Source organism: Natator depressus, chromosome 11, assembly GCF_965152275.1.
Source record: "Natator depressus isolate rNatDep1 chromosome 11, rNatDep2.hap1, whole genome shotgun sequence".
Classification (NCBI taxonomy): domain Eukaryota; kingdom Metazoa; phylum Chordata; order Testudines; family Cheloniidae; genus Natator; species Natator depressus.
The window spans coordinates 39423190-39711547 of record NC_134244.1 but is presented as its reverse complement, the minus strand read 5'-3'; the positions used below and the strand labels follow the sequence as shown (position 1 = coordinate 39711547).

The 288358-nt window shown below is 40.3% G+C and overlaps 4 protein-coding genes, 1 long non-coding RNA gene and 1 pseudogene across 9 annotated transcripts in view; 3 read left to right on the top strand and 3 right to left on the bottom strand.

Moving 5' to 3' along the window:
- The window catches only part of CYBRD1 (cytochrome b reductase 1), a 16822-nt gene extending 5309 nt beyond the window's left edge, over window positions 1-11513 (bottom strand). The window contains exons 1-3 of the mRNA XM_074967576.1: window positions 11162-11513; window positions 2321-2529; window positions 14-168 (exon numbers count right to left, since the gene is read on the bottom strand). Of these exons, the coding sequence (XP_074823677.1) occupies window positions 14-168; window positions 2321-2529; window positions 11162-11348 (551 nt within the window). The 5' untranslated portion in view covers window positions 11349-11513. The remainder of the gene's footprint in view (window positions 1-13; window positions 169-2320; window positions 2530-11161) is intronic.
- A 3102-nt stretch (window positions 11514-14615) lies between these two features.
- On the bottom strand, window positions 14616-18757 carry LOC141995593 (uncharacterized). The gene is made up of 3 exons (XR_012641365.1): window positions 18726-18757; window positions 16066-16622; window positions 14616-15101 (listed from the first exon to the last, which is right to left on the bottom strand). It is a non-coding gene; the product is annotated as an uncharacterized LOC141995593 (long non-coding RNA).
- A 7283-nt stretch (window positions 18758-26040) lies between these two features.
- On the bottom strand, window positions 26041-71038 carry DCAF17 (DDB1 and CUL4 associated factor 17). 2 transcript variants are annotated; one of them, XM_074967570.1, is made up of 15 exons: window positions 70881-71038; window positions 70201-70436; window positions 67284-67387; window positions 64251-64341; window positions 54715-54851; window positions 53455-53533; window positions 52961-53050; window positions 50735-50842; window positions 50027-50132; window positions 45183-45325; window positions 42713-42822; window positions 37939-38026; window positions 35000-35083; window positions 31986-32141; window positions 26041-31290 (listed from the first exon to the last, which is right to left on the bottom strand). In XM_074967570.1, exons 2-15 carry the CDS (start codon window positions 70369-70371, stop codon window positions 31111-31113), a joined length of 1647 nt encoding a protein of 548 aa, XP_074823671.1. In that variant the 5' UTR covers window positions 70372-70436; window positions 70881-71038; the 3' UTR covers window positions 26041-31110. The 2 variants fall into 2 exon arrangements, with proteins under 2 accessions (XP_074823671.1, XP_074823672.1); XM_074967571.1 differs by having other exon boundaries at window positions 45183-45327; window positions 50071-50132.
- Window positions 71039-71090: 52 nt separating this feature from the next.
- Window positions 71091-109386, top strand: METTL8 (methyltransferase 8, tRNA N3-cytidine). Of its 4 annotated transcripts, XM_074967572.1 has the most exons (11): window positions 71092-71431; window positions 72246-72385; window positions 81590-81745; window positions 90890-90981; window positions 95268-95662; window positions 96221-96270; window positions 99669-99732; window positions 100054-100193; window positions 103501-103607; window positions 103710-103775; window positions 108994-109376. In XM_074967572.1, exons 3-11 carry the CDS (start codon window positions 81603-81605, stop codon window positions 109167-109169), a joined length of 1233 nt encoding a protein of 410 aa, XP_074823673.1. In that variant the 5' UTR covers window positions 71092-71431; window positions 72246-72385; window positions 81590-81602; the 3' UTR covers window positions 109170-109376. The 4 variants fall into 4 exon arrangements, with proteins under 4 accessions (XP_074823674.1, XP_074823676.1, XP_074823673.1 ...); XM_074967573.1 differs by lacking the exon at window positions 72246-72385 and having other exon boundaries at window positions 71091-71431; window positions 108994-109386; XM_074967575.1 differs by lacking the exon at window positions 103710-103775 and having other exon boundaries at window positions 71091-71431; window positions 108994-109385.
- Window positions 109387-146004: 36618 nt separating this feature from the next.
- LOC141995835 (zinc finger MYM-type protein 1-like) lies at window positions 146005-149838 on the top strand (annotated as a pseudogene).
- Window positions 149839-159010: 9172 nt separating this feature from the next.
- Window positions 159011-282064, top strand: TLK1 (tousled like kinase 1). Its single transcript, XM_074967568.1, has 21 exons — window positions 159011-159179; window positions 208115-208233; window positions 212004-212075; window positions 223611-223686; window positions 229604-229650; window positions 230282-230374; window positions 235031-235120; window positions 235974-236066; window positions 237781-237891; window positions 239166-239302; window positions 240912-241100; window positions 249533-249599; window positions 254989-255086; window positions 261069-261150; window positions 262217-262308; window positions 262405-262494; window positions 263287-263456; window positions 265605-265740; window positions 274814-274925; window positions 275267-275374; window positions 280336-282064. Exons 1-21 carry the CDS (start codon window positions 159035-159037, stop codon window positions 280510-280512), a joined length of 2304 nt encoding a protein of 767 aa, XP_074823669.1. The 5' UTR covers window positions 159011-159034; the 3' UTR covers window positions 280513-282064.
- The last annotated feature ends 6294 nt before the right edge of the window (window positions 282065-288358 follow it).

Below are 288358 nucleotides of genomic sequence, written 5' to 3'. Positions count from 1 at the left end.
ATATAGTACTTACAGAGCAAAAATAAGTTTCTCTGTGAATCCCATGAGAGCTGTTGCAATCACTGTTGCAAAGATGAGAAGGCCAGAATAAATATGTATTGGCATGAGAGATGCTCGAAGAGAAACTGGAGCAAAGGGCAGCAGAAAGACAGCAAAACCTAAGACAAGCTAAACACAGAATACAGATTCAGCATTAAAACTGTGAAAGAAATCTGCACTTTTAAATGAAAATTGAAACCACTCTAAAAGGTTCATTTTTAAAGTGTCTGAGATCCAAACCTAATTGGACTAGGAATATATTTTTAAGTATGTTGCCCTATAGTGTTAAACGCAAAGACAATATTGTGCTAGTTCCTAAGACACAGTCCATGAAATGGATTATAAATAAACCAATCTTCTACCACTGTCCAAACTAAGTGGAAATGGTAAAAAGTAACCAAACTGCATAGTGAAAAACACCATTTTAAGTTACATAAGAATGGCCATACTGGGTCAGACCAAAGATCCATCTAGCCCAGGATCCTGTCTTCCAACAGTAAAGCTTTCATTTTCAATAAACTACGGCAGAATAATACTGTATGGAGTGAAAATTATTTTTATTTTAACAGTATCCTCTTTCATTTTGATTTCTCCCCCTTCCCACAAATCAACTAGTCTGACCTGTATAAGACAGGCCAAAGAATTTCACCTGGATACCCCTGTATTGAGCCAAGTAACTTAAGTTTGACTAAGACATATCTTCCAAAAAGGCATCAAGTCTTGATCTGAAGACATCAAGAGATGGCAAATCCACCATTTCACTCTGTAGTTTGTTCCAGTGGTTAATCCCACTCACTGTTAAAAATGTGCATCTTATTTCTAATTTAAATTTGTCCTGCTTTATCTTCCAGCCACTGGCTCTTGTTATGCCTTTCTCTGCTAAAGAGCCCTCTTATTTTCTCCCTGTGAAGAAGTCACGTCTCAGTTTTCTTTCTGATAAACTAAACATGTTGAGCTCTTTAATCTCTCATGTTAAGGCATTTTTTCTAGCCCTCAAATATTTTTTATGGCTTTTCTCTGCACCTTCTCCAGTTTCTCAACATCCTTTTTAAAATGCAGTCACCAGAACTGGATGCAGTATTCCAGTATCAGTCTCACCAATGGTGTATACAAAGGTAAAATCACCTTCCTACTCACTGTTCCCGTTTATATATCTAAGGCTCGCATTAGCCTTTTTTACGCCAGCATTGGGAGGTCATGTTGAGTTACTTGTCCATTAAGACCCCTAAGTCCTTTTCAGAGTCCCTGTTTTCCAGGATAGAGCCTCCATTCTATAGGGATGGCCTGCATTCTTTTCTATTCCTAGTTAGATTACCTTTCACTTCACTGTATTCAAATAAATTTTGTCCAAATAGAGCAGGTTACAGTACCATATCCATAGGAACAGAGTATCTTCTAGCTACAATACTGTATATGAGCATTGTCTCAGGAATTCTACTGAAATATAATTATTCAGACTATTAATTTGTAAAAACTTATTTTATCATATTAAAACTTTTTTCTTTAGGCATTACTGCTTTGCTATAGAAATGTCGAATGGTGGGCAATGGTGGAATGTCTGATAATGAGAGTAATATTTTTTATATTTCAATAGGCCTCTCATAAGCCAGTCATTGTTGCTCTTTTAGTCAACACTAGACCGTATGCTGAACAGCGATGCAAAATGCTCCCCCTTTGCAGTATCAGAACACACTGACTCCCTGCTCTTGCCAGCCTGGAGAATGAGGGACAAAGCTCAGGAGTGGGCATTGGGTAACCAAGCCCTCTTTTAATTTTACAGGCTTCAGCTCAAAATGCAGAATCACTAAACTGAAGGTAGAGAAAATGACTCATATTAAACTTGTAGAATATGTCAACACAACACAAGGGATGTGATTCCCAGGTCGTGTACACATACTTGTGCTAGCTCTTATCTGAGCTAATGCACTAAAAATAGTAGTGCAGCCATGATAGCACAGGCTAGCTTCCCTGAGTACAAACCCACTTGAACCCCTTGAGTACATACTCGGGACAACAGGCCCCCACAACTGCCGCGGCTACTGTGGTGATACTACTATTTTTACATCAAAGTAAAATAAACAAAATACATTTTGTGATACAGTATCCTTGACATTTTTTAATCGTTTGTGTGTTTATTTGTACATTTACAATATTCAGTAAATCAAAATAGGTCTCCTCGTAGTTAATGTAAATGATTGAGGTTCTACTGTACTTTAATTAATTATAGGACACATTCTTCAGCTTTATATCTTATTTATAAATACCGTAGTTAAAATCTGACCTGCAGAGTATAAAATATAACAGCAGCCAGTCCAATCCAGCTGTGCAGACTGTACATGTTGGGAATGTTCTTGGCATTGTGGAAATCAAAAACAGCTACCAGAGAAACAATTGCAAGAATCATTGCTATGGTATTTAACCCAGCATGGATGAATTTAATCAGGAGTTTGCTGCATTTCCAGGTCCATGGCAATCTGTACACAATAATGGCTGAGGAGGGAATAAAAGCAAGATTTAATAGTAAATCTCTTTTCTATAAGGATTTTGATAATCATGCATAATTCAAATCATTCCAGTGTAAACTACAGAACAGGAAAAACTTTAGAGGAGTCAGATTTTTTTCCTCCCACTTTACAGTGTTACATGTAATCTCATTAGTTCCCAACACACAATTCAGGCCAAAGTATAACCTCTAGGGAGAAACTTTCTTCTAACTTTTTCGTAGAAGTTTTGTCTAAACAGGTTAAAAACTAACAGCAAACAAATGTTAGGCCCCACTCCTGAAGCCTGATCTATGTGGGATCCTACAGGGCACATGGGTCCTCTTTTGCAGATAAGATTGCAGGATTGTGGCCTAATTCATTTATCCATGGGATTATCTACTGGAAAAATTTATTCAGATGCCTTTACTCATTTTAAGTAGCGCTTTACTCCACAAGTAGCTCCATTGCCCCAATGAGACTATATGTGGAGTAAGATGCTACTCAGTGAGAGTGAGGGAATCAAAATCTGGCCCTTAAAACCAAAGGGATTAGGCAAAAACTTAATCTTGTATCAGTATAGTTTTTAGTATATGCATATTGCAAAAGAATGTTAGCAAATTGTATATTTTGTCTAAGTCTGAAAGTATTACTCTCCTGTCAGGTACTGACTTTTTAGATACCACATGCCCCTTCCTGAGAAAATTTGTGGAATGAATCGCTATGCAGTTGTTATTACTAATTCAGAATCCACTAAATGTACACAAGTCATGTCTTTTTTGGCACTGACCCCTTTTACACAGTTGTCAGTCCTTAAACTATATTATTTACAGAAAGGAGAGGCTGCGTCTGACTCTGGATTGCTGATGAAATAGCATTATCTTAACTGCTCACCAATAAGAAAAAAACAGATTATGAGCACGGGTCCCTCCCTTCCAAGGAAATATCAATGAAGGGAGGAAAAGCAACTGATTGAAGAGAGGCAGAAATTTACCACTTTAATGTAAAAAAATCCAAAAATCATTTAATGGTTGGAGGGGACAGTCCCTTCACAATAAACAAAGCAACGGTTTCTTAACAATGAGCTAATTGATAAAATCCTCATTTAATTTTTCTGGCTGCAGACTGGCATTCAGATGTGTTAGGATCAAGCTGAGTGTATATATAGTTAACTATGCTGAAAACAAAAGAATGAGAGTATTCCTAGCTATATGAAATGTTCCTGCTCTGCGGGAGCATGAATGTACTATTATGTACGCTGGGGGGAGGGGGGAGTGTATTTCTTGACTTTTCCCCAGTAATATAAGGATAAAATCACTACTTAGCAAAATAAACAGCACTCATGCTTTCAGTTCACTGCTGCGCTATAATCTTAGCATTATTAATGAAATCATATAGGAATCCTGAAAGGAAATATGTGTTGTGTGTGTTTGGATGAATAATAATGAATGGCAAATTGCTTTTAAGGCCCTATTTATGCATTTGGATTTTTATTTGGGTACAATGCATGCCAGAAATTACAGAATTTCACTACACAATTCACAAAGAGAACTCTGTTCACCAGTGGAATGTCCTTGAATATGAACAGGTCTCAGATCAATGTAAATTTCTACATCCTATGGGAAGCATAACATAGGAATGAAAAAATCCTCTTAATATAACTGTGCATACAGCATTTAGGTATTTTATGGGGTTTTGTTCAAGAATGGGATACAAGAAAAGCATGCACTATTCAAACTCAGAAAAGATGGCAGCCTCATTTTCAAGACAGCTTGACAGGAGTCAAACCACATGACATAGTAAAGATTGCTACAGTTCAGCATGTCAGTCTCATGATTACTATCTAACAAGAAGGAAAACGCCTTGCCTTGTCCTACTATGAATGAAGCTAAGTAGCATAATCGAAAACAACTTCTTGAAGATTTTCATGTAATTATTCCCAAAGTTTTCTGAAAATAATGTGGGCATAATTCTGCCCTCTGATACACAAATGCGACTTCTATTATTAATGGGTATCTGAGGGCAGAATTTGGTCCTTTATATTTTACAAACTAATAATAATATTTTTAAAAATGAGAAATTTACATTTTCTATTACATATGAAATTTTTTTTTTCAAATTAAAAATGACTTAAGAGTTACAAAGTTAAAAGCCAGTGCCAGAGTATTACTCCTTAACTCTGGAGAGTTATTGGCTAATTTAAGGATAGTTGGATTTTATTTAGGATAGGAGACTATTAAAGGTGTTGTTACCTATAAACACAATATTTATTCACATAGAGCACAGGAGCTTTGAGGCATCCCCATGAACTAAATGATAAACAGCTGTAAGAGTTTACATTTCTTCATTTCTTATGAGCTTTAACTCACAGCTGTAGAGCTGAGTGATTACTTGATTTTTTTGGTTTGGGGGCCAAACCAGAAAAAAATTGATTAGTTTCAAACCAAAATGGATTTTTTTCGGTTTCTTGACAAAATGATAAATCAAACCAAACCAAAAAAAAAATTGTTTCAGATAAAAAACACCCAAAACAATGAAAAAAAAATCAAAACAAAACAACTTTGTTGGGGGAGGGGAGACTTCATTTAGGTTTTGGGTTGTTTTTCGATCCACAATGGTTTTTGTTTGGTTCCTGACGTTTTTCACTTTCCCTCCCAAATAAATATAATTACATTTTTAAATGAAAAGTCCAAACATTTTATTTCAAAATTATCAAAACCAGCTGTTTTGACTTTTTCAGAAAAAAAAATCCATTTTATTTTGGCTGAAACTAGACACCAAATTTGACCTGAATTCACAAATTGTTTTGGTGCCCTAAAAAATGCATTTTGGGGTCATATTTTCTATTCACCAAAATAATTTTGCCCAGGTCTACTCATGTAGTAGTTGTTTACTGGAACGAGGTGATCATAGCTCATAACTTAAAGCATGCAGCTTCTCTCTGGCAGCAACAGTGGGTCAAGGCTGGCATCACTGATGACCCAGATGTTTCAAGGGAAGCAAGGAGCACGTGGCACCAGGTGTTGCTCTGGCCTCAAGAGACAGCACTTTATTTCCACATAGTCTTAAATTTTACAGGGTAGGTTTCCCTTTACTCCGTATCAAAGACCACCTTTGTAGCTTCAGGGCCAATTAAGCGTATCCAGGTATTCTGGATAAAGTAATTGTAATTCTAGTGGGCAGTTTTTAAGCCGTACTTCATCATATGGAAAATCCTATCTGAATGTCCCTGGTTGTACAAGATCAGATGTTCCAGAAATGTGTAGTCTCAGGAGGAAACTATTTTGGTCCATGCTGGGAAAGACTGGTGCATCCTCTGCTTTGAGTTCTAGCATGAGGTACACATTCAATAAGAATTATCTCTTGATAAAAATAACTAATAGCTTTATCAACAATCCCACAACCATCACATCCCCTCATTCTCAGCACTTCTTAAAATATTGTGGAATGTACCTCAGTTCTCTGTTGGTAAATTAGTTCATAACTTTCCTACTAAATGCTAACCTAAGCATAAGATGCTTTTTCAATTAATAAAAATAATTTTGTTTACCATTAAACAGTTAAAGTTTATGGAGGCCCAACTTAAGATAGGACTTATAATACTTCACACAGCTGACACTCTAAATAATCTGGGAAGATTTATTCCATCATCCCCACTGATGAACACTGGCTTGCATACCTTTCTAGATCTTCCTGAGATTCCTTCATAAATAAAAAAGTTACATTTAAAATTGTTCAGAAACTTGTTTGGCACAAATGGATTGAGGAAGATGTAATGCATTTTCTATCATCTTTTTAGGAAACTTTGAGAATTGAATTATAAGGGCAAAAATTCCACTGGCTTTTGGATAAATTGTGGGAATGGATATTTATGTGTCCAAGAGTTTAGCGACTATTCAGACATGCTAAGGTTCCTTGGTCACCCGTTTTAGCATAATCCTAATTTACTGTAATATTTCTTCTTGTAAAGGCAATTTAGGGAAGAAGTTTGGGTTCAACTATAGTTGCTTATTTGTGTCTCTTTTTGGGAATGCCTTAGGAGTTGTTCAGGCTGTGTTTCAGGCCCAGTTGTTATGGCCTCCATAACTGTACTTGAACTGATAATTATTTGCTCCCATTATCCATTTTACAGTGACAAATGGGAATTTTGCAGGTGCAACACAGATGTATTCAAAGTTTTGTGAAACTAAGGAATTCCAGTGAAAATGTTGCTCTTAAAACTCAGGTGATTAAGGGCTCACCATCCCTTCCACTCCCATGCGTGGAGGAACCTAAATTATTTTCTGTTTATGTTCATATACTGGCACCATGCCCATCACTGTGGTAACTAGGGGGCAGTTCGAGGTGGACATAAAAAAGCGAGGGGAATACAGCTTTGAGGCATTCTCCAATCCTACGCAATCCTCCATTCAGCCCATTTACCAAATAAAGATGCTGAAACAGTGACAAGTATTTCTAAAAACTGCTGTGAAATTATCTTATTAGTTAAGAAAATTAATAATTTCATTAACATTTAATTTAGCTACATTAAATATGCGTGCTAATCTCTGAAACTGCTCATCTTCGTACACACTGTTGTGTCAAACTCATCTTGGAGGTAGAGCTGGTGACATGCAATAAAGATTTTTTTACCTCTGTGTAGGGACCCATGCACCTTTTTCTTTCACAGCTCATTAACTATGTCTGATCTCCAGTTGTGCTTATTCTTGCGTCACTTACAAAGAACAGCAATACAACCAGCTTTCTCCCTTCTTCCTGGGCTGAATTTAGATTGTCTCGGTCATTTTACAAGTCTACTTCTTGACCACTGTCCACGCTTCTTTTTCATACCTCACACTTCTGCTTTTCCGTAACTTTCCACCCTTAAATAACCGCATGTGCTCATTCTATTCTCAGTTTGGATGATCTGGTTACCCATTCATATCCCACAGTTAAGTTTAATTTGAGATTCCATTCTAATACAATATTAATTACTTTGAAATTGTACTTCTTTTCACAGTTTGTGTACAAAGGGGTGCCCTATTTTAAGGCCTGATCCAATTCCAAATTCCTTTTAAGTCAATGGCAGTCTTTCGATGAACTTCAGTGAATTTTAGATCCGGTCTATAACCTTGTTGTTTATGTTCTTAATCTTGTATTAATCCCAATTTCTTGCACAATCTTGTTTTCATTCTCCACATTTGCTTTTCCTGTTATTTGACAATATTAACTGTACTCAGAGTTTAATATCACAGATAATTCTTTTACCAATGACTTCTTTTTACACATTTCTTTTGAGCTGTGAGGACCTTTTATTTACTTTTTAAAAATCCCCTGTGCAAATATTGCTTTAAACAAAACCTTTGGTCACAGCAGAAGGGCAAACCAAATCTTGGGGTGGTTGTGATGGTGGTGGGGGAAAGGTCTATAGAGAGAAACTTGTTTACTTTCTGCAAAAATAAATTCCCCTGCTTGTAAATAAAAGTTGTTCGTGTGATGAAGACTGATTAAGGGCCTTGTTACAGAGTCCTTGGTGGTTCCTTCCTCAGGGGGTGGGGGAACCTGACCAAGCCCAGTTATCTACACCAGGTGGTCACAACACCAGCCCCACTTCTGTACTATTGGCAGGTGGTGGTCTGCCCTTTGTGGGCTGCCTTAAGTCTCTCTGGTTGGGAGATCAAAATGGAAGTCACAAAACCCCATGCCTTCACGGATACTTTCTCCATGAGGTCCCAGAAAAAGGGATTGGGGAAGGGAGCTAGTGAATCTACAGTGCTGTCAAGAATCCAGTCACAAGGTAATGGGTTTGTGGAAATAGCTCTAGCTAGGTCTCCGTGGCAGGCTCAACCTGTCTGTCTTGCCCTCGGAGTCTGCTGTATGCTACTTAGAGGTGAAGGTCTCCAACCTAGGAGTTCACTCTGCAGTATCAGGAGTCACTCCTACAGCCTGGTGCCTAGAGCAGTGGTTCTCAACCACAGGTACACGTTCCCTCGGGGGTACACAGAGGTCTTCCAGAGGGTATATCAGCTCATCTAGACATTTGCTTAGTTTTACAACAGGCTACAGAAAAAGCACTAGCAAAGTCGGTACAAACTAAAATTTCATACAATGACTTGTTTATACTGCTCTAAATACTATACACTGAAATGTAAGTACAATATTTATATTACAGTTGACTTATTTTATAATTATATGGTAAAAATGAGAAAGAACAATTTTTCAGCAATTGTGTGCTGTGACACTTCTGTACTTTTATGTCTGATTTTCTAAGCAAGTAGTTTTTATGTGAGGTGAAACCTGGTGGTACACAAGACAAATCAGACTCCTGAAAGGGGTGCAGTAGTCTGGAAAAGTTGAGAGCCACTGGCCTAGGGCAGTCCTGCTTCCCCCCCCCCCCCCCCTTAACTGCAGTTTCCACCCTTTCAGCCTTCCTCCCTCTTCCGTATTATTGACAGGGCCAGAAGGGTGGGGCTAGTCCTATCACAAGGGCCTCTCTGGCCTCTTCCTTGCCCTGGAGGCTCTATTCACCCTGTCACAGGCCTGATCCATCTCCTACTGAAGTCAATAGGAGTTTTACCATTAGAAGTGTAATCAGACCCTAAAACTGCACTTCATGTGATCTACTGAACCTATTAGAAATGGACAAAAAAGAAATATTTTTACTTTAAGCTACCAAACTGGGACTACTTCCCCAGTGAAGGAATGAGTTTTGGATTTTATTTTTAAAATCACAACTCCCTGTCCAAACCAAAACTAAAAGGCCACCCACACCCTTATGTTTTGATTTTAAATCTGAGGCTATGTCTACACTGAAAAGTTACATCAGGCTAGCTGTGTCAGTCAGGGCTAACAACCCGCAGTGTGGAGTGCTTCCGTCAATGTAGATAACGTTATTTGGGTAGGTGGTGTTGCCACTCTGAAAGAAAAACTTCTTTCATCCGTGTACGCTGTGTCTGCACGAGGGGGCATAGCTGACATCGACAGCCCCATCGTGTAGATGCAGCCTGACTTTTCTGCTGCAGGAATGTGCATGCAGCAGTTTCCTATGAAATAGTGTGATGTTTTGGACTAGTGAGCTTACTGGATGAATCTGAATCATCATTCAGCAGTGAACCAAACAAAAACTTTGGTATTTAAAGTGGTCAAAAATAACGTTCTAAATTAACCACTACTGTATAAAGTGAAAAAAAAAGACACTAATTTACATTTATATTGAAGTTTTTTGCAAACAGAAGGGCTAGAAATGATTCCCTGCCCTCCCGCAAAAAAGTTTAAATGCTGAACAAAAAGAAAAAAGTGGTAAAATAATCTGGTATTTCACTTTTTTTCTGCACTGCACCTGGACATTTGTTAATATAGGACTTGATTCTGCTCCTGTGGAAGCCAACACAAATTTTGCCAGATTGCAGTGGGAGCAGATTCTTGGAACCCTTTCTATTATTCTTCTATGTCCATTTCCTCTATTATTCTATCCCTTTTATTTTCACCCAACACTTCAGTATTTTCTGATGCAGTCTAATGCCTTCATTTTTGCACTCTGTAATCTCAATTTGGACCAAATCATAGACATAATAGATTAATGTCACTGTTATCCCACTCACCCATAGCTTTCCTACCACTTTCTCTATTGTTTAAAGCCTAATGAGAGAATTGCAAGTTTTCCTCTTCTCCCCCATATTACATAAAGGTACAATTGTGCACCATAGTATGTCTTCATTCGTTGTTTCTGGTGAGCTAGCAAACATTCTAAGTAATAAAAGTTAAGTCACAGTCCAAAATGGAGAGTAACGATTAACCCCTTCTGAGCACCCTCTGCATTTAGAACAAAGGTGCCAGGGACTAGTGGTGTGTTATGGAAGGGAAAGGAGAAATAGTTAATATTATCGGGGTAGTTGTTTAACAGGAAGCGCTTGAAAGTCATTGAAAGTTTGAAGACTAAGCAACCAAAAACAGAGTTATTGAAAACAGCTCCCTCCCCGCCCTGGCCACTTCACAATAGTTAGGTTGCAGCGTTAAAAATACATAAAACAAGAAGTGGAAGCCGGATGGGGTGACTTGCACTGAAGCCAGAGTGACTAATTGCTTTTTAAATGGCATATATGATGCTGCCGTTGGCTCTGGCTAAGGCAAAACTTCCCTGGGCATGGTGTCAGTGGTGCAGACCCTCCCTTCTCTTTCCTGATTTGCTTGTTCCCGGGCGAAGCAGCGACCCAGACACGGCATGAGGAAGAGGAGCAGAGTAACGCCTCAGCCCTGACATTTAGTTCCACAACTTGCATAAAGGCTGCACCCTGCCTGCCAGCGCGCCGCCGCGTTACTCAAAGCGCACAGAAATGCCAGGCCAGGGAAAATCAGCGGCCCCAGCGCAAAACCCACCCAGCCGCCTCGGCGAGTCACGAAAGCCGCGTTGTCCCTTCCCCGGAGGGGCGGGGCGCTCACGAGCGAGAACGCGAGTCTCCGGGCTGCTCCTGTCAACAATAACAAGAGCCGCACGAGCCTGTGCGCTGGCCTGGCCCGGCAGGTCCGTCCAGTCCCTCCAGCCCCATGCTCCGCTCCTCGCCCCGCAGCCCCGCGCACGCCCGGGCCCCCCACGCTTCCTCGCCCCCGGCCCGGGTCCCCCGGAGCCCTCCCCGCGCCCTCTGGTGCAGGCGCCGCGCACGCACCGATCCCCTGGATGAAGACGAAGCCGGTGATGATGAGGACCGGGTGCCAGTTGAACTCCGCCGAGCCCCCGTCCCAGCTGAGCCCCTCCCGGTAATGAAAGACCCAGATGAGGGCGAAGAGCACGGAGAGGAAGCCAAGCAGCAGCGCCGAGACCAGCAGCAGGAGGAAGAGCCCGTAGCCCTCCATCTTCCGAGCCCCGCACGCACGCCCCAGCCGGAGGGGCAGGCGCGAGCGCTAATCCCCTTCCGTCGGGCCGCGCAGCCGGGCCGGGGCGCCAGGGGGAGAGGAAGTGGGAAGGGGGCAGAGTCGCTGCCAGTGCAGAGGGAGGCACCCACGCGTACCCTCCCCGAGAGAGAGGCACACACCCCTTCGCTCCCCCCATTGGATGTGTGGCTCAGCACTTCAGCAAGTCATTAGCGTGGCAAGGCAAACACGTCTTGTCCAAGAGGTGCTCCGCCGGTGACTGCCAGACGTAGTTACCGTTTGCCCCACCGCGGGGGTTAGCATTGTGTTTGGAAAAAGAAAAGGAGTACTTGTGGCACCTTAGAGACTAACCAATTTATTTGAGCATGAGCTTTCCTGAGCTACAGCTCACTTCATCGGATGCATACTGTATGTAGCTCACGAAAGCTCATGCTCAAATAAATTGGTTAGTCTCTAAGGTGCCACAAGTACTCCTTTTCTTTTTGCGAATACAGACTAACATTGTGTTTGGGGAAAGGGTTATTATCCCTCTTTCATTTGGGTCCCTTTCTGGGCTGGTAGGTTGCCATCACTGCCTTCCTCCTTCCCTCAGCTTTTCTGCCTTGCTTGTTGATGAAAAGTCTCATCGCGTTTAAGATTTTGAGGAAATACTTTTCTCTCAGTTCCTCACATTTTGGACAGTGGTGAACAAAGCGTTTTTCTATCTCAGGCTCTCCTCTTTCAGATAGATTGCACTGTCCTCCTCTGGATTTTGGTGCTTTCTTTCTGGTTCATAGCCACTGATTTTGTATTTGGTAAGAATCAGCCTTATATATATATATATATATATATATATATATATATATATATATATATATATATATATATATAAAAATCAGTGTTATACATTTCGCTGTAGTGAGGTAGTCTGCTGGGGTGGCAGATGAATATACTGAGGCAGACTACAAGGATTCAGAGACAGACTACAAAGACAAAGGTAGGCAGCCAAAATCACAAAATAGACTCAGAACGTTACACAGAAAAACTGACAGACATACACAAAAACACAGTACAGAAGTATACTTAGGTATGTCTGCATTACGAAATTAGGTCGATTTTATAGAAGTCGATTTTTAGAAATCAATTTTATACAGTCGATTGCGTGTGTCCCCACTAAGCGCATTAAGTCGGCGGAATGCGTCCTCACTACCATGGCTAGCATTGACTTACGGAATGGTGCACTGTGGGTAACTATCCCACAGTTCCCGCAGTCTCCGCTGCCCACTGGAATTCAGGGTTACGCTCCCAATGCCTGATGGGGCAGATATTGTCGCGGGTGGTTTTGGGTACGTCGTCAGTCACCCCTCCCTCCGTGAAAGCAATGGCAGACAATCGTTTCGCGCCTTTTTTTCATGCAGACACCATACCATGGCAAGCATGGAGCCTGCTCAGCTCAGCTTGCCGTCACTCCTGCTGTTGTGTCCTGGGTGCTGCTGTAAGCAGACGGTGCAGTAGGACCACTAACCGTCATCATCCACCGCTTCTGTTGCAACGCTGCTCTCCTGCTCTTGTAAATGAGCTCAGTCTCACTAGCAAATTTCTCCATGTTGTTGTCATCCACCACTTCCGTTGCAACTCTGCTCTCCTGGTGCCATAAATCAACCTCACAGGTCCTCTCATCGTTCTGTAGAAATATCTATTCTCGTGGCATCCGTCGTCAGCCACCGCTTCCGCTGCAACTCTGCTCTCCTGCTCTCCTGCTCATGCCATACCACGGCAAGCATGGAGCCCACTCAGCTCACCACTGCTGTTGTGAGCATTGTAAACACCCCGCGCATTATCCTGCAGTATGTGCAGAACCTGCAAAAGCAGGCGAGGAGGTGACGACAGTGCGATCACGATAGTGATGAGGACGTGGACACAGACTTCTCTCAAAGCACGGGCCCTGGCAGTTAGGACATCGTGGTGGTAATGGGGCAGGTTCCTGCCATGGAACACCAGTTCTGGGCCCGGGAAACAAGCACAGACTGGTGGGACCGCATAGTGTTGCGGGTCTGGGATGATTCCCAGTGGCTGCAAAACTTTCACATGCATAAGGGCACTTTCATGGAACTTTGTGACTTGCTTTCCTCTGCCCTGAAGTGCAAGAATACCAAGATGAGAGCAGCCCTCACAGTTGAGAAGCAAGTGGTGATAGCCCTCTGGAAGCTTGCAATGCCAGATAGCTACCGGTCAGTTGGGAATCAATTTGGAGTGGGTAAATCTACTGCGGGGGCTGCTGTGATCCAAGTAGCCAACAGAATCACTGAGCTGCTGCTATCAAGAGTATTGACTCTGGGAAATGTGTAGGTCATAGTGGATGGCTTTGCTGCAATGGGGTTCCCTAACTGTGGTGGGGCGATAGATGGAATGCATATCCCTATCTTGGGACGGGACCACAGGGCAGCCAGTACATAAACCGCAAAGGGTACTTTTCAATGGTGCTGCAAGCGCTCATGGATCACAAGGGACGTTTCTCCAACATCAACGTGGGATGGCTCGGAGAGGTTCATGACTCTCGTGTCTTCAGGAACTCTGATCTGTTTAAATGGCTGCAGGAAGGGATTTACTTCCCAGACCAGAAAATAACTGTTGGGGATGTTGAAATGCCTATAGTTATCCTTGGGGACCCAGCCTACCCCTTAATGCCCTGGCTTATGAAGCCATACACAGGCACCCTGGACAGTAGTAAGGAGCAGTTCAACTATAGGCTGAGCAAGTGCAGAATGGTGATAGAATGTGCATTTGGACATTTAAAAGCGCGCTAGCGCAGTTTACTGACTAGGTTAGACCTCAGCGAAACCAATATTCCCATTGTTATTGCTGCTTGCTGTGTGCTCCACAATATCTGTAAGAGTAAGGGGGAGAGATGTTTATGGCAGGGTGGGAGGTAGAGGCAAATCGCCTGGTGGCCGATTACGCACAGCCAGAGACCAGGGCGATTAGAAGAGCACAGCAGGGCACACTGTACATCAGAGAAGCTTTGAAAACCAGTTTCATGACTGGCCAGGCTACGGTGTGACAGTTCTGTTTGTTTCTCCTTGATGAAAACCTGCCCCCTTGGTTGACTCTACTTCCCTGTAAGCCAACCAATCTCTCCCCTTCGATCACCACTTTCAGAGGCAATAAAATCATTATTGTTTCAAAATCATCTTTATTAATTCATCACACAAATAGGGGGAAAACTCGCAAGGTAGCCTGGGAGGGGTAGGTGAGGAGGGAAGCACCGGGAGGAGTGGTCGATGAGGGGAGGAGGGAAGGACAAGTCCACACTACAGTTCAAAACTTATTGAATGCCAGTGGCTGGGTGCCTGTAGCCTCCCCCCACCTCCCACGTTCTTGGGCATCTGGGTGAGGAGGATATGGAACTTGGGGAGGAGGGCAGGCAGTTATACAGGGGCTGCCATGGAGGTCTGTGCTCCTGCTGCCTTTCCTGCAGCTTCACCAGACACCTGAACATGTCAGTTTGCTCCCCCATTAGCCTCAGCATTGCATCCTGCCTCCTCTCATTGTGCTCCTCCCTCCTCGCATCGCATTCATTTAATGCTTTCCTAGACTCTGCCATTGTTTGCCTCCACGCATTCTGCTGAGCTCTTTCAGTGCAGGAGGACTGCATAAGCTCTGAGAACATGTCGCCGCAAGTGCATTTTTTTCGCCTTCTGGTCTGTGCTAGCCTCTGGGACGGAGTTGATAGGGAGAGCGTAGAAACATTTGCAGCTGCGGGAGGGAAAAAAGGGAGAGTAGTATTTAAAAAGATACATTTGAGAGAACAAAGGGAAGACTATTTCACACTGAATCAAGTGATTCACATTACATAGCACATGTGCCTGCCAGTTTGATGCGAGACATCACACACCCTCAGCTGGGCAACAGAATTCAGCTTGCAGGCAGCCATGGTAAGGCAAAGGGTTTCGGCTCCTTCAACCTTCATAACATGTGGGAACAGTTTCAAACAGCAGCATCCTCCTTTCCCATACCAAGCAAAGCCCGTTGGGTTGGCCATTTAAAAGGAGGGGCTGCGGTTTTAGGGTGAATGTGCAGCACAATTCAAACCTCCCCCTCCCCGCCAAATTCTCTGGGATGATCACTTCATCCCCCACCCCCACTTCATGGCTAGTATCAGGGAAGATCCCTGTCAGCCAAACGTGAACAGCTCAGCATGAACGGGCCTCCCCCCACCATGTGGCTAACAGTGGGGATGATTTCTTTTCAGCCAAAGGCAACCAGCCCAGCAGGAACAGGCACCTCTGAATGTCCCCTTAAACAAATTTCCCATATTTCAACCAGGTGACCATGAATGATATCACTCTCCTGAGGCTAACACAGAGAGATAAAGAACGAATGTTGCTTGAATGCCACCAAAGCCTGGATCCATTTGCTGCAATGCTTTGTTCTGCAATGAGTCGAGGCTATTTGCTACTGGCTTGGCACGGTAAAGTGTCCTACCGTGGAAGATGGAATAAGGCTGCCCTCCCCAGAAACCTTCTGCAAAGGCTTTTAGAGTACCTCCACGAGAGCTTCATGGAGATATCCCTGGAGGATTTCTGCTTCATCCCCAGACACATTAACAGACTTTTCCAGTAGTTTTCTGGCCACGAATGCATCCCAAGTCTTCAGGGCAAATTAATCAGTAAACATGCTGCTTTTAAACCATGTATTATATTTACAAAGGTACACTCACCAGAGGTGCCTTCTCCAGCTTCATCCTCTGGGTGCCTGCCTTGGGAGGGTTGAGAGGGTATTGGCTCCAGGGTGATGAAGACTTCCTGGCTGCTGGGGAGAAGGGATTCTCCGCTTGCCTGCTCTGCGCTATCCTCAACCTCCTCCTCCTCCTCATCTTCCTCCTCCACAAAATCCTCCTCCCTTGCAAGTGTCCATGGACAGTGGTGGGGTAATGGTAGGGGGGGCTCCCTAGAATTGCATGCAGCTTATCATAGAAGCGGCATGTTGGGTCTCTGACCCGGAGCGACTGTTTGCCTCCTTTGTTTTTTGATAGGCTTGCCTGAGCTCCTTAACTTTCACGTGGCACTGCTGTGTGTCCCTGTTGTAGCCTCTGTCCATCATGCCCTTGGAGATTTTGGCAAATATATTGGCATTTCATCTTTGGAACGGAGTTCTGCCTGCATGGATTCTTCTCCCCATACAGCGATCATATCCAGTACCTCCCATTCAGTCCATGCTGGAGCTCTTTTGCGATTCTGGGACTACATGGTCACCTGTGCTGATCAGCTCGCCACGCTGGCCAAACAGGAAATGAAATTCAAAAGTTTGTGGGGCTTTTCCTGTCTACCTGGCCAGTGCATCTGAGTTGAGAGTGCTGTCCAGAGCGGTCACAATGGAGCACTGTGGGATAGCTCCCGGAGGCCAATCCTGTCAAATTGCGATCACAGTACACCAAATTCAACCCAGCGAGGATGATTTTAGCGCTAAACCCCTTGCCGGGGAGGAGTACAGAAATTGATTTTAAGAGCCCTTTAAGTCGACAAAACAGGCTTGGTCGTGGGGACGGGTGCAGGGTTAAATCAACCTAATGCTGCTAAATTCAACCTAAACTCGTAGTGTAGACCAGGGTTTAGAGATAGAGACTTAGAGTATGTCTACACTGCACTCTAAGCCAGGGTCTGTGGGAGCCTTGTTTGTGTACTTGATGTTTCCAAGCCCAGTTGCTGGACCCAGGTCTCACAGCTGTGCTAATGTGTCATTACTGTACTATGCAGACCTTCTGACTTGGGTCTGTGGCTTGACCTGCTTCCACACTGCAAAATGATTCGGGCTCTGACCCACCGTCCTAGCAGGATCCTAGGTCCTGGGTCCTCAGTGCCTGCTGATCTGAGTCAGGCTGATTTGTGTGTGGATGAAAGGGGGTCTTGGGCTCAAACCTAAGTCAGAGCCCAGGCTTAGTGTGCAGTGTAGACATATTGAAGGATATGCCTACAACACTGCACTCATGGAGTGTGATTCTGTGTGTGTAGACATACCCAAGATAGCTTTAATCTGTCTAGTTTGGGTACTGGTATCAATTAAGCTGTGGCAGCAAAGGCTTCAGGGTGGCCTATCTGCCCAGATAATTACTGAGCATTCCAGGCAGGGTTGCACAGTCACTCCTGAAGCCCATAGTGCCACAGTTTCACTGCTATCAATATCTGAGCTAGCTAGATTAAAGCAGCCAGAATATGCGCCAGCTGGGGGTGGGTGCAGGAGAGCTAGGAAAATAAGGGATGCCTTGTGTCCAGGCATCCTGGGCTTGGAAGGACACATGGAAGAAAGGGGAAATTATAGTTTTAAATAATGAAATAACATCTATTCAAACATTTCTTAACATCTAATATTAAATATGCATCGTTCCTTGAATAAAAATTTAAGAACATATTTTAAATTACAGATTCATTTTATTGAAATTCTAAAATATGGGTAAGCCTTTTACAACACATGGCAGGGTTGAAGGAGGATGCAATTTTATTTTTCTGAAGGAGCACTAAACTTTCAAAAGTTTGAGGAACAGCTGTAAACAAATGCTATGGTAAGGTTTAGTGTGGCAGAAGGCTTTTATTGGCATATGTTTGGGATGAATTTACTCATGAATAAACTTGCAGGAATTGCACATCATCACAAACTCTTGCTCATTGGAGATGTAGGTCATCCCAAATATATGCCTATAAATTTTTTTACACAGTGTATATTCTGTACTGTATAATCAGAGACACACACACAAAAGGAAATTAATTCACATAAGTGCCTAGCACAGTGTGCCTATGTGGAGGGCTTTTAGGTGCTATGGCAACACGAATAAGTATAATAATATTATGTATTGCAAACCCCAATCCATAGAAAATCATAAATCAGACCCCCTAAAAAATCATGAGTGGCTTAAAATCATGTGATTTTTTAAAAATAATAATTAATGTTGGGGTCTTGAAAACAAATAATGAGTCACATTTTCAAGCTCTTTGTGCAACCCATCTATAATTACTTTTTTTGGGGGGGGGATCTCTGGTATAGAGTTATTTTCCCAAAGTATTGTTTTTACAGCATATTTATTTCTGACATGTTCGGATGTATGATGAAATTATAAAGCATTATAAAAATGTTACATAGCTCAAGCATCCCTTTTCCTAGTGCTTGTTCGTTTCAAATAGGGAAACGCAAACGATCCTGTGTAAAGAATGATGAAATAGACAGCGAACAATAGCATACAATTATTCTGCGCCAGGTTCTGCTCAATGAGCCCAATCCTGCAAAGTGCTGCATGGCAATGCCCTCAACTCGATTGATTTCAGTGGGAATTGACATCCCCGACAGCTTGCCCCCAAGCTTCTCCCCAGGAAGCCCCTACACATTCACCTTCAGGGCTGCCAAATGTCTCGCATCTTGTCGGTACTCACAGACTGGTGCATTCCGGCGGGCCAGGCAGAATGGCCCGCCCAGCGGCGCTTCAGGAATGCGCTGCGATTGCAGGTCACGCCCACGAGAGGGCGCCGTGGTACCTGCTGAGTTAGGTTGCCAAGCGGCCTCTGTCTCGCTACTCCCCCTGCTGGATCTGAGCGAGGCAACAAGCGGGAGGAGCAGGCAAGTGGCACCGGCTGCAGCTGTTGAGGAGGCAGCAGGGGTAAGTGAGGGGAGGCTGAGAGCTAGTACTGGGCCTGTGTTCCCCGCAGGTGTCTCAAGCCCAGCCCCTCCTCCAGTAACCCCACTACCTGCATAACACCAGCTACTGCCCAGTTTTCCCAAGGAACCCCCAGCCAGCCCCACACACCCCAGCTGTGCCCAGCCCCCTGCCACTCAGCATCTCCCTATCTTTCCCCACAACCCCAGCTCCCTGTAGCTACTCCCCACAAACCCAGCCCCCAATCACCGCCTCCTCCACCCAGACACCTCCACAACCCCAGCTTCCTTTAGCCACTGCCCACCCAGCTTTCCCACAGCCCTAGCTCCTTTACAGCCCTCATGCAGCACCCGCCTGCTCCCCGCACGCACCTCAGCATCCATCCACCCGCCAGCCACACATGCCAAGGTGTGTGCAGCTCCATGTCCAACCCCTTCTACTGCCTGGGGCAGGGTGTGTTGACATTCAGCTGAAGTTTCTGGTCTTCTATAAATGTATCCTGCACAAAAGTTGGCAGCTATGCAGTTCTTCCCCCACCACCAGTCCCCAAGTCTCCCACTCCACTCAGCAGTCAGCTACCCGCTAGGCACCCTCCACCACCCATCTCAGGTACCCGAACACTGCAGACACTTTCCAGCCCCCACCTATTCCAACCATAGCAGATCAGTTTGGTGCAGCTTCTTGCCCAACCTCCACCGTTGCTTGGAGCAAGGTTTGTTGACTGTAAGCTGAAGTTTATTTGCAGACATGCAAATTAGACAAAAAATTGCATACATTTCACACATGGAACTGCACAAAGCTTGGTAACTATGTGTTTGTGAGTGGGGTATGTATGTATGTATGTGCATGTGAACACAGTGGAAGTAGACATGCCGGTAGCTGGAGTTTTGTTACCTCTACTGACTGCCTCTGGTTTTAGCCACTTCCCATCTGCCCCCTCCCTGTTCCTGATGAGGATGAGAGGCAACCCACACCGCGGACTGCCTGGTGAGCCTGCAATCAGACAGATGAAGAGAAAAGGTCAGCTGGGGGGCAGATGATGAGCAATATTTTTCTCAAGAGAAAACTCCACAAGTAAGCCAGGGGCCTGGTGGAAGGATAATTCTGGTGAACTTTAGGGTCCTCCTACCAGTTGCTTTTTTCATTTCTCCCTACTAAGAAGAAAATGGCCTAAAATTCACCAGAGTATGCACAGGATCCCCAGTTGATTTGGTACCCTCAGCCTATGAGGTGAGTTGTTGCTGACAAACATTTTCACATGTTGGTAACTATGATGTCTATGCAAAAGCTGTACCAAGAAGCTCAGTTCTTTTGACTGCTTCACTACCCCCATTTATTGTGCTGGAAGAATGTATAATGGTCGTGGGTTTTTTGGGTGAGGGTGAGGGGTTGCCGCCAAGTGCTTGTTTCCTTATTGTGCAAAGCAATAAATTTTACTGTTCCAAAAGATTTCTTCTCTTTAAATAACGCGTATCAAAAGGTTGGTAGCCATATTCTGTTGGGCCCTCCTGATGGCTACGTGGGACATTACTCTGTGACTTCAATTAAATAGAAATGTTTGCTAAAATCATGATTGGGTATATGATAAAACCAGGAGTTGGGGAGCTTCAAGTGGCCATGTCTGGATGAATTTGAAGGTGAAATATAATGACAAAAAAGTTTCCCTTTTTAAATACCTGCATATTCTGTTTTATTGCTGTTTAACCTTTTCAATATGCATAAGTAAATACTAGGGTATAATTCTTTATAAGACTATCTTTTAAAAGTATTTGGAATACAAATTAATATGGATAAGAGAAATAATTTCAAAGCCTCAGTGTTGACTTTCTTGCGCTGGATTTAGACTACTAAGTCACTTAGACGCTTTTGAAAATTGTTCCCTAAGTCTATTATGGCATACACTCTTCAACCACTGCAGATAATAGCAGCATGCAGACTGTAGAGAAAAAAGGATATGGCTAGTTGTACCAAAGACAGTGACACAGTTTGCAGGTAAAAAGAGGTCCAAGGAATTTAGGATGATATATGGAGATTTTCTCAAAAGGAAAACAAGCACATAGATTTAATAATAAGATAGTTAATATATTGAATCAAAAATGTAATTTCTCAGGGCCTCTTAAGCTAATGGATATAGGAAAAAAAGGATTCAGCACAAGCACGCAAGATAACTCTCTGAAGATATTGCAGCCATGAAAATGGCACTATTTTGTTTGTAATGGGAGCGTATTACAGATAAATTAAAGTCACAAAAGCAGCATTTTACTTATGACCAAAGAAAGAGGCTGTTAATAGAAAGGACAAAGGTAGAAAGGGTGGATTAACAATACAGTAGAAAGGGTGGCTGTACAATATTTGTGTGTCATAGTACTGCAAGGTTGAGAGTGAGTGAGTAATACCCTGTCAGTTTTATTCTTGTGATATATGTTTTAATGATCTCGAATATTATATTAAAGTTGACTTTAAAAACAAATGTCATTAAAGTAGAGCTTGTGAAAGTCACATATTTATCCATATAGCACCAAGAGTGGCAGTGCAGACTTCTCTGTCAATGCGGCTGCACATCAATCCTTGTTCTAATTCTTGAAGGTCTGAATTTTATTTGAAAATCTCATAGAATGATAGAAGTTAGGGCCTGGTCCTGTGAGATGCTGAGAACCCACAGCTCACACTGAAATCAGTAGCAATTAAGGATGCTTAGCATTTCACTCTTTGTAAATCTAGGCAATTGTTGTTGTTGGGCTAAAACTGCAGCTTTCCTGATCTTAAACCATTGAACTGCTGCCTGGAAAGAAAATGCAGATTTTAGTTTCAAATGAGCAACACTGAAAAAATAATAAAATATTCCACTTTATTTCAAATGCATTGGAAAGCTACACACAATTTTCAAAGGTATTTCCTTCCTTCTTCCTTGTGCCAGTGCCACACTTTGATGTTGAAAGAGACAATTATGCTGAGCATGTGGATATCAAATGTTTTTTTTCTTGCAATTGGAACCATATGGAAATCCTCGGAATTTTTCCACTTTACTCATTTCTTACTGTTTAGCATATTGAATAATTCAGTTAATATAGGTGATTTCCAAGTATCTATTTTACACTGGTTATAACCAGAGAAATGTAAATGCTCCACAGTCACACGCTGGTAGATGGATATCAAACTCCTGGCCCACAGGCCAGATGTGACCTGATTTCATATATCTATTCAGACTTCACTTTAGTTTGAGATTGCACAGCAATTTGGCCTCACCAACAGCAGCAACCAAAGAAGTGCTTTAGTGCTTTTTATATTGAATCTGTTGGAAATGAAAATAGACCAGGACTGAATGCAGACCAAAACTGGGCTCAATGACAGTGGCTCAATACATGTCACCTTCCTCTTGTGGCTGTATATTGTGTTTCAGAATCTAACCTGAAATGAATTGGGGCTGTCCATACACAGGACTTTAGCCATTTACATTTGGTTCACATATAAGATTATTTTTGCAATCATAAAGGCTATTTTTTTTCTTTAAAATGAAAATTTGTTATTGGATTTAACTGGGGTTCTGCACAGGTGCAGAAGCCCATGCAATCAGATTCCATTGGCGGACTGGGGACTATAAATATTGATAGGCTCTAATCCTCCAGTGGATCTCACCCAGACTACAGCTAGGATTGTGAGTATGTTAACAGTTATGGGGTTGGTCACCTTAACCAGTTGTGTTGTAAGATACACAGTTGGTGTGTGAAAATAGAATGTTTTCTTCCATCACAACTGTATTTTTATGTCCACACCCAGCTCTCCGCCTCTTTTTAGCAGTTCATGCTAGGACTTTCTGGGCATATCTCTCATAATGACCTATCAGCTGCTGCCAGTCCCATGGCCTATGTGTAATTCAGCAACACTCCTTCTTTCTACCTAGGATTATATGATTTCTTACATAAAGCCCATAATCTTCTTCCAAGGGAGTCACAGAGACCTTGGTATCAGAGACCTTTTTGTCACTGATAATTGCATCCTCCAGCTTCTGAATTTTGATGCATGACATACTGGAGGAAGAGCAGAGCAGAAATGGTAACAATATCCAGAACATTCTGAGGTGGTACCTGAAAAGAAGACAAGGAGATATGTATAGAATTGGGTTCATCTACATGCTGAACTGAATTGTGAGGAGTGCTGACTTTGAGCCAGATCAGGCTCTAGCCACTGGTGGGACAATGTTGTGACTCCTGGACTGACAGTGACTAGCTGAGACAGCTGTGGTTGACATTCCTTACAAAGGCTTAGCTTACACTATAAAATTATGCATTTGACAGCTGTTGTCCCCGGTGACAAGAGAGGTGTCTTAGGCATCTGGGAACTAGCACCAACACATACTAAGGCTCCTTGGCATGTAGAAGACCACATAGGAGTGGAGTGCAATGAAGTAAATGCTGTAGACTTGTGTGATCAAGGTTACGAGTGATCCTGAAATAATGGATGACTTTGAACAATGCTGAAGCTTTCCAGACTGTACTGGAATCATTCAGGGAACTCATTTTCCAATTCTTTGTTACCCTAATCAGATTCAGAATTCTACAACTGAAAGTCTTACCACTCATTGATCAGGCAAGCTGTGATGGACTACAGAGGGCATGTCATAACCATACAGCTAAGGGTAGCCTAGAATTCCTCCTTACCTGTAAGGGGTTAAGAAGCTCAAATAACCTGGTTGGCATCTGACCAAAAGGACCAATGGGGAAAGAAGATACTTTCAAATCCGGGGAGGGGGAGGCTTTGTGTGTGTGTGTGTTCTCTTGGGAAGCAGAGAAGCATCAGGTCAGCAAACTCCTTCTCCTATAAACCAATCCTGAACCAGTCTCTAATATTACAAAAATAGTAAGTAAAGCCAGGCAAGGTGTGTTAGATTATTTTTGTTTTAGCTTGTGAATTTTCCCTCTGCTAGAAGGTTTATTCCTGTTTTTTGTAACTTTGAACTAAGCCTAGAGGGAGTTCCTCTGTGTTTGTGAATCTTTTGTTACCCTGTAAAGTTATCTTCCATCCTGATTTTACAGAGGTGATTCTTTTACCTTTTCTTTAAATAAAATTCTTCTTTTAAGAACCTGATTGATTTTCAGTGTCCTAAAACCCAGTGGGCGTTGATCTGTGCTCACTTTGTAACCAGTTGGTTAGGATACTATTCTCAAGCCTCCCCAGGAAAGGGGTGTAAGGGCTTGGGGGGATATTTTGGGGGAGATAGGGCTCCAAGTGGCCCTCCCTGAATGTTTGTTTAAATCACTTGGTGGTGGCAGCATACCGTCCAAGAACAAAAGGTATTTGTGCCTTGGGGAATTTTTAACCTAAGCTGGTAGAAATAATCTTAGGGGGTTGTTCATGCGGGTCCCCACACCTGTACCCCAGAGTTCAGAGTGGGGAGGGAACCATGACATAGAATTCTACAACTGAAAGTCTTACCACTCATTGATCAGGCAAGCTGTGGTGGACTACAGAGGGCGTTTCATGGATGCAAACACTGGATGGTTTGGCAAAGTTCATCATGCTAGAATATTATATTTAATAATTCAAGCTTGTACAGGAAGGGATATGCAAGAATACCTTTTCATTTCACACCAGAGATATCAGCGCTGCTGCTGTGCCAGCTGTGATTAACAAGGACCTTGCACTCCCTTTGTTACTCTGAGGAAAATTATGGGGATATTAACAAATGGTAATTTGACGACTGCCTTTGCCACGTTGAACTGGTGGTCGAGTGTGCTTTTGGGATACTGAAAGGGCAGTAGAAATGCCTACTGAAGCAAAATGACAAAGACCCAAAGTACATCACTGCAACCATTACTACTTTCTGTGTATATTCCCTAACATGTGTGACTAGGAGGCAGAGCTTTACATGAACACACAGGGTTGTTGTGGCCTGACAGTGCCCATTTTCGCAGGCCACATGTGAGCTGGGAGCTGCATGACTACTACTGCTGGTCATGTAGTGCAGGTGAGCATAATAAGGGCTGCTCTGTGCCAGGCTGTTGCTCAGGTGAACACTGAGGGAAGGGGAGAGGAAGAGGAAAAGAAGAGTACTCTCCATGTATCTGTGCTTCTGTCATATACTCTGAACGAGTCTGCCTTGTTTTAGTCTGGTTTGACATCATTCTATCATTGTATGTACTAAAGCGAAGTTATATGAAGGCAAATTTTATGGCAGAACATGTTTTAATAAAACAGTAATGGATGAATGTCATATTCTGGGGTGCAATCCATACTAGTGGAGGGTTGTGTCACTACTTGCCCTGTAACTTTGAATGCCTTAAAATGCTTTGCTGTTGTCGTTCCCTGTCTGGATGCTCCCAACCAGCGTATAAGCATGCAGTGAGTGTCTGTGTTTTATGCAGCTGTCACTCGGCAACTCTGATTCCAGCAGCCTGCTTGTTGCACCCCAATCACACTCTGACATACACTAGCTCTGGCTGCACCAGGTGAGATGACCCCAACAGCCCTCAGTTCCAGAATTTTCCAGAACCATCTGCTGTGCAATGTCCAGCTCTCTCTTGACCCTTCACAGCGATATTTGTTCCTTTAAAGATGGAACACCCAGCAGCTTGCCACATTAACTGGAGTAAACATTCACTTTAAATCATACACAGCACTGGATTGGTTTATTAAAAGTAAAACAAGTTTATTAACAAAGAGATAGATTTTAAGTGAGTTCAAGTATAAAGGATAGAGTTGGAAACGGATACAAGCAAATAAAAGTGGAAAAACAAGTCAGTCTCTAAAAAGTAACAAAACTACAGTCTTGGTTCAAGGGATGATTCTCATCTTACTACCTTCCAGCAAGATGGCTGACTAACCCCTCTGGTCAGTATCTCCTACAAAGTCCTAAGTGCTCAGTTCCTTTGTCTTCTTAGATGAACTAAAACTTGGGGTTCTTTGTCCCTTTCCTTTACGGTCGAGTGAACCTTTGAAATAGATTCTTCTGAAGGTTACCCCCCTAACGTAAACTTCATTCAAGGTGTTAGGAAGGCAACATAGAGTCTGGTGGTGAAAGTTCCTTGCTGGTTTCTTACTCACTGGTGTTTTCTAAATTGCAAATTGATGTTTCCTGCAGCGTCCTCCCCTGCTGTCTTGATGGTCCTGTTTTATCTTCCATGTAAATTGCAGGCCCATTTTCTCTGGAAATATCTTCAAGGTCACAAAACCACCTTCCTTTGTCTGTCGGCAGACAGACTTTAATAACATAACTTTCAATATGTTTGAAATGTTGAATTTGTCCTCTGTACACCACACAATAATATTAATGATCAGTATGTTATTAACGCTCTATTGGTATCTTATATGCCACCTTTTACATACAGGTTATCACATCCGTGAATTGGCGTACAGTCAACTGATCAGGCCAGCTGAAACTCACTACCAGATACCAGCGAGCCCTTTGGCATTCGGATGCTGTTAGATCACAATAATGTTTTTGAAATTATAAATTGATCCAAATTGATAAACAGAAGTGCAACTGTTCTGCTTACTTGTTGTTAATGGACAGTAGTTCCTGTCCCTGTACACACAGTACTCATGCAAAGCAAGTCTGAGATTCTGAGACAGATGGGGGCTATTTGGGAAGAGTAGAAATTTGAATCATTACTGTTGTACATGTTTTGGTGCTAATTGAAGATGGGAGTGAAATGTATTTGAGGTCCTCTTTTTGATCTGATAGTGAATGATAATTCTCTCTTCACTTGAAGAAAAGCTATGCTATGTGAACAGAGCCTAACTGGTGAAACTTGCAGTGGACTGAGAGTGGTGTGTGGCCCTAATTTTATAGCATTGGTCCATGGATCCTAACTTAAAATGAAGCCTTTCACAGAATGAGTCCAGTGATGCATCATTTTCATCACACACATCTGACAATTGAGAAAACTGAGTTTCTTCCCACATTTCAGAAGATTTCATCTGCATAACAAGACAACTGACTTAGTAGGATATTACAAGCCTGCAATGGCTTTAAAAAAAATCAGTCTTTGGAAAGTGTCACAAACCCATGCACACATCAACAGATCTTCAGATCAACAGCTGACTCCACTGTACAATGTATAATAGGCTAATAAAGACTTTACAGTTGGAAACAGAAATTTCTCATTCAGGGAAGAAGTGCTTTGACCACTCATGTACTGATTACAAAACACCAATTTGGAAAACAAAAAGTGAAAAAAAGTGTCAAGAAAAGGTTGAGAGTGGTTTTTTTAGATAACAGTAGCAACTCTGCAGATCTGCCATAAGATTGCCAGGGAGACAGATTCAATACCAGCTCTGCCCAACTGGCACTTTGAGGAAGTTCCTGTGTGTCTCTGCCTTTATTGCTTCCTGCCAAATCTAGTTGTTCAAGGTTGCATGGGGCAGTAATGCAATGTGTAGTGTGCCCTTCTGATGATGAAATAGTCCATTGCTAATCAACTCTAAAACCAATAAGGGGGAAGAGACTTACATTTTGGGGTTTTTAAATCCTCTTTGTGTAACTCTTAACTGCCGTGGTCAGAGATGCAAATCTTCTGGGTACCTGGAGATTGGTCTACTGCCTACAAAATATCTTTTTAGTTTTTCTTTCCTTCAGTCCACGTGACATTTTTCCAGGTCTCACTAATGACTCTTATTACTTCCCATTGGCTTCCACTGAGATAGTTTAGCATCTTGCAGGATTGCGCTGTCTATGTTGATACCGCTACAATTTCAGAATAGAGCCCAGTTATTATTGATTAAAATTCTATTCTATAAAGGTTCTTATACTGCATTCATCACTGTAGTATCTGAGCACCTTCAAGTAGTGCATTAAATGATGTAACAAACATCTGTCACATGCGGTTCATCCTCTTATCCTCTCCTCAGGAAAGAATTGTGTGTGCAAATTCAAAGAATTTGTTTTGGTAGATTTTGTTTAAAATATCTACAAGATGCTGTGTGTTTATATTAGAGAAGACAAGTTGAAGTGTGCCTTGCACATGGAGTGCAAGGTGCTGAGGCTTATGGTGGTCCTTACGTCCTGTGGGAATTTGTTCCACAGCATGGATCAGACCCTGAGGAAAGACCTGTCTCCTGCAGAGGAGCTTTGTCCTTTTGGTTGGCGGTTCCACTGTGCCCAAGTAGTGGATTTGTCAACCACGGTCCTTATCCTGGATCTGTAGGTGGTCTCAACTACTTTCACATTCAAAAGACCCTGAACTTCTTCTACATGTAACATAAGCACGGTCTTTCTGGACCAGTTTTATATTGGATAATAAAGTACAAAATATCCACCAAAACAGCCTAGGTACTGCAGGGTGCAGCTGTATTTTGAATTTTTAAATATTTGTTGGGTTCAGATTCATATTGCTTAAATCTTCTGTTTTTATATACAACATTAATGTCCCTAACAAATGACTCTTTAAAATTGAATTAAAAAGGTGACATATGGATTCCAATATTAGATAGTATCAATACAAACATATTGTGTGTGCATCCAAAATAATGATGTAGAAATGGGAATAAAGAGTATTATTAAAACCAAGTGTGTGGCATTTCCCCCAAAAGTATATATGTTGTAGACATGAAATTGGTTAACAGAAAGAAGAGGTGGGAGGACAAGAAAAAAATGGAGGAGCTTGAAGTATGTAGGGTTTGTAGAGAAGTGGATAGGCCAGGCATTCTAAGGGAAGATGATTAGAAAAAAGTGAGAGGTGAAAGGAAGTGTGAAGGTTATCAGATGAAGAATTATTGGGTTGAGTTGTTTGGAACCAATAATATATAGAAGCACTTCTTGGGATTGGAAAGGCCCAGGTTGCCTCTCTGCTTGAGAGTAATTTTGTCCATTGTAAGTGTTGATGCCAATTCTGTTTTCCAGTGTCTTTGTAACAATTTCTTTTCCTGATATAAAAACAGGGCTATGAGAACACTTTTTTGAATAAGGTGGTGGTTTGGGGTTGTCTTCATTGTGACTGAGAAGGCAGAATCTTAGCAAAGGGAAGAATGGGTACTGAGTTAGAGATAATTGTTGAAAGTATCTGGCTTTTGTTCAGTTATATAATTACAGCACAAAAGGCTGCCTGGTTAAGGATTGGGCTCTAGATAAGCACTTTATGCTTCACCCTATCCATCCCATCTGTCCTATATAGCACCAGATACTGTCCACTGACTAGGCAGGACACTGGACTGGCTGGCTCAAAGCCCTGAAACTGTAGGGCAAATGTTTTTTCCTTATTACTGCTCAGAATGTTTCCACATCACAACTTGGTGGTGAGAGCGCAGTTGATGACTGATAATTTGACCCCAAACTATAATGATTATAATAAAGTAGTACTTTTAAACCAATTTTAGATTAAGGGTATCAAACTAATGCCATGTAATAAGGCAAAATTACATTGTTAATTATGATGTATGGTGCAGGGAATACATTCAGGACTATATACTGTCCACAGTGGATCTCCCACTGATGGCAGGGGGAGGCTTATAGAAAGATCAAGGATAAAATTATGGTCAGGGGTGCTTCGAACAATTTGTATAGTGGGGGTGCTGAGAGCCATTAAACGAAACTGTAAACCCTGAATATAATGGAAACCACTTCAAGCCCTTATGTTAAATAAGGCCCTTATGTTTAGTCATTATTAAGGATAAGATTTTGTCATGGAGCTCATGGATTCCATCACTTTCAGAGACCTCTGTGACATTTTCCGCTTTAGCTTCAGCGCCACTGCAGCAGGGCCAGAACTGCTGGGGACTCCTTAGCTATCAGCTGCCAGTGGTGGCAGGGGCCCCGGAGCTGTCTGCCATTAGGGGGCAGGTGGGACTGGAGCTGTCAATCCCTCCCTCCTTCCCCCCCATTATTTTTAGTAAGTCGCAGACAGGTCGAAGGCTTCCAAAATTTTTTGTTTATTGCCTGTGACCTGTTCGTGGCTTTTACTGAAAATAACTGTGACAAAATCTTAACCTTAGTTATTATTGGTTGTGTCTTATTGTAACATTTAGTATCAGAGGGAAAAATATGTTCAGTTTTTTATGACCACTGCTATTTCTCTGTTTCCCATCCTTCCCCATTCTCCTCTCTCTTTTATTCCTCCCTCTTTGTCTCTCTTTTTTTCTTCCACCATCTGCATTTCATTCCTGGTAGAAACTCACAGTATCCACTGCCACTTGCTGTATGCTCAAGCCCTTCCTCATTCCATCTGCTAAAATGATCATCAATAAAATAGATAATGCTTAAATCTGACGTATAATTATCAGGATTGAGAATTAACACTCCTGAGAGATGAATTAGGGGAGGGGAGTTCACTTCTCCCAGAGCCACTATTTTAGAGTGTTTGTGGCTCATATTTGGAAAACTTTTGTTGCAGTCATGAGGCCGAGACACTTGCTGTTTTTTAGAAATGAATGCTTACATTCTTCATAATCTCAATATGCCATACGGGATACAGCAGTGCATCAAAGAGGCTTGGTGTTTGACACCTCTGGCTCAGATTTAAAAATTTCTGGACTGTGACATAGGAAGAGATCATCAAATTAGTGGGTTTCACAAAGAGGGAAGGAAGGAAGGATAAGTAGGTTAGGTTAATTACTAGACACATCATTTAAAAAAAAACGCTTAAGTGTTTTTACACTGTCAAGTAGGATTCACAGCAGGTCATGGTTCCCTCATGTCTAAATGGCTTGATGACAACTCTGCCATTTTGATTCTATATATAATTTTATCCTAAAATTTTTATTTACTACAATATAGACTAATTAAAAGAAAGTTGCAAGAGAAGATCTAAGCATAAGTAAAAGTATGGATGTCAGTAAGTTCAAGTCCTTATGCCTGATACCCAGTATTTAAATCAGGTTGGTTGGTGGACAAGGGCAATAAATACGATCATTATTTGTGTTACAATATCATAATCAGTAGCCATAATCAATAGCAAAAGTAAAAGGTAAATAAATGAAGTTAAATTCTGGTCTATGAAAATATATACAATGACTATCTTTATATGCAAAAGAGAAATTAAAAAACCCTGACAATACAAATATTTAAGCTCAAAATATACATTTTAACACACAGTGGTTGAAACATAATATTTGACTAGTCCAAAGAGACAAAGTCTGTGGATATTGTGTAGAGTGAAGCCTATGCAGAAGGTCTTTCTCTCTTAAAAACATTCAAAAATTCTCTCCCCTTTTTTTACAAAAACCTTTCTCCGCTTTTTCAAGGCTTGAATGTTCATCTTCCTCTGCACTATCACAGAACATTTGGTAAAGATAACAGATGAAGATCCTGTTAGGCTTTTGTTCTATATGTAACACAATGTCTCTGTCAAAGTAAACTTCGTGATTGTAAGTCTGCAATGAGAAAATAATTTTGAATGACTGCTTCATTTCCCAGAGGCTGGTGTTAAGTACCATGTAAATAAGACTTCCCTAGAACTGATTAAAAAATTACAGCAGAACACTGTTCATTTTCCTAATACACATAACAAAAGCATATATGGATAATTGGTCTTTCAGATAAAGCAAGGACAGTGTTTAGAAACCATGGTCCAGATCTTCAAAGGTATTTAGGAACCCAACTCCCATTAAAATCAATAGGAGTTAGGTGTCTAAATACCTAAATTCCCATACAGTTAGGCCCATACTTAATTTTGTGCACATTAGAATTTCCACTGCCATCTGTCGGACTGCTCAAAGGTTATAAAGTTAAGCACACATACAAGTGTTTGTGGGATCAAGGCTTAGATTGATAAGCATTTTATAACTGTCAAAAGATACATTTTTCAATGCAACTGATGCACACTGAGGGAAATCCTGATTTAAGATTATGGGGATTTTCAGATAAATGAACTACTGTATCACAGAATATTTGGAAATTCAACGAAGTAATTTTTGCCACAGATACTATACATGGGAATTGCCAGTGGGAGTTGTATTGTACATCTGACTCAAAAATTTGAACAAAACAGTTACTTGGATGCAAAGCAGTGTGTCAAGTGGATACAGGGGAATGTTAATGTAAACTGAATTCAGTGGATTATACTCACCACATCCCAAGACTCCACTAAAGGAATACTTTTAAGTAGAATCCCATGTTCATTACAGTGAAAGTCAAGGTGAGCTTTCCCATCAGCTCCTATCTGAGTAACTGCCACAACAGATAACAAATCCAGCTCATCTTCATAGTCCACAATTTTGAAAGTCTTATGAAAAAACAAAATCTCAAATTGACCAGTTAATAAATAGACTTTTACAGTTATTTTAAAAAAAACTTTACATATGTTTTTTTCGGAAGGGGAAAGGAAAGAAATGGAAGGTATCCCAGTTCACAGATCTGCTATCATTCATCAGGAAAATCTTTGCCATCCAGATAGTAAGCTATAGGCATCTTTCCAACCACAAACTATTCAGTGCATTTCAGCAGAGCCCCCGTATGAGGGGGAGAAGAGAAAATAAGGTCCTGTACTGTCTCAGTGCATGAGTATAAGGGTTTTACATACACCATATAGGAAATGTAAGACAGAATACTGTAAACAACAAGAGGGAGAGGAAGTAAGGCATCACTTCACTTCAGTGCCCTTTGCTTATACACATTAGCAGCAGTATGACTTAAACCTGTTGTCAACATCTAGGCCGTGAGATTTGAGAAATTTACGAGGGTAATATAAATCACAAAAACTCCTGTATCCTCTCTTTAAAGTTACATACCTCTACATCTATACACAGTCAGCAGCTCCAGTTTATGATGGGGGAAGGACTGTTTTAGAAAAGCTATTATCAACACATGTAAGTAAGCATGGTCTACACCGCTATTTTTAGAGTGCTAGTGCAAGTCTGTGGACCAGGCTGGGAGGCTCGCTCCTGGTTGCAGCGGAGACATACGCTAAATGACTTTTTTGCTCTTCTCCTGTCTAAATCCAAGGAAATGTATTTTCTACATAGTTCAGAGCATAAAGCTCAATAGCAGGAACAAAATCTGTGGAGTTCTGACTACTGAAGTGTCTTCTTTGTAATTTTTATTCTGTTGATTATAAATGAATATACATTAACTCCAAGCTTTAAGGGCTATGTAAAAACTTACCCTGTTTTCACTGAGCTGGTATCCATTTCCATGGCAACAAGAGTGGAAATGGTTGCCAGAAATTGAGGCATTAGAATTCTCATTTCAGTGTGAATGTCAGCTGAGTCCTAGCTGAGAGCTAAAAAAAATGTTTTTCAAACACTACGTGAAGACCTTAGCAATGCAGTGTTTTTACTTTGAAAATATTCAATTAAAAAAAACACCTTAAATAATTTCCCTGCAATTTACCAAGATGGCTGAATAACTCCTCTAGTCAGGATCTATTGGCATCAAAATTTAAGGTAGGTTAACCTGACCAAAGAGTGGTGAACTATGCAGTTACATGGGTATCCAAACACTCAGAACTTTAATTGGCCAATTAGATGCTTCAGACCTCTTTTCATAACAGTGTAGCCTAAACTATCCAAATGTTATTCATCTGACAACCCATGTTATCTAACTAATGGCATATCAGGGTCCTGTCTTTAACTGTGGATATAACAGTCGTATTTTAGAAAAGCGCTGTTCAGATAACTGGAGAAAGTCTTCTGGCTCATTCCTTACTTACCTTTGTGGGGGTGGGAAGAGAAGACTAGGGAGAAGGGAGGTTTAGCTGAAGCACTTTAGCTAGAATGATCTAGCAAAAAGTCTTGCATTGAATCCTGGGGGATTCAACCATCAGTCTCACTCTCCCTTCCGCCGCTCCCCCACCTTCTCTGTTTTTAATGGCTGCATTACTTAGGAGTGGCAAAGTCACAGCAGGCCTGAACATTCTTCTAGTCTTCAAGACTATAATGTATTTATATCCAGGGTAAAACAAAATGAATACAAACAAACAAAATGAAAAAGAAGACTACGTGAAGATTTTCACCTCTTTTTCTGCACTTCAAGACTATGAGCAGGGGGGGCGGGAAACAAGCTCCAGCCTAGTGAACTAGTAATTCCCATACTAGTTTCTTGTCCAAGTTGAAACAAAATGCAAAGACTGAATAAATGAAACACAGAAGAAATAAAACTGGAAAGAGATCAGCAAGCAGGAAGGATACATCATGGTTAATCTGAGGATCTGGATCAGACCTGCTCTGTAGCGTTCTCGCACGTTTATCATATTCCAGTTAAGCACTGGAATAAATTGCCTAGGGAGGTTGTGGAATCTCCATCACTGGAATTTTTAAGAGCAGGTTAGACAAACACCAGTCAGGGATGATCTAGATCATATTTAGTCCTGTCATGAGTGAAGGGGACTGGATAGGATTACCTCCTGAGGTCCCTTCTAGTCCTATGATTCTATATAGCCACATTGCAGCTTACACCTGAATTGTGATGTCACAAGAGTTCCCATCACCATCCACTGTTTTTTAAACTGTTCAATTTTATTGAAAACAAAGAAAAATTTCATGAGTGACGAGTGACAGAGTATTTTTGTTCACAGTCAATAATGTATCAGTGTGTGCTCGGTGCTGTACAGAGCAGAAGAAGAGATGGTCCGGTCCCTGGCTTGAGTTTACATACTACAGTAAAGTGGGGAGACAATGTAGTTCAGACACAACACACCAGAGTCTGGGGATCAGACGATCCAGTCTCAAAGCAAAAATATAAGTTAAAATTTTGTTTCTTTGTATTTACTGCTGAAAAGTTTGTCAGTAGAAATGTTTTAAGGAGTGATCTGAATGGTTGTCGTTTTTCACATTAAGGATTTGATCTCATACCACTTAAGTCACTAAGTGTTTTGCCATTGATTTCAATGGGAGTAGGATCAGTCCTTACATGAGGAAGACTCTTTCAGGCACCAGTAGCAACAAAGAAGAAGAAAGAGATAAAGATGAGAAGAAAGCAAAGGGAGGGGAATGAAGGCAGCAGAAGGGTGGCGATAAAGAATGAATGTAGAGCTTAATATAGCTAAAAGTTCCAGCGACTGCACTTGTAACGAGAGATATGCCTTGATGTCTCAACTCCTTGGCCAATCTTTTAGTCCTTTTTAGCTCACCGTATCACAGTTACCTCTTGTTCTGGGTCATCATCCAGCAGGTTAAAACGCTTTTTCACCACTCGGCCAGAAGCGGTTACAGTTACTGAGTTGTTCGCCTGAGACAGAATTTAAAAAAGGAGAGAGAGAGAGAGAGAAAGAGTGTGTGTCTGCATGGCAGGTAATAATATAGGATGCGTATACTTTTTTAGTAGTATATTCATTTTATATGAAATTTGGTAACGCTTTTAAATTGGTTGTAAATGGCTGTTTACTTGTAAGTCTTCCTGTATAGTGTGCTGGCAAGTGGGTAATGAAGTCTTACAGTGACATGTGGTCATGTCACCTGAACTGGAATCCATCTTTAACCTGGAGCTTTTCCATCTAAAAGAAGGGGTAGGAACCCAGAGAGGGACAAAGGATTCCTGCCTTGTACAAAAGATATATAAGGAGGTGGAACAGAACCAAGGGGGCGGCAGTCATGAGAAATTCCCTAGCTACCACCTGAACTGGAACAAGGACTGTACCAGGGGAAAGGATTGGGCCCAGACTAGAAAGGAGTCTAGTCTGTGAAAGAAACTTATTGGAACATCTCTGAGGGTGAGGTTTCATCTGTAATCAGTTTCTTATTGTATTAGGCTTAGACTTGCATGTTTTAGTTTTATTTTGCTTGGTAATTTACTTTGTTCTGTCTGTTATTACTTGGAACCACTTAAATCCTACTTCTTATATTTAATAAAATCACTTTTTGCTTATAAATTAACCCAGAGTAAGTAAGTAATTCCCGGGGGAGCAAACAGCTGTGCTTATCTCTCTATCAGTGTTATAGAGGGCGGACAATTTATGAGTTTACCCTTTATAAGTTTTATACAGAGTAAAACAGATTTATTTGGGGTTTGTATCCCATTGGGACCTGGGTATCTGGGTGCTGGAGACAGAAGCACTTCTTAAACTGTTTTCAGTTAAGCCTGCAGCTTTTGGGGGATGTGGTTCAGACCCGGGTCTGTGTTTGCAGCAGGCTAGCGTGTCTGGTTCAACAAGACAGGGTACTGAAGTCCCAAGCTGCCAGGAAAAACGGGCGCAGAGGTACTCTCAGCACGTCAGGTGGCAGTCCCAAGGGGGTCTCTGTGACCCAATCCGTCACAGATGATCCCTGCCATATGGGTGGTGAAGCATTTTAGGATTGTCCGAGGTTAAAACTATATAAATATAGAATATAATAAAAGGTAGAAAAGACAGCACTAAACTGCTTTTCCTCCTTTAAAACAATTTTGTTCCCCACTCCCTGCAGAGAAAATAGGAATATTTTTCACATCTTTAAAGATTTCCCCCGCTATCCTGTTCTTCCTCTATTTTATCCCTTGATATGCCAGTGAACCTAATTTCACTGTAGAAATTCTAGCACAAAGATTGTGTAATCTTGTTGATTTAATTATTTTTGTTGATTGGAGTATTTTTTAGTGACTTGAGGTAATTACAGTTTCTACAGAAAAACTGGGTTAGTTAGAAATATCGAAGTCAAGCCAGCAATTTAGGTTCCAATCCTGCACCTGGCTGTGCACAACCACCTTCAAGTTAATTGGGTTGTGCCTATGTGGGCTACATAAATAATCTATCAAGGTACAAATAATAAGGCAGCAATCTAGCTCATATGGAAGACCCTTAATTTAGCAAATAGGTACACTGGTGAGTAAAAGGAGACTTCCAATAAAAAAAATCAAGGGATGCAGCCCCAAACTCTGGGTGTCCTTTAGCTTCTGATTGCCAGAAGCTGGGATTAGATGATGTGGATCAATTGATAATTGCTTGTTCATTCCCTCTGAAGGGTCTGGCACTGCCTGCTGTCAGAAGACAGGATACTGGGCTAGATGGATCATTGATCTGACCCAGTGTGGCTATTCTTGTTTTCTTATTAAACCACCATCTTCACCACATTACTTCTACTTTCTCAGAGTGATTTACAGACATTAATTAATATATTCTTGCAACACTCCTGTGAGTTAGGTGCTATTATCCCCATTACATAGTTGAGAAAATGGGAGCATAGCAGCATTAAGAGCTTGATCCTGAATGTGATGAGTGTCCTCAATTCCCACTGGACATCAATAGGAGTTGAGAATCCTCAGCACCTCTCAGAATTGGGCCCTTAGTGTCTTGGCTAAGGAAGGTCACAAGAGAAGGTTGTGGCAGAATTAGAACTCACATCTCTTGATTCCTATTCCCAAGCCAAGATCATCCTCCTTAAACAAAATCCTGGGAAAAGGAAAAGAAAAGGCACGCACTTGGGGCTACTCCTGCCCCTACTGATTTAATGGGAGTTTTACTATTGACATTATGTATATTTTTAAATACACACATTTTTATTTATGGGGGAACTTCAAAAGCAGTGTCAGTGACTGCAAGGGACTCAGTATTCATAAACTATGAAAAACCCTACAAGTCTCTGCTGAAGTAAACTACAGTTCCAAGCTACAGCAGTGTCATCAAAGGTTTTTCACTAACATGCACCAGAGTGGGGTCTGGTCTTTTTAGCATTTCCATTTGATTTTTTTGGTTTCCTGTCACAAATGTTTGTTTTCACCACGCTTGACATTTTTCAGCCATTTGAACTTCATTGCTATCAAATTTGCATATAATTTTGACGCCTCCTTGCCAAAGCAAATCGTCTCTGTGTGCGTCTTAAGGTTTACACCCCAGGCAACTATTTGCATTGTTCACCACAACAGATGCCAAGAACCTAAAAACTGACAGAAGGTTTCAGTGAGAGACCCCAAAAATATAATTGTCTTTGAAATTCTTCTCACATGAGCCTGATGCAAAGACTGTTGAAGTCAAAATATCTTTCAATAGGCTTTGGATCAGGCCCACACCATACACTGATATACATATGCATATGAATCACCTACATACACTATATAATCGTGCAAAAGCAAAATATATTGTGTGTATTAAGAAGTTCCTGCTATAGTCTCACATTGTTCTGCCTGTTGGCCATGATGACAAAATCTTCTGCAATTTCCTGCTGGTATTTATTATTTTCAATTTCTTTCAGCTTCAAGACTCTTAAAAAAAAAAAAAGATATAAAATAAGTCATGTTAAAATCTAACATGCTGTGATTTCTAAAACCAGATGTACTAAAATAGCACAGACAAGTTACAGTCATAACTTCTTTCAAATACAGTACAGGGTAAATATATACCACATTTGAAAGATGTTATTACTGTAACACATTTATCTGTGCAATTTTATTACATCTGATTAGCACATCATTTCTAGAATACACAGTATGTTTCCTTATTAAATTCTACCGTTGCTCACATCCACCATGTGGAAGTCTGCAGATGTTTCTTCTAGAATTCCTGATGCTGGTTGGTTTATAAATTCTCCAGGTGCTATAGGTTGGTGGTAGTTCTTTGGCCTACTACTTCTCAGCCTAAGCTGGAGTCATGTAGGGGAGGACTGGTCATAATTATGTCACTAAACTTTAACATTCCATAATGCATACTACTGAGGCCACTCAATATGCAAGTTTTCCTTTGAGAGAACCTCAGGAATAGCTATGAGTTGCACAGTTGAAATTTGGATCTGACTTCTCCCAAAGTTCAGAAGAGGGCTTGGATATGAGCTTTTAGTTTGGGTCCATTGCTAGTTATCAGTGTTTTACACTTCTTCCTACATGTTTACAAAGCTGTTGAACCAGCTCAGGATCCACTGATGGAAGCAACATATGATTACTAAGACTGTAGTTCTTTCGGGGTGAGATATTTGTGTATTCATTGCCTAGTACAATGATCCTCTAATAGGCCTTTTAAGCACTACCACAAAACAAATTGATCACTCCATAACAGAAAATAAGCCATACTAGCCTTTAGAGAACAGTAATTCTCTACAGAAATATGCCCAACTTTATTCATAAAATGAATTATCTTAAAATTTGAAAAATGAGCCACAGTAACATAACATTTATGGAAAAGGGGAAAATACAGAAGTAGAATTTAGTCTATTTAGTAACCCCCCCCTTACAGGAAATAACAGAGTGAAATCTGCCTTTGTTGTTTAGATATTTCCCAAAATAGGCTTCAAAACTACAACCTTGACTATATTTTCCCTCAGACAAAATTTAGTTCTCATCCTGTTTTCAAAATATTTTTAAAATTAAAATGTAGATCAATGTAAATAAAAATGTCTTCTATGATATGAACTACTGTATAATTGTGGGAGGTGACAAAACATTTTGTGCTTCAATGCATGTATGTAACTTTTAAAATACATTCAAGCAACAGAAATTAACCTCCCCAGAAGTATATTTGCAGTAATAATATTAAGTTTGAAAATTTATTTCTTTGGGGGGAGGGAGAAAGCTCTGTTACATCATTTTATAGAGAGCTGAGATTTTAAACTCTAAAAAGTCAAGAAACGATCAATTAAAGTTTCAGAACCAGCACTTATGCAGTCTCCTTAAAATACATCTTCTATTTGGGGGAAAAAATGTATGGAATAAGATGATTGTCATTGGTGTGTGTAACAGGGTAGCTGGCCCTTTAAGTGAAACTGGGCTCAGTGCTCCTGTTCCAGTCCAGGTGCTCCAGTTGGGCTAATTAATAGGGTGGGGCAGCACTTGAGGAACTCTAAGAGGCCTGGTGAGAGCCATTGGGCTGTTGGCAGAAGACTTGGAGATGAGAGTTGCCAGAAAGAAGGTGGTTTCTTGGAGACAGCAGCAAGAGCGGTTTGCTGGTAAGGAGAGGGCTGGGCAGGAGAGGGCTGAAGACCAGAGGAACAGCAGAGGGAAATGCCTACTGCCTCTAAGCCAGAGAGCAAAAGCCAGAGAGGCTTACGGGCTGATGTCTCCTTGCCAGAGAGCTGGGTCCCAGAGGAACCAGTGGAGAGACTGTGAGAATTCCCCCTAGGAAGAGTGGGTTGTGCCCCAGAAGAAAGGGCTGGGGTGGAGGGTCAGAGGAGGATTTCAGGAGTCCACATCTGGTAGAAGACACCAGGATGGGGAGAATGAAGCAGGGCTCAAAGATTACTTGCACAGGGTTGATGTGGACTATGTTGTGGGACATTTGGTTTGGGACTTTTAGCCAAAACAGTGCAATAAGCTGTAGGAGGGACTAGAGAAAAAGCTCATGTGGACTTACTGGGAACTGAAGAGAGAAACTGAGGCAAGGGACCACTAGCAGGACTGCCTCAAGGAAGGCTGCTTGTTTACAGTGTGTTCAGTTTAATAACCATAATTTTCATTGTTAAAAGAAAGACATTGTTCTGTCCTCTTTCCCGCCCACCTTATCCCAAATCCATTCTCTTGCAGTCTGGGCTTGGGCCTCATATCTTTTAGCTGAACAGAATGAGGGTCTGTATCAGCCTGTCAGTAGAACATGGTAGCAGTATCAGAAAGTGATTGCGTGCTCACCATGGTGGGGGAACAGACTGGGAATATTTGGGCTAGGAAGTAAGGTATCATGAGCTTGTCACTGAGTATTTGAATGTGCGCTGAGAAGATGAGACATTCAAATCAAACTGCATATTCTAGAGTTGCCTCCTAGGGTGTACAAAATTTAAAATTGACGGGTCAGGAAGGAGAAGTAAAATGACTGAAAGATGTGCTGGGCTCATTTGTACATCATCTTAAAAGTAGTGGCGGGGAAAAAATTTGGCCCAGTTCCACTCTTTTCAGGTGGCACTGGAAGAGCAAATCTGGCCTGATTCCTTACTTGACTCCCTCAGGTGTTAATTTTCTGCTTACGCTCAGTGCAAAGCCAAAAAACCTGCAAACTTTGGAATAAAATTCCCATAAATGAACTTTGGGGTGAGGTACAGAGAGGAAATCAATGGCAAGCGAGGACTGCAGGACAGTAGAGAAAGGTCAATGGTCTGAATGATAAAGTCAGATTTGTTTTATTTTAACAGGTTAAATCTGATGGTAGGAAATAGAAAATGCACAGCATTAGTTGATCAAAGCTTATGCACCCAGAAAGGGGTTTGGGTCTCAAAGGTTTATTCTTAAGGCATGTGAATGAACTTGTGATAGTGGAAGCTGGAATTCTTAAAAAGCATCTGGATTGTTACATAGACTAGGAAAATACAAATTAAAGAAAAGTTTTCCTATGTAAGCAAAATCACAGCTATTTTTACTATTTTTTTCAGAGCTATTTCATACACAAGAATTACAGCTTATTCTCTCTAAAGAGCACTATTAAGTATAACTATGGGTTCACTCTTTGTACAGGAGCCTTTCCCAGAATGCTCCTTTTCTGGCAGATGGCCCTTTAGTAGTGCTCTAGACCAGAGGTGGCCAAACTACGGCCTGTGGGACCCTCTTGCCCGGCCCCTGAGCTCCTGGCCCAGGAGGCTCGCTCCCGGCCCCTTCCCCACTGTCCTCCTTCCCCCGCAGCCTCAGCACGCTGTGCCGCCGGCCACAATGCTCTGGGCGGCCTGGCAGTGCAGATGCAGAGTCGCAGCCTGACCCGGCGCTCTGAGCAGCGCGGCTGTAGTGCCGCCAGCCACCGGTGCTCCAGGCAGTGCGGTAAGGGGGCGGGTGTGTGTGTGTGTGTGGATAGCGGGCAGGGGAGTTCGGGGAGGGGGGGCAGGGGGCAGGGGTGTGAATAGGGGTCGGGGCAGTCAGAGGGTGGGGAACAGGGGGGGTTGGATGAGGCAGGGGTCCCGGGGGGGGCAGTCAGGAAGGAAGGGGGGGTTGGATGGGTTGGCGGGCGGTGGGCAGGGGACAGGGAGAAGGGGTGGTTGGATGGGGTAGGGGTTCCGGGGGGCAAGTCAGGAATGAGGGGGGGGTTGGATGGGGCAGCAGGGGGGCAGTCAAGGGTGGTCAGGGGACAGGGAGCAGGGGGTGGTGGATGGGGTAGGACTCCCAGGGGGCCCATCAGGGGACGGGGTGGGGGTTGGAGGGGCAGGAGTCCCGGGGGAGCCATCGGGGGCGAGAAGCAGGGGGTGGGTCGGATAGGAGGCGGGGGCTAGGCCATGCCTGGCTGTTTGGGGAGACACCGCCTCCCCTAACCAGCCCTCCATACAATTCTGGAAACCCGATGTGGCCCTCAGGCCAAAAAGTTTGCCTGCCCCTGCTCTAGACTCAACCTAGTGTCTAAAAATTAAACCCTGTTTTTTCTGGATTCTTTTATCATCACTAGTAGTAGAGTCTTTGAAAAGAATGTTGCGTTCTGGGAGGATATACAAGGCAGAACCTAATCCAGCTTGTTTTTCCTAATTGCATTGCCTCTCTATTGCTTATAGTACCAAAAAACATGTTAAGAAAACAAGCAAACATATCTGAGATGGCGTCATTTTTATAGCTACAATTGGGATCATAACGCCCTAAGGCTGCAAGTGCTGTTAGTCTCATCCCTATTTATCAAGCCAATTGTATTCTCTGGTTATATATACATGCACTCTCTCCTGGAAGAGGAAGCGGAGTTCTTTCTATCTCATGTATCATGAAGGATCCAGCTTGCCTGTCTGTAACTGTATATAATGTTAATTATTTAATGTGCAAGTTTATGTGGAGGTCAGAAAAAAAGAGAATTTGTAAAAAAAAAAAAAAAAAAACCACATGATGTCATTTTTACAGATGTGTTTTTCTGACACTACACAAATTAACAATGGCATTGCTCCTGGAACTCCATAATTACCCTGTCTAACTCTTAGCCATCTCCCAAAATCAGAATGCTAATAAGATGTTATCCTGTAGCCTCTTTAATGAAAACAACAAGCTCTGAAAAAAATTAGTGCTCATACATACTTTATCAAATTTGGTCCCACATGGATTATTCTGCCTGAAGTATCTGGATGGAAATATATCCAGTCGGGTTCTAATGAACAGCACTTCATATCCTGTACGCCATTTTTTGCCTGAAGGTGGAAGAGAAGGCTTTGAATGATTATATTTAGATCTGATTAAACTGGAAAAGCTCAGCTCCCACCCATCTGCATCTGAGCGTTTACAGTACTGGGTAGAACCATATAGACACTACAAAAAGTTGAAGCAGCAATGGAGCTGAATCAGTAAGGGGAATAAACAAACCCTTATGGAACACCAAGACTTAAAGAAATTCCATCACACTGGGTTGTAACATTGTTTAGTATCTAATGAACAATGCTTTTAACATGATTAGACCTGTTCCTAGTTCTCCTGAAACTACACGTTGAAAATTAAAGACCTAGCCTGCAAGCACTTCACCAATTCAAAACAAAGTGAGCTTTGACTTGGGATGAGACCTACGAAAAGCTTTTATACAAGCACTGAGGTTTATAACAAACCCAAGACCTGGGCAGGTATGTGGAAAAGCTTACTGAGGTCTGTGAACTTGGGACGGTTTATGATTTCAGCCTCAAACCAGGCAAAATTCAGGCATTTTGGCAGAGTTTTGTTCTGAGTTAATTTGTAACAAACTTTTGGGGGTGTGAACTCACACAAAATAAAGCCAGGGCAAGAGGTTTGCCTGAGACCTGTGAAGCAAAAGCACCACATTTTGTACAGCTGTACTTCACCATGAGGCTGAAGACCTGTATAGTCTGATATTAAAAGAGACAGGAAGGAAGGGACATTGGTCTCAACAGACTAAGAGATGGGGACACGCCTAGACGAGAAACTTGATACTTGAAGAATCCTAAACTGGCAGGCCAATATTATAGATGTGTTTTTAGCCTGAACAAGGAAGCCAAAATAAAGTCTGAAAAAGTGAGCTCATGCAAATGACGAAATGGTGGATAATACAACTTTTTAACAAAGGACACAATTATAAACATAGTGTTCAAAAACATTTTGAAAGAGAAACCACAAAAGGAGGATACTCCTGGGGGGAATTCTGCGCACAATATTTTAAAATTCTGCATATTTTATTTGTCAAAATTATACAATATAATCACACCAGTTTCAATTGTTTTGGTAATTTATTTCAAAATACCTGTCAGCAAGTATGTCTGTAACAATACAGACAACAAAAAAGATTCAGAAAATGTTTTTTGACAAATAGATTCCTTACTAGGCATATTAATGCAGAACTCTGAGTAATTTATTTAAACTACAATACAGAACTGTACTTCTCATACCCCCTCAGAAGCCGTGCAGAGGCTTTGGGGAATCAGGGGTAACAGAGGAGCTGAGGGAGAGGGAAGTAATTGCTGGGAAGGAGTCTGGTTGTGAACTTGGAGGGTTGTTGGGTGTGAGTGTGGGTGTGAGAAGTATATAACAGATTTTTGGGGGTTCGGGGAGGGACTGTTAGGGAGCCTTCCCCTTGCAGACGCTGGCTGATCCCTAGCCTCTCCTATTCAGTAAGGCACATGTCCCTGTCCGCATGTGGCCCTGCACCCCCACTCAGCCATCCCCTTCTCCATCCCCGTGTTGCCCTGCACCCACTCACAGCCCCCTCACCGTCATCCCTATGTGTCCCTGCAACCCCTCTCTGTCCCAACGTGTCCTTGCACTCCCATTCAGCCATCTCCCTACCCTGTCCGCATGTGTCCTTGCACCCCCACTCCCATTCAGTCCCTGCCCCAGTCTGTCTCCGCACCATTAGCCCTTATGAAGCCCAGTCTGTGATCCCCTCCCCAGAATCCTCATGTGCCCAGTGCTGTCCATCCCCCTAGCCACCTAACCTGGCCCCGGGGCAGGGCACTGTGAGGAATGCAGCCGCAGCTGGGGCTGGCCTGGGAGTGGCTGCTCTGTTCTGGCACCACTGCGGCCCCTGATGGGTGAAAGGCATAACTGCAGCCACCTTCCAACAGAATGTATTTCTGCAGGGGAAAAAAATTCTGTGAGGCACATAAATTCTGTATGTGCACAGTGGCGCAGAATTCACCCAGGAGTAGAAGGATCAGACACCAAATAATAAAGCAGCTTATTTGTAAAATGGTTGTAGACAGTGGGAAACAACACGGCACCATGCAGGGTATCGGTACAAGACTCAGCTCAACCCATCACTGTTGAGTTGGGAACACAAAGGAGGTAATGCTATGTGTGCAGGGGAAGGTAGGAGGCACCAGAAGCAACAATGCTGGGAAGAAAATATTTCCATTGCTTTGTGTTGATTCTTTTGGCAAGATCAGAAGCAGCATTGCTGGGCTATAGATGCAGCCCATTAAGTATGGCACTCCCTGGCGAGGGGGCAATCAACACATTAAAAGGGCATTGTAGGAGAGAATTAAAATCTTTATTGCTCCAAGTGTTACTCAAATGGTAGGGTAAGTGAGGCTGCTATGTGAATATTTACCAAAGCATTGTCTTTCAGAGCACAAATATGGAAGACTCCTTTATGCTTTTTCTTGTTAGGTGTGATGATGTAATGCCAAGGGTATCCTCCAATCTGAAATGAGTTCTCCAGAGAAGACACTTCAAATAGCAAAGGTGGGGTATCTGTAAACATTGTGTAATGTTAAGATCATTATTAACAGCCTCATAATTCCATTGGTCCATAGAATTCTAATTAAATTATTCATTCTTGAGAACTTCTAAAAACTCATTAGTGTTTAATGTCATTGTGCACATAGAAATACAATACAGATGGGCAACTAACTTCTACCTAGCAAAGTGGCATTATGTGCAAGAAAGTGTCTGAACTTTAATATTTCCCCTCCACATATCTCTCAAGAAAACAATGGGGGAATCACAATCAATGGGATCTGCAGCTGCGTTTATAAATTTTACAAATAGAAAATCTTAGGACTCAGTGCAGTAAATGGCAAAAGGAATCTATTTTTCCCTTCAGCTCATGTGGAGCAAGTTACATTCAGTATTTATAAGCTACTCATATAAATCCTCCGTGCAACAATGGGAGAAGGAATTTACATAGCAACTTTAATCTAAATGAAAAGGAGTACTTGTGGCACCTTAGAGACTAACCAATCTATTTGAGCATGAGCTACAGCTCACGAAAGCTCATGCTCAAATAGATTGGTTAGTCTCTAAGGTGCCACAAGTACTCCTTTTCTTTTTGCGAATACAGACTAACACGGCTGTTACTCTGAAACCTGTCATTAATCTAAATGGATACCAGAAAACTTTACGAACGTTTACTAACTAGCATTCTACAAATAATTTCTACAGCCACTAACATGGACCCAACTTTTAGGCTGAAAAACAGCCCTGTTTAACAGCACATTGCAATACTACAAAACAATCTCACAGGAAGTAAAGACTATTTGAAATTACAAGGGGAATTGAAATAGGTGGAATGTAATTACCCAAGCTGGAGTTTGGCCAGAGCAAGAAGGCCCACATCTCTGCTTTTGTAAAGTATACTGTGGTACTTTTAATGACAAGAACTGGTTATGACTTCAGTTTGATGCCTCCTTTGAAAGACTGAATTTAAAGCAGTAAAGTGCCCTCTTGTGCTGTGCTGGGGCATTGGTTACATGCTGCTTTAGGGAAAAAATGCCACCAACTGAATCAGCCACAGTACTACTTTCAGCACCTTGAGCTTTCCGTAGATGTCTCAGCCAAATTCTGACCTGGTTTTATGCTGCTTAACTTGTGAGACTGGACAAAATTACAGCCTGAAGTAGTCTGACTGCATCCAATACCTGAACTTATATTTAGCTAGTGCTTCCCATCCCCATGCATCTCAAGATCCCAAAGTGCTCAGCCAGCTATTCTGAGAGGAGTCGCTTTATCTATCATGGAAATGAAGCCACATCTGAGGTGGAAAGTGGCAGCTGTTTAGCTGCAGCCTGTAGGTTAGGACAGGAAGTGAAGACGACTACCTCTGATCTAACATTTAGTAAAAAAGGGAGATTCTAAGTAAGGTAGGGTTAATAAAAAATGATGTCTCTGAGGGAAAAGTGCAATATGTGGTATATTAGATGCACTGGCAGAGGGTTGATAGCAAACAGAATTGGTTAAAAAATTAGAGGAAAACCTCATTCCCTGACAGGCTGATTATTTTCTTTATAAAAGCATTTACTACTAAGAATCCTGAAAAAGTTCAGGGGGATGGACTAAATTACTAACTCTGAGCCCATTTTTATGCCACAACAGCCGTAGAAAGTATAGGCTTCTCAAGTTTCTCTTTTTACGCTTATGTTGTCTTTTGCCAACAGTTTTAAAGATCAGACCCCAAAAATCACAGCAACCGCTATCACTATCTCCCACCTCTCCTTTCTTTCTTATGTGTTGCTTTCTCCCATTATCCAGCAGTCCACTGTCTATTAGAATACCTTCTAGAAATGTTTATTTTCAATCACTATTTGAGCCTCTTTAGTTCATTTCCACAAAATATTCCAGTATCCTCTAAATGCAAAGTCTGATTTGCTCCTGGCGGTACTAGTATATTTGTTCTAAATGTGGAAAAATAATGAATGAGATTTTCCTCTCCATTTTTATGAAACTACCAAATACTCTCATAATAAATGTTTGTTTTTGGGCTTTTTTTTTTTGTGGGGGCGGGGGGTAAACAGGAAATAGCATTTTAAAGTTCTGGACCTTTTAGATAGGTGCCTTTTCCTCTTTCAGATTTGGCCAGGGTCAGTAGTACGTGAAAATCATTACCAGCCAACAGCTGTTTGGTCACCTATGTGCACTAAATTATTGATCTCTGTGCAGTTCCTCTTGGATAGGTGTCCATATCACCTATGTTGTTGTCAGTCTTGGAAGAGAGGCCAAGAACTGAATACACATGGAGACTACTCTACCCTGTCATCTGTAGAGATGGTCTCTCCAGGTCAGGGCTACCCTTGCAGAGCAATGCTGGGAAGTGTGTGTTGCTTCTGCCCAGGATGTATTTTTCCACAGAAAAACCACAAGATTTCAAGTCCCCATAGCTTTCAAGGCTTCACATAGCATCCCAAACAGTTAAGTTTCAACAAGTACAAGTTTAGACTGTGTAGTCTTCAAAAAGATCAGCTGCTTCTTCAAGGAAGCACTAAATATCACTGCACAGTTTAAGTCAGCCATCTCACTCATAAAAGAAAACTCAAAAACCACAGGAATGTAACTATCTCCAAACAGCAGCTATAGTCAATGTTCATCAGAAGCTGAAAATGTCCTAACCACAAACTGGTCTTGAATAAAGTTCAAGATCAAAAAGGTTTCTTTTTCTTTTACTTTAAAACTCATGATCCAAAACTCTAATGATCCACAAGCCGTGGCAATGTATCTAATATAAGCTGCCTTTCAAAACTCTCACAGGCCTATTCTCAACAGGGCATCCAACATTAAGTTATGGTTTAGTATACTACATCAGAGAGGAAACTGAAGAGAGAGTTCCTAAACTCCCTCTCCTTTGCAGAACTCGAGCCAATGATCATCGTATGGTCTCATTTCTTGTTTTCATATGATGTTACATAATTAAAGCTTTAGATTATTATCTAGCTCTATATTGTATCTTTGTGAATTACTTGCATTAGGCTGAAGTATCTGGCTTGTTTTGTCTGCTATTACTATGTGAAATTGTTCAATAAAAATTAATGTAAATATAATGTACTTTTTATATGAAAAAAGAAAAGGAGTACTTGTGGCACCTTAAAGACTAACAAATTCATTTGAGCATAAGCTTTCGTGAGCTACAGCTCACTTCATCAGATGCATTCAGTGGACTTTTTATATGGAAAATCATTTGTTAAAATATTGACTACAAAAAGCCCAAGATTTTTTAAATTTTTTTTAAAAGGGAGCCTAAAATTGGTATTCTAAGTGCATATTTGGCAGCAGTGGGAGCTAGCAATTGCTTAGCACTTTTGTGCCCAAATATTAACGTAGGAGGCTCCTACTTTTGCAGGGGCAGGGAGGAAAACGTCTAGATTTTTTTTTAATTAGAGAAAAAACAATTAATGTGCTGAGATGGGGAAGTCCTGGGCTTGGGACCCACCTTAAGATTCTGATTTCAGATGCACTGGTGTAAAGAAGCCTACTGAGAACTGTACACACACACAAAATGTAATACAACAGAATACCATGTTTGTAAGCTGGACATAAGAGTTATTTTCTAAAATAGCTTAGTTTTTCACTTAGAATTAAGCTCAATGTGACTGACACACTGTGGACAGCTAGAATGGTCAAACTGCAATTTGGATAAATTACATTCTGTCCCCTTGAGTTCTCCCTGCAGTTTAGATTAGATACAGTAATCTGTTTCTCACTTCCTATGTTATACCATTGTTAGGCCCTACCAAATTCACAGCCAGGAAAAACACATCACAGACCATGAAAACTGGTCTTTTGTGTGCTTTTACCCTATACTACACAGATTTCACAAGGGAGACCAGTATTTCTCAAATTGGGTGTCCTGACCCAAAAGGGATTTGTAGGGGGGTTGTAAGGTTATTTTAGGGGGATTGCGGTATTGCCACCCTTACTTCTGCGCTGCCTTCAGAGCTGGGAGGCCGGACAGCAGCAGCTGTTGGCCAGGTGTCCAGCTCTGAAGGCAGCACCCTGCCAGCAGCACTGCAGAAATAAGGGTGGCAATACTGTACCATGCCATCCTTACTTCCATGCTGCTGCTGGCAGTGTGTCTGCCTTCAGAGTTGGGATCCTGGCCAGCAGCCACTGCTCTTCAGCTGCCCCCAGCAGCAGTGCAGAAGTAAGGGTAACAGTACCGCAATCCCCCCTACAATAACCTTGCAACCCCCCTGACCACTCCTTTTTGCGTCAGGACCCCTACAATTACAATACCGTTAAAGTTCAGATTTAAATAGCTGAAATCATTAAATTTATTATTTAAAAAATCCAATGACCATGAAATTGACCAAAATGGACCATGAATTTGGTAGGGCCCTAACCATTGTGTAGCTTTTCTGTGTGCAGTTTAACAGCTATCACGTTCCACCCCAGAAGTGGCTGCTTTACAGTGGTAGGTGAAGGGATTCCTGTTTATACACAGTTTTTAGAGTTTCTGAAGCAGTTTTGTTCCTGTTCTAACTTTCTGTAGAAGTCCTAGTTAGTAAATTCTTGAGTTTGGAAGTAAAACAGAAAACTTTCTGAATTATAATATGAATACCCAACTAAAAGTAGAGGTACACTACAACACGACACACAGCAGTTTTTAAATGTTCTTGCCAGCAGTGAAAGATCCACAGATAAAACATAACAGCTATCAGTCTCGATAACGCAAATATAAAATACCTGTTATTTTAATATTACAAGGAAGGCCAAATGGATACTTTCCTACAATTCCAACTTTACCATTCCAGTTGCATTTGCATCCCAAATCAAATTGCTGCTCTGTGAACTAAAATAAAGCAAAACAAATTGGTTTTATTGATGTACACATTTTCTGTTCAGTTTTACTGCATTACTCAAATGGTTCATTTAAACCTAAAATCTTGTTTTCTAAGTACTAGTAGATTTTTTTTTTTTTGGCTGAAAGAATTTAAATTCACTTCGAGCTCTACAACTGATTTTTTTCAAAATTTAAATCTGGGAATATTATTCCTAGACTCTCTCTGATTCCATTTCATATCAAGGAGTTTTCCTTGCCCATTGGTTTCCAACCTCAATACTTGTTCCTGTTACGACAGACATGACATGTAACAGTCTGTAGATACTCGTTTTGGTAAGTTGTCTCTATGTGGTGTCTGAGTAAGATCTCTATTTATGTCAGTACCCACTCTACGTACATTTCACAATTTGAGAATAATGCTATTAGAATTGTTTGGTAAGGTAGTGTGCCCATTCATACCTTAGACTGTAATTTTCTTACAGCATGGCTTCTAACCTTTGTTTGGTGCATTTCTCCTATTATAAAGTGTCATTCATATACAGTGCTAAATTAATAACAATCAATTTCCTCAAAGTATAGTAGGTTGTGTGTCAAATTCCATGCTCCATTACCTGCTCAGAGATAGACTGGAAACTATAGAGCCTGACCAGACCCACACTATACATCACAATCAGCATTCCATGAGAAACTGCAACATCTGTCACATTGTTCCCAAATATCTGGCTCAAGGAAAAGAAAATATTCCATCAGGAAAGAGATCATTAAAAAGAAAATGTAAAACACTAAGGCTGCTTGACATAGAAATTGACTTGCTTTGTTTTACAGTCTCATTTCCTGTTACTCTTCTCCAAAATTGCTGACAGATGTTTTATTTTAGATGGTTTTGCAAATCAGATATTCTTTTGCATTTCAATAATAATACTTTGCACTTCCGTACCATCTAAAGTCAGAGAATCTTTACCGACATTCATTCTCAATATGCCTCAACAACAGGTAACTTGTTACCCTGTTTTTACAAATGCACACAGTGATGAAGTAGGTTAAGGGTACATGATAAGTCAGTAGCAGAGTTGGAAATACAATCTTTTAATCCTGATTCCTGGTTCGCTGCTATAACTGGAGGCAAATGGTCATTCTGCTCAGGGATCTAGGACAGCACATAGCTGAAAAGTTAACTATGTTACTAATGCATCAGTCAGGATACAATATTGGATGTTTAAGCTCTGAACCTGAACCCAAGTCAGATAGGTCCATGGAGAGGTGCTTATAGCTCTTAATGACACTGCAGTATTCATTTTGTCCAGAGTGCCTCATGCATCTCCACTAAGGAAAACAACAAAAAATCCAAACAAACTTTTGTTGGACGTAAACAGATGAACTTTATTCTTAATATTTAATGGGCCACACACACGCTTCCAAGCTGCATTTCTTCCTACATTTATAAAGCATTTATAAAGAGTAAAGTTTTCACTCTGCTAATCAGATATATTTTATGGAAATGTGGTTAAAATGGGGGAGGGGAAAAGCCAAAAACAAGCATCAAATCAGATGTTCCTTGGCCTATCTGTAGGACAAAAAACACAAACCACTTTGATCCACAGCACATCTCAGGAACCACATCCCAAATGCATGCTGTCAGATTCTGGCTGTCTTAGAAATACATGTATTGCCTGCTTCAGAGGCCAGAGGGGGCCAAATCAGTGGGGATTAGGTCTGAATCCACATGCCTCGTTTGATGCTCTCTCCACAGAACTAGTCACTATTTGTACAGCTGGTTGAAAATTTCTGATGGAATGTTTCTTCATTGGAATTTGCCAATTCATCTAAATCAAAATGTTCCGCGGAGACAGCTTGATTTCTGTGAAGTTCTGATTAAACCTGCCTGGTTTCCTGCCAGCTTGCTTGTGGGCATGCTGGGGAGCCCAAGCTACCAAGTTCTTGGCAGTCCATGTTCCCAGTTTAATCTCAAATTTGACCCTCACAGTTGAAATCTCTGTATTAAATTCCCTACACAGGTTGGTTTTCAATTATGTCAAATTCTGTGCTTTGTGGTAAACTTTAAATAAACACATACTAGCATATAAGATGTTAGATTTCTAGTTTGTGTCAGACATTAATTTACATGGGCTCTCAAGAGTACTTTATAGTTTTGCTATAAAATAACCCCACTTAGTGCATTCAGTGTTGCCATTTTTTTTTTTTTGACCACTTGCTCATCACCCATTTCGTAAACTTTATCTTGCCACTCAAACTATGTATGGACAGAGGTGCTTGTTGATAGTAAAATTTCACTGCTGCTTCTCTCATCAATAGCTTCCTAATGAACATGCTATTACAGACAAATTTCAGATAGGACATGTTTCCTCTTGACTGGAACAGCAAGACTCACACTTTTATTATTTTTCTAGTATCTTTCCAGCTTAATGTAAACACAAGTTAAAAATCTCTCACTGTATGTAGTATTTACATTTTACACCCTTAATGGTGGACAGGGATATTTTCACAGCTAGCTTCCTTTAAAACCCCAATGCCCACAAACACCCACCAATTCCCAACTCTCTTCTTCCTCTAAGGAGGAACTAGTTTCAAACCACCTTTCCTAGCACCTACATAACAGACCTGGTGCACTTGATATTTTCCCAGCAGGTCACTTGTGTGAAGAATTACTCTGTGGTCATTTCTATCCAAGGGAAGTTGGATACTGATACATTCACTAGGGAAATGAGCCACTGCATTATATGAATTAGTCCTGCATTACTGGGACGTGCAATGAGGCAACACAATGCTTTTTTAAATTACTACACCTTGGAGCATAGTTAATACAGAAAGTAACTCACTTTTTTGTTTATCTCCAGCATTCCAATAAATTTCAGAGGTAGTACTCTGAATACAGCAAGAAAGAATAGCACAGACTGTTGGATGCCTGCCTGGGAAAGAACAGTAACACTGAACTTAGTTATTGTATTTCAGGCAATATTACATGCTAGGACATTAATCTAACAGTATGAAACCATGATAAATATTGTTAAGACCTTTATAACACCTTGTGTGTTAGAGGAGGATTATCACCTTTTTTTCACAAGCGGAGACTGAGGCTTAGAGAACCCAAAGCCATATGAGGAAGGAAGGGGCTCTTGACCCAGTTTTGTCCTCTAATCACAAAGCCAGTCATGTTTTTTCTTCTAGTAACATAAAAGAGGAGAGTTTCCATACCTGCAATAGTTAATGACACAGGGGCAGCTCACAAAGAGTTCTCTCTGAACCTCTGGACCGGTCCTGTAAATATTTGGCTATATATACCTCACCTAACAGAATGCTTGAGTAAACCTACCTGCTGTGCTGCTGCTGGAAGTTTATGCTGAGCTGACTTGACAACCATAATCTCTTGAGGAGTGTCCCAGCTCAGATACCTATTGGTGATAAGAATGCATTTTTTAACATAGTAATTGTTTTAGACTTTCTTAAGGCAAATGCACCATTTCTCACAAACTTTTTGTAATACAGGTTATAACACAAGTCAGATCATGTGGATGCTGGAGCAGATCCCAGTGTCTGGCCAAGCTCTGCCTGTTAAATGATCTGGGGTAAAGAGTGTTTGGGCACCTGGAGTAGCACAACAATGATGGAGTTGGGGGCCAAGATCTGGCTCACTTTATCTGGGACAATGAGACAAGCACTACTGCAAGCTCTTAATATATTAAAACTGGCTAATGCACTTTTCCCCTTTCCCTTCATAAACCAATTTTTTGATTCTGCACCATAAAAAGGGTAATTTCCTCTGGGAATTGAAAGAAAAACTTGCACTTCTCCAGTAGCAGTAATTTCCCTCCTCTTAAATGGCAAAATGGATACTTTGTGCAAAAGAATATTCATAAGTTAAAAATTGCCTATTTCTGAATTGATATTTTCCTTGTTTTATGACGTTTGCTTTGCACATCGTAAAAGGTACATTCTGGTATGTTGTTATTGCAATATTAAAAGTTGTAAAATTGGCAGAGAAAAGCCAACGATAGCCTGATTCTGTGGTTTACTTTCTTTTCCAGATGAGTTAACTGGAAATGTAGGTGTAAACTGAAGTCCTTACCATTTATAGTGCTGAAGTTTAAAACTTTCCTAAAGGAAAATTCTGTGTAGTAACTATGCTCACGAAAGATACGAGATTGAGAGCCTTGAAGTCATCCATAGAGCAGGTACAGCATGGGATCAGCACTGCAGGCTGCCATTCATTGCATCAACAACATGCCTTTATTCTGATCTGGAGGATAGTTCACCTCCAAGCTATTCAACAACTTGCACCTCCACAGAGTATGAAAAGAATGGTGTTATTTGCTGATGAGTTTTGGGCTTCATCCTTTTCCTGCCGTGAATTTGAGAGAAATTCCATCCATAAAAATGTATTTTACAGACCTCTGGTTAAACAATATGGATTCTGTCCTTCCAAAGTAATACAGTGTTAAACAAAGCTTTGTGAATGCATAGGAACAAAATAGCTTTAATATATTACAAATTAAGTGATTTTCCCCTATAGTACTGCTATAAATCCCAACTAATTAAAACATTACTTGTAGAAAGCCCAGCCAATAATTAATACCTGAATTTGCAGTAGGGTGGGAGGTATATTTTTTCCAGTATTTCTCCAGTATTAGCAGAGAGACGAAGGAGCCAGTTATGAGCAGTCAAAACTGCAAGAGAAGATTTATAGTCTGATGGACTGGGAAGCGTTTCCCCCTACATAAAAAGAAGTTATCAGTAAAAAGTTTGAATGTGTACATGAGGAAAGCCTTATTGCCTACTTTCTATAGTTTTTAAAGCAAACTATCTGGCCTAGATGGAGATTAGGGGCCAGATTTTTGAACACCATCCTCCCTTTTCACACTCACAGTTTGCAGGCACAAATAACTGTGGGCACAATTGTTCCTAGGTGCAATTGATATCACTTAGGCTGACTCTACATGGAGAAATTGACAGGCAATGTTATTGCGGAATAAGCTAAACCAGAATAGCTCCCTATATGGACTCACTTTGTGACTGGAGTAATTATTCCAGAATAAAGTCACTTTTATTCTGGAATAGAGCATCCACACAAAGAATTATTACAGAATAAATAAATTATATCAGAATATCTAGTTATTCCAGAACAGCTACGCTGGTCAATTTCCCCCATACAGGCAAGGGCTTAGAAGTCTAACTGCTTGATGTTAAGCAGTTGGATGTCATGCCAATTGTGCTTACAAAACTTCAAGTACAAAAAAGACGTAAGTAGAGGCCAAACTCAAAATTAGCGTCTTAGTGATGGGTGGCATTTACAAACCCAGACTAAAACACAGATACAATTAAAATGTCCTGCAATAAAAATGAAACATACAGACACAAGACTGCAACAGTTTTAAAGTAGGTGATAGGACTGCTGGGAGCCACTAGGGGAATGGTGGATGCATAGTTTTATAACTACCTTCTGCCACCTCCTAAAATCTACAACCAGCAGCAACTGATTTGCTTTCCCACCCCATCTAATATTCATCAGATATTCTATAACTCTTTTCTTTTAATTTAATACCATTACGGATGCTGTTCCATCTCCAGACTTTCTACAAAATCCTAAAAGGCAGAAGGTGTCAGACAGCCCTTTTGCAGCAAGATCGCCGACGAGGGAGAGGCTGCTCCTCTGAGACTAGATGAAATTATGGACGGGCTAAAACAAATCTCAAGTGATCTATCTTGAGGAAAAATATCTGAAGATATAACTGAAATCAAAACTATTACTAGTACACATCAAGCCAATTTGTAAGACTCAGCATCAAAACTAGAGGAAGCTGAAAACCGAATCTCCTCACTAGAAGACACAGTGAATACTATGAATATAACCTCAGAGCAACAGGAAAGGACTACTAAAACACTGCAGGAGAAGGTTAATGATCTCGAGGGAAGATCAAGGAGAAAACTTCTGAGAATTGTGGGTCTCCAAAAGGGGCTGGAAAAAGGGAAGCTTGTGGAATTTTTATCTACCATGTTGCCAGCTCTTTTTGTCTCACCCCCTCCCCAATCAAAGTTAAAAATTGAGATAGTCCATTGCTCATTTGTGCAAAACCCCACTCCAGATACAAAGCACCAGGCCATAACTGTAAGATTTTTAAAATATAGTTTTAAGGAACTCATTCTTTAAAAAGAACTTAAAAACCTAATGTGGAAGGGACACAGGCTGATGACTACACCAAGGATGTGGTGAAGAGGGCTAAATTTAACAGATCAAGAGCTGTAGCCAAAGGATTGGGTTTGGACTACTTCATTTCCTTCCCTTCTACTTTCAAAGTTAAAAAGGAAGGCAAGATGGTTTTATGACAGCAGAAGAAGTTGAAACGTGTCTGATCTCACTACTACAACAAAAACCCTGCAAAAGAAACAGATGGGATGTATTAAAACAACTTTACCAGATCAGCCACTGCAGTGGTGCCATTTAGTTCTCAGTCTAACAAAACAATTGTAAAGGACAAATCCTCCATGTTGTCCCCTTACTTTTCATTTCTTTGAACTTCTATTGTTCATCAGCAGAGGGGGCTGGCTGGGAAGGGAATGGCTGTGAAGAAGGATCTCATCTCTGATTTGAATTTTGACCCTCCATTGAAACTCAAGAAGCAGCTCTGTGCTCCAGCTGCTGCTGTGAGCAAGTTGGAGTGTTACAATATGGACACACCTGCTTTGCTTGCATCCACCCCACGCCCCTCATTAATCCAGTGTACCAGGAGCACATCCACATTCAAGAACCTCACTCCAACCAAACTGCTTAACTGGACCCGTGGACTCCTTACAGCCGTGGATCGGTAAGGTTCCACAGAGAAGCATGGTTTTGTTTTCTGTCTGAGGCACTCTCACTCCTGATATCTTTTCCACCCCCTCCCCACCTTTTTTATTTTTTTCAATCTTCCTCCCCTTTCCCCTTCCTTAATTTTGTTTCAGCCCCATTTAATTTCCTAGATTTTGGGTTTATAGTAAATCTGGAAATGTTCAATCCATTTGCCCTAAATGTACACTTATAAGAGATATCCGATCTAAATAATGTAATGAAGATTTCAATTGAATGATAAACTGTTTCAATTCCCCAACTGTAAAGAAATCTGATCTCCTAAAATCCTATCCAAGAATAATTACTATTATTGCTGTTTATGATTCACCAAATTACTGAGAAGATGTTATTATGACACTGTTGTATGCAGCGTAGTTGTAGCCGTCTTTTTTTTCAGTAATATTAGTTCAGTTTTTTTCTTTACTTTTTATTTTTGTTAGAGTTGAAATAAATGTTATGCTGATTTACATTGGTAATGTGACTATGGAGTTTACACTATAATCCAGCGTGGACAAGGCTCCAGGGGCAAAGTTTAGGCAGAACTGTTCTGCTAATGAACTCTTATCTGCAAACGATCCAGTTATGTTGGAATAAGGTTGTTTAAATAATTTGTGTAACTTTCTTATATTTCCGCTATAGACTTGTTCTTAAGTTTAGACACTAGCCTTCTTCACCCTTTTTTGCTGTTGGGAATAGTGCAGAAACCACGCCCTCCCTTGATATGAGACTATTTCTCCTTTATAAAATTAAAGGGAATCCAGTTATACCCCAGTTGGGTGTTTTGAGTGGTGGGGAGAATGAGTGATGTGGCCACTCTTCATGTCCCCAGGGTGGTGAGGAGGAATCCAGATATGCAGCCCAAGCAATGACAGTATTCAGCCACTCGATAAAGAGATATATGATCTAAGCATGCCTTATTGCTAATATTGTAAACTGTGTTTCCTGGAACATCAAAGGGGTCAATCATCATATAAAAAGAAAAATTATTGTCACTTATCTTAGAACACTGAAAGCAGATATTATCTTCCTACAAGAAACCCACTTAATTACTTGGCGGCAGAGACATTTAGGATGGGGGGAGGGGTACTTAACAAGTTCTCCTCTGCAGCCAAACATGTAGCAATATTGTTTCATAAAAGACTCACTTTATAAATTCTAGATGTAAATAAAGATCAGGAAGGTAATTTTTGTTGGTGAAGGCTATGACTTCTGATTCTATCTATACCCTAATTGATGAATGTGGACCCAATTAACTGTAACAGGGTTCAAAAAAGAACTAGATACATTCATGGAGTATAGGTCCATCAATGGCTATTAGCCAGGATGGGCAGGGATGGTGTCTTTAGCCTCCGTTTGCCAGAAGCTGGGAATGGGTGATGGGATGGATCACTTGATGATTACCTGTTCTGTTCATTCCCTCTGAGGCACCTGGCATTGGCCACTGTTGGAAGACAGGATACTGGACTAGATGGACCCCTTTGGTCTGAACCAGTATGCCAATTCTCATGTTCTTAATAAAGATGCTCCACTTTTTAAAAACATTTCCCCCCCAAAATTAATATGCCATTAGAATCAATCATCATAACAGGAGATCTTAATAAAGTATTGGACCCTTTTTTTAGACAAATCAGGCCAGCCCCAACATACACAATCACATACTAGAAATATTATAAAAGATTTTAAGGAAGAATTGGGGTTAAAAGATGTATGGTGGTTGCAAAACCCCTGGGTGAAGAATTTTACTTTTTTTCCTCCTTGTAGTCCACATATTCACAAATAGATTTCTTCCTGATTTCTATGACTCTGGTAGACTCAGAGCTCAATAATGAAATCAAGTCTATTGTGATCACTTATTATGCACCAGGATGCTACCCCTCCCAAGACAAACTGGACTTGTAAAGATAGATACTGAAATCCGCTCTTGTGCAACATAAACATTTTCAGAACCATGTCACAGAAGAAATTCAGTTTTTTCCCTAAACAATTGACTCACCAGAGATATCCCAATCCACCCTATGTGATACACTAAAAGCTTTTATTAGGGGCAGGATTATTTCCTACTCAGCAGATAGGAAGAGGGCTAGCCAGGCTCAGGTCCTAGAATTAACCAAACAACTTAAAGCTATGGACACAGAATGTGCAAACTAGCCCTAACAAGAAAATCTTAAAAATGAATCAATCTTTGGTAAGAAGTAAATAGACTGAATTCAGCACAAGCTCAATTTGCTCTTTTTAGACTCACAAAACACACTGGGAGTCAGGGGTAAAAGTGGGGAAAATTCTCACATACAGATTAAAAGTAAGCAGTCAAAGGTCCCAAATACTATCACTCAAATCAGAACAAGAGCAGGTTATTACTAATCAAAAAGAGATCAAAGATCAATTTTTGAAATTCTACCAGGCTCTTTACAATAATGATTTGCCACCTGACCCAGAAGAACTAAATAATTTTATTAAAGCTCTAAACTGCCCACAATCTCATAAGAACAGCAGACTAGGCTGGCCTTTCCCTTGAAATTAGAGAAATTAATCAAGGCCATGGAGGAAATGAATCTGGCCAAGACCCCTGCCCTTGATGGCTTACCAATAGAATTCTATCAAAGTTTCAAAAAAATTCTGGCCCCTAAGCTGTTATACTTTTCGAAGATGCCTTAAAGAAAGGTATGCTACCTCCTACTATGAGAGGAGCCCTAATTACTGTATTACTTAAACCAGGTAAGGATGCGCAAAATGGTAACAGCTATAGATCCATCTCATTAATCAATACTGATGTAAAAATACTTTCACAAATATTGGCTAAGAGACTGGAAAAAGTAATGAGTGAAATGGTTAACCCTGAACAGGTGGAATTTATTTTAAAAAGGCATAGTTCACACTCTAGAAATTCCCATGCAATTGTTTCACTCAATGCAGAGAAAGCCTTTGACAGAGTGAACTGGCAATATCTGTTTGTGATCCTGGATAAATTTGGCTTGGGAAAATCCTTCATTTCATGGACAAAGCTGTTAGGATCCGAGAATTGGGATTGGAATATAACCAATAACACAGTAACTCCCCCGCCCCTTTGATCTGTTTCAGAGAGCAAGACAGGGATGTTCTCTCTCCCCCCTCCTAACCACTTGCAATACAAATTAGGGAACTCCAAAATATTCAACCGATCAAATTTGAGACTCAGACAAATTTTTCTATATGACATCCTCCTATTTATTAAAAATCCAGATCAATCTATTCTAAATATTCTACAAACTATAGATAACTGGTAAATTCTCTGGCTACTAGATAAATTGGGATACATTTGAAACAATAAAGATCTCATTGGATTTACATGGAAGTGGCTTTCCCTGTATAGGGATATTTAGATGGCAAAAGACAAACCTCTGATATTTTGGCATCCTCTTCCCTAAGGAAATTAAAAGCACAGTCAAGATTACCCTCACCCCATTAATCATGCAGTTAGCAAACTACCTCTCTCCCTTCTGGGGAAAAATAAACAATCAAAATGAATGCCATTCTGAGGATCCTTTTTACTCTAAATTCCTTTCCTACCCATATTTCTCCCTTTCATTTTACCAAAATTGACATGTTCAGATCTGTTTTGTAGGCTGCTGGTAACAAACCAAGAATCTCCTTACAAAGATTACAGCTCCCTGTCAAAACAGGTTTTAGATGTCCCAACTTTAACCTTTACCATCAAGCAATAATCCTTAGCCACCAGCACAGTGGTTCATTCCCTCATGCCTTAGAAACTCAGATTGGTTCCAGCTGGAAGCAGAATTGGTTGCTCCTTTACCCCTTTCCAATGCGCTGCGCTTGGATTACTAGTGATTCCCTAAAGAACAACTACCAGCTATTGTGGCAGACAGAAATATTTGGCGTACTATGTCTACTAAATTTAAAAATCACCCTCTTCTACATACCAAGGACACTCTATCTGAGGTAACTTGAAACTCTGTATAGCAGACAACCCCATCATTTGGCCAGATTGGATTAGGGTTATAATATTCAAAGAAAGGTTCAATCTATAGACTAATAAGGAGTAGCAATATGTCCAACTTAAACATGCCATCTCCCATCTGTTGGGCCCCAAAGCCTATGTTACCCCTACCCACCTGAACTGCATTCATCTCTCAAATATTACCCAGATTGCCAAGATGTACAGCAACACTATATGCACATTTGGCCAGCAAATTTGAATGAAACATGGATTCCCTAAAAAAGAAATGGGAGGAGAAACTAGGCCAATTTCTCTCTGCCAGCCAATAGAAACAAATTTTAGCCAGTGCTAAATTTTAGCCAGCCTTGGATCTCTGTTTAAAATTAATCCAGCAGAAAATAATCTGGAGGATGCACTGTTCAAACAGGTGCTGCTAAGTGAAACAAATATTGGAACTATGATTCAGCAGGTGCTAACTTAACCCATACGTTCTGGGAATCCTCCTATATCCATATATAACATAATAAAATTGTGTTATAATCTAAACATGCAATCTTAAACCTAATGGATGTTAACTGGAAGCTGGATAAATCTGAAAACCTTTAGCTCAGCGGGGCACTAATAATTACTAAAAGACTAGTACTACAAAAATAGAAATCTTAAAAAATGACCAATAACTGAAGACTGGAGCACAGACTCTGTAAGCTTGGCCACCATGGAAAGCATTGTATGCTGTAACAGAAATACCCAAGAAAAATTCTCAGCGATATGGTATGCTTTCCTGAGGTATCTGAATGATCCTATTCAATGCATCCTCCCTTACCTCCTCCTCTTCTCTACCCACTTCCTTCCCTCCTCATCTTGGTACCCTCCTCTGAATTTTGCTTCTATTCTTTATCTGATTTTAATCATTTTACTTTAAGTAGTTGGATTTTAATGTATAAATTGTTGCTTACAAATCGATTGTTTTGTAAATTGCTCCAGTATCTTTCCATGTATTGAAGGTGAGCTGACTAATCTATAATTCCCTGGGTTCTGTTTGTTCCCCATTTTAAAGACAGGTACTATATTTGCCCTTCTCCAGTCCTCTGGGACTTTATTCATCCTCCATGAGTTCTCAAAGATAATTACTAATGGCTCCAAGATTGCTTCGACTAGTTCATTAAGTACCCTAGGGTGAATTTTGTCAGGTCCTGCTGATTTAAAGACATCTAACTTATCTAAATATTCTTTAACCTGCTCTTTTCCTATTTTGGCTTGTGTTCCTTCCCCCTTGTTAATATTAATTTTGTTATGTATCTGATCACAATTTACCTGTTTAGTGAAGACTGAAGCAAAACAATCATTAAACACATCAGCCTTCTTGATGTCGTCCATTATTAGCTCTTCCTCTCCACTAAGTACAGGACCGATACTTTCCATTGTCTTTCTCTTTCTCCTGATGTATCTATAGATCCGCTTTTTATTGCCTTTTACATCCCTTACTAGGTGTAACTCACGATATGTCTACACTACAGCCACTAAGGCAGCACAGCTACACACGGCAGCTGTGTGCTGTAGCATAAACACTTCCTATATGGAAGCAAGGGGCTTTTCTGCTGATGTATTTAATCCACCTCACCAAGAGGCAATGGTTAGGCTGATGGAAGATTTCTTCTGCTGACCTAGCTGTGTCAACACTGGCAGTTAGGTTGACCTAACTGTGGTACTCAGGGCTCAACATTTTTCACAGCCCTGAGTGATGTAGCTAGATTAATCTAATTTTTAAGTGTGGACCAGGCCTCATTTTATGCCTGACCTTTTCTGATTATGTCCCTACACGCTTGTGCTATTCTTTTGTTCTCCTCTTTGGCAATTCATCCATGTTTCCATTTTTTGTACAATTCTTTTAAGATTTCCAGGGCTTAAAGAGCTGCTGTTGGAGCCATGTTGGCACAACATCTTTGAAAATAAGGCCATTAGTTCTTGAAAACAGGCATTTTTTATACATTTACATAAATTAAAGTGTATAAAGTAAACAAACATTACTCCTGGAACCTTAACTTTCACATTTTTATGACACTTGTGTTCAAATATGCAACCTAAACCTAAACATTAATGCACTATGCATTTAAATAGAAAAGAAAGTACTTTCTCTGACAATATGGAGTTATCCAATTGTTTTTGCATGACTCGATGGGATTTAAACTGCATTTCTCTGTACGGCCTGATCCTGCAAGATGCGGACTATCCTCAATTCCTGTGGGAGTTAAAGATACTCAGCTCCTTACAGGAGGCAGAATCTAGGAGCAGCACGGTGGAGAAATGTGGCACTCTAAAGTCGCACAATATTATTGTACCATGGGCAGTAACATAACTAAAAAAAACTATAAAAGTGTTGTAGTTGCATTCATTAATGCAAATTTTAATATATTTACTAATTTTTCTCAAAATTTACCAAACTATTTCCCAGTAGAATTTGCCATATGAAAAATGTCATATTTTAGAGTTCCCCTATTTGAGTTAGCCAGACGCAAATAAATCTTAATATGAGAAAACTGCTCAGTCTTTCCCTAAAAGTCACCTTTGGTCCAAGAGAAAGTATGACAATTTCAGTCAAAAAATGAATTTTAGAAAAAGTTGTGCGCAAATGAAAATAGTGGGTTAAAATGCCAGTAGAGTTATGACCAGCTGTAGTCATTAAGGATATGTGTACATGGCAAGCAGAAACCCATGGCAGCAAGTCTCAGAGCCCCCATCTACAGACTCGTGTTATGCAACTAAAAATAGTGTGTAGATGTTTGGCTCAGACTGAAGCTCAGGTTTTGCAAACTTTAAACGAAGCCTGTACTTTCATGGAATTTTTTCAAAGATGATTACTGAACTCAAAGGAGAGAGAGTATTCGCTAGTGTCTAAGCCCATTTCATTGCAAAAATTCTCACTTATCTACTGTGTGAAGATCATCATTCCTGACAAGCACTGTGATAGTTGTTAACAAGAATGTTGTTACAAACAGTGCAACTGACCCATTAAATAATTGCTCCAAGCGAAGAAGAGCATAATATATTAATGTATACTGCTTTGAAGTTATTTAGGTTAACTGAAAATGTTAGAGAAGAGCAGATTGATAATACGGTCTCTGAATACTTGGCTTCTTCCACAAAGTAACAGCAAAACTCCCACCAACTTCAATGGGAGCGATATGCAGCCATCTGAAGACAGAAATTGACCATAATTTGCAATAAACATCATCCCAATTTTTTGAAATGTTTGGTTTCAATTTTGTCTACATTATCAGTGAACTGTTCTTCCACAGCTAAAACAGTTGCTATATTTTGTTTTCAAAATTTCTTCAGTGAAAAGTAACCTTACCAACGGGCATTCCAATAATAATGCATCCTCTATTTTTTCTGATTTAGAACATGGTGGCAGTTGATAAAGTATTCTTGGCTCTTGTGCAATGCTGAGAAAAAAGATTATAAACAATCAGTCTACTTTATAAACTACCTCTGTCAACAGGTCAGTTTATGCACTATTATAAATCATTACCTCCTCCTCATGCAGGCAGCATTCTGAACTTCCCAGCATGCTGGGCTATTCTTATTTTGGGAACTGTCTCTCTCTGCTACTCTCAGAATTTGGGTACCCCCACCCCCCAGTATAAGATGCCATTAAAAAGATCACTTTTCATCTAGGTAAGCATTTTAGACAAGAGATGTACCAATAATGTTCTTATTTTAGTAACATACTTTAAAAAAGAACTAAACAGAAAATACACACACATACTAAAACTCTACTAAAACAAAATACTTCACAGCATACACAATTCTTCCCCTGGGGAGAGGAGGAGAAAAAGAATGAAGCACACATGACAGATGTTACTCATGTTGCTGATTGCTCTACTAGAAGGTGCTTAGACTCTAGAGTCATGAGGGTGATAGTATAGCCTATATAGATTAGAACTTGGGGTGAGGGGGAGCTATTAGTTTGTAACAAGTTATTGTGCCAAATTCTTCTGAGTTACAATTAAGAGTAACTTCATTGACTTGCACTGTGTACCTGACAGCAGAATTTGACCCATTAAGTACTATCAGGAGGAAACTCTTCCACTGTATCAGAGTGTCATGCCTTTCATGGCATGGGTGCCAGAAGCTGAGAATTCTTTAAGAATTTAGCAACATACGTTTCCTGAAATGAACCCTGTCTCTGGTTCGGCCTTCTTCTTTTGGTCTTATTAAATGACACCATTCACAAGGCATTTTACGTGCTGGAAATCACATGCTAAAAAGAGGCCTGATCCTGCAAGATCATAAGTATCTTCAATTCCCATTAAAGTGCATCTGGCACGTAAATATCTTGCGATGCCGGTTACAACAGTGCCATGCAAATGCCTGTTCTCACTTTCAGATGACATTGTAAATAAAAAGCAGGCAGCATTATCTCCTCCAAATGTAACCAAACTTGTTTGTCTGAACGATTGGCTGAAGTAGGATTGAGTGGACTTGCAGGCTCTAATGTTTTACAGTTTTATTTTTGAATGCAGGATTTTTTGTTTTTTTTTTTTTACATAATTTGACATTTGTAAGTTCAACTTTCATGATAAAAGATTGCACTACAGTATTTATATTAGGTGAACTGAAAATACTATTTCTTTTGTTTTTTACAGTGAAAATATTTGTAATCAAAATAAAGTGAGCACTGTACACTTTGTATTCTGTGTTGTAATTGAAATAAATATATTTGAAAATGTAGAAAACATCCAAAAATATTTAAATGATATTCTATTATTGTTTAACAGCGAAATTAATCATGCGATTAATTGTGATTTAATTTTTTTAATCACTTGACAGCCCTAATCTTAAACGTGTGCGGTATTCTTGGGTAACACCCACCGGATAGAATTTACATTAGAGCCAGATTAGCTATGTCTCGTCAGCTGCTGGAAATGGCCCATCTTGATTATCACTACAAAAGGTTTTTTGTTTTTTCCCTCTCCTGCTGGTAATAGCTCACCTTACCTGATCACTCTTGTTACAGTGTGTATGGTAACACCCATTGTTTCATGTTCTCTGTGTATATAAAATCTCCCCACTGTATTTTCCACTGCATGCATCCGATGAAGTGAGCTGTAGCTCACGAAAGCTTATGCTCAAATAAATTTGTTAGTCTCTAAGGTGCCACAAGCTCTCCTTTTCTTTTTGCGGATACAGACTAACACGGCTGCTACTCTGAAACCAGTCAGGACACTTCACTCTAACAATGGGCAATAGAAGAAACCCATTCTGCCCAGATAGCTCTTCCTGTGGATGCCTCAGCAAGAATATAGGCAGTGACTACCCCTGTGTAACATCAAGCCATATAAGGACATGTGATATGCTTACGTGATCCTGAACTCCATCTTGAGACAGTAACTTTCCACAAACTGGGCTGTGAGCTTTGTTTTGAGACAGTAAATTTACAGGCACATGGCAGAGAATATAAAAGACTCCTGAAATATCTTCACTTTGCCTCTTTCCTGCCCTGATTCTCTGGACTCTGGATTCCAATCTTCGGGAAGTCACCCGAGAGACTTTACAAGCTAGCAGTTTATTCCATCTTTGCTACAAACCTGATATAAGAACTTTGCAGTTATTTGATCTATTAACCATTAACAACTCTCTTATTCCTTCTTTTATTATTAAACTTTTAGTTTATAGTTACTAAAGGATTGGCATCAGTGTGATTATTGGGTAAGATCTCAGTTATACATTGATCTGCCTATGTGCCTGATCTCTTGGGGGTAAGAAGAACCCTATGTTTGATTAAATTGTTTTTTAGTAACCCCTCATCATAGAGTCCAGTGTCTGCATGGTGAGACCAAGGGCTGTAATGCCTAAAGAGACTGTACCCTTGACTTCTTGTTAATCAATGTGCTGAGACAGAAGTTTACTTTTGTTACTGGCTTGGTATAATCTAATGATAGAATAACCACCAATTTAGGGTGAGACTGCCTTATTTCCCAGCAGTTTGTCCTGAATTTGGCATCCTCAGCTGTGACCCACTGAGGCCCGGTGACAACTACAAGAAATAAAACTAGTGTTCAGTCTGTTTAATTTGAATTCTGTGCAGTGCTGAACATCCTCAACTCCCATTAAAGTCCAGTAATAGTTGAACATAAGCAGCAACTCACAGGATCAGGCCTTACCTTGCCAAAAGCAATGCAATATTTAATGCTATAGCTATTGTCTAACGCTTAAGAGATAATAAAATAAGGGTCCAATCCTGTGAACAATTAGGCCTATGGGTATCTATGCTTACACAAGTGATCCCATTCAACTTGGTCGGACTACTCAGAGGAATTTCTAAGATCAGAGCCTGAGTATTAAAATTAAAAATAATGGCAATTTTTAGCAATCAAATAATTACCTGCTCACACAGCACCGATAATTGTCAAAATAAATTCTTCCGCGCTCATAAGCAATTGGAGATGTGGAATGAGTTGTCCAAACATGCTTGAATTTAGTACTCTCCTGAAATAGACAATGAATAGAAGAAGGCTTTTATGACAAGTTGTGGTTTTGGAAAATATTTCACTTGCCCCTACCGCTTAATAACTGACGTTAGTTGAACATAGTTTGTTGAACACATAAAGGACTTTTTAAATAAATAAATAAATAAGTCTCCTGAAGTTATCTAGCCATTTTTAATTTTTCTTTCCTTCTTTCTATAATTGTACACTAGATGCATCCAGTTGTGAATACAGTAGGCATTGAAATATGACAAGCAGGGCTTTGACTCAAAAGTATTTGAAAAGTAAGTCTAGAAAAGTTGGAGGGGGTATGGTGGAGGAAAATGTAATAAAATTTATGAATGGGCCTTTATAAGAAAACTAGGGACAAAAAAATGAAAAGAGATGCTTCACCAATTCATGGACACCATGGAAAATAAATATATATGTTAGTAGTCCCACTGAATTCACGGAGTTTTGGGATCCAGCCTACTTTTGGTGTTTGGAGGAAGGCACAGGAGGGAATTTACACGCTTGCTTCCATAAAGAATGCAAGATGTTAATGAGTTCACTTGAACTACTCACATGCATAAAGTTACTCATGTGCATTAGTGATATCACGATATGGGGTTGCAAATAATTTTATCTATATTAATTAAAGCCCCAATCCTTTATGAGATGAATGTAGGTGGGCTATGGTCAGACAAAGCCCCATTAGCTTCAGTGGGGCCCTATGTGGGTGCAGGGATCTCCCTTCACACATCTGGTTGCATGAATGGGGCCTAACACCTGAGATTGCTAAAACTAAAGTAATTTTTAAATACTAATTTAATTATTCCTATATATGCTATTTCTACATTTCTCTCAGCTTGGCCAATAAAAAAAATTAAATCAGTTTCACTTTGGTTTATAATCAGCTGCAATTTCAGTTTCCCAGTGCTGCAATGTTTGGTTTCCACTTCAGAGGCATGTTCATTTGTTTACAGAAAACTACTGATTTTTTTAAATTGTGGAAACAATTCTGTTGCACGTAGGTCAGATCTACACCATCAATTTACACTGGTATAACTACGTCATTCAGGGATGTGAAAAATTCCTGAGTTATACCAACTTAACTGCTGATATAGTCAGCACTGTGTTGATGGGAGAGCTTCTCCCGCCGACAGCTATCGTCTCTTGTGGAGGTGGATTAACTATACTGATGGGAGAAGCTCTCCTGTTGGTGTAGTGGAGTCTTCACTAAAGTGCTACAGTTACTCCTGGGGAAATTCTGCGCGACTGCACATATGCAGAATTCATGTCCCTCTGCAGAAAATACATAATGCCAGAGGCTCTGCAGTTCTGCCTTTTTCCCACCAGGGGCCACTGTGCTCCATAACAGCCAGCAGCTGGCTGCATTCCTCAGTGCTCTGCCCGCAGAGCCCAGTTAAGAGTTATGGGATATTGGGGGGTGGGGGGAACACAGACAGCGTGGGGCACACAGTGGGGGGGGTGGTCACAGACTGGTATTCAGAAGGGCTAGTGGGGTGACAGCATTGAGCAGGGGCTGAATGGAAGGTCAGGAGCAGCAGAAGCACCCTCAAAGTGGGAGGGGGAGGCCACGCAGGCACCCAAACCGTGCTCCCCTGCAAGTCCACACTGCCCCTTCTTCCTGAGTCCCACCCTCACTGCCCCTTTTCCCAAGACCCTGCCCTCACACAGCCTGTTCCCCCAAGACCCCACCACCTGCTTGCTCCTCTCCTCCCTGTCACTCGCCCTTATGGTTGGTAAAAAGAGGGGGGGGCCCGCCAGTTCTAGCATCCCTGCTGCAGGGCCACATGGGGAAGCAGGAGTAGGAGCTGCAGGGACACATGGGGACATCCAGGGGTTGCATTGGGGAGCCTCCCTTACTCCCTAACAAAAAATCCTGTTCCATACTTCTCCCACTCACACCCAACAACCCTCCATGTTCTCTCCCAAGCTCCTTCCCTCTCCCTCAGCACCTCCACTACCCCTGTCTACACCCAAACCTTTGCACTGCTTCTGAAGGGTGGAGGAAATATAGTTCTGTACTGTAGTTTAAATAAATTACCCAAAGTTCTGTATTAATATGCCCAGTGAGGAATCTATTGTAAAAAAAAAAAAAAAAAAAAAAAAAATTCCTGAATTTTTGTTTGTATTGTTACAGACATACTTGCTGACAGGTATTTTGAAATAAACTACCAAAATAATTGAAACTGGTGTGAATATATATTGTGTTATTTTGACAAATAAAATATGCAGAACTTTAAAATATTGTGTGCAGAATTTTTAATTTTTTGGCACAGAATTCCCCCAGGAGCATATAGTGAAGCAGCCTGCACTGCTGCACATGTAGACAAACTCTTAGAGTATTGAGGTCAAATTTAAAGTTGATGATGTCCCTTACACTGCTACCATAATTTTAATATTAAGTATTATATAATTGTCTACAATAATAGTCCCCCGGATTAAGAAATCTGAGTGAAAGAGTTTAAGAAGAGTCACACGGTAACACTGTTATAATGTAAAATAAAAGTTTGATTTACAAATGGTAATGCCATTTTTTCCACCATACGATATTCTTCAGGTTTGAATGATAAAGATGTTGCATCTTTTTCAGATTTTTCCTGAGGTAAATTTAATAGTATTGCTAACTCTCTCATCCTTAATTAAGAACTCAAGCTGTTTGCTCTCTCACAAAATTCTCCTATTCAGAGTTTGGTCCAGAGGTTGCCCAAATTCCTGCACTAGACTGGAGTTCAGAACATCTGGACTGAAGAAATCAGGCTCCAAACAAGGATTGATTCACTGCTGGAAAATGTTAGAAGAGGTTACCTGACACACTAGCATTCTTAGGATTCCCATGTTTTTTCTGTGGGCGACACCCGCATCTTTTGTATAAAATCCGTGAGACCTCCTGGTTAGGCGGCGGCAGACATTGTGAATTTTAAAAGCACTGGAGCAGAGGCTCTTGGCTGAGGAGGAAGCGACTGAATCTGGAGACATTTTTATTTCTTGGGAAAAGCTCGAATTCCTTCTAATTCCTCCTGGCTCAGGCAGCAAGCGTGGGGCTGTTCAATACAAGGAGACAACAATGCATGTGCCGGATCGTCTTTCGATGCCACAAGTATTAGGGGCCCCACTTGCTGATCCTGCCGTCTCCCTTCCCCAAATCCCGGAGCCCTCCGCGGGAACAGGGTAAACCAAGCCGGGAAAGAGCTGCCTGCACAGCCCCCGCTACACCCCAGCCTGGATGCAAACAAGGAGACCCCTGCCTGCCCAGCCGCCGCCGCGGGCCCCAGGCGCGGGCCCGTTGCACCCCGGCCCCGTGCTCTCCCCGTTGCGACGGCAGCGCACCTGGGCCGTTGCTATTTATAACGCCTGAATCTGTCCACCGTCAGTTTGCAGCAGGCCCTGGCCTGATAGCAGCGCCTGGCTGGGCTCTAAGAGGAATGTACCACAAGCCATTGGCGGGGGGAGGAGAGTAACTCAACTGTCCAGCAGCCATTACTTACTACCCCCGTCACTCCCCACCGACTCTGTGCCGCAAGCCACCTGGCAGAGGCTGACAAGGCCAGCACCGGCCAGGCCGCTCCTGCTGCGGGCGCTGCGCGGCGCCGGGGTGGGTAGTTTTCAGACGCTTCCCAATGACGCGCCAAAACTACAACTCCCCGAAGCCATGGCGCTGCCCTCTCTATGCGCCTCCTCCCATCGGTGGCGCCTGCCCTTCCGGGGGCATGTTTCCAGCTCCGTGGAGAGTGTTTCCCCAGCAGCGCGGCTGGGGCGCTGAGCAGAGCTCCCGCGGGTCCTGTTAAGTGCGTTGCCAGACGGGAAGGTGTTGTCACGCCCAATCCAGGGGGCTAGACATTGCTGTATTTAAAGGTTGTGGGGCGCCTGAGTGGGAAGTAACGGATGCTGTGAGCCCCATGCAATCTGTTACTGTATTTACTTGTTACACAGTTCCCTTAGCTGTACACAGAGAAGCAGTTCTGGGGAGAATATTAGTACAAAGGCCCTACGATTATTTTAAAGGATTTTCTCTATAAACTAGAAGAACATTTTGAAGGTATGTTTTGTTTTTTTTTAAATTAAAATGTTACTGGCACTTTTCAGTAAATCAACCACAGTCAGCTCTTCAGAGCAAGCAAAATGTCTTAATTTATAAAGATCATGAAAATTTACAGTGCTGATGTAAATGAGAATAAGTTAAGTACACACATAGAGCCCCTGATCCTGCAAAGACTTATGCACCTGCTTAATTTTACAGTAGAGTAGTCTCAGTGAAATCAGCGATACTACTCCTGTGCACGAAAGTTAAGCATATGAGTAAATCTTTGCAAGATTAGGGCCTTAATATTTCATTATAATGATTTCTTTGCATTCTTATAATGAGGTTCCATACGTCTGGCAAAAGACAATATAACTAGTACACATACGTTGTCATTTAAAAAAAAACAAAAAAACCCCTTCTAAATGCATTTTTATCATGCATTTATTTAAAAAAAACAAAAAGGGGTGTAAATATATAGCATTTATTTATGATTAGGAAAGACAAGATAATTTAGGTGGGAATTTTTTTCCAATTTTTTTGTTTTTATTTCCCTCATTGAAAATAAAATACCTTTTAAACTGAGGAGGGGAAAAGAAGAAAAGTCTGTTTTTGCTCTGCACTGTTACTTTCCAATAATATTCAACAATATTAGCAGGGCAATTATACTGTGCAACTCACTGAAACTGTACACACTATTCTGTGCAGTCATGCTCATTAGTGAGATGCCAGTGATGATAGTGGTCATTTGTTTTTTAAATATAAATTTGGGGATGTGAAAGTTGCTGGACTGAAAACTATGGAGGTTAAATTTTTTTTTTTTCTATAACAGATACAGAAGGTTAGAAGGGTAATTTGAATCTTCATGGAGACTTGGTTTTGTTGGTGATTTGACTGATATGGACACATGGATATGGAACTAATGGAATTCACAAACTCATTGTATTTGTTCCGTTGAACAGCTATCACCAGGTAATGAATTCTGGTCACTATTGAACTGGGCTGGATTTGAATTGATTCAGTTCCCGATCCTAGAAATACTGATTGACATACGTGAAGTTTGCAGGATCAGGGGCTTAGAAATGTAAAGCACTTCATCTCAGTCGTAGTTCCCTGAGATGTACAACGTGTGGGACTTCTTACTGCATCTCTTGATAGATATCACAAAGCACACCTCCACAATTGATAGCAATTGTCAGCAGAGAAGTTGAGCTCTGAATACCCATGGTAATCATCCTCTTGCCTGAAGAGGTCTGCAGATCAGGAGTGAGGCTTGTGTGGAAACTGGTGCTACCACTGTCTATGAGGCTAAATAGTGGGCCTCAGTCTTTAGGGATGTCAAATACACTGGCACTTTACACAAGTACTAAATTATCTTAAAAATTTAAAAATATTTTGAGGGCCAAGGGAAGATGGAGTTGCAGCCACAAATGTCTGTGGAGCAGTTGCCTTCAGGCCAAGCCCTAGCAATGGCTGTGAATGAATAATGAATGAAGAAACTCAAGTGGTAGTGCAGAGAGTGTTCCTGCAAGAAACAGGGGAGAGTCAAACTATTCATGTTGTGCAGGCTAGTGAGAGGAAAGTATGGTTCAGGTGCACACCTGCCAGTGAGGGACTAATGCTAATAACACTGAGGCTATGTCTACACTACAGATACTACAATGGCACAGCTATCACACTGCAGATGTGCCACAGTGGCATCTGTGGTGTAGACACTTGCCACAGTGATGGAAGGGGTTTTTCCATCACTGTAGTTAATCCACCCCTCTGAGAGGTGGTAGCTAGGTCGATATAAGAAATCTTCTGTTTGACTTGCCAGTGTCTACAGTGGGCATTAAGATGGTTTAATTATGAATTTTTCACACCAGAGTGCCATAGCTAGGTTGACCTAAGTTTTAGATGTATTAAGTTTTAAGCCTGACTGTGCTTAGCTGGTGCTATAAAAAGAGATGTATTGCTAGACGATGAAATTCTGAATACCTAGAAAAATTCAAACTTATCTACTCATTGTAATGAAGAGAACTAAGTGCATGATCACTGTGGTAGCTGCAGTTGCTCAAATTGAGGTGGGAGGTTCCTGATGGTTTTTTCCATGAGTGGTGCTCAGCTCTGGAACTCACTCCTGGTCTGGCAGGGCTAGGGTTTGTTGGCCTTCAGGGTATGCTGTGCATGGACAAGGCCCATGTAGACTGTCAGTGTTCTCTTGGAGGGGTGGGCGGATGGGTTTGTAGTGGCCAACAGTGGAGTTCTTAAATATAAATTTTAGGTAATTTGTGATTTTCATGTAAAAGTGGCAGAGAGTCCTGTGGCACCTTATAGACTAACAGACGTATTAGAGCATAAGCTTTCGTGGGTGAATACCCAGTTCGTCCGATGCATGTAGTAGAAATTTCCAGAGACAGGTATAAATATGGAAGCAAGAATCAGGCTAGGGATAATGAGGTTAGTTCAACCCTGATTGGTTCGGCCGATCGCGGCTCCCAGTGGCCGCGGTTCGATGCTCCAGGCCAATGGGAGCTGCTGGAAGCGGCGGCCAGGACATCCCTCGGCCCGCGCTGCTTCCAGCAGCTCCCATTGGCCTGGAGCATCGAACTGCGGCCACTGGGAGCTGCGATCGGCTGAACCTGCGGACGCGACAGGTAAACAAACCAGCCCAGCCCACCAGGGGCTTTCCCTGCGCAAGCAGCGGAACAAGTTGGGGAACCACTGTTCTAAACAGATTCTGTCACTTTAAAAGTCCTCACATTAGATTTTACTGTTTTTATAGTTTGGATGAAGTATTTCATTTCTTAGTACTCATTTACTCAAGATCTATCACTGATTTAAGGCCACTGTTCATGCATAAACTTAACTTTGCTTTGTTTTGCTGTTGCAGCACCAGGAAGCAGGGGATACACAAATTAACTAGCAAACCCTGTGCCCAGAGCTGTGATGTTCATTGATGACTTTCTCTTTCCATGCTGATGGGGGCAAAGAAGTCAGTGAGTCAGATGCTTGATAGACTCAGCTTTATAAGTAACAAAAAGGGAAGTGAGTTGTCACATGTAAAAGGGGAAAAACTACGTCTACACGGCATTTTGGAGCAAGCCTCTCAGCCCAGGATGACAGACTCGGGGTAGTGGGTCTCATGTTAGTGCTCTAAAAATAGCTGTATGGACAGCACTTTGAAGTAGTGGCTCGGGCTGGAGGTCAGGCTCTGAAGCCCACCCCGTTCCCTAGGCTTCAGAGCCCCAGCTCTAGCTCCAGTTGCCACTGCAAAGCTTTGTTTCTACAGCTATTTTTAGTGTCATAAATGGAACACTAATGCAAGCCCCACTAGCCCGAGTTTCTCAACCCAGGCTGGGAGACTCGCTTCAAAATGCTGTGTAGACATACTCTAATAGGGAAAGAAGGGGGACGGGTTCTTTTCAGCCTTTTGAAGGGAAGTACATATGTGTGTCTGAATCCTAGATGCTGCAAACTCTTACCACCAGGACTACTCGTGTGTAGAGTTAAGTCTTTGCAGAATCTGGACCCAAACATTTAAAAAAAATATGTGAGCCGATCCCTTTAAAGTAGCAAGCATTAGTAACAAAGAACTCTGAACTGAGGGTCACCAATATTTCCCTCACGTCCACTATTTAAAATCTCTACATCAGGAGTAAGTACAGGCACCAGTTTTGCTGTGTGCACCTTTCAGTGCACATTAAGAATAAAAATCTTTAATTGGCATGATTAACACAAACACTATTACATGTAGAACTTGCTGAAGAATGGAATTTCCATCCTGCAGGAAATTCTGAAATATCGTTTTTCATCCCAAATCTCAATGAAAAGTTGAAATCTCTGAACTTTTCATAAAAGAAAATATTCCAAGATATTTCATTTTGGCATGGTCAAGAATGTTTTGTTTCGATTTTATTTTTTTTGACTTTTATAATTATTAACAAAATATAATTTAAAAGTTTAAACATTTTGACTTTTGTAATATAAAAGTTGAAACAATAAAGTTGTAACAAAGTGTTTGAACCTTATCAAAATTAACCATTTTGATCTTATTGTAACTAAATGTTTTGATAATTTCCCACAACATTTTCAAGGAAATCAGTACTTTTCTACAAAACATTTTGATTTAATCAAATCAGCATTTCTCAATGTATACTGTTCCATTGGAGAATTCCTGACTAGCTCTAATTACAAGTAAAAAGATAAAATAGGGGCACAGGTTGTTTTGGATGGAATGAGTCCAAGCAGTCTTTTACAGACAGCAAAGTCTGTCCTTGCTTTTGGTTGGTAACCATATCCTGCAATTTTCCTTGCATAATTCATTTTCAAAACTGCTTCTTTTAGTTGTTTCACTCTGACTGCATTTGTATTAGTTAATTAAAGATTCTCTAAATAAATGATATCTTTATGTCGAAGGTACTTACTACTTCCTTACCTGTCAATCCATTCATGTCTTTGTTCTTGCATTTGGCATTAGCTCAACTTGATTTGCATTTACATTTTGCTTTTAACTGTAATGTTTATAAAAACATATTAACAAACACAGTAGATTCCCTCAGTGCAACAAAGGATAATTTGGAGCAGTTCCCTTAAAAAAAAATTCAACACACTATTCACACTCCAATTCATATACATTATTAAATAAAATAGATTTCCCTTTTGGTGGAGGTATGACTATTATTTTTTAGCAAAGGAATATTGATAACTTACTGTTTTTCACCTGTGTCTTTGCACTTCATCACAGACTTGAATTATCTAGCAGAATAATTTTAACAGGCATCTACAGAGGGAGAACAGTGACTAAGGAACAAATCTCCAAAAATGCCAAAATATGATTAAAAAAAACCAAACAACCCTCCAAATTCAGTATGGCTATTCCATAATCTTAAACATTTTTAATTCACCACTCCTTCCACATTAGTGTGTGCTGGCTGTTGTCTTGCTTTTTCAGGAGCCGACAGTAGCTCCAGAATTTTTACTCCAAAGAATGTATTCCTTATAGTTCAGCTGATGGCTTTAGCAAATTTTTGCTTCCAGAAAGGCTGTTTTATATGACTTTTTTCCTTCCTACAGCTCTTGGTGAGGGAGATACAGTCAGGAAAATATAAGCTTTCTTCCTCATTGTACAAAACATTTCCTCTTTCCCTAGCTACTTTTAAAGATCAGTTCTACTCCGAAATGTGATTGTAAAAATGGTGCCTTCTTAAACTCAACTAATCTGCTCCTTGTGTGTATTCAGAGTCATATCTGCTGACCTTAGTGGCAAAAATAACTTTTTATTACTTCAGTTAGCTGTATTGACCCTACAGTGCTGAGAGAGAGATTTGGATTCTATTCCTTCTTATATATATAAAGAGAATCATTGACAAAGTTTTCCCATAGTTAAATCTGTGCAAACCCTTGGAGGGCAGTAAGGTTTCACAGGAGTCATTGTGGGCCTGAGTTGGCCTGCATCACCACCCGAGATGGTGCATGAGAAGGAAAGTACTACGTTTGAATCTCTGATTCCAGGTTGTTTGCGGGATTGGCAGCTAGAAAAATATCATTTTATTTACAAATTGAGCACATCATCATACCATTTGAGAGAAAATGAATATGGAGCCCCACAATGCCATATTTAGAGTGACTTTTCAGAGTAGAATTAAAGTCCATCGTTTTCAGTTTTGTCTGACGGTACTGCAATAGTGGTGCCTGACGAGGAATTTTTTAAAAGCACTTAATATGTATCAGATCTTTTCCCTCATTGTACACTTGTGGCATAAGTTTTCCCTCGAAGCCCATTGAGTCTACTCCCTTCTCACCTTTAAGGATTCCCAGAACTCATCTGTTTCCTCTCATGTGGTATTCCAGCATTTCCATTTTTCTCTCCCAAATTCCTGTACTTTAATACACTAGCTGCAAAGTCCTTGCTTTCCTTCCAAATTATCTGTTTTATTTTCTAGCTTCTTTATGTGATTTTTCTGCACTGTTTCCCAGCTCTCTGACCCATCAATTTCTGTGAATTCTTTTTCATCTTTATTTTCACAAGAGGTTAATGACTTCGTCTTGTTGTCCCTGTTATGGCAAAAAAGATCCAGAGAGGCTGTAATATGTGCCTCCTCACACTGCTCAAGGCAAGATCAATATATCTTTTTGCTGCAACACCTGAGCTATGGAGGCTGACTGGTTTTTAAAAGTCCATTTTGTCTATTCTTTTTGGTTTGGTTTAGGCTATTCTCAGTTTATGTCTGGACCTTAGAAACATCAGTGTTCAAATGTTCGGTAATTTGTCCACCACCAACTCCGAGTATTCTGTTCTGCAAGATCTTCTCCAGGACTGACTCTTCCGCCTTGTGTCTGCTGGTGCCTCTTAGCTTTTGTAGATGTTTTGCATAGCTAAGGTCTTTTGAGCCTCAGTAGCATTTTGGTAATAAAATACCAAATTTTAGTAGTACAGTACCTGCTTCACAGGAGAGTTGTGAATGTTTGTACAACTAAGTTTGTAAGTGCCGAGTAAAGTATGATGTTCAACTTTTTCAGAATATCTTATTTCATAAGAAGGTAAATAGAGTAACCCAAATTATTACAAATATAGCCCCATTAGTCCCCTTATAAATATAACTGTGACAACAACAGCAGGGCCAATGGTTGCAGATAGAATGAATCAGTAGTTTTGTAGTCCAGAGAGCTACCAAACAACAAATTGTTTTTGCCACAGTTTATTGGAAACAGATTTTCAGATAGAAGAATCCTTTACTTGATTTTTGTCTGACCTCTGTTTCAGAGCTGATATTCCTCTGGGCTTTATTCCTCCATGGTGAGTGGTTTACAGTATGTCCTGGTATTGATCTCTTGTTCCAATCAGAAGAAAACTTGACTCTTTGCTATTTAAAGCAGGATGGAAACAGCTCTTCCCTCCCCCATCCTATCTGTTTTACAAATCTCAAGTTCCAGCAGGGTGGAGACCACCATTGGGAAGCTCAAATGTCAACTTCAATTTAAAAAAAATAATACTTTCCAGTCCAACTGGCAGTTTAAACATAACGGCTTCTCTGTGTGTGCGCCGTGAGAAAGCTGCACTGAGTGTGTAGCTTTTTTTCTTTTCTTTTTAAGAATCTCCTCCATTAGCTCAGCTGAGGCAGAGAGGCAGAGTCTGTGGTTGTCAAGATGATAATTAGAAATAAAACATCTCACCACTAACCTCTAAATGCTTAAACACATCACTCCACAGAAAGGACAACTTCCACTCCTTTTCTAGCGTGTTATTCCTCTAGTGTTTTTGCTGGATAAATGGCTCTGCTTACAGAGGTTGGTAATTTTTTATATAAATCCTGTGGGTGGTAATTTCTGGGAAGATGAAGGGTTTTCAAATGGAGGCCAGATTATTATTGCTATAATAATCAAGTGTATAGTCATTTTGCTTGTTCCTGGCTATGGGTCTGTACCAAATAACCAACACGTTCAAACAATGTTCCCTGGTGTCAACTCCACAGTGTGCACATAGCTGGCAGAGAGTTGGTTACCTCTTTCAATAGATCATTAAAAAAATCAGGTAAAGAAGCAATAGAGCGATGAGTCACTTTTGAAAATGGGATTTAGGCTCCTAAGTCACTTAGGTGTTTTTTGAAATTTTATGCTTAGTAGCCACACTGCCCATTAATCACATGATCAGTAGTTCCGTCAGCACATCAGTGCTAAGCCTGGTTCCAGGGCTTTCCTCTGCATTCTTATCACTTCCAGCTTCCATATTTCACTTGCCTTTTCCCTATATCCTTGCAATGTTTTGAATATTGCAGGCTTCAGCAATTAGTCAGCTACAAATTCTCATACAAAGGTCAAATTCTCATACAAATCCCAATGTTTCACCTGTTACTCATGCCAAATCATTTTAGCCACCTCTCTATAGATCCCATCTGTGCATCTTTTCATGTTCTTAATGAGATAGAGAGCCAAGCAAAATTATGCTTAGCATCTGAATAATTTTTATTTTATGTTGAACATCAATTATAGCAAAGGAAATTCAGGGCATGAATTCAGGCCTTGGCAGGTAAATGAAGGAGGAGCTGATTTTGAAACAGTATGTAATGTAATAACATAATTTGCCTCTAAGGATCTATATAGTCTGTTAATGATTTGAGATCACAGTTGGGTTTTGGGGTTTGTTTTGTTGTTTTTTGTATCTTTTAAAATAGTATTAACTTTGCGTAATATAAATCCTACATTATGGAGCAGTAGGTATGTTAATTTTTAATCCTAGCAACTGTACAGAAGCATTTCTAATAACTTTTTGTGTGCAGTCTATATGCATGCTGTTGCAGAGCTGTACTGATAGGATGTGAATCTGTTGTTTTATTGTAAATAAAAAAAAAATTAGCTAAGGCTCTGATCCTGCAAAGACTTAGGTACATACTTAACTTTATGCATGAGTGATCCCAATGAAGGAATATTACAACTTGCATGCATAAGTCTTTGCAGAATCAGAGCGTAAATTATTTTATTGTGGTGGTTTTATTGTAAATTGGAATTATCATTTTAGTTACCCAAATATGTTGCCAAGAGACATAGTGAACTGATTAAAATTAGAAGTGGTTTTGATTGAAAAAATAGTTTTGTTATATGATTAAGTGCTACACCTTCACCGTGTGAAATCACACATTGCAATAAGGGGGCTCCTGTGTACTGGCAAAGAAGCTATTATATAGCAGGTACAGCAGCCCTAATGTACCAGTTGTTGTTAATGAGACACTGGAAACCTAGAAATATGTTTTTAAGCCTCCAGACAAATATAAGGAAATGTTAATCTTGTTCTCGCTCTCTTAAAGGCTTAAAATTAATAAACAATATCATTTCTAAAATATTAATCATTCAGAAGCACATCGTAACTGAGGAATTGTTCAAGTTATTTAACTGATTCGTTTACAAAGATTTAGATCATACATCTAGTGAATCTTTTTTGTTCACAATGCAAGACTTGTGGTCAATCATATAGTGCATTACTGGTTTTTTCCTTAAGATAAAAATCTTCATCTTTTAGCCAGTTTGCAGAGATTGTTTTACAATAATGTTTGCATTTAAATAGTGCCTGTGTCTTTGTAACTAAATGTTGTGTTCTCAATGCTATGTGCATTAGATTTATATACACATTTTATGCAGAGAGAACACTCTAAAAATAATGACTTAGTAGCATTTTTTTTGGAATATGCAGAGCACTTGAAGGAGAAAAGAACAAAGGCACGTCAGGGTAAAAATAGGAGGAGGAGCATTTCGTTTTTACTCCTTTACTTAAAAAACGGGCTTGCATCAACCAGGATATGGAGAAGAAGAAAGGAAAAAAAAGCCCCCACAAAACAGGATGCTGGTACTAACAACAGCATACGTCTCATCTTTGCTTATTAGACTCGTTTGAACAAATTCAGAGTTAACATTTTAGAGTAATAATAATGTAAAAAAAAAAGAGGTGCTAGGTTAGAATTACATGTTTAATAGAATAATCTCAAACACTTTATAATTCACCTGGATGTAGACTTAACATCTGAAAACATTCACTTCAGATGAGGTATTGAATACAGATTACTATAATGCGCAGTAGAAGTTTTTGAAAGGTGTCATGTGCATACCGTATATAATACATTTCTGAATCTTTCGCTTTCTATTTTAAAGAGTGAAACCACAGTAACAGCTTTAGAATGAAATCCTTTGAAAACCGTAACCTCGTGAGTGGGGTGAAAAATGTCAAGTAGAATAACAGTATGTTTCCACTAGAACAAATGGTTTGCATTCTGATCACTTCTTGATTATTTTTTTAAAGGGACAGTGTCAAGGTAAAAACAAAATAATCCAAAAATAATTTCCTTACCTTGATTACTAATAACATTTTACATTTTTCAAATGGAAAAACAAAACACATAAATGCATTGATTCACCATTTTGTGTGTGTGGCTTTTTGTCACTATCTAATAGGATTTCGAAAGTAGATTGGCAAATTTTACTTTCTGCTTCCTATATAGCAGAAGCACATTTTGGGTTATTTGGGTTTCCAGCACTCTGGAAAGATGTTAACATTTAAAAAAAGCATTTTAATTGATTTTAAAAAACAACTTGCATCATTAAAGCCCATATTGCAAATTGACTACTTGACCAAGGTCTCTTCTAAGTGACATATACCATTAAGTTCTAGCAAAGCTATAATTTCAATGGATTGTGTTTTTACAGGTCTCTGATCAAAATGAATGTCATTAAAAGGCTTTCTGCTTCATATCTGAGGAAAAGCAAGATGCAGCAGAGGTGCCAAAGTAACAGACGACCAACTGCTCCACTTGGGTCACGGATTTTAACTGATCCTACTAAAGTTTTTGAACATAACATGTGGTGAGTTGCCTCTTCAAGCTTGATGTTTGATACTGATTCATAACACTTCTTTGAGATTTGTTGCACATGTCCATTCCACGGTAGTTGTGTGCGCACCTTGTGCACAGTTGATGGAGAGGTACTGACAACTGGTGTACCGTCGGAGGTACCCATCGTGGTGGTCTGAGTGCCCTCTATTGCCGCTCACCGCTGCATCCTGATATAAGAGGGCAGAGCTGCCCCCGACACCCCCCTTCTCCCCGTTCCTTCTTACTGCCTGTGATGGTTGTCAGAGCAATTCCAAACTCGTGACAAGTGCTTCCCTCACTCCTTTATTAGAAGTTAGTTAGTTTTTAGCTAGTTTTTAGTACTAGGTTTTCATTTTAGGTCTTTTTTGACCATTCTTTATCTTGCATTACCAGGATCTTTAGTAGGATTAGTATTGGAATGATGTCTCACCAGCTGGGGTTTAAGTCCTGCTGAACTTGCACTAAGCCTATGTCAGTCAGCAACCCTCCCCATATCCCCTGGCCAGCAAAGCTGCCCCCACCTCTGCTCCACCTCTTCCCCAAAAGCCCCCGCCCCTGCTCCACCCCACCCCACCTCTTCCGGCCCCCACCCTCACTCCACCCCTTCCCCAAAGCCACCGCCCAACCTCTTCCCACCCCTGCTCTGCCCCAGCCCTGCCCCCACTCCACCCCTTCCCCTGACCTACATCCCGGGGGACTGCAGCAGAGGTTGGGCACGCCCTGCACTCACTGGGTGGCAGGAAGTGGAGTGACCCAGCCCGCTCTGCTCCACCAGCTCCCAGCTGTGCCACTGGTGAGTGCTGGGGGGCGGTTCCTCCCTACCCCCCAAGTCCCAAGGCTGGGAGCCAGGGGAGCAGAGCAGAGTGGGCTGGGGCCAGGTCACTCCACTTCCCGCCGCCCCGTGAGAATGGGGTCGGGCCCCCACTTCAATCACTGGATGGCAGGAAGTGGAGCGACCCGGCCTCAACCTGCTCCGCTCCACCGGCTTGTGCTGGGGGGCGGTTTCCCCCAAGCCTGCTTCTGCCCCCCCCACGGAGGCCTGGGGCCAGCCCCCCCCGACCCATGGGGGGGCAGCATAGGGCACCAAAATGTCTAGGGATGGTCCTGCTCCTTGGCCTTCCTCCCCCACATAGTAGGGAAGAATGTATTAATTCTAACAGAAAACTCTGCAACTGTGTTTTACATAGAGAGGGAGGGAGGGGCACGATCAACCCAACTCTGCCAAGAGACGATTTGCCTCTGGGACTTTTGCATAAACAACTCAATTCATCTCAGAGCTGCTTACCTTTCAGGGAAACAGAACACATTAACTCATCAGCTGGGCAAGTCCTTTTTCAACCACCAGAACTAGCTGTTGTGTCCAGACATGGCCAATCCATCTTTCAGCTCTGGGGAACTCCCCGAGTGGACCTGTTTGCAGCAAAGATCAACAGAAAATGCCATCAGCTTTGTGCCCTGAGAAGTCTCAGCCCAGGCTCACTGACAGATGCTTTTCTCCTATCCTGGAAGAATTCCTTCCTGTATGCCTTCCCTCCAATTCCTTTGCTACCCAGGTTCTTATTCAAAGTCAGATAAGATCATGCATGTCTCTTTCTTATAGCACTAACATGGCCTCATCAACACTGGTTTTCAACCATACTAGCCACATCAGTCGAGCCTCCCCTGTCTCTCCTGTTGGATCCAGACATCATTTCCCAGGACCACAATCACCTTCTCTGTCCCAGCCTCTGAGACCATCATCTGATAGCATGGGTACTTCGCGGTTAACACCATTTGAGCGATCTTGCTCAAAGGATATTCAGAAAGTGCTTCGGAATAGCAGAAATCCCTCAACTCAGAGTACTTACCTGACTAAGTGGAAGAATTTCTGTGTTTTGGTCCCATCAGAAAGCCATATCTCGAGGGTGGGCTCCCCTGAACCTCATGCTGGACTGTATTCTATATCTAAAACAGAGTTTTGCTATTAGCTCTATAAGAGTGCATCTGGTAGGCTATTTCAGCCTTCCACGTCTTAGTGGATAGTAGATCCCTTTTCTCCAAAACCATCATCACCAGACTCCTAAAGAGTTTGGTCAGATTGTACCCACAAATGCAAAATCCCATTCCTCCTTGGGATCTGAACTTGGTCCGAGCAAAATTGATGGGACCAACCTTTGAACCCTTTGCAGCCTGCTGTCTGCTGCACCTGTCCATGAAGGTAGCATTTCTAGTGGCCATTACCTTGGCCAGAAAAGTGGAAGAATTGAAAGCCTTAGTAACAGGCCCTTCTTACACAGTTTTCCGTAGGGATAAGATTTATCTTCTCCCTCACCCAAAATTTCTCACTTAGGTATCTCTAATTTTCATGTTAACCAGGCAGTCTATTTGCCGATTTTCTTTCTGAAACATCATGCACCTAGAGATTCGGAGAGACTACATTCGCTGGATGTGAGAAGGGCTCTAGCTTTCTATCTGGAGCGTACTAAGACCTTTAATCCTCAGTTGTTCATTGCAATTGTGGGCAGAGCTGGGGCAGACCAGTGTCTACTCAGAAGATTTCATCCTTGGTCTCTTTGTGCATTTGTTTATGCTACCAGTTGGCTAATATAACCCCACCAGCTAGGGTATTGACACATTCTACTAGAGCGCAGGCAACATATGCATCTTTCTTGGCACAAGTACCTGTCATAGACATTTGTGAAGTGACAACTTGATCACCTGTCAAACACTTTTGTTTTGTATTATGCCATTTCCTGTCATTCCAGGGACAATGCCAGTTTTGGATGGGTTTTGTCTTTCAGTCACAGGTCAGGTAGACTCCGAGGCCACCTCTACGTTTGTCTGCTTGTGAATCACCTACAGTGGCATGGACATGTGCAGTACTCAAAGAAGAAAAAACAGTTACCTACCTTTCTGTAACGATTGTTCTTGAAGATGTGTTGCACATGTCTATGCCATGACTCAACCACCCTCCTCTCTATTAGACTCTATCCAGTACAAAGGAACTGAGGGGGCCTGGGACTGTCTCTGCCTCTTATATCAGCATTCAGTGGTGTGTGGCGACAGAGGGTGCAAGGAGCACCCTGATGGGTAGTGATGAGGGAAAAAATTCTCCAACAACTGTGCACGAGGTGCTCGCTCACTTACAACGAAATGGACATGTGCAACACATCTTAAAGAATAACAGTTACAGAAAGGTAGTTAACCGTTTTTTCTGAGTTGGGTGCTGGTGTGTATAAAGGGTAACAGTGATAGAATAGAGGCCAGGAGCAAGCAAATTTGAAATCTGATATAATTTAACCTTCATGTGGATGTTGTTGGTTATGAAGTGCTCTGTGTCTATTAGGCTACTAACAAGTAGTCATGGGTGAGATACTGTTATGGATCAAAAACTGGCCAGGTGACAGAAAGCAAAGAATAAGGTTAAATGGCCAATTTTCATCGTGGCAAGAGGTTATCAGGTGCCTCAAGGTTCCATGTTAGGTTCCTTATTGTTTAATTTATGCATTAATGATCTGGAAATTGGGTGAGTAAAGAGGTGGCAACATTTGCAGTTGACACAAAGTTATTTAGGTTAGTCAGAACCAGAGAGTACTGTGAGGAACTTCAGAGAGCCCTAAACAAGCTAGATGAATAGACGACAGAGCCAATGAAATTCACTGTTAATTAATGCAAAGTAATGCATATTGGAGGGCAAAATTTAAACTATTCATATACCTTAAAGGGTTCAAATTAACTGTATCAGCTCTGTTGTCCTCACTGTGCAACTGTGGTCAAAGAAAGCAAACAAGATAGACAAGGAATATGATGGCAAATATTATAGAGAACCTCATAATGCCTTTATGTAAATCAGTGGTTCGGCCTCATCTTGGTAATGTCTGCAATATTGGTCACCCCATCGCTAAAGGTTTTTGCAGAATTAGAGGAAGTTCAGATAAAGGTGACAAGAATGATCAAAGGCTTGGAAAAATTATCTCTATGAAGAGAGATTGAAGAGGTTGGGGTTGTTTACCTTAAGACACAGATAAATAAGAAGTGATCTGATAAAAGTATATAAAATAATGACTGATCTAGAGAAGGGAGATCTGGACCTTCTGTTCCCCCATTTCATAACACAAGAACATGGGGACATTCACTGAAATAAAAAGGGTGGCAATTGTGTGAAAAATTGTGTAAGTAAACTGGAAATCAGTGTGTCAGGAAGTTGCTGAGCCTTAATAAGAATCAAAAACGGATTGGACAGGGAACATAGAAGGGGTATTACACCTCATGCTTTAGAATTTAAGCCAGTCTCTTAAGTATTAGGGTACGTCTACACATCCCTCAGAAGTGAGCCTCCTAGCCCAGGTCTATAGACTGGGGTAAGGGGCTCCTGCTAGCACTCTAAAAAGAGCAGCGTAGACATGTTTTGAAGTTGCAGCTTGGGCTGGAGTTGGAGGTCTGAAGCCCAGCCCCCTTCCTAAGCCTCAGAGCCTGATCTCCAGCCCGAGCTGCAACTTCAAAGCGCTGTCTATTCAGCTGTTTTTAGAATGCTGGCTTGAGCCTTGCTAGCCAAATCTGTCAACCCAGGCTGGGAGGCGTGCTTCCACGGGCTGTGTAGGCATTGTCTTAGAGATCAGGATGAGACCTAGTGTGAGGACAGATTGTCCTGCCTCTACCTACTGCAGGGTTCTCACCTTCCTCTGAAACACCAGCTACTGTCACAAACAGGATACTGTGTAGATGGACCTCAGGTCTGATCCACCATCACAATTCCCATGCTCCTGAATAAGGTTTGCAAGTTACTGGATCTTTTAATAGTCTCTTTTATTTGTCCATCAGGTAGGTATGATTGAAATCTTTTCAAACCAGCTTTTAGTAGAATTTTGACAATAAAAAAGCAGATAAAATGGGTCAACAACATAAAAGATAGCAGGGTCGCTCTATTGAAACTCAGGATAGAAATATCACCACAGTCATGATTATATAATGTAGAGGGAAAGGTTTAAACTGGACCTTTCTTTGTATATTACTATTTTTGAGCATTTTTCAAGCCTATGACTGTTGCAGAGGATGGGGGCAAATGTTTTAAAGCATGACCGAGAGAGCTAAACACAAAAAGGGCCAGTCCAAGCTTTGTTTTTAATTACATGCATATTCATAAGAGAGTATAAATCTTAGAGGAAGAAGCTGCATAGCTAAGAAGCTCATTGAATAATGTGCTGGTTTGCAGAATTTTCTGTCTCCTGGTTAATGTGGTGGTGGTGTACTGTTAATTATGTAGTACTATTATTTAACAGGTAACCCTGATTTCCCAGTTAAACCCATGTAGGATTTACTGGCAGATATTTAGGTGGGGCTTTGATTAAAATGGTCCTGTATCCTTTTGTGTTGCCTTCTATATATTGGTATATTTCTCTAGATGCTTGTTTGTTGCATGATCTTTCATCATTTAAAAAGTGACAAATTATGCAAACAATGCAGAAAATGTCTGCTTCCATTTACACCCCCTGTTTAGGCCAGTAATCTGCTGGGTATTCACGTGATGTGAATGTGATACGAGATGTGGGGACAGTTTGTCCCCCTGTTTAATAGGAAAGTTAGTGGAAAGTGGGTAATAAACTGAAGATAGAATTGCCTAATCTTACATCAAACATACTCAAGTGAATACTATTCTGACGGAGCTGAGATGGAGAGCTTGTAGGGTCCCTTTAGAGAGCGCTATTGAAAGAAGTGTTTAAAGTATTTATGTAAGCTTTATCCTAGTTCTAGTTGGCCTGTATGAAAGGACAAGCAGTCTCCTTTAAAGCATGCAACCTCTAGTCTTGCTACTGTGTGTGAGACATGTCACGCATCTTATACAGACTTTTAGGGAAAAGCCAAGAGTCTTTCATTCAGCTTAATGAAAATATCAGTGGAGCAAAAGCAGTAAATCATGAATTAAGAATGAAAACTTCAGGCCACCATGATATCTGAAGCACAATAGCATAGCATGAGGCACATCCCTGTGTAACTGATTCCCCTTGGGATAGGCAGGGAATGCTGTTTTTTATGTTAACTATTAGAGAATGAACAAAGTTCCCTGGTTGTCAAGACTTTCTCGTCTTTTAAGAGCCACCAGAGTTCTGCAGTTTCCTTTCCCCTCTGTGATATGCATGACTGGCTGGCTTTCTTCAGGACTCCAGGTTTGAGTTTTTAGTTACTACATATTACATGTGCATCTCTTATCTTCCTCTGCATCTTGTGAACAGCAGATTGGGCAAACTGGCTGAATTAAATTTATTTAAAAAACAACAACCTCAAAACACAGAACGAGATGCCCGTGTATGGTTGGGAATTGAGCACCCAGTTGCACGTTTGGGCACTGATTTCAATTAATGTCTGCAGAGGGATTCTTGTCTTCCATTTTATTAGGGGACTGCAAACATTATTCATTGCATATAAGACAGAGTTTCTACTTAAACTTAATACCAAATTTTGTTCTCAGTTACATATGTATAACTTCTGCTGCAGTCACTAGAAGTTACACCCATTTCACTGAGAGCAGAATTTAGTCCTTAGTGCATAGGAACTAGAAGTTACACCCATTTCACTGAGAGCAGAATTTAGTCCTTAGTGCATAGGAACTAGCTGGCTTTATGAGAGCATGGGAGAATTACCTCAGAACAATAACATTGTACTGATGTTCCAGATGTCACCTATTCCATTGTTCTGATATTTGTTCTTCCTGTCCTCCATGGTTCACACTGATGCAATAGAGTAAGGGTCACTCTCTATATAGCTCTACCTACCATCAGTCCTAAACCTCAGTGTCCAAGCTGGCATAAGGACATCACATATTGCAAATGAGTGTGGAACGTGCTTTGTTACATCATTGACTCTAAGAGAAACACAGCAAGATCAGACATGGGTGGGATTTTCCTTGCTTTGCCCATGACAAATATTTGTTAAAGCAAGCATGCAGCTGAGAGAGAGAATAAAATGTATAACTGTTAATGACAGCAGGTTTGTCCACATCTTAGCCTCTGGTATTTTTATGTGAAGTCCTCCCTATGTAATGCTGCCTGCATCAGTGTTTGCCATATCCCATGTGAACATGCTGTTTAACTGTCAGAAGTCTTTTTATATTTTTTTAGTTTCTATGTTTCACATTCAGGAATTGGCCTGACTTATTCCTTCCGCCCTGCTCCTCATTTCAGCTCACATATCCTCTTCTTCATAACATAAGAATTTTCTTTTCTATTGTGAAAAACATGTCTGAAGCTGCTGATTTCTGGAATAACTTAGCTGGGGGGAGTCTTGAATGATACTTGGCCTTGTCTGAAAATAAATGTAGCCTGGTTAGTAATATGCTCAGAGACAGTGTCCAGTGCATTTTAAAGCAGAAGAACATGGCCCTGTTCAAGTTTAATGTGCAAGCTAAAATAAAATTAACCTTTATTGCTATTGTGCATTTGAGATGATTATTTATATTGTGGCAGTACCCAAAATGTGCTAGGAGCTTTCCAAACACAGAGGAAGATGAAGATTCTGCCCCCAAAAGTTTACAGTTTGAAAACAATCTTAGAAAGGAGTTAAAGTAAACGAGTTAGATCCCAATCCTGCTTATGCCGAAGTAAATGGGAGTTTACCAGGTCTTTAGGGCCTGATCTGAGAGCTACATTAGAGTGAATAGGAATTGCCGGACTTCAGCACTTGTCAGGGTCAGGTCCGTATTTTGTTCCATTTAAGGTGTGACATGAATCTGTTAAATGAGCAGGGTGAACAATTTTACACAAGCATAGTAATGCGTTCCGGAACCACAAAGTATTGCAGCATAGTTCGCCTTTTTTCAGAAACTGATTGCTCTTCCTTCTTCCATATAGCCTGTAAGAATTTCTGGATAGAAATGTGTTCCCTGTCTCAGCAGTGACTAGTTTCCTACGTAGATGACCTTTGGTCCTCCACATGATAAACATTAGTAATAAGTGGATTCTTTGGATCAGAATCTGCGCTAATAGATCTGCCTAGACTCAGTCAAGTATACATCTAATGTGACATATGAAATAAATGCATATAAACAGAATTAACTTGCAAGGTACATGCTAAATCCAGGGATGAAAACAAAATGCCAATTATTTTGCCTCATTTTCAGTTGGAAGTCTATGTTTAATCATTCTTCTGGTTGAGATTTATGTCACTAGCGATTCATCGTTATCTATAACACACAAAAGCTTAGATTTTTTTAACTCGTACAGACTCCAAGATTTGAACCTGCGTCATTCCTGGGAATTGTCTCACATAGCAAAAAATCAAAGTGTGTTTTAGGAGACATAGGCATAATGTGATAGTAGGGCATTGGCTCCAGTATTCATTAACTCTAGTCTGGTTGACATTTGCAAGTTATTAATTGGCCAAGAGATCTGAATCTTTATTCCTGTCTGGTTGTTCATGCTTTGCTATTAATTGTTTTATAGCACCATCCTTCTGGATGCTGTATCTATGTTTTTGTAGTCCATAAGTATACACAGAAATTGCAAAAGTCTTTCACCAATCCAATGAATATATTCTTGTATTAAATTGTTGTTTCTAAAAAGTACAGTTCTGTAGGGCATACTTCAGCTCACCAGGATACCAAATTGTATAACTATAAACTCATGGAGGAAAAGTTAAGGTGACCCATTGTTTTTGCGGGAATGACAATATATTGCTCCAACATAATGAATCAACTTTATACAAGAACAAGACAACATAGATAAATTCAAGCTAGCAAGAGAGCCTTTTTTTAAATTACAAAAATATAAAGAAAGCAGCACTACAATTTCTACCATTGCCAATGTAAGAATAAATCATCAAGCAAAGGGATAGCTACAGAAAGTATCACAGAGAGAGCAACAAAAAGACAACATGCTACAGAGTCATTCAGCTAATCAGCTAGTAGGGTGTACAGTTAAGAGAGGACATTATATTAGCTGTCAGCACAGAGGCTGCTGGAACTCAGAACAAAGCAAAAGAACTAAACACAAGAACTGTAGGAGCTCCAGATTGCATCAGGACCAGCTGAAAGAATTCTCCTGCACCAGAATGTATTTATTATATGACACTGGAACATATAATGTAGTTCATTTGCGAGCAGTCCCCCGCAAAAGACTATGGAGAAATCATATTAAAAACGTGTTCTGCATCTGTCTTTTTGCAGGGACCACATGCAGTGGTCACAAGAGGAAGAAGAAAGAGCCAGAGAAAAAGCAACAGAGAACTCGCTTGTGCGAGTTCAACCGGAAGATCAAGGTACTGAACCCATCATTCCTAAGAAGTTCTAATGCTCCAAGAATGCTCTTTTTTATTTATATTTTTCCTTGATTAAATCCACTTTTTGTTCATTTACCTTTGTCCTATGAACCACGACAAACTTGTCCAAAAGCATTCACCTTTACCTAGCTATTCAATTATCCCTTTAAAGTATTTTCCCTTTCTCCAGGGCAACAGATCTCAGCCTAATATGATGAAATATGCAAATTGCGATTTCCAGAGTTGTGAATCCCGACCTTTACAATGCTTCAAATTGAAGCCCCCATCATTGCTTATGCTGTCACCATAGGGAAAGGGAGTGAATTTGCAATCGTTGGGCGTGATGAAATCTAAAGTTCTCATGTACAATTTTCACATTTGCTTTTTAATTTGGTTGCAGATAAGCTTAGTGGGCTAGTGGATGCAGATAGCATTGTCTCTCAGGAGATCTGCGATGGATTTCTGGTCCCAGCTTTATGCCCTTGGCAGCTTGAGCTAGAAGTGCTTTAGAGACATTGTGCTCAGCCCCTGGGCAGAAGGTGTTTTCTCATATCATTCAAAGGTGACTCCTGTGAACTAAGGAGATTCCTTGGCTGGCTATATATTCCCTCTTTCAGAAGGATGGTGAATTGAGGGAGTAAAGGAATTAAAATTTTCAGGGCTTTGCCCTGTCCCTAGAATACCTTCTTAGGGAAGTAAGCAAAGAGTGTGACACACACTGGTGGCATCATCATACAGGAATTTCTACTCACAGTTGGATTTCACTGAATTCATATCCCGAATGATCCTGTTACCTACAATTGAAAACCAACACTCCTCTCCACACGTGCACGTTTTTGAAGCATTGGCACGCAGGAGGAGAGTAAGGCAGATTACACTGCATATTTTGATGAAAAAAATCAGCAATGTAGATTTTTGCAGCACCTGGTGAAATGGACAGTGTTGATCAGGGGCAATTGGAGGGAGGTCTCCATGTACAGGAAATCCAGAATCCTGGGTTTGTTCTGTTTTTAGTTTTTGTACATTCCCAGAACTGGGGCATTAAATCTATCACAGCATTAATCTTGGAGGCCGATAATCTCTCTATTATTAGAAGGATATTCTGAAAACAGTTATTTTTGAGTGCATTAAGGTGACAATGGGGGTTGCAGGTCTTGAACTTTGTCAAACTAGACTGTGTTATTATAACGTTACACACATTTTAATTGATAGCACACATTGGAGTGTGTTTGAATTACCTGTGAATACTTCTTCTGTAATGTGCTCTTCATCACTTTTAATACCTTGTGATTGCGGCTTTTTTTCTGACCCTTATTTCTTTGCTGCATAATACCCTGAGAATAGGGCATGCATTTCCCATCATGATGAATGGGAGTGATTCTCTGCACACCAGACTGAAAAATGACCCTATTCTACGGCCTTCCGTGTCATCTTGCTCTTTTACATTCTCTACATTCTCTCATTCTTTATCTAAATCCACAAAGATAATGTTTATCTTTTCAACTTCACATTTAATATTTTCATCCATTTATTGAAAACAGTTGAAAATGAGCCCCTGGTTGAAAACGTAACTGTGTACACAAGTGGTTGATGTAACATTCTTACTCCTCATCGAAAGTAAACTATAATTTAATTTACACTTGCTAGAAATAAAATAAGCACGTGTTTGCTTATTGCCAAGAAATGTAAGAATCCAAGGACATTTTCTATGAACGTCACTCTGTTTAAAACTTGAATTAGACGAGCATTGCCAGTAATGTTTCCCCAAAAACTCCAGCTTGGTTCAGCAAGTGGATTACATTTTGGCCTATTTATATTAACAATGAACTAGACTGAAGCTAATGAGCAGGTATTTTGGTGCCTTGGACGCTGCAGTAAGGGGGAAAAAATGAGTTTCCTACAATACTGTAATATCACTAAAATAAAATAGCTGTGACAAGCCTCAGTACAACCAGGAAATGCAAAACTGAATGGACTGATGATACCACTTTGGGGCATTTGGTTTGCTTATTAGCATGTTCAGCTTCTTCTCAAGCAAGGGCTACAGGCTGTGGCAGAGCAACTGCACAAAAGAGTCCATTAAAAAATGAGGCAAAGTAACCAATTTCTGCAGGGTCCTAGTTTCAGAAGCTCGGTGCACCTACTTTCAGAAGTAGTTTTTGGAAAGTGCTACAATTGGGCAGCTTGAGAAAATAAATAGAAGCGAGGAAAAACCATGACTCAGGAGCTAGGCTGACTGACATTTCTTACTTATGAAATTTTCAGAGATTAAGAAAGGAAAGTTAATAATTTAATTTAATTGGAAACTGCATTACCCTTCTCTGTGCCTGAACCACAAAGAGAGACAGTCGCTCAGGAGCATTGTAGGTTGAATTCGATGAGTAATACACTCCTTTCTGATCAATTTATAAAGAAATTGTTAAATGAATTAATTTAATAATGATGGGTTCTGTCATATTGATAGGAAAACTAACTGGCAATAACACGATGCAGTGAAGGATGGATGTTTAAAAAAAAAAAAAAGACTGGCCAACAAACTACTGAACCTGAATTTTAAAGGCTTTAATTTTAAGCATTGTGCTCCTGTATTAAACAAGCTATCAAATCTAGAAATCGTATAGGGAAGTTAAATGCAAGGTTTTTTAATTGTGTTTTGATCAGACATTTAGGGAAAATTGTGACTCTAACAAAGAGATGAAAGTAATTTAAGTCTCTTTTGAGGAGGAGGCTTGGTTTTGCATTTTTATCAAGTTATCTATACAAGTGCAACATAGACTTTTTTGAAATCCAGTATGTATTACCTCAATTAACTCTGTACTTGCATTGTAAAACAACTCTGCACCATTAATGAGCATGACTAGGTCTTGCCCTTTAATAAAGAATTATGCAGATCTCTAGTACACGGTATTCTGTCACCCTATTGGCACATCTCACTACCTCTCCTAAGCCAAACATCTCTAATGGCTGTTCTCAGCTTTATTTAACTTTGCAAAATTGGAGTGATTGTAGGCAATTTTGTTTTAAGATACAAAGGAAAATGACAGGAGAAATGTGATGTAGAACTAGTGGCCCTGTATGTATATATTGTATGTAATAGTTGTTAAATCATGTACTAGATATTAAATAAATTGCCTGAGAAATCAGAATTCTTGAACACAAAGGGCCAATTTTTAACAGCTCTATTTAAAGGGTTTGCAAAGTAAACAAGCATTCCTGTTACTCCTGCACATATTGTTGTTTTCTATAGCACATCAGTGGTGTGGTTAAAAGAGTATGGGCTGCTATTGGCCACATGCAATAACACTGATCAGTGAATATGGCTCTGAATGAGTGGATTTCTAATAGCATATATTTAGAGAGAGAACTGCGGTTAGCAAAACATTTGCAGTTGTTCATATAAATTCGTAAGTCACAAAAGAGTATTAATTTCAGCGTCATGTTTCTTAATTTAGGGGAAAGGGCAGAGACAGCTTAACTAAAATGATGCATTGCTTTTATAATTTGACTTATGGCTTCTTTATTTCCTGAACAATGTACAGGTGCATGTTTTTGGGGGTGTGTGTGTGTGTGTGTGTATATGTATGTATGTATATGTGAGCTGTTACAGTAGATGAAAGCAGGTTTGCAAATTTGTGTATTAAAAATCCGCAGGTGTTTAGATTTTTATAATATTGCTTATGGATTTTTGGACGGGACAATATTAGAGCCATGGGACCAAATTTAGTGCAGTTGCATCAGCTTACATCAGGGATATTTATTTTTGGCCTCCAAACTAATATTTTAACTCAATGTTCTAATATTTGCTTGGTAATTTTGCATGTAATAACTTTGTCTGCAATATAGCTACACGCATGGATTTTGCAAACCCATTTCCAGAGGCCCATATATCTTTCCCAATAGTTAATATAAAGTAAATATATCTCTTATTTATAAAAATGGAAGTATTAAGAGTTGGTTTATATGAAATAAAACGTAGGTAAGCAGGTTATTGTGCATTTTGGTGACATTCTCCTTGTGCGCGACTGAACAAAAATGAATGAAAGATGCAAAAAGCCTGTTTCTATAGTCTTTATGCAGGTAAAATCCTTTTTAAATCCAGTAGGAGTTTTCCTCGAACACAGGTGAAAGGACTGGGCCCAAAGACTTGATATATGATGTAAACAACACCATGTGGAGAGCATCAAATTTCTTAACCTTTATTTCTGCTATTAGCTAGTTTGATTTTTAAATGTCATATTGTTTTATTATGACAGTTAAGTGCCCATCCACCAATTTTCTTATTCCAGACAAATATGAAAGAGAAGCTAGTAAATACTGGAATGAATTCTACAAGACTCACAAGAATAACTTTTTCAAGGATCGTAACTGGCTGTTTCTGGAGTTTCCAGAAATTCTTCCAAAAGGAAGGAAAGATCAGATGAATAAAGAAGAAAAATATTGTTGTCATGTAAAACTGAATGCTACAAACAATTGCACAAATGTGGGCTTTCCTGCAATGCTTGAAGAAGGCGAAGATTGTCAGAACAATTTGGTGGATGATTTAACTTCTGTGCAAGGACACGCATACCACAAAAGCCAAGCAGAACCTGTTACTGACAACAAACATGTTAAGAACTGTGAACAAGAACCTGTGAAGCAAGAATCCTTCCCTGGCAGTGGTGCTACCTACAGAATACTAGAGGTACTTTACTGCAGACATTCAACACATAATTTACAACTCCAAACGATGGCTTCAAATGTAGTGGTTGCTTAATAATTATCAAGGCAACAACTATTCAGAGTTCACAACACTACTTTTGCCTTGTGTGCCTGAAATTTTCAAAGGGACCTAAGAAAATTAGATGGCCAGTTCCCATTGAAAGTCATTGGGAGTTGTGCTTCTAATTCCCTTAGGCCTGTCTGAAAATCCCAGTTTAAAATATTTTGTTCTGTTTAAACCAATGCTGTGTGACAAAATAGCAAAATTGTACAAGAAAACTGTACAATTTCCTGTGCAGCTGCCCCTGGGAGAAGAATCTTTTCTGGGCATGGGAGAGAGTGTAGGACCTGATCCTGGCTCATAAGAATAGCGGAAGAGTCAGTGCTTCTGAGAGTTGTGGTGTAAGGAGCAACAAAGCCATTTACCCCTTTTTTGCCTCTTTAATCACTGTAATGGTTTCAGTTAATTTGGGACTAAAACTCTGAGATATAGGCTTTATTTGGTGGTTTGGTTAAATTTTTGTTTCTGCTTCAATTCCAGGTTGGTTGTGGTGCTGGAAACAGTGCTTTTCCCATTCTGAAAGTTATATGGTAAGCTGTGTCAGCCTCCCAAATACATGCCCAACGTTAATGAAAAAAAAGTTTTAAGATAATCTTATGCTGTGAGAAATGCTGGATTCACGGTGCGAGACACCAGAGTCTTCTAGTTACCCACAGAACAGGGACAATGGCAGTAGCCATGTAAGTTGTTCCCCATGGTGCTGAGCCAGTTATTCAGCTTTGATTTAGAAGGGAAAGCATCTGGTGTTGAGGCGGTAGGTCAGTCTTCAGGCTCATTCAGGCCAACTGCTAACAAAAATGTCTGTCACTTGTGTTAGTTTGGGTGTTTACACCAGTCCAGTGGCATTGGACTGAGACCACCAACACTTGTCATACAGGTCACTGAACCGCCAACAGATAGTATCAACTTCTGGTTCCAAATTCAGAGGTGACAGAAATGATGGTGTATATTACACATTGGCAAGAGATTATGAGGGCTACCTTTGACTCCTTATGTCACTTCTGAATTTGGTCCATGTTCTCGATTAAAGCAGCTCAAGTTTTAATGACATAGAGACCCAAAGTTCCATATTGCATTACTTAATCCCCTGACCCCTCCATCCCATCCACATAGCTATTGTCTTGAGAAGGAAGTGTGAGAGAATGTTCTCCTTTCGGTGCACGTTCTTAGCTTTCACTGGAAATGATGCCCACACATCAGGGGAAGGGACAGACTCTTTTCTGCTCTCATCTCTGAAACTTTTGTGCAACACACTAATTGTTGTTCTGCAGACCAATACTAATAATTTACACTTTTGTAGTGACTTCAGTCCACTTCACAAACATTATTAGCCACAGAATTTCTGTGGTACAAGCACTATTGGGTCCATTTCACAAATGTGGGAATTCAGATACAGAGAGATTCAGGGCAGCTGGGAGCATGCTTCCCAGCCCAGGGAGACATACACACACTAGCTCTGCTCTAGCTAGCATGGTAAAAATAGCAGTGTGGCCACGGTGGCACAGGTGGTGACTCAGGCTAGCTGCCTGAATACAAACTGGTGGACCCCCGGGTACATACGAGGGTAGCCCAAGCTGTCACCACACTGCTTGTTGGTTCGAGCAGAGCTGGTGTGTGTCTGTCTGCCTGCCCACACTGGGAAGCACCTTCCCAGCTGCTATGTAGACATACCCTAAGTGGTGTGCCAGGGTCACACAGTGTGTTGCAGTGTTAACAAAAGAATCCAGTCTCCAAACTACCAGGCCTTAACCCCAAAGCAATCTTCCTCCCCTAAACATCAGATTATATTGTGAAAGGAGAAAGCCGCATTATCAATGAAAACAACAGAAAGTAGTGTTGTGTGGGAGAAAAGACATTATTAGGTACGTGTATGGGGAAGAACTCAAACTGGTGTGTATTATACAGGAGGCATTATTTGTACTGCAAAACTTGTTATAATTAATAGTCTTCCTATTAATCAGTATTTTACTCAGTGATCTCAGTTTTTATGCAAATCCTGCATGTGACCAGATAGGTGCATTAACTATATAGCATTTAGCATTTAAAACGCAGAGGTGTAACTGAAGTCTGGATGCAGTTGAGAATCCATTGCAGTTAAGAGTATGCATTGATTTCATATCTGAATTGATGGAAACATCTCTTATCTATTAGAGGGCACATCTTGTATCTAAGTACAATTCACACTATATTTGGCAATGTAAAATTGCCTTTTGTTTGCTCAGAAGAATAGTAATACAATGTAGATGCACACTGTGCTTGAAAGAAAACCTTCCCCTTTCTGTGGAATATTTTTTTTTAATGATCCAAAATTAAAAATAAAAAGGTATGGTACTTTACACAGTTAGTGCTTAGGGTTGCCAGGCGTCCGTTTTTTGACCGGAACGCCTGGTTGAAAAGGGACCTTGGCGGCTCCGGTCAGCACCACTGAAAGGGCCATTAAAAGTCTAGTCGGAGGTATAGCGGGGCTAAGGCAGGGTCCCTGTCTGCCCTGGCTCCGCGCAGCTCCCAGAACCGGCTGGCATTTCTCTCCGGCTCCTAGGCTGGCATTTCCCTCCCGCTCCCAGCATCGGCTCCGCAGCTCCCATTGGCCATGGTTCCCAGCCAATGGGAGCTGCGGTGGTGGTGCCTGTGGGTAGCGCACACCGCGGAGAACCTCCTGGCCACGCCTCTGCCTAGGGGCCAGACATGCTGGCCGTGAAATAACTGTCCAGACCAGAACTGTCCCTGTTGTTTGACAGAGGCTTTTCATGCAGCTTGCTTCCCACTTTTTGAGAAGAGAAGAGCTGTTTATACACATTGGTGAGTCATTTTGATAAGTGGGACTTGGTCAGTCAAAAACCCAGCTGCTTGCCCTCAGTCATGCTAGGGATTCCAGGTTCCACAAGATCTCACATCCAGTCTGGGACCTGTAATTCCACTGTTTGCCTGAATACATCTCATAAGTATTCACAGAGCTAATGAGGGTTTTGCTCAGTAGTGAGATCAGGATTGGCTGCTCTTGGTCCAAGAGGGTTCTCCTGCTCAGCCCCCTTAGAGATATGGTCTGTTGAGCTGGGTATACAGCAGAATCTGCTGGGCACAGGGACACATTTTCTATTTGGTGAGACACCTTTTCCAAAATCTCCAGCACTTTAGGAGAGATGGCTTTTCTGACGGCTAATCCTGTTCCTTAATTAGTGGGACTGCTGCTTGACTCACCCTCATTTACATTGATTGTTGAAGAGTTGAAAAAATGCTACCCTGGGTTCCTGACATCAGATGTTTTGATGTGAGGGAAATTTGCAACTGGCTTCGCAGTGAATGCGAGGGGAAGGGAAGCTAGCACTACAGGAAACCAACATGTATTTTGATGAAAAAAGGCCTAGGGTAATAGAAGGAAACAATCAAAACCACATAATCTGATCACAACCAGCACAAATGACACCTGGGAACCCAAATGTCTTCAGAACAGTTAATAACTGTTAAGTAATTTCCTCGGTTGAAGCTGAAATAAATATTTTTCATGTTGCTAATTAAATTACATGCACAGACCAGTGCCGGAAAAATCTCTGAGTGGAGTTGCAGAAACCCACAAAATAAGTGCAGAGTGAAATTGTGACCCATTAATGCATATTGATGCAATGCAGCACCTGGGTATTGTCACGAGTATTTGATGGCTCTCTGTGACTCCATCCAATGGTGTCTTCTTTCTCTTGTTTTTCAGTTCCACTTTCTTCCTAGTTTGGTGTCCCCCCTCCCAATTCTCACCCCACAAACTGTTGACAGATATTCCTACAGCTCTGGCCTGTTTGCTTAGTGCTGAGCAATATAAGGCATGTTGCTGAGACCAGTGAAAGGGATTTTGATCAAACCTGTGGAGTACCCCAAAGAGCTGCATGTGGTTAGTACAATAGCAGTTCTTTAATTGATGTTTGTTTTGTGTTCATAGCAATACCCCTGGAGCCTTTCTGTACTGCTGTGATTTTGCGTTGGGAGCAGTGGAGCTAGTAAAGGTATTTCAAGTGTTCACTTCAGAAAGTGTGGTGTCATTCAGAAGGCTGCAAGGAGGCCATCCTTGTGAAATGGAGCACAATGGCTTTGACATCTTTGAACTGGAGGTTTTAATACTTCAAAGAACAAAGTCCTTCTCTGCAGAGAGAGGAATGAATGCCACCAGTGGGCCTGTCTCTCGCCCTGAGCAAGATCCCAGAACAGAATCCGCTTTGAGAAATGTTTTACAAAACTGAATAATCGAAAAAACGTTTCTTGGGTCATGATAAATTGACTAACTACTGCTGTTCTCTCTGTGTTTCTCTTAATCTTTATCATTACAGTCACACGTGTCGTACAATTCAGCCTGGTGTTCTGCCTTTGTTCATGATGTGTGTGATGATTCCTTACCCTACCCTTTTCCAGATGAGATCCTGGATGTCATTCTCCTTGTCTTTGTGCTCTCTGCCATTCATCCTGACAGGTAAATGAAGACTAAAGGGCAAAGCAAATGTGTTAAAGCTCTTTTATCACTAGTGGTTTTCAAGAATATCAAAGTGAGATGATGAATCTTGAATTTATTATTTAGTAAGCTACATTATGTATAATGTAGGACATTTTAAATGCTGCTTTCCCCTTTTCCGAATCTAGGAGAGAAGCTGGTCAAACTACTTCATTAGTGAGCCTCCTGTCACCATCAAAATGAAATGAACCTCTTCTTGCAAGACATATACCTATTAAAGGTGACAGTGCTTCAAGAAAGTTACAAATTCAGAAACAGCCTACTAGTCTCCCAGAGGGAAATTATTCTTGGTGATCAAAAACAAATATCCTTGATTTAGCATCTTACAGCATGTTGATAAAGACCCAAGCTACTGATTCATTAGTTGCACACAATTGCATACATATTGGCCTCTTATGAAGAAGATCACTTAGAGTATCTGGCTTGTTTGGATTAGGCAAATTAATCTAATTTGTACTATATTGGGTTGGGAGCTATTAGCTTTATTACTGAAGCAACTCTCAATATCTAAAGAACCAGCTAACACTGACAAATTTTGAAAGAATATTCTTTCCCATGGGAAGAATACAAAAGGGTATATATTATTCACGCTTACTACTCAACTGCTCCTTTAACCAGACTGTACAAAGGGAAATGCATATTGCACATATAATGGTAAGTGTGTTGTTTTAAGAACTGCATTAAATATGGCCATCCATGCTCAGCAAACATTAGAACAATACTCACCTGAGTCAGTTGTACATTTGAGGACTGTTTTCTTGCCTGAATGGCTCAGTTATTAATCATTAGCTTTTGTAGAAAGATGATCTTTTCCAGAAAGCATATCTGTCCTTCCTGTTTGTGCAAAGATGAGCATATGAGTCATGTGCAGAAGAGTGTTTTGCTAAGCCTGGGTGCAGATTCCAAACACAATTCAGACAGTAGATTGAAATTTGTGTAAGTGCAGCAATGCAGTGGGGAGAATACCCGGCAAAATATATTTTTATCACACCTTTTGTCCACGGGAGGAATGATAAAATGCTCGCAGACAAAATTTCTGAGGGTGTTTTTCCCAGTAACCCTTAAGAGTACAATTCCCCTCCCCCGCCACCAAGATTAGCCAAATGAATGCTGACATGGGCGTTTATATGTGTATTGCATACAGATTTCTGTGTGTAGATTTCTATGCGGTATAATCCAGTCTCCAAAAGTTTAAGTACTAAAAGATACTTACTTCATTACAATATCCCCTAGAAATAAAGTCGTTGCATAAAAAAATTGTAATCTAGACCCTTGTTAATTTTTATAACAATTGTCTAACAGCTTGAAATATAAGAAATGACAAGGAAAACCAAGAGAATGATACTGCAGAACCTTAAATAAAAACACTTGAGGGCCTGGGAAATGTAAGTTTCTGGGATGTATACATTCTCATTCAGCACCTTTGTTACTTGATGATTTATTAATGTTGTTAGCTATTGTGTTCTCATTTTGACAGTTGCTGTTCTTTTACTTTATAAAGCAACACTCTACTTTTCTGCTAGCAGCCCCCCTTTTGAAATTGTTGTTGGTAATTTGGAAGCCATTAACCTTTCTCCATTCCAGGTGGTATTATACTGGGGCAAATTTTCAAAGGGTTCCTACTTCATGTGCATGTAGAATTTGTCCCATGTGAGTGCACAGAACACACATTTTCATGTGCAGAGTTTGTAATTCTGTGCCCACCTGTCTGCTCTGAGAACTCTTATGCCTTTTTTGCTTGGGCAGAAACATGCAAATTTTGTGTATGAACAAAACAGAGGCCCTTTAAATGTTTGTCTTCCTCTATTTCTGAATTTAAGCACGGGATTTCTTTTAAAAGTGCATGTTTTCCTTTTTGGTGGTTTCTCTTAGCTCATAATTCTCCTTTTCTGCTGAGTTAGGGCCTGATCTTGCACCTTCAAAGTCAGTGGGAGAAAGACTGGGCTTCTTGCTAGACTGTGCTTCTAGGGATAGCCTTAAGCAATAGCCAGTGTGTGAGCTGGAGGAGCCCAGGAGGCACTGTACCCAAGAGATACCCCTTGGAGGTGCAGTGCCTCTATGCTCATATCTTGTATTAGAGGAGGATGTATCTCACAACAGCTCTTTTCAGGGTGCAACATACTCGCTCCTCCCCCACTTAGCACGCAGCCAGGTCCACTGGCTGGCTGGTAGGAGGAGCAGAGCCATTGCTTCCACACTTTCCATCCATTTGCTTGTGGGATGGAGGGGAGTGTCAGGAATGCAGCTACTGCCCTGCCCCCCTTCCAGGAGCTGTGTTGTGAGAGAGTCTTCTGTGGCTCTGCAGGGATGTAGGCAACCTTACCCCTGTGCAGCTGTGGAAGACCAGGGCACAATTGAGCCCTAAACGATGAGTGTTTTACATTTTAATCTGAGGTTTGCTCAGTTTTAAACTCCTATCAGATTACATGCCTTGCAGAACACATAGTCCTCCTAAGAAAAAACGAGGAGTCCTTGTGGCACCTTAGAGACTAACCAATTTATTTGGTGCCACAAGGACTCATAGTTGTTTTTGCTGACACAGACTAACACAGCTGCTGCTCTGATCCACCAAAATTTCAGGGCAAGAGGATGCTAGACTTTTCCCCTCTCTGCTTCCTGCCAGCATCTTCAGACAAGTTTCCCCTACCAAATTCCCCTCCATCGACAGATCTCAAACTCTTCCTTTTATTCCCCTAGGATAGGCATTCGTAATCCACTGTGTGTATGGTATAAATACCTAGATAGATAGCTGGATTAGAGAGAGAGCTTCTTGTCTGCTTCCTGCTCCAGAGTCTTTGATCTTCCTTTCCAAGAGAGACAGCCCAATCCACCCTATCCTGGCAGGTAGCCCAATCCATCCTACCTTGGTAGCTGGCTGTTCATTCAGCTGTATGCCATGCAACTGCCTGCTGCTTTACCTGCAACTCACTGCAGGTCCAGGCTTCCTCTGATCATGGGGGATCGGATCTCAAGAATCTTACTTTAGCAAAACATCAAGGATGGATTAAAGAGGAGGAAAGGACTCATTTCCTCTTCCCGCATTTTATACTATTTAATAAAAGTTCCTTGTGCATTTTTGTGCCTTTGCATCTTTGTAAAAAAAAAAAAAAATTGTTCTTCCTACTGAAGCTGTTTGTTAGTGTCTAGCATTTTTTGGTGATTGAAGACAGTCCCTTCTCACTGAGACCTCAGAAACTACATGTTGGACCTAGTGGCGAGAGAAAAGCAGTGTGTGGAGTTACACCAGTGTCACATTTTATTTTCTAAGGATGCAAGGAGTTGTAAGTAGACTGACCAAATTATTGAAACCTGGAGGGACGTTGTTATTTCGAGACTACGGAAGATACGATACATCTCAGCTTCGTTTTAAAAAAGGTATTTCCTAAGAGGCGTGCGTTTGTTTAGTATTTATTTTGCACTTTGCATATCTTTTAAAGGGACAGCCCAGTCTTTCTGTTCACAATTTTTGTCTTTTAGGCCGCTGTTTGTCAGAGAATTTTTATGTACGAGGAGACGGTACCAGAGTTTATTTCTTTACAGAAGGTAAAACAAATTTCAGTTTTATAGAAAAGTTCTGAGTGTCTCTTTAGATGACATGGGGTACAAAGCCTCTTAAAAAGCCATTTAAGTAATTTTCCTAGCCCTTCAACTCTCCATTTTTCAAAAACATGAAGCTCATTTTTGTGGAAGATCTTTTCTTTTACAGCATCAGACTTTGATTCCCTTCCTCAGCTGTGTCATTGAAGCCTAAGTTATCATGCTTCAACTCTCTTAATTTAACAGTAGTTTGAGTGCCTCTTTACCCTGTATAAGTAAGTTACCTCTGCACTAGCATCATTGCTTTGTACCTGTCACTATCTCAGATTAACGAATGACCGCTACAGAGCTGGCAGAGGGAGCACACAATTGTTTTTATGGGACTAGTAAAAAGTTTTTTCCATTTTATTCTTTTTAAATTCCTAGGACTGGGTTGATCAATATAGCAAGAAGTAGGTCTATACTGGGATATTAGCAGTTTTAACTAATTAGGTACCTTTATGATAATTCTTGGAGTATCCAGGACTATGAGTCACCTAGTTACCTCCCTGCCTCCAGTGAGAGGGAGAATTGCTTGTGCTTAACTTTCAGCTCCCTGACACCTCCAGTCTGTTAGCCACCCAAACAATCTCTTCTGGGCTCTGCCAGCCCTAACTTTGCCTTGCAGGTAAACCATAGGTGCACATGAGTCCTTGATTCCCTTTGAAGCATTTCCCTGAAGTGTTCAACCCCTTATCCACTGAACACCCATAGTAACACCAGGCCTGCTGTCCCCAAGGAACAGTGTGCACACCATCTTGAATGATTCATAGAATAGAATATCCGGGTTGGAAGGGACCTCAGGAGGTCATCTAGTCCAACCCCCTGGTCAAAGCAGGACCAATCCCCAATTTTTGCCCCAGATCCCTAAATGGCCCCCTCAAGGATTGAACTCACAACCCTGGGTTTAGCAGGTCAGTGCTCAAACCACTGAGCTATCCCACCCTCCAACTCAGGATCAGCTCCTTGTACAACACCACAGCACTGAGATATATTTATAGTGAAAACAATAAGAAGTTTATTATCAGCAATCAAGATTTAAGAGGTAGTGAGTAAGAATAATAGAAATAGATGGGCTATATAAAACAAAATCATAATACAGTCCACAGAGACTAAATTAAATAGGCTAATCTCCAATCTAAATAAGTTTGTCTCACCCAGATGTCGTTCGCAGTGCTTCAGCCAAGCCTGGTTGTGATCCATTTTCATTAATACATTTGCATTGGTCGATGACTTCCTAGGTGTAGGATAAAGGGTGTCTTCCTTGCCTTCATTTTATATTCCCTAAAGTTCATTGCTTGTACCTCAGAGTCCGGCCAATCCCCACCATAGGTTATTCTCTAGTGCACTGTCTCCCTGCTGACTTCATATCTCCTCTCTGACTTTGTATGTAAATGCCTTCCCTTTGTGTTAACTTATAGTTCTTAATTTGCACGCAGACCAACAGAGACAGGTGAATGAACATCCTTTGTCTGACAGAAACCTGTTTGTCAACTCTGCCTTAATACAGACTTGAGGAACATATTTTTAGTATACATACAAAACTCCTTACATAGTATTTGTACATACCTTGCACAACAGTATTAATGACCAGTGTAACCCTGGCTTTCGTTTAAGACCCCACATGATATTCTTTGGTGAACCAGAATGTTCATACCATAATCAGGATATTCCTGTAACTCCCTTGCCAGTTGGCACTGAGGGGTTTATGGGTCATAACCTTCAACCTACTTTTGATAGCATCCGCAATTTTACACAGGTATAACTCTGACTTTCATGGTGCTAGCTCCTGATTAACAAGGGCATGAGATCCAAAATCAGATCTCTTAAGGAAATAGCATTACGCAGCTAAACGGTGGTTCTTAGGAGCTGATTTTGTTCCCATGACCTATACATAGAGCAGTCTCAGTGTGTGGATCTTCCCCCTCCCACGGGTCTGTGGACATGCAAGTTTTACTACGTTTTGAGACCTCTGAAGAGTCTCACCTCTAATGCTTCCTTAAAGATCCTTCCTACTGTGAAAGATATGTTTGAAAATATCTTTGAAGTAAAAATGCTGGGACAGATAATGGACTGTTGATTTACTTCTGGAAGATCCTGACTGTCTCTGGCAGGTATCTCTGGCTTGAGTAGAATCACCCACAGCTCTGTGAATGACTGTTGGCCTCTTGGGGCTATTAGCAACCAGCAAAACCTGGCAGAGGAGGACTGGCCCTAGACCCAGCAGCCAAGGATTTGGGGAACACAAAGGGGAGTTTTATGCTGCCTATACCTCCCTGGCCTGCACTGTGTGCAGTACAGCCGGAGCCAAGGGTCTGGCCTGACAGCTGTGTAATATGAGACTGGGGAAGTGAGTAGAAGGGATTAAGATATTAGCTATGGTGTGGCGGGGGGAGGTGGGGAGGGTGTAGGGGGAACCCTAACATGCCATGAGATCTCTTAATCGTTAGCAGAAAATGAGGAGTGCCTACTGTGGTAAATTCAGGCTCCATTTATACAGCTTATGAAATCTGGTTGCTATTGTGAACTTGTGTTATTAAAAACTGCTGGGTCATGAGTGCCTGTATGTATGTGGATCCACCATTGCTGACAGGTCCTGTAGCGGGTACACATGAGAGAATAACACTGGGGAATATTTAATGTTAATGATGGCACTTTGACCACACAGAGGATATTCTAAAAAGCAGCTGCATCCTTAGAAAACCGGTTTTAGCTTCACCCCTTGAAGGTAGGAGCAGTGAAAAGTTACCTAAAGGACAGAACAAAAGAAGTGGGGGTTGGGGCGGGATTTAAATAGCAAGCCACACAGGAACAGAGAGGTCCAGATAGGAAAACAAAGCATGAGATAGGAGGGAGCAAAGTCACCCAGCATGTAGCAGCCTCATGGGGGCAGTGGAGCCCTGCCCACTTTTCTGAGCCCAGATTGCCCCCAGGACTCTGGACAGCCCAAGGGACTCTAACTGCAGCCCAAAGAATGCCCTGTAGTGGGAAGGAAATTGCGGCAGGGTGTGTGGTGTTCATTGTTTTGTATGAGTTGTATTCTCTTGTTTTCTATGTGATTAAGTATAAAAGAGTATTAATGTGTTAGACTCTGTGCAAAGTGTGTGTTTGTGTTAACTGCTTCACAACTGCTGTATGCCCTTGAGGGAGTTAAACTGTAATCAGAAGCTTCAGACCTTTAAGGTGGAGTTCACAGGATGGGGTTCTAGGCAGCAGGTCTGTGCTCTGAGGCTTCATCTGCACTACAGTACACACCACTGCCTGTGGCATGTAGCAACCTGCCTCAGCAAAAAGCAAGCTGCGCCCGCACTGCTGTGTGTAGCTACGAGTTTCAATGAGAGCTGTGGCAGAGAGGAGGCAGCAGGTAAAACTCCCTGCTGTCAGAGCCCTTCACTGCATCAAGGGAAGGCTCTGTCGGGGGGAGGCAGTGGGAAAAGGTTCTGTCAGAGCTTTTCCTCCCTTCTGAAGTCTTTCTCTACTGTGGGGAAGGCTCCAGCAGCGGGGGACTGGCAAAGCCTTTCCTTGCTGCTGGAGCCTTTCATGGCGGTGGGGCCTTTCCCTGCGGCCTCCCCCCTGTGAGAACGTTTCCTCACCTCATGGAAGAGACTCTGGGAGAGGGCAAAGGTTCCAGCAGCAGGGAGCTGGTGGAGCCTTTCCCCGCTTCCTTTCCCTGCCAGAGCCTTTCTCCACTGGTGGAGTCTCTTCCTGCAGAGTGGAAAGGCTCCAGCTGTGGGACATCACATTGCTCAAAATGGCAGTGTAGCTGGAGAGGCAGGGCTTGAGTGAATAGAGAGCATAAGTGTCTTTTCTCCACTTGTCTACACTGGGCCTCTCTGGCTAAGCTGCTGTTTAAAAAAAATGAGGAGTACTTGTGGCATCTTAGAGACTAACAAATTTATTTGGGCATAAGCTTTTGTGGGCTAAAACCCACTTCATCAGATGCATGCAGTGGAACATACAGTAGGAAGATAGATATACACAGAGAACATGAAAAAATGGGTGTTGCCATACCAACTGTAACGAGACCAGTTAATTAAGGTGGGCTATTATCAGCAGGAAAAACAACAACAACCTTTTGTAGTGATAATCGGGATGGCCCATTTCAAACAGTTGATAAGAAGGTGTGAGTAACAGTGTGGGGGGGAAATTAGCATGGGGAAATAGTTTTTACTTTGTGTAATGATCCATCCACTCCCAGTCTTTAGTCAAGCCTAATTTAATGGTATCCAGTTTGCAAATTAATTCCAATTCTGCAGTTTCTCGTTGGAGTCTGTTTTTGAAGTTTTTTTTATTGAAGAATTGCAACTTTTAGGTCTGTAATCGAGTGACCAAAGAGACTGAAGTGTTCTCCGACTGGCTTTTGAATGTTGTAATTCTTGACGTATGATTTGTGTCCATTTATTCTTTTGCGTAGAAATTGTCCAGTTTGGCCAATGTACATGGCAGAGGGGCATTGTTAGCACATGATGGCATATATCACATTGGTAGATGTGCAGGTGAACGAGCCTCTTAAATATCTATTCAAGGGACACCATCATAGGACCTAATTACATCAGCCACACCATAAGAGGCTCATTTTATACAGTAGTTTACTGTGAAAACCAAGGGGTACATCTACATTGCAATAAAAGACCTGCAGCATGGCTGCGGCTGGCCCATGTCATCTGACTCAGGCTTGTGGGGCTCGGGCTGTGGGGCTCTGAGACCCCATGAGGGGATTGTCAGAGCCCACGCTCCAGCCTGAGCCCAAATGTCTACTGTGCAATTTTTAGCCCTGCTGCCCAAGCCCCTGAGCCCTAGTTAATTGACCCAGGCTCTGAGACTTGGTGCTGCAAGTTTTTTGTTGCAGTGTAGACATATCCAGAATTATCAAAATGTCGTATATTTGCCATCCTCAAATCCTGTGTAACTTAGAGCTCTGAAGAAAGGTTGTTATAAACTATGAGCAATATGTTCTGGACCCCAGGTGTGAGATTTTATACCGTATTATAACTCAGTGATGCCATAAAGGTGGTCTCTTTTACAGAAGGATTTCTCATAGACTGTTCTAGCTCTGGGTTATCAGATGATAAAGCAGAGCTGATTCCAGTTCTGATGAACTATGTGTTAAATTGGTAAATTCTTTAACTGGCTGTATCAGTTTGTTTTATAATTATAGTAATTCTACTTCTCATTTGGGGAACAGATGAAGTCCACAACATGTTTACCCTGGCTGGGTTAGTTGAAGTGCAGAATCTAGTTGATCGACGATTACAAGTCAACAGGAAGAAAAAAGTGAAAATGCAGCGAGTTTGGATACAAGGCAAGTTCCAAAAACCATTTCAGCCACCTCAGAATAGCCACCAATCGGCACCCTCATAGCTAAATATATAGTATTCCCCAGAGACCAAAACAAGTGAGTGCACATATATTTCCTGTGGATCCTGTGTTAACTGCTGAAAAGGCAGGAAAAATGTTGAACTGAAAGCATTTTCTTAAAAAAAGTGTACTTTTTTGTTGTTAAGAAGTGATGTGGAAAAATGTCTCTTGTCTTGCTTGTATACATAATAAAATGGCTGTGCACTAACCTATTCATATCTCAATGACCTCTTATTATTTGGTTTGAATAGTTGAACAATAATATTAATTTTGTGTCTGGGAGCATTGTGCTGGGAGATTTGTGTTAATTTATGTAGGTGGTGAAGGAGTGTGTGCTCCAGTGAAGAGCCATGTCTGTTTGGGGTTCTTATGTATGCTGGTTGTGAGTGGTTGTGTTGATTTGTGTTTGTTGGGGCTGTACTGGAGATTTGTGTTGATTTTTGCAGGTGGCAGTTGGGCACACAGGTGTGGCATTTGGGCAAAGTAATCCACCATCTGTGTGGTCTCCCTCATACAACCAGTTAGGTTGTTGCATGTAAATTAGCTGTAGAGTAAGAATGGTGACTGGTTGAATTACCTCTGATATCACACTGGTTTAGGACTCTTGGCATGGCATAGACCAGGGGTGGGCAAACTTTTTGGCCTGAGGGCCACATCGGGGTGTGAAACTGTATGGAGGGCTGGATAGGGAAGGCTGTGCCTCCCCAAACTGCCTGGCCCCTGCCCCCTATCCGACCCCTCCCACTTCCCACCCCCTGACTGCCCCCCTCAGAACTCTCTACCCATCCAACTCCACCTCCCTATCTTTGTCCCCTGACTGCCCCTGCCTGGGACCCCGCCCCTAACTGTCCCCCCAGGGCTCTCCCCATCCAACCCCCCTCCCCCCACACTCCCTGTCCCCTGACAGCCCCGACCCCTATCCACACCCCTGCCCCTGACAGGCCCCCCCCCCGAGATTCCCACACCTATCCAACCCCCCGTTCCCTGTCACCTGCCCCCCCAGAACCTCTAACTATAAGGATAGTTAAGCACTGGAACAGGCAGTTTAATGGGGCTATGGAATCCCTGTCCTTGGAAACTTTTAAGAATAGGTTAGACACATGTATGCCAGGGTTGGTCTAGGTTTACTTAATCCTGCCTCAGTGTAGGGTGATGGACTACATTAGCCTCTTGAAGTCCTTTCAAGCCCTACATTTCTGTGATTTCTTCCATTATGGTAGATGTGAAATGTCCCTAATTTGTCTAAATATTTTTATGTTACACTTTTAATGTATTCTGTCCAGGTAAGTTATTTTAAATATGTGACATAGGTCTCAGCTTTCCCCTCCCTCTCACAGCATATAGCATGGCAGAAGGTAGGAAATAATGCCCATTGCATCTTAATCTCTTCCATTCTTCTCAGTGCCAAAATGAAGTCTTTAAAACTTTTTATCTATCAAGAGCATTTTAACTCGCAGGAGTTATAGATGGAAAAGACCTTACTAGATCAGCCAAACCATTTTCCTTCCCATTCATCTAAAATGTGCTTTTGTTAAATTTCTAGACCCTTGTTAGGGCCTGGGGTAGATTACAGAAACATAAGTCCTTGTTTTCTACATTCACACAGAAGAATTTTATGGACCTGATCCTGTATTCCTGATAAACATGTAGCTCCTGCGGAAGTCAGTGGGAATTTTGTGTGCACTATGCCTGCAATGTCTGGCACTAAATCATTTATCCACCATTTGAGACTTCGCCACATGTAGGTTGAAAAATGGTAGCTCTATAACTGCACAGATATGCTACACCACTGTTTAGGACAAGAAGTGAAGAATATCACTTTTATTGTGAACTGTAATGGGGATCTTCAGAAGACAGAATGTAATTACCCCCAATTGAAATTTAACCAGGACACAGGGAGGGTAACATCCCTACCACTGCAAAAAGTGTTGTGAGATCTTTCCTGACCACAGCTGGTCAGCACCTCAGGACACCTCATGCAAAAGACAAATTGGTTAAAAAATGCAACAAATCAACACAATATAATATTGGCATAATCCATCTAACTGTATAATATGTTGTTTTGGCTGGGCAAGTTTATTGATCTTATTCGTGGAGGGATGAGCAGTCCACTATATTAGTATATGATACTGTTTTGTTTAAAAATATTAATGTAATTTTTAATTGTTGCAAGGGCATCCAGAGCATGGGAAAGTGCCTTTTGGTTGAATGATTAACTGTGAAATAAACAAAATTATCTAATAATCTTTAAAATTTAGATTTATAATAAAATGTACTTTAAAACAATATTTTTCCACTTTAAAGGATGACTGATCATGTGCTCTAAATTTAAACTATAATCAGTAATTTAGTATCTAATCCTTATGCATTCATCTTTCAAACTCAGCAGGAGTCTCATGGTGACAAAAGACTATGTGTCCAGTTTCAGAGGTTTTCCAGCTTGCCTCCCTCTGATATTTTGGGTTCAGTCTGGTAAGGACAAATATTCAACAGGCTCCTTCTAAGTGTTCCATTAACATCCTTGAACGAGAGATGGATTGGCTCTGCATCACACGTCCTGTTAATATCAGTTTACTAGTCTGTAGTGCAGAAAAGTCTTTTCCATATGTCTTCAGATGTATCCAGCTCTGATGTAATCCTTACCAATATATCATATTAATTCAGAAGATATCATCAACTCCAAAATATCTGCTATAATTTGTTGCCTTATAAATATCTTGGATATGTTAATGACACATTTGTGTAGTTTCAAAACAAGAAATATTAAACTTTTTTTACGGATTGCTTTTAAAATACAGAATAACACCAAAAAGCCTAAAGGTAACTGCAGGTCATAATCAACAGGATCATAAGTCAGATAAAAATAGAATAACTGTAATGTATATAATATATGTAAAGCTCCTTAGGTGGTGACCTGAAAATCACACAAGAAAGGAATGTCAAAAATGAAGCAGCCCTCCATTTATGTGGGTGGAGCGGAGCATATTGCAGCCAAAATTGCTTATGTCTCCTGGTCTGAATCAGAAACAGCTCAGAAACAGCTGAAGGATGCAAAATAGAGAAACCCATTGTGTGATGTATTATCACAATACCGTAACGTAAACAACAGTAAAGTCAGTATAATAGATGCATCCAGGATATCGTATCATTATTCACAGAAGAGAGACGGGTTTCTGAGCCGTCACCCAATGTCTTAGAATCCAGACACAAAGCAATATGATCTTCACTGTAGGGAGATGCAAATAAGATCCACAGAGCACACAAACATTTCATGTGGTTTTAAAAAGAAAAAACACCCTGAGAGGCAGGTGCTTTTCAAAGCGAGTCCATGAGATATGACCACTTGAACTAGTATTTAAAGCAATAGACACAATCCTTCCAGTCTTAGTCACTTAACATTCAGTGACAGAGGGCAAGAAGCAGGTGAGTGAATAACCGAACATCAGTGATATTTTAAAATGGTTTTGAACACATGTAACTTCGAATGCCATCCAGCCCGTGGAGTCCCCAAGGTCTCTTCTTTCTCCCTTTTGATTTTTGTCTGACAGGTAAGCATGGTGCAGTCTTAGCATCATAGTTTTTCTGTCAGATATTAACTACAAAACTAAGAAAAATTATTGTCTTCTAAAATGGCAAAATCAGTATTCACCGGCTTAGCGAGAGAGGTGAAGTTTTGAAGTAAAAGAATCTTTATTACTCTTGGCAGTGTTAAGGACCAGCTTACTTTTAAGAAAATCAGATAAGCCTCACAGATAAAAAGCAGTAAGGGACCCCAAGTTAGGTCCTGATCCTGCATACCTTGTACATTTAAAGCTCCCATTGATATCAGATGTTATGTTCTAAAGTAAAGTAGCTCTTTGTTTTTCATTCAAGTCAGCAATATCTAATCTAAGGCATGATTCAGGCCTGTAACTAAACTGCACTATAAATCAAGTCAGAGATTAAAGCTTCACTGTGTTCCTCCAGTCCCTAAATTTGGCTATGGGTTTTAGGCTATTGTACAATCTGCGTAGTTTAGGAAAGAGTAAACATAAATACACATCTGCTGATACATTATATTAACTTTCTACACTATATTACTAATTCTATGCATGGCTGAAACAAAAAGCATTTTCAGTTGTGGAAGTTCCTAAGTGATGGTGGTGGTGATCATTGTTAAACTCCAGAGGATGTTACAGTCTTGTTTGTATGTGGGTAACATGGATTTTCCATAGGCTCAGATTAACAAAAACCCATTCACTCTGATTTAGATTGATATGCTGATAATGGATATAGGATCTCTGTGTGTGTGTGTATATATATTTCTAGTTTTAACAAATATATGGCACCAGATGAAACAAAAACTTGCCTTTTCGGCATGATTGACCAGTTGAATTCTCTTAAGGCCTGGAACAATACAGTCTTCACTTATTGGCTGTTTCTGCTCCATGCATTGCAGTTAGAGTGCTGAATGGTGGCCGTTTCAGAAGCCATAGGATAGGCTAGTAAGTATAGGACTGTGGTTACTCCAATGGAAAAACAAATGATCAGAGTAGTCTGAAATGTTATAAAAATTAATAAGGGGAGGAATGGAAGAAGTATGGCTGTCAATTAATTGCAGTTAACTCACGCAATTAACTAAAAAAAATTAATCGCAATTAATTGCACTTATAGCAATAGAATACCAATTGAAATTTATTAGATATTTTTGGATGTTTTTCTACATTTTCAATATTGATTTCAGTTACAACAGAGAATACAAAGTGCACGGTGCTCACTTTGTATTATTGTTTTTTAGCAAATATATGCACTGTAAAAATTATAAACAAAAGAGTATTTTTCAATTCATCTCATACAAGTACTGAAGTGCAGTCTCTTTATCATGAAAGTGTAACTTACAAATGCAAATTTTTTTTAGTTACATAACTGCACTCAAAAACAGAACAGTGTAAAACTTTAGAGCCTACAAGTGCACTCAGTCTTACCTCTTATTCTGCCAATTGCTGAGACAAACAAGTTTGTTTACATTGACGGGAGATACTGCTGCCTGCTTCTTATTTACAATGTCACCTGAAAGTGAGAACAGGTGTTTGCATGGCACTTTTGTAGCTGGTGTTGCAAGGTATTTACATGCTAGATATGCTAAACATTCATATACCCCTTCTATGCTTCAGCCACCATTCCAGAGGACATGCTTCCATGCTGATGATGCTCATTTCAAAAGTAATGCATCAATTAAATTTGTGACTGTACTCCTTGGGGGGAGAATTGCATGTCTCCTGCTCTGTTTTACCTGCATTCTGCATATATTTCATGTTATAGTAGTCTCGGATGAAGACCCAGCACATGTTCATTTTCAGAACACTTTCACTGCAGATTTGACAAAATGCAAAGAAGGTACCGATGTGAGATTTCTAAAAATAGCTACAGTGCTCAACCCAAGGTTTAAGAATCTGAAGTGCCGTCCAAAATCTGAGAGGGACAAGGTGTGGAACATGCTTTTAGAAGTCTTAAAAGAGCAACAGTCTGATGTGGAAACTACAGAACCCAAACCACCAAAAAAGAAAATGAACCTTCTGCTGGTAGCATCTGACTCAGATGATGAAAATGAATGCATCATTTTCAGTGATGCATCAGTCCGCACTGCTTTGCATCATTAACAAACAGAACCCATCATCAGCATGGACACACGTCCTCTGGAATGGTGGTTGAAGCATGAAGGGACATAAGAATCTTTAGCGCGTCTGGCATGTAAATATTTTGCAATGCTAGCTACAACGATGCCATGCGAATGCCTGTTCTCACTTTCAGGTGACATTGTAAATGAGAAGCAGGCAGCATTATCTCCTGCAAATTGTAACCAACCTTGTTTGTCTGAGCGATTGGCTGACCAAGAAGTAGGACTGAGTGGACTTGTAGGCTCCGTGACAGGGTCGGGCCAGATGGCTATAGGAGAGTAATAGAAGGCAGATATATAAGCCCCAGGCTAAGTAGGTCCCTTTTCCCTGGATAAGGTAACAGGGAAGGTTCCAGAACAATCAGGAACCTTCTGGAGACAATTAAGACAGGCTGATTAGAACACCTGCCTCCAATCAAGAAGCTGCTAGAATCAATTAAGGCAGGCTAATCAGGGCACCTGGGTTTTAAAAAGAAGCTCACTTCAGTTTGTGGTGTGCGTGTGAGGAGCTGGGAGCAAGAGGCACTAGGAGCTGAGAGTGAGAACGTGGACAGTTGGAGGGCTGAGGTATACAAGCATTATCAGACACCAGGAGGAAGGTCCTATGGTGAAGATAAAGAAGGTGTTGGGAGGAGGCCATGGGGAAGTAGCCCAGGGAGTTGTAGCTGTCACACAGCTGTTCCAGGAGGCACTCTAGACAGCTGCATTCCACAGGGCCCTGGGCTGGAACCCGGAGTAGAGGGCGGGCCCAGGTTCCCCCCAAATCCTCCCAACTCCTGGTCAGACACAGGAGGAGTCAACCTGGACTGTGAATTCAGAAAAACAGCCAAGCTGAGGGCTGCCGTGAAGCTCCAAGGCGAGCAAATCCACCAATAAGCGCAAGACCCACCAAGGCAGAGCAGGAACTTTGTCACAGCTCTAAAGTTTTACATTGTTTTATTTTTGAATGCAGTTTTTTTTAACATAATTCTACATTTGTAAGTTCAACTTTCATGGTAAAGAGATTGCACTACAGTACTTGTATGAGGTGAATTGAAAAATAATTTTTTGTTTTGTTTTTTACAGTGCAAATATTTGTAATAAAAATAAATATAAAGTGAGCACTGTACACTTTGTATTCTGTGTTGTAATTGAAATTAATATATTTGACAATATAGTAAACATCCCAAAATATTTAAAATAAATGGTATTTTATTGTTTAACGGTGCGATTAATCGTGCAATTAATTTTTTTTATCGCACAATTAATTGCGATTAGTTTTTTTAATCGCTTGACAGCCCCAGGAAGAAGGCAGATGTTCTGTCCAGATGCAGACTGGAAACTCTTTAACCTGTATAACACTCCTTGTCTTGGCTTTATGAAATTTAACTTTTTTTATGTAGTAATCAACGATGTAGTCTCAAAGTATTTGCAAATACTCTAGTGCTGGTATTGAGAGCAGATGCTACCAGTATTGCCAAAGGGGGGGTCCAATGAAATGGTTGCAACAGTAGGCAGAAAGAAACCACAGAGAGAATTATAGTGGAAAGTGCAACCAACCCTAAGAATGGTTTATTAATTAATTTACAGGGACAAGGAAAATGAGGGTGTAATGTACAGAATGTCCCTACTATAGAAAAAGGATGCTAATTGGAACAATAGTATTGATCTCTTGAAATCTGAGCTTGTTCTTTCATAAGGTACGTGCCTATTGTCCTTTTTTAAGAGGCACAAGCCTTTGTGTTTCAGCACGTTTTTGGTCCTTGGCCTCATAAAGTTGCCAATGGGAACAGATAAGGGGCTTTGTTGGAAGATAAAGCAGTTTTGCCATAGCAAAAACACTGTAGTAAAAATACCGAATTTGTTGTGTTCACAAACAGGCTGGAATCAGGCTTTGGTTTTTTGTTTGTTTTTGTCAGTGGGATGTACTTTTTGCCCAGCTTCCACATGCACCACATGGTAAGAGGAAAAAAAAAGATCTAAAGACTCAATATCACGCAGGACCAACACCATCAAAGTTACCAAGCAAACAAGTACAAAAGGCAGGTAAAGGTAGAAAAAATAACTAACATCTTCTAATAATTAACTTTAATTCTTAAGTGCCCTGTTTCTAAACAGATATAGCTAAAATCTCAGTTCCAATGAACAGCAGCTACATGCCTCTCTTTTTATAAAAACAAAGCGCACCCCATCTCATGAGAGCAAACAAAACCAATCATGCCCAGTGAGGTGACAAGGAGTCCAATAACACAAGGAAACCATTTCCTGTGTGTGAAAACTGTCCTGTGAAAAAAGTAGTATGTGAGCATGTAATTGAAGAGTGTACCATAATGCATATGCACAAGGGACCCAGATTAAGGTTGTATGGACGACCCTAATCCTAGCATTTCCTAACTTTTGAGTGCTTGACTCTACAAACTTAATAATTTTTTGACATAGGTTTTTTACATAAGAACGGCCATACTGGGTCAGACCAAAGGTCCATCCAGCCCAGTATCCTGTCTACCGACGGTGGCCAATGCCAGGTGCCCCAGATGGAGTGAACCTAACAGGTAATGATCAAGTGATCTCTCTCCTGCCATCCATCTCCACCCTCTGGCAAACAGAGACTAGGGACACCATTTCTTACCCATCCTGGCTAATAGCCATTAATGGACTTAACCTCCAGGAATTTATCCAGTTCTCTTTTAAACTCTGTTATAGTCCTAGCCTTCACAACCTCCTCAGGCAAGGAGTTCCACAGGTTGACTGTGCGCTGAGTGAAGAAGAACTTCCTTTTATTTGTTTTAAACCTGCTACCCATTAATTTCATTTGGTGGCCCCTAGTTCTTATATTATGGGAACAAGTAAATATCTTTTCCTTATTCACTTTCTTCACACCACTCATGATTTTATATACCTCTGGCATAATCCCCCTTAGTCTCCTCTTTTCCAAGCTGCAAACTCCTAGCCTCTTTAATCTCTCCTCATATGGGACTGTAGGGAGCCAGTGTGGCTCCCCTCCGAACCAGAGGGTAAGGAGCCACCCTCTGGGCCTGAGTGGGCGGGGCCAGGCCGAGCTTCCGCCAATCCCCGGAAGGGGAAGGGTGGGACAGGAAGTACAAAGGGCGGGGCCCTCTGCCCAGTGAAGAGAACACCAGGGAGGGAGACAGACACAGGCTGCCGGCTGCTCTCTCGCAAGCCTGCTGCTGACCCAGGCGAACCCCTGGGCAAGGAGAGGCCTTACTGGGGGGAAGGCCGCTGAATATCCGGAGGAACCGGGGCTGCCCGCAGCGGATTACCCTGAGGAGATGGAAATTCAAGAGCTGCCCGCAGCGGAATACCTGGAGGAGATGGAGGGACCGGAGCGACCCGCCTGAGAGAGACCGGGTAGGAAGTAGCCCAGGGGCCCAACTACACCCTGGGGTGGGTGTGTTTTGTCAGCGGGTGTGGATTGCCCGCTGACCCAGCGGCGGGACCTTCGCCTCCCGCCACTGTCAGGGCCCTGGGCTGGAATGCAGTGGAGTTGGGTGGGCCTGCGTTCCCCTACCCCGGCGCTCCCCTGCCGGAGGGGCGCGCTATTGACTCTTGCCGGCGCTCCCCTGCCGGAGGGGCGCGCTATTGACTCTTGCCGGCGCTCCCCTGCCGGAGGGGCGCGCTATTGACTCTTGCCGGCGCTCCCCTGCCGGAGGGGCGCGCTATTGACTCCGGCCGGCCCACCTCCCCGCTAATTCCCCAACGCCCAGGAGGTGGGGCCGAGGCCGGCTACAAAGACCACTGCTCTCCATCGCCCCTAGGGGCTCGGAGGACCGACACCCGTCACAGGGACCCATTCCAAACCCCTAATCATTTTAGTTGCCCTTTTCGGAACCTTTTCTAATGCCAGTATATCTTTTTTGAGATGAGGGGACCACATCTGTATGCAGCATTCAAGATATGGGTGTACCATGGATTTATATAAGGGCAATAAGATATTCTCCATCTTATTCTCTATCCCTTTTTTAATGATTCCTAACATCCCCTTTGCTTTTTTGACTGCTGCTGCACACTATGTCGACATCTTCAGAGAGCTATTCACGATGACTCCAAGATCTTTCTCCTGATCTGTTGTATCCAAATTAGCCCCCATCATATTGTATGTATAGTTGGGGTTATTTTTTCCAATGTGCATTACTTTACATTTATCCACATTAAATTTAATTTGCCATTTTTTTGCCCAATCACTTAGTTTTGTGAGATCTTTTTGAAGTTCTTCACTGTCTGCTTTGGTCTTAACTATCTTGAGCAGTTTAGTATCATCTGCAAACTTTGCCACCTCACTGTTTACCCCTTTCTCCAGATCATTTTATGAATAAGTTGAATAGGATTGGTCTAAGGACTGACCCTTGGGAAACACCAGTAGTTACCCCTCTCCTGTCTGAAAATTTACCATTTATTCCTACCCTTTGTTCCCTGTCTTTTAAACAGTTCTCAATCCATGAAAGGATCTTCCCTCTTATTCCATGACAACTTAATTTACATAAGAGCCTTTGGTGAGGGACCTTGTCAAAGGCTTTCTGGAAATTTAAGTACACTATGTCCACTGGATCCCCCTTGTTCATGTGTTTGTTGACCACTTCAAAGAACTCTAATAGATTAATATATCTTCTTACTATATGTTCCATTCTATGCATCCGATGAAGTGGGCTGTAGCCCACGAAAGCTTATGCTCTAATAAATTTGTTAGTCTCTAAGGTGCCACAAGTACTCCTGTTCTTTCTAATAGATTAGTAAGATATGATTTCCCCTTTCAGAAACCGTGTTAGCTTTTGCCCAACAATTTATGTTGTTTTATGGGTCTGACAAGTTTATTCTTTACTATTGTTTCAACTAATTTGCCCGGTACTGACGTTAGACTTACCGGTCTGTAATTGCCAGGATCACCTCTAGAGCCCTTTTTAAATATTGGTGTTACATTAGCTATTTTCTAATCACTGGGTACAGAAGCTGATTTAAAGGGCAGGTTACAAACCATAGTTAATAGTTCCACAATTTCACATTTGAGTTCTTTCTTTGAGTTCTTGAGGTCTGGTCCCGGTGACTTGTTACTGTTTAGTTTCTCAATTAATTCCAAAACCTCCTCTAGTGACACTTCAATCTGTGACAATTCCTCAGATTTTGTATTTACGTGTACATACGTGTGTGTGTGTGTGTGTGGAGACAGAGAGAGAGAGAGAGAATGAATTTTAATACTGACTAAAACAGAGAGCTATTATCTAAAACTAATAAAAAAAATTTCACCCACCTCCAAAGCATATTCCCCCTTGGGCACTACTATATTTTGACTTTTATGGTGAAATATTATATGCCTTGCCTTTAGTCCATATGTATCGCAACGTATTTCAATGTATGGAATATTTTATTTGTTGTACTTTATATGTGCCATATTATGTGTTTTTAAAACTGCAGGAAGGTTTATTATATACCTGCTTATTCTTTTGCCTTGGAAAAAAATGTTTTTCCATTTTTCAAGTAGAACTGTAAAGTTGCAGAAGCTAAAATCCTAACCTCCTGTGACACAAATGCAAAAAATAACAGAAGTCAGTACACACTGATTGTTTGTTGAATTAAGGTAGAACAATTAAATTGATTCCATGTGTTCCATTTAAATCAATGCTGTATGTCCAGATTAGCACCTTGAAGTTCCTGCCAGTCCTGGCTTCAGTTACACCTGCATTTGTTCCACAGAACTTCAGTAAATATATATAAACTAAAAAAATTGTTTAAAAAGAAATCACAGCTGGACAGTCCTTGAGCCTTATGTGGGATTCTAACAGAGTTCTCACTAGCAGGAACATATCTTCAACATTTTTATTTTTAGAAAACAGCCAACCCAAACAGCAACATTGTTAATGAGAGATGCATCCAAAGGGCCTTACTTCTCAAGATCCCTCAGGAGTGTTAAACCTAATGCCTGTGTAACAAAGCCTTGTATCCTTCACATCATTTAGCTCACTGTGAGCCAAAGGCATCCCTGATGTAACGCCATTGAAGGGGGGGGGGGGAAGCAGTAAAGTGGCAAAATTTGCAGATGACCCACAATTATGTAGGTTAGCGATGTCTGCGAGCGATTGAGAAAGAGCTAGAAAAGCTAGGTGAAACGGGCAGTTCAGGGGAAAATGAAAGTCACTGTTGACAAATATAAGGTAATTAGTATTGCAAAGAGTAATCTGAGCTATTCATGTACCTTGTTGCATTCTAAATTAACCAAAACCACACAGGGAAAAGACCTGGATATTTTTATGCACAGCTCAATGAAAACCACTGCTCGGTGTGCATTGGCAGTTATAAAAGCAAACAAAATGTTAAGATGTATAAAGAATGGGATAAAAATAGTACTGAAAATATTGTGATGCCATTATGTAAATGCAGGGTATGGCTCATTTGGAATACTGTGTTCTGTTCAGGTCTCTGATCTCAAAAAAGATATAGCAGTAATAGATGGTGAAAGTTCTTAGAGTCGTGAAAAGACATTATATGAGGACAGAGCGAAAAGATTAGAACTTTTTAATTTAGAAAGGAGATGAATAAGCAGGAACACACTAGAGGTGTATAAAGTCGTGCTTAGTATAGAGAAGGTCAGTTGGGTGTTTCTAGTTACCCTTTCATATAATACAAGAACAAGGGGTTATTCAATCAAATTGAAAGGCAACAAACTTAAACTAATAAAAAGAATTGTTTTTTAAGTAGTACACAATTAACCTGAGAAAGTCATTGTCACAAGATATCATTGGGGCTAGGAGTTTAGATGGATTTCAAAAATGGAGACCCCACATGTACATGGAGAATGGAAAAATGTGAATTTACATTATTTAGGCTAAAAATAATTAGGAACATAAAGCTTTATTCTTTAGAGCATAAACCAATCACTAACTGTTAGGCTTAGGAAGAAACTTCTCCTATCGGCAGGATTATTCCATCATTTTCTAATACAGAACAAGATTTCTTGCACTTTTCTCTGAAGTATCTGGTACCATCCAGCATCAGAGCCAGGTATACCATTGGCCTGATGCTATAGGGCAGTGGTTCCCAAACTTTTTCCGCCGCTTGTGCAGTGAAAGCCCCTGGTGGGCCGCGCCGGTTTACCTGCCATGTCCGCAGGTTTGGCCGATCGCGGCTCCCAGTGGCCGCGGTTCGCTGCTCCAGGCCAATGGGAGCTGCTGGAAGGAGCGTGGGCTGAGGGACTTACTGGCCGCCTCTTCCAGCAGCTCCCATTGGCTTGGAGCAGCGAACCGCGGCCACTGGGAGCTGCGATTGGCCGAACCTGCGGACGCGGCAGGTAAACAAACTGGCGCGGCCCGCCAGGAGCTTTCCCTGCACAAGCGGCGGAACAAGTTTGGGAACCACTGCTCTAGGGTAATTCCTAAGCAAATGTTATTGAATCAAGGTAGAGGGGAAAGCACTATTTTAAAAAAATGGAAGTGAAGTCCTCTATATTCCAACAGGTAGTCTATATAGCAGCTAGTAGTCTATGTAAGTTGACAAATTCAGTACAGTGCAGAAAAGAGGTACATAACTGTCAGCTTCATTCTCCTGTGACTTATCACAAGTGTCACCATAAATAAATATTTAGACTACTCAAAAGTGAAGGGAATAAAAAGAAAAGTTGATTTGATAAATGTATGTGCAATTGATTAATTATGCCTAGTTGAAGCTGACTGTGCTGGATGATTCAGATGTGCAGGCAAACATTCATTTTCTTTTTCTCTACTGTCAGACTTTCTCCGGTTTCTGTTTCCTTTCAAACAGCAAGTGCCGTTTAAATAGGTGAGCTGCTTCTTTGGACTCTCAGTGCTGTTATGTTGTGTGAGATCTAGCAAATGGACTTTGGTTCTTGGTCACATGCTCAGGGTCTAACTGATCATCATAGAATCGTAGGACTGGAAGGGACCTTGAGAGGCCAGTCCCCTGCACTCATGGTAAGGACTAAGTCTTTTCTAGACCATCCTGACAAGTGTTTGTCTAACCTGCTCTCAAAAAATCTCCAATGAGGCAGATTCCACAACCTCCCTAGGCAATTTATTCTAGTGCTTAACCACCCTGACAGTTAGGAAGTTTCTCCTAATATCCAACCTAAACCTTGCTGTAATTTAAGCCCATTGTTTCTTGTTTTATCCTAGGAGATTAAGGAGAACAATTTTCCCCCCTCCTCCTTGTGACAACCTTTTATGTACTTGAAAACTGCTATCATGTCTCCTCTTCTCCAGACTAAACAACCCCAATTTTTTCAGTCTTTCCTCATAGGTCATGTGTTCTAGACCTTTAATCATTTTTGTTGCTCTTCTCTGTACTTTCTCTAATTTGTCCACATCTTTCCTGAAATGTGGAGCCCAGAACTGGTCACAATACTCCAGTTGAGGCCTAATCAGAGCAGAGTAGAGCAGAAGAATTACTTCTTGTGTCTTGTTTACAACACTCTGGCTAATACATCCCAGAATGATGTCTGCTTTTTTTGCAACAGTGATATACTGTTCACTCATATTTAACTTGTGATGCATTATGACCCCCTAGATCCTTTTCTAGAGTACTCCTTCTTAAGCAGTCATTTCCCATTTTGTATGTGTGCAACAGATTGTTCCTTCCTAAGTGGTGTACTTTGCATTTGTCCTTATTGAATTTCATACTATTTACTTCCAACCATTTCTCCAGTTTGTCCAGATCATTTTGAATTTTAATCCTATCCTCCAAAGCACTTGCCACCCTCCCAGTTTAGTGGTGTCTGCCAACTTTATAAGTGTACTCTTTATGCCTTTATCTAAATCATTGATGAAGATATTGAATAGAACCGGACCCAGAACCGATCCCTGCGGGACCCCACTCGTTATGCCCTTCCAGCTTGACTGCAAACCACTGATAGCTACTCTCTGAGAATGGTTTTCCAATCAGTTAGGCACCAACCTTTAGTAGCTCCATCCAGGGTGTATGTCCCTAATTTCTTTATGAGAAGGTCGTGGCGAGACAGTATCAAAAGCCTTACTAAAGCCAAGATATGCCACAGCTACTGCTTTCCCTCTATCCACAAGATGTGTTACCCTGCCAAAGAAAGCTGTTAGGTTGGTTTGACATGATTTGTTTTTGACAAATCCATGCTGACTGTTACTTATCACCTTATTATCATCTAGGTGTTTGAAATTGATGGCTTAATTATTTCCTCATTATCTTTCCCGGTACTAAAGTTAGGATGACTAGTCTGTAGTTTCCCAGGTTGTCCATATTTCCTTTTTTATAGATGAGTCCTATATTTGCCCTTTTCCAGGCCTCTGGAGTCTCTCCCATCTTCCATGACTTTTTGAAGATAATCGCTAATGGCGCAGATATCTCCTCAGTCAGCTCCTTGAGTACTCTAGGTTGTATTTCATCAGACCCTGGTGACTTGAAGACATCTAATTTGTCTAAGTAATTTTTAACTTGTTCTTTCCCTGTTTTAGCCTCTGATCCTACCTCATTTTCTTTGGCATTCACTGTGTTAAATGGCCAGTTGCTACTAACTTTTTGATGAAAACCGAAACAAAAAAATAATTGAGCACTTTTGCCATTTTCACATTTTCTGTTATTGTTTTTCTACCCTCATTGAGTAATGGACCTACCCAGTCCTTGGTCTTCCTCTTGCTTCTAATGTAGTTGTGGTATGTTTTTTGTTACCCTTTATGTCTCTAGCTAGTTTAGTCTCGTTTTGTGCCTTGGCCTTTCTAATTTTGTCCCTACATACTTGTGTTATTTGTTTATATTCATCCTTCGTAATTTGACCTAGTTTCCACTTTTTGTAGGACTCTTTTTTGAGTTTCAGATCCTTGAAGATTTTCTGGTTGAGCCAGGGTGTTTTCTTGGCATACTTCCTATCTTTCCTACAGTGTGGGATAGTTTGCTCTTGTGCCCTTAATAATGTCTCTTTGAAAAAATGCCAACTCTCTTGAACTGTTTTTCCCCTTAGACTTGCTTCCCATGGGATCTTACCTTCCATCTCCCTGAGTTTGCTAAAGTCTGCCTTCTTGAAATCCATTATCTTTATTTATCATTTGTGGGGTTGGGAAGCAATTTTCCCTCTGGTCAAATTGGTAGTGACCTGGGGGTGGTTTTTGCTGCCTTCTGCAGCATGTGGGTGCAGGTCACTTGCCAGGATTATCTGGGTGTATATCACTTAGTAATTTCCAAGCCATTGCATGGGCCTTGGGCACCAGTACAGCTCAGACACTCCTGTTCTCTGCCAGTGGCACATAATAGTCTAGTCTCCTGTGGGCTGTAATACTTTGGTCTAATTTCAGTTGGTGGGTTTAGTGTGTGGGTGCTGGGGGGGTGTTGGTGGCCTGTGATATACAGGAGGTCAAACAAGATATAATGGTCCCTTCTGGCCTTAAACTCCATGATGCTCATCTGAACCCACTAGTCTTATTTTTGGCCTTTAGTTCTTTACATGGAAAAATTTTGAGGATGTTAATGTCTCTGTTTGCTTTACTGTCTGCCATATTGAGGATAATATTTAGATGACATTCTGGAGAATCAGCCAGTTCAGTTTCCTCTGATGTTTGTTGTGGTTGACACAAATAAAAAAGCAACATGGGTGGGAAGGTGGAAAGAAAGTGCTAGGGACTCCCAAAAGAAAGGATCACCTTTATCCTGGCACTTGGGTGACAAATCTTTTTGCAAAAAGTTATTTTTATTCTGAACTAGAGGTGAGCCAATTCTGCTAAAATTGAGCCTGGTTTTCAACTCCTCCCTCCGCAAATTTTGGAGGTGTTTGGATTCTGGTTCATCCCATTATAGAGAAAGGGCCTAATTGCAAAAATCTGATCTGTGTTTGGGTCCAGATTTCAAAGCTCCCTGTGTTTGGCAGAATCCAGAATTGGGGTTCTGGATAGGGCCTAATTATTTGACTTCAGGTATTTATTCCTGAATACCCATTTCAGAGTTCAGGGGTGTTTGGATCAAGATTCCTGTTCAGGATCATCTCTGTTCTTAACCATAACAGAAATTTGTTTTCATGTGATGTGTTTTTTATAGATATATAGATTATGTTATGAAATTAGCTGAGAAAAAAGTAACATATGGAATCCATGGACTCTGCTTATCATGCATAATGTTGGCACTGGAGGAAATATAGGTGAGGCATAGATGTGACGGCTCAAATGGCACATTCTGCGATTATTGTTGTTATGCAATATTAACCCTTTATTTCACATTATCAACATGTGAGCTCATTGACAAGGTGAACAGTTCTCTCCACAGCTTTGGGGATTTACACAGGCTTATTTCCCATTGAAGTGAAATGCAGTGAATGAATGGAAATACTCCCACTGTGAAAGTTAAGAATGCAGTATTATCAACTATGGGCTTTCAAAAATCATGAGTCATGCTTCCCAAAATCATGAGACTAGCTACAAAATTATGAAGTAAAAAAAAACGTGTGGTTCTTTTTGTTTGCTATGTGGTTTCTGAGCCTGTAGCTTCCCTCGGGTCATGTTTTCAGACTTTTCTCTACAATCATTACAGCAAGAAACTTACTTTTACAAAAATAAAAACTGAGATTCTCTGGTGGTCACTTGCCTCCAAGAACTGGGGCTTTAAGAAACAATGTCAAATATTGTGAGAGAGTCATGAGAGTTGACGTGCATGTGTTTGGGGTCAGGGCCTATCTGAGATCAGGAACAAGCCTGAATCTCCTGAACAACCAGGAACTTTTTTGTGAGGTGGTTCTGTTCGCTGTTCATAGGGCAATCTGATGTGCACATCTTGACTCCCTTTTATACTAAAAAACTACTGTGTTGGGGGTGTAGGGCCCTCTGTTACAACATAGCAGTCCTCCAGCCTAGCACATGGTCCAACTTTTGCAGTGTATATAGCACTGGACCATGATTTAATCATTTTCCCAAGCCATGCTACAGGACTGGGGTTTTAGCAGGGCACAAAATTGATTCAAACCCACCTACACTCCAGACTCAAACCTTCTTCAGTTGTCTTACCCGGTCCCTCAATTTCAGCGGCTATTACAGTGAGAGAGGAACCTTAGGCCTGGTCTATACTGGGGGGCGGAGTGAGCTAAGTTGGTCTAAGTTATGCAACTTTAGCTACAAAAATAGCGTAGCTGAAGTTGACGTACTTAGAGCTACTTATCACGGTGTCTTCACTGCGGTAGGTTGACGACTGATGTTCCCCCATTGACTCCGCCTATGCTTCTCGCTCCGGTGGAGTACCAGAGTCGACGGGAGAGTGCTCGGCGGTCTATTTATTGCATCTGCACTAGACACGATAAATCGACCCCCGGTGGATCGATCGCTCCGGAGGTAAGTTTAGACATGTGCTAAGAGACCTTAGATCTGAAAATAGCCTAGAAGGCAATAAGGTTGGCAGAAAAATGGTGAAGGTCTTAGATTATCTGGGTATTTCCTCATGTATTTTCATTATTATGAAAACAAAATTCTAAATTGATTTGAGGAAAATCCTTGTTTTAGTTTTAGGAAATAGCTGCAGTGAATTTTCTCAGGGATTTTTAAAATCCATTTGTGCAACTTGCAGTGCCTGTGTAAACTCATGAGGGTCTGATGGAGTGGTTCATACAAAGTTAGGATAATCACTGTGAGTTTATGCACATCCTAGCACTGACACACTGAGCTGACAAAGCCATTTCATAAAAACATTTCTATTAATTGTTGGTTTTGTAAGATGGCTTTGGTTTTCAGAATGATCATTTTGAGAGAAAAATACTTGAGCCTCCTTTTAAATTTTTTTCTTTAAAAAACAAAAGAACAGAGTTTAGTTTAAAATAAATAACACAATAGAATAAAAATAAGTGAAAGCTACATCCCTGGAATGAAATGCCTATGAATACTCAAGGGATGGATCTCATTAATCCTGGGTATAAGTGGGTGTAATGCCAATTGAAGCCAATGAGGGCTAAGCCTACTTACACCAGGGCTGAACTAGGCCCAGAGATGGTGAGTAGAATTGTCAAAATCCATCACTCTCATTCTCTCTGCATTTCTGTGACCTAACAACCAAAGAGTGTGTCAATAAAGCGTGAGGTGCTGAGACTATGATTGGTCATTGAGCATGATTTGATTTGAAATGAAAATAGTGACAAACACAATAATAATTTTATTCCATATAAATCAAATATCTCTTATCATTGTTCAAGAGCAAATATTAGTAGGCTAAAGGAATACCACACGACAGTTACCAAACTGTGAAATAAGGTCTATTTTTAAACTGGAAAACTCTCACATGCTCACAGAGAGAGAGAGAAAATACAAAATCACATTGGCAATAAAGTCTACACTTTATTTTACTGGTTTCAGAGTAACAGCCGTGTTAGTCTGTATTCGCAAAAAGAAAAGGAGTACTTGTGGCACCTTAGAGACTACCCAATTTATTTGAGCATAAGCTTTCGTGAGCTACAGCTCACTTCATCGGATCTGTAGCTCACGAAAGCTTATGCTCAAATTGGTTAGTCTCTAAGGTGCCACAAGTACTCCTTTTCTTTTTACTTTATTTTACTGACGTTTATGAGAAATCAAGAGACATTTTCAGCAGAAGCCTTGTTTGTAACCTTATTTGTTTCTACATGTGCTTATTTTCAAAACAAATGAGAGCAGCTAAAAGGAACCTAAATGACAGACATCATGCATTAAAAAGTATTGAACCTTTCAAGATATTTAACCAAGTACTAAACCAAACTGTTTCCTTCTTGCATCAATTGGCTGGAGAAAAAGTAAAGAAGTAGTAAATATTTGTTTTGCTTTGAAACAATAAAAGCCTAGTAACTTTTAAGGGAAGGTTAATTTCAAAGGTAAAACCCCTCAACGCTTTGGTCCAGATTTTGGCAGTTGCACCAGTGTAAATCCAAAGGATTCTCAGTAAAGTCAGTGGAGATACTCCAGACTTACACCAGCATAATCGTGATCGGAATCCGGACCAACATGTGCCCAAAGTATTTTAGAAAAGAAAGTTGAAGAAATAATGGGGACAGATTTATTTCACCTGTGAGATTTTGCAAAAATTAATCTTGTTAATCTCTCTCATTTAAAAGTTTCTTGCAAAGGGGAAAAATGGGTCTGTGTCCTGTTTTGCTCTTTTATGTTGTAAAAGGACAGAAAGTCTTGTGTAATAAAAAGTTTGGCTATTTTTCCCCCCTTGCATGTTTTTTATTTTAGGAATTTAGGCCTTGTCTATCCTGCAAACTATTTAAGTCACTGGAAAACTGATAGTAAGTACTATAACATCACAGCCAAGGAAATGAACCCTGATAAAATGAAATGGGAAGTGATTTTTTTATTAAAGCTATTTAAAATTCTTTCTGGTATTTCATAAATTCCTTTTTAACTCAAATGCCTGAGAATCTCTGGGGAGAAAATATGTTTATTTTAAAATATTCAACATCCCTTTAATTAGGGGCTGAGAGAACTTCTAAACTGCTTCTTTGAAACCCTCAGCAGGTGCTGCAGCAAAATTAGGGAAGATCAAATAAAAAATTAGCAGAAAAAATCCAAACACTTGTCAAAAACCTTTCAGGCTTTTGTCATATATCATAAAGAAGAAAAAAATGTACTAACCAATGTATTTTTTCTGCTTTTCGGATTAACTCCATACTACTATTACTAGGGAGACCATAACAAAATGCAAAGAAGTCACCTACAAGAAAATACCTGGTAAAGTAATGGAGTTACTTTGGGGAAAATAAGACTCCCCTGGCCTAAGACGAATCTGGCCAATTTTCAAGGTAAAAGGGGATTTCTTGCTAGTAATTTCTGTGGATGAAAATAAGAATACCGCCCAAGATGAAACTTTAACTGGGGGCCCATGACCATCATAAGAATGTAGATTAGAGGGTGGCAAATATCATGTAGATAAGCTTACATGATACTAATCTTAAATGGCAAAGCCTACATGGTCCTGGTGGTATTGTTTAGAGAGCATGGAAATGCTCTACTCATTTTTGAACTTTGAGTGCACAGTTTGCATATATAGCAAGAATATGAACAATAACCTCAAAATGGAAGGGTGGTTCATGGAGAAAATGGTCAGTGGAAGGGATTTGGAGTTAATAATAAAATGATATTCTCAAGTCTTCATGGCAGACACCAACATATGGTAAAAAGGGAAGTCGACAAAATGGCTATAGGGCAGTGGTTCCCAAACTTGTTCTGCCGCTTGTGCAGGGAAAGCCGATGTGGCCGAACCTGCAGACGCGGCAGTTAAACAAACCGGCCCGGCCCGCCAGGGGCTTTCCCTGCACAAGCGGAGGAACAAGTTTGGGAACCACTGCTATAGGGATTGAGGCTGAAATCTCGTAAAAGTATGATTGGCTTGCCAGAATGTTTTTGCTAATTGGAAGCAGTTCCTACTACCTCATCATTGCATCCAACCCATATTGGCTCCTACTAGGAGGCAACTTTTGGTCTTGTGCTGCTAACCAAATCTTGAAGAATTTGCATCTGTGCTCTGTCGCAAGGGCAGAAAAGGGAGCTGCTCAGCTTTCAGAGGAACATGATCCTGATCCATCTCCATCAGGTTTCTTGTTAAACTGGGCAGATCACTTCATTGATTCCACTTCCACTGCTACCACAATGTACTTTAATAAATATGTGCCCAGCCTAGACTTCGTGTCTGTTGCTTTGCTCCACGTGGTGGCCATTCAGAACTTCACAGCAGCATGAAGATAAAATTCAGATTCCCAGGCTCCAAAAGATCAGGTCCAAAAACATGGCCTAAAAGAGCACTTCTGCTGGCTGCCATAGATGTATAGGGACTATCACACACAGCTCCGTTGTTCTGATTTCTTCCACTTGAGGAAAGTGTTACACACATTAGCCACTAATTTAGGGCAGGGCAGTCAAACTCATTTTCTGGAGAAGACGGACTGCCGTTTTTGGTTATGGTCTGTGTTCTGGGGGGGATAGATTTAGCACTCTATACTATACTCATCCCTAGCAGAATTCTCACTGAAGTCACTGATTGGTTTGCATAAGATTTAAAGTAGAATATGGCCTTTGTGCAGTAGCTAAACTTTTTGTTGTTATTTATTATGTGTTCAATAGCTTGTTATCCCATGCAGCATCACTCAGTAGGAAAATTGCTTACTTTGTCTTCCCTTTGTTCCTCTCCCTCTTCCCTGTCTCTGCTCCTTCTCCCCTCTGTATTTTCTTCCCTGCAGCAACTCTGTATTTCCGACTCTCAGGGGCTTTGCTCCTATCCCCATCTGCTAAAATGAGCTGCAGTTAAATAATTAAAGTCATCACCAAACTTTAAAGTTAACACCCCAGTGAAATCAGGGAGTCCTGGTTCTGGACAAGGGCTCATAGTTGTTATGTAAATACAAATAATAATAACAATAATTGTTAGTGGGAAATAGTAGGGGGAAATAACACCTCCTAAATGCATTGGTTCAAGCTGTCTGCATACTCAGGAAGATATTACTAAATCAGTGACACTCAAGTCAAATTTGGAAGGTTTCCTTTGCAATTTCTTGAGGGCTAGAAATATACATTGTTAAAAATGGAAACTTAGATTTGGCAAACTCACAATATGCCATGGTGTCCAGGTGTCTGGCATCCCTGTATTAGAATGTGTTTATCATAGAATTTATCCATTTAGCTTTCCTGCTTTGCCTATGAAACACATCATTTAAGACTTTAAAATAATTCCCATATTACAAAGCAGTTAAAATAACTTAAATACTTCACTAGCAAGAATGTTTTAGACCATGGAGAACAGGAAGGTCTAAGCTAAGGCCACCACTGTTCATATTCCTGGGAATTGAGGGAAAGTGAATATATGGGAATTGCTCACCTGATCATCACATGATGATTCCTTTACATTTTTCTAGAGGAGGATAAAATCCCTCTGTGATTTCCACCAATCAGGTAGTTAGGTGTACACTATTCTCATTTGAACTCTTGTTTCCATTTTTTATTGTTTTACCACCTTCTCTCTTGAGTTAGGTCTTTCATCCCAAGAGTTGATCATCAGTATGAGTTCTGAAGATGCCCTTTTGAGTGTTATGTGGTGAGACTAGACTTACCAGTTTAGTCTATGCTTACTGTACTAAATGTTCTAGAAATTTACTCCAGTCGACAAGCTACTGCCAAATAAGGCCCACAATAGCATCCGAGACTCAAACTACTAGACAGCACTTGGGATGACAGTACATTGGTGCATAACTTACCTCAAGTCAGTCATGTACATTACAGAGCAGCTGAACACAATGTTTTTTCTAATGTAATGCCTTTCCTAATCATGTGATCCCAAAGCACCATGCAAAAAAGAAATAATTTTATATTAAAGGTGAAATTTTGGCTTTGTTAAAGCCAAGGGAATTTTGCCATTGACTTCAGTGGCACCAGGATTTCACTTTTGGAGAGTAGTGACCGAGTAATCAAACCTGTAGCCGTTACGTGCTACTGCTCATGCTGAGCCTTAGACATTTGCACCTGTTTTATTGAGACAATGAATAAGGGGCTGCTCCTTCTGTACCTTTTTAGGTATTTCTGATTTAACAGTTACAGAGATGAAAACACAGGATCCTTCAGGTAAATGAAAGGGGAGGGGAAATTAAAACATGCACAGTTTGAACAGGAATCAATGTTCTTTATACTTTTATCATCACTTCTTAAAACTAGCTTTTAACTTCTTACAAGAGCCTTAGTATGAGGGTAATTTTGGCGTTCAGACTAAATAGGGCAGAAGCAGCTCAGAGCTGGTAGCTGCACCTTATACAGAAGATCAGTAATAGAAGCAGCAGGATGAGTTAATAATACAAAGAATTCTTAAAGAAGAAACTAAACTGTTCTGTGTTCTCATTTATTAGACAGAGAAAAGGTTTCTCTTCAGTTTAAGAAAGTAATTTAGTACCTGAATAATTTGCATTTAGAGAATCTGTGCCTTTTCTGTTCAGCCGGTTTGTTGATTCAATGTTAGATTTCTGTACTACTGCACAAATGTGGCATCTACAGTGCTTTGCCTAAATGAAAGACTATCCCTTGGAAACTGGTTCAGCTGCGTTACAGTTATGTTTAGTCTAATAGAGTTTGTGAAGGACTTTGAACTGAATGGTATAAACTCCCATGGCCATTGAGGAGCAGCTTTACCAACAACTCGGCTTGGCTGGGATTCTGGCGCATTAGGAGTTCCATTGTTTAATACAGCTCCTATGGCTATTAGCATGCTCCCATTCAAAATACTTTGTGAGCTCAGATTTTAGTTATTTGTTATGATGGCATGGCCTGGCATGGCATTTACTTAATAATAATAATATTCACTCCTGCAGTACCTTTCATCCAGTTGAGAAATTAAGTAGAAGGCAGGTCTCTTGAATAGTTGTCTGAGGTCCCTGTCATTTCATCGGCAGCGTCTTGTGATAACTGGACTCCTATATTACTGAACAAAGATTTTGAAAATGAGTATGTTTACAAGCCAGAGAGGATGATCAAAATGTAGACTGAACTGATTATTTTTATACAGTGGGCAATGTGCATTGGCAGAAAATTCTTCTTGTCGATAGTGGTCATGAAAAGTATTGCCCTTGTAGTTAAGACAGAAATGTATAAATCTTGCAGGAATATGAGAGAAATCTAGCTGTCTGAATATACAAGCTATGTTAAATATGCCTGTTTCAGTCTTTTTTTAATTTCAGCACTTCTGTGTGGTCCTGTTGTAAATGTTTTAGAAAGTCAGTATGGATCCAGGACAGAACTTCAGTAGGTGATTGAAACCTTTAAAGTTTCAGTAATCTTTTCATCATTGCCTTGGGAAATATTCAGGGCACTTAATATATAATATAAAAATAATGTTGCAATCTAAGGTGGATCAAGTATGTGACTAAACTTCATCAGTGATTTCTGGGAAAATATTACCTTTAAACACTTAAAATTACAATGTAATTTACAGGCCTCCATACCCACCTACATCAATCATAAAATAAAAATCAGGCTGTGGATTCCCTTACTCAGAATGGTGAACAGTGACTTTAATGAGACTACTCATATGAGTAACTGATCACCAGTGCAAGTAAGAAGATCAGAGTTTAGCTCTTCTGTGGGGGGGAAAAAGGTAGAATGTTTTGTCAATGAGAAGGAGGCTCCGATTTTTGCATAGCAACTGAATGCTGTATTAACTCTGTTGTCTTTATGATGGTTTACAATATAAGTACAATTGCTCTCATGATCCAAGGAGTCTAGGATCTGGTGAATATTATCATTGTACACTAGCCTCAGCCACTGACATGGTGGTCTCCTAATGGCTCCTTCTTTCCCATCACCCACACAGATCTCCTTAGTTTTTTTGACACCGTGCATCAGATGAAGACAGAGGGGTAGAAATTTGAGTGCTGATGGCAGAAAACATTGATTGGTAGGTGCAGAAAGGAAAAAATAAAAATAAAAAAAGAGTTAGAAAAAGGAATCCTACCAAAATTGGAAACATATGGACTGATTGCTAATGAGTACAAAAAATAGCACAAACATATAGGGACAAAATCAGAAAGGCTAAGACACAAAAGGAGTTATACATAGCAAGGGTATAAAAGACAATAAGAAAAGATTCTTTAAATACATTAGGAGCAGGAGAAAGATGAAGAAAAGTTTAGGTCCTCTACTTAGTGGGGAAAGAGAGCTAAGAACTGATGACATCAAGAAGGCTGAGGTGTTAATGCCTATTTTGCTTTAGCCTTCAGTTAAAAGGTTAATGGTGACCAGATACTTAATCTAATTAATATTAACAGCAAGGGGGAAGGAATGCAAGACAATAAAGGAAAAGAGCAGGTCAAGTGGGCAGGGCCTAATGAAATTCATCCTGGGGATCATAGAATCATAGAATATCAGGGTTGGAAGGGACCTCAGGAGGTCATCTAGTCCAACCCCCTGCTCAAAGCAGGACCAATCCCCAATTAAATCACCAGGGCTTTTACTTAAGGAATTAGTTGAAGCAATCTCTGAACTGTTAGCAATTATTTTTGAGAACTCATGGAGGATAGGTGAGGATCCAGAGGTCTGGAAGAGGGGAAACATAGTACCTATCGTTAATAAGGGCAACAAAGAGGACCTGCGGAATTATGAATCATCAGCCTAATAGTGATACCTGGAAAGATACTGAAACAAATATTGAACAATCAATTTGTAAGCACCTAGAGGATAATAGGGTTATAAGGAATAGCCAGCATGGATTCATCAAGATCATGGCAAACCAACCTATTTTGCTTCTCCAACAGATTTACTGGCCTAATGGATAAGCAGAAGCTGTAGACGCGATATATGTAGATTTTATTAAGGCTTTTGGCACAGTCCCACGTGACATGTTCATAAGCAAACTCAGGAAATGCGGTCTAGATTAAATTACTATAAGGTGGGTACACAACTGGTTGAAATACTGTACTCAGAGGAGTTGTTAATGGCTTGCTGTCAGACTGGAAGGACATATCTAATGGGGTCCCGCAGGGGTCATCCTGTGTCCGCTATTATTAAATATTTACATTAATGACTTGGATAATGAAGCTGGGAGGGATGCAAGCACTTTGGAGGATAGGATTAGAATTTAAAATGACCTTGACAAATTGGAAATGTTGTCTGAACTCAACAAGATGAAATTCAATACAGATAAATGCAAAGTACTTAACTTAGGAAGGAAAAATCAAATTAATAACTACAAGATGGAGAATAACTGGCTAAGTGGTAGTACTGCTGAAAAAAATCTGAGGGTTATAGTGGATCACAAATGAATATGAATGAACAGTATGATGCAGTTGCAAAAAAGGCTAATATTCTGGGATGTATTAACAGGAGTGTTGTACGTAAGACGTGGTAGGTAATTGTCCCATTCTACTCAGCACTGGTGAGGCCTTCGCTGGAGTATGGTATCCAGTTCTGGCCTGAATCCAGATTGTGTTGGGTCTAGGATAATAGCTTCAAATATATGAGCTTGTAGATGCTGGCGAGCTTCTCTGTGAGCTGCTCGGGAACGGAACGTTTGACGCTGAGCAGTAGTTGGCTGGAATTGATATTTCCAGTATGGGTTTCTTTGGTGTTGGTCAGATTATTGCGTGTTTGAAGGAGGAAGGGAAGGTTTCTTCCCTGAATGAGACATTGGCTATTTCAGTCCAGAGCGGCACCAGTTGCTTGTGACTCTTTCACAAGTCAGGACGGGCACTGGTTGGATTTACATGTCTTGGGTTGTGACTTCCTTATGAGTTAATGTACTGAACTCCAGAAATGCAGGTGGCCTATTGGTTGGTGAGTGGGTACAGACAGAGCAGATCCAGATTGTTTGGGAAGCTTTCCTGATTGTCCATGATGTAGAGGCACTGATTGATGATATTCTGTCAATGAATAAAGACCAGAAATGGTACTGGATTTAAGGGACTAACTACAAGGGGGTTTCTTTGTACTCTGTAAAAGTAGTTAATAAATGGGACCCACAAAGGGACCTCTTGTTCTCAGTTCCTGGCTCTGAGTAAATCATTGCAAGACCACAAGAGGGGGCAAAAGAGGGCAGCCAAACAGCAAGCTCATGCTGTGCCGCAAGAGGGGATGTTTGAGGGCACCACCCCATCGCAATACCTTTTTTTAAAAATCCGAAACACTCCATGGCACACACTTCTCCCTTTGGGGAGAGAATCAGAGAGCAAACACATGATAGATGTTAGTCACATTGCTTAATACACTACTGGAAGGCGCTTGGTTACTAAAAGCACAAGATGAGAACTTATATGGAATGGAATAGAACCTGATTTATATAACATTTAATTTTTTAATTCTGTGTTTTGTTTATCTACAAAGCATGGCATAAATAAATGAATATAGACACTTTAGCATATGCTCTCCCTATTCACAAATGACCTGAGAGCTTCATTTTAGGCTAAACTATACAGAAAAATTCACAATTTACTTTTCTTATATAAATTGGAGTATTGATTTCTGGGTACATTGTGGGACTCTCATCAAAGAAGAAAATGAAAACAGTGGGTAGAATAAGAGAATAGAGCTAGAGCTGGCACAAATCAGCAAGGAACACAAATGAATCAGAGAGCCATATATTATCCACAGTACACGTCATTATGGGAACCCTGGTCAGCATCACATCCATTGCTATGCATGACATTTTCTCATGATGGACCACATTATCACAAGAAGAGTTGGCTGGCACTTAGCTTCGGTGATGGGATGTACCAGGCATTTGCTGCCTCCTGCCAGAAATCCCACTGCTTTGGTGCACCCCACCCCAGGAAGAAGCCCTTCAAGAAGATAAGTGCAGAGCCTTTTAGACCTCCTGCATTGCCTAGAAAGGTCTCCCAGGGTCAGCTACTGGTGAAACAAACGAAAGTTGGTCCTCCAGTGGCTAGAAGGCCTGGGAGCAGGCAGTAGCCTGATAGGGTCCAGCAGGCAAATGAAAAGGGTTGGCTGCTTCCATCAAATGGCAGTTCCTGCGGGAAGTCAAGGGATGGAGATTGGGTCCTCTACCATAATCCAAGAAGCCAAGCTGGGTCAGAGTCCATTGCTGACTGCACTTTGCATTTAGGTCAATGAGAGACTTTTTGGTTTTCTCTGAGTGTAAAGCCCAGACAGGCTAACCTGATTTAGACATTGGTCAGGCTATTGAAAACTAGGGGAGCTCACGTTTTGGGACACCCGCTGGCTCAGGTGAGCAAGTGACAGTCTTCTTTTGAAGTTAGAAGTTAAATTACATGGTGGTTAAACAACAGGCACAGATGATGTGGTTATTAAAATGGCAGCAGCCATCAACATCCTGTCTACACAAGGGCTCCAGCCATTGCTACCACAGGTGGAACTGCCCTGGTAATAGAGAGTGGGAATTTTTAATAAAAACTGTCAGGTGAGAACCAGGCTGTCTATATGGGCCTGACAATCAAGTTTAATGACCAGCTTTAGCAGTTTAAGCTCGGCTGTGGCTGTAACAAGGTCTAATCGTTGGCTGGTTAGTGGGAACTGTTACTACAGTGCTACTCATTTTTAAGTATCTAAACTACAGGTACCCACAGTATATTTTATAAGATCATATAGATCAGTGCTACTCAAAGTGGTTGTCCGCGGACCGGTGGTGGTCCACGAGCCATCGGCTGCTGGTCTGCGTGCACATTGGGAAAAAAAATTGCCGGTCCCCCACAGCAGATAGCTTGAGAAGCACTGATCTAGATCATTTGTTCCCTTAGATCATGAAACCTTACCTAGATTACACCACCAGAGACAGACATAGCTTCGTTGCTTCAGCAAGAGCTGAACAGGGTGGGTGAGCGTTTCTCTGGAGGGCTGAAGATGAGGTGAGGATAACTTCTGAATTGCAATGAATTGGTATAAAGTACTGTACCTGCAGTGTTATAGCTTGTTGAGTTTTGCAAAACATTTGTGTAAAGCAAGGGGGTAAATTTTCCCCAGGGAAAGGAATGAGGATGTAGAAAGCACTATTACAGCTCTTCATGCAGAAACACTTACAGTGAAACCCTGGCACTATTAATGTCAAAGGAAACTTTGCCATGAACGAAAATAGGGCCAGGATTTTGTCCTTAGGGTGCAGCCCTGCTGCTAGTATCACCTAACTTAATGTGTACAGGATAACGTTTGCTAATATTTTGTCAATGTAGTAACAAAGAGAGAAGATAACAATTAACTGTTTGCCAGAAGCTGGGAATGGACGACGGGTTGGATCACTTGATGATTACATGCTCTGTTCATTCCCTCTGGGGCACCTGGCATTGGCCACTATTGGAAGATTGGGTACTGGGCTAGATAGACCTTTGTCTGACCTAGTATGGCCGTTCTTTTGTAAATGACCTCCATGATCAATACTAACTGCGGTAGGAGCAAAATAAAGCAGTGTATTAATTTTAGTCACCACTTCCTGGTTATGTATGATGCTCGATTATTTCCTCAAATTTGGATGGGGCAGGCATGGGAGGAACGAGGATATTTTTATGGTCATCAGTTATTTTGAGGTACTCCTTGGAGTTCATCACAGTATTTCAGATATGATGCAGTTTCTTCTTGTTTATCAGTAATAATCTCACATTTTATAATAAACCTCCTAAAACCCTTCATGTTCATGTATCATCTTATTTCTTAGATTTCCTTGTCATCTTCTGTTTAGTAATTTTTCTCTGATTCTCCAACGCTAGGTTGCTTTCATAAGGTCTTGCCTTTTGAAAACCAAATATTATTATGCACACATTTCTATTTTGCACCCTCCACCCGCTGAACTCAAGGAAAAGCCCCTCTCTAAATATTACTGCAGGTAAAATTAATGCTTTCCCATTTTAGTATGGCTGATTGAAAAGGGTCATACATGACCTCAGCTCGGAATATAGCTCCTTAGCATGTTTGCATGAGAAGGAACTTTATAAATGAGATTCTATTGCATGGGGGTATCCTGTCCCCTCCCTATGTAACTGTTACCAGTAGTCAATTTCCAAAATTTAGGTCAGCCACCCTTTGCAAAAATGGACTTCTACTTTGTGCCTCTCATTGCTCCTCTCGGCTGAATTAATGATCTGAGCAGCACTTCTTCTTCCTCTCTGAATGCTGTTTGGGTGCTTGCTGCAACAGCAATGTACTTTACCTCCTGCTGAACTCTGAGACACTGCCACAATAACAGCTATAATGGGTGCTTTAATGTACTGTGTTCTGTTTTCTTCCAAATTATAGAGAATCCTATACATCAGTGTTAGCTTTGCTTAGCTTGTGTTTGATTATATCACTGGAATCAGTTGATCCTAAGACTGTCTGTTGTCCTGTGGCATCAAACTTCGCTGTGATTATTATCTACGTTAGGGAACTGTTATATGTCAATGTAAATGATGAAATAAGGCTCATAATAAAGCTAGCCTCTAAATTGCTTTGTAGTGACCCACTTCAAGAACCTTAAGCTTTCCTGAGTGCAAATGGAAATTCTCCCTTCCAGCTCATGAAAGGATGAATGCTCCACCTTTGGGTTGTGGTGGGGAAAGCTGAAAAAAGGGGTATACTGGATAATTTTCCAGTCAAAACTGGATAAATTTTAGAAGCCCAAAGAGATGGGGTAATGAAGAAAGATGTCATTGGCTTCTGAGTCGTGCAGAAAAAATTGAGGTTCTCCTCAAGAATGAGTCAAATTAATCCCTAATGTAACTGCATTTAATGGAGGTTATAATTCAGAAATGTTCATTTTGGTGTTCTATTTCACACCTGAATATTCAATATCCTCAAATTTTGTCTTTTATATATTGTGCTGAATAATCTAAATTTTCCTATACAAACGGGCAATATCTTGAGTTGTCCCAGAAATGCTTCATGGATTCAAGCTGACTGTTAATCAATTTTCTGTACATACACAATTTAGGTGTTTTCCTCTAATGTCTGGAACACACAGTACTAGATTTATCCCTGGCACAAATGTCGTCTCAGACCACACTTAGAATGATTGATTCTGGACACCTCATTATCAGAATGGTGTCAACAAATGGGAGGGAATTCAGAAAAGTCCCAAAAAGGGATTGACATACAAGGCAAGATTAAAAGAATGACATATGAGTACTTTGGGTAAATGATAGTCAAAGCAGTATGGACTCTAGCAGTTAATGGGCAACATAACTTTCTTATATAATACATAAATGGAGCAAACCTCAAGAAGAGGCAAGAATTTTAAGGATGAGGTATTAGGAGCAAAGGGATAAAATAAAGATCATTAACAATGATAGAATGTAAGGAAAAATGTCCTAATGATGAATCATAGAAGATTAGGTTTGAAAGAGACCTCAGGAGGTCATCTAGTCCAACCCCCTGCTCAAAGCAGGACCAACACCAACTAAATCATGAAGTCTGTTCATCTGCAGAATAGCCTTCCAAGTGAACAAATAGAAGTCCCATTAATTGAAACCTCACAAAGCTGTAGAAAATATTATTTGAAAAATCCTGCACTGGTCAGGGGATGGATTGGATAACCTATGAGGTCTTTCCCATCTCTAATTTGCATTATTATTATGTGCTACTTCTTGCCTGATTTCGTTTGCTTTGAGGCTGCTATGAAACACTGCCAAACAGCCATCAAGCAGATTAAAAATGAAAGATGAATGAGTCCCTTTTGACCTTTGAGCCTCTTTGATTAGATGCTGGTAAAAGTCAGTGGCACCTGCATACTGTAGCATGTGTTTAATATCTGCTCTTGCTCTCTGGGTAGATTTGCAAATTTGAGTCCTTGACTTATGACCTTATTTACAGATTCTTCTACCACAATATGAGCTATCCTCTGACTACAGTCCACAAGGCTGTATTCACAAAATCCCTATTTGCAGCCATACTAATAACAAGCAATACTCTAAGCCAAAGCTGCAGTAATAAAGGTAGTGGTTCATGGACTCAACATCATCTTGAATGAATCACAGTTATTTTGAAGCTATCCTGGAGTGATGGGAGAGGCAAAAATGTCTTCCATCCAGTAGATTTCTTATCCCAAATGACCAGTTTTTATTTATATAATGTTTGGATTTTGCACAACCTCTTTACTGCTTTTCTTGGGCTGGCTTGATATTTAGTTCCAAAGGTGACCAAGGGAGAGCCATATATGACACCCATTTAATCTCTTTCTTCCCATCTGTACTAAGTAAAATAGAGGCAAATGGCTGCCAGTCTCAGGAACAAACCAGGGAAGAAGCCACATGTCCCAAAAAAGAAGAATCCTCTCACCCTCCCTGAGGCTTTTGCTCTCCCTAACTCTAACCCAGTCTAGTGTTGAGAAGTAAACTAGACCATAAAGAGAGAGAGAATATACAATAAACTCTTCAGTGGAGCAGAGGGGTAGCCTTGAAGCATTTCACTCCTGTTAGCTTGGGTTTTAAGTTAGATGCAGGGTTCTGGGAATGTTGCATTTTCCTGTACTGGCCAGTCTTACACACAAGGATTGCATCTTTGCCTCTGCCACTGCTGATCAGAAGCAGCAGAATGAAATGGATGTAATTCTGATGAATGTACTGAATAGCTCTTGCTGGTGAATTGGATGCAGGAATAGCTGTGGGAACATAATGAGAATATGAGTTGGTGAAAAGATGAGAGAGAAACAATTTCACTGTGATGCCACTCCAGGCTATATGCAATATAACTCATCCCTAGAGGAGCTGTGGGAAGGAGAGGGACCCAAAACGCAATTACAATTTGAGCTGGTTTAAAAGGAAGCAATTCTAAAAGTATGTACACCCACAATTTATATGCACGAATTATCATTTTGTGTGCACAAACTGGATAACTATTTACTTATGATTTTTGCATGCACAAATGCACAGTATAGGTGAAGCTATTGTGGTTTCCTTTGACATTTTCCCCAAATAGTTGTTATAGTAACCATTGTAATAATATTGTTATGTTATTAGAATGTCTTGTTGTTTTATGTTGGAGTCTGCTTTTCCATGTCTTTTAAACAAGCTTGAAAAAAATCCTATATTCTAGCACACGGATAAACTAAAATCCAGTCCAGGCAAGTGAAAAAGTAATGACCTGGAGCCTGCCAGAGAAACTGCTGAAAAACCTTCTCACATTACTGCACTTATAAATCCTGGGTGCAGTAGTGTATTTAGAAATTAAAGCTGGCCTCTTACTCAGTAGCCTTGCAAATGTGACCCAGTGGCAGAGGAAATGGATGTTCTTCGAGTGCTTGCTCATGTCCATTCCATGCTAGGTGTGTGCACACCATGTGCACAGTTGCTGGAGATTTTTCTCTCAGTGGTATTCATAGGCCTAGCTCTAGTGCCCTCTGGAGCTGTGCACATATGTGCCGGTATAAGGCACCCTGCTGGCCCCGCACCCTCTCAGTTCCTTCTTATTGCCCATGACGGTTGCCTGGAACAATCCTTGCTCCCAGTGGTTTGGACTTTCCTGTCATATATTGTAGTTACTTATATAGTTCTTAGTTAGTGTTAGTGCATAGAGTAGTGATAATAGTTGTCCCTATTGTTGAGGGAGTTTTGTCCCAGGGGCTGGGCATGCACCAGACCCTGTGCTTCAAACCTGTACCTCCTATGGCAAGCTGATGCCAGTGAGTGGCTGTCTAAGGTGCCTCAGGGAAACACATTAAAGAGAAGTGCCAGATCTTCAGACTGCACACTCAAAAGAACAGAGACATTCATTTAGGCCTTACTCATGGATCAGCTCTCGAACCAGTCTTGGAGCTGAGCTGCTCTGAATTGATGTTGAGCACTTCGGCTTCCATGCTCCTGGCACTGTTCTCCATCCCTGGTGCCGAGGAAGAAGCATAAGAAACAGCGCAACAAGAGAAGGTGCTCTCTGTGCTGAAGAGGGACAAAGGCGGACTGACCAGTGTACTGAGACCCGAACCGGGCCACTCATCCTCCCCAGAGGCACTGTTAGCACCAGCAACTCTGCCTAGACCGTTGAGTCCAGTCTGGGACCTGCCTCCAACTCCTGGGAGCGACCATGTGCCTGTGGACCCCTACAATCCCATAGGCTTTCCAGGTGGCAAAGGACCTGATGTCCCTCCCGATCCCGCAAGGCTCCCTGCCAACTAAAGTGACCGGGGGTGGAAGGGAACAAGGGGCGGTGAGGTCCACCATAGCACTGTCCAGGGGCAAACCCCTCATGGTCCCAATACAGTGATTTCCAACCCGCCACTGGTCCCCAGGGGACCGGCACTGTCCAGAGACAGACACAGGTACTACCCCGCCATAGTCTTCAAAAGAATCCTCTTCAGAGCCTGAAGGAGAATCCTTTGCTCCATCTAAGTCCTACCGGTACCTGACCTACTCACTGGGGTTTGGTACCAGCCCCCTGGCCGACGCATGGCCACTGGCCAATGCAGTGGCAGTACTGGAACTTGTGGGGGTTTCCCCTGGTACCAGGCCCCCCCTTCCTACCACTCATACTCAATGGAGTCCGAGAGGTGTGTCTGGCACCGGACCCTGACTCCAGTACCAACCCTGGTGCCGATGTCCAAGAAATGACCCCAATGGACGTGGTGCAGGTGGAGGAAGAGGAGGCAGGCCCTCCTCCAGTATAGGCCTCTTCCTCACCATCCCTGGATGAAGCAGTTGCAGGCTCTAATAATCCACTCTCACCGAACGACTTCAGAGCCCACCAAGAGCTCCTGAAAAAGGTCACTGCAAACTTGGGACTGGAAGTCAAGGAGCTCAAGGAGTCTGCATGTAGCCTAATTGACATCCTGGCTGCAGCAGCTCCCTCCAGAGTGGCCCTGCCTGTTAACAAGATGGTGATGGGACCCATCAGAGCACTATGGCAGAGTCCTCCTTCTCTGCCCCCCACCTAAAAAGGGCAGAGAAGAAGTACTATGTCCCAGCCACCCGGTATGAGTACCTTTACTCGCACCCCCCCCCCACCTGGGTCCCTGATAGTGTCAGTGGCGAATGAACAGGACAGACTGGGTAGTCGAGTGCTACCCCCAAAAATAAAGAGATTGGACCTGTGCTGACGCAAGGTTTATTTGACAGGTAGCCTCCAGTTGCATATCTTCAACTAGCAGGCTGTACTGCGGAGGTACAATTTTAACCTATGGGACTCACTGTCCAAATATAAAGATTCCCTGCTGCAGGAGTTCACGGCCATCCTAGAGGAGAGCAAGGCAGTGGCCAGGACCTCTCTCCAGGTGGCTCCAAATGCAGCCAACTCAGCAACCAGGACCATGGCATCAGCAGTCACCATGAGGCACTGTTCATGGCTCCAATCATCGGGCCTCCCTCATGAAGTGCAGCAGTCTGTCCAGGACCTCCCCTTTGAGGGTACCTCCCTGTTCTCCACACAGACGGACTCCAAGCTTCAAGGACTCAAGGGCCACTCTTTGCTCCTTGGGCCTTTACATGCCTCTTGCCTCCAGGAAGCATTTTAGGCTCCAGCAGCCTCCTAGGTTCCTGGCACGTCCCACCCTACAAAAGAAAAGGGAAGAGTTATAAGCAACTCCAACCCCTACCTTATACCTCAGCCTCCCAGTCAGGCTTGCATAGATATCCTGGTGGGGCCAGGCAGGCCTTTTGAAGGTATGCCCTAGGATGGTATACCAGTCTTGACACCAGGTCCATCCCCTCCCTTTTGTTTTTGAATTGACTGTCACACTTCAGCCCAGTGTGGTCATATATATCATCGGACTGGTGGGTAACTCAGCACTATAACAATCAGTTACACCCTCCAATTTTCACCAACCCCTCTCCCTCTTCAAGGATCCTTCTCATGAGGTGCAAGCCCTCCTACGTGTGGGGATCATAGAGGAGGTTCCTCTAGACCTGAGAGGGAAGGGGTTTTACTCCCAATATTTCCTGATCCCAAAGGCCTGAGGGTCTTTGCATGGAGATCTGCATGGTCTCCCTGGCTGCCATCATTCCCGCCCTTGATCCAGGAGACTGGTATGCTGTCCTTGATTTTAAGCTTGCTTATTTCTGCATCTCCATCTTCTGAGGTCACAGAAGATTTCTCAGGTTTGTAGTAGGTCAACACCACTACCAATTCACCACGCTTCCCTTTGGCGTCACAGGTCGGCGGCGTCACAGGTCGGCAGCCTCACAGGTCTTCATGGAGTGTATGCGGTGGTAGCAGCCTTCCTCAGACTTTGAGATGTGCAAGTCTCACGTCAGGGAACTCAGGGTGGTATGCTTGGCTTGCTAGGTGTTCTTTCCCCAGATTTAAGGCAAAGTGGTGCAAGTCTTGACGGACAACACTGAACCAATGTTTTACATCAGCAAGCAGGGAGGGGCTCGATCTTCAGCCCTGTGCCAGGATCTTCGGCTGTGGGACTTCTACGAAAAACACGCCATTCACCTCGAGGCTTCATGTCTTTCGGGAGCCCAAAATGCACTAGCAGATTGCCTCAGCAGATCCTTTTCCTTTCACCATGAATGGTCTCTTCATCCGGAGATCCTCAGTGTCATCTTCCAGAAGTGGGGGCCTCCCCAGGTGGACCTGTTTGCCACCAGGATCCCTCTCCGATGCCTTCCTGCTCTTGTGGGCAGACCACCTACTATACGCCTTCCACCAAGACCACCTACTATACGCCTTCCACCAATCCCCTTGGTTCACAAGATCCTCTTAAAAATCAAATGGGACAAGGTGAAGGTTATCCTGATAGCTCTGACACCAGTATTGGTTCAGTATACTTCTGGACCTCTCAGTGGCAGCTCCACTCGTGCTCTCACCCCTCCCAGACTTGATTTGACAAGGCCAGGTCTGGTTGCTTCACCGAAACCTTGTCTCCTCTTCATCTGATGGCATGGTTGCTCCGTGGCTGAACCCTGAAGAGCAGGTCTGCTCGGAACAGGTTTGGCAAGTCTTGCTAGGTAGCAGAAAGCCTTCCACCAGGGCTACCTACTTGGCCAAGTGGAAACGTTTCACTTGTTGGGCCTCCAAACAGAATTTTTCTCCATCCATCTTCACGGCAGTCTATCTTGGACTATCTGTTCCATCTAAAACCTCAAGGTCTGGCTCTCTCATTTATTAAGGTTCACGTGGCAACCATCTCAGCCTTCTACCTGGCAGGGCATGGCAGATCAGGGTTCTCTCATGAGATGATAATCAGGTTTCTCAAGGGGCTGGAAAGACTCTACCCTCAGGTTTGTGATCCGATCTCCCCCTGGGATTTAAATCTGGTCCTGTCAAGGATCACAGGGCCTCCCTTTGAGCGATTAGCATAGTGCCCCATACTCTTTCTCTCTTGGAAGATTGCCTTCCTGGTGGAGATTACCTTGGCCAGAAGGGTCTCTGAAATCAAAGTCCTGACATCAGAACCTCCTTATGCAATGTTCTTCAAGGACAAGGTCCAGCTGCGCCCCAATCCGGATTTCCTACCAAAGGTGGTGTAGCAGTTCCACAACAATCAGGACATTTTTCTTCCTGTCGTCTTTCCAAAACCTCACAAGACCACTGAGGAACGTTGGGTTCATACGTTGGATGTTAGGCTGGCCCTCGTTTTCTATATTAAGAGAACTGAGTCCTTCCGCAGGTACCCTCGCGCAGGTACCAATCCAGGACATCTGCAGAGCTGCAACATGATTGTCAGTTCAGACCTTTGCTTCCCACTATGCCATCATCCAACAGGCCTGTGACGATGCCAGTTTCAGGAGAGAAGTGTTGCAATCAGCATGTCTATGAACTCTGAGCACACCTCTGGACGTGAGTGGACAGGAGTGAGCTCTCGAAGAAAAAACAGTTACTAACCTTTTGTAACTGTTGTTCTTTGAACTCTCTTCCGAGTTACTTACAAGAAGGAACTGAGAGGGTGAGGGTGCAGGGCTGACAACACCCCTTATACTGGTGCATACACGCTTGGCTCCAGGGGGCACTAGAGCCGGTCTTACAGATACCACTGTGGAAAAAATCTCCAGCAACTGTGCACGCGGTGTCAACACACTTAGCATAGAATGGATATGAGCAACACATCTCGAAGAACAACAGTTACGAAAGGTTAGTAACCTTTTTTTTTTTTTTTCCTTTCTGTCTTACTAATTTGCTAAATTCCTTCTATGCCTCCACTTAACTCGTTGTGCCTAATACCAGCTTTCAGGAAATACACACTTCATACATGGCTATAAAAAGATGTGGTAGCATAATCTGAGGTCCATACTGTTCTTGGCTAAGTTATTTCGGGGGGGGAGTTGCTAGCTTGTTTTAAACAGTTGACAACATTTTAGTAAGCCTGCCAGCCTGTCAAGGCTCATCAGAATTCTCCTGTAGGGTTTGGGTTTAGGGTTAGGGTTTAGGGTTTAGGGTTAGAGGTTAGGGTTAGGATAAAACAAATTGGTAATTGGGACCTTTCCACTGTATGTGGCCACACATCTAATGTTTTGAATTAGAATTCCTCTATTTACTGTCTTGTTGTCTCCTTGTATCCCACTAAGTACAAATCTAGGATGAAAGACCAAATAATGAGGAATTAGATTTAGTGTTTTGTTTTGAGCTATGATTTGAAGGTTGATTGGAACACATGAAAAACCTATTGTGGTGCAGTGTGTTTTGTAAATTACTACAAGCCCCAGGTTTCAAAACCTTGCCATTTTGGGGTTATTGGAAAGTAATAAAGAAAATCTTCTAAAATGTTAATGGAATAGAGTCTCTCTTTCATGGTTGGATAACTAAAAAATGACCTTTTGCCATTTATGAAAAAACAGTTTTGAAACCTGGGATAAGGCTAAGTCCACCCAATGGTGCTTTTGTTTCTTTAAAAGCGTATCAGCAACTCTCAGGTTGGACCTGTCATCTCAACTGTAATTATACGTTGACATTTTGTGCTTGTGTATATGTATATAGATTGATATTATCTAAATACCAGTAATTGATACACAACACTACTGTATATAAAGTTGAGAGTTTCTGATGACAGCATGTTAATCACAAGAGTAAAGCTCATGTGGTTTATGATATCATCATAATCCTGAGGTGCTGACATAGTCTTATTCACAGTTTTCCTGTGGGGTGTTTTTAGTTACTATATGTATCACTTATATTTTTTCTTGTTAAAATCTTATATATTAAGCTTATTTACAAGTGTCCCATTGTTTTTTTCCCCTTTTTAAATTAACCCAATTAATCATGAATCCATAAAAATTAAAATACTCTGTACCTTCCTATTTATTTTAAAAATATTTATTCTTATTTGATTTCAGAATACATATCAAATTCAGGGCAGTGGAATTGTGCTTTCAGAGACAATTCAACTAATTAAGAACACAGTTTAGTTAATGTGAACACTGTAATATAACTTCTTCCATGTGACTAGTTATTTCCATCAATGTGCCATTGTCAGTTCTTCATTTTAGTGAAGTGGGTTTTGAATGAGGCAGTTCCAAAGACAAATCCATGCACAAATGGTGTGAGCTGAGTTTAAGGTTAAAAACCAGACAACTCTTGATGCCCAAAATCAAAGATTACTGGAGTCAGAGAAGCAGCATCGGTGTCGTGTTCTTGAATGTCTATTATCTATTGCTGAATATCTATCGACAAACAATCTTGCTTTTAGAGGAAGCGTTGAGAAATTACACTAGCCCAAAAATGGCAATTTTTGGGCCTTGTACAACTGCTGGGAAAATTGGACAAAGTGATGAATGAACATCTCCGAAGAGTAACTGAAAATGAAATACATGATCACTATTTGGGACCAAGAATTCAAAATGAACTGATCATGCTAATGAGAGGTAAAGTGAGAGACAAAATTGTTTCATTGGTTTCTTTGGCAAAATATTTTGCCATAATTCTAGATTGCACTCCGGACATAAGTCATAAAGAACAGATGTCATTAGTAGTGAGATTTGTCGACATTAGTGATTCAGCACAGATTACAATTAAGGAATCATTTATCACATTTTTAGAAGTAGAAGACACTACAGGTTTTGTACTTCTTCAAGCTCTCCTTGATGAACTAAAATGAATGGGATTGTCCATAATGAACATTAGAGGACAAGGCTACGATAATGGCACCAATATGAGAGGATGCATTTCTGGCATGCAAACTAGATTGCTGGCAGAAAATCCACAAGCCTTTTTTGTTCCGTGTGCATGCCACAGCCTTAATTTGATTTTGTGTGATATGGCCAAGTCTTCTGTAGAAGCTATTTCTTTTTTTGGTTTGCTGCAACGCATTTACGTGCTCTTTTCGGCTTCCACTCAATGATGGCAAATATTCAAAGCACATGTCAGTGGTATTACTGTTAAGTCTCTATCTGAGACATGCTGGGAAAGCAGAGTAAAACGTGTAAAAAAGTTGAGATATCAATCTGAGGAAATTTACGAAGTACTGGTTGCTATTTCAGAAGAAGCCAGAGATTCAAAATCTAAAAGTGAAGCACAGTCATTGGCCTCTGAAATATGCAGCTTCAAGTTTCTAACATCTGTCGTAATCTGGTATGACATTCTTGTTAAAATCTCAAGTGTAAGCAAAATAATGCAGAGTCCAGTGATGCAGCTTGATTCAATACTTACCTTACTAAACAACACACAAGACTTTTTAGTGAAATACAGAGAAAATTGATTCAAAAAAGCACAGGTCACAGCAAGAGAGTTTGCAGAGGCACCCAGTGTAGAACCAAAATTTCCATTTCTTGTCCAAATGTGACAAGAGCTTCAAGGAAAAAACGGCAAGCAGAATATGAAGGAGCAGATGAGCCCATAGAAGAGCCAGAAAAGAAACAGAGGTTGAATTTTTTAATGTTGTGATGGTTAAAGCAATATCTGCCATTGATGAAAAATTTAATACTTTACAAGTACACCATGAACAGTTTGGATTTTTGTATGACATGACTAAATTCAATGAAATAGGAAGACAAGAGCAGCTAATGACAAAGTGCAAGAAACCTAGAGAGCCTCCTGAAACACAGTGATAGTTTTGATTTAAATGGACTTCAACTGTACGAAGAATTGAATACATTATCATCAAAGTTGCCACATGCAAAGTTGTTGAACACTGTACAGTTTATTCATACCAGCAAACGTGTTGACATATATCCTAATATGTACATTGCCACTTGTATTCAGCTGATAATTCCTGTAACAGTAGCATCAGGAGAATGGAGTTTCTAAAAACTAAAGCTCATTAAAAACTATCTCTGCTCTACAATGAGTCAGGAACGTTTGATTGGTCTTGCTATTCTTGCAATCGAACAAGACATCACTTTGTCATACAATGACATTATTACTGATTTTGCAGACAAGAAAGCCAGAAAGATTGCTTTTAATTAAAAACAAATCCTTGTTTCAGTACCTCTTCATAGAAATTTCCAATAAAATGTTGACAAATTAAAAAAATTATCTTGTTTGAATCATTCTGTCAATAAATCAGAATTTTTCTATAGCGCTACTTCTTTAGTTCAAGTATAGTACATAAGCATTATACTGTGCTTAATTTGTTTAAACTGGTTTTAATAAAGTGCATGTGGCAAGTTTTCCAATACTGTAAGCTTATGTTTGTGTTGCTAAGAGCAAATCTGGCATAGGGGCACCAGTTTAATAATACTGCATAGGGCACCATAAATCCTAAGGATGGCCCTGAGTGCACGGTAGAACACTAAATGTGTGTGACATTAAATGTTTTTGTCACAATAGCTCATAATTTTAACAGTTTTTGAACCTGATTCTCTTTTGTGCTATGGCGCCTTTGCACCTAGGTGCTTTGTATTTAAATGCAAAAGGAAACGGCAGGTAGAAAAAATCATATTTAGAAAGAATTTGAGCAAAACAATGTTTTTTATTTATTTTTCTTAAAGCAATTTGTAAAAGTCAGATAGGACATCCTAGTAGTATGACATTGAAATGTCAGTTTTAAAAACAGCATTTATAATGAAATTAATTATAACATTTAATTTAACATTGTACTAGTACAAATTTTCAAATTAGCTTAGGCTTTGTAAAACTGTCTTAAAGCAGTTATTTTTAAAGGTAATTCAAATCTTGTTTAAAATCAGTAATTTAAATCTCCTGGAATTAGAGCTAGCTACCCTGAATCCATATATTACAGTATATACATTATACAATTAGCATATAATACTTGATAGGCAGCTGTGAGTTACAAGGAAATCGTGACCCCAGAAATTACATAAATAATAAATACTCTTATTAAATATACCAGTGTACCAAAATTAAAATAAACAATCATAATTTAAAAAATAAATAAAATCATATTAAAATGTGTCTATTTCTTAATCACAAAATAAATGCATTATACACAAACACACACACATTTTTACTATGTAAGTGGAGATAAATGAGATGTTTCTTTTCTTGCTTGAAGTGCTCCTTATCTGGATCTGTCAGTCTGCTTTCACTGATGCCCAAAATTTCAAGTCCATAGTTGTTTATCTCCCTCATGATCTGTGACATCTTTGGTGTTTGAAACATTATTCTCATGCTCCAGTAATTTACTTTATCTAGGCTTGGGACCAGCAGCCACATCAAAGTGCAGCAAAGCTTAGAGAAGAACAGGCTCGATTCAGGCCCAAGGGATCCCATGTAAATTAGCTAGTCACACTTAGGACATCACAGAAGAATGTGTAGAATGGGCAGCTCTCCTTATCAATTTAATTAATTTTTCAAAAGGCATTTGCCAGCCTGAACAGACATACATTGTAGAGTATTATTCTGTCCTATGGAATCCGAACTAAAGTTATCAACATAATCAAGGCCATATACAGAAATGTAAAGTGCTCGGTAAAGGTGGACAACCAGACAACAGAATGGTTCAGCATGGATACTGGTCTGAAACAGGGCTGTGTTTCATCTTGCTGTTGTTTGGCATTGCTATAGACTGGATAATGAAGAAGTATATTAGCAACACAAACACTGGTATAGCCTGGGTAGATGACAAATACCTGGACTTTGCTGATGGTATTGCGCTACTGAATGACACCTCTGAAAAGTTACAAGTAAAGACAAACAACTTGGCAAAAACAGCAGGCCACGCAGGGCTCAGAATTAGTTATGCTAAAATAAACATCCTGGAAACCCAGACATCAAGCAGTAACGTCACATTACTAGGCAAAAATATCAAGAATGTAGAAACTACCTGGTCAGCATCGGCTTGGTCAATGGCGACCCCAAGAAGGAATTGATATCAAGGATAAGAAAGCATTTACCACAGCATTTACTAAACTCAACAATGTATGGAAATCAAAGGTATATAGCACAAGAACAGATCTCAGAATTTTCAATTCAAATGTAATCTCAGGTCTAACATAAGAATTTTGGAAGCTAGAGATCTCCCAAAATGTTATACAGAAAACTAGATGCCTTTGAAAATAGGTGCCTATGAAATATTCTGGGCATTGGTTGGAAAGATTTCATAACCCAACAAAGAGAGCCAAGAAATCACTGAACCAGCAGCTTGTTTCCACAGAATCAGAAGAAAGAGCTGAACATTTGATCTTGACACAGTGGCGAATTAAAGATGGATACGTGGATGGATTTTTAGCAATAAGCTTCAACTTTTAGTAAATTTGGACACAGAAAGGGATGCTATCTGTCTATCGCCCATAATTTCCTATACCAGGCATTTAAGTGATTCCAGTGCAGGGGTTATAAGGGTCCTATCATATAAACTATAACTCAGGGTAGGCTCTCCTAAGCCTATTGCTAAGGATCAGCTCACTATGAGTCCTACCAGTCCTCAGTCCATGAGTAGGGCCCTACCAAATTCACGGTCAATTTTGGTCAATTTTACAGTCATAGGATTTTAAAAATCATAAATTTCATTTCAGCTATTTAAATCTGAAATTTCATGGCATTGTAATTTTAGGGGTCCTGATCCAAAAAGGAGTTGTGGAGGGGTTGCAAAGTTATTGTGTGTGGGGGGTATGGTACTGCTACCCTGACTTCTGCACTGTTGCGGGCGGCAGCGCTGCCTTCAGAGCTGGGCAGCTGGAGAGCAGTAGCTGCTGGCCAGGGGCTCACCTCTGAAGGCAGAGCCACCGCCAGCAGCAGCGCAGAAGTAAGGATGGCCTGGTATGGTATTGCCACCCTTCCTTCTGTGCTGCTGCTGGCAGGGTTCTGCCTTCAGAGCTGGGTTCCTGGCCAATAGCCGCTGCTCTCCAGCTGTTCAACTCTGCGGGCAGTGCGGAAGTAAGCATGACAATACCGTGACCCTGATAAAATAATCTTGCAACCCCCCTACAGCTCCCTTTTGGGTCAGGACCCCCAATTTGAGAAATGCTGGTCTCCCCCATGTAATCTGTATAGTATAGGGTAAAAGCACACAGAAGACCAGATTTCACAGTCTGTGATGCGTTTACCATGGCCGTGAATTTGATAGGGGGACAGAGGGCACACAAGCGTGAGGACCTTGGCCCACGAGGGCCACAAGTCTCTCACCCTATCCCATGAGCCCAAGGCCCATCAGCAACATCCTAGGTCTTTTACCTCTGGAAACTGTTCATTTTATTCTTTTAATTGTACTGGAAAGCAGCCGCAAGTTGTGATGAATTAACAACTCAACCAACTACTGTAGTTAGTGCTGCATGTACTCTAGATGCCAGCACACAGATTCCCACATGGAGTTATCAAGTGGGAAACCAAGTGGTGTGAGGAAATGCCCAAAAGAAGCCCTAAGAAGAACCCTGAGCAGGGAGGGCAGAACAATTGATCTCAACACCGTAGAGCAGATGGAAGAGATTAATTTCTGGACTGTGTGCCAATATGGGTGAGGGAAGGATGCAATATATATAATGCAAATGGATAAATTGCCAAACTAGGTAATAACTGTATATATCATATACATTTGACATTATTACCTCCAGTCATGTCTATTAACCCATCTGTGCCAGGGCTAATTACATTCCAAAATTCTAAGCAGCCTTCCAATAGTTGTCATTTAAAAAAAAACAAAAATCAAACTCATCTTGTCATCTTGCCACAGAAATGTTTCTTCCCCATCCCCAATCCCACATGAAGTGGAGTTTTCCCCCCCTACTCTAAGGTATAGGTTTAATAGCCACACTCAGCCCAGAGTCAATGATATTTTAAGGTCCTCATTTTTTTCTGTTACTTTCATAAAAATTATAATTAATTAGTACTAAGGGTGTCCCGGTGAAGATCTGAAAAATCCCCTTTTCTACTACATAAACTCTCCCCAACATCTCTGCTGCCTCCATATGAAGTCTCTCTCTTGACCCTTGGTAACTGTAGAATTATCAGCAATAATGGTGAAGGGTGTTGGAGTAGGACAAGCACTCTCTCAGCAGCTGGCCCATGGACATGGAATACACTTCCTCAAGAAGAAGTGGTGTTTTACGCATGAAAGCTTATGCCCAAATAAATCTGTTAGTCTTTAAGGTGCCACCAGACTCCTTAATGTTTTTGTGGATACAGACTAACATGGCTACCCCCGATACTTCCTCAAGAGAGGCTGAGAATAAATGTGGAGTTTACCATACCTTAATGTTTAAAATAAAGTCAGTTTATGTTAAGAATGTTTGTTAAAGTTCTGCAAAAAGAAAAGGAGTACTTGTGGCACCTTAGAGACTGACAAATTTATTTGAGCATAAGCTTTCGTGAGCTACAGCTCACTTCATCGGATGCATCCTAGGTCTGCATCCGATGAAGTGAGCTGTAGCTCATGAAAGCTTATGCCCAAATAAATTTGTTAGTCTCTAAGGTGCCACAAGTACTCCTTTTCTTTTTGCAGATACAGACTAACACGGCTGCTACTCTGAAACCTGTTAAAGTTCTGTAACTGTGTGCTTTTATCGGAGTATACTGTTAGCCTCACTGGTGTAATGTGTGTGGTGAGACCAAGCTTCAACTCCCACTCTCCCTTGTTCCCTGTGCAGGTTGTTAACCTCTTCATTGCTTGAGTTAGTGTTAGGTACAAAACATCCCCCCCAACCATTCCCCTCACCCAGTGCTGGCTACCTCCTCTTACACTCTTTTCGCTTAAAATACAACCTCCTTACAGTGATGTGCAGTTAGTCACACAACTAGTCCCACTGCCAACCGCGTTACTAACTCCCGCAATTTATCATGAGCCTCGTGTGTTTTAATATTTTTCTGAAAGTCCCAGCTGCTGAAATATGATGTTGCATGGGAAACTCAGCTTTCATTAAAAAAAAAAAAAAACAACAAAAAAAGGTGAGATTCTAGCCCTCAGGGTTGTGAAGAAAAGGATGAAAATATACAAGTGCAGCCTGCGAGGTAGGAGGGTCCCAGAGCTTGGGCTGCAGCCTGAGCACACACATCTACACCACAACTAAACAACCCCTTAGCGTGAGCCCCGTGAGCTTAGCTGCGGGTATAGCTTAGCTGCGGGTTTTTAATTGCAGTGTCTTTAATTATTTATCCACAGTGAAACAGCTTCAGTAGGAAGGACTGGATGAGACCCACATCAGAATATCTCATAGCCCCGTGTTTAAGGTGCTCTCCTGAAGGGTGGGAGACCCCTGTTCAAATTTTTTGTCCCCATCAGGCTGAGAGGAGAATTGAGTCTGGGTTATTTCCCGCATCCCAATTGAGTTTTCTAACCACAGGGCTAAAAGTTATAAGGTAGGAGTTGGCGGCATCACACCACCTCCTTCTCCTCCTCTGGCTGTTCTGTGTGGAATTAGACAGGTGCCTAATTCATTCCTGCAAGAAATGGCTCAAGTGCCTAAGCTCCCGGACTCCAAGAGATGGTTTCCTCATTGGGGATACCAAGCAGTGAGAGGTGCCCCCTGAAGCCTAAATTTAGGTGTCTAACTGCATTAAAGCACTGCTATACAACTTCTTTGTACGCATGTTAATAATTTTCTGTTACAATCTGCCTCGTTAAAGGGAAAATATAAATATAAATCTACTATATGGCCACTTTTATTTAAGCTTGAGTTTGTTAAAACGTCAGAATACTTCTATTTCTGCAAGAATTTTTTTTCCCCAGATGTCACTGAAGAGTGTATGTCCTGGAGCAGTCCTAATGTACCAGGAAACTACGTTACTTTTTATTTCAGATTAATACATCATCCTTAAGAAATCTGCAGCTCTGTTGTGTGCTGACGTGAGGTGAGGATCTTAGACAGTTTGAGAGGTGTCACTTAGAAAGTGAGGGGAAAAGATCTGTAACGTCCCTGGGATGTACAGATCTGAAATCAAACTTGCTACATATATAGTTTCAGAGTAACAGCCGTGTTAGTCTGTATTCGCAAAAAGAAAAGGAGTACTTGTGGCACCTTAGAGACTAACCAATTTATTTGAGCATAAGCTTTCGTGAACTACAGTTCACTTCATCGGATGCATACTGTGGAAAATACAGAAGATGTTTGTTTTTATACACACAAATCATGAAAAAATGGGTGTTTATCACTACAAAAGGTTTTCTCTCCCCCCACCCCACTCTCCTGCTGGTAATAGCTTATCTAAAGTGATCACTCTCCTTACAATGTGTATGATAATCAAGGTGGGCCATTTCCAGGACAAATCCAGGGTTTAACAAGAACGTCTGGGGAGGGGGGGGCGCGTAGGAAAAAACAAGGGGAAATAGGTTACTTTGCATAATGACTTAGCCACTCCCAGTCTCTATTCAAGCCTAAGTTAATTGTATCCAATTTGCAAATGAATTCCAATTCAGCAGTCTCTCGCTGGAGTCTGGATTTGAAGTTTTTCTGTTGTAATATCGCAACTTTCATGTCTGTAATCGCGTGACCAGAGAGATTGAAGTGTTCTCCGACTGGTTTATGAATGTTATAATTCTTGACATCTGATTTGTGTCCATTTATTCTTTTACGTAGAGACTGTCCAGTTTGACCAATGTACATGGCAGAGGGGCATTGCTGGCACATGATGGCATATATGACATTGGTAGATGTGCAGGTGAACGAGCCTCTGATAGTGTGGCTGATGTTATTAGGCCCTGTGATGGTGTCCCCTGAATAGATATGTGGGCACAGCTGGCAACGGGCTTTGTTGCAAGGATAGGTTCCTGGGTTAGTGGTTCTGTTGTGTGGTATGTAGTTGCTGGTGAGTATTTGCTTCAGGTTGGGTGGCTGTCTGTAGGCAAGGACTGGCCTGTCTCCCAAGATTTGTGAGAGTGATGGGTCGTCCTTCAGGATAGGTTGTAGATCCTTGATAATGCGTTGGAGAGGTTTTAGTTGGGGGCTGAAGGTGACGGCTAGTGGCGTTCTGTTATTTTCTTTGTTAGGCCTGTCCTGTAGTAGGTGACTTCTGGGAACTCTTCTGGCTCTGTCAATCTGTTTCTGATAAAAGGTCTGAGGAAAGGGAAACAAATATATGCAATCTGTGAATACATTTGGATTATCTTTATTATTATAATTAGACAAAGTACCCACTATCTGTATCTGCCCCTCAAGCCATCATTAACTGGCTGATTTCTCATAGGCATGGAAGCAGAGATGGGTTTTGAGAAGAGACAAGGAGGAAAATGTTGTGGCATTGTGGGATGGAGTTCCATGCACATATGTAGATAGGTGGTGATGGTGAGGTGTGTGTATGGGAGAGTCAGTGCAGCAGGTAGGGCTGTGTTAGGGGCATATGGGAAGGTAGTGGTGAGGTGTGTGTGTGTGTATGTGGGGGTGTCAATGCAGGAGGCACAACTGCACTGTGCAGGATCAGTGCAGCAGACACAACTGTGTTAGGTAGAGGGGTGATAGGGTCCATCCAGCAGACACAACTGTATTATGTGGCTGTGTGGGGCAAGGATGGTAGGGTGTATATGGAGTGGGGGGGGTGTCCGTGCAGAAAAGAGGGCTGTGTAAATTGAGGAGGGCTGCCGCAGGCAGGGCTATTAGGTACATGGGGGTGGTCAATGTAGCAGGCATGCCTGTGTGAAGTGTGGGTGGCTGTGTGTGTGTGTGGGGGGGGGTCAGTGTGAGCTATGGGAGGTTGTGTGTGTGTGTGTGAGGGTAAGTACAGCAGGCAGGGTGGGGTGGGCTGTAGTGCATGTTGGGGGTCAGTGCAGCGGGCAGGGTGGTGTGAGGGGTTAGAGTGTGTGTGGGTCAATGCAGCAGGCAGGGCAGTGTGAAGAGTTGTAGTGTGCGTGTGTGGGGCACCAGTGCAGCAGGCAGGGCTCTGAGATGGGGGGATTCTGTACATGGGGGAGGGGGGGTTAGTGAAGCAGGCAGGGTTGTGTGAGGTGTGTGGGGGTCAGTACAGCAGGCAGGGTGGTGTGAGGAGCTGTAGTGTGTAGGGTGGGGGTTCAGTGCAGCAGGCAGCGTGGGGAGGGGCTGTAGTGTGTGTGTGTGGGTTCAGTACAGCAGCCCGGGCTGTCCTGTGGAGGGGGCGTGAAGGGGTGTAGTGTGTGTGTGTGTGTGTGTGTGTGTGTGGAGGTCAGTGCAGCAGTGAGGGGCTGTAGTGTATTGTGTGTGTGTGTGTGTGTGTGTGTGTGTGTGCGTGCGCGGGGGGTGTCAGTGCCCCTGCCGGCGGGGTGAGACCGGGCAGTGCCGGCCACCCCGGCCGGCAGGGGCAGGTGTACGTGCGGGCTCCCTACCCTGCCCGGCGCGCCAGAGGTGCGCGGCGCTCGCTGCTGGTGGTGTTTGCGCATGACCCCTCCTCGCCCGCTCCCTCCCTCCCTCCTGGTGGCGGAGGTTAGCCTGAGCCTCAGACACAGGCGGCTGCTCGGCGGCGGCCGCGGCGACGCAGTGCAGAGGTGCGGGCAGGTTGCGCCGGCCCTGAGCCCTGTCTCCTTCGCGCCCCGCCTCTCTCCGGAGCCCTCTCCCCGCGGCGGCCTCCTCTCCCCGGTGTCGGGCCGGCCCCCCGGCCATGAGCGCGGCGCTGGGTGTCCCCCCGCCGCGCCGCCTCCCCCGCCGCCCCCGGCGGCTGCCGGGCTCCAGGAAAGTAGCTTGATGAGTGTCCAAAGTAGCAGTGGAAGTTTGGAGGGGCCGCCATCTTGGTCCCGGCTCTCCACGTCCCCACCGAGCCTGCAGGGCTGCTCCTCGGCAGCGGCCTCCCTGCTGCACAGCGCGCCGCCCGGCAAGCCGCCCAAGGAAGGTAAATAGCGCGCTCCGTGCCCATGGCGCTGCGAGGGGGGCCCGGCCCTCGGGGAGGGGCCCAGCCGCCGCCGCCGGAGGCCAGTCCCAGGCTCGTAGGGCCGGGTGCGCCGTGAATGGGGGTGAGGGCCGGCGAGAGACTTGTCCTCCTTGCAGGGGTATTTCCTCTTCAGTACAGGGGGGACCCCCAGATCCTGCCGTGCGGGACCCTCCCTTCTCCTGAGGGACAATCGGGAGACACCCCCTGGTCCCTAAATCCAGCAATCTCTCCCCCATCCCTGTTTGTTAGCAGTAAAAGCGTTTTGATATTCTCCTCCCCCCCCCCCACCTTTTCCAGGGCTACGGAGGGGGATTGATTAATGTTTGTTCATTTCTTTGACAATCCTTATAGAAGGGGCTAAGTGTACGTGTTAATTTTTCATCCCTTCGCTGTGATTTTTATGGCAGAGACTTGCATCCTCTGTTCCTTTCCTTTCCAAATTTTATTCTCCACCTCATATTACAAAGTAAAAGTGATTTGTTAGATGTATTGGGTGAATGTGGCTGTTGTTGCTTAATGGAAAGGGTCGGCTCCTTTTGGCATCATGGAGGTGGAGTAGAAAAAGAGACCGAGATCAAGGAATTTGTTCCCATCGGGGAGACACTTTTCTGAGCAGCTAATTTGGAAGACAAAAGTGACACGAGACCTTAAAACCACCACAGAATGACTGCAACTTTCTCCTTTCCTCCATCACATCTTAGATGATGATATTTTTCTCCTCCCTCCCCTGCTCCTCCCCTCTTGTGTTATACCGACAGTGAGAGCAGGGTGTTGTGGGTGTTTTCAGGGAATATCTGTATGAAGGTTATGTGCAAACAAGTCTCTTTTTATTCTGTTTGTTATTGTCCATTTTTCTTTCTTGCACTTGAAATTCATTGCCACAAGATGTAGCAATTATACAGCTAGTGAAATGCTCAGTGCTTTTAACTAAAATGACTGCTTGCTGTATACCAGTTACTGCCGGAGAAGTTTTATACCCAAATGCATATATTTGGAAAGGAAAAAATATGCATATTAAGCAGTTGTATAATTTGACTTGGATGTTTGATTCAGTACTGAAGGCCTCAGAATATTGAGTGCTTCTGTTGTCTTGTACAGAGAACACTGGTAGCCATGCTCAAAACTTTCAAACTTAAAATAGGCTAATAAGGTCTTAGAGAGAAATTGGATAGCTTCATTTAGAGGACACTTGTGCAGTACTACAAGTTTTATCAGTGAACAATTTAAAGACTTGACAATGTGTTCAGCCCCTTGAAAATGTTTAAGAATGAGTGTGTTCTCAGTCTCCATGCCAGTAGTTGTTAGACTTGCATCATTCCTTGTGACTTTTGCACATGCTCCTAGATCTGAGATTGGCATGAATACCCCCCAGAAGATATATGGAAAGGTTGGATGTATGGCATACGTTAAAGTTGCCGAGTAAAGTGGCAAGAATTTTGTACTCTTGCCCCCTCAAGCTGAATCTTTAATAAGAGAAGACAGTGGTTTGTGTTTTATATATATAAAAATGTTTGGACTAGATTTACCAGGCTTAGAATTGTACATATTTTACTTTGTGAATTTTTTTAGGCAATATATTTTAGGATGCATTTATTCACCTGTCATAATTGGGATACTTGGTGTATAAATCTTAAATTACTGTTGCAGTGTTAAGTTTGTAATTCTTTTTGTTAATGAGTGAGCAACATTACAAGTGCTGCTTGAACAGCCTTGACAAAAACAATACACAGAGGCATAATTTACCTTTATGTTTCTTAGCATTTAAAATTGGTTAACAGTATTACTATTTTTTCTGGCTACTGTAATTTAAGTTGTGCAGTTCAGAGGTTAGAGAGCAACTACAAAATCTGTGCTTCAGCTTAGCATAGTGTATTTACGTACTATAGAAATATCATTTATTCCCTGTGTGAAAACAGCAGACTCTGCTTTTGCCTCTTCCTTACTGTAGAGCTACTGAATTATTTCTGTCTTTTAAAAGAATGTGAGATATAAACAGTCTTTGGGGTTGGTTTTTTTAATATAAATTTCTACCAATGTGGGCATTAACACTACACCTTACATTAACACAAAGGAAACTTGCATGTCAGAAGAACCTCACATCAAGGTAATACGTCCTATAAAATAAAAATTAGCTATTTAACAATGGACTTGCACTATTTTCCATTTATGCACATCAGTAAGCTCTATAAATGAGTGATGGTTTGAAAGTTCTGTTAGGTAATAGATTCATAGCTATTTTTTCTCCCATTGATTAGTGCTTGTAGTTCCCAGTGATGTTAATGCAAGTTACTTACAGAATCATAGAACTGGAAGGGACCTCGAGAGGTCATCTAGTCCAGTTCTACTTGCATGTCTCAAGTAGAGCCTGAACCTGCATGTCCACGCTAGGTTAGGGGGTCTGTTTATATTTTGTATATGTTTGTGTGAATAATAATTTAGGTTGGCTGATACTATCAGGTATGACACACTCAATATTAAAATGAGCTTTGCGTCCAGTTCAGATGTGTTGATGTAACTCCAGTCCAAGTGAGAGTTGTGCCTATGCATTTGAAGGCAGCATGGGAACTTTACTGGATACGTCATTCATGTTATGATTTATCCAGCCAATCTATATGATTCATTTTGAAAGCTGAGCCTCCCCAAATCACATGCACTGACTCCTAAAGTGTCTAATTCATTAACAACATAATAATAATAATAAAACTGACATTCAGAGTTTGGAAGTTCCAAAAATGTTCTCTGAAGCTCTTGTAGAGACTCCATCATGACATTTTTTTAATGTAATTATGTTCCAAGAAATTATCTTAAAAGTCATGCTTACATCTAAGGAGCTGATCCTCTAAAATCCTGTCATCGCCCTTTCCTATTTGCATATATGTGTAATCAGTACTTGTAGTTGTATGTTGTTTACATATATCAAACCTTAACTCTATCTCTTGTATGTATGCATTATAGTTTTTAATCGGTATGTGCTATTTCTCAATAATACCACATATCACAACTTTTCTACCACTTCTGATATGCATGTGTACTGTCTTATAGTAAAGGAGGACTTGTGGCACCTTAGAGACTAACCAATTTATTTGCTTTCGTGAGCTCATGCTCAAATAAATTGGTTAGTCTCTAAGGTGCCACAAGTCCTCCTTTTCTTTTTGCGAATACAGACTAACACGGCTGTTACTCTGAAGCCTGTCTTATAGTACTATATACTGCTGTGTATTACAGTAACTTGTATGTGAGATACTTGATACAATATATATGGGAGTCCTACAAGATGCACCTTCAAGAATATAGAACTATTATTTTGCATTATTTGAGATATAGTATGTGATTATGTAACTAACGCTTGTGCCATAATACGTAAAACCAGTACAGATTTAAGGTAGCGCTATAACCTTAAATTTGGAAATGTTGATTATTTTTTTAATGCTATAGCTATGACTAGCATTCTTTTAAAGTTTTTTTTTTTTTTTTTTGGTTGGAACACCCCATTTTGTGCCATTTACTAGGTATGTAGGAAGGAGACACTTGGTCGTGCAAGTTATAGTCTACAAGGTATGCAGAGGCTGAGGGTGATGGAATGTAGTTGAATACCTTATGTTTGCTGTTTTGTTGTGTATCACACAACATCTGTTACTTAAGTACTTACCAGATATTGCTGTTGGTAGTGAAAACTTCAGTAAAAAAACAAAAGGCCAGATTCTGCTCTAAATTACAGTGGTATACAAGTGTTGTATATCTGAAAATCACCAGTATAATGTAGTAGAATTGGACCAAAATTTAATGCACATGATTACTAGTTAGGCAGAAATGTAAGTTTTGTATGTATTAAATTGATACAACTTTGCAAATACTTAAAGACATTTGAGGAGTTCCTATAAAAATACTGACAGACGTTGGCAATTTTTTCCCCGAGAAGTTTCCTGACAAATATTAATACTTATTATTATTCGTATTCCTATAGCACCCATACTATGCTAGGTGCTGTCCGTACAAACATGAAAACTCAGTCCCTTCCCTGAAGAGTACCCAATCTGGGCAGTGTTCCCAAATGCAGGTTTGCCTTGTGCATGGTACATATAGAGCAGGGGTTCTCAACTGGGGTTTGTGAGGTTATTACCTAGGGGGTCGCGAGCTATCAGCCTCCACCCCAAATCCCACTTTGCCTCCAGCATTTATAATGGTGTTAAATATATAAAAAAGTGTTTTTAATTTGGGGGGGGGGGGTCAGAGGCTTGCTATGTGAAGGGGGTCACCACTACAAAAGTTTGAGAACCACTAATATAGAGTGTTGTTCATAGGTATGAACATAAAGGCAGCCTGTTCATAGTGGTTCCTTGTCTAAATTAAATTTTAAATACATGTATACTTGGGCAACTTTCAGGGATTTTTTTCCCCCTGTTATTACTTGTGTGAAGTGTAAAACTCAACAATTGCAAATTAGTTACAAGTAAATTCTTAGCAAGTCCACTGTCTCTTGTTTTTTGACATCTAGTGGGAGATGCGTTTTGAGTTTTGAATTGTTTTATTTTACTTTATTTTATTTGACTTTGAAGAAGTCAGTTGACATAAGGCAATGCAAGAAATCTGGGAGCTAATTCAGATTTCACGGTGATACTTTGCTTTTACTTTGTTTTAAAATGTGAATGAATGTAGCGCTCATGAAAGAAAAGGTTTAATGTTAGTACTGGCTTATGCTTCCCTACATATTTTTACCAGTGTGCTCAGCTTCTTGTTTTAGGTTTCCCATTAACAAGCTGACAGTCATGCCATATCATGTGGATTTGTGATGTGCACAAAATGAGGAATGGGAAAGGTCACTAAAATCATTTGTATCTTTTGCCCTTTATGGGGGTGGGATACAGCAGGTGCATTACAGGAGTTCTTACCTGACCAAATTCTCTGCTTCTGCTGGCTTCCAACTTGTAGCCAGCTACACTTTCCCCTTTTCTGTACACCTTTGGAGGAAAGTACTAACACTTCAAACTTTAGAAAGTCAAAACGAGGGGAGCTACATTCTTATGTCCTTTCCGTAGGAAATGAGCCCCTATCTTGAGTAAGTATCTTGGGTACTTACATAGATTTGCAGGTGTCGGGCTCTCTTTCTGTTGACCTTAGGTTTTTGCCAAATAGATCCCCCTCAGGATATAGATGGAGACTTTTGTAAGTATTCAATATTGTGTGGCCAGCAGACCAAGGAGATGTCTTCCCCTTTCCTCCACAGTTTCTCTCTGGACTTTTGTGGGTCTTCTAGGATTTCCAGGATTAGGGCTCTTATCCAGTGTCCCTTAATATAATTTGTACAAAAATTAAAAAACATTTTTTTAAATGGGAAATTTCCATGGGAAATTTCATTAAGATGAAGGTAAGGCTGCAGGTAGTCCACATTATTGGTTTGAGTAAATGTTACCTTTCAAGAATGTTAATTTGACCAGTACACACACAAACTTCAGAAAAACCCAGCGAATTCAGAATTAAGATTAAATTTACAAAAAAACAAAACCTTTGGAAGTATGGAAATTCATAGTGAAGGTAGCCAAGTTATGTTAACTCTGCCTCATGTTGATTCTAGGCTACTGTTTTTCCTTCTTTGCATGTAGAGCATAAAAACTTGGCAGTACAGAACACTGCACTCGATAACTTTGATACTGTTTTTCTTATACAATAACTAAAATCTAGCACATAATATTTAAATGTAGTTGAATTGACATTCTTGGCCTATATTCTATAGAATGTAAGGCATTATGTTACGAGATAATTTTATTAGTACAGCACCTTGTGCATCATTGAAAGTGATGTGCATCTATCTGAGCTAAACTTTCACCACTTATTGTTAAGAGGAACTGTCAAGGTTCCTTCCCCACTCTGAACTCTAGGGTACAGATGTGGGGACCTGCATGAAAACCCCCCTAAGCTGATGTTTACCAGCTTAGGTTAAAACTTCCCCAAGGTACAAACTGTTTTACCTTTTGCCCCTGGACTTTATTGCTGCCACCACCAAGCGTCTAACAAGTATATAACAGGGAAAGAGCCCGCTTGGAAACGTCTTTCCCCCCAAAATCCTCCCAAACCCTACACCCCCTTTCCTGGGGAAGACTTGATAAAAATCCTCACCAATTTGCATAGGTGAGCACAGACCCAAACCCTTGGATCTTAAGAACAATGAAAAAGCAATCAGGTTCTTAAAAGAAGACTTTTAATTGAAGTAAAAGAATCATCTCTGTAAAATCAGGATGATAAATACCTTACAGGGTAATCAGATTCAAAACATAGAGAATCCCTCAAGGCAAAACCTTAAGTTACAAAAAGACACAAAAACAGGAATGTACATTCCATTCAGCACAACTTGTTTTATCAGCCATTTAAACAAAACAGAATCTAACGCATATCTAACTAGATTGCTTATTAGCCCTTTACAGAGTTCTGACCTGCATTCCTGCTCTGGTCCTGGCAAAAGCAACACACAGACAGAGAGAACCTTTGTTTCCCCCCCACCTTCAGCTTTGAACGTATCTTGTCTCCTCATTGGTCATTTTGGTCAGGTGCCAGCAAGGTTATCTTTAGCTTCTTAACCCTTTACAGGTGAAAGGGTTTTTCCTCTGGCCAGGAGGGATTTAAAGGTGTTTACCCTTCCCTTTATATTTATGACGAACATACTAGATGACTTTGAAAAATGGTGTTAATATTCTGTGCACAAAGTGCAGGCATTAAGTAGATTCACTTAAGAGTGGTAATATACACTTCAAATAAATTTGCTTCTAAGTTGTCTTATCTGCTACTCAGTGTTAATTTTAAGCGTATCACTAACTGAAAGCTTAGGCCTTGTCTACACACAGTTTTTATACTGGTTTAACAGTTTCAGGTAGGGGGTTGATTTTTTTTTTTTTTTTTTTTTTTAACCAAAATGGTTAAATTGATAGAACATTACAGCTGTGTCTAGAGGTTATAAATGCTCTTTTATACTGGTATAACTGCACCCACGCTAAGGGGTTGTAATGCTTTATACCTGTACAGTTAAATTGGAACAATCTTGTGTGTAGACATGGCTCTACTCAGTCGTCCTTCAGGTACTAGCTACCGCAAATATTTGTTGCTTCCTGAAACACAATGCAAGGATAAGAATGTCATAACAGAACTTTGTGATGTCAGTACCTTAAACTCTATTGCACTATCCGTTTTGGTTTTTTTTCCAGCGAAGGGGAACATTTTTCTTTCTTCTACTGACTTAATTACAGATGACCACTTATTTTAAAGGTAACATAATCTGCAAATATCTTTCAGAATGAAAAATCATGAGAACTATACTGCGCATTCTGTATGCCACCGGACAGAGTTAAAAGTTAAATTTAAAGTTAAATTTCACATTATTTTTTTGAAGGTCAACAAAGCCCAATCATACCGTGTGCTAGTGGGCCTTGCTTGGTATTAGAGTCCAGCATGCACTTTACTGGCATTTTCAAATAAATAATCATTGACGGCTGCTTGACACAATAATCTGCCCAAAGTAATATTGTAACTAACCCCATTGAAGAGGTCACTGTGAGTATTATGTTATCCCAAATCCTTTTAGATACTTGGTAATTTTCTGAGCCTTCTCTATACTAGAAAGGGTTTGCTAGTATAGCTTGTATCCATCCCCTAAATAAGTCCTTTGTTGGTATCTCTTATTTTTCTTATTTAGAAGCGTCTACACTAAGGCTTATATCAGCAAAAGCTGTCAGTGAAAAATCACCCCCCCCCCCCCCGACCAACATAGCTTTGCCGTTTTAAAGTTTTAAGTATAAATCAGGCCTCAGACGTATATGATACAGACACTCCAAGCACTGTGGTTAACAAATTTAACTTTTGGTGGCTTCCCAGTAAACATTCACATGCTTCTAGTAGGTACAGGAGAATTGTTCAGTACAACTGGCTGGAGAGAGGATGCTCATACCCTAGGTATAAATCTTAAAGGTTAATTACAAAAAGAAAGTAAAGAACTTCCAGACTACATATGTAAAGGCAACCCAAAAGAACAATACCAAAGGTTCTTTGCCTTAAATGCCCAAGCTGCTGCTTGTAGCCCACATGATTCAGAGAGAAAGAAACAGTAGTAGACCCTTGGTTTCAGCTTTGGTGGTGGTGTGCTTCTGGTGCACCGATGGTTACATCAGGGGCTCCTCTATTGTCATTCTGCCATCCACTCAATTGTTGGTCTATGTCCACTGCTGAATGGCTTCTGCTTCTGGGCAGGACAAGACTATGTGACACACCCTGTTCCCTACACTCATTTGGCTGAGGCTGGCTTAACTCCCTGCCTGCTACTCGATTCCCCCAACCCCCTCTCCTCTGCACTAGATTTTCTGTTTCTCAGCAGTTCCACTGAGTCTGTTCCAACCCCCTATCTATTAAGCTACCAAGCCTCCTTGCTGGGTTGCTGTCCCTTTCTGAGCCTTGTACTCGGCCATGCTCTTTTCCATACCCAGAGACCCTCTGATCCTCCTAGTCCTAGCTATTCTAGGCTCTGTCTGTGACCATTTATCGGGCATTGCTACCTTGCCTTCCTGCCGCTGTCTCAAGCCTGCTGCTTACATGCAACTGGCCTTCAGGCAATTCCTGGTTCTTTTGTGCCGTGTTTCCTCCATCTGGTCACTTGAGACCCCAAATATACTCTACTGTCTTGTTAATGATTTGGGTCCTGCCCTGGATGACCAGAAGCCAAATCCTGTCTCTCCAAGTTATTCTAAATACAGGTAATGGGAGAGGATGCATCCAATAATGAATCAGCAGCTCATTACAAATCAGGTAACACAGTAGAAACAAAATAAAGTATCCCAGAGTTCTTTTTAACTTTATTTTAAGATTAATTAAAAAACTAAACATAATTGAAAATTATAGTGAAAAAGGGGTTTACTCTTTTCGGCAGGAAAGTGAATATTATCTTGTAAGATGGCTTATTTGGCATTGGTGACTTAACATGACAACATTTCTTGTAAATTACATTGTTATAATTACCCATTGTGCTTATTACAAAACTTTAAGGAGAGCCATTCTCTTAAACAACACAACAAATCTCATGTCTGCTCTGCATCTTTTAAGGGTCGAAGTCTTTAAATCATGATTTGAGGACTTCAGTAATTCAGCCAGAAGTTATGGGTCAATTACAGGAGTGAGTGGGCGAGGCTCTTTGGCCTGTAATGTGCAGGAGGTCAGAACTGATGGTCCCTTCTGGACTTTCTATGAGGGTATAATAACTCTTTTTTGAAGTAGTTTTGCTTTTTAACATACTTTGCAAATATTTCTTCATACGTCGTATGTAAAAATATATTTTAAAGCCATTATACTGGAGATTCTTTACCTTTTTGCAAAATTCATTAGATCTGATGGATAATGAACAGATTGCCTGGTTGGGAGACTAGAGATTTGCTTATGGTTTGTTTGGGGTTTTTTTGGCTGGGGGGTGGGGAGACACAACTACCTCAGATTTGGTCTAGTGACAGCTTAAAATAGATAATTGATTAAATGATTAGGTACCCCCAAAGGAAATGTGTAATATTTTGAAAAATCAAAAAAATCCATAAAAGCACAAATGAGGTCATACAAGCCATCTAACATTTACTGATTGGGGCCAAAGAACTGGCCCCATTGATTGCAAGTGTACAGATCATTCATGATATTCTCTTTGGCTGCCAAAATGAATGGGGAACATACAAGCTATCTTGGATCCCAAAATGTTCAACAGATTCTCCTAAAAATAAATAAGTTCAGGATGGAGATCTTAAAATGTGTAATAACAACTTTAAACTCTTGTGATTTCCTTTCATTGATAGACTTGTAATAAGTGTATCTCCACATTTCCATTGAGGGTGTGTCCTCACAAGTTACTTGCACTTCTGCTACCACTGAAGGTGCTTCCAGTACCGGGTCCTTTCTTCTGGTCTATTGACCTCGTGTTGGGATTTTATCTAGGCCATGCTTGAAGCCCTGTGTGAACACAGAATCCATGCCTGCCTGTTTCTGGACAACTTACTCATCAACTTGCTGCAGAGTGAGAAACTGATCGTAGATTTGTGATTCAAGAAAGATATGGAAGGGTGTGCCTTTGTTATGTGAAGAGCAACTAAAGTCTACCCAGATAAGTCTGAAGTCTACAGAAAGTTGTCTGCACTGCACCAGCCAGTAGTCAGAAACAAAAAAGACACTAAGGCTTCTGTGGTAAGGTGGATCAAAGCACTCAGCTTGGAATCAGTTTTACTCAAAAACTTCATATATTATTCTACTGAGAGCTGCAGATGAAAGATGAAATGTCAGGAGGGATTGTCGACTATTTAGAGAGCTAGCTTGGGAATCAGAAAACCTGCTTTGCCATAGACTTCCTCTGTGACTTGGGGCAAGTAACTGGGTGTGTCTGTTCCCCATCTGTAAGATGGGGATAAGAGTACTTCCCCATCTCACTGAAGTGTTGAGGAGAAATACAGCAAGAGATTGTGAGCTGCTCAAATTCTGTGATGATAAGAACTATATAAGTATCTATGTGAGGTAGAAAGGTGTAAGGACCACATTGTCATCTTTCATACTCATCTCTCTGCACATTCTCAAGATGCTGCAGTGTAGATATCATGTCCTCTGAAGATACAATATTTGGCAGGGGAGTCCTTCTGAATGTGTGATGCTTTTAGTAATCTCTGACTTCTCTATTGATACCATTTATTGCACATAGTTGTTCAACTAATCTTTTCTTTCCCAGGATGACTTTTACTGCTGTGAACATCCCTCAGTTAAGTTGTTGGACACGAAAAGGACAGAGACGGGTAAATTAGTTCTTGCCAAAGAATTTCTTGTATTCTTCATATCTCAAAGTGACTCCCTCTTGGAAGTTATTTCTAAGGAGAGACAGATTTAAGGTGTGTTTTCTTTAGATCTGTTGCCAATAGGTGAAGGTTGTCTTGCAAACAGGTATTAGTTTAATTTTATAGCTATATTGAGTATTTTGGTTAATTAGAATTGTCGTATTTTAAAACTATAGAAGTTTGTGTACTGGGAACAGATCAGAAAGATAACGGTGCTGTGCCTCTTCTAGGACAGAATGTCTGGAGTGTCGCCGGTTACCTACCAAGGAGGGAGAAGGAAATTCATTGTTAAAATTGTGGAATATAAAGGGTCCAAGAAAGGACATGTTCAAGAAAGAACAAATTTTCCCTTCTTTAGTGTTCTCTAGTGCTCTAAAATACAGTGAAATCTTATAAGTAATAGAAATAATTATTTTTAAAATTTCCATTTTGCTCTTCATTAAATTATATTTGATATTTTGAATCTATTGGTTTTGTTGAAGGTATTGTCTGAAGATAGAGCATGGAAGGCTTTTTTTCAGTAAAATGTATTCTTATTTATTATAGGAGAATTCTCTATTCTGATAAACAAATGATTTAGCCTGCAGTCCGTTTCGAAAAATGTCTTTACTATACGGAAGCAGTAAATTACAAAATGTTGAATAACTCCAACAAATACTGAATCACTAGACCAGGGGTCGGCAACCTTTCAAAGAGGAGTCATTTTTTTGTTTTTCTCTTTGACCAAAATATTTCAAGAGCAGCATCACACGCAAAGCTACTTGTAGAGTTAGAATTTATCAGCTAATAATAATTAAACATATTAAAGCTGCTACTACTCACAAATACTTTTAATGCGACTTCTGCCATTTGAATTTGAATACAAACAGGAGTGGGCTCCGGGCTGGGGCAGGAGTTTGGGGTGCAGGAGGGGGTGCTGGGTCTGGGAGGGGGTTCTGGGTGCAGGAGGTGGTTCTGACCTGGGCAGAGGGTTGGGGTGTGGGGGCGGGTGCGAGATGCAGACTCTGGCCGGGAGGTGCTTACCAGGTGGCTCCCGGCTGACGGCGCAGCAGGGCTCTGGCCCCATGCCGCACCTGGAAGCGGCTGGCTGCTGGCACATCTCTGTGCACCACTGACAGTGGGGGAGTTGGCTCTGTGCGTTGCCCCCACCCTCAGCACTGTCATCACAGCTGGCCAATGGGAACTGCGGGGGCGGTGCTTGAGGGCGCAGGCAGTGCACAGAGACCCGCTGCTCCCTCCCCCCAAGGGGCACACAGAGATGTGCCAGCAGCCAGCCGCTCCCGGGAGTGGCGTGGGGCCAGAGCCCTTCTGCGCTGCCAGCTGGGAGCCACCTCTGGTAAGTGCCTCCCAGCCAGAGCCTGCACCTTGCATCCGCTCAAAAAACAGCTGCCTGCAAGGAGGCAGCCAAAGAGACACATGCTGTTCCAGAGCCGCAGGTTGCTGACCCCTGCACTAGACCTAAACTAGCAAAATATGTATGGTGATAGCTATTAAGGATTTAAATCGGTTTCATTAGAGACTCGACTGATTTATATTTGAACAATAGTAGCAAAAGAAACTGTATGCTGTGGTGGTTTTTGTTAGCATGTGCCACATATTTTGAAGGTTTTCAATGAGTAGGCTTTGCCTTATGTGCATATTAATTTTGATAAAGTGTTGTCGTCAATAAAAATTGTGCCTTTTTCTGAAGCGGCATCTAATACCTGTTTTACTCTTGCTTTGTTGGAATGTTCTTGGAATTGATGTAACAATAATGTAGCAAGAATTGTATGATTCACAAAAGGGAAAACTCCAGTATGCTTTCATTTAATTTTACTCTATCAAAATTTGATTTTGTATTTTGAGGATGAAAACGACACTTCATGAGGGAAGGAGGTAAGTAAATGTGCCTGTCTCCCTAATCTTCATTCCTTTTTGTTGTTACTTGTTCAGCAATTTCCACTTGCCTGCTGTATGTGGTACTCTATTATCAGGGCCTGGAATATTTGCCAGATGCCCACTAGCCAAAAGTAGATATGAAAGATGAGTAGGGTGTCCCCAGTTGTCCTCTGCCTCTTTTTCAATTGGCAAATGTTGGTTGTTAAACTATCCCTCTTTGCTTGACAGTTTTTATGTAATTATCCTTAATTAGTTCTCAGGTTTTTAGTAATTTTAATAATTTTTTTGTCCATTCAACAGCCACTTAAAATGATAAATCCAGAGAGCAAGCCTTGTTTAAGAGGAGCGTATGACAAAATGTTTTATAAATCTTTGTATCATGTGCCCCTAAGTTGTTCTTCATGTCTTAGGGCTTCAGCCTTGTATGCTAGGACACGGGCCAGTCTTCTCGCACCTGTTCAGTCTGTGCCTGATTCACGCCAAGGTGAATGTGGGCCACCACCTCCTTGGATGTCACTGGGGGGAAGGGGGAGAAAGGCAGAAGATCTCAGACTCGTTCAGATGTTTTGGTTTGGAAAATTTTCAGTGCAGTTGAATGACACTTTCAAAAATGAGCCTTAGTCTAAAGGCAGACATATAGAATTAGTTGTATTGAAATACATATAGGACTATGATTCTGTATGTGCCTAGGTGCCTAGAGGTTCGGAGGGTCTACTTGCGTGAACAAAGATTAAGAGAGCCTGACTAATCAGCCAATCTATAATTTAAGCTATCACCTATCTAGTACTATTACAGCCTAGTTGCTGCTGGAGCTACAGAGGAGTGGACCAGCTGTGGTTCACTTTGGGTATGTTTACACAGCAACCAGACACTCTTGGCTGTCCCATGCCATCTGACTCAGGCCCGTGGGGCTTGGGCTGTGGGGCTGTTGCACTGCTGTGTAGATTTCTGGGATAAGACCCAAACCCGAGACAGTCCTAGAGCCCGTGCTCCAGCCTGAGCCTGGAAGTCTACCCAGCAGTGAAACAGCCCTGCAGCTCAAGCCCTGTGAGCCTGAATCGCCTGGCCCAGGCCTGCCATGGGTGTCTAGTTGCTGTGTGTGGGGCTAGGCACACATTTAAGACTGAGCACATGGCATGAGTTGCCCATCCCTGCCCCTGGGGACAACATATGATACAGGAGCGCCTTCCACCTCCACCTAAGAGCTGTGTCAGTCTTCCCTCAACTATTGCATGGGCTCAGCAATCCATCTACCCCTTCTCCTGCTACTAACTAATGTAGTTTGTTCTGTAGATTAAGTGGTAGAAGTCTGTGCTATAGAGCTGAAGGTTCAGGATTCAAACAGTACTGATGATGTGAGATGTAGGAGTTGTACATCATAACATTTTTACCTTTCTCCTTTTAAAACAAACAGAAATGACATTAAAAGGAAGCTATTTAGGTTGCGACGTCAAACATTTGAAAACTAGGAAATTCCAGATTCTGTTGCCCACACAACCTTAACACTGCTCCTTTTGTATACGCATTATGAGACTCTAATTAACCCAAACCCGTCACATACTGTTGTTCTTCAGTGCTTCATTCAGTGCACAGGATGGACTGTTCTCGGAAAACGAATTGGTGCCATGTTGTGAATGAAGCTATTGTCTCTGGGCTTCCTACTCTAGAAATTGGAATGTGTGAATTTGAGAATTAGGTGGGGCCAGGAGGGAGAGAGAGGATGGTCTTATGGTTAAGACAGGTGAATGCCACACACAACTTGGTTCTGTCCTTTTTTTCTGCCACTGACTTTCTGTGGTGAAGCTGACAAAGTCACTTAAACTAAAATGTTGGCAAGTAGTCACTAATTGTGGTGGTCTTTTTTTTTCTGGATGCCCTGAGCACTGAATTTTCAGAAATGCTGAGTGCCTGCACCAGAAGTCAGTGGGAGCTGTGGATACTCAGAACCTGTGGTAATTCTGCATTGGGGACTGGAGGAATGAGCGCAGGATTGAGTCAGTAGGTTTTAAGTTGTAAACTAGGCTTTTTCACTGTGTGGCCTTAGGCATATCTCTGTTTTCCCCTCTGCAAAATGGGAGTAATACTCTTATCTCACAGGGGAGAGCTGTATATAAATGTTTTAATATTTGAAGCGCTTGGATGCTGGAGTGATAAATGCCTTAGAAAAGACTGAGTAAATGAATAATTCTACATTCAGTGCAGAGTTAGGAGGGTGCACAAGTAAGTAAGGCAGGGGCCTCTCACTGAATGATGAGGCTTAAAAGTATTGAACTGATGCCTTATTTCCTGTACACTAAGTGAGGAAAGACTCCTGTTTGGGGGGGGGGGGGGGTCGGAGGGAGTATGGAGTATTTTAGAATGATTTATACATATGCACAAGGGGACAGAATTAAGGTTGTGTGGGCAACCCAACTTTCAAGTGGTTGACTTTGCAACCTAACTAATGTTCTTTTAACATAGGTGTTTTTAATATGTTATGTACTACATATGTCATACAAATGTTTATAAATGAAAATAATTGAAAGTTGATTGAGCCACATGAACTTCAGTTTAAAATGGTGGTAGTTTTAAAAGTAAAGTAATCCATTAGCCTTACAGTTGCAATTAGAGATGGTGTAATAAGACTTTTTTTCTGTAGTGTGCATTTGAGAGTTTTGATGTGTACACCTGAGTTTTAAAGTTAGTCAAATACTGAAAATGATGGTGTATTTTTGCTTCTGCTCTAAAATAATAATTGATCTAGTATCTCTCCTGAACTATAAATAATTTTCATGTACACTGTTGGAATAAAATATACCAATAATAATTTTCATATACATTTTTTTATGAGTCTTTTCTGCTGTGGTTCTGTCTTTCCTCCACAGTGGGGGAAATGTAGACATATCAAAGTTTTATGACATTACCTCTTTCTTCTGCTTGCCAGATGACTTTATTTCCCCCATCTGCCCTTTCTGAGAGAAGGAACCATTGTTGTATTTGTTAGACAGGACATGAACATGGGGCCTGCGCCATTTTAAACTCTGACAGAACAGCCATTTCATGGTAAATACTGACTTGAACATTCAAAGCTTCTGACTTGTCTCCTGAAAATGTACAGAAAATGTGTTTGGTAGTGGTTTCCAGTGATCCTTTGGTCAGATGTTCATTCTTGCTGTCAGCAGTGCTCTGGATTTTAAAGATCTTTCAGCATCCAAACAGAAATTGGGACAGATGATGAGTTCTGTGTTAACAGATAGTGACATATGTTACAGCCAAAAAAGCCTAAATTTATTCTGAATTGGTCTGAGTCTTGACCTCTCAGTTGAAATGGTTTTGTGGCTAGTGCATTGGGCTGGGACTCAGGAGGTCTGGGTTCTTTTCCTAGATCAGCCACAGACTTCCTATATGACTGTGGGAGAGTCCCTTAGTCTCTCCTCTTGTGTATCACTTTCCCATCTGTAAAATGGGGGTGTGTTCCTTCCCTATATGGTAAACTGATTGTTTGTTGGATCCTTAGATACTCTGTTGGTAAGCATCATAAAAATAATCGATAAAATAGTTCTTCCTGATTGTGGTGAGTGGAATGCAACACTACTGCTTCAGTATGTTATGAAATGCTATAAAACAAAACTAAGGATATTTTATGCACTTTTTAGTTCCCTGAGAGGCAGTCATGTCCCATAGACTCAAAAATGTGTGTACTCACTTTCATTTTCTGCTGTGATGGCCTTTTCTAATCTGTCCCCTGTCTCAGTAAAGTACAGTCATAGTAGCAGTACTTCTGAAGTAACTTACCTTTACCCAAGTGTTCCTGAAGACTCCAAATAAAGTGAAGATGTTCTCAGTTCAGGAATAAGTTGTTGTGACCCTCGGTGATTCAGCATGCAGTTCCTGTTTGAGGACTTTCATTGCAGGGAGCACAGATGGAAATGACTGTTCGTTCTTTTACGAGGGGCCTGAGAGGAGGAAGTTTTATCATTGTACAAAACACAGAAAATGAAATGGTCATGGACATCCCCAGTGCCCCAGCCCCATGGTTCTTGGTACTTCCCAAGTTGCTGCCAGAACTGACAACTATCTTGAACAAAGACTACCCTAGAAGTGCTTGGTTAGAGTAGACACTTGGCACCTCTTCTTCCTCCGTCATCACATCAGCACCTCCGCTCATATGCTATTATTAAAATAGACAGTGGAGATGTTTTTTGAGGGTGCAGAATGTTTCTCAAAATCTCTCAATTTTGTTAGAACTCCCTAAATGTTTAGAGATAAGTCCTGTAGATAGTGAGAGTTAACTGGAACTTAACTTTCTGTCATCACTGTCTTTGGCTACGCTAGGAGCTAAGTATCTTTTAAATGTGTTAACTTGTCAGCTAACACGTTGTAATGTATTTTCCTACTGTAGACATGGCCAGTCTCTGCTATTCCATTGTAATCCTTGATGATGCTGAAAATACACCTTAAGTCCTTGTGCCAAATCAGAAAGTTTCTCCCTTTGGTTACCTAGTTGTGTTGTAGGCAGTGCATAATAATCCAAAAAACTGCTGCAGGTAAGCAATCTGGATGAAAGAGTGGGTGGGGAAAAAATGGCATCAGCTGTTAAACTACAACACAAATTCCAAGAACAACATAGGACGCCACTGCTTGTGGAAAACATACTCTGGGTGTGTGCATCTAGTTTATACAAGTTCATAGTGTTCCCTTCTGTTGGTTCTTTGTAAGACTCTTTCAGAAGTACCATGTAGCCAAAAATCTGCTAAAATTGAGGAATATATTTTTAGCAAATGTTTCGTTGTTTGTAATTTTCACAGCTGTCTCAGTTCAGTATAGTTCTTCACAAGTAGGAACACTTCCAAGAGGGATGTTTCTTCTTGGTGTTTCTCTCTCGCAGGGTGTTGTTGTTATTGTCTTAGATGCAGAAAGGTTGGAGAGCAAGTTCAGAATGTAGTTGGGACCCTGAAGATGAGGAAAAGAGAGGGGAATATATGCTTTCATACCATCATCCCTAACCAAATCAGTCTCTGTATTGTTCTCAAGAACAGAGAAGAGATTACTGAATCTGGAATGATATCTTAAATATCAGGATTCCTATACCCAATATGATCATTCTTCCCTTTTGGCCACTGCACATGTTTTTTTGTGCTGCTACTCCCAGGATATAATTTGTTGGCCTCTTCTCTAGTCCAGTTATAGCAGTGGAGAAAGATAAAAGTACAAATAATTTTGATCTTCGTACTGCAACCTTATGTCTTCTGTGTTATCAAGCGGTAACAATTCTGTGGAAATAGCATGTTACTGATGTTATGTGAGTCTGTCTTTATATTCTTCTAATCAACTATTTCCTGCACCCAAGCTAAACATTATTCAACAGACTCAGGAAGGACCTTGTCGTGGTTCTGTTGCTCATAGCATTATTTGCTATGCTAACGCTTCCTGTGCATGCTGCAAAAAGAGGCACCTTGAAGTTTGGGAATAAGGCAGACAGACACATAATGTTGAATCTTCTATACTCTTCCGCATCATCTCTGTATTCACCTTTTTATGCTTACTGATTTATTTGGGGCCTCTGTTATCGGGATGGCCAAACCATTGCAAAGAAGTATGGAACATGATTTAGTAATTTGAGGGGTGGGGTAGGAAAGCATGCCCAGTGAAGAATTTCTCCAGAAAAAGCCAGCTTAAAGAAGTGTCTGGCTAAAAACTGACTTTAGTTTTTAGCCAGAACCATTTGCCAAAACAAAACAAAAGTAGACTCTTCTTTTTTTACATAGAGGAAAAATAACACTTAAATGAGGCACAATATCTCAGAATTTCAATGAATTATGAATCTTTCCAAAAGACACTTTATATTTTTCAGAGTCAGCAACCATAGTCAGATTCAGTCTTAAAAGCATCTCTACTATGTGCTGTTCGTGAAAGTACATCAGGTACTGGATCAGAATTTTTATTTCAAAGGTGCTGGAGCTAGCCTTATTCTTCCTACTTCCATGATGGTCCTGCCACCTGGTTTAGTGCTTATCTTTCCATATGTTGTAGCAGAAGTGTAGAAATGTGTGCAGAATCTGAAATAAGGTATTCTTGGCTCCTGAAATCAAAGTATGCAGAAAATTTTGATCCCAAGTAATGCAAACTAGAAAAAGAGCAGCAGACTTGGTGGAAATAGAAGTAAGTTATTTTGCACTCTGAGGGATTAGAACCAACTTTCCCTCAGTGTGGAGGCTATAGGGTATTTATTCTGTGCATTTGGGTTTTTTTTTTTTATAGTTTTGTATTATGTCTCTCCTCTATTCCCTACTTCTTGGTATAAGAACAGAGGCTGGAGAAAAAGATTTGTATTATCTTGTGACCGTTGAACTAAAAATTAGTTTTGGGGTAGAAAATGGGACAGAAACTGCTCTGAAAGCTGGCAATTGAGTTTACTATTTCAGAGTGTCTGGAGAATGAAAAGCCACATCAGGGGATGCCAGTGAAATTATGAAAGGAAAAAATACTAAAATTACATTATTCTTGAAAATCTGTGAATGTTGTAGAACAGTGATCATCTAACACCCTAACAAAAGATAAGAACGTGACTAGAAAACTGACATTAAATATGCATGTCTCATAGGCAAATGTAGGAAATAAGTCTATTCTTTATTCTTAAGTGTGTGTGTGTCACTTGACTCAATTAGCTGATCTTACTATAATGATGCAAAAAGTTTGTGGCCACGAAGAGACCTGAGAGTTCTTTTACTCAGTATTTGGGAGAAGGACCGTCAAATTCAGAAATAAGAGCTAAGGACGATGAAGTCAATTCTTTTGGTCTCTACTGGACAGACAGATGCTGGCTGTGTAAGCACTTGATGAAATAACTTCTGCTGATTATTGCCCTCTGACAACTTTTACAGTAGTCAAAATGGAGACAACAGTGTAAAGTGGGTGGCTGTCCAGGAGGCAAGGGGAGGAGAACTCAGTTAAAGGGACTGCTTTTTAATTTTTTTCTCAATGTTGGTCTGCTGGCATTCTGCATGTGGTGTTCATCCATAATAATTCCCTGGAGACAGAACTGTTAGAGGCTTATTCCTCATCCCCACTGACCTGCTCCTGTCTAATTAACCTTTCATTGCAGATTTTTGGTCAGAAAACTGGAATCAGGAACTGGCAGCAGAAATGTGGGTCACGTGAGGAGTGCGGGCTAGAGATCAGTTAAGAGTTTCCAACATCAAGGAATTGGTTTGGGTTGTAGCTTGCTCTGCAAAAATGACTGCCTTTTCCTAATGTTGGAAGCTTTCTCCAGTTTCTGTTGCCTACTCCAGCTCTAGCAAACTGCTGAAAAAATGAGAACCGCCAATTTCTAAATGGCCAGAATTATTAATAAACTAAAAAAAAAAATCACTTGAACCAGTTTTGAAATGTAGCTACTAAAAGCTTAAAATGTAATGTTTCTTCAGAAAAAATGCCCCAAGAGAATCTTATTCCATGCTTTCAGTGCAAGAAAGATGAATATAGAACTATATACTGCCTGACTTCCAGAAGTGTTAAGTGCTCAAATCTCCAGTTGACTTCATCAGGAGTTACATGGGCTCAGTAGCTCTGAAAATCAAGCAACAGGTTTCTCTTTGTATACAGATACACATTACAACTGTTTTAAGTCACTGATTGGATGCAAACTGGTTAAATTGCACATCAGTTCAATTCTGTTTGTTCAAGATAGATATGGATTTAATAATGACAACTCAAACGTGTTCTTCCATTTTGTGTCAACGAGTGCCCCTGTGCTTTAATGCACTCTATGGAGTATGCTTTTCTTTTGTGATTATTTTTCCCCCAAATATGGATACTGTTTCAAACAAAAAAGGGCCCCGCTTCTTTTACCCTTCTCCAGAAGCTTCATGTAGACTGCATGACTGATCAGATATTTCCACCTGTACTAAACATCTGTTTGGCCCCTCCCCCAAAAGAAGATAATTAGGGTCTTTTTCATAGTTGAAATTATTTCCTAGAACAGCATATTTTGAAAGCTATATACATTTGGAAAGAAATGATCATTCAGGAAAGAAGTGCAGACTTTTTGGGAATGTAAGTTACAATAAGCAGTTTTTCTCATGCAGAAACCACAAGCTAGAACATACCGGTACATAACTAATGTTGATGTCTTTAACTTGGAGTAGTAAATTACATTGAAATTCAAGTTAGGAACACAGGTCTATCTTATCCATCCTTTCTTTTGGGCCAAGAACACCTTTTCAACAAGCTGCTCGTACATTCACTTTGTATCTGCTTTGCCTCTGTGAATTGCTAGTGGAAAAATAGCCAACATACTCCTTCACCACTTTGAAATGCTTTTGAGTATGTTTTGTTTTTGTTTTTAAGAAGTGCTAGACTTCACAGTACTTAAAGATTTGAGTTTTAAGGGCAGGTTGTGCCCTCACATTCTCTCATATTCATGTTCTACACAAATATATCCAGAAGGAATGGTATAAAATTAGACCACTTCATTTGTTTTTAATATAAATTAAATTTTAAAAAATCCTCCTTTTTATTTCCTCTGTCATGCTTTTAGACTGACTCCATTGCAGAGAGTGAACTCTTTGAGAACAATCTCCTTGTATCCAGGGAAGGAACTGTCCCCCACCCTCAGGCCACTGGTCCACTGAGGTCTGAACCCTGTTTCTGCATAGAGCTGGGTGATGTATTTTAATCAAATAGCTTATTTGCTGAAAAATTCAGTTTCAAGTACTCTGAAACTATTCATAGAATCATCGAATCGTAGGACAGGAAGGGCCCCCGAGAGGTCATTTAGTCCAGTCCCGTGCACTCATGGCAGGACTAAGTATTATCTAGACCATCTTTGACAGATATTTGCCTAACCTGCTGTCGCGGGGGCTGATACACCCCATCACCCCGTGGGGGTGGCGGAGAAGTGCATCACAGCCCCGTGATCGAGTCTGAAAGGTTGCCCCGTGTCTCTGGGCTGCGCGGCTTAGTGGCCTTAGTCCTTAATACGGCTCTTGCTAGCAGGGTGGTGCGGCCTAATGGCCAGAGCTAATACTACAGTCCTTGCTGTCCGGGCAGTGCAGCCTACTGGCCAGAGTCAATACTGCAGCCCTTGCTGTCAGAGTCAATACTGGTGAGTTGGGCCACCACCCTGGGGTGGGTGGTGGCCAGGATAGGGGGACCCTGACCTGCCCTCTCCACCAGGTCCCAACCCAGGGCCCTATTGGTGGTGGGGTTACCTGCCACCAGCTCAGCAGTGATCCTGCTGAAACACGCCGAGTCTTGGTCTGGTTCTGTAACCATTTCCCCTGAAGATTTCTTGGGTCACTTGCTACCCAAATCACTACAGTTCGCCATCTCTGGGACTCTGATCTCTCCATCCCCTATGGTGTCCCAAACCTGGGTGTCAGAGTCAGTCTCCGTCTGGCTGGCCTCTGCGTGTTGGAGTGCAGACGGTCCTCTCCCAGGAGCTATGGACGCACCTCCTTCCCTGCCAGTGGTCAGCCCAGACTGAGCTGCTCCGTTGCCTTTTGTATCCTGGCTCCTTGGCTAAGAGAGAAGGGTTAACCCCTGTTGTACCATTGTGGGGCTGATACACCCCATCATACCTGCTCTTAAAAATCTCCAATGATGGAGATTCTACATCCTCCGTAGGCAATTTATTCCAGTACTTAGCCACCCTGACAGGAAGTTTTTCCTAATGTCCAACCTAAACCATCCTTACTGCAATTTAAGCCATTGCTTCTTGTCCTTTCCTCAGAGGTTAAGGAGAACAATTTTTCTCCCTTCTGCTTGTTTACAACCTTTTAGTTACTTGAAAACTGTCATGTCCCCTCTGTCTTATCTCCAGAGCGAACAAACCCAATTTTTTCAATCTTTCCTCATAAATTATGTTTTCTAGACCTTTAATCACTTTTGTTGCTCATCTCTGGATTTTCTCCAATTTGTCCACATCTTTCCTGAAATGTGGCACCCAGAACTGGACTCAGTATTCCAGTGAGGCCTAATCAGCATGGAGTAGAGCGGAAGAATTACTGCTCATGTCTTGCTTGCATCACTCCTGCTAATACATCCCAGAATGTTTGCTTTTTTTTTGTAACAGTGTTAAACCATTCACTTGTATTTCATGAATTCATGTTGTTTGCTATAAAGTTTCGACTGAATGAATGAAAAAAAAATTGAAAAGTTTTGGTAACGTCAGAACAAAACATTTTGTTTAGGCCTGAGTCAAAAAGTTTTGTTTTGATTTCAGGAATTCTGACAAAAGCAAAGGAAGTTAAGATTCACAAAACGACCAGAGGAGGTAGTGGTGCTGCTCCTGCCACCTCTTATAAGATTTAACTTAGTGGTTAGGGCACTTACCTGGGATATGGGAGACAATCTCTAGGCCTGATGTGGAGAAAGGATTGCACGTTGCAGGAGAATGTCCTAACCACTGGTCTATGTGGGCTATGGAATGTTCTGATAAGGGACTTTTTCAGTCTCTCCGGTTGAAGCTGTTCCACTTTGAATAAATACTTAACAAGTCATTGGAGCAGGGACATGAATTTGGGTCTCCCACATCCTAGGTGAATTCTGTAACCACCAGATTGTAGGGGCATTCTCGGTTCTTTTCCTGTCCTAATGACATTCATTTGTCATCCATAGTTGTAGTTCATAGTTGCTTGTGACCTCTGAAACATAATTGCCAGGGAACCAGAAAAATCCATTATTCTCCCAGTTCTAATTCTTCATTTAGGTAGGTTTCCCTGTCTGGGGGTTAGCCTGTTAAAAAGGCATCACTGTTTGTTAGGGCTGCATCACTACTACTGCACAGTTGCTTGCTATGTTTTTGGTTTGATTATAATGTATGTGCAGACATGGCAAGCTGCAGTGGTCTTTTCCACAACCCCTTTTCTTCATGGCAGGACAGCCATGATGAGGTGGCTACAGGTTAACCTTGTGAAATGAAGACATTCATTGAAGATGGTTTTGAGACTGTTGGGTAGGGGGATTGAAATGAAAATAGGTTGATTTGAGGCTAGCTCCTCAAAAGGTCAAAAAGAAGCTTTTGTGTATATAGTAATAGTGGTGGTTGTTTGGGTGTCTGTCTTGTTTAGATTGCCTTGGTGGGCTGCTCTGGAAGTTCTTATTTGGGCATTCAGCTGTGGCAACTGTCACATTAGTGACTACCTCAGGGTGGCGTAGATCACTGAACAATGCTATCACTTGATTACAGTGGACTGTAAAGAGATTTAATTGTAGGGCATGGGCCCTTGGATCAAAATGCTAGTTGTAGGAAGAGGGAGACAGCAGGAAAGACTATGTATTAATTGTAAACCAGGGTCAAATGTTGCACTGGGTTTGGTTGCACTGGATTTCACCTTATGTTTCTTTTTGGGTGTCTGCGTGTACATGGACCCAGCTCTGTGTGTCACACCTCTTAATGCAGGGTTGATGCTTATTAAAGTTACCACCAATCATGATATAATTAAGGATGAAGCCTCCAAATTTGCATGTACAGCGGAGACTTGATTGCTTGCCATTGCCTGTGTTGGCAGAATTGTGTCAGGCCCAGTATGTTGTTCAGCATAGAGAGAATTGCTTGTAAAGCTGTGTGCTGTTTGCGTCTGTGTGTGTGTATATGTCTGATTCAGATGTCCATCTCATTTATAAGTCTTTGGGATTGAGATAAAATGGGTCTAGTGTTAGTCTCCAGGATATTTCACTGCATATCAGAATGCCATTTTGAGCTCTGTAATGGTGCAGGTGATGAACTATTTTAGGTTACTATAGTGTCCATACAAATGACGGCTCTTCTGAGTTAGCTCAAGATCTCATGGACACCATGGCAACCACTGGACTATCTCATTTGGCTTCTGACTTCCATTTGTGTAACTTGAGTACAAGCTGAACTTTATGTTCAGATTTGGTTTGGAGACTTGTGCGCAGCAGGTTACATCCTCACCATGGACTGACTGACTGACTGCATCCTTCAGTTTAGTGCTGGAAAGTATCGTCCTCATCAGGGTAATGGAACTTTTTTGATGATCCATCAGAGTTTAATAAGATCAGTTGTGCTTCCTGGGGGATCTGAGCGAATACTTTTCAGTTGACAGACGACTGTATCAATGACCTGGGAGGACTTTAATGACTAACCTCAGATAGGGAACAGAGTATTTATAAATATTCTAAGTTCATTCCATAAGTAACCAGGATATATAAATGGTCTGCAAGAGATGAAATGAGAGAGAAGATGGCTGGTTTGCTGGTTACAGAAGTCTCATGCCAATTCTGGTTAATTAAAACATAAAGGTATGATTGGCGGGGTTGTTTTTTTTGTTTTGTTTTGTTTTTTAAGTGTTATGCAGTGGATTTGTAAGAAGCAGAATTTTTTTTTTCTTCACCACTAAAACACCTGAAAAGTCCTGCATTAGTTTGAGTTGTCTGTACTTGGTACATAGCCAAGTTTACCTTGTTGCCTTTCATGTTATTTTGATAATTTGCTTAGGTCTAGATTGAGTTGTTTGCCTCTCTCTAAGCATAGCAAGTTGAACCAATGGGTTTCCTTTAAACACAGTCTACTTAATTTCCTTCTGATTTTGGGCACCTTATTGCTGTTCTTTGGTCCTTTATCATACAGAATAATTTTCCACATTAAAATGACATAATCAACTTCAGATCTAGTCAGTTTCAGGCACTACACCTGCCCAAGTCCTGTTTCCAGTTTTTGTGGATTTTGTTTTTGTTTTTAAAATGCTTTTCTGATTCTACTTGCTTTGTGAAATATCTGGTTATAAAAGGGAAACAGCAAACTGTCTATACACCAATTGCTGTGAAAGCATAAAGTAAATAAACAAAAATAGAAGTATTTTCTCTAAAACTTCAATTACAATAATCTTAGATGTTACAAGTAACAAGGTATGTAAATATTTTTGAGACAGAAATGTGACTTTCAAATTGTTGGTTTCACGCAAGGAATGCTGTTATGATCAATATGATTTATTAAATTAGCTGAAAACACTATAAGTAGAATTTTATGCCCTCAGTCACTTGACATGTACATTTCTTCACATCCTTGACTTTTTTCTTTCAGCCAAAGTTGTTGCTTCATTGATCTGCCAATAAGTGGTTATGTTTGTCCTGAACTTAAATCTAGTAAAGCAGCTGCTGTTTGCTTGTTTCTTTTTCCTGTGCATAAACTTTGGATAACATTTGATGTTAATACTTTTTTTGTGGATATAAGGCTTATTATGGAAAATAATATTGCAATTGGATATTGCACTTTTCTTGCAGCAATGGGGATTATGTATTATCCCCTTTTAAAGATGGGGAAATGGAGGCACAGAGAAATTAAAACCTGGTCTACACTTAAAACTTATACTAGAATAGTTACGATGTTCAGAGATGTTAAAAAACCACATCCCTGGTCACATAGTATGCCAACAGCCTCCCCTTGTGCCCTCCTGGTAGGTGCAGATATGCTGATAGAAGAAGAGGGCTTCTGTAGACAGAGCTGAGGTCATAGGGAGAAGGCGTATGCCTATACCAGCAGAACTCCTCCTCCTGTCAGCATTCTCTGCATCTATACTAGGGGACTGTGCTGGCATAGCTATGCCAACATGGCTACATTGCAGAGCCTAAGTGACTTCCTCAGATTATACAGCAGACTAGTAACTTGGGGGTAGAACATTCATCACTGGATTCACAGTCCTATGCTCTAGCCTTTTGGTGAGTAGAATGTTCTATGTACACCCGTACATATTATAAAGCTATTTAACAGAGAACTTTTTGGAATGAGGTTTGAGTTGCCAAACCAAAGCATTTGTTCAGATTTTTCCTCTATATTATAGAAGTATAATTAATTCTTCTGATTTGTCTCGCCTCCTTAATGCATTTAAGGTGACCTCTTGTGTATCTTTTTGTTGAAAGAGGACAAATGAGTGCTGTAATGTCACTGATTGGAGCCATGACCTTCAGACTGCAGAATGGATTAAAAGGTTCTTAATGTTTAATGTGCAAAATTAACTATCTTAAAAATTAAAGCACAGTATCAAATAGCATAAGTCCAAAGTTATGTTCTGTTTCTTTTCCACTGTGGTCAGAGGGGCAGAAGTAACTTTTCCAGCACAAGGTAGGGGTATGTCTACACTACACTAGAAGCGCTACAGCTGCACCAAGGAACTGCACCACCGCAGTGTAGGTTTTTCTGTTGGTGTAGTAAATCTACTCCCTTGAGAGGCGGTAGCTAGCTCAATGGAAGAATTTTTCTGGTTGACCCAGCGTTGACCTAGCTACGTCTGCCGTGGGGTTTAGGTTGACTTAACTACATTGTGCAGGTTATGACATTTTTCCACAGCACTGAGCAATATATGTAGATCAACCTAATTTTTAGATGTAAACCAGGCCTAAGGAGCAGGTGAAATAGGGACCTTGAGAGTTGGCTAGCTTCATAGTCCGTGCTGTGATTTTTTTTTTTTTAGCTACTTTCATAAAAGTGAAATTGACTCATTTTCACTTTCAGGCTGAAGTGCAAAAAGTAAATAGAATAAAAATAAATGTTGAAATTACTAACTTTATTCTCAGTTATATTTACATTGTCTTTAAGAAACAATGGCTGGAAACTAGATCTTCTGAAGATTTTTTTAAATTTTCCTCCTGTAGATAGGCTGGTAATGCTGTTCTGAGCTGGCAAACTCATTTTGACAAACTTCTTTGCTTTTGAGATTTTACGTGGGTTGAAGTTAACTAAAAGTTGCGTGGTCACTACACAACTTTTTACCTAGTCAACAGTCTTCCCTGAGGTCAGAACAAGTACTCAGGTTGCTCCCACTGTAACTGGAATGGAGAGTGGAATATAGGTGCAGAATAAACTATTACTGGGTTGTTTTGGAAGTGCAGGGTAGGGGTGGGAGGAGAATGACTGAAAGGTATATTTTAATTGTAGGCTGAAGATGAAGTTAAATTTTTATCCTTGTTAGCATCATTTCAACTTTGTACTTAGCAAATGAGGAACCATCAATTCAACATTGAGTAATAATAACCAGTATTCAGTACTGGATTCTTGTTTTCCTAAATCGTCTAGAACAGAGAATAGCTATTCCTGTCTAAACTTCCCTTGTCTCCTACAAAAACAGCTTCAAGCCTCCTTAGGGAAGGCAGCCTCAGAGTTGAGCAACGTTGGAATATTAAAATGTTTACAACAGATAATCATCAGTTCTTCTCTGACACTCAGAGATGAGCAAAGATATTTTAAGAATTTTATATATCACATGGACCTCTCTACTCATGCATAAGAAATATAACCTGAAGTGAGAGTGTGTCAAGTTGACTTGTCCAGAATGTTTTCAGAAACAGCTGCCTAATGGAAGTGCTTGAAACTTTGGCAGAATTAGAATTGACTGTCCTTGCCATTGTTTACCATAAGTGCTTGTTTGGTGGTGGTTAGAAATGAGCGTGCCTTTTAAATCTTCCTTAAAAGCAGCTGATAATTTAACTGCTTATTGTAATAATGCTCTCTGTACTCCTGTGAACACCATCAATGAAGTGCAGTGAAACTTGGGAGCTTTCATTTATTTTTCTAGTCATTGATCTGGGTAAATTTTTGTTTGTCGTCAAAGGCTAGTTTTTGACATTTTCTAAATGAGGTCAAGACTAGTAAATACCTTTTAAATTGTTGCTATAGGCAGCAATGTGGATGTGGTAATGGTGAATTCATTTTGATTTAAAAAAAAAAAAAAGTTGGTTTCACCATCTTTTAATAATTACACACAAAACACCTACATTAAAAAAACAGTATTTAGGTTGCAAAATCAAGCAGTTAGGAAATGCCAGAATTAAGGTTGCATGTGAAACCTTAATTTGGCCCATTTCTATGTATGCTATAATACAGTCTATAATTACAAGATCACATGCTATTTTTTTTCCACAGGGCCCTTGCCTCATTCAGGATGGACTCTACAGAATTTATGAGCAGCTATCTGATACTTTATCGCAGGGGTTCTCAAACTTGGGTTGGGACCCCTGAAGGGGTCGTGAGGTTATTACATGGGGGGTTGCAAGCTGTCAGCCTCCACCCCAGACCCCACTTTGCCTCCAGCATTTATAACGGTGTTAAATATATAAAAATGTTTTTAATTTATAAGGGGGGGTCGTACTCAGAGGCTTGCTATGTGAAAGGAGTCACCATTACAAAAGTTTGAGCACCACTGCTTTTATCGTCTAATTACTCAGTGTGTGAGATCCTCTGGCCTTATTTGCCACATACTATTCAAACCCTTCCTAAAAGACAAAATTATTAATTTCCTTCCGGGTTTTTCTATAGCACTCATATTGTATCTGCCTCACAAACATTTATTTATTTATCTTCATAAAACCTGTGAAGCAAGGGGGTATGATTCTCCCCATTTTACAGGTGGGAAGCTGAGGCACAGAGCGGTTAATACCCAAAGTATTCACTGATTTTGGGTGCCCATTTTGAGGCACGATGGGTCCTGGTTTTTCAGTGTTCTTTCAGAGCTCTGATTGACTTCAGTTACATCTGTGAGGGCTCAGCACTTCTGCAAATCAGACCTCATGGTCTCAAGCTGGGCACTTGGCAAATGAGGAGCACACAAAGTGACCACCTGTGAAAAGCTTGCTTAGCATCACACAGACACGGGAATTCTGTGGCCCAGGCAGCATTGAATCCAGTTCTCCAGGGCAGCATTCAGCTGCCTTCACCATAAAGAACATCCTTTCTCTTTCTGCAATCCCCTGCCTCATGCATTGCATATCTTTCAACTTCTGCAGCAAATGAGGCTGGGTCTTGCAGCTGACAACCTTCTTTACTACTTCATCTTAATCTTTTACTATTTCATCCCCAGAACAAATCCAGTCTGTGCCCTGAATGAGGCAGGACTATTATGAGTAAAGCCACGTCTTTTCCCGGAGCTTCATTCTTGAAAACATCTGAATCATTTTGACTGACATTTTCCAAAAGTTCAGCCCGAGGCAAATGTCCAGCAGGGAAAAGTCAGCCCAAATGGTTAAAGTTTGAGAAAGTTATAAGCAACTGAAAACAGGGTCTTGTAATGGCAAGTGTCAGGCAACCTTAATCGGTGCTGCTACCAGTCCGGCCTATATAAAAGCGCCAAGCATGGGGAAGTTGTTAATCTTTGAATTTTGTCCAGCTCTTGTATAAGATTGCCTCCACAAATTCATTATACTGTTTAGATTGCATATAGAATCCTTAAATAATATTTGGTATCACATATTTGGTGAATATTGCTTCATGACTCTGTAAACTCAGGTTTTTTTGCCTTGCATGTATATGTATGTCTAAAGCAGTCATTTTCACATCCTCCATCTGATATAAGTCAATATTAGCACTAGTGAATAGTTTAGCTCAATCAGCTGCAGAAGTTTTTTGGATTTGAGAAGTACCAGTTCCTGTTGCCTGTCAGTGTAATATTTGGAGGACACACCCATCAGTTTCAGATTTGCAGATTCTTGATTTGCAGAAACTATGATAGGTCTTCTGACTGTACAGGAAATTTATGAAATCAGTAGCCTCTCCCTGTTAACTCCTTTTTGTCAAGCAATAATCTACCATTTCATCACCATTGTGTATCCCAGCAGAGACTGAAACATATCAAAATGTTTGAGAATTTATCAAATCAAAGTCCACAGGTAGTTACAAATCAACCAATTTCCAATGACCGCCAATTTGACCACCACCAGTTTTAATCCATATAATTTTAGGGATGTATATTAGATTGCAGAACCAAGAGCTGGTGTCCCCTCGTTTGCAGAGTACACAGTCAAAATAATACACAGGCTAGTGGTGATGACTTTCTCCTGGCTTTTTTTTTTTTTTTTTAAATGCTGCATTCTGCTGCCTCTGGAACTAAACAAATGAAGAGGCTTCCAGCCAAGCAGTCCAATAAGATATAATTTTACAAAGTTTCTGGAACTCAGAGATTTGATTGGTGACAAAGATGGAATCGTTCTCTTGTAAATTTCCTTTCCACAATTCCCTATTTAGGGTGTGCGTGAGAAGTTAAAACATTAATGAAAAGCATTTTTTCTTCTTTTAATACAAAACTTTCAGATTTAAAATCTGAAGTGTAATGTGTGTAAATATTCAAGCTTATGAATATTTTAGAGCTGTCAAGCAATTAAAAAAATTAATCGTGATTAATCGCACAATTAAAAAAAATTGTTAATAGAATACCATTTATTTAAATATTTTTGGATGTTTTCTACATTTTCAATTATATTAATTTTAGTTACAACATAGAATACAAAGTGTACAGTGCTCACTTTATATTTATTTTTTATTACAAATATTTGTACTGTAAAAAACAAAAGAAATAGTGCATTTCAATTTACGTAATACAAGTACTGTAGTGCAATCTCTTGGTCATAAAAGTTGAACTTACAAATGTAGACTTATGTATAAAAAATAACTGCATTCAAAAATAAAACCATTTAAAACTTTACAGCCTACAAGTCCACTCAGTCCTACTTCAGCCAGTTTACATTGCCAGATACACTAAAGATTCATATGTCCCTTCATGCTTCAACCACCATTCTAGAGGACATGGGTCCATGCTGGTGACTGGTTCTGCTCAATAACGATCCAAAGCAGTGCGGACAGACGCATGTTCATTTTCATCATCTGAGTCAGATGCCCCCAGCAGAAGGTTGATTTTCTTTTTTGGTGGTTCAGGTTTTGTAGTTTCCGTGTCTGAGTGTTGGTCTTTTAAGACTTCTGAAAGTATGCTCCACACCTTGTCCCTCTCAGATTTTGGATGGCACTTCGGATTCTTAAACTTTGGGTCGAGTGCTGTAGCTATTTTTAGAAATCTCACATTGGTGTCTTCTTTGCGTTTTGTCAAATCTGCTGTGAAAGTGTTCTTAAAACGAACATGTGCTAGGTCATCATCTGAGACTGCTATAACATGACATATATGCCAGAATGTGGGTAAAACAGAACAGGAGACATACAGTTCTCCCCCAAGGAGTTCAGTCACCAGTTTAATTAACGCGCATCATCAGCATGGAAGCATGTCCTCTGGTATGGTGGTCAAAGCATGAAGGAGTATACGAATGTTTAGAATATCTGGCATGTAAATACCTTGCAGTGCTGGCTTCAAAAGTGCCATGCGAACGTCTGTTCTCACTCTCAGGTGACGTAAATAAGAAGCAGGCAGCGGTATCTCCCTTAAATGTAAACAGTCTTGTCTGTCTTAGTGATTGGCTGAACAAGAAGTAGGACTGAGTGGACTTGTAGGAGGCGCTAACCTCTTACATTGTTTTTGAGTGCAGTTATGTAACAAAAAAAATCTATTTGTAAGTTACACTTTTACGATAAAGAGATTGCACTATAATACTTGTATGAGGTGAATTGAATAATACTATTTTTTATCATTTTTACAGTGCAAATATTTGTAATAGAAAATAATATAAAGTGATCACTGTACACTTTGTATTCTGTGTTGTAACAGAAATCAATATATTTCAAAATGTAGAAAAACATTCAATCGGTATTCTATTGTTTAACAGTGCGATTAATTGCAATTAATTTTTTTAATTGAAGTTAACTTTTTTTGAGTTAATTGCGTGAGTTAACTGCAGTTAATCGACAGCTCTAGAATATTTGTTTTACATTTGAAAAAATAATTTCTCCCTCTCCAGGTTTGTATTTTGGTATGAGGATTTTTGTTTTGTTTTGTTTTTCACACTACCGTGGAGTATATCCTCTTAGGAAGCACGTACCCACAGCAGATGTCAACATTCATCCTAGTAATCACAGTGATAATTGTGAAACCACAATTTTCCCCATAACTTAGATGAGAAAATAACTTTTTCAGATATATGAATGTACAATAAATGTAGCTTAGATGTTAACTCCTTAAAGGGCAACCAGTGTAATGTTCAAGTATCTGCAGCACCATACTCCCAACTATCGGGGGGTAGCCGTGTTAGTCTGTATCCACAAAAACAACAAGGAGTCCGGTGACACCTTAAAGACTAACAGATTTATTTGGGCATAAGCCTTCGTGGGTAAAAAACCCACTTCTTCAGATGCATGGAGTGAAAATTACAGATGCAGGCATTATTTTATTATTATATTACATTATTTGGGCATGAAAGCTTATACCCAAATAAATCTGTTTGTCTTTAAAGTGCCACCAAACTCCCAACTGTGTGTTGTTAATCCCCAGAATTGTCTTGGAAATGAATGATAGCATTGCTGTTGAGTATAATACTGACAAAGTACTAATTAATACTTTTCAAACCTTTGGCACTAATTTTCCTTTATACTCTTCCTTGTATGTCTTCTTCCTTCTCCTGTTCCTTTCTTTTTTATGTTCTAGTTTGAGACGTTTACAGCACTGTTGGCTCTATGAAGATTTTGTTCTCTTTCAGCATGAATGTTGAGAGGGAAAAGACAAAGATGTCCTAAGGGGAGAAAATATTGGAATGGAAAAATGGATCCTGACTCCTGACCTCATCCAAATTTACCCTGCCTGTTTTTGCAGTTGTTCTGTGCTTCATGTGTTGATTTTTAGGGAGTATGCTGCTGAGAACTGTCATTGTCCTGAAGCAGATCATTATCTAGCCTAAAGGTGACACCATGTAGAGGAGCTAGTAGTAGGAGGAAGTAAGGTGGATTGGGTAGGAGTTGGGGCATTGTGGCTGAAGAGTGATCACAGGTGTGGGAGGGCGCTCTTTTGAGACAAGAACTGAAGTAAGAAATTGGAGTGGCAAGGGAGAATTGGCTGTAGGCACAGAGTGGGAAACAGATTTTTCAGGTTGCCTGTCCTTCACCCTAGACAAGAATTTCATCCAAGTTAAAATACAGGCATAGTCAGAAAAATAAGTAGTAATGATCTGATGGTCCTCCATATTTATTTTGAGTCACTTCTTGATTTTCTTATCTTACACACTTTCTTAACTTTCAATTCAAATAATGGTGTTCTAGCTGCCAGAATTGCACGCTCGGTGTTAGGGCTAGTCTACACAGGCAACGCTAAAGCGTTGCCATGGCCGTGCTTTAACATGCCTTGTGTGGTCGTGGCGCTATTAATTGCCAGTGTAGACAAGCCCTTAGACTTGAATATCAAGCTATGTTCTCTGCCTCTTACATGTTACCAGTAATAAAGATTTGAGAATTAAATCTTAACTGATAATGTCATGGATTATGCATAAGGCTGTGCAGAATCCAGTTCACTCTTCCATAGCTGTATTTGCTTTGCAGTGCTATCAGTGGTAAGAAGCTTAGTTATTTCCAATTTAGGGGAAAAGCTGGTGCTCCTTGCTACTGGTAAAATGTGTGCTGTAGATTTTGGTTATCTAACTATTATAGTGGTGCCAGGTATATATATATTTTGAAGTTGTAGAGACTTCATGTTGCTGTCTGCCTCCTTCACTGCTAATTTGGTCAAGTGGGATGACTGACTCCTGAATTCCCAATACTGGATAATTATGGCCTTGGGATTGTGATTCACTTCCAAGTGTGCTGATAAATGAGGGGCTGCATTTTATTGCTGCTATCTTGGTTTTGAACTTTTCCTTCTCGTATTACTTCTGCTTGGCTTCACACCATTCTACTGCCATCACCATCTCATTTTCTTGCAACATCAGTAATTCTCTCTCATATAAACATGCTTTTCTTTTAGGAAAAGGAAGTTTTTCAAGATTCTTTTTGACAGCCCAGGCCAGCTTGGTTTTCTCTCACCTTCACTGCCCCACCGCGCAACCCAAGTGTTGTATTTGGAGTGGTCCTGCTTCTTAGTAAAAAACCTGTTCTTACACTTGTTTAGACTTAAGTTTTATTTGATGAAGAGTAAGAATCTAGATAGAGAGCTGGTGGTAAAAATTTCATTTTGTAACCTAATAGTTAGAAGTTTTGAAAATCTGTCTTAGCTATAAGAAGTAAAGAAAAAAGGGTCCTTCAGGGCACTGTGCAAGGCACATCTGCCCTTCCAGTCTTCGCTGGTTGAGATGATGGGTGTTCATTGAAGATCTGGAGTTGTTAGCAATGAGTCTTTTGTTGAGACTGAGCCATTTTGTAAATGTGTCTAGTTGAATTACTCTTGTACAATGTTATGTATGTGCTTAGAGACTTGGTCTGCTTATTTGAAAGAACTATTTAAAATATTTAGTATGAAGTCTGAAAAAAATTAAATAGTTAATTATGTCACCGTCATTGGGGTAGTAAATAACAGAAAATGTGATGGAGGGCAGATGAAAAGGCAACCAACATCAAATCCAAATTATTCAATCATTGTGTACCCAGCAGTTTCATTCCTACTTCAACACCTACTGAATTCTACTGAATTGTCCCCGTTGCCCCCAAACAAACTTAAGATAATTGGAGAGCAGTTGGAATTCTTCTAGCTAGATAGTGGTTACATATGTCCTCTGACAGTAGTTTACAAGCATTTACGTTGGAGTTTAAGATCTCCAGAGACCTCAGAAGGCTTATTGCAGCTTTGAGGAAACAAGTAGGCAATTTATTTGTGCAACTGCTGCCTAAAGGATCATGGAGCAAGCCTAACTATTCTTGGAAGACTAAGTGGAATCTGGCAATGAATGCTTCCTTTTAAAATGCAAGGTATTGAAGTAGAAAGTATTTCAGTAGAACTAGAAAGGGTAGGCACTGGTAGCCAGCAGCAGTGTTCTTCCGTTCTACTATTATCAGGAAGGTTTGGATTAGATTTTTTTGTTTTGACCTAACTCTCCTGAGGTGAAAATGGAGTATTCTGGCTGAACAGATTGTGTTTTATGTTCTGAGCCCGCCACAAAGGAACAACTGAAATAAGGTCTGAAAGAGTCCTATTCAGCCCCTGATGTGCATGGGATCTTAACTCTGTGTGTGTGGGGTGGGGAGAGGAGGATTGGGTGTGATCTTCTGTGGTGTGGATGACTCATTGTCTACCAATTAGTATTTCTCATTGCCAGGATAACACAGCATGTGGTTAACAGATATTTTAAGATCCTATAAGCATTATTACCATATACTTATATAAAAAGCCTCAAATGCACAATTATAATAAAATAAGGATATTATAATGTCTGATATACATAATATAGTCATTGCTTATTAATGTATTATAATTGTTAGGATTATCTTGGTATTCATAATTACTTTGAACTTTGGTAGTGATTCTCAAATAATCCAGTAGATCAAAACATTGATGGTCCTGCTCCACTATAAAGTAGGTCATTTTCTAAACTACAGTTATTTATTTTAAAATGTTGTAGTGCCCTTACACTTATAAAACGTACACTCTCCATGCATTTGGATAGTAAAGCAAAAGAGCAATCGTGTAACTGTACCTGCCTAACAAACTTATGCTGCTTCTGTTTCTTGCCATTTAAACTCTCTGCTTTTCATAACTGTGCTTTATGGTATGTTTCAGAGGAATAAATTCTCACTGTGAGGGTGGGTCATGAGAATACACGTAAAGATATGTAGGTACATCTGAAAGCGTGTGCTGCTTTTAGAAACCAGCTTATCACATAGTGTGAGGAGCTCACCATTATTTTCTTTGGTACATTGGCCAAACCGGACAGTCCCTATGTAAAAGAATAAATGGACACAAATCGGACATCAGGAATGGTAACGTACAAAAGCCAGTAGGAGAACACTTCAATCTTCCTGGACATTCTATAACAGATCTGAAAGTAGCCATACTTGAACAAAAAAACTTCAGAAACAGACTTCAAAGAGAAACAGCAGAACTAAAATTCATTTGCAAATTTAACACCATTAATTTGGGCTTGAATAGGGACTGGGAGTGGCAGGCTCATTACAGAAGCAGCTTTGCTTCTCCTGTAATTGACATCTCCTCATCTATTATTGGGAGTGGACTACATCCACCCTGATCGAATTGGCCCTATCAACACTAGTTCTCCACTTGTGAGGTAACTCCCTTCTCTTCATGTGTCCGTATATTTATGACTGCATCTGTAATTTTCACTCCATGCATCTGAAGAAGTGGGGGTTTTACCCACGAAAGCTTATGCACAAATAAATCTGTTAGTCTTTAAGGTGCCACCAGACTCATTATTTTCTTTAAAAAGAAAAGGAGTACTTGTGGCACCTTAGAGACTAACCAATTTATTTGAGCATAGGCTTTCGTGAGCTACAGCTCACTTCATCGGATGCATACTGTGGAAAGCGTAGAAGATCTTTTTATACACACAAAGCATGAAAAAATACCTCCCCCCACCCCACTCTCCTGCTGGTAATAGCTTATCTAAAGTGACCACTCTCCTTACAATGTGTATGATAATCAAGGTGGGCCATTTCAAGCACAAATCCAGGGTTTAACAAGAACGTCTGGGAGGGGGGCATCAACCTCAGCCTGGTCCAGTCCACACAAGAGATCCACTTCCTGGACACTACAGTCCTAATAAACGATGGTCACATAAACACCACCCTATACCGGAAACCTACTGACTGCTATTCCTACCTAGATGCCTCCAGCTTTCACCCTGACCACACCACACGATCCATTATCTACAGCCAAGCTCTGTGATACAACCGCATTTGCTCTAACCCCTCAGACAGAGACAAACACCGACAAGATCTCTATCAAGCATTCTTACAACTACAATACCCACCTGCGGAAGTAAAGAAACAGATTGATAGAGCCAGAAGAGTTCCCAGAAGTCACCTACTACAGGACAGGCCTAACAAAGAAAATAACAGAACGCCACTAGCCGTCACCTTCAGCCCCCAACTAAAACCCCTCCAACGCATTATTAAGGATCTACAACCTATCCTGAAGGATGACCCAACACTCTCACAAATCTTGGGAGACAGGCCAGTCCTTGCCTACAGACAGCTCCCCAACCTGAAGCAAATACAAGCAACCGCATACCACACAACAGAACCACTAACCCAGGAACCTATCCTTGCAACAAAGCCCGTTGCCAGCTGTGCTCACATATCTATTCAGGGGACACCATCACAGGGCCTAATAACATCAGCCACACTATCAGAGGCTCGTTCACCTGCACATCCACCAATGTGATATATGCCATCATGTGCCAGCAATGCCCCTCTGCCATGTACATTGGTCAAACTGGACAGTCTCTACGTAAAAGAATAAATGGACACAAATCAGATGTCAAGAATTATAACATTCATAAACCAGTCGGAGAACACTTCAATCTCTCTGGTCAAGCTATTACAGACATGAAAGTTGCGATATTACAACAAAAAAAGTCAAATCCAGACTCCAGCGAGAGACTGCTGAATTGGAATTCATTTGCAAATTGGATACAATTAACTTAGGTTACTTTGCATAATGACTTAGCCACTCCCAGTCTCTATTCAAGCCTATTTCTCCTTGTTCTCCCCCCCCCCCCCCGACGTTCTTGTTAAACCCTGGATTTGTGCTGGAAATGGCCCACCTTGATTATCATACACATTGTAAGGAGAGTGATCACTTTAGATAAGCTATTACCAACAGGAGAGTGGGTTTGTGGGGGGAGGTATTTTTTCATGCTTTGTGTGTATAAAAATATCTTCTACACTTTCCAAGTATGCATCCGATGAAGTGAGCTGTAGCTCACAAAAGCTTATGCTCAAATAAATTGGTTAGTCTCTAAGGTGCCACAAGTACTCCTTTTCTTTTTGCGAATACAGACTAACACAGCTGTTACTCTGAAACCTGTCATTATTTTCTTTGACATGATTGCAAACAGTACAGTACACAAGATAAGAATGCTTGAAGGGCAAACAATTTTAAGAGGATTCCTGTTTAATTAGTTTTATTATAGTAGTGCCTAGAGACCCCAGCAGATATTAGATTGTGCTTAAATATGGTAAAACACAATCCTTGCCCTGAAGAACTTATAGATAGTCATGACAGACAAAGGGTGGGAGAAAACATGTCAGCTAAACTTGCTTATATCTAATCAGTTAAGATCAGAGTGGATTTGATTTAAATCATGTTAGGAAGACTCGATTTAATCATGGATTTCTACATAAAAGTGTATTATTGTTGGTTGTTATAACCTTTAATACATACTCTCACAACTCAGAGATAGGTGTAGGTTTCATCTTTAGAAGACACACGCTATACATTTTTAAAGTGATTTATTTTGAAAACTTTTCAGATTAGTTTTCCAGCTATATCAGAAAATGAATGATTGTTTAGTTATTTCATTTACCAAAGGTAATTGAAGCAGATATTTATGAAGTCATTGGGAGATGACTTAAATACTTTGAATTCTCCAATTCAACAGGTTAATCATTAATATGTGGAGGATTTTCTTGCCATGCTGTATTAGGAGGAGAACATCACCAGTCAGACATTTAAATTGTTTTATTTAAGTAAAACAACAACGTTATGTATTCTGGATTTTTTCTTCAACAGCAAACAGAATATTTTAGCAAAACAAGCATATGCATTTTTGAATTTAGTTAAACATTCGAGTTTTTTAAAATCAGGTTTGTTTTGGTTAAAATTGTTTTTAACTAAAATAGTTAACTGAAATATTTTTTTAAAAAAAATCAACTGTGTCAGCCAGGTCAACATGAGAAACTTAAAATATTGGCTTCTGCAGCTAACTCTAGTTGTCTTCACCTTTATTTTCCTGTTTGTTCATAATCTGGAAAAGAAAAACAAGCTTTCCTGCTTTTTCAGGTCCCAAACGATTTCTCAATTGGGAATGAATTAGTCCAAAGGAAGAAAATATTCTTTCTACACCAGCAGCAGAAGCCACTCCTGTTAAAAGTGAGATTATCACTTCAGCAGTCTCTGAATCCTAGTGCTTAAGTGACTCCACCAATTCACTGGTGTGACTTTCTTTAAAACATCATCAGCAAACATATATTTCTTGAATGGTTCACCCTCAGCTCTGAAGTTTATTATAGTTGGCATTATGGAGGGATGATTGCTGGATGTCCATGTCATAGCCAACTCCTCTTCTTCAGCAGTTAAGGTTTCACCCTGGTACCGAGTTGTCAAGGTTCCTTCCCCACTCTGAAGTCTAGGGTACAGATGTGGGGACCTGCATGAAAACCCCCTAAGCTTATTTTTACCAGCTTAGGTTAAAACTTCCCCAAGGTACAAACTATTTTACCTTTTGCCCTTGGACTTTATTGCTGCCACCACCAAGCGTCTAACAGATATATAACCAGGAAAGAGCCCGCTTGGAAACATCTTTCCCCCCAAAATCCTCCCCAAACCCTACACCCCCTTTCCTGGGGAAGGCTTGATAAAAATCCTCACCAATTTGCATAGGTGAACACAGACCCAAACCCTTGGATCTTAAGAACAATGAAAAAGCAATGAGGTTCTTAAAAGAAGAATTTTAATTGAAGAAAAAAAGTAAAAGAATCATCTCTGTAAAATCGGGATGGTAAATACTGTACAAGGTAATCAGATTCAAAACATAGAGAATCCCTCAAGGCAAAGCCTTAAGTTACAAAAAGACACACAAACAGGAATATATATTCCATTCAGCACAGCTATTTTATCAGCCATTTAACTAAAACAGAATCTAAGGCATATCTAGCTAGATTACTTACTAAGTTCTAAGACTCCATTCCTGTTCTGTTCCCGGCAAAAGCATCACACAGACAGAGAGCCTTTGTTTCTCCCCCCCTCCAGCTTTGAACGTATCTTGTCTCCTCATTGGTCATTTTGGTCAGGTGCCAGCGAGGTTATCCTAGCTTCTTAACCCTTTACGGGTGAAAGGGTTTTTCCTCTAGCCAGGAGGGATATAAAGGTGTTTACCCTTCCCTTTATATTTATGACACGAGTATTGAGAATATTTGCAAGAAAATGAGCTGAAAATAGTGCTTGTCCCATTCGTTTTTTTAATGCTTGTAATTTAACTCTGTCATTGCATATTTCTCTTTTTAAGATCTCACTCAGTCCCTTCCAAATTTCAACAGCATCAGCAATAAAAGAGCTATATCCCTGCATTTTGTTCAAGGCTACAGAAATATGCTGTAGGGTACTTAGCATGCGTTCAACATTTCTCTTAAGCCCAATGTTGAGAACTTTGGCTGTGACAGTGCCATCTATTTTGTCACGATTTTGTTCACAAACTGTCATCAGATTAGGCCAGTTCTTGATATTGTGCTGAAACCAGTCCACTACTGAGTTCCATCGCACGTCTTGTGGGAGAGTTAGCTTGGTTCCTCCCGCTTTTTTCAGAGCAGCTGCTGCAAAGTGGTGGTTCTGGAATTATTTTGCAATTTCAACATTAGCCTTTATTTTTAAAAAACTGAAGTCTTTGGCTAGGAGGTGAAGCAAATGAGCACTGCAACTGTATGTTATTATCTTGGGACTCTCTTCTAAATAATTTCTTCTCATCTTGCCGGATACATTTGCAGCATTTTTTGTGACCAAGCCGTGTACTAGACATTTGAATTTTTTTTTCCACAGTTTGTTTAGCTTTTACTTCTACTACTTGTAAGTATTCTGCTATGTGTGCATTTCCTGATGTCAGTTGTTTCTGAAAGGAAGACATTCCCTTCTTCTATTGCCACAGAAGCACATACAACAGGATCATTGTGGACATTGCTCCACCCATCAAGACTCAGGTTAACAATTTTACCCTCTAGACCTTTTGCACACTGCTCAATTACTTTTTCATACACTTTATCTAGCAATTTGCCTGCGACATCTGCTCTGTTTGGTGGACTGTATGCTGGTCTTAATGACTGAACCACATTAATAAAGTGTGAGTTCCCAATCATACGGAAAGGAGAGTTTGTTGCATAAACAAACCGGGCAATTTTTTCATCGATTACCTCTTTTTTGTAATCTGCTGGTTTTTATCACAAACTTATCTATCGTTATCTACGGTACAAATAAGTGATGGTCACGTTAACACCACGCTATACCGAAAACCCACCGACCACTGTGCCTCCCTTCATGCCCTCAGCTTCCATCCCGGACACACCACATGATCCATTGTCTACAGCCAAGCACTGAGGTACAACTGCATTGGCTCCAACACCTACAAGATCTTCGCCAAGCATTCTCAAAAAATACGATACCCACACGAGGAAATAAGGAAACGGATCAACAGAGCCAGACGTACCCAGAAGCCTCCTGCTGTAAGACAAGCCCAAGAAAGAAACCAACCGAACTCCACTGGCCATCACATACAGTCCTCAGCTAAAACCTCTCCAACGTATCATCAGTGATCTACAACCCATCCTGGACAACAGTCCCTCACTTTCACAGGCCTTGGGAGGCAGGCCAGTCCTTGCCCACAGACAGCCCACCAACCTGAAGCATATTCTTACCAGCAACTACATACCGCACTGCAAAGTAACTCTAACTCAGGAACCAATCCATGCAACAAACCTCGATGCCAATTCTGCCTACATATCTACATCAGTGACACCATCACAGAATCTAACCAGATCAGCTACACCATCACCGATTCATTCACCTGCACGTCCACCAATGTAATATATGCCATCATGTGCCAGCAATGCCCCTCTGGTATGTATATTGGCCAAACTCGACAGTCCCTACGTAAAAGGATAAATGGACACAAATCAGATATTAGGAATGGCAATATACAAAAAGCTGTAGGAGAACACTTCAACCTCCCTGGACACACAATAGCAGATTTAAAGGTAGCCATCCTGCAGCAAAAAAAACTTCAGGACGAGACTTCAAAGAGAAACTGTTGAGCTTCAGTTCATTTGCAAATTTGACACCATCAGTTCAGGATTAAACAAAGACTGTGAATGGCTAGCCAGCTACAAAATCAGTTTCTTCCTCCTTGGTGTTCACACCTCAACTGCTAGAGGAGGGCCTCATCCTCCCTGATTGAACTAACCTCGTTATCCCTAGCCTGATTCTTGCTTGCGTATTTATACCTGCCTCTGGAAATTTCCACTACAAGCATCCGATGAAGTGGGTATTCATCCACGAAAGCTTATGCTCCAATACGTCTATTAGTCTATAAGGTGCCACAGGACTCTTTGCTGCTTTTACAGATCCAGACTAACATGGCTACCCCTCTGATACTTGACACCATGGAAGGCACTGTATTTAGCCGTATGGAGTGGAAATCCATCAACCTCATGAAGAAACTTGCACAAATACAGACAGATATCATCTTCCTTTCCAAATGTAAATGGATGGACATCATACCAAATGGACTGAAGCTGAAAAATCCATTGCTATCTACATACTGCACAGACCACAGTGAGAGATTATGCCACACACTAGCAAAGAAACTGAGGAACCACCTGATAAGCATCCTATACAGCAAACAGGAAAACATCAAAAAGGAGCTCTCCAACCTGGAGACTCTCATAAATAACCAACCTTCCATACAAACGGACTTTACTAAAATAAGACAGGAGATCCACATTACACACTTCACCTCTCTACAAAGGAAAAAGGACTGTAAGCTGTCTAAAATCCTACCTGCCACATGGGGTCACAACAGTGGTACCCCTAACTCACCCAGCAGTATCGTCAACCTATCCAGCTACACACTCAGCCTGGCAGGATAGTCTTCTGAATCCTGTATGTTGAAGATGGAGTCTCCTTAACGAAATAAGTTGATGCAGTTATTTCATTATTATTACCATACTGCTAATTTAGTATTACTCATTGCATTCCCTGACACTCTATACTACTTCAAAGGTGAAATTGTAAAAGGAAGATCTGCCTATTTCAGCTATTTATTTTTTATCACAACTGCATCTAAAATGATAGTACCAGAGAGTAACAACTATATTTTTTGCTCAAACGTAAGAATTCAAGAATAGTCCAGAAGGAAGACAGGCAGTCCTTAAGAAAGAAGTATGAAATAAAAAAGTTTACCAACCTGAAGATCCTGTATGTTCAGACATGTTCCTTTCATCATCTTCAACACAGCTTCCTCCTGAGAAGGAACACTTCTCATGATGTTGTTTCATGTGGGGAACCAGGCCTTGCATTTCTTTGTTGCACTGATTGCATTTTACACGCATACCTGTCTTACCTGCAGGTAGAGTAACTTCATTAAAATATTCCCAAACTGGATCTTTTTTACGGCCTGCTGCCATTATAGGTTTTCCCTTTTAGTGAGAGATGGTAGATCTCAAATCAATGAATGCTACCCTCAGAAAAACCTCAAGACTTCTGAAATATGCTGCTCAAACAGTTTCACTTTTTGTTTCTACTGCCTGTCCCTCCCTTCTCACATTTATCTCCAGAGTTCTTCTCCTTGTCCAGATCTATTCTGCCTCCAACAATCTTCTATTCATTGAACTTTCTGAAACTTTGCACTTTTAGAGAGAAGTAAGGGATTGACTCTGTGCACACAAATTTGCAGAGGGACAATAGGGTTGAGGTCTGTTATTTCTCACCTCTATATATTTATTTAAGAACATTTTTGCTGTTAAGAAGCATGTTATCTCTGGAGACCCAAATCCACAGTTTGAGAACTGCAAAACTACGCATCTCTGATGGTCTCTTCTAGACTGAGCCCCATTGGGTAGATAGAAAGATTAACCTAAATAATCTATACAGAAGGCCCTGGAACCCCATAAGATGGGGTCCCTAATCCATGAATGATTGGAACGCATTTAAAAAATTTTCTTAAACATTACATGAATATATTGTCTCATACTATAAAATTAGAATTTATAATCCCTATTCCATAATGAGATATCTTTGAGCTATAATGTATCTTCATTAAAACTATCTTTAGATAGGTTTTTTCCTCAAAAAGCATTTTATCAAAAACATTCAATTTTTATGTATTTTTAAATCATTGATTTTTATCCACCCTGGTTAAGATTAACATTTAAGTATTTTCTAGAGAAACCGTACACATACATCAGCACCTACTTCATCTTTACAGAGGATAAAGTTTTATTGGAAGAAGTTGTCTAATGGTTTTTGGTGTTTGCAAAGAAATTAAAAGCTGAATACGTTTTAGATGGGATGTGATGTATTGGTGAAAAAGGCTTGATAAAAGGTATTACTGTTTCACTTTTCATATTAGTGTGTCAAAAAAGTGAACAGTTAAACTTGGGAAAAATCTTGTAAGTGAAATTTGAATGTATTAAAGATAAACTTGCCTTTTTTAGTGAGGTTGTTTTTGGGGTAGGAGGGAGGTAAGTCAGCTTCTGTGACCAACAGGTCTTTCTCGGGTATAGCTTCCATTACGAATAGCGTGTATTAAGTCAGTTATTCTTCCAAGGAGGTAAATTGGTTAAGTTGTCTTTACTGTTCAGATTTCTATAAGGTGTACCAGATTGCTATAATATGTAGAACTTCAAAATTCTTTTTATAAATGGTCTTCCATATCCTGCATTGTACATATGTTCCTGAATCTGTTTAAATTACCATGTTCTTAAAATTGAAAAAATAGCCTTTTTGATTTGCTTTGTAAACTGAATAAATTATAGCCTAGTTATTAAAGATACTGAGGACTTACAGATACCACTTGAAATCAACTTAAGTTTTCGGTGCTCAACACCTTTGAAAAATCAAGCCAGAAATAAAATAAATATTTTAAGAGAAGAATTTGTAACAGCTTTTTTTAGTAAATGTAAGTGAAAATTGAAAGTGTTACATTTTTAAAATGGTGATTAACAGTGTAGGGATATTTTTGGAGACTATAGAGAGGAGATTTTCTAGGCCCAGTATGATGATAAATATGAATAAAATAAAGGGCCTTTCATAATCTAAATTCCTGAGGCAGCACTATGACTGCTAGAAAGCCAATTATAGTATTCTCCTGCACCACTGCCAAAAAAAAAAAGGGGGGGGGTCTATGTGAACATGTTTGGTGAAAAAACACTTGTGATTTACTTCACATATCTACTGCACTTTGTAAGGCTGTGCCAACAACAGACTTCCTGAGTGTGTCTGCTTCCTGGCTGTCTAATTTCAGCACATATGCAAAGTTAAGCACATGTACTATGAAGGAATATTTGTTTTTTTTGAGTCCTTATGTGGTTTCTCATTCCATAAGAGTAGTTCTTGGTAGTAGAATCCTCAGTAAAGAAGAGAGACAATAACATTACATTCTTTGATGGTCTTTCATCATAGTTTCTTACACTCTTATGTTGGGACAGTGAAGGAAAAACACCAAGGAAGAGATTAAGGCAATTTGAATTGGCAAAATAAGTGTCAGCACATTCCCTGTCAACAGAAATCAGCTGTGGTTTTGCACTCACACACACTCCACCTTGGCCAAATAGTCAACCCTGCATGGGTATAGATTAATCAAAACGAGCAGCCTGGGCACAAAAGGGTGCAGGACAGAAAAGTCTGTTTAATTGTTCTACAGTAAAGGGTTGTGTCTTATATACAGGGATTACTAATGTTAAATAAATAGTTCAATTAAATACATACGCAAATAATACAAACTTATGCTCAGGTTAACGTGGGAATCTTTGTTTCTTAATTTCATCTTTAACAATAACAACCCTGTCTGCTCCTCCCCCACACGTGCACATTTTCAAAATCTTCTCATTTGGGGCTTGGGCTGTGGGGCTGTTCCATTGCTGTGTAGACTTCCAGGCTCAGGCTGGAGCCTAGACTCTAAGACCCTGCAAGGTGGGAGTGTCCCAGAAATTGGGCTCCAGCGTAAGCCTGGAAGTCTACACAGCAATGAAACAGCCCCCAGCCCGAGCCCCAGAAGCCAGGTATGCTGTGTAGGGTTTTATTTCTCTATTGATACAACACCAGGTAACCATGTGCAATCAGTTTATTAATCAAAGATAGATCAGCATAATACAGAAAGGTTAGTACATTACCAGTCTGGAGAACAGGTTTGCAGTGGTTACGTCTTCGCTCTGTTTCAAGTTGTGAGCTTATTTTGGGTGTGAAAAATGGCTAGAATTGTGATGGTCAGATCAGTCACATGTCTAGTTGGTGTGGAGACATACCCTATGTAGATTCTGGTTGACCGAAACTATTTGCAGATTTGAGATGAATTCAGCAAATAGTTTCAGATGAAGGGAAAAAAAGGAAGAAAAAGATTTTGGAAATCTCACATCATTTCTTTTTCGACTTTTTGTTTGAGCAAGGAATTTCATTTAGGAATTTACCTCCTTTTAATTAAAAAAGAATACAGAATGTCCCCCCACCTCCAAAAACAAAATAAAATGAAAAACTGGAAAAAAATGTTTTGGGCCAGTCTAAAGTGTTTTATTTGATCCAAAAGTACATTTTTCCCCGACAAAATGAAAAAAAAAAACAAAACCAACCTATTTTTTTTGTTTTGCGTTAGTCTGAAACAGAAGTTTTTCAATTTTTTTTTTCAGGTTGACAACCAAGCCAAAAAATTGGTTATTCCCACAGGCCTATTAAAAATTAGGTGTGCAAAGATGAGATCTACTAATTCTAAAATCTTGGAATGACAGGGTGACCAAAAACCATCAGTTCAGTTCGCAAACTACCAATAATACTTGCTTTGTTTAATAAATCGTTAGTCTTAAAAGCAAAATATGTTTTGTTAAACAATTTTTCTTATTTAGTCATCACATTTTAAGGTAGTTTAACTAATTTTTTTAAATATGCTTTTTAAAGCATTTTTAATTGAATTCTAATTTCCATCCGAATAGAGCATGAGGGAAATCATGAGTAAAAATATCAGTCTAATAAATCAGAAATGCCTCATTCACCATTTTCTAATATAATAAAAATGTCAATATTAAGACTCTTAAGTAAATGTATGTTAAACTAATATAATTGCTGAAATAAATGTGTAGGTACAGCATATCCTCCTGGTTAGCAAAAGTGCCAAATTTAATGTAAAGGCTATATTTCGTTGCAAATCAACATGTTTTAATGGTTACTAACCAATAAGAAACAACCTTTTTTCAGGAAAATAACAGAAAAGTACAAATGCAAAACAAGTTTAACATCAATTATTTAAATTAAGGTTTTCTGCTTGCTGATTAAAATCAGCAATTTAAATAGCTTTGATTTAAATCAGTCCACCCTGATGCCCTATATTATACTGTATTTGTGCTCCTTGCTTTTTAAAATCTTTTAAGATTAAGTGGGATATAGTTTATACAAAAAATGCTATGTAAAATGTGTGGTTTTAAATACGAAGTAACTTAACTTTGTTTTAGAAAACTTTACTAAAACTTTTTAGTGTTTTCAATGTCACTTGAAAATGTAACAATCCAGTAGTTAAACTGGAACAAGCAGAGAGCGGTTGCACAATATAAATAATTCTCTGTGCAAATTCAGAGTATTAGGAATGTCCTCTTCCTCTGTCAGATTGGTTTAGATCCATAAGTGGTTTATAACGTAATCTAGAGGGTTGCATGCTTTGCTGCTTCTGTAGGCCGAGCTCACTGAACACACATCCCTCCATTCCTCCCCCAGGAGCTCCTGATGTGCCGCCCTCCCATTTCTCTGTATATCAGGGACTCCTTGCAACCCATCCACTGCCCTGCTTCATGCCAGTGGCTCTGTGCACCCCACCACTCCCCCTTCGCTGCATATGAGGGAAATCTGTGGCCCCCCCCCCCATTGCTTCCAGCTTTCCTCAACTTGCCAATGGCTCTTTGTGGAACCCATGCAAGGGTTCCCCATACTCCCCCTGCAAGGGCTTCTATGCGTCCCCCATCCCTCTGCTCCCTCATACGTCCATTCACCCCTTCAACATAATGGCAGGGACTCTGTGCTGCATGTCCTCCTCCCCTGTTGGACCCCAGTCATGCCAGGAGCTCTGTGTGCCCCTGTTTTTCCCCATACCCAGATTCTTTCTTCCTCTCCACCATTCTTATTTCTTTTCAGTCTGGGAGACAAACTATTCAAGGTGACAATATATTGAAGTTGTATTGGACCATGGGCAGAGCTGGTGGAAGGGGTTATTGGTTCTTTGATGCTCAAATACATTTGTTAGTCTCTAAGGTGCCACAAGTACTCCTTTCCTTTTTGTGGATTCAGACTAACACGGCTACTACTCTGAAACTTGATCTAGACAATTACTGAGGTGGTTGAAGTTGCTGGATCTGCTAACATGATAAAGGGGCTCCTTTTGTCTCCTGTTTTCCTCTTCTGGATTTCTGATTTTCACCAAAATTAATAGGGTTCGGTATAGAACATTCCCTGAAATTTTGGAATTGGTTAGATGTTCACAAGTTACTGTATAATAGACAGATATGCCCTCGAGCTGAGTGTGAGACCTCGCTTCATGCAGTTTGTTATGGTCTATACTATAGTGAAGATTTTGTATAATTATTTGGAAACTTTCTTATGCAAGCAAGTTTGTTATAGAATATAACTAATTAAAATTATTTCTTAGGTGCAATGGATGAGCTTCATAGCCTGGACCCAAGAAGGCAAGAATTGTTAGAGGCCAGATTTACAGGAGTAGTGAGTGGCAGCACTGGGAGTACTGGAAGTTGCAGTGTTGGAGCTAAAGTAAGTAGAATTGGGTGGCTATTTAAACCTCTCTGTGAAATGTTAATTTAATTTTAATTTAAGAAAATATACTATCTATAAAACGAAAAGGAGTACTTGTGGCACCTTAGAGACTAACCAATTTATTTGAGCATGAGCTTTCGTGAGCTACAGCTACAGCTCACGAAAGCTTATGCTCAAATAAATTGGTTAGTCTCTAAGGTGCCACAAGTACTCCTTTTCTTTTTGCGAATACAGACTAACACGGCTGCTACTCTGAAACCTATCTATAAAACATACACCATGTATAACAATGAGTCTCATCAGAAAATGCTGTAGCCTATCTGGGGTAGGTTGGCATGATCTATTTTCTAGTTTAGTCTCTTATTCCAGTAAAAACATTGGCTTATGGGTTCCATATACTTTAAAGAAGTTTTTCTTTTGGTAGGATGTGCAAGGGTCACTGTGAAAATGGGATATATGACTCCTCTAGGACAGCTTTCATTTTGGGAGAGAGAATGAAGGGGTATTCCTTTACATATGTACCTCCCGCACATCCTCATTTTTCCACTGTCTGAAACCAGCAAGACACACAGGAGTTGCACCTAAGTACATCTGTGTTTCCTGTTCAAGCAATTAGTTGAGATTCTAGAACTTTCCTCTTCTCTTGATGGGCAGTTTCCCTTTATTTCCTGGGAAGAACAGTTATGAAAAGGCTATCTCTATCTAACTGCTGCAAAAGAGTTGTTAGAAGTTTGCAGAACATAAGGTGAAACCATAATAAATAGATTCTTAAAATGAGTGCTCCTGGTTGGTTTCTCTGTCCAAATACCAAATACACAAATCTCAGAGGAACACCAGATATGACATGAAAAAGAACTACCTGAAGATGTTCCTAGATAACAAGGAAGATCCCTGAGAAAAGCCTACCAATTCTATTTATTCTGGTTATGTTTCAATAGGAACTTCAATTCACAAGTCATGATCTAGTCTGAGGTCAGTCTCATTCTGCAAACTGGCTGAATAATGGATCAGTGATCCAGTGTCTCCAAGATGAGCACTTGCTCTGGCTAGAGTTATAATTTTGCATCATAATATTTCTACACAGCCTTGCTTTTGAGTATTGGTTTTGTGGAAGAAAAGAGAACAATCCATTGATCAAGGAGGTAGAAAATGGACAGCCTAACAGATATCAAATGCATTGGCAATAGGGCAAGCGTTTCCACTAAAGGGCTTTCTGGAACTCTTTGTCAAACAGATCTCTGAATAGATATAAACCAGGCCAAGAAAAGACCTGTTTTACATTACTTCTCAGGCTGCATGACTTCATACATTTTTATAACCCAAGGATATTTATGGTTTAACTTCTTATTTTTTCTTGGCAGTCGAATCCTTTTATATAGGGAAAACTATTTCCATTTAAAGAGTAGGAAAATACTGGTAATAAATTGTAGTTTTCGGATAAAAGAGGAGGGTTCTGCCATTAGGTTTGAAACCCACTCTAGTAAAACCTTTCTGCAACAGAAACATCTCAGTCAAAGCATAACTTGAGGACGTTAGATGATAGATGAAAACCCAAGTATGACAGATGTCAGTGAAAACCAAAAGGAAGCTGAGAATCTTGAGAATCCTGACGATCAAATTTGTAACAAGAATAGGTATGTGGAATGTGTGTACTTTGCACAATACAGGAAAGCTGGCACAGGTTACATGAGAGGAAAAAAAATGATCTGAACGTACTGGATGTTTGTGAGAGGAGATGGGCGAGGAGAGGCAAGATGGTATGTGTGCTTCAATCTTATATTCAGGAGGAGGAATGTATTAAGTGTAGGAATTATGCTGGATAACATCACAGCAAAGACGCTGTTGGCTTGGGAGCCAGTGAAAGACACAATAACAGCCAGGCTGTGAAAAAGACACCCCTGTAATAATAGGGCACCATAGATGGTGGTTAGTGGAGATGTTGCACAACTTTGACTTTGCCAGCAACGTTGCTTTACTAACTATAATGTGGAACTGAATGGTGGTTCTTACATCAGAGGTAGAATAGGAAGCAGCAAAAATTGGGTTGGAATTAAAGAAAACCAAGATCATGAACGTAGGAAGCCAGACAACAGATGCAAAAGTGCAGGTGGATGGGAAAGAAATTGAACAGGTGGTAGAGTTTTGCTATCTGGGCAATGTGATGACATTTGAGGGTGGCTTCGATAAGGATATTCATATGTGATTAGGAAAAGCAGACATCACTTTTGGAAAGACGAACAATATCTGGTCAAACAGGTCTCCACACCAAACTAAAGATGAGATTATATCATGCAATTGTACTGAGAATGCTACGGTGTGGAGCAGAGAGTTGGCCAATGATCGTGGCTAACAAAAAGAGATTGGAGGCTGCCCATCACAGATGATTGGGAAAGATTCTATACGTTTCATGGAAAGACATCATAGCAAATGTGAGGGTATGGGAACTGACAGCAGGACGTTCTAGAAAATACCAAAGAAAGAAGCCTCAGGTGGTTGTGATGTGCATTGTATTTAAGATGGGAAGTGTTGAATTGAGCAAGTGTTGAATTGATTAAAGAAGGGAGAAAAAAAGAAAATGAAGAAAGTCAGGGAAGAACTAGTAGAAGACAGTGACAGAGGATATTGAATGCACTGACAATTACCTAGGAAGAAGTACCAGACCAAGTAAGAGATCATAATCAGTAGAGGAACTGGGCTGCCTGATGTCAGTGGCACTGGAGGAACTAAGGTCTAAGGTGGGATAAGGTTCCTGGTGTTATGTGGCTATTAGATAGCTTTTGGTGGTTTTTTTTTTTTTTTTTTTATTCTCTCAAAATCCTAATCTCAAGACAAGAAGACTACAGTCCTTACAAAAAGAAAGAATTGCTAACTCTCTCTTCAAATCTACTAGCATTAGTTGGTATATAAATGCATACTCTAGAGTCAGAGCTTTCAAAAAGTATCTGTCAGATACTTTGCTGGTCCAAAATAAGGCTGGAGGAATGTGGATCATTCTAGAGGTTTAACTTTTTTTTTTTTAGGAAAGCCTTTCAAAATGATAACTTGATTCTGTATCTGACATACTTCTTGGGCCATGTCTACACTACCACTTATGTTGGCAAAACTTACGTCACCCAGGGGTATGAAAAAAACACATCTCGAGTGACATAAGTTTCGCCAGCATAAGGGATAGTGTGCACAGAGCTATATCGGTGGGCTTGCTTCTCCCATGGACATAGCTTCCACTGCTTGTTGGGGGTGGTATAATTATGTTGATGGGAGAGTTCTCTCCCGTTGGCGTAGAGCTGCTACATGAGAGATCTTAATAGCAGTGCAGCTTCATTGGTACAGCTGTGCTGCTGTAAGCTCTCTAGTATAAACACATCCTCATTCTTAACCTCTTAATCATTTAAGTGGTTTCCTTATGGGTGTTATATTGGCGTGACTGTTTCATGAGTTAGTGGTCTGTCCTATAAATTATGTTCGTGCATTCTTTTCAGAGAGGATATGTACATACAGTTGTTTACTTTCCAATTTTGTTACCAAACTACATTGTTCAGAATAGCTTTAGAAGCAATTAAGAAACATAGAATTTACTGTGCTGGAGCACACCATTTGTCCATCAAATCTGGTATTCTGCTTGCAGGTCATATTGTCTCTGCAGGTGATCACTGTGTCTTGAAGCATGAAATTTGTTTACCCTTACTTTGCATAACTGCAAATACTGTAATTTATTAGCTGTTTTAAAAATCTGAACATAGTATATGATATATTATTTTTCTCAATAGGCCTCAACAAATAATGAAAGTTCTAATCACAGTTTTGGAAGCTTGGGATCTCTAAGTGATAAAGAATCAGAGGTATGTATGTTTACAAAATTAATTACAAGTACAATATTTTAATGCAAACAAAATACTTATAATATGTTCTATTGTAGTTGACGCTTTTATATGTAAGCTTTTTAAAGAAAATATAATATTTCTATGTATACAATAAGATTAAAAAGTGCATGTAGTGGTAAAAGCTGACATTTGTTACACCTTTGGACCAAACTAATTTTTTTGAGATGGAGATGTGTATGGTAAGACTTCATAAAAGTGCTGTCATGGAGTGTCCTGCTTGGAGTGCCCTCCTACAACTGGCTGCGGCATGACAGACATGCCTGTCTCAGTTTCCCCTTTCATAGTCCCAGAAATAGTCCAAATAGTCTTCCAAAGTATAAATATAGCCTTTGGGGTTCATTTTATTATAAAAGTTCCATGCACATAAACCATAAGAAAACAAGTCCCAATACCAAGTTCTACAGTTACAGTCCTGTCTCCACACAGTACATCAAGTAGAGCCCCAGCGTCCCTCATCAGTGCCCTAGCTATCCAGTGCAACCCCAGTGTCCCTCACCGTGTCCTGGGTCTCCAGCACAGTCCCAGTGTTCTTAATCAGGCCTGGGGTGTCAGCCTTCTCTGGTTTTGAGAGCCAGCAGGAACCTTCCTCTGCTGCATTCAGCCTTCAACCCTCTCCAGCCTTTTCTGATGGTGGCTTTCTCACCCAGGAAGGATAGCTGGCTAGCTTCTCCATGGGCTTCCAAGCCCTCAGCCCTTTTCAGCTTCCCAGCACTGGCTTTGACTTCTGATAGTCAGCAGGCTAATCCCTTTGTTGGCTTCCTTGATAATTCCTCCCTCTTTCCAGGGAGTCTCCTGACTGGCAGCCTTAACTCAGTAGGTCTCCCTCTTGCTGGGGCTCTTCCTTCCTCAGATTCTCCCAGTTTCTTTATAGTACCATGTGCTGCCTGGCTGTCTTAACTGGCCAAACTGTGGTCACCTGTTCAGGCACTGGAGAGCTGGACCCTGCTTAATTTAGTGGGGCCAGCCATCCTGTGAAAACCTCCTTTGGACCTGTGTTCAGAGAATTTTCATTTTTTAGCTTATGTTGGTTCTGCAATGTATCGTGAAAGGTTAACTACATTTTATATATAAATAATGGCTGTATTTTATCTCAGGTCTGTTATTAAAAAAAAAAGGGAGAGATTCTGTGCTATGCCTCTAAGAGCAGCTGGGGGAAAGATTAAGACCACCTTTGTGCCCTCCTGATCCTGGGAGGCTTTGGGCAGGTGAGGCCCCTAGCATAACTCAAACAGCTCTGGAGGATCTGTCTGAGTTACAACAACGTCCTTGGGTTTCCCTGTGCGTTGGAGTGCTGTCCAGAAACTGCATAACTCTGAGCGCTGTGGCCCTGTCATTGAAATGCCCTTATGTTAGGACTGGCAGGTGAGAGCGGGGGCCTCAAAGTGGTGGTCTTCACAATGCCTGCACTCGGGAAATCCCCCCTTTAGAGCACTTGCATACCACTTCAGCCCTTTTACCACTGGTGGGGACAGCATGAGGGTTAGACTCTCGCCTCAAGACTTGATATATAGCGATGCTACATGATGATTAAGATTAAGATTCTGTCACAGGTATTTTTAATAAGAGTCAGGGACAGGTCGCAGGCAATAAACAAATATTCACAGAAGCCTGCAGCCTGTCCCTGACTTTTACTAAAAATACCTTGTCGGGGACAGGGACAAACAGAGCGCTGACCACTGCTGCTCCAGCCCCAGAGGGGCTGACCCAATCCCAGCTACTGCTCCAGCAGGTGAGGGACCGGTCAGCTGTTCCGGTGGCCCTGCTCCAGAAGTCCTGGATGCTCTGGAAAGTTATGGAATCCGTGACCCACGTGACTGTCATATCCTTCATGAAGATAAATTCATATTTTGGAACTAAGAATGGTGTGTATAGCTTGCTAAATTTTTACCTTAAGGCAGTAAAACTTCCACCAGCACAGGGAAACCTCCTTAGCCACTGTTTAGTTGTAGCTGTGTAAATACTCTTAAAACTTAGTTTGCCAGTATTTATTATTCTGAGAGATACAGAAATGTGTTCAAAGATCAGACATTAGATCACTTTCCACTTCTAAAACCCTTTTTCTTCATAGTTTATAATATCTATAGCATCTGAAACCAAAATTTTTACCACCTTTATTTTTTTTCTTTTTGTGTGGTGTGCAAATTAGTTTTCTTATTGTAAGGATGAGTTTCTGGAGTTTTGGCAGCATTTTTTCCCCAAAAAGTATTTTATAGGAAAAATTGTAGGTTTTTTCATGTTGGGAGGAATACCTATATAAAAATTACATGGACTTTGTAAATGAGATATAAAAGAGTGGAGAAGAGCAGGAGTAAATTTGCACCTGTCATGCTTTGAATGTTTTTTAATATCGTTCAAATTAGAAACAGCTTAGACTTTTTCACATATGAAGTGAGGTACTGAACTTTTAGTCTGTAATTTCAAACATAAGCTCTTTCTGCTCCTGGCTCATTAGCCCTATAAAAATGACAAATCAATTTTCAGAATTATTCCAACACTGCTAGTTCAGTTGTCTCCCTCATCTGTCCAGTCTTTGCCTTGAATCACTGTGAAAATATACTGCATATCACTAAATGTTAGTGCACTTCTGACATTCTGACGAAATGTGGGGTCAGTCAGTTGCCATTAATGGAGAGAGAGACAGAGCACTGGAAAGGACATTGTTGCGCCAAGTGGTTTTTGGATATCTAGCTCTCTGTTGCCCATCTTATATTAGTATAGTTGTATGGACCCTCACACTCCAGAATAGTGTGGCAGAGGGCTCTGACTCATTGGGGATTCCCTTTTCCAGAGAAAATCTGCAGTCAGCATGAAGGACAGTGCAAGTGATGGAATCTTCTCTTATAGTAAATTCGCATTTGATAAATATTAGTGGGTCTCTTGTGCACCATGTGTTCCAGTACAGTTAATCTGTACTTTTTTAATTGGACCTTGTGATGGGGATGTACTAGGCCCTTCAAGGCTCCCTACTGGACTTACCACATAACAGTTATAAATAGTTCTTAAATAACCTATTGATTGATAGTTTTAGAATAGAATCGGATTACAGCCCCTCCCCCTCCCCCCGGTCCAATGTTCAGGTACCGGACTATGCTCAGAATTCCATGCTTCAAACTATGCATCTCCTGCCCGCAATCCTTCTTGGTCAGTGATGACTATCAGTGCTCTCTCTACTGCCTGGAGGAAGCTCACATTGTGGCTCAGTACAGTGTTTGCCAGTCTTTCCCCAGTTGTACCTGAGAAAGTGGGCACTTCGCCTCCGCAAGTATCTCCTGGACATGGCCATTAGACCCCAATCGGACCCAGGCCAGGGAACTCCCCCATACATCATCCTGAATCAGCAAGGAGTGCGCCTCCTGCTGCAAAGTCCGCCTCTGGTGCTGGAGAATCCTCTCCCACAGATTCTGTGACGGTGCCTAGTTAGGAAGCACTGTCATAAACATGGGACTAAGTCTTCCTCTAAGTCCACTTCAGAAAAATCAGACAGCCCGTCCACCAGCATTGCCTCTGAGGACTCAGTACGTACTGTCTTAAGTCCCAGAAACTTTGGGCTCCACTGGCTCCAGGCTGTGTTCCATCGGTACCACCATTTCCAGCTCCTCACAAGACCCAGGACCCCCTGTCACCTGCAAAGACAAAGTTTCCTTACACGTACACCCCAAATTTATCCCTGTAGTAGTTAGTTTCACCTTAATTAATCCATTCACTTAACTTTCATTCTTTCTGAAACTGCACACTCCCTCGATGTGTGATGAGCTTTGACCTTTTACCTGAAGAGAACAAGACCAATCAGGACGTCCCTGAGACTGTTTATTGCGATAACAGAGAGAGTTGGGGGCATGTCATCTCCACCCAGAGAATTTTTAAATTGGTATCCGGGTGCATTCTACATTGATATCCGGGTGCATTCTTCTGTCAACTCTTGAATCTTCCTCCCCCTACAGGAGTATGAGCTCACTCCACAGAGCACAGCAATTATGGCATCTCTTCAGGATATACCCTCCTAGACCTCTGTAAAGCTGCTATGTGGAGTTCCATCCACACATTTTAAAAGCATTATGTCCTGGTGCAGGACTTGGCTGCTGATGCCTCCTTTGGAACGGTGGTCCTCTGCTCAACCCTACTGTCCTGATCCTTGCACCCTCCTCCTACTTAGGTATTGCTTGGCAGTCACCCACAGTGGAATACAATAGGGACCATCACTTGAAGAAGTGGTTACCTACTTATAACTGGAGGTTCGTTGAAATGTGTGGTCCCTGTGTATATTCCACTACCTGCCCTCCTTCCCTTCTGCTTTGGATCTTTCTGATTCATGGTGGAGAAGGAACTGAAGAGGTGGTTGATCTTCCCTGCCCTTTATTGCCTTGATCAGAAGCATGAGGTGAGCCTGGGTGCATGCACAGACCAACAGATACTATTTTCAAAGTTCTCTGATTCTGGGTGCATGATGTGCATGTCTAACCCACAGTGGAATATAGGTAGGCACCACACATCTAGAAGAACCTCCAGTTACAGGTATAACCTTCTTTTTCACAGTACACAAAGGTTCAGACATGTATTAGGTTGCAGGATGCTGAATAAGTTCCACCTTGTCTAGACTGGAAATTTCTCCTGCTTACAGCCATAATTGGTCTGCCATTAGTTTAACTGCACTGGTATAACCCTTAAAATGGACAAGCAAAGCCATTACTTGCATCACTGGAGCTCACTCCATTTTTAATATGGGTAGGCTTGCCTGCTGTAAATATCTAGCTTTGACCATCTACACCAGATATTGCACTGGGTAGCAATACCGATGGCTATAATCCGAGGAAATCTCCAGTCTAGACAAGTCCTTTATCTAGTATGCACCAAACCTAAGTATGGGTATCTTGAACTCTTTGGCTGGAATGATAGTTTGCTTAATCTGAATTGTTGTCACATGTTGTATTGCTAATTAGAAGCATTGCTGGTTAGCTAGGAGTGCTTTCATTTTAGGAGGAGTTTCATCATGTCCAGGTAACTTAAACCTTAAGGAACTATGTTTTTATAATTAACAAAGTAGAGAGCTTAGATTCTGCCTAAGCTGCTGAAGCTTATTTCAGTTGTCTAGTAAGTGTGTGTCCCTTCCAAAACAGGTTCCCCAAGATGGCTGTAGTATACCAAGTTTACCAGTCACAAAGAGGATGTGGATCCTAAGTCTGACATTGTTTGTTTGTTCACCCCTTTGAATAATTTTGCTAGCCAGATAAATTTTGTATCTTGTCCTTCCAGGATGCATTTTCTTGGCATTAATAAATAGACGATTTTCTTGCCCAGAGGGGTGTGACTGCCTATACTTTTTATTTATGGTTTTTCACAAGAACAAAACACTCAATTTTCTGCTGTGGCAGTCCACTTAAGAGAAAAGTCTTAATTCTCTGGCTTTTTTTGTCCATCTTTCTGGCAAAGGAGAAAGATATAGCATTACAATACTGCTTTCACATTTTATCTGGTTAGATAGAATTAGAGAGTGGCATAGATCAAGCTCTGATCTTTGTTTATTTTGTTTGAATCCTCTGAGAGCGATTGTGTAACTTCCAGAGTACTGGTAAGCAAAAATTGCCCAACTTTCAGTTATAGAGCCTTTTGGCTAACTGACAGCCATGCAAACTCAATGTTGTGTCTAAAAGTTCAGCTATGTTCATTCTGGCTTGTGCATCATAACTAGTTAGAGAATCTCTGGGACACTGTCTATAATTGGGCTAAAGAGGTTAATTTAAGGCCCAGTTTGGCCTCTAGTTGATACTTAAACAGTTCTGTTGGTGACACATGGGTTAGACTAGTGTTCATCCTCCCAAAGCAGTACTGGTTCTTAAGTGCTAAAAAGAGTAAAAACTAGTAACAATGTAAGTAAAAAAAAAAAAAGAGAGAGAGAGACAGACAGCAGAAAAACTTTTGAATGTATGCCAGGAGCAAATCTGATAGGTAAGAAGTTGCTATTTTAAAATTTCTAACTATAACTGCATGTTGGAGATCTTGCATTGTCTGAGACATGGAGCATGATCTACTTGGGTAGTATCTCAGTTTTTCAAATAGAAAATTTCATTAAATTTTTATAATCTATTTACCTCTTTCTAGTTAATCTTGAAGGAAGTTTGTAAAAAAATTCTGGAAAGCAACTGAGTGTTACTGCTAGTTGTAGAAATGCCTAATTAACTTTTTAATGGCACTACTTGGAGAACTATTAACAGCTCTACAAAGAAATTAATGGTGCTGCCTGGTAACTCTCTTCGAACAATACTGCAGTGGTGTAGGTTGGAAGTTAAGGGAGATGACAGTGGAAGTGTTCCATTGCACGCTGGAAATTATGCTACGTTGTTGCAATTCTGTGAAAGAAAAACATAATCCTATATCAGGGTGGTGCCTATTATCTAGGACAGAGCTTCCCAAACTTTTCTTGTTGCGTGTCCCCTTGCAGTAGTACCAGCTGCCCACAAACCTCTACCCTTCTCATCACTGGTACTTTGTGTTTTTTTTTTTAACACTACCTGTCTTTAGCCATCTGTCCATATTTCACTGTTACATAAAGGTATAGTTATAGTGCAGGGGTAGGCAACCTATGGGACGCCTGCCGAAGGCGGCACGCAAGCTGATTTTCAGTGGCACTCACACTGCCTGGGTCCTGGCCATTGGTCCGGGTGGCTCTGCATTTTAATTTAATTTTAAATGAAGCTTCTTAAACATTTTAAAAACCTTATTTACTTTACATACAACAATAGTTTAGTTCTATATTATAGACTTATAGAAAGAGACCTTCTAAAAATGTTAAAAATGTATTACTGAAACGCGAAACCTTACATTAGAGTGAACAAATGAAGACTCGGCACATCACTTCTGAAAGGTTGCTGACCCCTGTTATAGTGTGACATACAACCAAAAAAAAACCCCTGACTAAGTTCTGAGCTCTGTTAGACTGGACAATTGCTGGGTAACTAAACCTGCACTGTACGGTGATTGGAGGTGCGGGCTTTGTACATCAGTGTCTCGGTGTATCTGTGTTCTCATTGTTACGTCTTGAAGTAAATTAACTACCATATTTATATACAACAAATTCCCACTGAGTTTTAAAGCTTTGTCTCAGTAGCCTATTATGAAAATGCAATAAGTAAAATACAGTCCACCATTACACAATTCCTCCTGTGTACCCCCCAGAGATGTCTCATGTACCACAGTTTGGGAACCCCTGATCTAGGATCTTGTATGACCTCCATCACTGGAGATCAGCGGTTCTCAAACTGTGGGTTGGGACCCCAAAGTGGATCGTGACCATATTTTAATGGGGTCGCCAGGGCTGGCATTAGACTTGCTGAGGCCTGGGGCTGAAGCCAATGCCCTAGGGCTTCAGCCCTGAGAAGCGGGGCTCAGGTTACACAGACCCCTCCCCCACAGGGCTGAAGCCTTGGGGTAGGGTGACCATCCATCCTGTTTTTTGGGACTTTTTCTTATATAGGCGCCTTTCACCACCCCCCCCCCCCCACCCCTTGTCCTGTTTTTTCACAGTTGCTATCTGGTAACCCTACCCTGAGGCTTTGGTCCCCCCACTGCCCTGGGCGGTGGGGCTCGGGCTTTGGCCCCCACGATCCTCCTGGGATTGTGTAGTAATTTTTGTTGTCAGAAGGGGGTCACGGTGCAATGAAGTTTGAGAACCGCTGCCATAGATTATTTGAATGCCTCAGAAACACTGATGAATTTATCCTCAGAACACTCTTGTGAAGTAGGAAGGTCCATTATCCTCAATTTACATATAGGGAACTGAGACACACAGAATAAGTGATTGATCCAAGGTCACACAAGAAGTCTGTGGCAGAACTGGGAATTCAACCCAGATCTTCTGACAAAGTACAGTGCCTTAATCACAGGGCCGTATTTCTAAGGCTAGGGTGATTATTTCTAAATTGTAAGGTACCTTTGTATATTGGATTCTTAAAAAAAAGTAACAAAAAAGCCCCCAAAATTCAGCAACCACACATTTAAAAAAAAAAATGTAAAGGGCCCTAAGCAGAGCTATTCACTGCGTTATGTCTCCTGCTGGAGGTTCCTTCCATGTTCTCTGAAAGATGATTTCTGGATTTCTGCCATGCTAAGGCTTTATTTTTTGCAGCTGTGATGATTCATAAAAAAAATTAAGTGGAGGATGTCTTTACATTTTGAATGAGCAATCAGAAAAATGGTGGCACTAAATAAAGGAATGTGCTTTCTTGACCCATTTTTCAAAAGGTGTTACATTCTCTTCAAAGAGTTTGTAGTTATGACAGATATTATGATGAGAGATTGTAGCATTATACTCCTTTAAGTAACATCTGGTGTGTGTTCACACTAAATGTAATATTTTAAAAGAATAAATTTAAACTTTTAATGTTACATACAAGGGTTTTTGAAATGGTGTCATAAGAGTTGGTTATGGTAGACAATTTGTCATATGAAAGGTAAAGTAGGAGCTTGAAGATATATTCATAAGGTGAGCGGTGCTTCCCTTTGTGATGCTGAGACCTTAACTGTATTGCAACAGATTGTGAAAAATAATGTAGAAATTTAGATCTTGATTAGAAATGCAATACTAATATTAGTTTATGTAGTGAGAATGTTAGTTTATTATCAAACTCTGATGCAGTACTGATGTAATCATGCTATGCTTTGTTAGTGATAACGTGGTATATAAAAATATATCTGTATTTGACATTTTTAAATTTCTCAATGCATGACATACTTTTCCTTTCTTTTTCCAGTGTATATTTATCTCCTGTTTTGTATGCCAGACAAGGATGCAGAAAATATAGTAGAATTTAGAAATTAATCATTTTTCTATGTCACTAATACGAATATTAAAATCAAAGATTTTGGAATAGCAGAATTTTAATAGAGATGCCTTGCAAATATAGGTTCTGATCTGCATGGGTGGACCTCAGTTAATTTGGTTGGATTCCACCCATGCGGATCAGATTGCAGATTTGGTGTGACAATGAAAAGACAATTTAGTAAATGCTGTATTTCTTGTACTACTTTGATACAAAATAGTCACACATAATTTTACTGAATGTTTGTTCCTGAAAACTATACCTGTATTTCAGTGTCCTTTTACATGTGAATGACATAAGTTTACTAGATTCTGTTCACATTTAAGGTATGTAGATTTTGATTGGAGTACAGATTGGCTATGTGCAATTCATGGTTAATCTTAAACTGAGTTCTGTGGATTTTGAGTGCTTCTGATAGTGTATGAATACCTTGGTCTTTCCCACCATTATAAGTTTGTATTTTCTATTCTCTGCAGATAAAGAATTCTTTAAAACTCTTTTCATAGTCTTTGGCTGTAAATCTGAGTGGTGAAGGGGGTAAGATTTAGGGGGGAAAGTAAATTTAAAAAATATAAATGCATTAATTATATGGAGGAAAAATTTAATGATTATTAAAAACTGAAAATCTCAGCACCATTAAGCTGTAGAGAGGGAAAGACATTACATATTTAAGACACAAATAGTACAAATTGGTGGTTTTCCACATTTTTTCTTTGAAAAAATTCTATATGCTACTATGAATTGTTCTGCAAGTAAATATAAAATATTTATATAGATCTGTATTTCTATCTTAACCCACAATTTTGGAAAGAGAGAATAATTATTTTAGAGACAGACTATTACAAATGAATACGTTTTATAAAAGGAAATATTAAGGCCAAAATTAAAAACTATCAAGCCAAGACAGAAACAAGTGGTAAACCACAAAATACACAGGTAAACTAGGGCCTGAACCACATAAAGTATAGGGGTCTTGCAATATGCCAGGTTTGTGTTTTTCTTCATAGTTCTGGAATCTGATATTGGTGGCTTTCTAAAAATGTTTTTTCTTGTTTGTAAGTTTTGCTGAAGTTTTATACGTGAAGGCAGCTTTATTATTTGGGGAGTGTTCACCAGGAAGATATTTCCCCAGCTTCATAGCTCTTGAATTTGTTGTAATTCGTATGGTTCCATTAGAAGATGAAAGGTGCTGCTTGGTTTCTGGAAAACATTTTGTGGTGATTTGAGCTGATATGCCCAAGTTTTGCGTATGCATTGTGCATTATCATATGAATATTGTATTTACCAAAAGTGAAAATTACCTCCAGTATAATTTTAGACATCTTATTAGAGTGCTAATACTGTTTGCAGTTTAAGGTTAAACTAAACAAAACGAATGAAAAGGGTTAAAAGAAAATTGAAGTATTTTTCTACAAATCATTGGAGTTTTTGATTTTTCAAAATGAAATTTAAATTCCTACAGAGGTTTATAGATGAGAAAGCTGATAGTTATTCTGCAATTGGAAAATTAACTTTTTGGGAAATTTGAAATGATTGTGTAGACATATTTAATAGTTGTAAAGAATGTACAGTTTTAAAAAAATATACTTTGGCTATTTAAGATGCTGTATTAAAATGCTAATAATGGAATAACAAATTTGAGAATAAAATCACTTAACTATTTTCCAACAAAACTGAAAGCAGAAAAGGAAAGAGGAAAAGATTACTTTTTAATGTCATCAATACTTGGTTAAATCTTGTCAATTTATCACTTAACAACTTGCTTTGTTCGCAGAATGTTCATTAAATGTTTAGACTGAACATAACTTTAGATAACAGTGCATCACTCAACAGCATAATATAGAGAAACATTTGTAAGCATCATGTTTCTGTAGAAAGATACATTTTGAAAATAGCTTTGACAAACTTTTATTCTTATATCAAAACTGTGCAGTATATGGAAGTCAGTAGTGTCCAGAGCTGTCAGCCTGGACTTGGGCCCCTTTCAACTGGGCAGTGTACAAATATAGTAAAAAAGCAGACTTTGACCATAACACCTTATCTCATTTAAAACTATAGTAGAACCTCAGTTATGAACATCAGAGTTATGAACTGATAGATTAACCACGCACCTCATTAGAAACTGGAAACATGCAATCAGGTAGCAGCAGAGACCAAAAAAAATACAGTATGGTGTTAAACATAAGCTACTAAAAATATAAAGGGAACGTTTAAAAAAAAGATTGATGTGGTAAGGAAATGGTTTCTGTGCTTGTTTCATTTAAATTAAGGTAGTTAAAATAAACATTTTTTCTTCTGCATAGTAAAGTTTCAAAGCTGTGTTAAGTCAAGATTCATTTGTGAACTTTTGAAAGAACAGTCATAACGTTTTGTTCATAGTTACAAACATTTCAGAGTTACGAATAACCTCCATGCTCAAGGTGTTCATACCTCTGATGTTCTACTCTAAACACAACAAACAGGTGTAATAAACCTTATGAAGGGAAGGAGTACAAGAGTAAGTACTCATATTGTCATCTTTTTCCTTCAGTTAAAATCTGAAATGATATTCCGGCTGAACTGAGACCATGTTTTATGAATGAGATTTTTTATTTATTGCATGTAACAATAATATAAATAAGTAGAGCTGTTGCTGGATCAGATTCTTTTGCATTTTAAGACATTAATTTGCTTTTTGTAGACTCCGGAGAAGAAACAATCAGAACCTTCCAGGGGAAGAAAGAGGAAAGCAGAGAATCAGAGCGAAAGCAGCCAAGGTACACCAAACGTTTTTTGAATTATAGCAAATCAGTTAGGTATTACATGCATTTAGTCAAATTATATTTGCTTGAACACATGAAATTTAGGGTTTCTCTGCACAGTCCTGCAGTGCAAACTATGGGGGTATGAATTGCAGTGCACAGTAAAGTGTTATACTGTAACTGTCCTGTGTAGACCCTGCTAGCGCAAACTAGAAGGTTCCTAGTTCGTGTTTCAAACAGGACTACATCAATGCAAACCAGGTATCTTTTAGTTCATACTAGTAGGGTCTACACAGGACAGTTACAGTGCAACATTTTAGCGCTCACTACAGTTCATGCCGGGTAGTCTGCATTGTGGGGCTGTGTAGACAAGCCCTTAGACAGCCTTACAGAGTTCTACACTCATTGCCCGAGACAAGTGATGTTTTTAGCTGGTGAATAAAATATATCTTTTTCCCCATTATCAGTCTTGGGTAGGTACAGGCAAGTAGATTCTGTATCTGAGCTGTTAATTGTGTAAAAGAATTTTGTATGGCTGCACTTAGCTCTTGCCATTATGACATTCTACCTGTTTGTTCAGAACTGCAGCAATTCTTCTCACTAGTATGCCTCTGCAGTTCCTTTTCTTATTCCAGCTGATGAGCAGGAATTCATGGTTTTAAAGTTTTCATTTGCTTGCTCTTCAGATAAATTGCCATTATCCTGAGTGACCTTTTTCCATCCAACAAATGTTCATAGGGGAGGATTAAATAGTTGGGGGATCAGTAGAGTGAAATAGATGACTTACATCTGATATGACTTGACTTTGACTTGAATCCAGCCATAACTGTTACTATCCAGTGGCTGTTTGGCCTTTGTGAAATGTGTGGTGCTCTCAGTCCGTTTCCTAGTGGACAATATATATACTTGTTCCTCAAAACACCGTCATGATACTTACCAATTGGTACTCTTTTAGACAAGTATGGGGTTCATTGAAATATCCTGTCCCATTTTAAGGTGACTTTTTTAGGGCAGGAATGGTGGAGACTCATAAGTCTCTGGGTAACTATCTAGCATATAAAGAAAAAGTAGTTGTGAGAATGGGGCCTATTTTATTGTTTTGGTGTTCCATTTGAACTAATAAATATCCCTTTAAATGCAAATATATAAGCCAGGAGCTAGGAGCATTGTTCATTTGCCTCTTGGTCATTTACTGTGTTTTTTATTTTATATTTGTGGTTGGTTCTTGTCCTGCCTCTGAGTTGATACTTGAATACTTTACCTGTTCTAATCACTGGTAGGCCTTTTGACGTGGCAGTTCAAACTATGTAGAAATAATTCTAATGATCAAGATTGCTATTTTAAAATACTGTAGCTTAGCTGCCACTAGCACCTGATTTTCCAGCCAAGGGTATATATTCCATTCTGAGCTGAGTGGTGTAGGTTTTAGACTCGTTGGTGATGTACACCTGGGCAATCCGCAAACTTGGACTCTGGCAACTGAGGGAACAGAATGTCAGCTGATTAAAAGGAAATTAGAGCCAACTGTGAGGGCTTATGGGGTTTGTTCATAAAGACAATGTAGTTGGATGTTCCCCTTCCCTTTACCAGAGTGATTGATAAAGCATGATCTGCCCAGGAAATTACTTGGGAAGGAGAAGGGGTTTGGGGTCTTTAAATACAGAGCCTTCTTGGGAGCAAAGATAAAGAACTCCTTCAAATGGATGTTTGGTATTTTTGGATTGGAGAAATTTATTAATTTGTGACTGCATAGTTTAATGTTAACATGGTTTTAAGTCACTTGATAAATCACAGTCACTTGTTTGGGTGTGAAAACTTATGTCTCTGGGACTGATTTCTATTAAATATCTCTGGTCTGCTTGAAGCTACAGTGGCAATATTTCACACATACAGATAAATAAGTTGGGAGTTTTTCTTGTAATGTCTTGCCAAGACCTGAATTTTGGGTTTTATATGTTCGCTGCAATAGCTGATGACATCACGGACATATAAAACAATGGAGGCAGCTGCATTCCTTATAATGCTTTAGATGTTAATGTTGTTAACTGTTACAGAAGATACTCTGAAAACTAGAATAAATAAATTAAATAACTGGCTTGCATTATAAAACAATCTTTTTATCCATTTCTTTTAATATTTAAATTATTCTAGAAAATTTTTTAGTATTGTCCTCAAGATTAATTTCTCCTCTAGCTACTTATGCATGGTGTAAAGTATAATGCAGGCAGTCTAACTTTGTCTTGCAATATTTTTTTTTGTACATTTTTCAGGGAAGTGTAGGCTATCCCTTCCCATGTTAAGCCAAAAAAGCAAAGTGTAAGATATGTTGCTTTAAAATGTTTAGGTGATCATTTTGATTTGAGTGTTTACTGCTATTTAAATGTATAATTTATTTTGTTCTTAAAAAAAAAAAAAGTTTCAGACAATCTGACGCTCTCCTCTCACTTGACTCTTGGTCTCTTAACTGTTGTGATACAGTCACCTCACAGAGGCTTTGCCTATTATAAACTTTTTTGGGAAATTTCCCACAGCTGCTTTTCTAGTGCTCCCATCATTGCTGCCCCTCATGGAGTGGAACAAGTGGTAGTAAAAGCAGGAAATTTTAACCATTTCTTAGAGCAGACAACCTGGTAATAAAAGCTCTTATGCCCTGTTTACCATGTTGTTACTGCCCATAGAACTTTATAACTACAATGTATCCTAATGTAGACAAGGCAGTAGTGTCCTCCATGCTAGATAGGACAGAATTTCAAATGTGAAAAACAAGCAGAAAAAAATCTGTTTGTAGCATAGGATCACCTTTCTGGCCTTCCTTATGCATTATAAAGAAGCAAAGGCGCAAAGCCCAGTTTTTTTCCTTACAGATCACTTTTAATGCTTCTCAGCTGACAAACTCCTTTCTTACCTATCCAGGTCAGCTTTTAGATAATTGGCAAGACTGGTATGGATATGGGGAAAGTGATAAAATAGTGCATTTGTTTAAAAATGTAATAAACCATCTCCTTCTTTACTGAAACCATGAAGAGTAGGGGGTAGGTAGGTGTAGGGAAATGGCTTTTATGAAAGAGACACTAGCAGTATGTGCTGGAATCCACTAAACCGTGTCATTAAATGCCATCTTGCTTAATTAGGGTGATTCTAAGGGAACAGGTTTGTTTAATATGTTTCAAAAACTGTAAGAATTGGTTAATGGCAGAATAAGTCAATATAAGTTGCATTGTACACTGTAATAACTTAATGTGTTGTCGAGCTAGTTATCACTGAGTTGTCCCTCAGCATGATAATTACAATACATAAATACAATACATAATTACAAATGCTGTTGTGTTCTGTTCAAGTGTGTACAGATTTGTTAGCATAAGTTTCCTTTTGGTTCTTTCCTTTGTTCGCATCTTTCTGTTTTCGTGGTCTCTTATGGCTTCTCAATAAACCATCTTGCCCCTAATATGTCTAAATATATAATGATTTGTATGCTTTGTAAAGGCAATTAATGGAAATAAAGGAATATCTCCTAGCATAATGTATTTCTAGGTGTGTCTGATAATAGGTTTGAATGCTTAATTTGAAACAGCTGTATGTCTACCATGGTGTGACAATTAATGGGGTCTACAGTAGTTGTAAGAGACAGCTGCACCTTCATGGTAGTGCTTACCTGAAAACAATGAACAAAAACCTCTAGAAGCTTAATGGCTGAAATATCAAATGCATTTTTTGTGGAAAACAAATGCATATGTATTTCTTTTTTAAAATTAAATTTTCTGTGGCTTGGTTTCCCAGTGTGGTTCCGCAGTTCTTCTCTTCTGGTGTCAGGAAGTGGAAGAGCAAAAGATAGGCAGTCTCCCTCCCCTTTAAGGCACTGTTCCCAGTCTCTTCCTTCCTCTCAGTGAGGAAAACAAAAAACGCTTCACACTGATGTGTTGTCTTTAGACTTCAAGCACAGGCACTATGAAAGATAGCACAGAGGAAACAGACAGACACCCTCGAAGTGGAAAGTGTAGCCTGAGAGTGGGTGCTTCCTGCAGATCATCACTGCAGGGCCGGTGGGTCTGAATTGTCTAGTCAGCAATTCACCAGTCCCCTGTCTTGCCAGTGGGAGCAAACCTGTATTGTGTGGCTTTCCCTTGCTTTTAGAGCACTCCCACTAGAGTCATTTTAGAGAAAATGCCTAGAAAAGCAGGGGAAAAAGAGCTATGGTGCTTCATCCAGGTCCCTTACCTATTCCTTCCTTTGTTCTGAGGGGGAGGCAGAGATGCTTAATCTTGAGACCATTGCATGGACCAAAAAGAATACAAAGCTCACCTGCTCTCTGTACTGAAGGACTCTACCCTAATTTACCCCAAGCAGTTCACTACACTCACTCCTTTGTGGAGCTTTTCTCTCCCACTCCCTCCTCAGTAACCTACCTTCTCTCTTTAGGCTCCACTAGAGATGCACAATGAGGACCCATCCCACTGGGACAAGTTCCTTAGGTTTATGTCCTATCTTAGGCCTCCTGTGAAGTCCCTGAGTCCTCAATAGGGTGCTCAGTGCTTTGCTCAAACCTTGTTGAACTCTTAGCTTTGGTGCTTCTTACTGTGCTTTCCTTGAAAGTGGAATTCTTTAGTTGAGATCGCCTTCACCTGACAGGGCTTATGGCGTTTGTTTGCCATCAACACTGTCTTGTTTTTCTTAAGGAAAAATTAATGCTTTGCACTTGTTATAGCTTCCTTACCAAAACAGTTTCTTCTTTTCACCTGAACCAGGAGATTTCCCACCCCAACCCCAACTTCTGTTCGATCACCAAAGCCCAGAGGAAATCCCCTGACACTGTGTGGATATATGTGGGACAGTGAAGGTGTACCCTGTCTCAAACACAGGAGTTCAGAAAGTCTCATTCCCTCTTCGTGCTCCGAGAGTCCCTGCAATTGTTTAAAGCCTCTGATTAACTTCCCCTGCTGGAATCTGTTGTTGCATTTGGAGACTCTCCTGCATCTGTTCTGTCAAAGCCGTGTCTGCTTCCATAGCTGAGAAAGAAACCTCCATAGATGACTATGCATTGCAAAGACTCGCAGCTCTATCTGCAGTCACCTTCACCAAGCACTAGAGACTGGATCTGTCCTCTTGGTCAGAGCATTCTAGTCATAACTCTGAAGATTTATGACTGACTTGCAAGGGGAAAAGAGCTGCTATCATCTCCACAAGGTGATACTCATTCTTTCTACTCTCTGTTCAGCCCCTTTGCACCTTTATATTGCCCCAGCTATCACAGCCTACTGAGTTAGCTGGTCAGTAATTTATTGTTGCCTCCATAAATTGGTACTGTACTTCTAGTTAGATTTTGTCCTCACTGTTTTTGCCCACTCACGTTCAGGAACTGAGCAAAGGGACTAGTATAGAAAGTGAGTTGTAGGCTAACCAGATTTGACATTTTTGGCAAGTCGTTAACTGGTGAGCCTGGAGACAGAGTGCCTAAAAGGTGGAGGAGCTTGGCACCAAAACTCTTGCCTGCCGATGTAAATGATGAACATCTCATCATGTCAGATGGGGATAGTCTTGTGGCTAAGGCACTGGAGTAGGAATTAGGAGATATGATTTAATTCCTGGCTTCTCTGCTACAGACTTCTTGTGAGAGTTGAACAGGCCATTCTCTCTGTGCCTCAGTTTCCCATTTGTGTGTTTAAAAAAAAAAAAAGCATAATTATACTTCATTGCCGTATGTGGATGATGTGAAAATAAATTAGTCAAAGTGCATGGAGTTCTCAGATGCTGTGCTGATGGGATGCCTTATGAATATCTAGATAGAAAGATCACACATTGGCTCACCAAGCTGCAGAAAACTGCTTAGCAGATTCTAAGACTTTATTTGACATACTTACTATGGAGGTGAAAAGTATACAGTATAGCGGTCTATTTTTGTCACTTCTAACGTCTTTAATTTTTTCTTTAACTTCAGGGAAAAGTATTGGGGGACGTGGTCACAAAATTAGTGACTATTTTGAAGTAAGTTTTTTATTTATTTTGAAAATTACTTTTTTGACTTTAAGATTGCAAGTAACTGTATAAGATACTAAATTTAGTTAAATTCACAAGCATAAATGTAAAGAGTACTGCACTACTCAGGCAACAGATTTGTTTAGATTGTCACCTGCCTTGATTTAGAAACACAAAATGCATGGCTTTCTATACAAAAGTAACACATACAAATCATGTCTACACTGTGAGCTAGCAATGTCTTTTAAATGTTACATTATTTTTACTAGTGTGGACAGGAGCTCAGTCTTTGAGAGAATAGTGATCTTTAATAGACCTTTTTATTTTTAGATCTAACGGTTATGGTGGGATGTTATCTTGGTCTTGCTGGAGCTGAAAAAGGATGAGGGGAATGGATGGTTTAAAATGAGTAGTTTTTAAAACATCTTTGGAGCTGTTTGTAAAATTTATATTTAAAAATTAAAGCTACGTCTTGAATAGTGGTTTTTGGGTTTTTTGGGGTTTTTTTTTTTGCACTCTCCTCCCTTTAGACATATAGGTTGTGCAGTAATACAGTAAGTGATACTTTTTTTTTTTTTTGCCTTACGGTCGATTTTCGATAAGAATGTTAACTAATTCTTTGGCCATGTTTCCTCTTCAGTACCAAGGTGGAAACGGCTCCAGTCCTGTAAGAGGCATATCTCCTGCAATCCGTTCTCCTCAAAATTCACATTCACATTCCGCCCCTTCTTCTGTAAGTTTGAACTATTAATCTGTTCAATTTCAGCATTCGGTTCAAAAGTTTTCAGTCACTGAAAATAGCCTTAATTGGGAATCACTGATTATAAATAATCACTGTAAATATTGAAACTTTCTAAACTTACTTTCAGAAAGAAATCTATAATACTACTTGTTTGGTTCAAAGAAATAAAGTTCAAATTTTTAAAAATGCTTTCAGTAAATTTTAGGTGTATAAACTAGGATTACTGTCTGATTGAAACATTGTTGTAAAATCAGAAGGGAAGCTCCAAGTTAATTATTACACTGTATAACTTCAGGTAACTGGTCACCAGGTATGGGTGGTTGTTGAATTCCAAGTCATTTATTTAAAATAAATTCATAACTTTTTCACTAAGTAATTTCAAAAACAGGACATAATAGCATCTGTTCACAAATACCCTACACACATTAAAAAAATATTTCTTACTCCTTTTTGCTAGGAAGGAATAGTGAGCAATCCAGGTTGTTTTGTTATAAGCAAAGATGCTGATAAACCAACAGATTCTAGTTAAATTTAAATACATGACTACTGTATCCCATATAATTCTCCTTACTAGTAATGTTTTGAAATGTGAAAGTTGGGATTTAATTTGAAAATAAATAGTTTCCGCTTATATACAGGCTTGCAGTGTTAATGTTGGACTTGCCTTTGTTTAACTCCGGGTGGCAGGACCATTTCTGGACAACTGCACTTTATTCTACTTGCTATCAGCTTCAGAATTTGAACTCCAAACTTCCCTTACGCTCTGTTGCTCAGGAAATGTTTTTTGAGTTTTGCTATATATTAGGGCTGTCGATTAATCACAGTTAACTTATGCAATTAACTCAAAAAAATAACTGTGATTAAAAAAATTAACCGCGATTAATCTCACTGTTAATAGAATACCAATAAAATTTATTAAATATTTATGGATGTTTTTCAATGTTTTCAAAAATATTGATTTCCATTACAGCACAGAATACAAAGTATACAGTGCTCACTTTATATTTTTATTACAAATATTTGCACTGTAAAAATGATAAACCCAAAAGAAATAGTATTTTTCAAGTCACAAGTTTGTTTACATTTACAGGTGATACTGCTGCCTGCTTCTTATTTACAAAGTCACCTGAAAGTGAAAACAGGTGTTCGCATGGCACTTTTGTAGCCAGTGTTGCAAGGTATTTACGTGCCATATATGCTAAACATTCGTATGTCCCTTCATGCTTCAGCCACCATTCCAGAGGACTTGCTTCCATGCTGATGATGATCATTTAAAAAAAACAGTGCGTTGTGACTGAACTCCTTGGGGGAGAATTGTATGTCCCCATCTCTGTTTTACCCACATTCTGCCATATATTTCCTGTTATAGCAGTCTCGGATGATGACCCAGCACATGTTGTTTGTTTTATGAACACTGTCACTTCAGATATGACAAAACGCAAAGAAGGTACCAATGTGAGATTTCTAAAAATAGCTACAGCACTCGACCCAAGGTTTAAGAATCTGAAGGGCTGTCCAAAATCTGAGAGGGATGAGGTGTGGAGCATGCTTTTAGAAGTCTTAAAAGAGCAACACTCCGATGCTGAAACTACCTAACCCAAAACACACACACACACACACACACACACACACACACACACACAAAATTAACCTTCTGCTGGTGGCATCTGACTCATGGTGATGAAAACGGACCGATGAATGTTCACTCTGCTTTGGATTGTTATCGAGCAGAACCCGTCATCAGCATAGATGCATATCCTCTGGAATGGTGGTTGAAGCATGAAGGGACATATGAATCTTTAACATATCTGGCACGTAAATATCTTACAATGCAGGTTACAACAGTGCCATGTGAATGCCTGTTCTCACTTTCAGGTGACATTGTTGTGATGTGTTCGGTCACAGAGACCCCTTGGGACTGTCACCTGATGTGCTGAAATGACCTCTGAGCCCATTTTCCCTGATGGCTTGGGACTCCAGAACCCTGCCTTGTTGAGCCAGACTCTCCAGTCAGCTGCAACAGAGACCCACGCCTGAACCGCGCCTCCAAAGCTGCAGGCTTTAATTGAAAACCACTCAACAGGTTACCTGTCTCCAGCACCCAGACACGCAGCTCCCAATGGGATCCAAACCCTAAATAAATCCATTTTACTCTGTATAAAGCTTATACAGGGTAAACTCATAAATTGTCCGCCCTCTATAACACTGATAGAGAGAGATGCACAGCTGTTTGCTCCACCAGGTATTAATCACTTACTCTGGGTTTAATAATAAACAAAAGTGATTTTATTAAATAAAAAAAGTAGGATTTAAGTGGTTTCAAGTAATAACAGACAGAACAAAGTAAGTTACCAAGCAAAATAAAACAAAGCACGCAAGTCTAAGCCCAATACATTAGGAAACTCAATACAGGTAAATTTCACCCTCAGAGATGTTCCAGTAAGCTTCTTTCACAGACTAGACTCCTCTTAGTCTCGGCCCAATCCTTTCCCCGGTACAGTGCTTGTTCCAGCTCAGGTGGTAGCTAGGGGATTTCTCATGATTGGCAACCCTTTTTGTTCTTTTCCACCCCCTTTTATAGCTTTGGCACAAGGCGGGAATCCTTTGTCTCTCTCTGGGTTCCCACCCTCCTTCTAAATGGAAAAGCACCAGGTTTAAGATGGATTCCAGTACCAGGTGACATGATCACATGTCACTGTAAGACTTCATTATCCATTCTTTCAGGGTTGGCCTGCACGTACCCAGGAGGGTTTGTGAGTAAACAGAGCCATTTGCAACCAGTTGTTCTAGCTAATGGGAACCATCAAGATCCTAAGCCACCATTAATGGCCCACACTTCGCATAATTATAGTAGGACCTCAGAGTTAACTTCATATTTCTAGTTTAGATACACAAATGATACATACATACAAATAGGATGAACACACTCAGTGGATTATAAGATTTGTAATGATACCTTACAAGAGACCTTTTGCATAAAGCAAATTCCAGTTACATTATATTCGCATTTCAAGCATATTTTCTTATAGCATATGGAGTGCAACGTCACAATTTGTAAACAAGAAGCGGGCACCATTATTTCCTGCAAATGTAACCAAACTTGTTTGTCTGAGCGGTTGGCTGAAGTAGGACTGAGTGGACTTGTAGGCTCTACAGTTTTACATTGTTTTGTTTCTGAATGCAGTTTTTTTTGTACATAATTCTACGTTTGTAAGTTCAACTTTCATGATAAAGAGATTGCAATACAGTATTTGTGTTAGGAGAATTGAAATATGCTATTTCTTTTTTTACAGTGCAAATATTTGTATTCAAAAATAAATAGAAAGTGTATTCTGTGTTGTAATTGAAATCAATATATTTGAAAATGTAGAAAACATCCAAAAATATTGAAATAAATGATATTTTATTATTAACAGTGCGATTAATCGCGATTAATTTTTTTAATTGCTTGATAGCCCTTCTCTCTCTTTCTGAATGTGTGTGTGTGTGTGTGTGTGTGTGTGTGTGTACGCGCACACACACTCTCTCTCTCTCTCTCTCTCTCTCCTTCCCCAAAAAGTGATTTCTCTTAGAGGTTTCAGACTGTTGTCTCAGTGATGTCTGGTTCCATAATATACAACAGGTTTCCCCTGTTCTGGGCCCTCTGATGTCAGAGAAGCCCTCCAAAACTAAAGGAAACCCAGCTTAGTTATTTTTGAGTTGTCAAACTTAGTCTAAGGCTTTATGTACACTGGAAACTGAAACACACACACACACACACACACACACACACACACACACACACACACACACACACACACACACACACACACACACACACACACACACGAACGAACGACAAAAGTTTGGCCGACGAAAAGCACTAGTGTGAACAGCACTTTATTGGCAGGAGCGCTCTCCTGCCGACAAAGCTACCGCTGCTCATTGAGGGTGTAAGTTTTTTGTCGGCGGGAGAGCTCTCTCCCACCAACAAACAGCGGCATCGCTGCGCGCCTTTTAGTGGCACAACTGTAGCAGCACAGCCATGTCACTAAAAAGTGCGTAGTGTAGACAAAGCCTCACAAAAATCTAGCTGAGGGACATTGGAAAAGGATGCAAACTTATGATACTAGTTGCTACCAGACAAAAGTTGTTAGACTTGGTATACAAGAGTCATTATTGGATCAGCTTTGTTCATACTATCTAACTGCTGTGGTTGATGCCAATTTTTTTTTTTTATTGAGCGTTAGTGTGAATTGATATGTATTGTGACTGTTTCTGCAAAATTTATTCTATTCCTCTTAAGGTAAGTAACGGTCTTTAGAAATTTTCTAATAGCTCCTATTCCACAGAGAGTAAGACTAAATCTCTCATCCTTTTCCCTGGAAATAGGATCTAATCTTAGTTCTTTTAGAGTATGTTGCATCCTCTCCAAAATACATATGTCATTAACTGCATGGTGAATAGCTAGATACAATACTCCAAAGATAGATCTGTCATATAGTTAAAAAGTATGGTCTTTCCTTGTTTTGTATTTTAGCTTGCTAATTACAACCAACGGTCAAGTAGTTATTTTCACAGGATTTTGAGATACACATTCAAAATACTTTCACTTTGCAATCTGAGTATTTCAATTTGAAACTGATATCTTTTGTTTATGTATTTTAGGTTCAACAGAATAGTCCTTCTCCTACGGCATTAGCTTTTGTGGACCACCCTGTTACACAGCCAAAACAGTTATCATTTAAAATCACTCAGGTAAACACTTTTGTGTAGACACTTCCCATGTTCTTTTTAGAATACATGAAAACACTGATCAGTGACCATTTATTTCCGTGCCTGATAACTGGTTCAAGACCAGTAATTACAAAATTTACAGGTTCTGCAAGCATTTGTAATGGTCTGCAAAAACATTTCTGTCCTTGATAAATTGTGAGCTGCTAGTCATTCTGATTACCATTTTGCTTTTTATGCTCATATAGCACTTCATGAACCATTAGAGTTAGATGAATGCTTTTTACCTTTTGCTCAAGATTCAGGTTGTCATGTGATCTTAAAAGTGTTGGTTTCTAGCTCTATCTGTATTTAAGATAGCAACCACTGTGGCAATGAGATATGGTCAGATACAACATGGCCTTTCAGAGCTAAAAGTCAAAGTTCTTTGTCAATGAAAATGGCAATCCTTTTTATGCCCTGAAGCACCCTTATTGTTGAACCGCTGTTTCGTCTGGCGTGTCCAGCCCAGTCCTCTGACCCTCTCTCTTTCACAGTTGGTTAGTTTAAAACTTCCTTACTTAGAGGGATACCATTTCAGACCAAACAGATACAATTTAACACAGTATTATTAGTAGACTTTTTCATTCAAGCCATTTTGTGTTTATCCCTTACTGGAAAAGAAAATTAATTGCTCTTTAATAGATTGGCTTTCAATTAATGAAGAACTTTATCAGTTAAAGTGGTTCGTCCAAACTCTTAACTCAACCCAGCCTGTTAATGGACAAAGACAATTACAATAATTTAAAATAATTAACAACATTGATACAAAAATGAGGAAAATCGTGTTACAGCTGCCAAAGAATGGAATTAAATATTTGAAAATGTTTTTGTTTAGACTGATCTCACGATGCTGAAATTAGCTGCACTGGAAAGTAATAAAAATCAAGACTTGGAAAAGAAAGAAGGTCGTATAGATGATTTGCTCAGGGTAAGTGTAAAAGACTGAGTAAAAGATGTCTATTTAAAATATCGGTTAGTGATGGTGTATAGAAAATATTTGTACTGCCATATAAAGCTGAAAATATATTAAAGTTTTAATATAAACATATGACAGAAAACACCAGATCTGTAAAGATTAAAATATTCTATAAAATCTGCATAAGTGCTTTTTCTGAGAAGCAGCATATACTATAAGCTCACTTCATCCGATGAAGTGAGCTGTAGCTCATGAAAGCTTATGCTCTAATAAATTTGTTAGTCTCCAAGGTGCCAAAAGTACTCCTTTTCTTTTTATGGATACAGACTAACACAGCTGCTACTCTGAAACCAAGCATATACTATGTGATAACTAAGTGCATGAATCTCATTTTTTTTCTGCTTCAGCATTTAAAAGAAACATGTCTTTGGCACATCTAACTATTAAACATGGTTATAGACGTCTTGAGGCTCCAGACAAGGGTGATATTGTATAAGGCAGTGTGTTAATTTAATTTCTTTGGCTTTTTACAAATCTTGATATATTTTCACATGACAGATTTCTTGCTTTAATTGTAAAGTAAAGCATTCCTCAGTAGGACAACTTATTACTACCTACGTTTTCAAGATTACCATGACAGAAGTACCGTGGGCACAAAATAACTGCCTATAATGAGAAAAAAATGAAGTACTTTGGAAAGTTCCTGTACTAGAGTAAGGGGGGTTGGGGTGGTTATACTCCAGAAGTAGTTGGGTTGCAGAGGTAACTATATCAACAACTAGACAAACAGGATGTGACAAAAAGCAGACAACAGTGCGCAGATGCAACAAATAGAAACCTTTAAAGGAGATGAGTAAAAGGGATTGTAATAACTTCACAAATTGTATATGTCTTATCTAATTTATGTTCATGAAATCTTGTATGTTTCTGTTTTTACCTGCTAAACTGTGTAGAAGTAATAAAGATAACACTGCAAAAATTCTAGTATGTTATAGCTAGAACAACATAACTTCAGTCTTCTGAGGTCATAATATGAATACAAAGAGCATGCTTTAAACTTTTCACTCCCTTCCACTCCTCAGATATTTTTTTAGTTTGTCAGTGTGAATTTTTATTTTACTGCGGGTTATGAAAGAGATTATTGTATTTCCATTTGATTCCTGTATGCATCCGATGAAGTGAGCTGTAGCTCACGAAAGCTTATGCTCTAATAAATTTGTTAATCTCTAAGATGCCACAAGTACTCCTTTTCTTTTTTCATTTGATTCCTGAAATCCTTTATGTGAAGAGGAACTGGAGCTAGAATTGAGCTTCCTATTTAATATTGGAAGGGTGGAAAAGTACTAGTGCTAAAGTACTAGATAAGATGTATTTATTTACATATTTTATCTGATAAAATGCATCTGACACTTAAATATGAAGATACAATTCAAACCTGTGTAATGTTAGGTAGCATTCTGGTATTCAGCTTCCAATGATCATGGATCCCCTTCTTTGGGGGAGGGGGAAAAAGTAAGGCCACCTCTATACAGACCTGATGAGGCTGATGTACTGAGAATAAGGTTGTTTTGTTTATATATTTGTATATATGTAGGCATTCTGCTTTAGTGCATGTCACTGAAGATATACATTTGTATTGATAATAGTTATATGTTTTTGATTTGTAGTATTTTCCATAAAATAACACTGATCTGAAATATAACATTTTTTTTTATATTGTTCTTAGGCTAACTGTGATCTTAGAAGACAAATAGATGAACAACAAAAGCTACTTGAAAAATATAAAGAAAGGTTAAACAAATGCATTTCAATGAGCAAGAAACTTCTGATTGAAAAGGTAAGGTGGAACACTGTTTTTTCAGTGTGTGTGGTGGAAAGCACTATAGATAGTTACCTATGGAGTGCCGTTATTAAACTCTCCACCCCATTTTCACTTGCTCGTAACTTTCTGTTTGGGCTGAAACTTTCTACGTTTTTGTTTTCTACGTTCTCAGTCCAGAACTAATTAATTTTAAATTTGAGAAAAATACCCTTCAGCCATTTTTGAAATATGGAAGAGTAGAAAAAATGCATTTTTGAACATAAATGTTTGTTTGCTCACTAATAATTCAATCACTGTTGAGCATAAAATATATGACCTTAGCATGTGGCTTTTCCTCTGGGTGACATTCAACATTTTTGTGAATTTTGGGCAAACTGTTTTAAAATAAATGTACAGGTGATTGAAAAATCACTTCTGAACATGCTCACTGGGGACATTCTTTTTGTGAAAAGTACATAAGAGAGCTAGGAGAATTTCTACTGTAAATAGATCCACTGCTACCTTCCATCTTCAGCTTAATATTAAGAGCAGCAAAAGCAGGTACTTACCCCTCTGCCATCCCATTCACCTAAATGAGATATGAACTTCAAATTTAATGCTAACATTCTTAAACACTAGCAATACTGCTTTTCTTAAAAACAACCCCAAAAAGTCAAGGAAAATGAATGGAAAAATTAGTTTAATGCAATGAATACAAGACAAGTCAGGACATTAAGAAAAGAAACTAAATTTTTCCTTAAATCTGCTGCAAGAGACTGCGGAAGAATTCCCACAATGCAGGGTCACCCCGGATGCCTATACTGTCACCATTGCTAGCCCCAGCACCAGGGTATGCTGAGAACAGGATGTAGCAGGCCTGTTGTTCATCATACTAGGGGGAGTGTGGGCTGCTCTGGAGTGTAGAGCATCCCATAGACAGCTCTTGTGCTGGGGACACACCAGCCTGCTGAGCAGCCTTGAATTGTGACAGTGTAAAGGTAGCTCAAATTCCCCCTGCCTTCTTCCCTCAGTCTTTGAATTCCATGTAACATTTGCAAGTAAAGTCAAGCTTGGGTTTTCTGGCTTGTGTATCATTATGAATAATAGCTAAATTCTGATAATGTATAAGCCAGAAAAAATAACATGTATGGGTTCTGCAGAGGTAATTGGAATATGAGTAGTTGAAACTTATTTCCATCCATCATTCTTTTATCTACTACTCAGAAAAAGACATTAGAGGGAGGGCTGTGTTTTTTGCTAACTTTTAAACACTTTAGAAAAACTGAATGGTAATATTTTGATTTTCTTAGAGCACACAAGAAAAGCTGGCAAGCAGAGAGAAGAGTATGCAAGACAGACTACGCCTCGGGCATTTTACAACAGTTCGACATGGTGCTTCATTTACTGAACAGTGGACAGATGGCTTTGCATTTCAAAATCTTGTGAAGTTAGTCAATGTTATGTTTTTAAAATTCTCAGTAATTGTCAGTTCCCTCCAGTGGATTTTTTTTTTTTTTTATTACTAAGAGCTTCTAGGATTGGAGCTGCTTTTCATATGTAGTATTTCACTTTGCTTTTTGAAGTTTCAGAATACAGTACAGAACTCCCTTAATCAACCAACAGAATGTAGAATGCTAAATCCTGTTGTTTTTGAAAGAAGATGATTGGGCCTCTCTTGATTTTAACAAGCCTTAGAACAAGTGTGAATTTACTAACTGAGCAGCATTTCATTAATCATCACAATTGATAGAAAAAGTTGTAAACCTAGATCAGTGATTCTCAAACTGTGGTCCACCGACTACTGGTGGTCAGTGGAACAGTTGATGGTCTGTGGAGGGCTTGCTGGTCACGTGGTGCTGGCTCCACATCCTTCATTATAGCAGCTTCTACAGACATCCAGGCTCTTCATTGCAATGAAGGAGGAGCGAGAAGGAGGAGCAAACCTAGCAGCCGCCACTAGGGGCTGCTGCTAGCATAAGCGGATGGGGGAAAGGAGCCTGTAGCCGCCAGCAGGAAAAGAGCTGCCTCAACAAGGTACTTCAGCAGAGAATGGGGCAGAGAAGGAGCTTGGGGAGATGGGGCAGAGGGTGGAGCTGTGGAGTGGGAGGAAGAAACTAATTCATGACTTCAGATACATGCTTTGGAAAGTAAACTGATTTGACCTTTACATTGTTAAGTATTAATGTATTCACTAGAAACTCTAGTTTTCTCAAGAAAGATGTGGGAATGCAAATGGGATTGTGATTGGGTAGGGATTTGGTCTGTGAAGACACTCTTCAGAAATGGGTCCACACTAAATGTTTGAGAACCCCTGACCTAGTTAATATCTAATGATTTAGCTTTTACAGTCTTCCTTATGTGTTTTGTCCACACATACAATAGTTATTTACTGTGTAACCCAACTGATTATTTATTTAGGAAGGTCAGCTCAGCTAAAGTATCTGATTGGTAAAACAACCATATTAATATTCTGTATTGACATCTCTGACTTTTTCTTTTCTTTTGGTGTTGGTTGTAAGTGATAATATCCACTTTGTCAGAATACCATTTGTTTCCAATCTGGAAAATACAGTATGTATGTTACACTTTTGGAAACCTATTACAAAAGAAAATTATACCAACATGTTTCCAAACCTTTGTGAGAATACTCCTACCTAATAGGGAACATTTGATTTCTCTTTAACATACTCTGAAATACTCTTACTCTTCATTTGTACAAAAATGATTACTGACAGAAAAAGTACAACCTTTTCAATTACCCTCCTCTTGCCAAATTGCAAATCTGTAGCGTATTATCCGACAAAGAATACACCAAGAAACAAACATACAAAATAAAATAAAATCATGCAAATTCTTCTTCTGCCCTCCAAAATAAATATTCACATTTACAGTGCCTAGTTAAGAATGCCTCACGAGCTTTTCATTTTTACCAAGAAAAGAGATCGTGGTAATTCAGTGGATTAGAATCCATCGTTGCCATTATTAGAAGCCTGCTTTTTAAAATGTTGTTAGCTGTAAAAATATTAATAATTAATGCAATATTTTTGGTTTTACAGGCAGCAAGAATGGGTGAATCAACAAAGGGAAGATATCGAAAGGCAAAGAAAGCTCCTAGCCAAACGAAAACCTCCATCTACGAATAATTCTCAAGCACCATCTGCCAATTCGGAACCAAAACAGAGGAAAAATAAAGCTGTCAATGGGGCAGAAAATGATCCCTTTCTTAGACCCAGTTTACCACAGCTGTAAGTTTACCAATTCAATCAATCTTTTTCATAGTTTCCTAGGTGTTGTCCATTTTGTTTGCAGCGCAAGTAGTGGCATAACCCCAACAGTTATGCCATATGCCAGCAAGTTAGGGACTTACTCTGTTCTCACTGATGGCTTGTCTAAATTGAGGAAACTTGCACCAAAATCTATGTAGCTGCAATGCATCATTGCAATCTTGGGTAAATTGCATCAGTCTGTTTTGCCTTGATGCAATGTGTCTACTAGTCTCTAATTAGACATGCCCTAATTCTAGTATTCTACACTTGTAACTCCACTGATTTCAGTGGAGTTAGCCTTCTTCTCCTTTCAGTTAAATTGATGTAAAGAAGGCTTTTGGTGACCAATTCAGCTTCGACTGAAGAAGATAATAGTCTTTCAGTTGGCTTTGAAAGGAGTTGGATACAGCCTGTAGTATCTGAAGGCCTGCATCTAAATTAATAATGCGCTAAAAAAAAGTAAATGATCTTGCATCTTTTCTTCTAATTTAAATACTTTAGTGCTGGTTTAATGGACACCATCAATTTAAGAATTACTCTTCTATCTGAAAATTTTTTACCTACTATGGAAAGAGATTGAAAAAAAGAAAACTTTGCTTTTTTTCAATTTGTTTACTTTGTTTTTGATTGCACTTCATCATATATACTGTATATTCATTATCACTATCTCCCTGTATAATTTCTCCTCTTTTGTTTGAGTTTTCCATACAACATCAGGAGGGAAGCACATTTTTACAAATATGATAATGTGGTTATTAAACTACAAAAAGTTGGCCGGTGCACCAGGAGAAGTACTTCAAAGTTCTTTTAAACTCCTATTTTGAAATTGGCTAGATCCCAGGTTGATTGTGACCATTAATCATCAGAAAAATCATTATTTTAAATATTTACAATTACAACAAAATGTTCATCTTTTTCTGATTATCAAATCCAATATCCCCTTCACCTCTGCATCATTTGTTTCTGGCACATTTTGCACATGGTGGCAGAAGAATTGAGACTAAAAGGGGGCTGCAACAGGATTTAGAACTGACAGACCTTTAAGTTAATACTGATTGTGGTTTGTTTCTAAAAGTGATGCTTCTCAGAAAGTTTACTGTAGGAAGGCTGTTCAGAGATGCTAATTTAAAACACAAAAACCCTTACATTTTCATATATAACTTACCACTTAAGAAGTGCTTCTTTCTCATATAAATGCTTCCCTCTGCAGCTGTATTCTGACGTTTTCTTTTGAAATATTGCTGGAACTAAAATGGGCTCTTCTCTAGAATATTTGTTTTCAGGGGAACTAGCTATTTCTTCTTGCTCAGTTTGTCAATCCCTAACTCTTTGTTCCACTTAAGAAAAAGGAATACATACATTGGGATCTGTAAATCTTGTGTTATGTTTGTAGAGACTTTAGCATTCTTGTTGTTTTGTAAGATCTGCAGGACAGCTCTGTAGTCGCTTTTACTTTCTACCATACAAACAAAGCTTGTGCCAATGTAAATGTTCTATATATTAAAAGCCAAGAAGTTGTTACTGTTACTCTTAGCCATGAATATACCTGACCAATGTATTTGGCTAAGTCTTTTTAGTCTATATTCATGTTAAATTTTCTGAGATTTTCTGCTGCTTTAGTAGATGATTAATTAGTAGATGATAAATTTTGCTTCAGTTGCATGTTTCACAAGAGCATTGCATATTTAATTGTACCGTGAATCTCTCTTGTCCAATTTGTTCCAAATTCACAAATAGCTATTCCTGTCCTTCCTTCACAATATTCTCAAATTAATTATATTTACAATTTTCAAATTCACATTTAATTTAGGTTTGATTAAGCAGATTAAATTGAATACAAATTGAGCATTGAAGACTTCTTTTGACAACTGTATATCCAATAAGTTAGTTGCAGTTTGTTTTTTATATTTTAGTAATCGAATGGTAGTTTACACATATTAATCATGATTGAATCAAGACTAGCTGTGCATTTGTATACGTTAATTTGGTCCTGATATAACTGCTGTTTTATGTATAACACTGCCTGCCTATTTTGTCTTTGTTGAACAATTGTGTGTTATTTGCTGGGGTCCTTTATGCGACCTGGGATCACCAGAACACAAGGGCCTCTCGTGTTCCTTTGCCAGGAGCTTTAGGGGTTTTTCAAACTTTTAATTAGGATTTGTTGTAGTCTTGTTAGTGTGATACCTCTTCTTGTCTGAAAGATACCTACAGTAAAACTGCTGTTCCCCATTACAGAGCTAGACAGATAACACATGTCCATGTGTTAAAACAATTATTAATTGTGCTTTTCCAGTCTAGTATTCAGTATTCATTTACTCTTTCTGATCTCCATTACTGCATTCATATTGTGCTCATCACTGTGCCCACATCACTCTGAGAATAATGGTTCTAATTAGCCCATAGCCGAAGGGAAGAGGCTTTATTTATACCTAACGGAGGGAAGTACAGAATTGCTGAGATTAATTAACTAAAACAGAGGTACATTAGTACAACATACATGTATGTGATTAGGCATACCTTTACACTGCTATGCTGAAAAAAATGATCTGGTAACAAAGCTTGTCAGCAGAGTGTCCCTCTGGCACCACCTTATTTAGTTTTGACAGTGGCGTAGCTTCTTGTGTAGAGAAAAACAAATATTTTTTTAGCTTGGTTACAAAAAAGTGTGATTGAAACCAGGGTTGAAAACAGCTTTTTGTATATGAACAGTTTTTTAAAACAGTTTTCAAAACCAATAGAAGGTGATGGCTGTGGCTTTGCCAGTGACAGGTCATTTTCCTGATGTAGTTGGATGATTAAAGGAATAACAACTTACCATGTTTGTCTAATGAGTTTGAAAGTGAATCAGAGTATTCATCAAGATGGCAACTGACCACCTGAAGAAACCCTCAATGCTTGTGTTTAGATGCAATTGACTAAATGAGCAGCGCAATGTAAACACTATCCTTGTCTGCCGGAGCTCTTAGTAATTTTTGGTGTCCCAAGTGGTTAATGGTTCCATGTGAGATTTCTTTATTACCGAACAAGCAATTTTTTATAATAAGCTCACTTAATTGGCATCAGTTGAAATGTACCTCAACAACTGTTAACTTGAAGTGCACAGATAAACTCCTCAACTCTTTAAAAAAAATCTATTCCAAATTTAATTCTACTTCAAGCGAGGCAATTAAGTGTTTAATGCCAGCCCCCACTGTTTGAATTTCTGGAAGCAGCCATTATGTGCCCATCTATAAAAAATTACAGACCAGTCATTTTAACTTCTGTACCTGGAAAGATAATGGAGCAAATTATTAAGCAATCAATTTGCAAACATCTAGATGATAGTAAGGTGATAAGTAACCGTCACCATGGATTTGTCAAAAACAAATTGTGTCAAACCAGCCTGATAGCTTTCTTTGACAGGATAACAAGCCTTGTGGATAGGGAGGGAAGTGGTAGACATGGTATATCTTGATTTTAGTAAAGCTTTTGATACAGTCCCTCATGACCTTCTCATAAATAAACTAGGGAAATACAACCTAGATGGAGCTACTATAAGGTGGATGCATAACTGGTTGGAAAATCGTTCTCAGAGAGTCGTTATCAAGTTGTTCAAAGTCATGCTGGAAGGGCATAATGAGTGGGGTCCCTCAGGGATCATTTCTGGGTCTGGTTCTGTTCAGTACCTTCATCAGTGATTTAGATAATGGCATACAGAGTACACTTATAAAGTTTATGGATGACACAAAGCTGGGAGGGTTTGCAAGTGCTTTGGAGGATAAGATTAAAATTCAAAATGATCTGGACAAACTGGAGAAATGGTCTGAAATAGGATGAAATTCAGTAAGGACAAATGCAAAGTATTTCATTTAGGAAGGAACAATTAGTTGCACACACAAAATGGGAAATGATTGCCTAGGAAGGAGTACTGCGGAAAGGGATCTGGGAGTCATAGGGGACCACAAGCTAAATATGAGTCAACAGTGTAATGCTGTTGCAAAAAAAGTGAACACCATTCTGGGATATATTAGCAGGAGTATTGTAAGCAAGACCAAACAAACAAAAAAAAAAGTAGTAATTCTTCTGCTCTGCTCTGATTAGGCCTCAACTGGAGTAACATTTCAGGAAGGATGTGGACAAATTGGAGAGAGACCAGAGAAGAGCAACAAAAATGATTAAAGGTCTGGAAAACATGACCTATGAGGGAAGATTGAAAAAATTGGGTCATTACAAAAACTAATTTTACCATACTAATTTTCCCCTACTGTTACTCACAGCTTCTTATCAACTGTTTTAAATGGGCCACCCTTGTTACCACTACAAAAGTGATTTTTCCTCCCTTGGTATTCTATTGTTAATTCAATTGTCTTGTTAGACTGACCCCCCCACTTGGTGTTTGTATGTGTACACACACACACATACGTATGTATGTGTTTGTGTGTGTGTGTGTATACACAAGTGCAGGGGACTGGACTAGATGACCTCTCAAGGTCCCTTCCAGTTCTATGATTCTGTGTTCTTCAAGTGAGTAATAAATTATTGCTTTTAGAAAGAACAGTTTTGGTTTACATAGTGACTTCCTCCCTTCACTTTTCAGCTTTAGCTGTTTTGGTGCTGGTGATTTCCTAACCAGAGGCAGGCAGCCCCTGGGCCAGCAGCAGCAATTTGGGTGTGTGGGAGGAGGCTACGGACAGGAGGTTGGGTGGCACTTACCGTGTGGTGGGAGGCTCTCACTGGCATGACCCTGGAGTGCCTAGGTGACTGGGGGGGGAGGCGCTCCGTACTGCCTGCCCCTGCAGCTCCCATTGGCTGTGGTTCCCGGCCAATGGGAACTGTAGCAGCCAGCGCTTGTACTTCTCTACCAGCTAGGAGCTGCTGGGATGCAGAGCCAGGTAAGGAGCCCCTGCCAGCCCTGGGCCACCTCCCCCAGCACCTGCAGGACCTCCGGACCACCCGCGCCTCTTTCCCATCCCCTTTCCCTCCCCCCACTCATTTTTAGTCACAGGTATTTTTGGTAAAAGTCATGGATGGGTCACGGGCCGTGAATTTTTGTTTACTGCCCGTGACCTGTCCATGACTTACTAAAAATACCTGACTAAAACATAGCCTTAATTATGTTGCATCACAATTTCTGTTTTAACTCCTTGTCTTCAGTCATTCACTTCTGAAATTTTCAGGTTTTAGCTGAAATTTTCCATGATAGGTCTGTGCCTGATGATTATTTTTGATAAGAGAAAAATCACTGAGCTGTTCTTGCATAAGAGGAGAATGAAGAGAAATATATCAGTCAAATAGGGGTACTCCTCAGTATTTTTGTCAAGAGTTTTGAAATCTATCTATGAAAGAGACTATCTAAATTATGTGGCCCATCTAACAAATAGAAAAACTAAACCTGAAAATTTGGGTGACTTGCCTGGGCAGTACAATGATGTAGTGGCCTATAAACCAAAAAAACCTGACACCAGGTACATTGTTAGAACTTAACATGTGATAAATAGGAGTAATATTGCTATTAAAGTTTCTATAAACTAATATGTGAGGGGTAGCACACTTTAATGTTCAAATAAGGAATAATTAACCTACTTCTAGCAAGTCACCGTTTTTGAATCCAGGTGGGAACGAGGTTTGTCTCTTCACCAGTAATCTAACACAAATTAAACTAATTGTGCCTACAGTAAAATTTAGCATTTCATAAGCTTCTCTGAAAAATTGTCAACAGTTTTAAATTGCTTATGCATTATGCAGCGCCTCTAACCACATTAGATTTGTAAATAAAATATACTGTAAGAAAAACAGTTGTTTACTGGGCATAGTGTGAAAGGATGGAGAGAGTCTCGCTTGAAATGGTAATATATTTTCAAGGTGACCTCAGCATATTCATACTTGTGAGTTGTGCCTCTCAAGGGTTACTGAGCTTCAGGAATATCCTGTAAAGCAGTGCCTATTGGAGCTATACAAACTTCCTATCCTGGCTCTGCATGTAGGTACCCAAGATTATGAAAGGACCAGGTTTCCTAAACTGCCTTAGTTCCTTCCTTTTTTTCAGCTAGCTGTGGCTGAAGGACTTTCACTCAGTGCCCAGAGTGATTTCTGGAGGATTTGATATAAAACTTATGTTTCCAGTGATTAGTTTGTGCCTTTATTCTAGATCAGGGGGTCCTCTGACTTTCTTATTGTGGCCTCCAAGTACTTTCACCACCTAAATCTGCTGAGCATTGTCTCTCCATGTTTCTAGAAGTAGACATGCAAACCAATAGTTTGTTCTTGCCATGATGTGTGTAGGGTCATCATATCTTGACTCCTTTGGGCAGCCGAGGCTCTTTGCCTTTCTACTCAAGGAAACCTAACAAATCCAGTACCTGTATCAGACACTGGACATGGACCTTGAGGAGAAATCTCAGTCAGGGCCTTTCTTCTGTGAGTGTCTGGCTCAGCCTTGGTGCTGTCTTGTGCAGCTGGCAGGTTCATCGTGACAGTTCTTGGAACTGGAGTGGTTGGTTTGTCCAGGGCTCATGTTCTCACTTGTGCTCACTTCTCTGGCCTATTGGGACAAGCCATTTGAGGCTCCATTCATTTGCTCTCCATTTAGCATGTGGGCTATATGACCTTAATGACAGGATATCCTCTCCCTTGTGGGTTTGAAGAAGGTCAGACATAAAACCTATTGCTAGTCACCCATCTGCTGCTCCCAGACAGCTAAGGTTTTTTCTTCACTGCCACTTCCTCTGCTGCCCACACCAGTATCTGTAAAATTGTCCCCTCGGTTGGTGTGCATAACTGCCTTTCACCCAACAAAGAAGAAGTTGTTGGGCACTTTGAAACAACATTGTCTTAAAAGGAAGGATTGCTTCTTCCTCAAATTTTCCTGGGGACGTGGCCACGTCCTTGTTTGTTTTGCCCCCTGATATCAGCCAGTTTCACGAGATGTTAGAACGTATGACTGAAGCTCTGAAATTCAGATGTCCGTAGATAGCCTTTTTAACTGTTCGAATGAAATCCAGCAGTACTAAGAGAAAGAGGGTCTTGCTACATTAATAATGAGCTACTGGACCCTGCTAAAGACATCTGGTTGATTCCAGTGTCAATCCCAGCCATATTTAAAAAAAGGCAGTGACAATAAGGAATTCCAGTATTTCTGTACCTATATTGGCTCATTAGTGGTGTCAGTAGTAATTGAAAGGTTGACAAAAATCCAAGATAATTCTTACCTTTCTACTGGGTAAGGACACCAAAAAGCTTGACTTTTGGTGAGAGATGTTTAGTAAATTTCTCTGGGGATCTGTGTGGCTAGGTACCAATTGCATCTTTGGGAAGAGATGTGTCTTCTCATTGACCACCTTTCTGACAAGTAGAAAAATGCTCTAAGATGGTGACTGAAAAGTGTTCAGTGTCCTAGCATGTCTTACAGGCATGACATGTCAGATGCTTTGATTCTTATGGTGGCATTAGTTGTTGTTCCTCAGTACTCCTACGTTATTCTAAGGCTCAGATCTGTGGAGACCTACTCCTATTTGATGGGGAGAGCCCTTTCAATTTTAAGATGAACGAGGTGCTTCAAAGAATAGAAGACTCTGAAGTATAACAGCAGTAAGTCTCGGGAAGTCCTTCCATCAGTCCTGAAGAGGGAGAACTCTTTTTGGTATTAGAGACCTTACATGACACTCTGAAATTCCGGCCTCACTTCTGGAAGGTGCAGACTTTGCAGTATCAGAAGAAACAGTGGAAAGTATGTCAGGCAGTGAGCTGATTAATCTTCTTCCACTCATTTTGTCATCTTTGGGATCAAGCCTTCAGATTTGACACATTGAATGAGAACTGAGAGGTGGTTTTAACTTTCGTTTTTCTCCATTTCCCCTTCTTTTGAGGATCTGTTTAGTCTGTTTCCTTGCAGTTTTGAGTGGAATTACTACAGCTCACTGGGTATTTGAGGTTGTTCAACTTGGATGCATGATGCAGTTCCGCTCCATGCTACTTCCTAACTACCTTCCCTAATTTCTATGATTGGAGACAATGATCTGGAAATCCTGAGTCTTAAACTAGATTCTTTCAAACTGTCTATGGATTCCTTTGTGGTAGTGCACTGAGTGACATATTTTGAGAACCAAGCACTGAGGCAATTGCTAAGATTTTGGGATGGGAGATGGTTAAGGAGAAGATCTCGTACTAAGTAGTGGTCTCCTGAATGGGAAGTGGTCCTAGCATAAACAATTAATGTTTCAGAGTACCAGATAGATTTCTATAAATAATGGAATGACATATTATTTAAAAAAAAAAATCCAGATACAATTTTAAATGTGATCTTGTGTTGGTAGTTATAAATGGTAAATAAAGAATGCTATTTACTGTTGTTTGACAAATACATTAAAATATGAATATTTCTGTATCTTTTATAAGATAGTAACATCTATAACTGTATATTATTTTTGCAGGTTGACTCTAGCAGAATATCATGAACAGGAAGAAATTTTCAAACTTAGATTAGGACATCTTAAAAAGGTATGTGTAGTCATTTTATCTGTGATTTTTGCTGCTATGCATCGAAGTGCAAAAACTAATACTGTCACAGTGTAAAAAGAGCTTGTTAGAGCTGTCTTACAAAATTGATTACCAGTAAGCAATGAAGAGTTCTGTATATGCGGAATAATGACTTTATTCCTTCCTGTTCCCTAATGTGGCATATTCTGGAGTATTGGAGAGACAGCATGCTTAGCTTCATGAAGTACTGAGTACATTGTATCAGTCTGCACTGACCTCTTGGATCAATGCAAATAATGAAGCAAGCAATTTACAAACACCTAGAAGATAATAAGGTGATAAATAACAGTCAGCATGGATTTGTCAAGAACAAATCATGCCAAACCAACCTGATAGCTTTCTTTGACAGGGTAACGCACCTTGGGGGTGGGGGGGAAGTGGAAGATGTGGTGTATCTTGACTTCAGTAAGGCTTTTGATGCTGTCTCGCATTACCTTCTCATAAACAAACTAGGGAAATACAACCTAGATGGAGCTACTATATGGTGGATGCGTAACTGGTTGGAAAATTGTTCCCAGAAAGTAGTTATAAGTGGTTCACAGTCATGTTGGAAGGGCATAATGAGTGGGGTCCTGCAGGGATTGGTTCTAGGTCCAGTTCTGTTCAATATCTTCATAAATAATTTAGATAATGGCATACAGAGTACACTTACAAAGTTTGCGGACGATACGAAGCTGGGAGGGGTTGCAAGTGCTTTGGAGGATAGGATTAAAATTCAAAATGATCTGGAGAAATGGTGTGAAGTAAATGGGATGATATTCAATAAGGACAAATGGAAAGTACTCCACTTAAGGAGGAACAATGAGTTACATACACATGAAATGGGAAGTGACTGCCTAGGATGGAGTACTGCGGAAAGGGATCTGGGGGTCAGAGTGGATCACAAGCTAAATATGAGTCAACAGTGTAATGCTGTTGCAAAAAAAGCAAGCATCGTTCTGCGATGTATTAGCAGGAGTATTGTAAGAAAGACACAAGAAGTAATTCTTCCGCTCTGCTCTGTGCTGATTAGGTCTCAATTGGAGTATTGTGTCCAGTTCTGGAAAGATGTGGACAAGTTGGAGAAAGTCCAGAGAAGAGCAACAAAAATGACTAAAGGTCTAGAAAACATGACCGATGAGGGAGGTTGAAAAAATTGGGTTTGTGCAGTCTGAAGAAGAGAAGACTGAGAGGAGACATGATAATAGTTTTCAAGTACATAAAAGGTTGTTACAAGGAGGAGGGAGAAATATTTTTCTTCTTAACCTCTGAGGATAGGACAAGAAGCAAGGGGCTGAAATTGCAGCAAGGGTGGTTTAGGTTGGACATTGGGAAAAACTTTCTAAGTGTCAGAGTTGTTAAGCACTAGAATAAATTGCCTAGGGAAGTTGTGGAATCTCCATCATTGGGGACTTTTAAGAGCAGGTTGGACAAACACCTGTCAGGGATGGTCTAGATAATACTTAGTCCTGCCTTGAGTGTCAGGGACTGGACTAGATGACCTCTCGAGGTCCCTTCCAGTTCTATGATTCTATAATGTAGGGATATTATTGTTTTCTGGTCACTGAGTGAAGGAAGGTTGACTCAATGGGTAGAGCTTATCAAATGAGACTGGTACGGACAGGGCAACTTTTAATCTTTATTTGGCATTAATGGTATTTGCTGCATATACATTTTATCAGCTATGTAACAATACATTAAATATGAAATAGCAATATACGAAATACTACTGTTATGTGAATCCTCATGATACTTTTTGACTCAGTAAAGATCTGAGAATGCTGTAACATTCTGTAACATAAATACCATGGATAAACTAGGTTGCAATGACAGTTTTGATATTTATGTCACATTCTGGAATAGCTTCAATCAGCCAGGAAATGCAAAGAGGGTGTCACAAAGGAAGGAAAGGGGGTTTTTAAAATGTTAAAATACATATCCCCTTAAAAATTCCCATATAATTTGATTAGTGGAGGCATTAAACACAAAAACTCAGGCTTAGTTATTATTCATTCCTCCTTGGCAGAGTACCATTAATGGTCTCTCTGATCTGGGTGTCTGATCTACATTTTCCAATATCACTGTTTTTTTGACATTCATTTCTGTCTTGGCATGGTTACTTTTTTATTTGTTTCTTAAACATTTTTCTTGAAAAATAGAAGAAAATATATTTAGTTTTAATTAATCAGCATAAATGTATTTGACTCTGTTCTTGTGGTTAAAAAGCAAATTGGAAGCACTTACTGTTCTTGGAGCAGGCATGTTTTCAGACTTCATTCTGGGGAGGAAATGCTTTTTGTCAGTCAGTGACTCAGCAACAGTTGAGTAGTTTTAGATAGATTGTTTAAAAAGCATTTAAGGCCCCACTGCTACAAAGGTTTACACACATGCCTAACTTTACTCATGTGAGCAGTTCCTTTGTTAAACAGAGGGACCATTCAAATGGGAAAAGCTAAGCATATGCTTAAAAATTACAAACTATTTTACTTGTAAATAATTCTGTGTTTCGTTTTAGAATCGAGTAATATACCTGGTCTGGTAGTTTGAAGCTAATGCAGCAACACAGGAGAACTAAAATGAAAGCTTAAATCCAATGTATATGTGTCTACTGATCGTTTTCCTTGCAGGTAGACATTTTGAAGTTTCACTAAAATTTCTCCATTTACTTCATATTAAAATTAATTGTAAGTCAAGGATATCGTCAAAATCACCGAAGTGGAACTTCCAGTTTAAAACAAAAAAAAAGTAGATTTTCAGATTTTATTTTTCACACCAAACTCAAGGTTTCTAGACTTTTCTTTGCATTGATTTTATATATACATTATTATATTTACATTTTGTACATTTGAATTCTATATATAAGCAAGTATATGTCCATGTTCACTAATGGCTCAGTTTAAAAATACAGCTAAATTAATCAGTGGCAGAATAAGTGTGTGTGTGTGTGTGTGTCTGTAAAAAGTAATATTAGAAAAATATTTATTTGTAACTCTATAATGTGCTAGATGTCCTTTTTTAGAAAAAAAATCAGTCTCCTTTTTGCTTTTCATTTTATCTTCACTTTTATTGGTTCTTCTCATCACCTAGTGTTCCCTAGATATGTGTTTCTCTGCCGCCATAACTCTTGCTTATTTCCATCTGCATGTCTTCTCCATCTGGTTCTTTGCTGCCTGGTCCTCCTTCCCTTCACTCTCTAAATGCTTTCATGTTGCTCCTTTCTTTGCTCCCCTGGGTGTGGTGCTTACAAATGGTCCTCTTGTTTCCCAGCTCCTCAAGAAATGTCTCTCCTGCTAGATCCTCATGGCTCTTGTTCTTATGTTTTTACATAGCTGGTTCTTCCTTGTTTACAGGTGTTCAAAACCTTAGTGTCTGAAGTAACATCTGGAAACTGTGAGACCAGCCAATTCTCTTTGGACTAACACTGGTCTAATGAACCACATTTTGAGAACCACTGAATTGCATAATATATGAACAGAACTCCAAAAGAGGCAAACAGGATCCCCCCTCCCCATAGTCTCTGAGAATAACACTGGCAAGAAGAGACAAATAGGGTTTTTTTTAAGAATGGGTGTGTGTCAAATTCTTTATAGAAGACTAATGGCTTATGAGAAGCTGCATATCATTTCAGGATATTCACCTGAGAGCTGCCAGGGTGAAGCTAAATATGAAAAAAAATGGCTTGTTAACATACAAACAGGAAAATGCAAATAGTATTGTATACTAGGAAAAACCAATACTCCACTTAGTTTTGCCAGCAGAAGAGGTACCTTGCACTAGTCCAACTGCTGAAAATTGGGGATTTGGTCCTTCTTATCATTGAAAATTTATCTTGCAGATAGTTTTTTGTCCTGTCTGTGATGGGGAGGGATTCTTGATTCCATTGGCAGTCTTTTGATTGATCTGTATCTTAAGACTGTTGGAGATATATTCATTTAATTTATATTCCAGATAGCAACAACATAGAGTTGAGTCAATTATGCAGCATAGGTAACACTTCTTTTCTAGGGGGTAATTTTTCTAAGCGGGTATCATCTTAGAGTAATTCCATAATTACTTGCTTTTGTGTATAGATTGATTTCCAGTCCGCTTTGTAATTATAAAGGTTAACCGAAGAGGCAGTTATTCTAGAAGTAAGGTATTATCCATTCTTTCTAAATTACGTTCCAATTAATTTAAACTTTCTAAGCAGAACTATCTAGACTGGAAACCTAACAAACAGTACAGGGAAAATATGAAAACATTGTCTCTGACATTTTCTGTTGAACAAGCGTAGAATCAATTTACCAATAAATTTATTCTAATGTTTCACATTATAAGCTTGTAGTTGCAAAGAGAGGTATTCTATTCCCTTCGTGGGTCATTCCATTGAGGCAAGGCTGTCAACTCCCCCCCCAGTTCATGCAATTCTAATTCTGTGGAAACAATGGTGCTCAGTAATCTGGCAGAATCACACGTTGTATTGTCACAATTATGAAGTGATATTCACCCAAGAATTCTGAAGGAACTCAAATGTGAAATTGCAGAATTACTAACTGTAGTCTGTAACCTACCGTTTAAATCAGCTTCTGTACCAAATGACTGGAAGATAGCTAAATGTGACGCAAATTTTTAAAAAGGGCTCCAGAGGTGATCCGGTGATCCAGAGGCTTGCGAGCCTCCGTCTGAGTATCACTGATATAAATTAATTGTAACTAAAGGATGTTTGAATAGGCAAGTATGGAGAGTACCGATGAGATTTTCAAAAGTGCTTAAATTAGGGGTTTTGCTCCTGATGCACCTAGGTGCCTTTGAAAATCCCACCGTAAGTCTTTGACAACATACATTCAGCATTTGTGATCTCGATAACATATAAACGGGAGAACTCTGAAACTACAAAAATATTCTTTGATCAGTGTTACAGATCAAATGCTTAATTAAATAATATTTAGATTATTATGAATATTCTTGCCTAGTCTTGCTTTGTTTCACACTTGAGCTTTAAAATATTTTAAAGCATCTTTTCTAAAACTGCACATATCTCAATTTTTTTTTTCACATTATACATCAATTTCAGACCCAGATAATCTCTCTCCCTGGCTGAGGTACAAAACCAGCTGCCACTCGATTTGAGTAGCATCCCCATAGTACAGGACAAAACTGAACATCCCATTACTTATAGGTTTCATGGAGAGAAGGATTCCTTGAAATAGGCTTAAACCTTATCTCTGTGAATTGTTCAGGTATTAAGAGAAAAGCAGTTCGGTTTTCTGGTTCAGCAGCGTTTTGTAATGTAATGTTCCTCCATCACTACCAGTATTGATGCCTGGGTAAAAATATCCTTTTCAAACAGTGAGTAAATTGAGCTTTTATAGTTCATTCATTTCATTTGCAGGAAGAAGCCGAAATACAAGCAGAACTCGAACGTTTGGAAAGAGTTAGAAATCTTCACATACGAGAACTCAAAAGAATAAACAATGAAGACAATTCACAGTAAGCCACTAGATTTTAATTTTGCATGTTTATTCTTAAAAACCTAATGTAGTTTAAAAACCACCTTCACCAAAATTGAACAGGATATACTATAACTTTTTATTAGGTGTTCTCTCTTTTTATATTTATCTTGCCTTAAATGGACTGTAATTTAACCTAAAAATAATGGTTATAATATAATTTACAGGGCATATGAGGGATTGAGCATGTAGAGCTGAAAATGCAGAAAATCTAAAACTTGCTACATCACGGTTCTGACATAAAGAATAGTTATGAGGGAGTCTAAAGCAACCCACACATCTGAAAGTAATGCCTGTAGACATGGTGAAATCTTGATGCACTTGTGGAAATTTTATGTTGGTGTAACACTGTATTCAGCTCTATTGCAGTATTGTTCACATATTTATCAAAGCTCCAAAAAGCGCAAAAAAGCAAATGACTTAAGTCATGTATATATTACTGATACCTATTACAGCATTTGAATTTGTGTGGTAATCGATTGTAAGATAAAACTTGCATCTAGAATTAACTGTGACTCTATATATTGCATAACTGAGTAAAGTGAGCTCCTCTATAATGGTAGAGGATACCAAAAGTTTAATTTTATGTTTACTCTTTTGGCTATAATGAAACTACATATATGGTTTCAGCACTTCCAAAAGTGTTAAAGCCCACAGTAACGCAAATGGATGAGTTTTTAATCTATAATATTTTTAATGGTTGCCATATGCTGGGAAAAGTGTGGTTGCTGTGAGGCTGTAGCATTAGGGCCATATTTTGCCACTGTTTTGGATTCAAGAAGTAACTGACATTGATATTTTGCATAAAAACCAATGGCACAACGTTGTCCTTTATTAAAGACAAAAATTCTAGACATTAGGTGGCTGTCCAATGTGTAGAACTCAGATGCACTGAACATTTGGTTAACTGAAGAAGAAAGCATACTTAAAATAAAGAAGCAGGATTAACAAGAAGGAACTTACTGATTCTTGGAGAATGGCAGGTTTTGGCTATCCTATGCAGTAGTACCTGGTATGGTTGCCAATTCTGGTTGGACGAATTCCTGGAGATTTCAGCACATGACATAATCTTTCATTAAAGATTAATCTTTAAATCCTGGAGACTTGGCAACCCTAGTACCTGGGTAGGAAAGCCCAAACTGTGCTTCCTGTTCTGAAATTGAGAACAGTACCTGTTACACAGGCTCTGTAGGAGTCCATGTACGTCAGTGCTGATTTTCTGCAGTAGATGATTATAAATTCTGTGTTGGAAAATGAAAAACTTCCTATCTTGTGTATGTGTTGGGTGGATGGAAGTACGTGTGTACCATCACTTAAAAAATAGATTGGATCCTCTGTTTCTGGTGCTCCTGGGGGACACTGTGTCCTTAGAGCTATGAAATCAACCTCACTGTTATATATGATACCCTGAATTTGGTTGGTGGTACGTATAACTATCTGCTTTTAAAGTGTTTTGTTTTTCTTAGACAAAAGTTTTCATGAACATACAAATAAATTTTGATAATGAGAAATGAAGCTTTTGATGTTTCATAGATGGCCACAGTAGATAGTAATGTACTTGTTACTTCTAGTAACTACATATTACTGTGGCTATGCCCAAACACATACTTCAACCCACACTTTTATGTAAACATAAAAACCCAGCTACTGGCAAACCGTAACATGCAAGGCCTTACATAAATTCTGCAGAAAACTAAGGAAGCAGTCCCAGATCAGAGAGAGAAGAGTACATAGCAGTGTCTCACCACTATGCTGGAAACAATGTGGTGAGAGGATTCTTAATACACATGTGGTGGGTGCACAATAGCTCCAGCTACAACAAATACAAGAATCATACCTACTAGGATTATTCTTATCATGGATCTCTCTCATAACCGCTGTACTCATCTGATCAACAGTTAAAAACAAAATTGCACACTTTATGAAGGAGAAATACACATACCCCTCCTATCTTACAAAGCCTGATGGATTCAGGGAGCTTGTTACAGTATGGGCATGGATAAACTGACTTTCTCCTATTGGGATCCAGGAAGGACCCCCCCTTAGCCTAAGGGGAGGATCCACAGGACCTGGAAACCAAATGATTCCGGGGGACAACTAATGAAGTAACAGGCACAGGAGTGCAGTCAAAGGGTCAAATGAAGGGAACCTGATGGGGACACCGAGCAGAGAACCCCGGACAGCGCCCACTGCTCCTCGAAAGCATCAGGGGAGCCAGTGGACGCCACCCAGAGGAACTCTGCCCGGAGGCGTGAACGGGTGGAGGATCGGAAATAGGCCCCACAGTCACAGGAGGTCCCGTCCTTCAACCTCCTCTCCCTGGTTTTATAGATGGCCGTTTTAGCCAGGGCCAGGAGGAGGTTGACTAGGAGGTCCCGTGACTTTGTGGGGCCAAAGATAGGGAGTGTGTAGATGAGGAGGTGAAGGGAAAAGTGCAGCCAAAAACGTAACAGGATATCTAAGAGGAGCCAGAATAGGGGCTGCAAGCTGGCGCACTCCAGGTAAACGTGCACCAGGGTCTCCCTCAACCTCAGAAGGGGCAGGTGTCCGGGACGGGGGTAAACCGCACCAAGTACATGTTTGTGCTCACGGTCCCGTGAAGGAGCCGCCAACTGATATCCCCAGCGGGCCTTGGGACTAGGGTGGAATATAGGCTGGCCCACCTGGGCTCCTCACCCTCTAGAGGTGGCAGGAGGTCTTGCCACTTTGTGTCGGGGCGGGACACAAGGGTGAGGAAGTAAAGGGTGTGGAGCGCGAGCATGTATAGATGTTTCCTTGGCACAGTCTGAAAACGAACCGGCTACAAATTGTGCAGCCGGCTCACATTGAAGGGACTAGGGGGAAGCCAGTCGGGTCTATGGGGCAGGGGCCCAATGAAAAGGTCTGGAGGGCCTGGGGTGGAAGGTGGGCAGGGCATGCCCTCTCGCAGGACCCGGTCGAGGTAGGCCTGAGCAGTGGGCGATAAGGCGGCCCTCACCTCCTGAAGTACGCACCAGGGAGTATGAGGCCTGGAGAGCACCATGCGCCGTGCGAGCGTCAGGGGATCCAGCCAGTCTCCCTGGTCGTAGTCCAGGAGGTCTCCCGACTCTGGTGACTTCTGCCAGGACCAACCTTTGGCGCACCAAGGGGGACTCCACCACCTGCACACGGAGCTGGGGGTTGTGTAGCAGGGGCTCCGTGAGGAGATCTGCCCCCTTGGTGGCTGCCACGGACCTGGTAGCTGAGAACAGTTTCCAGGTCCGGAGTAGTCCTGGTAGAACACCGGCAGCCCGGAGAGGTCTTGCGGAAGACCTCTTGGATGGAGATAAAAGAGGTGCCGGTCATATTGGAGCCCTTGGAAGTGGCGCAGAAAGGCGTGTGCCAGTACTCTCCACGCCAGACTACCTGAACTATAAAGGAGCATCTGTAGGGCCTGCATAGACACTTCAGGCCCTGCCCTCCCTCCTCCAGGGGCAGGTGGAGGACCCCGCAGAGACCCAGTGCGCTTCTGGCCAAAAGAACTCCAGAATCGCCATCCGGAAGTTGGCCAGCAAACCCAGGGCCGGGACTAGGGTGTTGAGCCGGTACCAGAGCATGGACAGGACTAGTAGATTAAGCACCAGTGCCCTCCCTCGAAGGGAGAGGCACCGGAGTAGTATTGTCCATTTCTGGAGCCGCTCTGTCACCCTGGCCTCTAAACCGTACCAGTTTGCCGGCAGAGACGGATGCGTAGCAGAAAGGTAAATGCCGAGATAGAGCGGCAGACCCACGCTCCACCAAATGGCCTGAAGCTTGGGTGGGAGGGAGCTCACCTGTTACCCGTCCCTGACCACGAGGCCAGAGCTCTTGACCCAGTTGACCCGGGCGGAGGAGGCTGCCAAGTAGACGGCCTGGCAAGCCTCCACCCGCGCCAAGTTGCCCGGGTCCTGGACCACGAGGAGCACGTTGTTGGCTCTTGCAGCACCAACCCTGTCAACCTCTGACAGAGGAGACAGAGGAAGGGCTCGATTGCCAGAGCATACAGCTGGCCCGAGAGGGGGCACCCCTGCCGTACTCCCCGCCTGAAGCTGACCAACTCAGTCAGGGTCCAGTTGAGTCTGACCAGACACCCTGCGGAGGTGTAAAGCACCTGGAGAAAACCCACAAACTGGGGTCCAAAGCCTAACGCTCGCAGAGTGTCCAGGAGATACCCATGGTCCACCCTGTCGAACACCTTCTCCTGATCCAGGGACAACTGGTCCTTTCTCCTAGGCACAACTGACTTTGTCCTTGGCACAAAGACTAGGACTACTTTACCCTTGTTAGTTCTGAGTGGGTGGGAAGAGGTCTACGGTAGAAGATGGCTAAGCCCCACAACCTGAGAATGTTAGTGGGAAATGAACAGATTCAAAAAGGCTGATAATTTGCACATGTGACTATTAAGAACAGGACACCATAAAAAATATTAAAGCATTGCCACAATTCATTGTTGAAGAAACATATTACAATAATATACAATGCTACAGATGTAAATTTAGGAAATCCCAAATATTGGCAAAAAGATAATCAAATCATTTCCATTCCCCCGTCAGCCTCGGGGCAGCAGGGACACGCTTTGTCTGGGCCAGCAGGAGAAAGAAAACCCTTGGCCCCTTTAAGAACTGGTACATGAGCCCTCCCTTCCTTATGGACACTTAGCCTCTTTATGGGCTTGTGAAGGAGCTCTGTGGCTCATTGGTTGGACAGAAGAGTGCAGCATAAGCCTATGTCTCCCTTGCATCCAAAGGGAGGAATTATAAACCCTGCCCTGGGATGCCATCCTGTGCTGAGAAGGAAAGCTTCCCCTTCCTCCTCCTGGGATTAGAGTAAGAATAGATTTTGGGGCCTTGCTGGTGGGTAACACTAGTTTTGGGGCTGGGAAGGAAGGAAATTTTCCCTCAGTGAAGTTTGGCTTGGACAAAGTACATTTTTCAACTTCCTCTCAGCAGCCCAGGGACCTGAAGGGTGGGGTAGGTTGTAAAAATTAATTTTATTGCAGCTTGATAGGTGTGCAGTGCTGGTAATTGTTCCAAAGTGGTCCGCTTCCCTGGTGCACTGGAATTGGAAGTGGATTAAGAGAAGGCATCTCATAAAGAAAGTGGAGAATGAGGTTGGCGCTCCTAATGTCTGGCATAATAAGGACATAACCCCCTCTTCTCCACTTCCTTTACCCTTGTATGAGGGAAGGGTGGTAGGGTCGCAGCATGTTTATGGGGTGAGGGGCTGTTGGTATGGGTAGAACAGGTTATCAAGAAAGGGTGACCTGTCCTGGACAAGTTACTGCCAAATAGGTCCAAGGTGGGTTACTTAAAGTTGCAGCCTAATTAAACCATCTTCCTGGTGTCTCGTCTTCCTGTAGTATATGGGACATGGGACAAAGGCTAAACTGAGGGATGGGGGAAGGAAAAAGGAATGTTAAGCAATATTTTGGGTTTGTTTTTCTTTTGAAAACAAACAAGGAACTGGAACTAGTGATGTAAAATGCAAATAGAAAATATAATTTGTGTTGTTACTGATCCAATAAAATTTGAAAATCAAAAGTAGCTTGAACACTTTTTCCCCAGACAGTACATACCCAAAAGAACAGCTGAAATTTTGTTTCTCATTGGACTCAACTCACATATAGTAAAAATATAAACAGTTAAAAGCTTAATGGTAAAACTTAGACTTCTCATAATCTCTCAAAAAAGACTTGAACAAAACTAAGTGTCTGAATGGCAGTGTTTTGGTAGCAGTTGTTGATTTAATACCATAGAATGAGAACATTAATTTACTATTTTAAAAACTGCATAGCTATATTACACAGTGCTGCCTTAAAATTATATTTAGTTGAATATTACTGAACAGGGTTTTTCTCTTATCAAAAAATACTCAGATAAATTAGGTTAAAATAATAATATGAAGGGACCTAGAGTAGAGCTTGAAATGTATCTGTTACTTGAAGTCTTCCTACTTTCTTTTTAAGGTTCAAAGATCATCCCACATTAAATGAACGATATTTGTTACTTCATTTACTTGGTCGAGGTGGCTTCAGTGAAGTATATAAGGTAATCTGTATTTTGGTCTGCCAATGTAATATTTCATAGCCACATAAGTTTATATATATAATTTTCTTACTTTTGATCTCCCGGACTAAGAGGGTTCTAGTTAGACGTGCCAAACCCGTGAAAAAAAATGCAGAAATTGGGCTTGTTTTTGGCTTAATTGGCTTGTCAGTTGCTTGTTGGCTTGTTTTTGGCTTGTAGCTTGTTGCTTCTTTTTTTTGATCGGCTCCTGGCAAGCAGGGGCAAAGGGGGGAGAGAGTCAGGGGTGCACAGTGGGCCTACCACAATCCCAGACTGCACACCTGGGGGATCTAGTCACATAGAGTGTTGGGTTCTTAGGGATTGGCTTGTTTTGAAATGGGATTAGCTTGATTTTTGGCTTATTGTGAAAGTTGGGGTGCTTATTTACCCCGTGAAAGTTGGCAACTGTGGTTCTAAAACAGTAGCACTTCTTAAACAAAGGCTGGAAAAACTCCTTAGCTTATTTATGGAGGGGCTGAGCATCACTGATCATACTTATATAATCAATAGACAAAGGCTCCATTGGTAATAGGGAAGAAGCCAGGATTGTGACTGTAGACTTGCTGATATGTACACTAAGGAAAATGCATTACGCAAATTGGAAAATTAGGGACTTCTGGTACAGCCATAGAAGGGAGCGCTTGCCACTGAAATGAGCCTTTATGAACCCAAACATAGATGTAACCTCTTGGTTAGTCATAGCTTCTCCGGATACATTTATTTTTCTGAATATAAAATTGGCAGAAGTCTTGCTGGATAAGAAAATATCTGAGGAAAGTGGAACAAAATTGTCAATGTTATGATAAGCTATCTAGTGCAACACCATGGCTCTACAAACTGCATGTAGTGTTACTTGTGTAATAAAGTTTGTATACGTCAAATTAACTGGGTCTTCACGATTATGAAGTGTTTTTCTATAACACATCTGTATAGTTTCATTTTGCTTAATTTGTCTGTAGATCTGTGGATTATATGCTGAATTTGGACCTTTTTGGGTGTTGTTTTTTTGTCATCTTTGGTTGTAATTGTCCCATATCTGGTTTTCTAGGCTTTTGATCTTTATGAACAAAGATACGCTGCTGTGAAAATACACCAACTTAACAAAAGCTGGAGAGATGAGAAGAAGGAAAACTACCACAAGTAAATATTAATAATTTAGGATTCTTATGGTAAATTGAACTGTGTTCTTCTGTTGATCATGGAAAGTTAACAAACATCTTAAACATCTTCTTTTAGACATGCCTGCAGAGAGTATAGAATACACAAAGAACTGGATCATCCCAGGATAGTTAAACTCTATGACTACTTCTCCCTGGATACAGATACGTAAGTGAAATGACACTGGTTTTAGAACATTCCAAGTATTTTTAATACCTTACTTTTATTAAAATGAAGACTGTATTTGAACACTAAGGGTGAGATCCTCACCTCAGCTCTGATCTCATTATCTAAAATGACTGGAGCAATAATGTAAAGGGGCTCTAAAAGCCCCAGTTCTGGCTGGTAGAAAATTCCCCATGGTGCAGACATTGTGGAAGACAGTTGTAAGGCTGCCTTCTGGGGACACTCTCGTATAAGGGGCATGTTGGGATGGACTGCAGCACACAGTGCTGCAAGTGAGTCCAGGTAGCACTGTAGTACATAGGACAGCCCAGGGAAGCTACTGCAACTTAGACAGACCTCCAGGGCTGTCTTAGTTACACCAGGGGCTTCTCCAGTTCCCTGTGCAGGCCAGGATTAGGAGTATCCATAACGACTACCATGCTTCCCTTGGGCTGTGCCTTTAAGATACCCAGCACAGAATTTCACTGTAAGAGATTACACTATGTTTTTTATCAAGAAACTTGTCTAAGTATGCAAAAAGGAAAGTTTTTACATGGCCTCACTAATATTTGTGTAGTCTCTTTTCTGTTGAATACAAATGCTTTGATGTTGGGTTTTTAATTAACTAGTTATGCCAGTTTCCATTAATTAAAAAAGCTAGATTATTTTATTCATATAAATGAAATTGTTAACTTGTCATTATCAGTCTTTAATTTTTTTTCATATGATTGTGCAGTTAGATGGCAATTTGTACTCTGCCTTATCTGACCCTGTATTTCTGAATTTTTACTCTAGGTTTTGTACGGTGTTGGAGTACTGCGAAGGCAATGATTTGGATTTCTATCTCAAGCAACATAAACTGATGTCAGAGAAGGAAGCTAGGTCCATTGTAATGCAAATAGTAAATGCACTACGGTATCTCAATGAGATCAAGCCCCCTATTATACACTATGATCTTAAGCCAGGTAAATGAAAAAAGTTACAGCAGAAAATGCAATAATTTTGTTCTCTCGTATTTTATTTGTAATCCGTGTTGGAAAATCTCAGATTAATTTCTGGTTGTCATTTCTTCTTAAACATCTCCAAAATCCATCTTTCTCTTACATCTTTACAACTGAAACCTTTGTCTGTTCTTTGCTAACACTTGCCTCAACTCATTAATCATTTTGCATTATTTTGTGATTTTAATTTATGGGGTAAGTCCCTGTCATAAGGTGCAGCCCTCATTGCCAGACTGGCGCCTCCTGCTGGTCATGCTGGGGATTAGCTCGAGGCAGATGCCCACATCTGCGGTCTGCACACCAGCACTCTGTCTCTGCTCCTGCCTACGGCTCCTCTCTGAGCTCCCAAAACGGCAGCATCCTCTTCTCAACTCAGCCCTCTGGCCAGATCGTCATCTGTTTCCCCCTTCCAGGAGGGGATCTCTATCCAACAGTTGAGCCACTTCCCCAGTGACGAGTTCAGGGGGAGACCCAGGCCAACCCACTAATGTGGCCCAGGGACTCAGTAAGTAGCAGCCTCCTGCTGCTCCTCTATAAACTCAATCAGTGCTGCTATATTTCCCTGGGCCACTTCTCCGTGGCCCTAGCACCTTCTTTGCCCTTACGTCTGGGCATTCAGCTGGGCTCCCTGCAGCAACTCACCCTACTTGTCCCTTTTATCTGAGCGTCCCTTTTATCTGAGACTTCGGGGCCTAGGTTGCTCCCTGCATCTCCTCCCTAATTGGTTGTCCTTCACAGAGCCTCTCTGGGCTGCTGAGAGGACTCACTTCCATTACTCCTTCCTGGGCAGGGCATGATTAACCCCTTTTATGCCTGTGTGGGGTACATACCCCATCACAGATCCAGAGAACATGACGGACTCCTTCAGAAATACAAAGAAAATAATATTTTGTTTCATTCCCCTCTGGTCTTTCCAGAATGCTGCTGTGAAAATCATTTCCCTTTATTGCGCATTTTCCTTGTCTACTCAAATCCTTTCACTGGCTATCACTTACATCTAGTTAAGGATTTTGCCTTCACATTGAAGTCTCTGTGTAATTGCACTCATGCCTACAAGTGTTGTCCTTCTTTGCTATAATCAGGCCTCTTTCCTAGCTGCTCCCTTTGTATCCTCCTTCCACTGTTATCTTCATGTCCTCTTCCATGCTATCCCCTTATGCCTGGAACGCTCCAATTTTTCTCGCATGTCTAATGACCATCATCTTTATTCAGTTCTCTCCTTAAATCTTAGTGGATGCGTCTTCCAATGGATAAGTCTTCCAATAATGACTCAGCATAGAGTAAATAAAGTGAAAGTGATCATTTTAAACAAACAGATTTACACCATCTTCTACCTTGGGGCTTCATTTGGCCATCTAGTTTGTTAGTACTCTCTTTGTGAATCTTAAATTGTTAACTCCTTAAGGCAAAGCTAGTGGCTTTGTAGCATACTGTACAACATCAAGCTACCGCTTAATAAGTAGGACACTGTTAACATGGATTTCTTCTAGAGAGGATAGAGTTGTATGGTATGCATGCTCTTTTGCACAGTTCCAGGGATGACCGTTCTCATATAGAACAATTCTGAATATATTTTTATTAAGACAACTTACATTCTCTTTCAAAAATATTAAATTAAGATTGGTAAAAAAAAAAAATTGTTTAAATAATGAATAAAGTATAATGCTAAGGGAAAACAAAAATAATACGAGAAATTCATTGTGCAGTTTAAAAACATGAGGGGGAGGTCCTTGGCCTGTCTGCAGCCCCTTTGCACTGTTTTTGGGGGGCATATAGAAGCTGGCCTTAAAGCCAATTTAACCAGCTTCCTGTGAATTCTGTGATGCTGGTAGAACATGTTTTTGGGACAATAAGTGGGGGAAAAGCACCATAGCCAGAGTTGCTGTGATCTGATGTTTCCCAGCTACCCAATCAGTCCCTTGGGGGGCCACTGCAGTTGGGAGAAACTTAGAACTGCGCAGGGGGTCAAAGTGATTTGAGTAGGAGGGTAGAAAGGTGGTGTTCAGCTGTTTCAGCTGTATCAGGCACTGCTGCAGATTGAACCTATTAAGAAGCACTTATTTAGTATTTTTGTGATAAGATTGCACATTCATAATTTTTTGTTATTGTTAGGTAACATCCTTCTAGTAGATGGAACAGCATGTGGAGAAATAAAAATCACTGATTTTGGTCTCTCTAAAATAATGGATGATGACAGCTATGGTGTGGATGGAATGGACTTAACTTCACAAGGGGCAGGAACTTATTGGTAATTTTAAGTTTGGACAGATATGTTGTTTAAACTCTTATTGTTCAAATTTCAATAATGTAAAATCAGTTTTACACAGATATCTAGGATTAAAAGCATCAGATGTAAAATGCTGAAAGGAAAACGATTTATATGCAACATTTAGCCTGTGGATCTTTGTGCTGAAGAAACATCATAATACTGAATTTTGTAGGATGCATAATATAATAAAATGTTTATAGGAGTACAAATAACGTCTACAGTTACATTAGCTAATCTGTTTTCAAATCTGGGGATCAGCTAAAGTAAGAAAGAATCACCCTGGCCCAAAGCATAGTGTTGCACAGTTAGGTGCAATATGAGGGTTTTAGTATGGGGTTTTTTCCCCCAAAGTGTTGGGTGTTGGAAAAATGAAGTTAGACTAGGAGGACCTTTGATTACTTCTAGTATGACAATTCCTATGTTTCTGTTTTTACTTCTCCTGTGGAAGTCAATTTATACTTCACTCATCATCTTCCAGGAAGGCAGCAGCCAGGATATATATTTGAACATTCTGAAAGAATCACCATTTTAGTTCAGAATGTTGTAAACATGTTTTCCAAGAAGAAAATATATATTAAACCCTTTGACTTTTGGTAGTTCATGACAGCCATCCCAGGAGTGATGGGTTTGCATAGATGCTTAGCACTGGGAAATCCTAGTCGGAGAAATGTTATCATTTCCAAGAACTTCAGATCCCCAGATCATCATCTTCAGATAGACCATGTATACGCACACATTAAAATAATTCCTTTAGTCTTAAAGGTTCAGTTGACTGGAAAACTGACCAGCCATACTATATGTGTAGGGATAATATATATATTGCAATTTTTATTACGTATGTACATATAGGATAAATCTACTGTGTTAGTATAAAAATGTTATAGAGTGTTTTCCAGTGTTGTGTATGTTAATTAAAATTTGTACACTAGGTTAGACCCTTAGGAGGACCTTTGAGAATTAGGCATTTCTCATATGCGTACCTGAAACCTTCATTACCATGCAGTGAAATTGCAACATATGTCCTAAACGAAGCATTTTAAAAAATGTATGCCTAAATACATTTCCCAAATCAGCACAAGTGTAAAAGTCTTATGGAAAAGTAAGACTGAACATACTCTGACCTCTCACTTTATGCAAAAGCCCAAAAACTATGAAGGGCATGGCCAGTTTATATCTTCATATGACTATTTATTTGAAAAATGTATGTGGGAAGTGGAGGGGGTGCCCGCTTCTCCTGCTACTTGGAGAGTTTAAGGCCAGAAAGGACCATCAGATCATCTAGCCTGACCTTCTTCATATTACAGGCCACCAACACCATCCAGCACCTGCACGTTAAACCCAACAACCAAAATTAGACCCAAATATTACAACCCACAGGAGACTAGCCTATTCAGTGCCACAGACAGAGAATAGGCGGGACCAAGGTGCACCAGGGCTCAAGGCCCCAACAGTGGCAGGGAAATGATTAAATGAGATACAACTAAATAATCATGCTAAGTGACCCACATCCAGACTCTGTAGAGGAAGGCAAAAAACCTAGGGCTGTCAAGCAATTAAAAAAATTAATTGTGATTAATTGTGCTGTTAAACAATAATAGAAATACCATTTATATAAATATTTTGGATGTTTTCCACTTTTTCAAGTACATTGATTTCAGTTACAACACAGAATACAAAGTGTACAATGCTCACTTTATATTTATTTTTATTATAAATATTTGCACTGTAAAAATAAAAGAAATAGTATTTTTCAATTCACTTAATACAACTACTATAGTGCAATCTCTTTATTGTGAAAGTTGAACTTACAAATCTAGAATTATGTATAAAAAAAACTGCATTCAAAAATAAAACAATGTAAAACTTTAGAGCCTATAAGTCCACTCAGTCCTATTTCTTGTTCAGGCAGTCGCTCCGACAAACAAGTTTGTTTACATTTGCAGTAGATAATGCTGCCCACTTCTTAGTTACATCACCTGAAAGTGAGAATAGGTGTTGTCATGGCACTGTTGGAGATGGTTCTGCAAGATATTTACGTGCCAGATGCAGTAAAGATTCATATGTCCCTTCATGCTTCATCTACCATTCTAGAGGATGTGCGTCCATGCTGATGATGGGTTCTGCTCGATAACAATGTTCATTTTCATCATCTGAGTCAGATGCCACCAACAGAAGGTTGATTTTCATTTTTGGTGGTTCGGGTTCTGTAGTTTCTGCATTGAAAACTTCTGAAAACATGCTCCACACCCCGTCTCTCTCAGATTTTGGAAGGCACTTCATATTCTTAAACCTTGGTTCAAGTGCCGTAGCTATCTTTAGAAATCTCACATTGGTACCTTCTTTGTGTTTTGTCAAATCTGCAGTGAAAAAGGTGTTCTTAAAAAGAACAACATGCTGGGTCATCATCTGAGACTGTTGTAACGTGAACTATATGGCAGAATGCAATAGAACAGGAGACATGCAATTCTCCCTCAAGGAGTTGAGTCACAAATTTAATTAATGCATTATTTTTTTAACCAGCGCCATCAGCATGGAAGCATGTTCTCTGGAATGGTGGCCAAAGCTTGAAGGGGCATACGAATGTTTAGCATATCTGGCATGTAAATATCTTGCAATGCCGGCTACAGAAGTGCCATGTCTGTTCTCACTTTCCGGTTACATTGTAAATAAGAAGTGGGCAGCATTATCTCCCGTAAATGTAAACAAACTTGTTTGTCTTAACAATTGGCTGAACAAAAAGTAGGACTGAGTGGACTTGTAGGCTCTAAAGTTTTACATTTTGTTTTTGAGTGCACAAAAATCTACATTTGTAAGTTGCGCTTTCACGATAAAGAGATTGCACTATGGTATTCGTATGAGGGGAATTGAAAAATACTATTACTTTCGTTTATCATTTTTACAGTGCAAATATTTATAATTAAAAAATATAAAGTGAGCACTGTATACTTCGTATTCTGTGTTGTAATTGAAATCAATATATTTTAAAATGTAGAAAAACATCCAAAATATTTAATATATGTCAATTGGTATTCTATTGTTTAACAGTGCAATTAAAGCTGCAATTAATAGCAATTCATTTTTTTGAGTTAATAGTGTGAGTTAACTGTGATTAATCAACAGCCCTAAAAAAGCCCCCAAGGTCACTACCAATCTGACCTAGGGGAAAATTCCTTCCTGACCCCGCATATGAGAATCAGTTAGACCCTGAGCATGTGAGCAAGAACCAATCAGCCAAGCACCTGGGAGAGAGAATGCTTGATGCTGCCTTAGAGCCCTGCCCAATATCTCATCTCCAGCTGTGGGTCCTCCCTAATGTTTCAAAGAAAGGAGAAAAAAATACCCACCCAGAATATACTGGGGAGCAAATGAATAATCCCTTACTGACTCCTACTGGTTGCCAGGTGAAACCCTGAAGTATGAGCTTCAGATGCATAAGACATAAACCAAAAGTGAGCCCCAGGGCAATTGAGCCCTTCCCCCTAACACCACGAGCAACCTCATCATACAGTAGCTCTCATAAATTTGTTCTGCTCTCTCTTAAAAATAATAAAGTTGCTTGCCTGCTCAGCTCCTTTTGAGAGGCTGTTCCAGAACCTCATCCCTCTGACAGAAACCTTCTTCTGATTTCCAGCCTGAATTTGTTCATGGACAGTTTATATCTGCTTGTTCTTGTGCCAGCATTGTCTTTCAGCTTAAATAGCTCTTCACCCTCCCTGAGAGCAATCATATCCCCTAATGTATTTTTAGAGAGCAGTCATATCTCCCCTGCGCCTTTGTTTTACTAGACTAAACAAGCCATGTTCTTCCAGTCTTCTCTCATAAGATGGGTCCTCCATTCCCCTTATCTTATGGGTCCTCCATTCCCCTTATTCCTACTAGCTCTTCTGTGCACTTGCTTTAGTTGAAATTAGTCTTTCTTGAACATGGGTAACCAGAATCGTACTAGTATTCCAAATGAAGTTTTACCAGTGCATTACACAATGGCATTAATACTACTTTATCTCTACTGAAAATGCCTCACCTGATACTCCCTAGGATCACATTTGCCTTTTTCACAGCTGCATCACACTGGTGGCTCATAATCATCTTGTGATAGACCCACACATCCAGGTCTCTCTCCTCCTCTGTCACTTCCAACTGATGAGCCCCCAGCTGAAGCAGAAATTCTTATTATTGGATCCTGAGTGACTTTGCATTTTGTACCATTGAATTTTATCCCATTTCTCTCACTCCCGTCTTCAAGTTCATCCAGATCTTCCTGTATAATAATCCAGTCTTCCTCTGTATTGACGATGCCTTCCAGCTGTGTCATCAGCAAATGTCATCAGCACACTTATACTTTTTATGCCAAGGTCATTAATAAAAAATGTTGAACCAGATTGGCCTCAAGACTAATCTTTGAGGAACTCCCCTCGTAACCTCCCTGTAGTCCAATAATTCACCTTTTAGCATAACCCACTGCCTTCTCCCCTTCAGCCAATTACTTATCCATCTTACAATGCTTGTACTGATCCCTATCTTCCCTAATTTAAGAAATAATTTCCCATGTGATACTGTTGTCAGACGCTTTACTGAAGTCCAAGTATATTGGTTTACTGCACTTCCCTTGTCTAAAAAATCAATTATTTTCTCAAAGAAGGAAATCATATCAGTTTATCATGTTCTACCTTTGTTAACCCTTATTGCATTACATCCCCTTTATCAATTTCCTCTATGAATGTAATTACTCTTTCCTTCACAACTTGATCGAAAACTTTACATATTACTGAAGTCAGACTAACAGGCCTATAAATGTCCAGATCACTTGTTTTCCCTTTCTTAAATAGGTATTTTCCAGTCATATGGCATTACCCCTGAATAGACAGATTTATTAAATATCCTTGCTACTGGACTAGCAATGTCATATGTCAGTTGTTTCAGTATTCTGGGGTGGAAATTATCTGGTCCCACCAATTTGAGCACAATAAGATCTTTAAATTTTCCTCCACCTGAGATGTAGAAATTTCTACTTCTTGACACTCATTTCCATTACATGTACATATTCTGTAATGTCATCCTTGCTGAAAACTGAGGCAAATTATGTATTTAGTTTTTGGGCTGTATCTAGATTATATTTAATCTCCATCCCATCCACACTGCATAATGGCCCAACCTCATCCTTCCATAGTCTCTATTTATATAACTAAAAAACTTATTATTTATTTAAATGTCCATGGCAAGAGCTAATTCAGCTTGACTTTTGGTAATTCTCGCTTTTCTCCTCCTTTTTCTAACCTCCACAATGTAGATTTTTTTTTTTTTTGCTGATCAATCCCTTTTCTTATTCCCTATAGGTTCTCTGCTTACTCCTAATACATTTTTAGGTGGTTATTCATTCAGCTGGGTCTGTAGCCTTTCCCTACAAGTTTTTTTCCCTTTTGTTGTGATGCAAATTTCAGATAGTTTTGTATAGTTGATCTGAAGAAATTCCAAGCCACCTCCACATTTAAGTTTTTTTCTGCTCTTCATTACAGTTGACTTCTTTAACTAATTCTTTTAATTGACCAAAGTCTGCCCATTTACAATAAAAAATTATAGTTGACAACCTGGTTTTGATTATCTTTTCATTTAATTTAAATTGAATTAGCCCATGATCACTTGATCCAAGGTTATTTCCTATGATTTGCTCTTCTTTGATGTCCTCACTACTTACTAAAAGCAAGTCTAAAATTGCATCAACTGTTGGTTCAGTGATGATTTGAGGAAGAAAACTGTCATCTATCACATCCAGGATTACATGGATCTTACCAATATTAAGAGCATTTGTTCTCCAATCTGTATCCAGGAAGTTAGTCCGTCATTATTATTGTTCCCAAACGTATTTGTCTCTAGTATTGGAGATCTCTGTGTATATGCGAGTCTGACCATGGGGGTCTATAGCAGACCTCTGATACTATCGCAACAAGACCCTCTTCTTACAATCCTTCCATAAAGTGAATTTGACCCAACAGATTCTGTTTTGTCCATACAATCACTTTGTATTTCTTTAGTGTACCACTTCGTTGACGTACAACCCTTACCTTTATTCCTCTCTCTCTCTGTCTCAAACAGCACATACCCTGCAATACCTGTATTCCAGTCATGAATGTTTCTGTAATCACTATAATATCTGGTTTCACTTCTGCACCAGTAGCACCAATTGCTCCATTTTATTGTCCAGACTCCTGGCATTTGTGTACAAGCATTTCAGTTGTTTCCCTCAGACCTCACCTGGTTTTCTTCCTTGTGATGTTCCACTACTACTTACTATATCTTCATTTAGCTGATTTTCCTGTTCCTGTGTATTGAAGCCAGATGTGAAGATTTCACGAGTCTCTCCCAGTCTTGTCCCCTCATCTCCTGGTTTAAAGCCCTTCTTGTCAATTGTGCCACCTTTAATCCCAGAAATTGAATACCCCTTAATTAATACTACTTGGTTTCAGGAATAAGCCCCACACCTATTGATGAAAAGAGGGAGCACTTTAGGGAATTGTGTTTGCTATGAAATCTAATCATGTTAGAATATAACCTTAAAGAGTTAATTAACAGTATACTGGCCACAGTTTTGTAGTCATTGTAGACAAGGATAAGTTAGATTCAGCATTGTCACCAAGACATGGTTGAACAGAATCAAGATTAGCTGACACAATGTGAAATACAACTTGCCCTTGTCTGCACTGACTGCAAAGTCATGGTCCGAATTGTGTTGGAACGTGCTTTTTAAGAGTCAGGTTAACTAACACACATATAAAATGTTATAACCAAGACAAGCTCTAGGACTTGCTCATGGCAGCCATGTGAGGAGGTAGTAGGAAACACCGTCGCTCTTGAAGAGCGAGGATGTTAGCAGCTGTAGGGCAGGATTAGCAGCAGCAGGCTGTAGAGCCAGCCTGAGATACCCCAAGGAGGGAAATTACACTCACACCCTTCCTGCATCCTAACTTCAGTAGGTAGGTAGGAGGCCCAGAGACATCCCACCAATGTATCTGTTCGGTGGTAATGAAGGCTGGGGATAAACCAGCTCTTCTCTCTTGTGCACTCAGGCACTTTTACAAAAAGCTATTATGATAAAACTATCTACAGAACAGGAAAACCAGCGAGTATCTTCATTGCTTATAGAAACTTCTTGGCTGGGATTTGCTGTGCCCAGTACCTCCCTGTTCTGAAAGTGCTTTTGGCTTTTCTACTCTTTGCCATAGCAGCCCTTCAATCCTGCTAGTGGGTGTGAAGAGTAAGTAGGAGGGTAGTGTTGGCCAGCCCATTGTCCGCCAACTCTTCTGAGCACTTAGCCTCTTTTCATTAGTTTACCTGCAGTAAGGAAAGAAGTCAGGGGCTCAAACTTAATTTTAAACAGAAAAGTCAACACTGTACCTATCAGTTCTGTAGCTTTTTCTGTTTACTACGTTTTAAATAATAGAATTTGTTTTTACCTTTTTCTTTAGCTAATGAAACACAAAACCCCCCACATTGAAAAAACATAATTTAGGTTGCAAAGTCAAGCACTCAGTAGTTAGGAAATACTATATCCATATGGCAGGGGGAGGAAGGGGAGAGAGAGACACACATTAATATTTGGAAATATTTATGCCAAATGAAAATGTTAAATAATATGGATGTGTTAGGATTATTTTCACTCGTGATATCTCTCTACAACTTGATTTTGACTTTTTCACTTTCTAGTCACTGTGTCAGGCTAAAGGTGTTCTCTAGTCCACAACTCTGTATAGCTTGTGTAAAAATGTCTATGTATACATTGTTTTGTTTCATTAATGTTTCAGTTTGGCCCTATATTTCGGTATAATTTATTATTTGCTGTGTTTCATCTTTTAAAATTATTGGTATATTAATGTTCTGTTACTGGCATAATAATGCCTGTAGTCATTTATACAATACATACACATAAAATCACCTGACAAAATTTTCAATCTTGGGAGCCTAAAGTTGGGTGCTTAATTCCATATTTAGGTACTTAAATAAGTGGCTTTATTTTTTAGAGATATTAGGCACCTTGAGCTATTTCTGATGTTATATCTACTTAAGCCTCTCAATATTTATTTAGGTGCCTAACTTTAGGGGAATCTGTTATTAAAATTTTGGTCCTTGACCTCTAGCTAGTCTGAAATGCCATGTGCACTAATTACATTATAAATTAGTACAAGTTCAAAAAATAGTAGGGTCCGTGACCTTTATACCACTACTAAATTTCAACACATCACATTGCCAAAATGATTGGATTTTCTTTAGAAACTAGCTGTTTTCTGTCTCCTAGTATGTCTTGAAAAGGTTGATTCATAGAAGGAAATGCTGTAAGATAATTTGAAGAGGGAGTTACTTCATAAGGAATTTGTGTAAATTGTCATGTACAGAAGCTGAATGTCTATGTTCATTGTATCTCTTTTAAACTATTCACTGCCTACTACTGTGTGTACTAGACAGTGTATTTTCATTTAATTGATATACAATACGTTGCAGTAAGTCATGAGGTGTGAAGAAGGGACAGTAATGGAAGGGTTACATAAGCTTTAATGTTGGTTCATGTAAAATACTGTATAGTCATTTTTAGAGTTTTCTGCTTCTATAATAAGTAGAAAACAGTCTTGAGATTTACATAGACGTTTCAATAAATACATATTTAATTTATTTACCTCCTGTGAGAACAGGCAACAAAAAGGGAGGAGTATATATCCAGTCTAGGGCCCCAATCTCTAAATAATTAGTATCTCAGGCATTAGTTATTTTGCTCACTCCCAGGAATATGAGATAAAGAATAGGGTCTATTTTATTTAACATTAACTTCACTTTCTAAAAATTGAAATCTCACTATATAGTCGATTAGTTCTATTACCTGTGTCTGACACTATGGACAATTGAAAATTACGTCACTCTTGATAGTAAAAAAAACAAACAAACCCACAGACTTGAAATAACTGTACCCATGTTAAAGAATCAGGTGCAGTCAGATGTATAACTTTGTGTTTGAACATATTCTAAAGATTGTGGGCTTACTTGCAGTGACAAGGTTTTGGTTTTACAGGTACTTGCCTCCAGAGTGTTTTGTAGTTGGGAAAGAGCCGCCGAAGATTTCAAACAAGGTTGATGTATGGTCAGTTGGAGTAATCTTTTTCCAGTGTCTTTATGGAAGAAAGGTGAGACAAAATGTGTTTAAAAACCTTGTACAGCTTTAAGACAAGCTTCTCTACCTATATTTCCACTACGCACTGAAATTGTGGTCATAAAGACCTTAAATCAATGTTACTTCAGTTTCTGAACATTCATACTATGTTCACTGATGCCTCTTTCAAACAAGAGGTAGAGGAACAAATAGTCTAGCCTGACATAAAAATGTAATTTTACTTAAAAGTGTTGTTAGATATTTTTGTGAGCACACAGACAGTTTAAAATAACATAAATTAGAGTGAAGATATGTTGTCACTGAAATTGATACTTGGATGCTTCATGAGGAAATTTATCTGAATTTATTTTTCAGCCGTTTGGTCATAATCAATCACAACAAGATATCCTACAAGAAAACACAATATTAAAAGCCACAGAAGTCCAGTTCCCAGTTAAACCTGTTGTAAGCAATGAAGCCAAGGTAAATTTTCTTAGAACCTAATTAAGTAGCATGAAGCAAATACTAAATTTATTGATTGGTTTTAGAGTATTTACTTTAGAAGCAAGCTATAAAATTACCACTAATTTAAGAATACCACGTAAGAGGGAAAGAGACAATGGACAGGTTACAGCCTCTGGTTACAGCCTCTCTTTACAGTTTGAAATTATTTCAGTTTTTTGTACAATATATCTCTTTTGGGACTTAACCAAGATCAGATGCCCAAAAGTAATCTGGGAAAGACTTACTTCATCATTTTACATTTACGTAGTGCCTTTCCTCCATAAGGACTCCAAAGTGCTTCAAACCAGGCCTTCTCAAAAACTGTCATCACTGATGCTGTCTTTTTTTGGTGTTTATTCCCTAGAAGACTCTGGCTGCCTCACTGTATTAGCTAATTAAGTCATTTCATTAAAAGTTTGTTTTGTAACAGGCTGCTTCTGAAAGTAGTGGATGTTTGTTACCTAATTTTCTCAATCTGAAGAACCAGCATCACTGCTGGAATGCATCTGGAAAATGCCTTCTACTATTGCTCCTTTTGAAATTCATAATGTACCAGCCACATTAACTCTAGGCTGATTAAGTAGTACGTTTTCAAGATCGGATCAACTTCAGGAGGGACAAGAACATCAAAATAGTTGGGCTGCCATAGGGCATGCAGGGCAGAGATCCGGACATTTAAAAACGCACATTATTTTGGGACTGGAAGAAATGTCTAATCCCTTCTGCCTGGACATATTATTCAAGATTCTACAGAGAAGTGAGGATAAAAGGAGATTCCAGTGACTTTGGTGATTATAGTTGTGGACACCTGTACCATAAACTAGGTTCTAGAAATTGGGGCGGGGGGAAATAAATCTGAGGTACTTGATTTAAAATTGTTCTTATGCTTACTCTGGATATTAGTGACTTGACTCAAGCAAAGGACTCAGTGCTGGTTCAGAATAATGCTATAGGAAAAGGATTGGGCACTACTTCCAGTGTTCGAAAACAATTAATGTAACAATGTAAGGAATACATCTTTTGGAATCCAATTGGTGTAGAAGTAGGAGCAATGTGGAATCTTGTTCAAATAAGTAAGATTCTGCCTCTGAAGGTTAAGAGGGAAAAGTAGACATAATTTAGTAACTCTAGAGACTACTTTTCAGAAAGATGTGAATCTTTTTGGAATGAACCTTTTTGTTATGGTTTGCCTGCATACATTTCTGTTGGTGATATTCTTAAAAGGAATTTCATATAGAGCAAGTTTCAGTTAGGGGTCACATAAAGTTTGTGTAGACATTTCAAGAAGAATTGTTTGTCCTTTAATTTTTGTTCTCCTTTTGGAAAAATTGGGTCTCTTGTATTCAGTTAATGGACACAGGCACATACAATATGAGAACAGCATGTGACTGATAAGCTTACATTTTTTAATAGTTTATGTCCCTTACCTTTTAGTTTGACCCTGATGGTTTTTGTGATTGAATTTATTGAAGGAAAACATGAGGCAACAGCTATTTAAATGTGGTTATAGTCAGAAAATGGCTATTTAAAACTGGCAACTTATTACTCTGTTTGTATTGTGAGTAGTATTTGCTTCCATTAGTGACAAAAAATAATTTTTACTCATCTTTTACTGTTATTAGCATTGATTATCTACTATACCTATATGAGAGAGATGAATTCTTTTCTGATATGCACACCATCGTCAAGTGTAAACTAACATGCATTTGCAGACTTTCTATTGATGGCAGTGTGGAAGCAAGAAAGAAGCCAGACCTGGCAGTTGGAAAAAACACACTGTAAACTGAAAATTTGATCTAAAAATTATTTAGATTAAATAAACATAGATATTCTTGATGATATTTTTACAGTCAGTTTTCAGTGTGTGACTGTACTTTAAGGTCCTCATGTCATTTTCTTCCAATTTGTGTTTAGCTTTCTTTTGCATTATGTTGTTGTTTATACTTTGTTATAGGTGCACAAAGATTTAAAAACAAAACCCTGCCCCAAGGACCTAGCAAACTATTTCAATAATTCATTTATTTTTTAAAATGTTAAAATGCTAAAATCCAAAAAGGTCCAAGAACTGCTGAATATTAATATAGAAACACATACATTTGCATGATTTTTTACTTTATTTTTCAGTAGGAAAGTAACATGTGCTTTTATATAAAGACCTGCAGTTATTGGATATGCAGTAGTTACAGTAAATTATGATGAAACTGCTATGTACAAGTCCGGTTTCTATAAAATTTGCATCACTAACAAATGCGTGTTTTTCTTTGATCTTCAGTCTTTATTTTAGGACAAAGGGTGAAAAACTGAATTGCTTTATCAGGGAAAGGAGGATTTTTCCCTAATCCTCCCACAATCTAATTACTTAACTAAATACTAATTATTTTTTTCATAGTATGTTAGTTAAATCCATAGCACTGTGTCACCGGGTTAATGGCCCCTCTAAGAGAGAGCAGGGTCCAGTACACATGCTATCCAGTTGGGCTTAAGGGAAGGCACTAGGGCCTTATAAAATGGGAGATAGCAGCAGGGGAAAGATGGCTACCCAGGACCTCTCTCAATCCAAGGAGGTAAGGGTGCTGCTAGAGGAAGCTGCAGGAGAGGCTGCAGAGAGAACGAGACTCCTGAACGAGAGAATAACTAGGGGAAGATCAGGACAGCAGCAGTGGAGGGTTGACTGCTGACCCTCTCTCTGAGCCCGAGAGAGAGTGTTAAAGAAGGCTGAACTCTAGTTAGGAAGGGCAGGTAGTGGCTGCTTGGTGCAGAGCAGATTTAGAGAAAAAAACAGCTCCAGGATTGGCTGAAGGCACCAGAGCTGAGTATGAGCTTTTGTGTTGTGGTGATGAACTTTATTTTGGGACTTAGAGGCTCATTTTGAACGGTTTATGATGTTAAAGTCCCAGGCAGGGTAATGTTAATCACCAGAAGGCTGTGTGGAGTTTATTACAGAGCCCTGAGAGAAGGGGAAACTGAGGCAGGTCTCTGCAGAGCCACACTTGACCAGTAGGGAGCACTATAGGGAAAGCATGCCCTTTTACATACTGGTGATAGGGATTACCCATCACTGAATGCCAAAGTCCTAGCCCCCATTAGGATGCGGAAATTAATGTGTAGCCTGATGCTGGGCATTGGACTCAGGGACTAACAGCAGGAGATTGGGATTTAGGACTGGACAGTGCCTTAGTATTTTAACAATTCTGAGGTACAGAGAAGGATTCTGAGTTGATTATAGAATATATATAGGGTTGGAAGGGTCAGGTATTTATTGATAAATGTCAATTTAACTGTACACATGAATCAACAAAAAATATTTCCATTGATAATTGAAATGTATAGGTAAGCAAAGTAAGAAAAATGCTTCTAGAGAACTTACTAGGAATTGATTTAAGGATTTTTTTACTTTTTATATTTTGAAATACGATGTTGACAATTTGTGTGTTAATATTATTAAGTTTTAAGTTTTTGAATCTCAATGTCCACTGTTGTTAAATTATTTTCTGATCCTCCCCCGTGATTTCTCCCAACTGTAAAACTTTAAATCAATTAAAAATTGAAAAAAAGTTTAAAAATAAAAATCAATATTATCCACAGAAATTTTTTTTTTTTAAATCAAATTTTGTCAAGCCTAGGGGAAGTAGGTTGGGGGCTAGTTTGCTGTGAGGGGATTTTTCAGCCAACTTTTTTAAAATACAGGATGCTTAGAGGTACAGTGCCTTTCCAGCCTGACATCCAGCACCATCAAGAGTAGTTTTTTGCTAGATTCCCGCACATCTAGGCAAACCAGTGTGATAAAACCTTCTTAATTTACAGAGGACAACTAGAATGGAATAATTTAATCAACTTCTCATCTACTCTCTATCTGATTCACAGTAGAATTTCCTACAGTTTCCACAAAGGAAAGTTATAGAAATCTTCTAAATTCTGAAGATGCTTATTTCTTACATGCCATTTGATCTTGTGAAAATATATTTGATTACACATTCAATAATTCTAGCACAGTCTGACAGCTGCTTAATTTCACTACCACAGAGCCTCCCAAATTCAATCTTTCTGAAATGGACCAAGATGATTCCTTCCCTCCCACCCACCCACCAGTGCCAATATCCTATTTCTGGAACATTGCCATAGCTATCCTCATTATTACAGAGAACATCACTAAATCTGCTAGAGAGAACAACCCTTCTGGCATCACTGAATGGAAAAATAAGCATGTATCTGGAAGGACCATAGAAACCCACTGGCGTACATGCATTCTCTCTCCACATTCTCAGACTTCTGCACTTGCTTCAATTTATTGGTTGCAAATATTATTTCAAAACAGTAATGTGTTTTGTGTTGAAGGACGTTTGTTTTCATGTAAAATGTGGATTCCGTAGTTTTTGTCTGTTTATGAAGTTTTTCAAATAAGATTGATTTTTTTTTAAGTGACACTAGATTCGTTGTTACATGCTAGCAGATTAACAAGTATGTAAACAAGTGCCATTGAGAAATGGTTGGTGTAAAGTCAAGAGTAAGGGAAGAGCAGAGCACAGAAGCAGGGCTTTAAATCAATGTAGGTGGTGGGAAAGGTAATGAAGAGGTTTTTCAGTTTTGCAATCCTTAAGATGAAAAAACCTTGCAGGCAGAAGAAGGAAGATTATCTTCAAAATTGCTGTTACAAGCGAATATTGTCATAGAAATGCCAGAGGCTTCACTGAAAGTTGCCATAGAATTCTGTCTGCTCTGCATTTGTTGTACCCTTCCTACCATTTTGACATAAGTGTTGCAGAATTGTGGGGACCCACTAGTTAGTTACAAATTACATTGTCTTGCTGAATTGAGCTGCTTGAAAACAACAACTCTTAAACTGTTTAGAACTTGTTAAATCAACTGGAGGAAGAATTGACTCATAAGCAGCATCATTTTATTTGGAATACTAGTAATTTTTTCCCCCCCTGCTTTTCTAGGCCTTTATCAGACGCTGTTTAGCATACCGCAAAGAGGATCGATTTGATGTCCACCAGCTGGCAAACGATCCTTATCTTCTCCCTCACATGAGAAGATCAAATTCTTCAGGAAACTTACATATGACTGGGCTGGCAGCATCCCCTACGCCACCTACTTCAAGCATTATTTCGTACTGAAATTTCTCCAAGTGAAGACTGGCATGATATATTTGTAGTTTCCAGATGCAGACTAGTTTGTGAACATTTGAGTGTTTTTACACAGGACAAGTTTGATTACTGTGTTTTCAGACTGAAGTCCTTCTGCTTAGTGTCCATTTGTATGATGGGACTGGATCATGGACTGTGAATAAATATACCCTTCTGACTGTAACCTTTAAACATTGAAGAATGACACTGCTTGTTGCACACAAATGGATGTGCTGTGTTTAAGAGTAAAGAAAAGGTTTGGGGTTTTTTTGGGAACACTGTAAATAATCTTTTTAATACTTATAAAGTACATTTGGTTGATACTGGAGAGTGGTAACATGAAGGGTAGTTTTTCATTATTTAAATAAGAAAAGTAATGGACAAATTTGAACACACAGGAAAGGTTCAGTGTCTGGACATAAAAACAAAACAAAAACCTACTTCCCAAGTGGTTGAAACCAAAGTAAGAAGTGAGTGTCACAGCTGTATTCTGTATTAAGCTTTTCAGATAAAGTTATAATCTTTTGTTTGGTTATTTGGTCTTATTTAAAGGCTGTACCTCAAAACCCATGTGTTCTTGTTTCACTGAGATTTTGAAGGGTGATGCATAGTTTCTGGTACATTATCCCTCAAATAGCTAATTTTGAACCCATCTACATTCTTCAGATTTATTGTACTTGTCACAAGTTTTGACAATGCTGCCACTTTCCAGGCCTTTGATAAAAGTAAATGATAGCATATATCCAAATGCAGACAGGTTATGTATGATGTTCTATGCAGGATAATGATGAATTCCCTTCTACTGCTATTGTAAATTGTTGTACAGAGGTCATATTTTCAGTTATTAAATTTCAGCAACTTATTCCTGTACAAATGTTTAAAGTATGGCTTTTTCTAATTGGATATTGTATTTTTTTTAAGTCTCCTTGAAGGCGCTTTTAATTGCTGCTAAATTATGTTGCTTTTACTTTTGCAAAAGAATCAGATGACCTCCTTAAAGTGCAAGTCAACTGTACGTTATAGAGAGATTAAAAGTAGATGATTCATTAACAATCAAGGCATGTAAAAGAAATCTGTGTTGGACATATACAGTACAGATCTTTAAGTCAGTTTCTTGTGCTCTTAACCTGTGGAGCACATTGATACTAGATGTAGAAGTTGTTCATGGTTATTTTCTATTTCTGGAAGTTCCTATCAACAAGGAAATGTTTCTTGTGGCTTGTACAGATATTTTAAAATGTGAAACATTTTCTAACTGCCTTGTATGGTAGAAACTTATTCTTCAGAACTCTGTCTCTCTTACGTACATTATTCCTTTTACTGTCCCATTCATGATGCTGAATTCGTAAATGTAATTTTGTCCATGCTGCAGAAAAAGGAGGCTGTATTACCACAGGTTTTCATTTACTATTGTACAGTTAAACTGTGGCTCTTGTTTCTGATGTTACAAGCCATTTTGTTTTCATTGTACATAAAGATACCTTAACTGTCTCTTTAAGATGCTGCTGAAATTGTAGAGAATGTAGCCAAAACAGTAATAAACAATGACAGTTGAAATTTCAAGTATGTATAAAGTTATTGCACCTGGGGAATCAGCTTGGCAGTACCTCTCAGACACTGCTAGAAGCAATTCTTTTGCTCACAAAAAAGCCAGTAGAACTTAAAGGGTCCCAAAATATTTCAGACAACAGTGGTATTGAAGTAAACTGCTGCTGTTCTTTCTTACAGAGGCAATACTGTGGTGAGTGGGGCTCATAGAAGTCGTCATCTTAAGTGAAGGTTTCAAACTACTCTCTGTCTCCCACAGAAGAAAACATAACATTTTAGGTCCAAATAGTGACTTTTCCTCGTCAGGTGTGCAGGGACCCTTCTCCCCATTGTACCATCCACACTGCAGAGACAAAGCCATTTCTCTTGCTCTCTGAGCTCAAGTGGGAAGTGGAGTAGCTAGAAATGTTCTAGGCACTCTAAAGGTTGTGTTACCTTCCCACACCATGTCTGTACTGATGTCTGCAATTAAGTCAAGGAGTATTTTTGCTTAAGCAAAAAAAAAAAAAAAGTGCAAGATTGAGTAAATTGTATTCTTGTTGTTCAGATTGTGTTAATTATGTATTATATCTATTATATGGTAGTGCCTGGGAGGCCCTGTAATAAGATACAGCCTGTTCCTGCCCAAAAGAGCTTACAATTTTATAAATGTTGTTACCTAAAAATTAGTTTTCACACATACTGAGTCTTGAGGCTCTGGAACGTCATCTGCTCTGGGGAAGAAGGAATTTGATTGTTAATTACAGAAGTACTTAGAATTTAGCTTTATTCTGTATGGACAACATCAGTTTTTCCTGATGTCAGTTCAGAATGTGAGATGCTTTGGTGGAACATATCACAATTGTTTGTTTTTCTGTATTTTTGAAGTTTTTATATCAAACTTTTGTACAGATTAGAGCCCTAGCTCTGTAATATAGTCTGTTCTTTTCACATAGCTTTCTAATCTGGATATATCATCACTAGATCCAGAGTTAGTGCATTTTAACTATTATCACCCAGGTGGCTTTTCTACAGAGGCTCTTCCTAGCCACGCACCATAGAAAAGGTGCTGCAGCCCCAAACATCACACAATAAAACACCAGCTTTGCTTAAACAAAGTTTGAAGCTGGGCATCAGTGGCTCCTGGGTGATCTATGTTAATACAGTAATTTTTCTTTCATCACTTTTACACTTGTGTAACTCATTAGCTTAACTGATGTTACTTCTGATACACAATGTCACAGTTTGGATCAGAATCAGGCCTTACAGCTACCCCAGGCAGTTCAATGGGGCATTTTGATCCCAGGTACGGCTAAATGAAAATAAAGTTGATTGAAAACTGGCTCAGGGTAACAGGAGAGTTTGAGCAGTGTGTGACCCTTTTATGTACCTTTGCTCGCTCTAAAGGTCAATCTAAATGGGAAGCCATAAGAAGGAGCTCTGGTTCCAGGTCCTGTCTCATGTTGCAGGAGATGGGGGAAGAAAAGACTGCTTGATATGGGAAAATGCAGAAACTTTAAAAATAAAGATATTTATCAGGAACAACACTGTAATATAGCTTTGATGTACCTAATGGAAGGTTGAGAATGAAGACTTGCTTTCCTATTACTGTACTGCTGTTTGATGGCCTAGAAGTCAGTGTGTCCTATCAGTGACCGATGTCTGTTCAGTTTCTTTTCAACTCATTAGAAGGCATATAATTTGTTTGACTTTTTACATCTCTTCTCCCCAAAAGTTTATAATAGTAAAAATGATCCCTGGACTGGAGAAAGCTTTGAGATTCTTCAAGACTAAAAGTGTTATATAAATCGGGGAGAATATTAAACTGGCATAATATATTGTTTTTACCTATTCTTTCACTATGTACATGGAGTCATTTTATATTTGCAATAAGACAAGCCAGTTTTATCTCAAGTTAGTACCCTCTAGTGCCTAACATTCAGTAGAGTATGTTTGGGGGGAAATTCTGTTTGTACTGACATTTGCAGCTTCAAGTGTAGCTTATGATAGAGAATGTCACGTGCATCTGATGCTCTGCATGTGTATGTTCCTAATTAGTCGATATACATTTAAAAAATTTTACCTCGTATCTAGCTGTCACTAAAATTTTTAGATCATCTGACTTATGCGCAGGGAAAGAGAAATGAAATAAATGTAGGCAACATACTTTCATAATGAACCTAAGAAAAACAAGTCTAACAAATCTCAAAAGTAGTCAGATATAGAATTTTTGCCTTCACCTAGAAGTGAAATGGGAGTGTCAATCAGAAAAGCTGCACATTGTTAGCTGTGGTTATAGTGTTCTGTTACAGGTCACATTAACCACAGTTAACAATGGTTGGCTTGTCTCACAAAACACCCTTTTCAAGCTCCTCAGAGATGCCAGAATAGTCTGTTTGGATACTAATATCAGATTTGTTCAAACTGCTGTGCAGAACATTATGTACCACATCTTATTGTACAGTCAGTTGTTAGACACAGTGTTCAGGAAAACTAGTTAATGTTTTAGTTTGCCCCAAGAACCTCAGCAGTACCAGCAAGAAAACAGGAATTGTGTTGCATTGCTGGCCTTCTGCCCAGATCCTATTGACTGCACACACTATGGCTATTAGTGAACTGCTGCATAATTAGTGGAGCTTTCAAGAATTACAAAGCTCTGAATGCTTTTGGTATGCAAGTCATGCATGATGCTAGGTGCAGAATCATTGATGTAACAGCAAGATTCCCTGGAGGATGGTATATTTTAGTTAGACTGAAACATAAAAATTAGCAACCCCTAAAGACTTAAGAGGTGGTTGGCAAGGTGTGTTTAAAATTAAATACCCTTGATACATGCTATATAGCTGTTAAGTAGCCAAGATGTGCATTGATCAGACTTTACTATCTATCTAGAAAAATGAAAACTCTGGGGGTGGGTTGGAGGGGAATAGGTAAACTTGAGGGCCAAGAAAAATAACATAGGTGTGTGTCTACGAAGCTCACCTCAGCAGTATTGAACTGTCCTGTTTGTTGCCAGGCGACAGTAAATATGAGCCAAATTCTGCCGTCAGTTTTTCCAGTGTAAATCCATGTAACCTTAGTAGAGTTACTCTAAATTTACATAGCTATAACTAAGGGTAGAATGTGGCTCATTTGTGTGCAAGACAGCAGCTACACCAAGTTGTCACCTGAGACAGCATTAGGATTCTTATGATCTTCAGATGTTAAAAAGATGGAACCATGTTTAGGTGAGGGGTAAGCTTACCATCCAGGATGGTGTCAATGCATAGAGTTATATGGGTTCTCATGGAGTCCTGGAGTCCTGCTATTTATGATCCTTATGTGTGATCTATTTACTAACGTTGGCTGAGCTTGTTTCAAAATTTAAGGTTTTTTCTTCAATATTCATTTCATTTCATTTCATTTTATTTGTATCAAGTAACAAAGAAAGGCTGCGGAAATACAAATGCATCAGCCAGAGAAACATTCACTGGTGGTGTCAAACAATAATCCATTGAGATGTTTCTCTTTATTGTGCAATGAAGATGGACAGTAAGGGACCTCCAGAAGTTGGTTAATCAGTTTATTGCATGTACCAGTAAACAAGTATCTTTTCCCTTAATCTGATGGTGTCAGTTCTTACAATATGTCACTTCTGGTGCAGCTTTAGGAACCAGTGCTCTGTGTGTTTACTAGATAAATAGAAATGATGGTCAATGGCCTATGGATCTTATGAGGGAGCTGATGGATTTTCCTGCATGGCTCATGCTGGAGTCACAGGATCCAGGAGTGAGAGTTCTGCAGGAAGATATATTGGGAGAAGTGAAATCAAAGGAAAATAATTCTTTTTTAAAAATTATGCTTTAAATTCAGAGAGTGAATATTTTAAGGGGTGGGTTATTTAATGGACTTGCATGGTGTTGAAATGTCATTATTAGCGTCACTTTGGTGCATTCATGCTGTATATCCCACATATGCAGGGATTGAATTGCCATGGAAGAAGGAATCATGCTGTGTTGTTACCAGATTTACCCATTACTTTGGGGTACGCTCATTTATTAGGGTTATTTTTTGGCGGGGGGGGAAGGTGTTGTAATTCTATCAATGTACTACTTGTGTTCTCATCCGGAGCTCTACTTCTCCCTTCTGCAAGTTCCCTCCCAATGGAGCTATCCTGCAGGACCTAGGTTCCCCAGGGCTGGGTTCTTCCAGCCCCAGAATCAGACAACACACACACATTAACAAAGCGTGTCTGAGAGAACCAGGTTAATCAGCCAGGTGGTGGTGGTAGCTGAGGGTCTGGAGTGCTGGAGACTGGCAGAGCCCCCAGCACGATCAGTCAGGAGAAGATGCAGTCCCAATGGAACTGATGCAGATTTTGGATCCAGGCATCAGAACTCTTTACTTGAGCATGGGTAGGGGTTTTCGTAGGAAGAGAACGATAGTTCAAGGGAGATCACTAGGTTTGTTTATGGGTAAACTGATGGCTCAAGGGAGTATACCAAAGTTGTTTTGTTCAGGCTAGGCAATAGGAACTGATCATTCCTGGCTATAGGTGGTGTTCCTTGAAGGGAGCTCACAATGCAATTAGGCAGCTTCAGTATTTTAGATGCCAATAAAGGATTTATTACTAGAATTGGTCTGATAACTACTGATCTGGGTGTGTGCAGGCATGGGTTCATTAACATCTGGAGCAGAGATTCCTCATCATGCAGTGCTTCCCTGCTTCAGTGCAGTTCTTGCCTTGGAATCTCTGTTCTCCATTCTGTATGCTAATGGAGATGCCTCCCTGTCCCATCTTTGATTCAAATGAGTCTAGGCCCTGGTCTACACTAGGACTTTAGGTCGAATTTAGCAGCGTTAAATCGATGTAAACCTGCACCTGTCCACACGATGAAGCCCTTTATTTCGACTTAAAGGGCTCTTAAAATCGATTTCCTTACTCCACCCCTGACAAATGGATTAGCGCTTAAATCGGCCTTGCCGGGTCGAATTTGGCGTACTGTGGACACAATTCGATGGTATTGGCCTCCGGGAGCTATCCCAGAATGCTCCATTGTGACTGCTCTGGACAGCACTCTCAACTCAGATGCACGATTGTTTGCCATTGCTCTGATGCAGGGAGGGGCGACTGACGACACGGCTTACAGGGAGCTAAAATCAACAAAGGGGGTGGCTTTACATCAAGGAGTATTTCAGGCAGGACTTCACGGAGGGTTCCAATAAGAAATGGTGCACCTAAGTTATTGTTCTTATTGGAACAAGGAGGTTAGTCTGGTCTCTGATTGATACATGGCTAGATTTACCTCACTGCACCTTCTCTGTGACTGACTGCAGTGTGACCTAGAGGAATGAGTCCCCTAGACGGGGGGGGTTGGGGGTTTGCAAATGAGTACAAAACAAATCTGGTCTATTTCTTGTTTTGATACACTTCATCTATCTTTTACATCTTTGGCTGGCAGCAGACGGTGCAGAAGGACTGCATGCCATCCACATCTCATGGCTGCTCGGCAGAAGATGGTACAATAGGACTGCTAGCCATCCTCATCTCTTGCCTGCCCGGCAGAAGATGATGCAATAGGACTGCTAGCAATCCGTATCACCTGCCTGCTCGCCATAAGATGGTTCAATAGGACTGACTGCAGGACTAAAGAGAATGACTTGATCAAGTCACTCCAAATTTAGTCCCTGTGCCCATGTCTGCCCAGACGCTCCTGATCGACTTCACACAGGCGACCAGGAGCACCTCGGATATGATGATGACGGCTACCAGTCCTATAGCACCATCTGCTGCCACAAGGCAATGGGTTGCTGCTGCTGTGTAGCAATGCAGTACCGCGTCTGCCAGCATGCAGGAGACATACGGTGACAGTGAGTTGAGCGGGCTCCATGCTTGCCGTGGTATGGCATCTGCACAGGTAACTCAGGAAAAAAGGCGCGAAACGATTGTCTGCCCTTGCTTTCACGGAGGGAGGGAGGGAACGGGGGCCTGACGATATGTACCCAGAACCACCCGCGACAATGTTTTAGCCCCATCAGGCATTGGGATCTCAACCCAGAATTCCAATGGGCAGCGGAGACTGCGGGAACTGTGGGATAGCTAACCACAGTGCAACGCTCCAGAAGTCGACGCTTGCCTTGGTACTGTGGAAGCACTCCGCCGAGTTAATGCACTTAGAGCATTTTCTGTGGGGACACACACACTCGAATATATAAAACCGATTTCTAAAAAACTGACTTCTATAAATTCGACCTAATTTCGTAGTGTAGACCCTAGGGGAGTTTCCTTAATGCTGTCATCCTTGTCTGGAGGGGTTTAGGTGTGTCTCCC

Bases quoted from the DNA above. Each gene is read 5' to 3' on its own strand.
- DCAF17 (XM_074967570.1), bottom strand. From the start codon at position 70,371: ATGTCTCCAGATTCAGTCGCTTCCTCCTCAGCCAAGAGCCTCTGCTCC. The intron at 38,027-42,712 runs GTATGTATGAGC...TTTTTTTTTAAG, and splicing joins GTGGGACCAAATTTGATAAA to AGTCTTGAAGCTGAAAGAAA. The intron at 35,084-37,938 runs GTGAGACTATAG...ATTCTGTCTCAG, and splicing joins TGGCCAACAGGCAGAACAAT to GCGAACAACTCAGTAACTGT.
- METTL8 (XM_074967573.1), top strand. From the start codon at position 81,603: ATGAATGTCATTAAAAGGCTTTCTGCTTCATATCTGAGGAAAAGCAAG. The intron at 95,663-96,220 runs GTACTTTACTGC...CTTCAATTCCAG, and splicing joins CTACCTACAGAATACTAGAG to GTTGGTTGTGGTGCTGGAAA. The intron at 103,776-108,993 runs GTAAAACAAATT...TTTGGGGAACAG, and splicing joins AGTTTATTTCTTTACAGAAG to ATGAAGTCCACAACATGTTT.
- TLK1 (XM_074967568.1), top strand. From the start codon at position 159,035: ATGAGTGTCCAAAGTAGCAGTGGAAGTTTGGAGGGGCCGCCATCTTGG. The intron at 235,121-235,973 runs GTAAACACTTTT...GTTTTTGTTTAG, and splicing joins TATCATTTAAAATCACTCAG to ACTGATCTCACGATGCTGAA. The intron at 241,101-249,532 runs GTAAGTTTACCA...TTATTTTTGCAG, and splicing joins AGACCCAGTTTACCACAGCT to GTTGACTCTAGCAGAATATC.